Below are 284,542 nucleotides of genomic sequence, written 5' to 3' on the forward strand. Positions count from 1 at the left end.
AAGGATTGGCCCAACTCTTCCAACTGGAAGCTGCAATGGAGATATTGTTGACTTAATTAGCAGGTTTAATTGGGTGGGGGGGAAAAAAGGGCAAAAAAGAGAAGTTTGGGTTTTCTCAAAGGAGTACATCAAAACTGTTTGGGGTTTTCTTTTTTGCTTGTTGGTTTTATTCCTTACAGGTGCCTAGAAGTGACAGATGCCAGGTCCCTGTGCTCTGTGTCGGGGTGGTGACAGCCACAGTCAGGGATGTGGGACAGACAAAGGTCTCAGCTGAGCAGAGCCAGCCTGGGAGCCCACAGGGCATGAACTCTGTGTGGGGACTCTCCTGTACCTCCCACAGCACCACCAGACTGGGGTACAGGGCTCTGAACCTGGGCCAGACCAAGGGAGACCCCAAAGAGGAACCTGCCCTGTCTTCCCCAACTCATCATGGCTGTGAGGGGATGCTGGAGAGTTCAGCAGTCTCACCACAGCCCTGAGCACAACCAGGGGAAAATCCAGAGCTGCCAGACTGTTTGGGCTTCTGATCCACTGCTGTTCCCACAATGTGCTCTTACTGCAGGCTGTCACTGCCCAGAGGTGCCGTGGCTGGCACTGGTGAACTCCAGGCATTGGAGAGAACAAACCCTGCCATGGATTGGGATCTTCTCCCAAAGTCACTGCAGCAGAATGGGTGAGGACCCCAGGGAATTACACAAAACTCTGCAGTGTATCCCATTGTTGAACCCCCAGCCTCCACGGACAGCCCTTCTTCCTTTAGAAATGAGTAGGTTTGGGGTTTGAGGGGGAAGGGTAGTGAAATTTCCCTCCAGGTTGGTCTTCTGGGCATTTTCCCACCACTGGAAATGCTGCAGTATTTCTTTGGAGAGCTGAGACAGCACACCAGTCATTTCCACACCTGGGAAATAACTAACTCCTGTTGAAATGCCTTAGGATGTGGCACAAAAAATCCAATTGCCAGCAACAAATTACAAAGTTTATTAACATATTCTCCAAGGGTTATTCAAACATGCTGAATCACAGGCAGTAGTGATACCCCTTAAGTAATCTGCATTTTTGATTTAAACTCACGGCATTCTTGTTGCTTAATTTTTCTGTTGATTACATAAAAGCATTAAAAACTGCATTTTATGATTCCTTTTCTTTCTTTATGGCAATTTGAAGATAGGCAGCCTTCCATGTGATCTCCTCTGTTCCTCACAGTACAAGTTCTATTCTAGGAAGGGCATTAGTAAAAATGGAGAAAAACAAATTCAATTGTGCAACATAGTGTTAGTAAGAAGGCAGATGCCAGAAGCATCCATGAATAATGCATAAAGCCCCTTCTCAAATAAAGTTCTTTATGCAATGAGTTTTAAGGGCAGCATGGGAAAATTTGCACAAAGATTTTAAATTTTCATAGTTGAAGCTTTGGCCTTTGTCTTATACCTGCTGATATTTTGAGGGCTCACAAGTATCTCTCAGTGCAGTATGGAACAGGCCCTTTTCATTTCCCACAGCATCTGCAGATGATGTAGGAGTTCTTCACAGGGAAAAAATGTTGTTTTCTCCTTCAGCACCACTGAAAACTTTGTCAGTCTCTTCTGGTGGTCCAACACTGCAGTGAGAAGCACAGGTCACTATAGATGGGGCAAAGGGACATTGCTGTTTCAGAGCGTTCTTTTTTTATTTGTAAAATCAGCAAATTCCCATGGAAATGGAAACCTGAAGCTACTGAGTCCAAGGACTGCAATGAAGTAACTCCTACTTTTTGCACCAGGGAGTTATTTACCTGGCTTGCATTGTTCTCATGGATAGGAAGGGGTTGTTTAAACCCTGTAATGGCAGCTGTAACCACCATGGAATTCATAAAAGAGTCACTCCCCAATCCCTGTCTCCCAGGCAGAGCAAGCAATGAAAATCCAGCTACCATTGAAAAATTATTGGTCTTTGGAAAAGAGGTGATACTTCACTGGACTCCTCTGTGGTTTGTCCACAGTGTTTTTATTTTTTTTTCAGAATAAGTCAGAAGATATGAATTTATAAATTACATTTGCACAAGGTATCATGTCCTGGTACTCAATCAAAAATAAAAGCAGATGAAGCACTTCCTTAAACTGTAGTCACTACACTGCAGTAACAGTTGCTTAATTTCTCCATTGCTCTGGCTTTCTGTTCATTCCTACACAGAAGCAGCATCCAAAAACCAGTATTGAATTTTTGGGGCAAAGCTTCCTGAAGTCTCCTCCTAATACAACTTTGGTAATCAGGCACCACAAGCCAATACTGCACCCATTACAGTCAGTGGCCAATACCTTCCTGTCTCTAAGAAAAATTACACTGGAACTTTTAATAGGAACTTGCAAAGTGGATTACCTTTTTGGTGTAAACTTCATGGTGTGTTTACCTGGAAGCAAAATAATATTAATGTTACAATGGCAAAACGAAATCTATAATTCTAATGTAGCTGTCAAATCAGCTCAGAAGCAATGACAGCAAGCTGCAAAATTTCTGTGTGCTAGGCAGGAAAGAAAGGATCCCATCCTGATTTCAGTTAACAGTGTCTTTTGAGAGCATTTCCAGAAAGCTGTGGGGCCACTTAAGTATAAAGAGAGAGTATAAACAGGTATAAACAAGTATAAACAGGTCCTGAAACAAGTGATGGAACAGATTCTTTGCACAGGCTGCCTCCTACTGCATCCCCACCAACTAATCCTCCCTGGCCCCCTGATGGGGCCACAGTCCTGGAGTGAGGAGAGCATCTCCCATAGAATGAACACAGCACTGGCACCAGGAGCAAGGCAGAGTTCCCAGAACAGCCAGGGACTCAGGAGGACGTGCATCAGACCAGCATTAGAACCATTAGCTTGAGGATACTCACGTTTCCAAACCAAGATTATCAGGATGAAAAGGATGGACCCCCCTATGGCACAGGCAATGGGAATGGCAGAGCTGGGAGACTGGAAGGGAGAAGAGAGAAGCTGAAAAGGTTTTGGGTGCACGTTTCCTTCAGAGCTGTTTGCAGAGGAGGGGCTGCACTGGTGCTCAGAGCACTGGGCTGCTGTTTGCAGTGCTGTTCTGAGCTTGCCTGGACAAAGTGTCAAGAGGACACATTGAGCTGATCATGATAAATATGATTTACCTGTTCAGTAGTTAATAAACCTTATTCTGAAATACTGAAACCAGATTCATCCCATTTAACATGGACTTCTAAATAAGGTGTCCAAAGTAGAAGTAGGAGCTCAGTCATCCTCCTCTTAGAGACAGGAGGAGGTGTAACACCCTCCTAACTTGCCTTTTGCCTGGTCACACCTAGAGAATGTTACCTCCCCTCTCTCTCAGGGGTGCCAGGGGATCAGTTTTGTCTGAAGTGTCCAATGAATGCTCAGGCTTTGGCTCTATCCACTGAAAAGTGGAGCAGGCAGTTCCTGAGCTATTAAATGAAAGTTCCAGCCACTGTTTGCAAAAGCTGTCCCTGCAGTATGAATACACTGAAAATCATTAGCATGTCCTGCTGTCCTGATTGCTACTCAAACACTCTTGAAAGTTACAGGAGGTTTTACCTTATCTCCTCTACCTTCATGTTTCCCAGCAATGCCATCTGAATTAGCTGAAACCTCTGAAAATGAAAGAGATTGAAATTATTACTGGCACAATCACCTGAAGGAGTGAGGGCTGCAGTGGCTGTCACTGCTTCAGTCAAGGAGTGATGAACTCTCAGGGCATGAGACCCTTGCAAAACCAAAAGAGAAGGATCAGTTTCCACCACAAATGGTAGCTGGGGAAGCTGTGGGAAACATCCTTCATCAGTGAAGAGGAAAACCCAGAGACACCTTCACTATCTCAGGTTGCTCCAAGTCCCATCCAACCTGTCCTTGGACACTTCCAGGGATGGGGCACAGCCACAGCTTCTCTGTGCACAACCTGTGCCAGGGCTTCAGCGCCCTCACAGGGAAGAATTTCTTCCTTATATCCAATCTAAACTTACCCTCAGTCATTTTGAAGCCATTCCTCCTTCTTCTGTCACTACATAAATAGCATCTATCCAATATATAATCCCATTAGGAAAAAAAAAGCAGTGCTATTAATTTAATGCTATTGTTCTTTTAAAAAAATTTCAGAGTATGTTATCCCATGAATAACCTAATCTGCCCCAAATATCTCAGTTCTGAGCAGCCCCCTGTGAAAGCTGTGTTGATGTGTCTCCCCATCCCATGTGCTTGTATTTTATCAAAGACATGGACAGGGCATGGGTCACTCATACCAGTGTATGTAGAAATTTGCACAGGAGTAAAAAAGACATTATGACTAATAAGCACTACAGCTAAACAAATATAGGTAATAAAACCCTAAGAAGTACTAAAAATCCCAGGGATGTGTGAACATTGCATTTTGTCATATGCCTGTTTTATGACACTCCACTCTCTCAGAGGTTTGCACTTCAGAGCTATTATCCCAAATCCACAAGAAATGCAGATGTAACAAAGACAATGCAGGTCCAGCAAGTCAAAGCTAAAGTTTATGGCAATGTGTGCAGCCCAGCTGATGGGACCAACTATTGCTGATTCAAGAATCATTTTGATACTTGAAAGAGCAAGGAGGTTTTTGGGGTCTGAAGTATGGCTGGTGCTGGCAGGGTTGTAGCTGGGGGAAAGCAAGTGAAGAGAGAAGAGAAATTAAATCCAAGCCTGGTCAGCAGGAGTCATCCATCCCAGGCAACCCAACCTATCTGTCAAAAATTGTTCTTGGAGATGGAGGGCTCCTAACCCTGGGTTTCTCTCCTGCTGTTCTCACATCAATATGATGTTCAGCAACAAATCAGCCTTCCCTTACCTTACAGCAAGCCTGAGCTGGGTGTATTTAATGCATTATTTCACAGAGTGAAAGGAAACGGAGACAAGAACTGGACTTGTGGCTCTCACCAGACACCAGCCAGTTGTGCTGCAGCATTTTCACACCTTGTGACAGTTTGGCACAAGGTTTTGCACAGGTGGGAGTGACTCACACCAACAGGGTGTTACTGCTTCTGTGGTGGCTCTTTCCACCTCACTGTCACTACTCAAGTTGCCCCAAGAATGCTGGAGTGAAGACCCTTTGCAAAACTTCTTATTTACAGTGACAAAATACAGGCGTTATCCATCACCCCAGAAGGGTGACAAGTGAGACTGGAGTGAGAAACCCTCACAAATGTTCAGGAGACCAGTTTAATCTCTTCTGTAAGCCCTCTGCAGGGGCACTAAGGAACACTCTTTCTGCTGTAAGTCTTTAGGTCTTTCAAAAAAACACTTGCAAAAATCAAAATACTGTCAGTTTAAAAATTAAGAGATTCTTGGCTCTTACTGGAACTAAGAGGCCAAACACAACATGTCATCCTCGAATTTTAGCATGAAGTTCTCTGTTGAGGGCACAACACTTGGGAAAGATTTAAAAAGGAAATCTCAATGAACATAGTGATGACAAATCAGATATCTGAGAATCCAGTGATGTTGAAAAGTTTTTACTTCTCTCAGACCAAGATACCTGACACTCATGAGTTATTCAAAATCAACTTCCTTTGGAGGTATAAAAACATGATTTTCTCAGCTGCTGTTACATTCTGACTTCAAACAATTTCTGTGTGGATCCCGGATATTCCCAGCTGCAATGAATAACTATCAGTACGTGTTTGGTGCATTCTTAAGAACACACAATAGGGGTTTTTTCCCAATATTTTAATTTCTCTGAGCAAGCAACTTCTGACCTTGTAATGTTATCCTACTCACCCATGACTGACTTCTTTTCTATCATGTCAGGGATGATGCTTTCCTCTGCAGCTGGAAGTGTATCTGGGAATTCAGTAGTCACTGAAGCTGGAAATGTACCTGGGAATTCAGTAGTCACTGAAACAAAGTAAACAAGTAATGCTTATAAAGATCACTAATTAGAAGGGTCTCCACATGGCTTTCAAATTTGTGCAGACATCAATCTGTGGAAATAAGATCAGTAATGTGGATAAAGTAGCAACCTATAAATGGTTTGATAACAGTCGCTCTGATCACTAATAACAGCAACAGCCTTCACATGAGATGAGAATGTAAATACTCAATTTTAAACATGTTTTTAATTCTCACTATTTTTCAAGCAGAACATACTCTAAACTAAACTTCACCAGGGAATTTCAATTGTCTTTCCCAAATCAAGAAAAAAATTAGTGCACAGTTAAATGAATGTCTCTTATTCCACCTCTGGTGCTGGAGCTCACATTTATTTCTGCTTTACTTCATGAGGTTTCTGCCACATTATTTCTCCATGTCAAAACTCCTCTGCAGGAAGCCTGACCCTCTGCTGCCTTAGCTGTTCACCCCAATTTAGCATCACCTACAACCTCTGACCTGTGTTTGTCTAAACCCCCTGAAACACACCCATAGGCATTCCAGATATAAATAGAAGTATTTGGAGAGTCTCTATGACACCAGCCAGGCTAACACAGACCACCCCTGCTGCAGAGAAAAAGGAAAGGATTGGTGCTGGTTACCCTCTGGACTTGCAGGGAGAGTGGAGTAGAACGTGACATCTTCAGTCATCACATCAGCTGCTTGGGAAGTAGTTGGAAAATCTGGGGGAGCACTTGTTTCCGTCATAGTTACAGGAAAAGTATAATTTTCTGTCACAGCAGTTGTTGGGAGAGCAGAGGTCTGCCCTGTGGTTACTGCTGGAGACTCAGGGGTTGTGGTTTCTGGTGGAAGGATGCTGGTTGTCAGCAGGACTGCAGTCTCTGTTGTTGGCTGGAGATCAGAGGTTGCTTGAGGAGCAAAAGTTTCTGTAAAATGTTCAGAGAAAACAGGAGCTTTTCTTGTGGTGGTGGTGGTGGTTGTGGTGGTTGTAGTCGCTGGAGGGGCTGCATGGAAAAAACACAGCCAAGGGAAAAGTCAGGTCAGAGCATTCACAGCCGCCCCGAGGGAAGCCAATGCAGAAATTAGTAAAATTATCTGGCTGCTAAAATACTGAAAATGAGGATGGGAGAGTTATTTTAATTTTAATTAGCATGATCAGTCAGAGAAATTCACAGATTTATAGATTTACTTTTCTTTTACCAGTCTCAAACCCCCCTTCCTTGACCCTCTTGTAGAAGTGGAAGGCCCAGGGCCTTGTCTGGTAGAACCCCAAAGCTTGACAACTTTGTTATTTTGCTTTTCAATGTCCTCATAAAATACAACAAATAAAACACCTCGGTTTTTCAGCTACAATCTTCTTGCTAATCTTTGCAACTGGTTCTTTTTTCATGGACTGTTGCCCTCAGCCTCAGGGGTAGATAAGAAATTGCAGTGTTTTTCACCCTTTCTCCTGTTGTATTGCTTAAAACAAACAGATGTGCTGTGTGCACCAATTGTGCCATGTAAAAGCCAAAAAAAAAAATGTCTTTCTGCTTTGCAGAGGGTGGATATCATCTCTTTTTTTTCTTGTGCAAGACCTTTATCCTGCAGTTCAGAAAAATAATAGGAAAGGGAAGAAGCCCTACAAGACTCTGAGACAAAATTTCCAAATATGTGGGTGTTGAGGACCCACCCTTAAAGGGAAGGAAGAACCCTTAAGGGTGGATAATCCTAATGTGTCTCCTTCTGACATGAAAAGTCTTTTCAATGTTGGGGTGAGTCTCAAATGAAAAACTTTCATTCCAAGACCTCTTTAAATTATAAATCCCTTTTTAATTCCAACATCTTTAAAAAAGTCAAGCATAGCTACACAAAGAGAAAATAAATATTCATTTGAAAGGCAAAAAAAGGGTAAAATTAGGGGGTTTTTTAATTTAAACTGCAAATTGAACGTGACTCTCTCATTAGAGGACACAAAATGAAGGACACGCACGCAGCCAGCAGTTAGGGCAAGAAAAGAGGGTAGTTTATTTGAGACTTCGATTTATATAGATTTTGGACAATGACCAGGGATTGGAGGATGAGGTTGCCACCTCTCCAACCACACTGGTCAAACTAGAAGTCTATTAAGAGAGGAATGATAAACAATTTCTTTGTTTACTTGAAAGTCCGTGAGAAACTTTACTACAAAAACGCAAACATCAGAAAGCTGAAAAAGATCAGGGTGACATGACTCAAATTGGCAACTGGTTGCAGACCTCCCTTGAAAAAGATGTAGTTTGGGAAAAACACCTTTGGCCAAAACAAACCAAAAGAGCACACATAGATGTTGGGGAAGATGAATCAGGGAGACCTTATAAATATGATTGCTTAGCAAAAGATTCTGAAAATATGAAATCTATAATCGAAATAGAAATGGAAGCTAGCTTTGAGTTGTAGGATACTGAGCCTTAGTTACTATATAGCCTGAAGACAATAGCCTGGCCAGCTGAAGGAGAATCCCTTTTGATTGAACAATATCCTTCTGCTGGCTAAGGGATCCAAAAGTCAATGTAGCAAAACAGAAAAGTCTAAAGAGTAGTTTTTAGGGTTTAAAATATAATACATGGTAATGTAGTAGTTCTTATAGGCTGTATGTAGAGTGTATAGGATTTTGTGTCTTGTATTGGTTGGTCACTGTAAATTAGAATATTCATCACAAAAGGAGATATAATGTATTGTAACAAGGACCTTGCTCTCTTATCCTTGCTCTCTTACCTCTGCTCTCTTCCCCCTGCTCTCTGACCCCTGTCACTTTGCTCTCTTGTTCCCTTCTCTCTTAGCTCTTACCCTCTTGTTCTTTCTCCCTCCCTATTTGGGGCTTCCCTTCAGGCGAGGCTGGTGGCTGAAGGGAAAGCCCTTTTTACCCACGACCCTTGCAATAAAACCACGTATTCTAGAATATCTCAGGTCTGGAGAGTTCCTTCTCCCTGCCATCCACGGATGCTCCTACACATAGACCCCAATTTTTCACCATCCAGGGGGTGGTTTGTCCCTGCTGGCTGTGTCCCCAAGGTCCCCAGACCCACCTCTGGCCATCTCCAGCCGAATGTGCCTCTTGATGTCGTTGAAGGGGCCGGGGATCTCCACACGGCAGCAGTACAGCCCCGCATCCCCCTCCTCGGCCTCCCTGATGGTCAGAGACACGTCCCCAGAGGAAATAGAGCCGAGCAGGTTGTACCTCCAAGACGCCCTGGATTTCACCTTGCGGCGGGTGGTGTCCAAAATATTGTTTCTGCACTTGGAATTCGGGCAGGGGCCTCTGCCCCAGCATATGTCGGTGACGTCCTTGGGCCGCTTCACAGGGTAGGAGCAGGGCAGTGTCACAGGCTGGCCCACTGTTCCTCTGACAATGTCTTCAGACACCGTTTGTGCTGTCAGGGAGAACCAGGAGAGGTGAGTGAGGATGTCTCTGCCTACAGGGAATGAACAAGGTGTGAAGGAACACTAGGGCTTGCAGGCAGCCACAGCTGCTGGGGCTCAAGGCTTCTCCTGGAGCCTGTGGCAGCTCGTGTCCCAAGACACCACAGGCAGCAGCTCTCAGGCTTTGTTTTGCTCCCTGCTCTGGTCCTGGCCAGCTGCTGGAGGGAGGCTCATAAAATACATCAGACATGTGGTGAGCAAAGCTGGGGTCTGTTGCTGACAGTCCAGGCACAGGAGGGACCTCTGCAAATGGAATTTGAAAACTCTGCTCCTGTCCCATCTCCTCTCCTAGGAGGCTGTTTGAAAGAACTCTGTTGTGAAAGACATCTGGTTTTCTCAGCCCACCATCACCTCCTTCAAAAGGAAACGCTGTCACAGTTGCCTTTCACTGACAGTCCCAGTGACTGTCAGTGCAGGGTCCAAAACACCTATTCATGTGTGAAATTAGGGTCTAATTGAGCTGGCAGAGCAGTGGGATCTGTCTGTAGGAACCTGTTCCCAGAAAGTGCACTGAGCAAGCCCTGCCAACTAATCCCACCTACCTTGTGGAACTCTGTCTACACAGAAGCTTTAGTTGTTGGTGTCACGCTGATGTTAAAAAGAGCATGTACACACTTTCCTTGTCCTCTTAGTCCTAGTGACCAGCTTTAGTTGGTGTTTACAGCCAGTGCCTATTTTGGCATCTGGTCTGAATCTTTGCTATATATTATTCTCCCTTAACTGTTGATGACTTTCCCAGATTGCCTTAAAAGAGATTTCTTCTTCACAGAATCACTATAGAAAAACGGTTCCCAGACAGGAACAAATCTTTCCTGGTCCACATTCACCTGGTTTGTGTCAGCTCTCCTAGCTTTCTTTTGTCCCCACGTTATCATTTAAACACTGTGGAGCAGGAACTGAGGGACCTGGGGAGCAACCAGACCTGTGCTCCAACCCTGCAGATCTGACGTGTCTCATGGCCAGCTTACCCACCCCAAAGAGGCCTTGCTGCTGCTGCTGCTATTATCACCAGCTCTGGCCCTGGTTTGCCAAACATTTCTATTTTGCCAGCTGTTTGAATGCCTCTCCTTTTTGGCACGACTCCCAGACAGCAAACAGATGCTTCCAACTGTGTCTATGTCTCTTTTGTTTTCTCTTTAATGGACTATTCCCTAGGTGAGGCTTTAATCTGTGGCATGACTTGTTATTGGGATGACATTTCAGATCCTTCATTGCTTATCCCACTGGCAAGAGAAGCCAACCCATTCAGGTTTCCACAGCTCCAAATGCTGAAAGAATAGAGGCAGACAAAACAACAGGCAATACAGTCTGAAGGACAGGAGCTTCTGCAGTGAAACAAAGGCAGGATTTGCCAGAAACTGAATTCCTGACTACAGGATAAGGCTTTGCGAGATGGTGGCTTTGGCCCCTGGAAAGGGAAGGTTCATTTGCCTTGAAACAGCAAAATAGAGAAAAAATTCTCTCTCTATGAAAACAGGACAAGACATGCAGTTGACCTTGAAAGTATTTCTGTGGGAGCAAGGGGTTAGTCATGAGCAGGTTAACACATATTTTCAAGACAGTCCAACAAAACTGTGTGCAAAACCATCTCAAACTGTTGCTAGAATTCAGATCACTGCTTCTTGAGGAGAAATGGGCTCACCTTCTGCTATTTCAGCCCAGTTCTGCACAGCATAAAAGCAGCCTCCTTAAGCAATCCTTTAACAAATGAAAAATTGCCTGCTTTTCTCTTTGAAAGAAGCAGAGCCCTGAAGTTAGTAAATAAATAAGTAGACCATTTAAAAGAAGAAGAGGAAAGACACAAGGCATCAGAGTGTCCTCAGTGCAGTTTCCCTCTGGTACTCCTGCTAGAAAGTTACAGGTTTTGCAGTTTCAAATCCTCTTTCAACTTCTGTGAAGCTCATGTTGCCAACCTCTGCCTGCACTGGAGGCTGGTGAGGAGAGCTTCAATACTGCAGCAGCCTGGAGTCAGCAGCATGAGCCTCTGCAAGGAATAAAAATCTTACTTCTCAGGTGCTGCCTCTTCTACAGACTCACTTTCCAAATGAAGTAGTAAATAGGAGGGAATGAATATGTCTTTGAAATTAAGAGCTTCCTGAGATTGTGCTCTTACTGTGAGGGGAATCCTGCCCTTCTCCGTGGCACTGACCTTCCAGGCATCCAGATTTGACCCAAGGCTCTGCCTGGGTGTTTTCTCTGAAGTCTGTGAGGTTTGCTGCTCTAAGCCCTTCCTCAGTGAGAGAGAAATGGACTCCAGATGTTTAATAGCCCATCCAAAATAGAAAGGGGTATTCATAAGGGGTCAGATCCTACAGGTGTACTCACATTTGTGTACAGTCTCTGTCAAACCCACCTTCAGGGGCAGCTGGAACTAAGAAGTAATTCCAATAGCTGCTCTTGTAGTTGTTTTCTCTCCCACAAATTGGTCCTTGGATGGATAGAAACATTCATCCCCTAGCCAAGATACATGTTTGATAAAATACTTTTTTCCCCTTAATCTATTCCTAGAATAATTTTCCTACTTTGCAGAAAGTATTCGGAATCTTTGCCCTATGAATCCTTTTTTTTTTTTCCCTTACTGAAGCTTCTTTAGTGATGAGGCTGCACAGGATATTACTGATAAACAGAAAAGAAGCATTTAAGTGGCTATTGAACCTCAAGACAACACACTCTCACATGGAGGTGAGTTAAAGAGCAGATAACAAAAAGCTATTCTCATCCTTCAGGAGCTCTGCAAGGGAAGAGAGCAAGGCAACTAACACAGAGGAAACAGCACACATTTTTAAAAGTGAAAAAACCCACAAACCCCAAGCAGTATTAACTCAATAAATTAAGAAAATGTTTGAAATTCTATATATAATTATGGTTTTGTTTTCACAAAAGAACTGTTGCTGGTTTTCATTTGAAAAAAACATGTTAGTTTCCTAAGCAAACACACAAAAAGCAGATGAAGACTCACCTATAAAGATCTGTATCATCATCCAGTGGAACAGCACAAAATGGGACATTCTGGCTGAGGGAGACACCAGGGCAGAGAGTGGAAGAAGAGAAAACCAGACCTTATCCTTCCCAGAGGTGCTGAGTGAGTCCCACTGAAGTCTCATTTCTCCATTTCCAGATTTTACACGCTGCAAGTGTTTCTTCCCTGCACTTCCGGATAGGAACTGGCCAAAGAGGGGATCTCCTGCTGTGCTCAGGGCTGGTGCAGCCCCACGAGGAGCTCGGGGTGCAGGTCTGGGACACACAATTTAAGGACATTCCTGTGTTTGAATTTGCCCAGATGAGGCCAACTGAGCAGGTGGCAGAGGCTGGAATGAACATCCTGTGAGGAGCAGATGAGGACTCCAGAACTGGAGAAAAGGAGGGTGAGAGGAGCTCAGAGCTCTCTGCAGCTTCCTGAGGAGGGGACATGGACAGGGAAGTGCTGATCTGTCCTCCCTGGTAGCCACTGACAGGACACATGGGGATGATTCCCAGCTCACCAGGGGGTTTGCACTGGACAGTGGGAAGTGTTTAGTGAGAAGGCAGTAAACCCTAGAACAGGCTGTCCTTTTCACCTTTCCTCTTCCAAGACACTCAGCATGCTACTGTCACCAGAAATTTCAATATTCTATTTACTTTGCCATTCCCTGGAACCCTTAAGGCCCAGTTCTGTCCCACTCTGTCCTGAGTGGCAAGGACAAATTCTGTGCTTTTACACCCCTAAGCATTCGGTGTCATCTCCCCTCAAACTTTGTCTTCATTTAAATTTGCTTAATCCCTCATTTCCCATGATTCTGCCCTCGGCTTGAAGACCCCTCTCTTTCCCCAGCTTCGTATTTTCTGTTTGCAAAAACAGCCTTGGAGGAAGTTGTTGCAAATGTTTTGTTGCCAAAACCACATCCTTCCTAAAGAAATGCAACACTATTTTCAAGAAATATATTTCACTCCTGCCTGTTTTATTTCTTTCTGACCAATTGACAAATAAGTTGTCTGGAAGTTCTTCTCTGAAACAGCTGAGTAATAAAGCAAAAGTAATTCAGGGCAGTAAGGTCAGGAATGAAAAACTGCAGATAGACAAAATTCTGTGCAAATAAATGTAGCACAGTGCAAACTGGAGTGCAATTCCAAGTTCAAATGATAAAATGATGGGCTTTTAACCAGGCATTACACTTTTAGTAATGAGATTTTGGGCTTATCATGATAGTCAAACCCATGAAAATATCACCCTTCTGCTTGCTAGCACTGAAAAAAGCAAATAAAATCTTAGCAGTAAAGGCAATGAGTAAAATACCTAATTTGCTATATTCTATCAGGTACAGCTCATACAATGGCACAGCCCCAGCTACCCTGTGAACAGAACTAATGAAACCTGAGGCATCCAATATCCTGGAGACTTTTTCCCTGCAATGATCATAGTTTCTCCCATTACTCCCCACCCAGCGGTGGCTGTGAGATGATGCTCAACTGATGCCAGTGCAGGGAGCAGCTGAATCTCACTTGGGGCACAAACATGGGTCATTATTCAGCTACAAATTTCCATGAAGCTTGTCCAGTCAGGACTGGACAAAGTCACAGGCAACCAGGAAAGGCACAGGATGAACACAGCATCCTGTCAGCTTTGTTTTTATAGCAGGGCTGGGCCAATAGCATCAGAGTGCATTGGAAAAGACCATCCAAAATCCAAGAGTGCTGGGAAGAACCACAAACACAAGGGTCACTTTCTGCTTCTGCACTGCTACCTAGTGGCTTCTTGCAGGCAGAAAAGGCAGAGGTGTCTCAAAAAAGGGAGTTTTCAGCTCATCAGCCTCATTAGCTCAGTGTGCTGCCAGACAACCTCCTGATGGCTGCATGGATTCCAGGTGCCATTTGCTTGTCTCTAAGACTCATTTTGAAATGCCTGTTCTAAGATCCACTGACACAAGTGCAGGTAATGAAGAGCCCAGGGAGTTTCTGCCTTTGTGGATGTGTGTTGTACTGCATGCCCCAGGCAAAGTTCTTGCTCCACACAACCTTTGCAAAGTCTGTTTAGCAAGCAGTTGCAGAGCAGAAAGCTTTTGGTTATCAGATACTCTAGAACTTTATTTTACACAAAAAACTTGCTGATGCAAGAATTAGTCTGAATTAGTCTGTAACATTAATTTTAAAAATCCTTACAGACAAGCGTCTTTCATGATTAGGAGTCTTAAGGATGGCCCACAAACTCTATAAGAGTTAACAGTTGAAATCAGATGATTTTGGAGATCCCACAGGTCTAACTCTGACCCCAGTAGAGACTGGTTACATAAAATTGCAGAAAACAGAAATTGCTGAAGATGTTTCCTGAGAGCCAGTTCAGAGACCAGATTAGACTTCCTCCAGCTCCAGTCATGGGCTGGAACATGCAGCAGCAACATGATCAGCCAGGAAGAAAGAATGCAACATCTGCTGCAGGGGCAGAGATTTGGGGTTTGTTAGTAATTTTTATTAATAGTCAAATGCAAAAGTACAGTCTGACAGCAGCAGGTCCTTTCTGGTTTCAGTACCTTCTTACACAAAGCTACACATGATGTGAAGAAAATGGTAGAGCTGGTTTTGTCCATCAGTTTTCCTGCCCCTGGGGTCAGTGATCACCCAATATCTGTGCTCCCACTCTTCAGTCAGCCATGAATTCACCTTCAATTTTCACCCTTTTCAGCCTGCTACAACAGGGAGCCCAGGAGAACACAGAGCAAGAGTGAAAATACAAAGCACCTCAGGGTCACCTGTCCCAATTTGCTTTCCATTTCTTCCTTCCTCAGCAGGATGAGCCTTTTCCTCCTGTGTGAGTCTGTGCAAAAACACTCATCTGCAAGACCTCACCTGAGCCAGAGCCTGTGTGACTCCTGGGGAAAGCACTGCCCTCTCCAGCCACCCAAACCCTCCCACCTCCACCAGCTGGGACAAGGAGGGGCAATTCCTCCACTGACCTCAGCTCCCCCTAAAGCACAACCAGATCACAGCCTCAAGTTTCTCAGCTGTTAAAATAAATATTTACTGATTTTATTATTGTGCCTTTATGCCTCGTTGCATTGTTGAAATCATTTTGGAGTTTAAAGTTAACTCACTGGTAGAAAGTTTGTGGTGCATCTTTGAGTTTTCCTGTGGCAGCAGTGTCTGTGTTGGGTAATTCCACACTGCTGCTTAAAATGAACTTCAGGGGAAATGATTTGACCAATACTGGGTAAGAGTCGGCGTCTCTTCTGCCTGTGCTGCTTTTCTGCTCTGTCCCCAACTTCTGTTTAAAATGTGTTCTTAAAAATGATTGGGGACAATTATCCTTCCAGTTAAAGATAATTTGGGTATGTTAAGTCTTTTGCTCAGCAATTCATACTCACAAGACTGACTCCATTTATTTATTTACTTAAAGTAAACCAGAGTTTAGTTTCGCAGAGAATAAAAGCTGAGGCACATCACTAACTGAGGAGAAATAGAGGAAAGGCTCTTGCCTACAGATATTTCCCATTTACAAGGGAAATTAACAAAATCCATCAAACACATTCAACATTCTTAGGAATTAAGAGTTGTTTGATATCTAGAGAAGTGTGAAGGCAAGGCCAACTTCCAGCCAATATTTTGTGCAGTGTCCATGATTTCTCTGCAAGCTAAGAAAATAATTTCATTAACTTTACAAAGGCAGGGGAAAAGGTCGTTCAGATTTTTTTAGAGACTTGGAAGTGAGACTTTCCACCCCAAGGGCTTCTCAGGGTAAAGATGTGCCCGAGGAGAAAGCCACAGAAGAATAATGACGTACTTTGCCAAAAAACCTCACACTTAGTCATAATTCCCTGCACAGAAGTTGTGACTGTTCTGTCCATTGATGTACTGATGCTGTTGGAGGACATCCCCTGGGGGTGAGCAGCCATAGCTCCTCCAGATTTAATTCCAGGTGGACAGGCATTAGTCTGTTCCATTACTGAGCTGTTACCAGAACAGGTCATACCTGATTTCAATGAAAATACAAATAAGTGTGTATTAAATTACTTATACTACCAAGATTGGCCATGTGACATCTTTGTCACACAGCTCTGAGATTGCTTCTGCCCTCTGATGGCACAGACTCTGTGGAAGGTGGCAGATGGAATCCACAGTGAACACAATTGTGCCCTTCTGGCACTTCCTCTTTTTTTTTTTTTTTTTTTTTTTTTTTTTTTTTTTTTTTTTTTTTTTTTCCCAACAAGGAAGCGAGAATTTGAGGCAGATAATAAATATAATCATAACTTTCTTTAGGAAATGGAAAGTTCCACCAATGCCAGTTTGGGTTTCTGTCTCTGGAACAGGCTGATAAAGATTTTAATTAAAAGTGTAGCTTTTATTTGTTTTATTATTAGGAAGTGAATAATGCTTCAATAATGCAGTCACGTTCAGCTGCTGAGCAGAGGGAGCAGCCAACATTTTGCAAACTATTTAATGTCCCAGCAGTGACAAAGGCAGCAATGCATCCAGTCCTTAGTCTATGATATAAATATTTTCCTCTGCATGACTCTCATCGTCCAGGACACTATGGCTTCCCACACCTTGTGGCCTCTGAAATGTAACAAAGCTGCACAAAACAGTAAAAAACCATGGTGTTAAACCAAAAACAGACAATAAAGCCACAGAGAAAGAGACCAATCAGCTCACTAGAAAATGTAAAAATATGCTTTAACATGTGATCATGACTGATAATGAATCATCTTTCCACTTATGAGACAATTCACACCTGAGGTTAGCAAGCTCCCTAGTGCTATGAACTGACAGTGACACTTATTTTTGCTAATTAAGTGACAAAAAGTAGCAGCAGTTATTAGTTTCTTTTTATAATATTTTTCTATTAACTTGATGTTAAAAAGGAATGCCAAAGTACATGGTAGAATGGTCAGCACACCAACATTTCCTTTCTACAACCTCATGTGTCCTATTAGCAAAGGCAGGAACAGAAAACTTACCCTGCAAAACCACCCATCTTCTTCGTGTTGTAAAAATATTCTAAGGACCATCCAGAATGAAAATAAAGGAAAAACAAATTAAAACAAATAATTTTGTTTAAACCATTAGAAGTAAAGTAGTGGGTTCAAAGATAAGTGTAAGAAACTAAATAAGGGAACTTGAAATGTTTTCAGGATAGGAAATTCCCATTGCGAGCAGCCACAGCACAGGGGTCTCCAGGGACCTCAGCTCCCTGCCCTGGAGTGGGAGATGTGGCATCAACCACAGCTGTGACTGCACAAACCTGAGAAATCCTTGAGGAACTGCCCATGGAAAGCACTTACGTTTGGTGAGGAACAGAGCCAAAATCAGGATGAGCAGAAGAGCTGTACATGTGCCAATCCCAATGTACAGCCCATGTTCTGGGTGGTGCTGGCTGGGAAGGGACACAGACGTGTTCTGTCAAACACAAGCCAAGGAGCATTAGTGGAACTGACAGCAAGAAGCCCATGAAATACCCAAAGACCTCCTGTGCATTCTGCAGCTCTGCAGGAAAGGTACATCTGAGACCAAAAGCCTAATTTGAGAAACAGGCCCAGTTTCAAGGAGAATCTCTGCAACAATTGTGTGAACCATGCTGTTAAACACAGTTTTTGAGATTTTCAGAAAATCTGAAGTTATGATAAATCCCATTTATTCAGGTTTAATAATATTTGGTGAATTTTTTTAAGGAATAGGATGTCTCATGCTGTCACACCCTCCCAGCTGTGCTGCAGGACTCAGCAGGACACACAGAGCTGTGTGTGTGACCCCATTCCATGGGGAGAACAGGGCACCCCTGGGCTCTCAGGTGGCCCAAGTTCCACTCCTGCCCACGTCCTGCCATACCTGCAGGTTTGCAGCCACATCCAAGCAGTCTGAGGGGTCTGAGCAGGGAGTAGAGGCCTGAAAGTAAATACAGATGTTGCCAAAGCTCTTCCTCCTCTAGAAGGAAGTACTTTGTGCATGCTAAGCAGGGTTTTTCTCCCACCTCCTCTCTAATAATGAGCACATAAGCACTCTTTATAACCACTAAACACGCAGACTACAAAACAATATTCTGTTGCAATCAGACAAAAGGAGTGGAAGTGACCTGTAGGGATGACCCAGTGACCTTTCAAGTCTATCCACTCTGTCTAGGTGTGCTACAGCAAGGTTGATGCTTACAGTGTGAGGAGCTTCTGAAGCAGAATCCGATATGACAGTAGAGGAGGATTCACTGGTGCTGCCAGGAGCTGAGAAAAGGCAAGACAAACAGACAAACACATCACTTGCACAGAGAACTGTTCTGCCTCAACAGAGAAGAATTTGTACTGCTGACTTGGGGCACTGAATGTCTGTGTGTACCAGCAGTCTGGGCTCTGCATATCATAAGAAATTGATGCCTTCAGAGGGCAGCACAAAACTCTGAATATTGAAGTTTCTGATGTGCTTTTCAGAGCATTGAATTCCTTCTTAGAAATATTTGGCTCTTGCTGTTATCTCAACACTGGAAGGAGTTACCAGTCAGTTCTGGAGCCAAGAAGCAGTGGCCACAGGATCATAAAATAGGTTGGGTTAAAAGAGATCCTAAAGCCCATATCATCGCAATCCCCTTCCATTAGACCAGGTTTTTCAATGCCCCGTCCAACCTGGACTTGGAGCAAAATATGATGTATAAAGCAAACTTGTGTTACCAGTTGAAAACTGATGAAGATTAGCTCAGGGCCTTGAAGCAGCACATGATGCAGAGTCACAGAAAGCAGGTGATACTCTCAAAGCCCCAGGCAGCTATACAGTAACCAGACTGAAAAAAATGTGATATATTTGCATAAGGACCTGCAGCACATTTTGAGTAATTTCCCAGAGCACAGCTGTTTGCAACACTTAAAATTAAAAGCTACAAATTTCTGCCTTATTTATCATCAGTCTCAGTTTCTCCATGCGTTGCCAGATGACATAAAAATCTCCTGAATATAAAATCTCCAGTTCGCTCTATGCCAACCCCAGGTGGATGCTTTTATGTTTTAAACTGTTACCCTTATCCCAGAAGCTTTATTTGGAAGAGGACAGGATCATCAGCTTCCACTGGAGATTCTAGAGTATTTCTAAATCAGAGGCACATGGCCACCTCCCTTTTCCAATCTCCCTCAGTGTGAACAAGCACACACTGCCTTGTATTCTGAAAACTCCAAACATTGTTCCACCATCAGCTAAGGAAGAGGTCACAGGGATAAGAAAACCCCTGGGTTCTAAGATTGGAATTAATGTTACGTGCAACTAGAATAGAAACTGTCTGAGAAAGTTTTCACTTCTTCTTCCAAAAAGGAAATGCAACTGTTGTAACACTATTTTGGAGTTGCTTCGCTGGAAACATCCAAGATAGAGAGAGAAATACAAATGGCATCCCTGACTCTATTTTTTTTTTTTTTTCAGAATTCAGAGAATAAGCCATTAGCTACACCATGAGGTTTCTCTTGTGTAGTGGGAATTAAAGTTGTCTTTTTCAGACTGGAAAAGATGCAGCTGAGTGAGTTTGTGATAGAAGTTTATCCTTTAGTGAGGGGAATGTAGAAAACAAGTGAGGAATAGCTGAGCACTCTCTCTTCCCCTGCATTGAGGGACCACACTTTATTAAATGTGCACAGAGGCCATGGGCAGCCCCTGGGACACACCTCTACACCAGGGTGGAAGAATAATTTGGCACTGTATCACAAAATTAATGCCATTTTTCTACCATCCTCCTTAATCAACTGCTGCTGACTGCTACAGGACGCAGGAGCCTTAATTCGATGCTCTTTTGAGCTAGTCCAATAAAACAGTTCTGATTAAACAGTGGGTACACCCAACTCCTAAAAGTTGTGTTTTACCATTCATGGGATGCATTTCTAGAAGATGAGGTGAGATTTTATAGCACAAAAAACCCCAACAAACCAAAACAACAGTCAAATAAAAGCAAACCTTGCAGCACCACTAAAACATCTAATTAAGCATCACACCTGGAAGCAGCTTCCTCCTAAATATACAAGTTTCTTCTGTTAGACTCTGTATAATACCAAGCAGAATTTAAATCCAAGTTCTGATCCTTGGTAATGTCGAATAAATTTTAGCCAAGACATTTTAATCATCTATCATCCTTTTTTTTTTTCTCTTCCTAAGATTCCCCATTTGCAATATGGCTTGTATATGCTATTAACACTCGGATAAAAGTTACCTGAGGTCTGTTCAGAGGTGTGAGTGTGTGGACTTGCAGTAGAGATTCTTGCTGATGTTAAAAAATAAAACAAAATCAACACATAATTAACCTTATTGGGCATTTGTGTAGTGAGAAAGAGACAATGTTTCCATAGTGAAAATTACCTAGCAAAGCACATTGGTCAGCCACTTGTTCTATTGAGTATCACAAGCAAGGGAAAAACTAAGAATCAAAGGAAGAACTGATAAAAAGCTTCTCTATACCAATTTTGCATCCCTGGGCTTTAATCTAGAATCAAGCAGGGAAAATCAAACACAGCTTTCAATGAAAAAGGTGAAGCAATAAAGCTTTGGATGAATACTTTATGCTGCCTTTTCTTTTAAATTCTTCAGTGTCTCTAAGAATGCTCCATGAAAGCATTATGTCTTTTTTAATTGCAGTGACTGCATAGGGATAACAACATTGCCAAAGGCAGTTTAATTGAGGTAGCACTAACAGCAGATGTGCAAAGTCCTCAAGGTCAGTTTTATGAATGATTGCAGAAACCATTTCCACCACCAGCTTTGAAGTCCAGACCCAGGAGCAGATCCACCACGATGGTACTCACAAGAACACTCTTCTGCACTTACCTTTCTGTACCACAACCTTGTGATTCATCAACTGGTCGTTGAACCACCCTGGGATCTCCACACGGCAGCAATAAGTGCCAGAGTCTTCTTCCCTGGCATCCACGATGGTCAGGGACACGTCCCCACTCCACAGGTCTCCTTTCAGCTGGTACCTGCTGCTGTGCTGCTCTGTCACCTTCCAGCCATCTGTCCAGATAATGGGCCGGGAGCACTTTGAATTGGGGCACCTGTCCCGACCCCAGCACATGGATGTGATGCCATTGCTGACACTGTAGCGACAGGGCACGGTGACATCCTGACCAACCTCTCCTATCACAACTGATTCCGAGGCTGTGGAGCCTGTGGACAAAATACAAACAGTTATTGAGCACAGCAGGGCAAGTGGAAGCTTCTTGTGCATCTCACATGTCCTGAAACCTCCCATCTCTCAAAAAACACCAGGCTTGGCTGGATCAGATTTTGCACAAATAGATGTGCCCTGGCAGGACTGGTGCGGTGAGGGATAACGATCAGCCCAGGGACATGTTCAGAGAAAGAACATTTTCTGCAGCCTCTGCAGGCAAGCAACGAGGTGAAGAGACTCTGTGGCTTCTCTTGAGCCAGGTGTAGTCCCTTAACTTTTTTCCTCTGTGTACCTCTAACCCAAGCCACACACACGGAGGAACAGTAAGACACTGGCTTTCCTCAAAACCACTGTGAGAAATTCTTCCCCTCCTTCAATGAACTAAACTGCAGGTTTCATCAGAATGATCACTGCTGAATGAATCTCCTTTTCTCTTGCCTTAAGGCAGGTTTTGCCTATTCTTATCAGAAGACATTTTTCAGGGCTTTTCTGAGGAATATTATATATACTCTCTATTTTTTTTTTCACTACCTTATTCCCTGTTCTAAGTCTTACGCAGTTTCCAGCTTGTTTGCTTCCCCATAAATTTGTCACATTTCCAGGAGGCTGTCACACTACTCAGGTCAAGACAGTGAGCCCTAACACCCAGCAGCCCAATCATAACAGCAAAAAAGCTGTTTGCCCAGTCCAGCTCAGATATTTTCCTAATCTATTATATTTAAAAACAAACTTGTATGCAGAGATTTTGCCACAACAACACACTAGAAACAAGTCTCTGAAACGAACTTATTTAATATGAAAAGGAAGGTCGAAATGAAACTCATCATAAAAGGCTTTATAAAGAACTACGAGAAATAACTATAATATCCCTTTTCCTTCTACTGAATTTATCATACCACCAAGTATTTAATGTCTGTCTGTCTTTATTAATACCACTCTGCAACCTGTTATTTTCATTGCTGTTGCCCTTAACAATCTAGGACTGCTCCCTCAGGATTAAAAAAAAAAAAAAAGGAAAAGTTTTCAATTTGTCCAAATAATATTTCATATGGCTAAAAAACACCAGAAGCCACAGTTTCCCTGTGTTTCCCTTTTCCTTATCTACCTAAGCTTTCATCTTCACAAAGCCTTCCAAAGTAAAATGTCCTTGTTTTACATCTTCTCTAAAACAATTTAAAGTTCTCTGCTCAAATCATCATTATCTAAAAAGCCCACTAGTAAGATGAGCAGCCACCCCAAGAAGCAGCATCTTTAAACCCACCATACCCTCAGCACGTTTCTGTTTCCCAAAGGAGATAAGGCCATTAGGAGCCTATCGAGCCACTCTGATGAAGTTCTATTTTAACACTGAGAACCGAAGCTTCTGTGATGTGGCCACTCCTCCTGCAGCAAGGTAAAAATTCTCTTTGCTACCCTCAGAACCCCTGATGCATGTTACTTCCACCCACCTCCACTAGTTGTTTCTGCCCCCATGGTTACCTGTGAACAGCACCAGGAGAGCCCAGTTCAGGCAGATGTAGGACAACATTCTGGCCGAAGGTGACAAAATGCTCCCTTTTGCCCTTTTCATTCAAGAAAAAAATATCTTCTTTGTGAACTTGCGTGTTTCCTTCTTAGCACATCATCTCCAGACTCAGCTGTGGGCACCTCTCAGTCCAACCTGGGTTGTTTTGTCCTGCAGCACAGCCAAGCACTGCTGGGGCAGGGCACAAGTGCACTGAGCTCCTGCTGGCAGAGCTCTGACTGAGAGGTGACAACACTTTTCACAGCACCACACAAATCTGCTTCTCGTTTTTTCCCAGATCTGTTTGATGACTGAAAGTGAAACTTGACAGCAGCACTGAGCTGACATGACAATCACCAATTCACTGCCCTAGACTGCTTCTCACACCTGCTTTTGTCACAGTAGTGTTTGGATAAAAGATTACATAATATGTAGCAGACCGTGGCAAGTGGAAAGGGCTTGGCCAAATAACAGATTTTTAGGACCAACTATTCAAGATTTGCATCATAAGTTTCTGGTTCTAATACTTAAAAGCAACACGGAGCATCTTCTGGCAACTTTTCTTTGGCAACAATAACTCGGTCGTTTTGGAAACCTGTTAGATGAGCCTAATGGAGTGCCAATCTTTTTTCATATTTAAAAATTCCATATGGATCTGGGTGTCGCCCTGATTCTTTAGCCTTCTGATGACCTTGTTTACATATCTCTCATGCATGTACCATAAACAAAGTAGATTTGGTTTCATTCCTCTCTGTGATGGACTTCTGAATTGACCACTGGGGTTAGAGAGGTGTTCCTCCTGTCCTCCAATCCTTGATCAAATTCCAAATCCTATTTAAACCCCAAATCATAATAAACTCCCCTTCTTTCCTCACTTCAACCTGACAGTGAGTGTGTGGTTCTTTCATGTCCCTAACAGTGACATCAGGGTTTCTGCAATATAACATAAAACATCCAGAATGGAGACTTGAAAAAGTAGTGTGGAAACCATGACTCAAGGCTTGCTCTGACAAAATGCTGAAATTCAGCATTTGAGAAATGCTGCTCCCTGACCACTCTCCCTGTGCCTGGAGCACCACACTCTCCTCAAAGATATCTTTTTATATTGTTTGGGCTAGAACTGCACCTGTAACCAAGAAATGTTCTTTGCTGAAGCACTAAACCACTTCACAGTGTTTTATACAGGTGAAATTAAGTACTAAGGAGTTATTTCTCAGTAAGTGGAAGATGCTAGAATTGGAATGTTGCCTTGCATGACTGACTTAGAGGGGAACAGAGGCACCAAACTGACAGATTTTTCAAGTGAAAATCAGAAAAACCGAGGGATTAATGTAGCTGAGAGACAAAGTGGCAACACACTTGTGGGAAAGAAGAGATGAAGGGATGAAAGAGGGATGAAGGGTGATTTTTGCATGCAGCAGCTGGAAGCAGAACTCCTTGAGAAAAGGCTTCCTCAGCTCCTGCGGTTTTTGAGGGAACAGGAAACTGCAGAGAGCTGCTAATTCTGATAATTACCAGCAGGATCCTGAAACTGCTCTGCAAAAATGGTAAAGGCATGGCAGGCTGGCTCTGCCAGGATCCCAGGAAAGGCATCGTGGTCACACAATAAAAGGATGTGAGAGCTAGAGGACAACAGTTAACCCACTTGCTTTAGATTTCACCTCAAGCACAGACCATAAGGAATGCCTTGATGTAATTTGAGTTTCTGTGTGCCTGTTTTCCAAGTTCCTGTCTGTTGTTTGTGTAAGAAACGAGCACCATTTCTGTAGGAACTTTTTTCTGCATAAAGAATTACAGAATGGCATACCCAAAACAAGCAGGAAGTGACAAATGAAAGTACAACAGGAAAAGCCAACTTTTAATCTGTGCCTACCACCTCACATGACACATTTAACAAAAATTAGACTTTTTCATTTCTATCAAAAAACCACAGGTCAGAAAACATTGAACATTTTCATCTGCCCATCACTCACAACCTCCCAACAGGTACACAACAAATGCTTTGTCTGCTGATACAACAGCAGAAACGTGTCTCTTCAGAACCCCTTCTGTCTCTCACTGCGGTGCATCAACAAAACCAGGTGTTTGCTTCATGTCATTTCATCAATAATGCTGCACATCGCTGCATCTTTGTCCAGAACCTGATCCCTCTTCCCAGCAGAACGCTCCCTCTGCTTTTCGCTCTGTCCGGCGCAGTTGCCGCCATCCTCGGCATCCATGGGCTCCACCTTCACCCTCAGTCCCCCCTCTGCGTGGGGCAGATCGTCGGGCAGGGACGCCAGGCAGCTGTGGATCATCTCCACCACTCGCTCCAGGTGCTTCTGGAACCTCTCAGCCGTCTCCAGGCGCTGGCGTTTCTGCACCTCCATCATCACCCGCAGCGTCTCCCTGGCCTGGTGAGGCCGGTACTCGTTTATGAGGTGATGCACGTGCACAAAGAGCAGCTTCAAGTCTTCCAGTTTCTCCTCTCGCTTTATACTCCCTGGACTCCTTATCAAGATGTCCAAGAGGTCCAGGAAGTTGACCAGGATTGACATGTTCAGTTTCCTTAACTCCTTCTTGTGATCAAACTGCATGGGGTGCAGCCGTTCGATGCCCTGGCTCTCCAGGGGCCGGATGATCAGGTCATCACACTGGAACTGATTCCCAAACATCATGTAGCTGTCCTTCACAGGGGGAGGGGGCTTTGGGGCCAGGCCTTTACGGATATTTTCATCAGTATATTCTTTGATGTATTGCATTGGAGGAGGAGGAAGAGCGCTGACTTGCTGAGGTTCACCCATTTCTGCCAGATGAAATTCCTAGGGAACAACCCAAGAAACAAATGTTAGCAATTTATGCCACAAGGCTCTAATAGAAACATAAACAAAGACAAAATATGGGAGGTGGCTGTGAGAAAATGAGCCAGAAGAGATAAATCCATGTGCAGAATACAGGAAACTCCTGGCAAATTCATGTTGCCTTTTCACTAAGGTTTACTTATAGCAAGATTAACTGCACTAGAAGCACACAGAACACTCATTTTCCTAAATATGAAAGAGCAGCCTGTAAACTGGGCAGTCAAAGGGAGAGGGGTGACCCCCTTCCCTAGATGGGGCCTGCTGGACAAACCCCCCAGAATATCCCGAGCTGGAAGAGATACACAAGGACCAACTCCCTGCACAGGGCACCCCAACAATCCCCTCCCTGTGCTTGACAGCGTGTCCCTAAGGCTTCTTGAACTCGTTCAGGCTTGGAGCTGTGACCAAGGAGAGCCTGGGGAACCTGTTCAGTGCCCGACTGCCTTCTGGGGGAAGAACCTTTTCCTATCATCTACCTAATCCCACCCGCACAGCTCCAGCCGTTCCCTCGGGCCCTGTCACTGGGCACAGAGGGCACAGATCGGCGCTGCCCCTCGGGGAGAAGCTGCAGCCCGCGGTGAGGTCCCTCCTCGATCTGCCCTTCTCCAGGACGACCAGAGCAAGTGACCTCAGCCGCTCCTCGTGCGGCCTCCCCTCTTTCACCCGCGCCCCACGAGAGAAACCAGGCAGGGCCCACACCCCCCGCCTTGCCGTGCTCTGGGCCGGGCTCTGGAGAGGCCCAAACCCCGCGGCGGGGCTCGCCAAGCCAGTGCTGAAGAGACAAGAGCCGGAACCATGACCCGGCGGAGGGCACAGAGACCCTCTCACCCTCACCTGCCCGCTCCGCCCGCCGCACTCCCTCAACGCCAACGCCGCCGCTTCCGCCCGGCCGCTCCCGCCCCTCACTCCCTATTGGCTAGCGGCCTCTCGGTGCCGCGCTCTGATTGGCTGTTGCTCAGAGCACTCAGCTCGCTCGGGGGCGGGGCAGGCGCGGGGCGTGGCTTCCGTCGTGGCGGGGCCGGGGGTTTGAGGGGATGCAGAGATCTGAGGGGCGGCGCCGTCCTGCGGCTCTGTTACCCCTCAGGGCTCTGTGGTCCCTCAGGGTTCTGTGGCCCCTCAGAGCTCTGTGGTCCCTCAGGGTTCTGTGGCCCCTCAGAGCTCTGTGGTCCCTCAGGGTTCTGTGGCCCTTCAGGGCTCTGTGGTCCCTCAGGGCTCTGTGGTCCCTCAGGGTTCTGTGGTCCCTCAGGGTTTTGTGACCCCTCAGGGTTCTCTGGCCCCTCAGAGTGCGGGGCTCCCTCGCCACAAGGCGCTGCTGCTGAGGCGGCAGGACCAGTCGGGCCTCTCCCGGGGGTGCCCGCTGCCCTGGGGCAGCGGGGCTGGGTCAGGGCCGCCCCGCTGCTGGGAGACACAGAATCACAAAAATCACAGAAATCACAGAATCAATTATGTTGATAAAGACCTCTGAGTTCCCCCTGGGGAGTGTTTGCAGCGTTCCTGCGGCAGAATTCACTAAATCTCACCATAACTCTGACAAACGCTTGGGCTCCGTCGCTTTTCTTTTCAGTTTCCTTCTAGGAGGAGTTGAAGTTTTGACATCGTGGATTTAATTTTTTTTTTCCTGAGCTGAGCTCGCTGGCATGGTTTCTGCAGGATTTTCTCCGTGGAATGGCCAACAGGGAAGGATTTTTCCACTCCTGGCCGTTTCTGTGCGGTTCCCTGTCCCTCAGCAGAGGGCAGCAGTGCCCTTGGTGACGGGCCCAGCGCCACACTCAGTGTCATTTACGGGTTCACTCTTCCAGATCGATCGTTTACTAAGAAAAATTCAATCGAATGATAATTACTTTGGATCTTGTTAATTATTTCTAAAAGCGTGCAGAGAAGATCCAGAATCGTTAGATTTATTTGATGAGAAAGCCTGAAATTATGCACAGAATATCTGAATATTTATATATTCCAAACTAAACTACACTTTACAATTTACAATTAGCTGAATATTTACATATTCCAAACTAAACAACACTTTAAAATTTACAATTAGTTGAATATTTAAATATTACAAACTGAACTACACTTTACAATTTACAGTGAGTACAAGCCTTGCTGCAAAATAGGCTGATTTGTTTCCATTTGTAAGCAATTTGCTGAATTCAGACAAGGATGCAGCTCCATGCTGCAACAAAAAACATTTCTGCTTTGGAAACGGTCTCATTCCTTCACCCCTATTCCTGCTTCCTCATCCCTCTTTCCTTTCTTCCCTCCCTGCTCCTCCAGCCCCTGCACAGGCTGTGCAGCCCTTTCTTGTCACTGCTTGTGCCATCACCATGGGGCTCTGGATTGCAAAGCAAACTGATGCAGCCCCAAACCACATAAAAACATTCCTGCAGTTATTCTTGGTTAAGTTTTCAGCTCTTCTAGTGAGTTAATTCAACATGCTGTGCTGTGTGCCCTGTGAGCATCAGGGAGAGTTTTTGAGGGAGTGCATAAGCAGAAGGAAAGGAGGAGGCTGGGGACATGGGGTGGGGGATTGTTCTCTCCATTTCTGTGACAGAAAGCTCTTGCCTTGTCTCAAATCATCTTGCTACATCATACTCAAAAAGACAGGCAAGGAATAAAGTCATCGCCTCCAGAGATGTGTGAGATAACACGTGTCGTAGGAGGTACCAACACACCTTTGGTTTTATTGGACTTTCCAGACTTTGATTTCACATTCTTTTTCCGGGAGCTGAGCTTGATTCTCTAGTGCCTTGCACTCAGTGAACCATGCAGCAAGGATGTAAAAAGCTGTGACTTCAAACAGGAGCAGGCAGTGAGAGCCAAGCTCTTGTTTTTTGCTCGATCTCTGTGATCTCCTTAACGCATTTTCTGTACAATGGTGGCCAAGACAGAGGGGATTTAAGGTCAGTCTTGTTCTTGGTGGCAGGGCTGGTTCTCAGAAGACCCATGGATGACCCTTTCCAGCCCACGGGGAGCTGCTGACACTTCTCCTTACAGTAGTTCTAAATGAGAAATTAGGAATAATGGGGAATGTCAAGTGTAACACTCTACAGTTTGCTTTCTGCTCCATCCCCACTCTTTTCTGAAGGAAGGGCACTACCCAGTACAAGCCTACCACTGATAATGAAGCACAAATCCTACATCATCTCCAGCTTGTGGGAATGAACTTGGACACCCCTTCAGCAGATGGTGGAGCAGTACCATGATATTCTCTGCCTCAAAGACTCAACATCTTAATTTACAGCTTTGGCTAAGTTTATTTTCATTTTCTTCATAACTAATTTTATGCAAATTGGCATGTTTCAGTAGCAGGCACTCCAGTTCTGTTAATTCATCAGCAGTGTGTACAGTGTGTGCCATTGCAGTGTGCTGTTATTTTAGCAGAGCTGGAATCCAAACATTGTACAAACACAGTAAATATAAACCCCATTTTCAAGAATGCTTTTGGAACAGTGCTGCTCTCTTCTGTGCTACAACAGATTTCTTTCATTTCTTGCTGCTATTGAACTCTAAATAATAAATAAATAAATAGATAAATGTTTTTCTCATGTTGTCTGAAATACAACCCCAAAGTCAAATTCAGTTCCAGTTTCTAGCTGGTTAGAGTAGGTTAGAGTTATATCTTATGGCCTAGTTAAGCAATGAGCTCAGGAATTTCCTTTTTTGGTGACTGTTACAAGGCTTTGTTGCAGGATATACCAGGGAGGAGGGCGAGAGAAAAGGAGCCTGTTGGGGGTGAAGGAGACTTAACGAAGCTTTATGTCTCCATCTGCTGTGGTTAATTCCCATCTCCCTGTCTCCCGCTGTGGCTTTGGGAGTTAATGAATTTGCAGTACAGTACAGTGCAGCCTTTTCTTCCTGACTCCTCAGACTAAAATATCAGCTGTAGCCTATTGGCACACCTGCTAATGTAGAAAAGGACTTTAATGTTCCCATCATGAGAAAACTGAGGCACAAACAGAGTGCAGTGCACATGACAGCTGAACTGTTTCTTGCTCTACAGCCTGTTATCAAAGAGATTCAAAACTCAAAACAAAGCTTTCATGGTTATTTAGCAATAAACAGGTATCTCACTACTATTAAGAAACTGATAGGGCTCAAAATCCAGGCATGTTTTGGTAGAAGCACCCAGCACTCCCTCCTATGTTCATAGTCCTAGTATTGTCTCTGGAAGCAGCCCCCTGACCTGATTTTTAAGCCAGACATTAATGCTGGGTGTTTTCTTACTCACATGTCTGTTGCAACTGCTTATTCAAACTTGTAAATGAACCAGTTTCAAAAAAATGCATCTGTGTGGCACGAAGAATTCCTGTCCAGCCGAGAGTAACCTGGGCATGGAAATATGTCATATTGCCAGGGTAAACCCTGGGATCTTCAGCACATTTTACCAGCAGTCCAAGTCCCACCTTTGTCTTCAGAATGAGACAGAAACAAACAGGAATCAGGAAAACCAGGCCCTAATAAAAGGAGCTAGAACAAAATCCCAGTTTGAGTATGACCCCCATGAAACAAGGTTTTCTTTTCTTCATTTTTGCCTACAAAAGAACAGCTGAGGAAAGGATTAATTGTCCCTTCATCACATGCCTGTCCTAACCCTGTACAAGTTCTCCAGTATAGAACATGTTTACTGCCAGTCCTGGGAGTTACTCACTTTCCAAATTATGGATAATTCACTACATCCTCCCAACAGATGCTCAGAACAAGGCGTCCACTTTCCCAGGGCTCCCAAACAGTTCGCAGGAGAATCTTGCTCTGCTTCTATAACTCCCTGGGTCACTGGGAGCAGTGTGAGGGGATTCAAAGGTGCAGTTGTAAGACCTCGAGGAAAGCTGGATGCATCTGGCTCGTAAAGACCAGGCTAATTCTTCGTTTTTCTGCAGCTTTCTGTCTTGTGCTTTGGGTCTACTGGAACCATGTTTATTGGGGTGATAATGAGCTGCCAAAGAAGCAAGACAGCTGAGTAACCTAAATAGTTTCTCACACTCTAAGCTAAGTAGCAAAATGGGTTGAATTCTGGAAGTTTAGAAGTTGAGTCATAATCATCATATTGAACAGCTGGTGTAAAGGAAGAGCTGGCGCCCAGGCAGTAAACCTGACCCAAGTATTGCACATGATAGAAGGATATAGGTCAGTTTATGAGAGTGAAGAAGGAGCTGCAGCCTTCTGGACTGGTTTTCTTTACAGAAACAAAAACTACCTATATTTAACTTCATAAATTTCTCTGCCGCCTTCAGGTATCAGAGCAGGATGTGCGGGTGGGGAGATTTTCGTAGTCTGCAGTAATCAAAGTGAGAACTGCATAATCTGGGTAAAACCCCTATGAAAAAAATCCAATCCATAACATACTATTTTTTAAGTCAGAAATAGAGAAGTTTGCAGGAGGTAGCAAGGAAAGAACAAAAGTGATTGAAAGAAATAAAGGATTCTACAGTTGATAAGAACTTCAACTGCAACCTCAAGTTCCCCAGCACAGAGTAGTATTTAAAGCACATAGCAGCTCAAACTTCAATCTGAATAATTTAAAATATTTCAGATTTTCCTGCATATGGACAGAAAAGTGTCAAAGGGTACATGGTAGCAAGTTTTATAAAAGCACTGAAGCAAAGAAGATGTAGGATACCTAAAAAATTCATCAGCCCTCGTCATGAAGTTTGGTCTTACAGTGGTTTTAAGATATTCAGGACAGTTATACTTAATTCTTTTCTACAAAGGATACAGAATTTCTGTACCTTGCAATATAAAGTGCTGCCAAAATTCTTGAAAGGAGTGTTCAGTGTAAAACTGTACCATCCTACAAGGTCAGGTTCCCGAAATGAGGTACTTGTGTTAGTGGGATATTCCAGCCCTCCTGAGGAGCCCTTTCAGGAGGGCTTTGTAGTTTGTCTCTAGACCTCTGCAAGGACCCTCACATATTCCAGCTCTGCAGCCAGCTTGGTCCTAGGCAAGTGGTGCATTTCTACCTATATATGCATATATATATATTTATATATCTTACTGACTGTAGAAGGGTCCTGAAGCACTTCAATGCCTGAGGCTTTCTTTAAAAGGGTTATAACCCTTATTTACCCAGATGGATAATGACAAATGATTTATGTCTTGAAAGAAACGAAGAACGTTAGTTAAAAATTGGTCAGGAAATAATGATCTTTGAAATTCAAATACAGTTAAACAGGTTACTCTCTCCTAAATGTACAATTAAATATAAATACAATTCTTAAACCATATGTGTTTTGTTTATAGGTATCAACCTGGCTATACATTCTTTAGACTTAGCTTTTCTTTCTGGTTTTGGCATGCTACACTCAAGTATTTGTGTGTTTGCTATGCATGGTGTTTGGAATTAAAGTGAAAAAAGAAAAACGAAGGGGCACATCCTGAGGCAAGAGTATTACAAAGATGCATCAGCCACTGCTTTCCTCCCCAGTTCAGCAGAGTTATCTGCTAATAAAGATATTGCAAAACAGAACTAGTTAGCAGCTCTCACCTCACTAAAACTAATGCCCATGTTTATACGAAATCTACCTTTATATCAAATCCCATATTTAACCAGATCTGGCTGTGTTGACTTGTTTCCTTCCTCAGGGTCATTCTTATTTTCCCTGTTTACTCTCTTAGCTGGCCAAAGAGAGTAAACTCACTTTAAATCGTGGAACACTCATGGATCTCACCTGTTAAATCCTTCTGGTTCTTATACTCCAGGCAAAAATCTGATTTTTTTTCTTGCAATTATTTTCGTATTTTCTTGTGCATCTTTCTCCATGTGTTGTATCAAATCTGAATTCTCAGTTTCTCCTGGTTTCTCTCTTTCCCATTTTACCTGACCCCTCGCAGCCCCTTCCTGTCAGACACGCTGTTGCTTCATGCCATGTTTACACCAAATACAGTGCAGTTGCCAAGCCCCTTATCTGTGTATTTGATTAAATTGCTCCCCTCTCCATGTCCCTCTGAGAGCTCATCTCTTATCTCATGAACAAATCAAGCTGCCAGTCACTATGTTCAAAGAACTTCTTAACTCTCCCCGCACTACTCACCACCTTGGGTTATCTTCTCTTCTCCCACATCCTCCATCTCCAGCAGCACCTCTCCTCTCAGAGGCTTCTGTGCTGGCTTCTCAACCCTCTGCTGTCCTGCACTCCTTCTGTAGAGCTGCAATGTCACACCCTTTTATTTCTATTTATATTCCATTTTCTGATAAGGCAGCGTATACATCTCTGCCAGCAGACTGCAAACCGCTCTGGCCCAAGCTACAAAGATTTTTCACCAAGTCCTTAACACACTACAGTTAGTGTGAAGAGGAGACTAGAAAGAGTCACAGTCCTAGACAAGTGTTACTAGCTAAAAATGCAATGGCGTTAAAAATTACCATTATAAACTCAACTGTATGACTCAAATCGAGTGAAATATTTGTTGATCAAGGTCCAAGCCTTTTTGGGGGTAATTCACTGTTGCAGGCACAGTGAAATCCATAAGTTTAGCAGGGGCATTCTACTGCACGTTTTTTGGTTCATTAATTACAAGAAAGGATCTCGGAGCATAACTTAATCCGGCAAATTCTCAAGCACAAGGAAATTTATGAGCACACAAATGTGGTCCTATGTTATGGAGGTGCAAGGTCTGGAATTTATCCAAATAGCTGCTGCTTACATAGGGCTCAATTCCAGAAAACTCACATCAAGGTCTGCATATTTTACACACATGTGCTGCATGAGGCAGACTGGCTTGTAGAAGAATTGGGAAATTTGGCTTGAGTATTTATCCTAATCTACAAATAGGTATGAAATCCCCCTTGACAGCAGTGATGCTTTTTTAGGAGATCACACACTTGTGTCATCTCACCGCAAGATTTCCTTGGTACTCAGTCACTCTGCCGAGAAACGAAGTGCAGGTTTACTAGATCTCAGCTTGAAAAATGTTACAATATCTGCTGCATCTTGTCTTCAGCAAGACCACCATACTTATTTTTTAATATTTATTTTTATACATACATATATATAGGCATCAGCTGCCCAACAGCTTCAGTTTGTCTTCGTTTCTATCCTATGGCATTGCATTGTCTTAAGCAAAGTCTCTACAAATCTGTACATTTAATATTTAAATTGCATTTTTATGGCAAATGCACGTTTTTAATTAGCCTTGAATAAAATTGTTAAAGAACGTTTGATGACCCCTGGAGCCTACTGCCTAAAAAAATGTAAAGCAAAGAAGGGATATGCCACTTCTTATTTTGGGAGGGATAAACATTATATTCTCTGGTTCCTAAGTCAGCCCATGAACTGCCCTAAAACAAATCCAAATCTTCACTTTTTTTTGCAATTCTGATATTTGTTTTGATGTTTTTTTCCTCATGAACTATATTTAAAATAATCTAGGATCTTCTTTTGAACTTCCGAACAACTCTAAAAATACATCAGCAATATGGAGCTGCCTCCTTATACCCTAATGCTGGATTAAACTCAGCACCAATAAATGATTTACACTGGAATGATTTTCAGAAATATCAAATTAATGAAAATACTCCTTTTATCTTGCTGTTTACCCACGTTCCACCTGACTCCATCTCTCCAAGCCTCACTACATACAATGCAATCATACCATCATACATCAATAATACAAAAAATACACAAAATATTAAAAATTAAGGAGCAGAGAAAGACGAATTACATCTGTTTTAAAATAGAACAGTGCTGTTGTACTGACTGCATTAGACACATCATCATTTTTTTATAATTCTATATTAAGCTTGGTGCTGACTGCCCTGAGCAGTGCTCTGGAGGTCTGAGGAAACCAGATGTGTTTGGCTGGGTGTTTGTGCCCATTTCACTGCTGATGACACTGGTCTTGATTGCATCCACAGAGGGCATGTTGAGCCTGTGCCTCCTGCACCATCCAGCCACAGCCTCACCAGATACACCTGAGCCAATAATCCCTAAGTAAAAGTAACCATTGATAATTAATTAATTATTGGTTGTTGTAAGTGTCAGTTTAAATATCTACTGACTGCAAATATTTATCATTCCTTATACAAGTATATCCTGGATATCCTTTGCCTTTGCCTACATGGTAGGAATTTTCATGTCGTCACAGAATCATTAAGTCTGGAAAAGACCTCCAAGGCCATTGAGTCCAACCTTTGACCAAACACCACCTTGCCAACTAAATCATTACATGGGGGACTCTCTCAAGATCCATTCTATGAAATCTCTGTGCTAAATACTCTAAATGGAAAGGCATCATTCCTTCACAAAAGAAATGTGGATGCATGACCTACATCTAGGAGGACAGTAGGGACACTCATCCTGTGCATCCATGTTGGGTGCGTGCATTTGTAACTGTATTTACCAGATGAGCCAGTAGGAGACAGATGCTTAATCATGCCACACCCCTTTAATTTATCCTTAATCATTGATTCACATCTACTGCAGGTCCCTCAAGTGTTCTTTTTTTCCACAACATTTACCTTAGCGTGTATTTCAACATGTGCTGCTCACTTTATGACTTCAGAGAGGATGTGGTTATGGTCTGACAGAAAGGAAGCTTTGCTCTAGATGGGAAGATAAAGCTCAAAAGCACCTACGCTGCCTCTTGAACACTTTTTTTTTTCTTTTTTTTCTTTTTTTTAAATTAACTGTCTTCTTTCTCGTGTTTCTTTCTTTCTTTGACGAGCTGCACAGCACAGACTTCCCATGTCCTGGGAGACGAACATTCTTGGCTCAGCCATGAATAACTGTGTGCTCCTGGAGGAACTGCTGATCAAGAAATCCCAGCAGAAGAGGAGGACTTCGCCCTCCAACTTTAAAGTGCGCTTCTTTGTCCTGACCAAATCCATGCTGGCTTACTACGAACATCGCCATGGGGTATGTTGAGCATTTTCTCTCTCAGAGTAATGGAAGGAAGGATGAAATTGGTTTAAGGGAGGGAAGGATGCTAATGGAGGGAAGGATGATCTTTGTTAAATTTTTTAAAACTTTTCTGGTCCTTGCTACAGCACCATGCACTGAAAATTGGTCAAATGGGTTGATTAGAGCTCCTGATCAGCAGGCATTTGGTGTGAATGGAGGAGAAAGACAACTCTACCCATTTATAGGAAGGATTTAGTTTTATTGTAGGAATTTGGCACAGGCTGTGTGTAAGAGCCGTGTGAGCCTGTGCCTGGCACCTCACACAGAGAAAGGGGTGACCTGGAGAGGTGTATTGTGAAGGTCACAAGTGTACCCTGATTGTATCTGTGAAAAAGTAATCCACAGCTCTTTACTCTCATTCTTTTCTTCGAGGCATCAGGCTGATGGCTGGTAGGAGATCCGAGCATTTTAAAATAAATTCAGCTGCCACACATAATGTGCAGTCTTTGGAGCTAGCTTCAGATGGGCTGTGATTATGAGATCCAGGCTCAGGCCAGGCTTTGTTTCCCCAAGTTTGCATTTTCCTGATTTGCTAAATATGAAGAAAATTAGAAGTCAATCTGTGCTCCCCATTGTGTTTAGTGCTCTAGTGAAGTGAGAATTATTTCTTTCTATTTAGCTGGATGGTTGCAGAGCCTCGTTACGGTTGTAAATAATCTTGCTTGTTTTCCAACAGTCCCTGAATGTGCTGTTAATCCATTATGTTTAGGCACTGTTCCTGTAGGCAGAGAAGAACTGTGCTGCCTTGGATCCAGCACTGGCAACTTCAAACCATCTGATCTTGCTCAGTTGCAGAAAATTAAGTAGAACCAGAACCCAACAACAAAAGAAAAGCACGATGCGCCCTCATACTTTATCACAACCTATTTGGGGTTATAAACCAGTTTTAAAGGCTAAAAGGCTTAAAGGTTAACAGTAATTTTCACCTGCATGTCATTTCTCTCAAATATGCCCAATGAAATAATTCTTTCTTTTTCTTTATAGTCCATGTTTCTCTCACCTCCATTTTAAACAGGATGCTATTCATTGCTGCATACTGTGACTGTCTATGATTTGAGACTATCTCTGTCCTCCATATTTTTCAAATGTCATTTTTGTAAGATTTTAAATTTCATTATAACCATTCCACTTAATTATTTGGGCCTAAATTTTGAAAAGCATCTAAATGATTTTGCTGTAGGTGTTTAGAGAAATCTTCACTATTAGTTTTCTTTGATGCTTTCTGAGTCTTGGTGGGTTTGACATGAATTCAGCGTAACTCTGACTAGATGCATTCACAGTAGGTGACTTGTCAGCATCTTTAGGGACTGAAATAGTTTGGAAAATCTGACTTGGTGACTTTCAGTGGGGCACAGGCTTCACACACTATGTGTTTGTGGAAATTTTCCCCCTGAGTCTTCCAAAAGGTCATTTAGGTGAGATGAGGGTTTGGTGTATCATCCACTCTGTCTTATATATTATTTATTTTAAAATTCACATATTATATATATGTAGATGTGTAGGTAAACACACATGCAACTTTAGAACCTTGTGCACTTTTGAGGCATGGGGGGAATATTTGTAATCACGGGGATGATTTTCCATGAAATGCTGATTTTTCTTCTCACGCAAACTATCAAAATCAGGTTGTTACATGAAAAGAATTTGTCACAAAGTAAAGAGAGAAGAATTTGTCCTCTGAAATACTCCCAGAACCGATCATTAGCCTCTTCAGTAATCAAAATTAGAGCATGCTGATGAGACCTCTGCATGGTCAGGCTATTGCTGTTCTGGAGAGGAAATCTTAGGGCAGCCCATGCAGGAACCATCTTGTTTTGTGCTGAGAATGGACGGAACCCACAGCGTTTGAGTCCACAGCCAGTGGAGGGAGGATTCCAATCATCCCTGGCCAACACAGGGGCTTTGCCATTCCCAGCAGTGCATCAGGACCAGGCTCCATGTGCAGGTGTTGAAATCAATGATCTGCTGCTCGTTCTCTGATGCAGTCCCTGGCACTGCTTTGCTCTGCTCCACAAGGACTCTCAGATAATTTCTGGGGCTGGCAGAGGTCAGAGCAGGCTGTCGCCATTGCCAGGGGGCAGTTTTCATGTGGCCCTGCTCTGGAGGTGTAGGGACATTGCTGACAGCTGGCTGCAGTGATGAGGAGCATCCTCAGGTGCTATATGGACTGACATATGGATGGGCCCAGCAAGTTTCTGGGCTTTTAAAGCATGGATTTTTCAAGGGAGATCTCTGGGGAGGTTTTCACCAAGGGTTTTCCATGAGTTTCTTTAAGAAACCCTAACCAACCTGTCTGGTGGATTCCTCTATTCAGAGTTTTGTAATGTACAGTTCCCATCTCTCCAGTTCCTGGTCAGTCAGTAACAACAGCCTGTGCAAAATGTCAGGTAAAACAACTCCTCAAGTGCTTAAAAAGTTGAGAAGTCCCACTGATTTCAGTTGGTTGACTTAAAGTGCACACTTATGCATTAAGCCCTGGTTTATATATTCTGCCTGTATTTAACACTCAGTCCTTTCTGTGCATTTTTAAATCAAAGGTACAAAACTACATTAAAGAATTTTTTGTATCAGTCCAAAACAAGGAAATAAGCAGGCCAAAATGCTGCAGGGATATTTCTGCAAAAGATACCCAAAGCTGTTGAGACAACTGACATCATAAAGTCAGGTTTTTTGCAATAACTGTAATGGCATTTTCATTGTAATTTTTGTCTTTCTGCCACAGCTGACAGAGAGCACTGTTCTCCTCAGGGGCCAAGCACACAGTGGCCCTTAATGTTAATGAAAGATATTTACATGTCTCATTAGGAGAATGAGCCCCCAATAACTGACAACAATAAGAAGCTGTGTTTTCTGGAATTCATTATGCAGTGCACAATGCAGGGCTGTCTTAACATAAAGCAAAGCCCTGATAACAGGCACATGTATTCAGCCCCCGGCTCTGCTAAAAGACATCAGAAGTGCCTTTATTATAATATGCAAACCAATTCCAAAGGCAAAATTTATTTGTTTCAGGGTCTGATTTTGTAGCTACTGTACATGTGAGTAAACAAGTACATGGGGGTAATAATTTTAACTATTTCAATGAGTTTGATCCTCACTAAAATAATGGATAATTCAGATGCTGTGATACTCTCAGGGTCCTGGGGTACTTGCTGCTCTGCAAAAGCAGCAGAGAAGTGAATCCCTCTGGGGAGGTGTCTGGGACAGAATTTCAAATATCTTTACTTAAACGCAACAAAAGCACTTGAACTGGTGAATTATCCATACCCCTTTCACCCAACAGCTTATGGTCCTGGGTAAATCCTTCAGGCACATAAATATTTTGAAATTTTATATCTTCATGCACTTGTGGGCTATTATTAGTCCAGCTGATAAAGGCAGCAATGAAAGGCTCACCCAGAAAAGGCCAAGCTCTTTTTTTCATTTACATCAGCACAATTCTTCTTACACTGGTCAGATGCTCAGGAGGTCACATAGAATGAGTCAGCCTTGTCCTGGGCTCTTTCATTCCGATCTTTGATACTCACATATAAAGATGGCAAAGATGGCACTTTAGTGGGCCTTGAAATCTGCTTTCAGTCTCTTGTTACATGAGAACAAATTAATAAACTTGGCTGAAAAGATTTTTATCAGCATTCCAAAAATTGGGTTGCTTGCAGCAGTCCAGCTACCCATGGGACAAAAAGCAGAGCTTTGCTCCTCACTCCAGTCCCTTTTACCTTGATTATTCTACACAGAATCCAACTTGGTTTTCTCCCCCAGGACTCTATTGTAAACAGACTAAAACTTTTCTTCTGAAGATCTCCATTCTGGTCTTCTTGTTGGTTAGAATAGCCATTCATACCATTTCTCATTGCTTTCTGTATTCTGGGTACCTTAGCAGTCATGAAGCTACAGTCCTCACCTAAAGAGAATTTAATTATGGTTTTAAAGACTACCTTCCAAATAAATATATATGATTAGATATGTCATTCTTCCTAACCTGCCATGTATTTATTAACTAGTACTGTTTGCTTGTCAGAATTTTCAACACCACTTGTTTTTTTGATGCATATCTCCAACTAATTTATTAATAATACACATATCGCCCACAAAGAAGTCAGGCTTGGCATCTGCCTGCATCACCCATTTCAATCCATTTTTATGTGATGAAATCAAGACAACCCTAAATAAGATGGAGACAAAGTACAAGTCTGTGCCTTAATGTCTAGTAAATCTCTGAAAACTTAGTAGGAACTTTGAATAATCCAAATTATATTATTGGAGTTGCTGGAGGATGAAGTTGATATTGTTTGTCACAATGAGCCTCATTTCTGCTGTTAAGTTACAGAACTATGGTAATATTGGTTGGAGGGCACTTCTTAAATTCATTTAGTCAGTCTGTCACCAACAGCAGGACAGGTTGGCTGTAACATTGACTGGCCACTGCTTCAAAGCCAAGGGCAGAGATTCCTCATTTTTCATCAACCTGTTCCAGTCCATCTTACCCAATATTTTTCTGGATATTTGCGAAGTTCCTGTCCATTGCTGTTCTCATTCACAATTCCCACAGCAGCATTCTGGTTTGGGGTGGTGATATTGTCCAGACAGGATTGCCTTGAGCAAAATGCAGGTTCTCTGTGTCTGGTGTCTGAGGCCTTTCTAACTACACAAACATGTGGTAAAGTCTGGTAATAAAAATAGCTCCTTTTTTTTTTTTGCTGGAATAACTAATTTTATCTTCCAGAATATGATTATAATAATTTTCTACTTGCCCTTTCTGTGCCTGCCCAGTTCTGCGCCTACTAGGTCCTTTTCTGTGTATTTATTAGTCTTTAACAGTTACCTTTTATTAGACTTCTTTATTGTGACCATTTTTTTGCTCCCAGTGCCTTTGACTTTCCTTTATATTGTAATCAATGTTGTAACTTATTTTATTGCAACGCCTGCCTGTTGCTCTATACTCTTTCATCCTTTCTGGCTGATTTTTAATTTTGGCCTTAAAGCTTAAATTCTTCTTTCATGAAAAAGTGATGTCATATACTTGATTTAATTTGGCTTCTTTTCTTCCACTGAATCCTTCATTCACTGCAATCCACTGCTCCCAGTCTTTGCTGGATTCAAGAATAGCTTTGAAGAAACTAATATAGTATTCAGGAGCTGTTCCATGTTCTTTTATGTAACATAAAAGGCTTATTTCCATCATATTAGATGGCTCATTTGAAAGCCAAGAATCTTCCTCTTTTTTTCCCTTCTGTTTCTTGATGATGGCATTGATTTTCTTGTCCAACCACTTGTGCTGATTGTAGGGATGGGCACCCTGACAACCATCTTGGACAAGACTCAAGCCGAAGTGAATTTTGGAATTGGATTTGGTGGAAATACAGGGCTGGATTGAGTCTATAAGATTGCGTAAGGATAGTAAATAGTTGAATGGAGGCATCTCAAGCACCAGCTGCAGATGGTTTTGTTATTTAACATAATTCTGTGCACTCTGCATCCAGGGTGTGCCCACCCCTAAAACACTTTCATGTTCTTTAGATGTGAAAACAGCAGTAAAAAAAAAATATTCTTTTAGTTCAAGCTGAAGTACAAAATAGTCATAATGAACAGGTAAGACAAGCAGACATACTTATGGATTATAGCAAAATACATTTGAGGTATTAAAATAAAACACAACAGCCAGGATTCTGCAGAAAATCCCAGTGTTATCAAGTATCACTCCTCTCCCATTTTCCTTTAGAACAGTTAGCATGACAGAAAATGCAAAATCCCTCACGACTTTCTTTTAAAAACCAATTTGGTCAAATTAGTTTTCAGATTCAAATTAGAAATTGGTTAACTTGTTTTATTTCCCATAATCGATGAAACTATCAGTGTTCCTAATGTGAGAAAACTCACGTTTTTGTGAAAAAACTCACAAAATACCAAATGTAGATTAGTGTCTAGGCAAAGTTGGTATGAATCCAGCATTCAACAGTTCTTAATATTCTAACTATTAATGAGCAAAACAGCACATTCCACAGAAAAGGAATATGATAAAAGATAGAAAGTAACTGTATCAACACAGTGTTCAAGGAGGTTCAAGCTCAAGTCTTTTGGTCAGTGGAAAAATACTTTAGCAGGAGGACTACCATTAAAAATAATTCCATCTTATTCCAGTGATATCTCATAAGCTTCTAGATACTATTTCTACCTCAAGAAATTCCTCTCCAAATTCTTTCAGAAGCCCAGCAGGGCCTGAAGAAAATCCTTGAAAGGCAGGACCACATGACTCATTTAAAAGGCTGAAGCTGACCGAGCCAGCTGAGCTCTCTGCCATGGGGAATTCCACCCTGCACAACCCTCAAAATCAGCTGCTGCCTCTGTCCAGGCTGAGCCCCGAGCCCAGCTAGAGCAGAGGGACAGGGAACAGGTTTGAAAGACAGGTGTTTGCTAAGAAAGGCAGGAGTCCGCCTTGGAATGGAAAATGTAAACCTCTCTCTCTGAATTATTATAATTTTGAAATTAAGGGGCTCTTGGGCAAAGATATGAAGGAATAACAGTTTTTTACTAGTATATATAAATAAAATTAAAAAACCCCAAAACTACAGCTTAATAGGAAAATTAAAACAGAATGCAGCAATACAAAAACTCTAATAGAGTCAGAATATAACTGACACCCTGTCAGTCAGGGTGTTCGTAAGTCCATTTAAATGATGGCTGCAGTCTTCCTGCAGTGACAGATGTGCTTCTGTTGAAGCTCTGATCCTGTAGAAGGGTGTAGTTTTCCTCTGAAGGTCCAGTGGCAGTGAGATGGGTCCAGTCTTCCTGTGGGAATCCAGTAGAAAAAGGTTGCCTGTGGTGTTCCAAATCTCAGATTATATCCAGGTAGGAATTCTGGGCTCCTCCCCCTGGGTGGAGCATCTCCCAATGGGATGATATAATTTTATCAGCCCTGCAGTGAGCCACAATGGCCCAGGAACAGCAGATATCCCCTGGAGGGAGGATGGGTCCTGGAAGGGATAAAGAACACTGCCCCACCTGGTTTTAACAGCTGGTCCATTAACAGAAGATTCCCTCCAGAGTTATGAGGGATGGGTCACGGAAGAGATAAAGAGCATTGCCCAACCTGGTTTCAACAGATGGTGATGGAATACACACTTTTAGTTACATCTTGCATTGCAACCTAAGACAAGGTGACACAGGGTCAAAGCAATGACCCTTCACCTACTTAGTCACCAATTAAGTATTGCTCTTTTTAGTCAAGACAGTGAGTGAAAACAGTGAATGAAGTTTGGCTCAGATTCTGACCGAAAAAAACCCCTGATGGGTACAGAGAAGGTCATTAAATGCTTTCATTGATGGAAATGCTTTTGTGGTTGAGCTTGCTGAGGACTGGAATTTCCTACCTTGCTCCACCCCAGCTATAAATCAGCTTTCCCCTACCCTCCTACCAAGGAGACATTGCATAGGAAGGGACACACAGGAGATGGGGAGACAGAAGGTGAACACAAACACCACTGGGCAAGGAAAGCCAAGTTGCAGCATGGACAGCCCTCAGCAGGGACTGCTGCTGAGGGGATTGGGACCACATGAATCTTTAATGGCTCAGTTTTCCCCTCACCAGAACAAAAGAAAGAAGATACAAGTTGTTATGCAACTTTATGAACCAAGCCAGCTTTATGAAGCACAGGGTGCTGTCTTCCTGCCAAGAAATGCTGCCTTTGGTCTCCTCCTCTGCAACTTGAGATAAGGCTCTGCCCTCCCCTGCCTCTCCTCTCCCTTCCCTCTGCTTCCAGCACTGGTGGCTACACCTTTTGCCAGGGCCCTTTGATAAACACAGTGGAGCTCAGCAAAACCTGTAAATACCCACTGAGAGACCTTCAGCCCAAACACTCGGTGCAGAGCCTTTCAGCCCCGTATCTTACAAGATCTCAGACCTTTGTGAAGCCTGAGAGTGCAGAGCCATGGTCAGGAAGTGTGATCACAAGCAGACCTGTGTCACCTGCAGTGGCCCTGATGGCTCCCTGCCCTCTCACCACGAGCTCCACATCCCTGCCCCAGCCTCAGACCTGAGCTGGAGGGAAGTGATTCATTTTTTGGGGTGAGCAGCAGTGCTGGTGGTTGGGTTTAGCACATGATAGATGCCAGGCAGCTCATTCCTTAAGCAGGCACAGGGAGATGCCTCCTTGTGTTGCAGGGTAGGGCTGTGTCCATTGTCCCACAGTCAATTATCCCAGCATCTAAAGCAATCAGGGGCCACCAGAGTCATCTGGTTTGTGCAGCAGACACAAACCAAATCAACGGAAGAGCTGCTGGAGCTGTGTGGCAAGAGGAGGAGGAGTACCAAAGATGAAGATATCAATGTGCTGGGCTTGTGATGCACCTGGCTCCTTTCAGAGCTGTTCCCAGAACTGATACATTGCAAATCATGAACCAAAAGAAAGAAAGCAGGATGAGCTGATCTGCAGCATGTGTGCTTCTCCTCCTGGAACAGCAGCCTGCCGTGGTCTTTCCACACATGGCACACAGCAAGACCACTGATGCCTTTACTGACCAACCAGCTAAAACATCTACCCAATTATACTCTGGGCAGACTGGAAACAACAAATGGAGATCTGTCAGCATGTTTTGTCTCACCCTTTTAGGAACAAGTCTCTGAGGTTTTTCAGAGACCATTCTTAAGAGGCTTTTCCTCTCCCCTTCCTTCCAAATGGCCCTGTTGCTTTTGTTGGATTAAAGTGCGGTCAAACATCACAAAAGCAGGGATACATTTAGTTGCTAGCCCAGTTTCTGGGTAATGCCTGGTTTGTGAGTGGTAATTCCAGTTGTTTGTCCTGCTGGAGGACTGTAATTGCTTTCTATCAGCAGGGTCCCATCTGCTGAGGATCTGCTGGACAATGCTCTGGCTGTGAAACGCACACTGATGTTGCTCTGCAACATGAGATTATGAGGAGCTTCCATCACTGAATTGTGTGATTAAAGGAACACAGTGGCTCATGAGAGCTGCAGGACAACTGCAAAAAGCTCCTTGAGAAGGCTGGACCCTGTCTTTCGGCAGAGTCCAGAAAAGCATCAACAAAAACCAGTCTGCAGGGAAAGAGCAGAGCCCGTGCCTGGCACAGCATCGCTTGCTAAAGCCTTAGGGGAGGAATGCATGTGGGTAAAGCCTGGGACTTCGAAGGGATGAGATGAAGGAGGGTTCAATGCTAGCAAAATTGAAGGTTTTTATAAGATATAAATGGCTTTGTGCCTCATCAAAAGGGTAGAAGTCTCAGGGGTAGAACAAATGATAGAGGAGGTTTTGCAGAAGAGAGGGGAAGCCAAGTCTGAAAGAAACAAGTGACTTGATAAGAATAAAAGGAAATAGATGGTGAAAATAGGGTGCAGTAATGCCTTCTAAGGTTTGCCAGCACTCTTGAGAGTTAATTGGTATTTACATTTTGGGGTGCTTTAAAGCCTTGGGTTTATTGATTTAGAAGAATCCCACACCTCAGAGAGCTACACAGGCAGATGTCTACAGGAGACAGTCCTGGCAGTAAATCCAGAGACACTGGTTAAACTGCAAGCAAATACAAATACAAACCACAAATGCACCAGCAAAGGCCAGCAAAAGAAATGTAAGACCACACTGTGTAATAATTTTCCTCTTTTGCCTCAAGTCCAATTATACAAAGGCAAAATACCCAGCCAGTCGTGCAAGAATGAGGCTTGGGGAGCCTCGGGGCCTCTCTGTTTTGAGGCTGTTTGACAGTGCTCTGTGGCAAACCTCCCCCCATCTCCAGAGGCAGGAGCTGCTGCCCTGGTTTAGGCTGAATTTAACTCTGAAATGAGGCAGGGGAGCAGCAGTGGGGTTGGCACAGTGGTGGGGGCAGCTGCTGCCAGCGGGGCAGGGCTGCAGGGTGGGGGTGACAGGGGGAAAAAGGGGCAAGAGGGGGCTGGAGAGTGTAAGACACAAGGAGTTGGGGCCCAAGGGAGGGTCAGAAGGTTGCCAAAGTCTTGCTGGGTCTCTGAGTGACAAGCAGGTATAAGGCAGCAGCTGAAGTTCAGGCTCTCTCCTGCTGGCAGTGTTTGGAAAACAGAAGCTTTGTAGTGTTTTGCTGTTCTTAAGTCTCACTGATTTCCGTCATGCTGTCCCAAAGCGGAGTGGGGGGACAGCTAGTGTTTAATCCCTACTGAAAATAAATCAAAACAGGAAACCAGCTCACTCTGAAGAGCAAACTTGTGTTGTGGATCCTGCAGAAGCACCAGAGGCTGAGCTTCAGCTCCACTTCCACCAGCTGCTCTCACCCCCTTTTGCAAAAGCTGAGTGCCACTGGCTGTGGAGCCATGGGGTGAGGATTCCACAGGGAACAGGGTACACCAAGGAAGCTGGGATACATCAATGCCTGTTCTTTTTACTCTTTCCCCACTGCCCATCCTTTTATTTGGGTACCTGATATACCCAAACACCTGGTGAATGAAAACAGAGGATGCCAGAGAAACACCTTTGTTGGCTTTGAGCTTTTGAGGATAATGTTTATTTCAAAATTCCCTGTTGTTTTTTTCTTATCTGAAAAGCCAGACGAAACAAAAAATAGAGGAATGTAGTTTTTTGGAAAAACGATAAAGTAAAAATGTACATTTTGGATGAAATGAATAGTTTTGAAATTCTCAGTACCCAAACTCTTCTTAATAAAATATTTATTGGTTTATATGTTTTCAGTATAAAACAAACGTGTTAGTAAACTGGAAATTTAATGAAAATAGTTGGGTTTTGGTTAAAAAGGGATTTCATTTTGCTGGAATAAAAAAAGCAAAAGCTCAATTTCAAATACAGGTTTTGACTGCTTCTAGAAAATGCATGTGCTGTTTTGAAATATATGTACTGCATATATGTACGTGTATGGGAATACATATAGAGAATATAAGAATTATTCTTTACGTTTTTAATGTCTTACATAATCAGTTAATTTGCTTCTGCTCCATTAAAACTAAATCTCCCACGGACACAACAGTCTGGTCTAATTATTCACTTAATCCACAATCATTAGCATCAACCAAGTGCTTTTCTCTGTCTTTTAGAAAAAAAGGACTTTGAAGGGTTCCGTGGAACTTTCCAGGATTAAATGTGTGGAAATTGTGAAAAGTGACATCATCATTCCCTGTCAGTATAAATATCCTTTCCAGGTGAGTCTGCCTGTTGTCCATACTGAGAAACATCATTTTGTATTTCAATAGCATTTCCTTCACAGTGCAGTTGTTAATCAACCCGTGTTCTTGATCAGAACCTCCACTCCAATTTAAATGAAACAAAATCAGTGACGTTCGGAGCTGCTTCTGAACAGTCCCTGCCACTCCACTTCCCCACATCATCATTTCGCACGTAGCTGGTTGGTCAAAGGGCTGCTACCTCTTCCCTTTGGTGACTCCCTTGTTTCCAGTGTATCTGGGATGACTTCTCATGTTTGTCTCCTTTCTCCATGCCCCTTTCCAGGTTGTCCATGACAACTACATCCTCTATGTGTTTGCCCCCAACCGCGAGAGCCGGCAGAGATGGGTCCTCACCCTGAAGGAAGGTAAATAAAAACCCCTTTGCCCACTCAGTTGTGGGACATGCTTATGTCTGACCAGCTTTGTCACAAATAATGCAGAGAAAATGTGCAGGAGGAGTCAATGTCTCCAATCTCAGTAGTCAAAGTGTTTATAACTCAGGTAGTGGGTTATAAAATCAAGTCGTTTGTAAATCTGGTGGTGCGTTTTCAGCAGAGATGGGAAATTTGGATGTGAGATGGGTTTTTTTGGGACCTTAATGACTGTCAGTGTCTGCAGGGAGGTGTCAGAGGATGGAGCAGTTCTGTTTGGTGGTGCCAAGCTATGGGACAAGAGGCAGAAATGATACTCAGGAGGTTCCACCTGAACATGAGAAAGAACTTCCCTGTGCAGTGTCTGGGCATGGATTGCCCAGAGAGGCTGTGAGGTGTCCCTGCCTGGGGATATTCCAGAACCATCTGTGCCATGTGCTCTGGGATGACCTTGCTTGAGCAGGGAGGTTGGACTAGATGACCCACTGTGGTCCCTTCCAGCCTGACCCATTCTAGCATTCTGTGATTTGTGTCTTTCTAAAATAAATTCTTAATAAATTACTGTAATTTGAGGTTTCTTCTTCAGGAAGAGATGAGGATTTTTCTATGGCTAATTTTTTAAAATAACCTTTTCTACCCAGAGAATGTTTCAGCTCTTATTAATAGAATTTTTGGTTACATGACAACCTTCTTAGAGAATTGATTATTAAGGAACATTTTTGTGGGTAGCTTTCATTTCCTGTTCACCTCATGCTGTGGTTCACTCACATGGGGCTGCAGTAACCCACACTGGGGGCAGAGACAGGCAGAGTGCTTGACGTGAGGAAGGTGTCAATTTGTTACATAAAAACTGCAACAGGCTTCTCTCACTGCTTTTTTCTGTTTTACAACACTGCTGCTGTTGTTCCCTTTGAAATCATTGTGCCTGATGGAGATATTGTGAAGTTCATGCACTGATTCTTGCAATCAGTTATTCACCTACTCCAAAGCTTCTACTTTATCACCTCTTCTCACTCAATATTTGGAGACTGTCCCCTCCTTTGGACAATTTGAAGTCTCTTGAAACAAGCCTGCAGAAACTTCTTTAAAGAGCAGATTATTTCCCTTTAGTTCTAGATGACTTCTAGAATAAATGTGGATGCAAATAAATTCATTTCCCCCCTTCTTCTTCTTCTTCTCTAAATGTTTTTCAGAAACCAGATACAACAACAGTTTGGCTTCAAAGTGTCATCCAGACTTTTGGTTAGATGGCAAGTGGAGATGCTGTGCTCAGACAGAGAAGATGGCAGCTGGCTGTGTGGTATATGACCCCACCAAAAATGGTAAGGGACTTGTTAAGAACATCCTGACATGGAAAATATTTATTCCTAGCAAAAATAGAGGATTGAATCATTTTTGTACAGAACATCAAAAAATATGTTAGATTTCCATAAAGAGACATGTTTCTGGCTTATCTTTTACTGTATATGGCATTTTCTTTTTTTTAAATTAACATTTTCTGTGTGATGCTTGGTGCTGGTTTTGGAATGACATGGAGAACTAAGACTTTGATCAGCTGTGGGCAGTCAATAAGCCATAACAACTTTTCTTGAGATAAACGCATTCAGCAATGTGTGTCCTATTTTAACCAAACCTAACTATTTTTCCTCTGTGGTTTCAATGGGCAAGCATAATCTTTGCTTTGTCTGATGAAAATGGACACAAGGGTTCAATCATTCTTCACCAAAGAAACATTTTTTACCTTGAGTCCTTAAGTGATCTGTACCCCTGTTTCCAAGCCCTGGTGAGACTCACTGTGTGGTTGGCAGGTCTTGCTCTCAAAGTCCAAATCTTACTGTTCAGTGGGTTTATATCACCTCTATCAATTAATTGCATTAATTTCTCCCTTGGTTTTGTCCTCACCTACTTCAAATTATCTTTCTTGATTTATTTTCAGCCTCAAAGAAGCCTCTTCCTCCCACTCCTGAAGATAACTGGGTGAGTGCAGTGATACTGCCCTTAGTGTCCTGCCCTGTGTGATTAACTACCAGTGGGGAATATGTCCTTATTAATGTTCACCACAGTGCAGTGACCTAGAATTTCACCTGTGATAACATTCCCTGGGCATTCTCTGTGTAATTAAAATATTTATATGAAATTAATTGTTCAAAAGTGCTAAAGATTCTCATGCTGCCACCACACCCCACTAGATGCTCTGGGGTGCTTTGAGGCTTTTGAACCCAAGGACACCGGTGCTGCCAGGAAAATACCACTTTAGAGAGCATGTCACTGTTTTTAATGAATGTGAATATTAATATGAATATGAATGTGATGAGCCTTGTTGCCTAATTTGTGCAGAAATTGTTGCTAGACCCCAAGGAAGTCGTGGTCATAGCCATATATGACTATGAAGCCCAGAACCCGCAGGAGCTGACGTTACAATATAATGAGGAATATTATGTGATTGACAGCTCTGAGGAACATTGGTGGCTGATTCAAGATAAGAATGGGTAAGTCCTTTTTCAACAGCCAATGGACACGTCCTTTATAATTCCAGTTTGTTCTTTCATTAACGTAAATATTTAATCCCTCTTGTTCAGCTTTTGAGAAGCATCCTCTTATTTACAGGGAAAAAGTGACGGGAGGTTATTTAGGGTAACCTTCTTCCATTTGCTTTTGCTTCAGGCAGCCGAAGAAAAGGATCTGAAAGTTAATTTTACAGCAATAGACCATTCAGACTGATATTTGCAGTAATACACAGGGGGGAAAATTGTGAAACTCTCCAAGTTTAGAGGCGCAATCAGTTGTTTTCTTCTCCGGTAACCCTACTCAACACACACCCACGAGCACTTTTATCATGCAATGAGCAGGCAAAGCTTTCAAGGCTGACTCCCACAGATGCAGAGAAAATCCTGTCTGCCAGCACACTCACACTCTGTCTTGCCTCTCAACAGGCATGAAGGCTACGTGCCAAGCAGCTACCTGGTGGAAAAATCCCCCGAGAATCTGCAAGTTTATGAGTAAGTTGTGCCTGTGTTTTTCTTGCACCTCTGAGTGCCCTGGATTTGGAGCTACAAGCCTCAAATGTCCCCCCACCCCACCTGACATTCCACCCTGGGGATGCTCCATTCAGAAGATTTTCAGGAGATGCATTCCTGGCCTAGAAACGCTGATTCAGAGTCTTTTGATGTTTTCAGGTGGTACAATAAGAACATCAGCAGAAGCAAAGCAGAAACTCTGCTCAGGGATGAGGTAAACCAGTGTTATGTACGGGGTGGATGGGAAATGATAATTAATTAACGACAAATGAAGCCTGCAAGGGCTGCTTTGTGTAAGAGAGATGAACCCTGGGTTCCTGCTCTGTTTGTGTCCTTAGTGTGTGATGTGAGATAAAGGACCGCCAGCACTCCCCTTTTATCTCCACTGAGAGAGCATGGATGGAGCTGTGCCATCCAAACACACCAGTAACTGAGACTGGAGGAAAACAATGCTTCAGACCACTGTGCCAGCTGAAAATTGGGATTTTAGCTCATCTTTTCTGTCTCTGCAGGAGGCCTGTGGATGCCAGTAGTTCTCTGAAAATCTAACCAATCTTGTGCTGACGTATTTTGGGTGAAAGCCAAAAAGTATGGCTGTGGGTTTTATTTTTTTAATTGTCTGTGTGTGCATGTAAGCACACATCTTTAATTTTTCAGTTGAGCCAGAGGTTTCCAGTGAACACTGTACTGAAAATACAAAGAATAAGCTTCTTGTTCAAATTTTCCACACAAACACAACGTTAATTTTTAAATCAGCTCTTACATTAACAGGTGGCTCTGTTAATGAACATAAATAAAGTGTTCCTTCTTGGAACAGTAGTATTTTATGGAAATAGGAGCATTTTTGTGTGGTTTTAAAAATTCTTGTACAAAGTACTAGAAGACAAGTCCATACATGGTTTAGTGGTCTTATTTTCCTTTCAGTCCTACCAGCACAACTTTTCTGTGGTAACTACCCCCATGTGGCTGCAGAGACTTTTGGTTCAAAGCCTTGCAAACTTTACAGCTCCCCCAAAAAATGTGGCCAAGTTTGTGAGTGATCTTTGGCCAGGCTTGGTGTCAACTGAGAATGGAAGGCCAAGAATAGAGCTTAGAGTGACTTGGGCAGGGTGCTGCCTCCAAAACTTACCCACCTCCAGTCCTGGAGCCCTCACTGTGCATGACTAAATGCTTCTACAGCAGCAGAGAGACCTTTCTTAGAGCTTTCCTGTGCCAGATATCGTGTGGTGCAGATGCAGCAGATGTTGTGCAGACATTGAAGGGCCAACCCTAGGAAGTTCACACCTCAGAAGGCTGATCCCACCTGGGCAGAGCTGCACAGTCAGCAGCTCATGCCCAGGGATGCAGAAGCAGCTCAGCCTCTGTGTTCACCTGGAGCTGATCAAACCTCCAGGGAAAGAGACCCAGGCAGGGTGCACTTGGTGGATTAGCTCTGCATGAAGTGTTGTGGGTGGGTAGAAGACATAAAATGGAGGAAACCTTCCATGTAAAGCAAAGGAGGAGAGCACAGGCATTTGGGATGCCAGATGAAAATTTTCTTTATCTGCAAACAGAAGAAAAATGTGGGGTGTATTACCAATATATAGGTCAGTACAGCACATTCCAGCCAAACTGTGATGTCAAATCTCATTTGCCATCTGATCCATCCAGGCCAGTGGGATCATGCCCTTTGAGGCATTTTAGCATTCAGATGAGTGGAAAGCAATTACAGTGAAAAGTTAAAAAGGAAAATTTTTCTGTGAGTGCCACACTGCAGGAGCACTGCTTTCTTACCCACTTTAGATACTGGATGACTGGTGTACCTATGAAAGGGCAGGATCATGTCCAAGGTTTTCCAGTTTGTGGTACATTGGTAAATTATCATTCCTACACTCCCACGTGGATTCTCTGGTGCTGAATATACTGTGATTTGTTCTGTGGCTGCTCACTCCACGGGGAGCACTCAGAGGGGTTTGCCTTTCCACTTGGCCACACATTTCATTGAACATGTGTTCTGTCAGATAGGGCTGAGGGCAGTCAATGGATTCAGAATTTCCAGAGGAGAGATTTGGAGGGACAGAGAGGCACACCCACATGTGCTCTGCACGAGTGCCTACATCTCATTTCCTCTGAGCGCTCTGAGAGGAAGCTGAGCACCTAAAGAGCTGTGCATGGAACACACCAAGCTCTGTCAGTGGGGTGATGGCTCTTTTTTTTTTTTTTCCCTATATGTTTAACACATCTTCATGACAGGGCCTATTTTTTTTTTTTTTTTTTTTTTTTTTTTTTTTTTTTTTTCCATTAGGTCTCTAACCAGTTTTCTTTCCTTTGCTCCTGTTCCAGGGTAGAGAAGGGGCCTTCATGGTGAGAGACTCGAGGCAGCCTGGCATGTACACAGTCTCTGTTTTCACCAAAGCATTAAGGTACAGCTGAGCTCAGCAGCTTTTCACATCAATTACATCAATGAGATGGCTTCTATCAGTGTGTAATCTCTGTATAGTTGTTTTGGCATTATAACAAGAGAGCAGAAGGCTCATGAAAATGATAGAGGGAAAACACTTCCAAAAAAGGCAGAAGAGTCAGCTGCCAGTCTCAAAGTGTATTAAAGGCTCCACTTCTCCCTGAATCTAAATATGTGCCTATAAATAGTCCCTTGGACATCACTGGGGCTGTCATTCTGATGGCATTGTCCCCTGAACTGAAGTGTCAGTAGGATCGACATGGGCTGTGTGCTGGACTCATCAGAGGTGGGTAGTGCAAAACAAGTGAAAGGGTTTCAGTGATGGGGCAGAAAGTTCTGTTTCACAAAGAAGAAGCAGAGAAACTTAGTACACAACCTTCTCTTATCAGGAAACCTCAGCCTTTCTCTCAAGATGAAACCATCTGTGAGTGAGAGGGAGAACATACAAGTACACAGAGTTCATTGGCAACTTCAGCTCACTCCTTGCTCCTCCTCCATTCTTTCTGGGGGAGGGTTCTCCCCTTTGCTCACTTGTTTCTGTTTATACCCCAAATCCCTGTCTTTTTTCTTGCAAGCAAAATTTTCTCTCAAAAGAAAACCTCCTCTTTTTCAGCACGGACAACAATCCTGTTATCAAGCATTATCACATCAATGAGACAACTGACTTTCCCAAGCGATACTACCTGGCAGAAAAGCACGTGTTTGACTCCATCCCTGACCTCATCAACTACCACCAGCACAATGCAGCAGGTGAGGGAACCTGATGCTGAACACAGAAGTTGCTGGTTTGCCAGGTGACTGTTTTGAATGAAGCAGGGCTCCCAAGGCCTCTGTCCTTACAATGAAGTGTTAAATGGCATCACCTTTTCTCCCACTTATTCTGAAATGAGCATTTCAGGCCAGCTTCCAGCTTCTACGATTACATCCTCACTCTGGTTGTCCTTCTAAGGCTGACCATGGCCAACACAGATGTCATAATGACATATTATGGGGTGTATTACCACTGCCAGGCCAAGCTATCTGTTGGAATTACACTGCAGGGTCTTCTTGAGGTGATCTATCCCTGGGCCTTGGTTTGACACAAAGTCAAGGACATGGCCAGTATCCATAACCAGACATGGTGACTTCCATCCCCACAGTCCAGGAGTACCAAGGGAAATATCCCATAAATACATTTGGAAATTCATCAGAGTTTACAGAGACTCAAAGCTCTGGATGTCAGAATGGGAAATAAGCTGAACGTGCTCAGAACTGGCTTCCTTCTCACAGGCAGGAAACCAGAGCCTGCACAGAGGTTCAGCTGCCCTCAAGTGGAGCTGAGAACTCAGTGCAATAAATCTGCTTCCAGAATCCAAGCTGCCCTGTGGGGTGGTGGCAGGCAGGCCCCCCATGGCTGTGGCAGTAACAGGAACGTGTCCCCTGTCCCCAGGTCTCGTGACGCGGCTGCGATACGCGGTCTCCTCCTGGAGGAAACAGGCCCCCATCACCGCAGGGCTCAGCTATGGTAAGGCTCTCTCATGACTCTAGGGGAATCAATCACACTCCTGGCTGGTTAGCTGGGTGATCCCCATGGATATTGAGGAATATTTGTGTGGTTACAGCCACAATAAATGGGTTTCTTCAGGCCTTTCCAGTGCACTGCTCACCAGATTGTCATCTTTGCCCGTTGATAAATGACAGAACTGGTTGTGCTTGAGGGAAGTGATGAGAGCCCCGGGGTCACTGTGGAGTCAATATTAAATACCAAAATGAATGCTGAACAAAGGGGATGGAAATAGGAGCGTAGAATAATTTGATGAAAGCTGAGTCCCTCCTGAAAGATGTCTTCATTTGAATATTGTTGTCAATGGAATTTTGCCGGTATCATCTTTATTGTAATTCTTGGAGACTTCAAAGAAACTCGAGCCCCATGTTGTGCTGGGTACTGTACTGGTAAAAACAATCCTCCCTGAAGAACTGGATAGGCAAGACGAAGGGGAGAGAAAGGGGATGTTGTTGTTCCTACCCTTAAACATGACCTGCAGCATGGACTAGTCAAATGAGCTATCAAAGGTCAGACAGGCAATTTGAGGGAGAGCCAGAAAGTCTCAGCCTTTTGGAGTCCTGCTTCAGTGTTTTAACCCACAAAAGCTTTTTGTTTGGCCTTCTATTGCTCAGTCCTTACTCTTTCTCCCTTGCATCCAACAGGAAAATTGGTCATTAATGCCTCTGAGCTCACCAGAGTGCAGGAGATTGGCAGTGGCCAGTTTGGGGTGGTCTACCTTGGCTACTTGCTGGACAAGACCAAAGTAGCCATAAAGACCATCCGTGAAGGAGCAATGTCTGAGGAGGATTTCGTCGAGGAAGCCAAAGTCTTGATGTGAGTGGTAGATTCAACAATCACACCCTGTGGGATTCATAGCACTGAAAAGTCAGGAACATGAATAGAGAATTCAGACTTGAATCTGCTGTGTATCTTAATAGTAAATAGACTGGTGAGCTCTGATGGCTACAAAGGAAGACAATTCAAAGTGTAGCTGAATTACTGTGCTTCCAAGTCTATCAATATACAGAATGGTCTTTCAGATCTTTGCTGTCAAGGAAGGCAAGGATAATTGATGGTGCATTTTTGAGAGCAAAGCAGTTTTTCTCAGAAAAAAAAAAATCTCTTCAAACTTAAGAGCAATATCATTGAAAAGCCTTACCCATAAAATGCTTTGCTTTGCACAACTGAATATATATATATTATTTATATATTTGTCTTTGGTTTTATTGACTTTTTTTGCATTTTTTTGCATTTCCCTCCCCACAAGACAGACAGAAATGGATTTTATTTTTGTTTGACTGGATGGTTTTCCACACAGACAAATCTTTTGGTGACCACTACCATTAAAATGGGATGATATTTAGTCCTTGGTCTACACTTCTGCAAAGCTGGCCTTTGCAGTGAGCTGGGTGCAGCACTGTGGCATAAACTGCTGTATATAACACCCTTGCTGTGAGGATGGCAGGCACTGAGCCTATTTCAGCCTCTTTCCCACCTTCCCTCCCTGTCCCACAGGAAGCTGTCTCACCCCAAGCTGGTCCAGCTCTATGGGGTGTGCTTTGAGGTCACTCCCATCTGCCTGGTGTTCGAGTTCATGGAGAACGGCTGCCTGTCCGACTACCTGCGGAGCCAGCGGGGCAGCTTCTCCAGGGAAACCCTGCTGGGGATGTGCCTGGATGTCTGTGAGGGAATGGCTTACCTGGAACAAAACTCTGTCATCCACAGAGACCTGGTATGTTGGCCCCATGCGGACTTTTCTCTTTGCTCCAGAGAGGTGCTTTTTCCTCTGTTTTCTTCCTTAATTTCAGCTTCCACACTCCTCCTGCCTGTCTGTTTATAGGGGATCCTGTATCTGCCCTTACTGCAAAAGCAGCACAAATACTTTAGGGAAAAAAAACCACCAAACCAAGCACTGCACTGGAGCACTGATCAATCTATTCCCCTTAACTGCTTTTGAGAGAGAAGAAACAAGCCCATAAAATTTGTCTTTTTTTTCCTGAGTGGACTCTTTTGCTCCCCAAGAGCCACAGTACTGACCACTCTTCATGTCTAAAATCAGTGAAGATGACAAAAAGCATAAGTCATGTATAAACATGCATTGATGATAAAATAGCTTTAATTAAAGGAGTTTCAGTCAAGCTCCAGCAGTCACTGCTGCAGTTTCATTAGACATGCAATGACTGTGAGTAGCTGTGGCTATTTTAGGGTCTTGCTCCACCCTTTCTGGGCAGCAAGGGCCTGCAAGTCAGAATGATGGTTGAACAGTTTTCTGGCAGCAGGATCATGCTGCAAAATGTACAGAGAGTATGAGAAGCTCTGGGTTTTGTCCTCTTTGTATGGCACAATGTCACTTTGATGCTCCTTTTTAAAGCATTATCTGCTCTCCCAGGATAAAAGCCCCTGAGTGGCTGTGACAGTGTTTTGGCTCTGACCTGATGCCTTTGCACCTTGTTTTCTTGCAGGCTGCCAGGAACTGCCTGGTGGGGGAATCCCACGTGGTCAAAGTGTCTGACTTTGGGATGTCAAGGTAAAGGCACCGAGGTTTTGCACCATCCCCTGGGTCTGTCATGGGATGGGAGTAACTCAGCATTCCTTTTTTGCGTCTCCCAGGATTGTCCTGGATGATCAGTACACCAGCTCCACAGGTACCAAGTTTCCAGTCAAGTGGTCTGCCCCAGAGGTTTTCTCCTACAGCAACTATAGCACCAAATCTGATGTTTGGTCATTCGGTAAGAAACTCTGGTCAGAATGGAGAAAATTCAACAGCCCCAGCTGAGAAAAACAGAGGGCTCAGGGCTTGAGTAAACTCTCCTCAACACTGCATCCTCTGGACTCCAAGGGTGTTTTGCCTGAATAATGGCTTAGAAAAGCAAGCCTAAACCATTTAAGTGAAAGAAAGGAAAGAAAAGCAAACTAGATTCTAGTCCCTAGATTCTTCGGAACACTCCAAATATTGCCAGTTTAATGCATGATGCCTCACTCAAACCCCCTGCCCCTACAAATTTGCTCAGCTGACTCCATTTGCTTTATGCTGATCTGAAAATGTTATTTCACTGCTCACACTTCTCACCTCATTTCCTGCTCCACAATGCATTGTTTTATGGCTTATGTCCATTCTTTGGGCTCCCTTCTGGACCCTGACAGATAAGAGCACCGCTGTGTGTTTTTCCCCAAAGCCATAACAAAGGCTGTCCCCTGGGCTGTGGATCTGGCACACTCATGGGCCTGGCCCCTCTCCAGCCCACACAGTGAATGGGGCAGTGTGCTGTGCACAGCTCACAGTCAATGGGGTGCCACTCAGCCCTGGGGCCAGCAGTAAATAATGCAGGATTATAACCTTTGCCAGTCTGTGCCTGTGAATTCTGTGCCTTCCCTCGCCCTTTGCTGGCTGAAGCTGTGCACTCCTGGGGTGGGCTACGAGCAGCACAGCAGGACCTGGGTGCTCAGGCTCTTCACAGACTCAACAGGGAGATGTTTCAGAGATCCTGGCTGGCATCCTCAAACTGTACAGCTGTGTTAGGGCTTGGGTTTTCAGCTGTCTACTGAGAATCCAAGTGAAAATGCTTTTCCAAGTAACGCACCGATGTTGAGCTGCAGAAAAGAGCAGGTGGAAGGTGACCCTGGGCCTGATGAGGATTTTATTTGCCACTTTGTGATTTTTTTTTTTTTTCCTGTTTGGTTGCTCTAGGAGTGCTGATGTGGGAAGTCTTCAGTGAAGGTAAAATCCCCTACGAGAATCGCACCAACGCAGAAGTGGTGGAAGAAATCAACGCAGGATTTCGGCTCTACAAACCCAAGCTGGCCTCCAAGGCCATTTATGAGGTGATGAGCCACTGCTGGAAGATGGTGAGTAGCGTACTGGAGAGCCTCTATTTCCCAAAGAAAATAACTCCCTTCCCCTTGGCTTTAGGCAGGAGAGTTGTACATTCTACATGCTAACACAAGATAAAATCCTGGAAGTGAAGCACTGTAGCTTTCATCTGCATTAGCAAGCAGACTCTGGGGTCTCTGCCTTTTATTTGACTTCACTGAGAAGCCCATGTAGTGCACCTAACTCAAGTTAATTCCACAGTTTCCGTGCTGAGAAAGCTGTGGATCTGTGGGGCTGAGTTCTAACGGTGGTAAAAATGACAGCCAAGCCATTACAAGGTACTTAGTGTCCACCAAGCCAAATTCACTGGTAATAGAAAAGAAACATTGCACAGAAGGAAGCTGGTTCTTCCACTGGCATTTTCTCTATAGGAATAGATTGTATTTTTGTTAATACTCAGTTTCTTCCCAAGCTTTTCCTTGCTAACCTTGCCATTTCTCTCCAGCTGACATTAATGTTCTTCCTCTCTCTTCTCTCCCTTGCTCAGGGGAAAGATGAGCGGCCATCCTTTTCTCTTCTGCTGTTTCAGCTGAGTGAAATCTCTGAGTTTGATGTGTAATCATGGCACTGTGTGCTCAGCACAGCCAAAAGACTCCTGAGAAGAGAGAAGGCTGGATTTTCCCCAACAAAGCATTAACAGGAATCCTCTCACCATAAACACTTGCCATATGCCTGGGGAGAAGGAGAGGGCAGAGGCTGGTACTTCCAGACAGACAAGATATCCCCAGGTCTTCCAGAGCCTAGACAGACACAGGCTTTGCTTTGGCCAAGAGTGTGGTTTGCATCTTAAAACCAGAAGTGACTACTGAGCATGGAGTCCTGAACCACACGGTCCAGCAAGGGTGTCTCTCCTGGAAAGACAGTCTCGAAATTAAGAGATCTGACATCGCTGTTCTATTTCCATGAACTCTCAAATGAAGGTCTTCCCTGGAGGGAGATTAAAAAAAAAAAAAAAAAAAAAAACGCTTTCTTTAACTGAGAAGGAGTGTTTAGACATTTCCCTGGCTCTCTAATTCAGAGTGGGCTGGACCTGAAGGCTCTGAACAGGAATAAGCCTGGGAGACACAGAAGCAGGCTGGATTCAGTGACTGCATTTCTGATGCTGGTATTTCAAGGTGGTTTTGTTTTCCCTTTGCATGATTTTCTCTGCAACTGTGGCATAACAGGAACAGGATTTGGATACCTGATAAGCTGAAGGGGTTTCTGTGTGTGCATGTGAGTTTGTGAGGGAGGAAGAGAAAAAGAAATGTATGTGCTGAAGAGTCTTGAAATTCTCTCAAATTGCATTGTACAGTGAGTGGGAAAATGGGACTCTGATGCAAATGAAGACATTCTTGGAGGGGGGAAGTCAGAGCTGAATGTTTATATTGATTTTTTTCTTCAGTCTTTCTACATCAGAAGATTAATTTCCATCCAATTTCTTTGAACAAAGTATGGAGGGAGGACTGAGCAGTGCAGAGTGTTATGTGATGCCACTAAAGGACAAGACAAAGTCCCAGAATCTGATTACCTGTGAAAGGTACAGGAATCTACTCCTGAACTGGTGTATTGACTGGGAAGGAAGGAGCCAGAAGGCTCAGGAGGGAGCCAGGAGGAGGAAATGTGCAGAGTATGTGCTCAGATCACCAGTGAGCCTGAGAAGAATTTTCTTGTACTTTAAAAAGTGTCACCACAAGTAAAGACTTCTCCCTCTCTTCTGTGAACAAAGGCAATGACCAAAGAAAAAGTCCAGTGTGAATGGCATGCCTGGGTTCTCCCTCCTCAAGGAGTTCCACATTACATGATGACAGCAGAAGGTACAAACAAAATCCATCTCCTGATATTTCAGTTAAAATCTGTCATTTCACTGCAAGGCAGAGACACTGTTTTGACAAAAACTGACTCCAAATCCAAATGTGTGGGTGTTGGTGTCCTGCAGAATTTGTAAATAAGATCAGGAACTTTTTGCTAAGCATTAACAATCACTAGAGAAGTCAAGAGGGCTCACAGATGATATGTGCAGATTTGAAATGTGTATTTTTGATGCTTCTCTGTTTGGGCAGGTGAGAACACGAGGAAATCTTACACGACAGCAGCTTACAAAAACTCTCAAGTGCAAACTTCCAGCAGCAACCTCCTGTCATTACACAAGTCAGGTTGAAATATGTTTGCCAACAAAAATGGAACAAGGAAATAATGTAATCCCATGATCTCACATATCCTGTGTCAAATTATTTCTTCCTTGAAAGAGGCTTAATTTTTGGTATTTTTTCAGGCTTCTCATTCTAGGGTGGCTTTTAGGTGCCAGAATATCTTTTCAGGCATATGGATATGGGCAAGGCATCAGTTCCTGCCTTATACATCTCCCCACACTGTGACAGGGGTGTCTGCAGGCTCACAGAGTTCAGCTTCTGGCTCACTGCCCCCACCATCCTTGAAGGAACCAGGGGTCTGTTGAGCATGAGGACATTGCTATTAAGAAGTAGCAACATTGCTCTGCTAGGTGACATTTCTGAGGTTATATTTATATTTGGATAAGTGTAATATTTATTAGCTAGAGTGGGTTGCACAAAATATTATTGTAATGGTTTATGCTCAGTTTTATTTTGTAGTCTTTCTATGCACACAATATGGACTTTTACAAACAATAAAATTGCTGAGTCCCAACTGTGACTTTCACTATTTGTGAGCAAAACTGCAAAAAAAGGTGCACCTATAATCATACAGTCTGCTGCTCTTCCTCCAAATCCCCTCCACCAAGATGCAAAGAGGCATCTTCTGGCTTTCTGAAATATCTCTGTTCCCCAGAAGTATGGTTGTGTTCTGGGGTCACACAATGTGCTGGGTTTATGGGGGTAGGAAGCATTCAGAATCTCTGCAAATATTGTCATTTAGTACATAGACCCCAGATTTTTATGTCTAACTATAGTGGCTTTAAATTTTCTGAATCTTCATAAAACTGGGGGTGGTACTATCTGAGAGGGTGTCTCCCCATAATTTACAGGGCACTTCAGGAATCTCAAAAGGGCAGTGCCAGACTGGGATAACTACATGGTATCTCTGTACTCTAACAGAGTCTCCCCTCACCACAGCTCTGTCTGGGGCAAGTTTAGGTGGGTGCCCTTCTTGTGGCTTGACCAGATCCATTCCAAAGCAGAGCTGAGAATATCAGTCTCCCACTGCAAAGTGAGTCACCTTTCTCTGAACACCCTTTCTCTGCCTCCTTACAAAGCATTTCCAACCTGCTGAACGTTTTAGCTGCTGCCCCTTTTCCTGGCTGTGTCTCACCAGGGTGGGAGGTTGTGCTTGTCCCTCCTTTTCCTCGCTGGTTATCCCAGGTGGGAGCACAGCTCTGCACACTTGGCTGGAGCCAGAGCTGTGTCCCAGCATGTCCCCAAGCTGCTGCTGAGATGGCCAGGCACAGGCACAGCCAGGCTGGAGCCCCTGCTAGCAGAAGGCAGTCAAGCAGTAACCTCATCTAGAAAGAGCAGCTGATGCTTCTCAGTGGAGACCAGGGACTGGAGTGTGGCAGCATTAGCCATGAAAAGCTCTTTTCTGGGCATAGGTCAGTCCCCCTGGGGATGTGGGTGTTGTTCCAGTGCAATTACCTTAAGATCAGGCCTGAAAAAAAAAAATCAATCTAGAATTACCTGAAGTATCTTTTAATGAACATGTTTTTAGGTGATGTTTGGCGTTGTCCCCCTCTGAATGCTGGTCAGGCCAGCAGGATTCAGGTGAATGGCTCTGCTAAAGCTCACTTGGGAACCACCACAAATTCATGTGTGTTCTTGTGTTCAGCTCACCCCACCATGGTGTTCTCCCTCCTGTCCACACACTGATGCCCACACTGCTGCTGTAGCTGCACAGGGCTGCCCCTCGCTGTCATTGTCCCCAGCCTGCAGAGAGATCTGCAGGACAAATACAGAGAAGCTCATTCTATCCTTCTACCAGCCAAGACAACATGGAGCAGAACATTAAAATAGTATCACAACATTCATGGAATTCCCATCACACTGAGCCTGGCTGATAATGGAACCAGATTAAAGTGTGCAAAAAGAAGTCCACAGCAGTCTTTTCTGCCAGTTTTCTTGAACTAACCTTGTTTCACCCACGGCCTCAGAATGGTATTTGCTGTTAAATCTTTTGTGTCTGTAACAATGCTCAAGTGAGTAACAATGCTCAATTACTGATTTTTTCTGACAAGTATACTTGTAAAAAGAGGAATGATGGCTACAATGTGTTCTAGTCGAGGGTGAGATAGATTCATAGATATCACAGAATCACAGAATAGTTTGGGTTGGAAGCGACCTTTAAAGGTCATCTAGTCCAACCCCCAAGGAAAAAATGCTATGCAGGGATTTGTTCTATGCCCAGAGATTTATTGATACATTTTTTTCAGGCATGGTCCTGTCCTTTAAAACAAATCTAGTTCCTATGACTGTTCTGCTGCTTTTCTAGATTGCAGACCCCAGTGCCTCCAGCCCATGGCATGCATTCAAACTGCAGCAGCAGATCTGCAGTGTAACCCTGGTGTCCAAGCTTCCCTGCAGAGCCAACAGGCACCCACAGGGAGCAAACTCAGCCCCACACTCTCATGGACAACAGCAGCAGCCTCTGAGGAATTGGAGGGGTCACTGTAATCCAGGAAAGGCCAGGCAGCAATCTGATTCTGGCAGGAAAGGGGCACTGCCAGCGCCACCACAGAAATACATCTAGACCTGTATCTAGACTTCTGTCAATCCTTGGGTATCCACCAGTGTCTTTCAACAAGCGAGACAGTCCCATACAGGGTTTATACGGGTCACCATGAGGCTGTGAGCTTGGATTACACAGCACATCCCAAGGGCTGTGTTAGAGCTCCAAACAGAAGTACCAGCAGAAGGACTGGAAACTCGTCCCTGGAAAAAAGCCAGATGCCAAAAACGCCAAAAGGGAGACCTTTCGGAGGCGGTGCTGACTCAGAAGAGGATTGGAGCTCTGAGCAAAGGCGCTGCTCTCAGGTTTTGATCCCCAACACGCTCAGTCACCCGAGGCTCTGTGTGTTTTCTATACACGCTCCTGTTCTGCCACCAGGGCGTTTGTTAAGATGGCAGGTGACGCCAACAATGGTCCTCCCAGGGCAGCGGGGCTCAACACCCGCCGCCCAGCCAGAGATGGAGCATCCCAGCCTGCTCCTGCTTTCTCCAGGGACCAAACCCACTGTGCCAGCACCGAGCTTCGGAGAGGCTGCTGCAGCACCTCCTGCCCTCTCCCCTCCCCTCCCCTCCCCGCCGGGAGCCGCTGGCGCCGCCAGCCCCGAGTTCTGTGCCCCGGGCGGGGGGAACACGGCCCGGGCCGAGCGGGGACAGAGCCCCAACCCCGAGAGGGGACAGAGCCCCAACCCCGAGAGGGGACAGAGCCCCGGGCCCGAGAGGGAACAGAGCCCCGGCCCCGGGCGGGGACAGAGCTCCATCCCCGGCCCCGAACAAGGGTCTAGCCCCATCCCCAGCCCCGAGCGGGGGCAGAGCTCCATCCCCGGCCCCGGCGCGCATCCCCCTTCCCGCTGTGGGAGGAGCCGCCCGCGCCGCTCCAGCCCCTTCCCGCGGCAGGGCCGGGGCTCCCCCCGCCGCCGCCGCGCCGCGCGGAGGGCCCGGCGGAGAGGCGCGGAAGTGCACTTGCTGCAGCCATTTCCTGCTCTTTGTGCGGGCGGCGCGGAGCGGAGCGGAGCGGAGCATCCCCCGCGGAGCATCCCCCGCCGCGCCGGGCACCGCACCCGCCGAGCGCAGGTGAGCGGGCGGGGGTGGGCGCGGGGCTGCGCGGGGGATGCGCGGCTCCATCCCCTCCTTCCTTCCCTCCTTCCTTCCCTCCTTCCTTCCCTCCCTCCTTCCCTCCGCGGGGCTGTGCCCGCCGCCGAGCCCCATCTCCCCGGAGCCCGGGGCAGGTGCGGGATGTAGGGCCGGGATGTGCGGGATGTAGGGGCCGGGATGTGCGGGCTGTAAAGACCGGGATATGCGGGATGTAAAGACAGGGATGTGCGGGCCGGGATGTGCGGGATGTACGGGATGTATCCCACAATGCCCCGAGCTACCTGCGGCGCTCAGCCTGCCCGCAGCCGCCGCACAGCGCCGGGGAAAAAATAGCGCAAATCCTCCTTGTCCTTCCCCCGCCCCGCATCCCCAATCCCCAATCCCCAATCCCCAATCCCCAATCCCCGGCGCGGGGAAAGCGGCCCAGCCCCGGGCCCGAGGGCGCTGCAGGCCCCGCCGGGCTTGGAGAAGGGGGAGCCCAGAGGATGCTGAGGATGGAGGGGCGGCCCCGGCTGGGGCTCCCGCCGCCTCCCGGAGCACCCGTGGCGTGGCAATATGGTGTTCCAGGGAGATGAGGGTGTTCCAGGGAGATGAGGGTGCTCCAGGGGATGAGGGGGATGGAGGCAGCCCCGGGGCCGGAGGAGCGCTGGGGATGGAGCGCTGGAGCGGCGGCCGCAGGTCGGGGCTGGGGCTGGGGCTGTGCCTGTCCCGCCCCGAGGCGCCGGTGCCGTGCGGGGGGCCGGGCACGGCTCCTTTGTGCTCAACTTTGCCCCCGCTGCCGCTGGAAATGCCGCTGGAAATGCCGCTGGAAGTGCCGCCTGCAGCCGCATCCCACCGGGCTTGGGGTGGGGGGGGAGCCAGGGGATGCGTTCCGCAGGAAATCTTCCGTGGGCTGGAAGGACCAGGAAAGAGCGAGGAGGAGAAGAAGAGGCAGCAGCACACAGGGAACGCTCCCTGCGCGGCCGGGGCTGTTTTGGAGAAGGGGGCAGGGGGCAGGGCTTGTGTTGCTGTCAGGGCCCCCTTTGCCATCTGCCGCCTCCCACGGGGGGCTCCTGCCCGGGGGCTTTGGATCACAAAGGTCTCAGAGAATTAGGCTGAGTCGCTGAAGCCTCTGCACCCTCCTGGCCTGAGATACCCAAAGAAAAATCACTCTGGTGTTTAGAGTGGTGACGGTAGGCTGGGGTTAGTCACAGAGATGGGTGACTAGCCCAGTGTTCTGGTGTCACAGCCGTGCAATTCTGAGCTAATTCCCTGCAGAGGAAAATTATTTTTTCCTTTTCTCTGTAAACTTGATCGTTATTAATGAAGCCTAAGGAACAGGGGAAAATCTTCCATTTTCTGACCAAGATCTCTGAAGTAAAGCAGAATATACTGAATTCATTTTCACTGAGTTCAGTTTTGTTAACAAACAGTTATCATCTTTACATGAGAAACGGGGAGATTTGTTTTGGAAGATCAATAATTGGTCAACTATTAACAATGCTGGCCTGTGTGATTTGGTTTCCCAGTAAGTGCTTTAACTGTCAGCAGTGGGTTGCTTATAAACTTGCTCTAAATTTCTCAACTCTATCAATGAAATGTAGTTTCAGATACATGTCTCCTTCTTTGACCCGCTTTCTTTGGCTCCAGGAAAAAAAAATACTATTTAGTTGTTCTAAAAGAAATAAATTCCGGGATAATTGTGTTGCTGAGAGACAAGGATGGTGCAAATGCTTGGAACTCAGCCCTGATGGGATGGCAGAAAATGTAGAGTGGAGATAGATAAAAACAGCTTCAGGAGTCATGCAGTTTGGCTTCCTTTTTTTAATGGGAAGGGTAATTTCATGGTTATTAACATCTGTGTCTGTGTAGAGCAGAGGCCCAGCTCTGCCAGCCTCACTCACTCTGCGAAGAACCTCCTGACTGTGGTGGTGGTTGGAGTTACAAGTCCTGTGTATTTTAGGCAGGATTCAAACTAAAGTTTTACACTGTGAAGTTATTTTTTACTAAATATATGTTGATGGCCAGGATTCTTTCTCCTCCCGTTGCTGTCAGGCAGTGGGTACCAGAAACTTGGTTGTTGTGCAGCTAACACTTCATTCTGCTGGGTATTTGTAGGGCCAGGATAGTGCCTGCCCACTGGTTTGGTGCTGTTTTTGGAGAAGGAGAGAGAAGCATTTTCACAAGGGTATAACTAAATTCAGTGACTTTCCCACTCTCAGGGAAAGAGCTGGAGAAGAATCTCAGCTCTTCCAAGGATGACCAGGTTTGTCCTCCTCTATATTACCACCTCCCCAGCAAAAGTTTTGCTGCTCACCTCGCTCCACAGGTTCAAAGGGCTTGGACTCTGTCTGGGCAATTCCCATTTTTTCTTGCCTCCTTTCCTGCTCTTGGTACCTACTACAGCAGCAGTGTGAGTGTCTGCTGTAGGAGCAGGCAAACTGAAAATCCTGAGCAGCCCGTGCCACTTCCCCAGAGCTGTGAGCTGTGCACCCTGGGAGCTGAGCACAAGTGCCTGCAGCTTATTCATTATGGCCCCACTTTTAAAAGCCTTTATTTCCCCAAGCTGCTTGAACAGAGAGGATGATATTGCACCAATACTTCTGGGCAAGAATTTTGGTGGGGAAGGCAGGGCATGCCCTGCCAGTTCAGACATCTGGGATGTCCATCCTCACTCCTCAGAGCCTTCCTGAGCTGGCTGTGAAATCTGCTCCCCAAGGCTGCTGCCACAGCAGTCCCTGTGTCAGGAGCTCTTCCTTCCATCTGGGGGTGGTGGGGCCCTGCCTGGCTGGTCCCTGCAGTGTCTGAACCCCAGATCTGTGTGTTCATGTGGCGTTAGAGGGTGTGTGAGATGGCCAGAGGGTTTGTAACTGAGGTGTGGGAAGGGGACGGGAAGTTTCTGCAGCAAATGAGCAGAAGTGCAGCCAGCACTGCACCCTTTAGCAGCGATGCTCATGAGCAGAAGGGATAAATAACCCAGTGCAGCATCCCTGCCTCGGGTTTCACTGGGGTGGGGTTGGTTTCTGCCAGTTTCACCTTCAGTTTTGCAAAACATGTAGGACCGGAGGAACTTTGGTTTCTCTGACCAGGGGCGGGATGTGGAGGTGGCAGCCTGTGAGTCCAGAGAGGCAGGATATGCTTTGGGTGAGCAAGGGGAAGCCTCACCCCACTGTGCCTGTGCTGGGACAGAGAAAAACCCCGTTCTGTGCACACTGCTGTGCTGCTCCTGCTTGGGTGGAGCCCCATGGCCACATGTGCTCAAGCACTGTCCCCAGGCCACCACAGGCTGAGTCTCCTCCTCCCAGCACAGCCATCCCACCCCAAAGCCCAGGTGGGGCATGGCAGTGAAGGCTTTTTGGTGAGTGTCCCCAGGATCCCCGAATTCCCTGAGCTGGGGCCACTTGGCCACTGCCAGATAATCTCACAGCTGCCCCCTTGTCTTTGCACAGAGGGACTGGAGCTGGATTTACAGGACAGCCCCAGCAGGTCTGTGTTAGGGCCTTTTCTGCAGGGAGGTGAGGGAGGGCAGCACGGGCCTGGGGGAGAAGGGCTTCACCAGCCATCCTCTGGATGATCTGGGGTGATGATGCAGGTCTGCAGTGTCCCCTCTGTCCCACACTCTGTCTGTGAGGCTGCTGTCTGTGGCAATGTGCTGCAGACATGAAGCCCAGGGGAAGTCCTGGCTGACCACGGTGTTCCCTGAAGCTGCTGTTGGGTTTCTGGTTGGTGTTAAGAAAGGGTGAAGTGGAAACTAGAAGTCCCCATAAAAACTCATGTGTTAAACCTCAAAGTCTGTAGTTTTTCCAGCTGCACCTGGATCCTTGCACTGCTCAGCCATGGCAAAGCCTGGGGTGGGCTGGTGGCTGATTGCACCTCTCACTTGCAATAACTTGATGCATTCTTTCCTGTTCGTGTATTTCTGCACCCTTCCTCTCTGCATGTTTGAGTGCAAGATTTTTAGGGTAGGGACTGGCTTCACCCCCCAGGTGTGTGCACTGCCTGGCACAGCAGGGCCCTGACACTGGATTTGGTTCTCTTTCTCCTGGGGAGCCCAAACAGCAGCAATAATTGTGTCCCTTGAGTTGCTGAGCTCTTTGGGTGTCACAGGGTTGTTGTGGAAGTGCCTTTGGTTACAGCAAATGGACAACACCTTGTACAAATGGTGTTAGAATTGGACTTAGAGAAAAATGGGGAATGAGCCCAAATAAACAGCCACAGCCTTCAAAGGTACAAAATGGAAAGTTTTGCCTTCTCGAGCCTGAAGTATGTAATGAAGCTTGAGTGAGTAGCCAGGAGTGTTCTGGGATCCCAGTGGGGAGTCCTGAGGTGCTGGAGGATGGTGGTGGAGCATGGTGGGAAGTTCTGTGTCCATCTGTGGGGCTGGGCAAGCTGAGCCTCCCCTGCAGAGCAGCCCAGGGAGCCTGCAGGGCAGGGCAGGCAGGGAGGGAGGAAGCCGCAGAAATGTAATGTCTGGGTTTGACAGTTGGTACAATTTGTAACAGGAAACCATTTTACCAGACAGAGGTGAAGAAGGAAACAGAAATTTGAGTGTGGAGGGGAAAAACTGCTTGAGATTTTGATTTTTTTCCAGGCACTCATTTAGTGATGTTTCAGCTGCAGGTACAACCAAACCTGTTTCTCAGCTGCCTGGTGCCTTGGGGAGGCATTCCTGGAGCAGGAATGAGTTTTGCCAGGCTCATACATATTCCTGCAACCCACAATGATGAGGCACAGCTACAGACTCCTTCTGACCCAATGTGAAGGAGTGCACACTGTGCCTCCCCCTTAGCTGTGGCCTTTGCTGGGTGTGTGTGTCTATCCATGGATATCCCAAAGCCTTTATTCCTCCTGCTCCCAGTGCTGGAAATACAAAGCAAACTTATTTTCTTGGAAGCAGTGGGAGATGCTGTGGTGACCAAAGGAGCTGCTATGGCTGTACTCAAGGGATGTTCTGCTGTTATATTTGGTGCTTGTGCAGACACTGCCAGAGCCTTGTATCCTGCCTGCTACCCTGTCTGGCAAAAAAAAAAAAAAAGTTGCAAAAGCTTAGAGAAAAGCCAAAGAGATGATTAAAGGATTTGAAAACATGCTCTGTAATGAGGCAGGCAAAGAGCTTAGCTCGCTTGCAGGGTGTTTTATTGAAATGTGTGAGTATCTCGATGGGAACTTTGATTTAGGGAGCTCTACTGTCCTGCAGATCAGAGCAATGAAACTCAAAGGCTCACATTTCAAACCAGACAGGCTCTGAGTGAGGCAAGAAGCACTGGAGAGGCTGTGATTTGCTAATTGAATGAGGTGTCAATATTTAAAGAATTCTCTCTCTGCAAATGTCTAAGTGCAGCAGGGTGTTTTTCTGGGAGACACAGGCTCTAGGTCAGCAGCAGCTCTTGCACAGGATTAGGCATTAACTGGGGAAGCCCTGTGGCTGTGATTACACAAGGGCTCAGCCTGGGTGACAGCACTGTCCCCCCGTGCCTGAGCACTCACAGCCAAGAGTGAGAGGCAGGGGAGATGGGGACACAGGTTTGTTCTGTGGTTCCCACTCAACACCTGCCTGGGCTAAGCACCAGGAAACTTTCAGAAACGTTTCCCTTTGATTTTATTTTGTGTATTTATTTTCATTTTTGCAACTGGCGCTGCTGGCAGCTCCAGGGCAGGCTGGGATTGGGCAGGGGGTGCCACGTCAATGGTAAAAGTAGGGAAATTTAACAGCAACTTCTTTTTTTTTTTTTTGCTGCTTGCAGTGCCACAGCTTTGCCTGCACAGCACTCGAGCGTTTCACTTCACCTCTGGGAATTAATGCAGTTGGTTGTTTACAGTTTCCAGGGCTGTTCATGTGTGTGAGAAGGAGAGCATGTGAGTGTCAGCATCCGTCATACTTCTCTAATCAAGCTGCTTCGGGAGATATTCTTGATAGCACCACTTTGCATTTCGGAGCACACGATTCCACCCGGGGCTGCTAAAGCTGCACTGCAGCACCCAGCTGCTCTGTCTTGAGAGAGTTTTGCATAGAGTTAAGAGAGAAGTGCCTGTGTGGGTAGCTGTGTTTCTCTTATTCTGCATTCCTGCTCTGCTGTTGAATTGCAGAAGGAGAGAGATAACACAGAGATGTCGGTTTAATGCACAAAAAAAGGGAGAACAGATAAATTGGGATTTTGTCCCCTGCAATGCCAGCCAGTTGTGTCTCTGGTTTTGTCCTTTCCCACTCAGTCTCCTGCCTGCTGACGGGTTGTCTTGCCTGCCCACCACTCTCTCTTTTGCTTTGGATTTAGCAGGGGAACTGAACATCTGCAGCCATGACGACTCACGTCACACTCGAGGATGCCTTGTCCAACGTGGACCTGCTGGAGGAGCTGCCCCTGCCAGACCAGCAGCCATGCATCGAACCTCCTCCCTCCTCCATCATGTACCAGGTACTTCAACTCCCCAAAGTATGGGGCAGAGAGGGTTGTTTCAGTGGCTCATGCAAAGCACTGAGCCACACAGTGCTGTGAGAACCAGCCAAAAAACATCCAGGGTTCAGTGTGTTGAAGGCAGCCTTCAGAACAGATCTAGCCACAAATCTGTTCCCAAGGACTCTAAAAGGGAGGCACCAGAGATTGGTGAAAGGGACTTTTAAGGCCGAGCAAAAATGAGGACCAGAGTGCATGAATGGGTAGGAAGCAGGAGATAAGATTTGTGATAACAGCAGAAAGTTCTCAGAGATGTTTATTTGTGCACATATTTCTGTGCTTCCCTTTCACAACCGTGCGTGCATCGAACTGAGCGGGGCGGGCTCAAAGTCCTGCCTGACTTTGGCTGGCCTGTGCCTCTAGCCCAGCTGGAGCTGCTGGCATCCAAAGGAGGGCAGCTGCTAGAACCACTTCTCTGCCCTGAACAACTCAGATTTAGCTGCAGCTGCACTGAGCCAAGCAGAGCTTGGCAGGGGCCCAGGGCACGGCTGGGCTCCTGCTTTTGCTTCCACAGTGGGATGCCTTGGCTGCTTGGCCACCACACCCTGCCCTACAGCACACACCCAGGGTTAAATATAATAGGGGGTTCCTTTCTCCATCCTGCCACTCCTGAGTTGCTGGCTCACCCCTGGTGGTGTATAAATACACCAGCACTGTGATTGTTGTGCCTCATACACGGGGCTCTGGAATTGCAGGATCACTTTCAGCAGGTCAGACCCCAGGCTCATGCCAGAGCCTTGGTATCTCTATGGGTTATCAGACCCAAAGGTCATTCTGGGCTGTTCAAATTTCAGCTCTCCCTGAAAATCTTGATGTAATTATTTGCTTATCTCTTCTTTCAATAAATTTTTAGCCTTCCCTGGCTTGTGTCTCAGAAGGGGCTCAGGGTGCAGCCTTATGGCACAGCCTCCTTTCAGGGCCATGAGTGTGTGCACACAGCTGGGCCCAAAAACCTCCTCTAAGCTGGATCTGGAGCTGCTGGCCAAGCCTGTTTCCTCATCATACTCATTTTGTGTGTATCCCACACAAGGCACATGCAATCTCAGCTTTTGTTGTCACATTGGTCACACATGCTGTCCTGGAGGCACTAAGAAGAGTAGCCCTGTGGCCACAGGTCTGTGCTCTCAGCTTTCCTACTCAGGAAATCAGTTACTGAGGTGAGTGTGGTCACTGCAGTGCTGCTCTCACTGCAGGGAGCAGCTCTGGGTGCTTGGGACCTCTGTCTGCCCTGCAGCTGATACCATCAGCCAGCCTTGGCAGAGGAAATTACCAAGCACTAATTCACCAAGAGCATGTGAAGGGCACTCCAGAGAGCCAGGGGAGCTGCTTTTCCATCCCCCACCTGCCTCTGCAATTTCTTGCTCCCCTGTCCCAACCCAAAACTGTATCACAGCTTCCAGAACAAATGTTTGTCCCAGCATCTGTTTGTGCTTGCAAGAGCAACAGTAGCACTGATAATTGCACCTGGATGAGGGCGGACTTTCATATTTATGTTTCCCAGACAACTCATTCCCTGCCCTTTCTCTGTGTTTATCCCTTGCTCTTCCTGCTGACAGGATGTGGTCTTCCCCTAGCAGCCAGGGCACAAACAGAAATTAATAAGGCTGCATCTGTCTTTGAGTTACCAAGCTAAAATCCTTAGAATAATTGCTGTGGCTTTTCTCTCTGGTGTGGCTGCAGTAAAGTTGGGCTTGATTTTACAAGGATTTGTCAGTCTTTACTGCCATATTTCCACACATATTCCCTGCAGGATGACCATGTGTGATTCCAAAGCATCTCAGGGTGTGTGTGTGTATGAAACTACTTCAGACCCAGAGGTGCAGCCCCTCAAATAGTTCACAAGCTCCTCTCATGTCCCAGGAGCCCTACTAATTCTCCTTTTTGCCAACACATCCCATGTTAGGCTGTAGCAGGTGAGCAGCTGTATGTTTTAATCCCCATCTCTCCGTTTTGCCCACAGGCTAATTTTGACACAAACTTTGAAGACAGGAACGCCTTTGTGACAGGCATTGCCAGGTACATCGAGCAGGCCACGGTGCACTCCAGCATGGTGAGTCCCCTGGCACTGTTCCCAAGGTGCTGCTGAGCCCCCAGTGCCTGCCCTGGGCCACCAACACCCCTCTCTCTGTCTTTCAGAATGAGATGCTGGAAGAGGGCCACGAGTACGCCGTGATGCTCTACACGTGGAGGAGCTGCTCCCGAGCCATCCCTCAGGTAGTCAAGCCCTTCCCAGGCAGGGCTGCTCCCAGAGCACCTCTTTGCTTTTGTCTTGAGTGTGGGTTAGTTTGGGGTGGAGAGCAGAAAAAACAAAGCAAATTAAAGCAAATGATACTGAGACCCAGCCATGAGGAGATTCCTGCTGTTGGTTGAGTACTTTATGTGCTGCTACTGCTTCTCCTGGCTACACCAGCAGAAGGCTGTGGCTGAGCTGATGGCAAGGCAGCACTAAATCATCTGGTTTAGTGTCCTCCCTGTGACATTTGTGCCTCTCTGAGCAGCCTGTGGGGTCCCTGCCATTTCCTCCTGTGCTCCCCTCAGTGCTGTGTGTATGGAGGAGCAGAGAATGCCACAGCAATGGTTCAGTTACAGACTGACCAGGTTTGATCTTGCAGTGACCCCTGTGCTTTGCCATGGGGCACATGGATGTGGCCAAGGGGGTCCTGTGCTCAGCCCCCCAATCTCCCTGCTGGGTCAGGTGCAGCTCCAGAGGCTGTGGCTTCAGGGGTGAGGGACAGAGCCTGACCTGACTGTGCACCATTCCCCCCTACCCCAACTGCATCCCCATGGCCATTGATGCATGGTGGGGTTCTCAGAGCAAAGCCAGGAGCTGGACTTTGATGATCTGTGTGAGTCCCTTCCAGCTCAGAGTATTCTGTGGTGCTGCCTGACTGCAGTGTGGAGCACCAGGGCAGGGATATTAGATTTCCCACTGCTCCTTTGGCATCATCCCCCATGTCAGGCTGGCTGACGTGTCCTCCCATGCCCTGAGAATCAGCTGCTAGGTTACTGAACATGCACCAGAGCTGTCAGCCCCATCACAGCCTTCTGGGAGCAACAGCTGCAAACAGCACCAGAGGACAGCAGGATGCCCTGGGCAGCTGGTGTTTTCCCTGTAAGTTTAATAATGACTCCAAGTAACTGTTTTGGAAGCAAGATGGGTGACAACTGAGTAAGCCCTTAAATTTAACTTCCCAGGAGTCCAGTGACAGTTCATTGCTGTCAACCACAGACAAGCCCAGGATTTTTAGTGGAACCTCAACAGAACCAGAATAATCCCAGCGAGGCTCTAGCAGAGCTGTAACCTGGTGCCTTGTGTGTCTTGTGACACAAATCTCAGATAACTTCATGCTACAATATTCCTACATTATGCAGCAAGTCCAGACTCCATATTGCTTGTGTTCTATGCCAGACAAGTGCAGTAAGAGACTTTATTGTGCCTTTTTAGAATGCATGAAGAGAATTTCAGATCTGAAATTTTTCCCCTTTTTACTTTCACCTGTTGTGTTGAGAACCAGCTCCTTCTCAGGTCCCTCTGTTGTCCTCAGATGGGGACAGGACTCCCTATGAAACAAGGAGAAGATGGTGCCACAGTGACCCACAGCTGCCTTAGAAGGTGATGTTGACATGGGTGATTTTCTTTGCAATGCAGGTGAAATGCAACGAACAGCCAAACCGAGTGGAGATCTATGAGAAAACAGTGGAAGTCCTAGAGCCAGAAGTCACCAAGCTTATGAAGTTCATGTATTTTCAGGTAAGTGGTCAAGGAGAGAGGCAAAAATAATCTATTTACTTCGGTGTTAACATCCTAAGCAGAGTTGTGCTGTCCTTGCCTGCCAGGAGGTCTCTTCCACCTGAGCAGAAAGCTGAGATCTGTGTGAAGGAAAATCTGTGTGTCCCTTGCTCAGCCCCAAAATCTTCTATACAGGTTGGGGAAGAGCACACCTTAGCCCTTCAGGTTCATGGAGACCCAGAGCCCCCACTGTTTGGAGCTAAGAGTGTCACAGGCTCCTGTTTTTTGGGGATGTTGGCTGATGTGAAGAGCTGATTTTCCATTTCCACATATCAGTCACAGAGCTGCTGTGGGCTCCCCATCACCACCTGCTTTATAATTGATTGCAGCTGAGTTTCACAATAATTTTTAGGTTTTATATACTGTGAGGTCTTTATGTCCCACCTAAAAGATGCAGCCTTGATTTTGCAGAACACCCCCCACTTGGGGCAGGTGCAGTTGGAATGTTCTTTCTCCCCTCAAGCACTGAGCATATTTATCAGCAGTGATTTGTAACAACACTTCCCTGCATGGGAACAACAGAGAGGAACTTGGAGCCTCCATCCCCAGCCAAAAATGCTTTTTTTGAGGGAGCTGGTGGTGGGTGGAGGGGTTGCCATGGTGGTGCCTGACCCTGTGCCCCGCAGCGCAAGGCCATCGAGCGGTTCTGCAGCGAGGTGAAGCGCCTGTGCCACGCTGAGAGGAGGAAGGACTTTGTGTCTGAGGCCTATCTCCTCACTCTGGGCAAGTTCATCAACATGTTCGCTGTCCTGGATGAGCTGAAGAACATGAAGTGTAGCGTCAAAAACGATCATTCTGCTTACAAAAGGTGAGAGGGGAGGATGTGGTGGGAATGGGGACAGGACTGTGCCTGGTCTGCAAGGGAGCTCCTGATCTGACCAGCACTGAGGGCAGGGGGACATCAGGGCTGGAGATGGGGTTTCTGTGCTGTCCCAGGCTCTCTTTGGGACTTCAGGCAAATCTCTGAGCCCTGTTGCATTTCAGTGCCCTCCTGGTGAATGGAGCTGTGGTGTAGGGGGCTCTGAGGCTGCAGCATTGCTGCAGGTCAGACAGGGAAGGTAGGTGGTGACAGTCTCGCACTGGCTGAGCGACCCTTGGTGATGTTGGATTTGTCTCTTCCAGAGCTGCCCAGTTCCTCAGGAAGATGGCAGACCCCCAGTCCATCCAGGAGTCCCAGAACCTCTCCATGTTCCTGGCAAACCACAACCGCATCACCCAGGCATGTCCCTTTTCTCTGGGCCACTGAACCTTTCCTGAGCAGGGAGCAGCAGTGATCTTGCTGAGGCTGACAGCACTTCACACCAGGCTCTGGCAGCAGCTGTTGGGTCTTTGCCACTGACTCTGGTGGTCTTTTGGTCAGGCTGTGCAATTGTAGCAATGTCTCCTCATGTGTCATCCTGGGTAGCTTTGAAGGCTTCTATGTCAAGACAAAGATGTAGGTCTAAAAGATGTAAGAAGAGCTCTGGGAGGTGAAGGTTCTGCCAGAATTCCATCCCCTACAGCTGTATGGGGATTGCAGCTCAGCCCCCATGGCCCTCCACATTTCACAATCTCCTTTGGTTCTGCTAAGTAGTTAAAATATTGCACAGAGACAGGTGTCAGACAGTTTGCTCAGAGTCACCCTCCTTTACATCTCACTGTCTGATGTTTGGGTGTTGTGATCAGTCTGAAGAAGAGTTGTCCTGCAGAGGAAGGTTGGTCTTTCCAGGTGGTACCATGAGCTCAGTCTTCTGCTGGTAAACTTAAGAAAAGCACATGAGAAACACATGAGCACATGAAAAACACAAAAACAAATGAGGTTTGAAGGAACCTCTTGTTGTCCTACTTTTAATCCTTAAAATGTTTCCTCCCTGGTTTCTGTTGTTCCTCTGCCCATGTGGGTAATGTGGCTTCTGTTGTGTTTCAGTGTCTGCACCAACAGCTAGAGGTCATCCCTGGCTATGAGGAGTTGCTGGCTGATATTGTCAACATCTGTGTGGATTACTATGAAAACAAGATGTATCTCACCCCCAGTGAGAAGCACATGCTCCTAAAGGTGAGGTTGGGCCATGCTTGTGGGGCTGGGTGTTTGTGTAGTTTCACTGTTGTTTTAGTAAAATGTAATTCACTCCTAGGACAACATCACTCTTCAGTTTCTTCATTTTTTTGCCCCTTTGGGCTGACATGCATCCCTTCTCTGCAGAGACACAGTCCTCTGCTCACACAAGTTGCTGTGAGTGCTCTCCAGGCAGCAGCAAAGCTGCTTTGCTTCCTCCTCTTCCTGTTCCCTTTCTGATCCCTGGTGCTTTGTGTCCTCTGCTGTGGTACCTCAGTCCTGCCACTCACCTCTTTTAGTGGCTGAACAGGCTGGACATGGCCCAGAGTTGGGGATGTCTCACCCCAGTGCTCTGAAGTAGCAGCTCTGCTGGGCAGTGCCATGAGCTGCCTCTATTCCTGCCTTAACTTGGACTTTGTCCCATCAATCTTCTGCTGTCCTTTATGGCCTTCTCCCTTATTCCCATATAAAAATCTTCTTTCCTCTCTTCCTTTCCTCTTCTCTTCCCCATCTCCATCTCTCTGTTTTCCCCACAATCCTTCCCAATGCTGCCACAGCAGCTCTGCCTGCCTGATACCAAGCACATGGTGGGTAAGAGCACTGGGGGTGCCCTGCATCCTCCAAGGCTGGAAGGATTTTTTCTGCTGTGCATGGAAATGCAGGATCATGGGACGTTGCAGAGGATGTTGTAAAATCACCACCAACTTTGTAACCCAGAATTTTCTTCTTGATGCCATTCCCAGCAATTATTCCCTGCAGAAGGCAGATGCTCCCAGGTTTGTTTTTCTGGCTGTAAAGAGTCCTCAAGATAAACATGCCAAAGTATCTCTTTGTTTAGTGTATTTGTCCTTGCAGTTAGTCAGTTATTGGCAGTCATTGCAGTCATTACCACACAAAAACTTGGTGTGAGTCAGCTCAGGTTCTCTGAAGGGTAATGTGGGGAGTTTGACTCTCTGTAATGATTTGTATTGAATTAATGGGGGCAGGGGAGGGAAATCAATCCAGGAGAATATTTTAAATTCTTCCTCAGTAGTAAACTTTTGCCTTTGGGTAGAGAAAACTTTTTTTGTTGTTGTTATGTGGAGAGAATAGGAACAAATTACCAAGGAAAGAATTCTGTGTTTTTGCACAGACAACAGAATCAATCCATCCTGTGTCCTCTGCCTACCATGTGCATCCTGGCAGATATAGGCACATTTTAAACATTTCCTCCTCCTGAGGGTCAGGTGGTAACAGGAACCTGAAATGGTCTTTCCTCGTGCTGAGTGATGGAGAACTTGTGCTTTGACTTGTGCTGCTGAGTTCATGCTGACAAAACCTTGCCTTTCCATCTTCTCCAGGTGATGGGGTTTGGCCTGTATCTCATGGATGGGAATGTCAGCAACATTTACAAGTTGGATGCCAAGAAGAGAATCAACCTTAGCAAAATAGACAAATTCTTCAAGGTCAGTGACCTGTCTGTGTGATGCTGGTGTTTATTGCAGACCCATGGATTAGCAGCCTGTACCACTGCATGTGCTGCTAGCAAAAAACAAACCACAGGAATCATTTACACATCCAAAAAACCCAAAGACTGAGAAACTATCTAGGCCAAAGGCTGAGAAATGGAATTGCTGTGACCAGGCCCTGGCACAGAGCTGCAGCAGGGGTGAGGTGAGCAGTGCTGACCCTCAGTGCCCACAGGGCTGTGGATGTGGAGCAGTACTGGGGCTGGCTCTGCTCCCGTGGCTCTGGAGCTGCAGCTCTGGCTGCTTCCTGCCAAGGGGCAGAGGATGGAGAGGCTGTTTCATGGGTGAGGGAAGGATGTACCTGACTGACATGGCTTCTCTCTCCTTGCTCATTCCTGAGGCAGCTTTGCAGTCTCTGTGGTTTCAGGCTGCCAGCAGACCTGGCTGGTTTGCTGAGGTCTCTGTGGGTGATGGTTCTGCTTCTCCTTCCCTCTGCAAGCTGCTGAGCTGAGGGACAGAGGACACAGCTGGTGAGCCCATGTGTGATCTGGCAGTTTTATTTCATGTATAAACTGTGCTCCCTGTAGCACAGAGAAAGCTTTTGGGGGAGTTTGTGTCACCTGGGACTTGGAGGTGCTCAGTGAGGTCTTCAGAGGGTCACTCTGTGGTTTGATGAACTGTTTGTGTCTTGTCTGAGATGTGGATTTTGGGGAAAGGCCCATGAAACCTGGGTGTTCCCAGTGGCAGGGTGGGCAGCAGCCACACAGCCTCTCTCCGCTGAAGCACATCTGGCTGTGGTCTGATCCACAGCTGGAGGCCAGGCTGTACTGCCCTGGGACCACTCAGCACAGGAAAGGTTTGGGATAACCCTGCTGGTGGAGAGGAGGGCTGAGAGCCCACACAGCACCTAGGGAAGGTGGTGCCTCCTTTCCACTGCTTCTGGGCACAGCCTGGGACTGGGAGGCATTTAGGGTTTGGAGCAGGTCAGCTGCAGGAGGCATGGTGGGATCTAGCAAAAGACAAATGAGTTGGTGGCAAAGAGCAGGAGGACAGCAGAAGAATTTCCCACACAGAAGCAATTAGTTTCCTTTGAGACCTACTGAGCTTGAGCAGTCTTTCCTGAATCCTTTATTAATCTTTCCCCTGAGATGGAAAGATTAGTTTCTGTTACTGGCACTTGCTCCGGATCAGGGAAAATGAAAAGGTGATGATTTGTGGGAGGGCACAGAGGGCTCCTTCCCCTCACTCCTCCAGCACAGTGGATTCTCCGTGGTACCTCACCCAGAGGTGGGGTGAGGAGCCTGGATGAAGAGGTTGGTTGTGGTGTTGGATAGAGGGTGTGTCCCTGTTTATTGCCCTGAGGCTCAGTTTATGGGTGATGTGCTGGGTGTGTGCAGGGCAGGGAATGGGTGAGCCCAGGTTTGATGGAAGGTTGATGTGCTGCATCCTCCCCTGAGCGAGTGGGAACCTATTTACCCCAGTCTGCACAATTTCCTGGTGACAGCCCTGAGAGCAGAAGCCACAGACACCATAACCTTATGGACAGGGTGTTCAAAAACTCTCCCATCACTGGGGAGACTGCTCTGCAAAGGTGATTTATCGTGTCATTCTTTAGAATCTTCTGGGTTTTCCCTGATTCAGCTTTGCTAATTCAACTAAATCTCTAAATCAAGCCTTTAGTGTAATCTATAGAGTTTGGTCATCTTGGTGCATTCAGACGGATTTGCTGGTCATTGCAAAGTGCTGTGAGACATCAGAGAATGAGGTAAAATACCTTCCATTGCATGGAGTAACTTTCTTCTTTCCAGCTTGGTTTCCATTTGCACTTCTCCAGCATCTGCTGTGGTCTCACCTAATCAGTTAAGTACCTCTCCAAACTATCCAATCTCAATAAGGAAAGACCAACTACTCCTTCACTACATCTGCTTATTGCCTTCTGATTCAATTTCTAGTGGATTGCCCAGGAATTTGAGTAGTGAAAATGAACTACCCCTTCATTAAAAACCTTTTATGGAAGTGCCAGTGGGAATCCCTGATGACAGCATTACACATCCTGTGCACAACTCAGCCTGAGAAGTGTGGGATAGATAATAAAACAGGGATTTTGTCTCCATCTTTCCTGAATTTTGGGGAAAGGCTTTTGTAGCTGAATGAAGTTGAAGCTTCATATTTTATTGATGAGATGTCAGTAGCTCTTGGTTGCATTTAGTTTGCAGGTGGTTTAGTGAAGGAGGGACCTGTCGGAGCTTGAAGTATCTTCAGAGCACTTGGAATTTATTTCCCATCCAAAAGCTTCTGAGATGTAAAGGGCAAGCAGGCCTGTGTCTTTCTCTTTATGGAGAAGTTTTAAGACACATCATAAGCAACCACAGTGCTGAGTCCCTGGGGAAAGCTGACATCTTCTTGGGTGTCCAAAATAGCAACATGCTGGCTTTTCATCCATCTGTTCTCTTGGAGGATTAGGCTGGGAGACAATGAGGCCTACTCAGGACCACACTTCTCTCTTTTTGTTGTAAAAAGAGCCTTTCCTCTGGCTGGTTACAGCACTGAACTGTTCTGTCCATAACCAGCCTGGTAGCAGCCAGCCGAGGGCTCCAGAGCTCTCACAGGGGGTGATTTCCTCCCGCAGAAAGGAGGATCATTCTCAGTCATTTCCTAAGTGTGAAATGACCCTGGGTCCAAGTTTGCACTTTCCTCCAAACAGCCTGACACTTTCCAAAGCTTCAGAGGTGCAGCAATGCCTCTTTGGAGTCCCTTGTGTTGTGCTGGGGCCAGGCTCTCTCTCTCTCTCTCCCTCTCTCTCTCTCTGCCATGTTTCAACCATCTTTTGTTTTCTTTTCCAGCAGCTGCAGGTGGTTCCTTTATTCGGCGATATGCAGATAGAACTGGCCAGATACATTAAGACCAGTGCTCACTATGAGGAGAACAAATCCAAGTGAGTGCCTGCCATAATGTCTCTTGGCTTCTGTGTGTGTCCTGAGGGCCGTGGGAGCTGCAGCCCCGCGGGTGTGTGAGCTCTGTGTGTGTGTCCCCGTGAGGTGTGAGTGCTCTGTGCCAGCTCTGTGTGTCCCTGCATGGGGAGATGTCCTCACCCTGGGGGTGCAGCCAGCTCCCTGTAACCATCCTCTGGGAGAGGCAGGGCTGGGAGGGGGCTGGCAGTGAGGCAGGAGGAAGGAAGGAAGGGTGGCTGGTGCATGGATTTGGGGCAGCGCCGAGTGTTTGCGAGCTGTGTGAGTGTGAGCACTGTGTCCCTGCTCTGGGGAGATTTTAATCCACAGTTTGCACCCCCAGGACAAAATCCTCCAGAGCATGAACACAGCAGTGGATCTCTGCAGTAGCCAGGGTGTCTCCTCTAGCTCAGGCAGGGCTCATGAAGAAGGACAGCAGCAATGAGGATTGAACCTCAGATGCTCTGGAAATCAATAACTGGAAAAGACTGGATGTGGCACCAAGGACTGGATGTGGCACTCAGTGCTCTGGTTTAGTTGGCAGGGTGGTGATCAGGCAAAGGTTGGACTTGATGATCTTAGGGGTCTTTTCCAGCCTTAATGATTCTGTGTTTGTGAATATTGTGAGAGAAGAGCAGGAGTGGAGAGCTCAGGAGCAGCCTGCGCTCACAGGCAATTTGCTGCTGCCATCAGATGAATCCACAGACGTTGTTTCAGTCACAGCAGGCACCTGAGAGGCCCCACTTGTGTTTGTAGCTTTGCATCACGCTCAGAGATTGCCAGAAGAATGGTTGTTAGTTTGGATATCCTTGGAATAAAGTTTGCAACCACACGTGAGCAAAGCCTGTGTGAGCTGTGTCTGGCTGTAGTGGCTGGTGGGTGGCAGCCAGGCTTTCACCAGGCAGTGGCCTTCCTTCACCTGTGGGACTGTATTGTGTGGAAATCAGCTTTCTCTGGTGTCTGTGAGGAGCAGCCAGGCCAGGCTGTCTCTTCAGCAGGACAGGAACTAACCTGCAGTGTCATGGCTTCTGTTTGCTCGTCCCCTTCCACCATGGAGGGTCTGGCTTCTCTGCCTGCCAGGAGCAGCCCTCCTCCCCTGCCCTCTCAAAAACTGGTTGAAAAGTGCCCATTAATTGTTCAGGAGAGGTTTGAAAACAACGTGGCAAAAGTCCTGAGCAAAAAGTTTTCAATTAAAATTGGGGGGGAAAAAAAAAAAGAGAAAAAAATACGATTCTGTGTAATGTGAATTTAAAGAATATTTTCGAAAACTCTTTTTAAAAGAGAAAAAAAATCATCTGAAGATTTGCACCTTTTTATTCCAAATCATTCAGAAAGCACATTTCAACAAAACATGTGTTGGCAGCATTCCTCATTTTCTCATCTCAAAGCCAAGGTAGCTCATGGGCTGTTTTACCTGTGCACAGTTTTAATGTCTGTCTTTGAAATCTGTCTCACCAGGTCTGTGTGCCGTGCCGTACTAACCAATGTTTCTTCCTCACTCACTTTGCCTTCCCAGCAAATTGCATGGGACTCCCAACTCTAACTGCTGAGGTGCTTCCATGTAATTCCCATTTCTTACTAATACTGTTTTTGTCACTTTCTCTCCCTCCCCGTCTCCGTGCAAGTGGAATTAATTGGTGTTTTTCCCCGCATGGCGCTTTGTTTCTGCACTGTGGAGTAGGTTGTGTGTGGCAGGGAGGGCTGGGGCAGCCCTGGCCAGTCCTGCCCATTGTCCAGTGGGGAGCACGTGGAAACGGGTAAGAGCCAAACAGGGGGGCTGAGGGAGGATGGATTTCACAAGGGAGGATGTGACCCAGCATTTCCAGCACCTTCTACCACCACAAATACTGGCAACAAGTGCAACAAATGCAGGGATATGTTAATATCCATAATCAGGGGCAGGTTTCTCACCTTCCTTTTGTATGGCCAGTCAAAATTGGAGAACAGGACTATCATAAGATGGGCAGTCATTTAGGAGAATAAAAAGTATAATCTGAACTTCTACATTGTTATAACGGAGTAAGACAGGAGAATCTCACTAATAGATAATTGTTTGCACAAAACCTTTTGGTGGAGCCATTCTGGTTCTATACCTGGGGTTAATACATTACAGGGAGAAAAGAGATATTAAATTAAATAGACTTGGTTTGTCCCATTCCTTCATACAACTGTGCCTTTGGAAGGGGAGTGCTGCCTTTTTTTAGGATGACATTGCACTCTTACATGGTACATATGGCTCAATGCAAATGAAAATCTAGTTCAGGTTAATCATATTCTGCTCATCGTTTATACTCAGGGTTGTTCACTGAGCTGATGGAATGAGCCAGAACCAAAAACAATGAGAGGGCTAGTTCTTTGCAGTTTTTCTTTACAGGAGAAGGCAGCACAACCCAGACCTGGAGGGAGGACCTCTAAGGGGAGGATTATCCTTAGGTTTAGCAGAAAGTATGCAAACAATGCAGGTCTTTGAAGTTCATCCTTCCCTGAAAGCTTGTCTCATGCTGGCCTGGGAAATTGCCATCTCTGCCCTTGGGGTAGGTGAGCCCACATGGAGAGCAGCCTTCAGGGTGGTGGATGGAGCAGACACATCCAGGCTGAAAGGTGAGACAAGTGTCCCCATCACTCTGTGTGAGGCCACCTCTGGAAGACCCCACACACCAGAGAGACAACACAGGCTGACATTTGCCATGAGGGTGGCACACCTGGAGCACACTGAAACCAAGAGAGCAGCTGTCCCTGGGGTGTCTGAGTGGAAGCTGTGTCCTGTCCTTGACCCCGTTGCTCTTTTGCCCAGGTGGACGTGCACCCAGAGCAGCATCAGCCCCCAGTACAACATCTGTGAGCAGATGGTGCAGATCCGGGACGATCACATCCGCTTCATCTCGGAGCTGGCGCGCTACAGCAACAGCGAGGTGGGTACAGCTGCCCTCCCTGCAGCCAGGCCCCTGAGGTGGGCAAGCCTGGGGCAGGACAGTGTGCCAGGACCATGGTCTGTCACAGCTGTACAGCGAGGAGGTATGGAGGACATGGGTGGAACAAACCACTCTTGATGCAATGCAATAGAAAAGCTTTACGAAAGGCTGCTGCAGGTACAAAATTGTGTGCACCAGGAGATCTACAGCAACAGCTTCTGCTCCTTGACCACAGCTTTGTTAAAATAAGCAGAAGAATACCTGGCAACTAAATGTTTATAATCAGGGAAATGTCAGAATATCAATGACTTGCAAATAGGGCTTTTCAGTTACACAGCCTATCACTCAGGGCTTTGAGGAAAGTTCACGGAGGCATCTCTGTTCTTTTCATTCCTGAATGCCAGGGCCCTCTCTGATGCCATTGGGACTGTTTTTTGCACATGTGTGATCCTCATTCATCAGTGTCAGTTTAACAAATCGTAGCATTCTCAGGAGCTTCTTTTGTGGCATTTGTAAGAGCTTATTTGAACTTTAATCGGTCAAGGATTCTCAAGGATTTCAGTAGTATTAGACCATTGAAAAGGAGTGGGAAAGTGGAATAAAAACAGTCAGTTATTTGCTCTGAGGTGATAGGTCAGACTCCTTTTTTTTTGTAAGGAATAATTTGACTGCCTGTGTAAAAGGAGCCTTGCCAAGGTCCCTTTTCCTGAGGGATAATATATGCTTTCCTCAATTCTAGCTTGGTCATAAGGTCAGGAATTCATTTCAAGTGGGATTTGGGAGAGAAATCTGTTGACTGAGTGAAGCCCCTGCAGCAAGTTGCTGATTGTAGCCCTGACATGATGTGGTGTCTTCCAGGTGGTCACTGGCTCAGGGCTGGACAGCCAGAAATCAGATGAGGAGTACAGGGAGCTCTTTGACCTGGCTTTACGGGGGCTGCAGCTGCTGTCCAAGTGGAGTGCCCACGTCATGGAAGTGGTGAGTGCATCCCTGCATCACTGACAGCAGTTTGGGATGAGTCTGGGTGTGGGGCAACTAAAACTGTAATTCAAATGATGATGGAAATTCTTAATTTGCAAAGTTTAGACCACATCTCAGCACAAGTCTGTGGATGTCAAAAGCCTGGTATGACGGGCAGCCTCCCAGATAAAGAAAACCAATTCACTAAGTGATAATAAAGCTAAGAATGTCAAACTGTAATGATGTCTAGGGAACAGGGGTTTTTTTGGCATATGGCCTAATTGAGTCTTTCTAGCCTGTCTTCTTCCTCATTGCAATGTTGACATGGTCTCTTTCCATCTTCTAGTACTCCTGGAAGCTGGTTCATCCCACAGATAAATTCTGTAACAAGGATTGCCCAGGAACAGCTGAAGAGTATGAGAGAGCCACCCGGTACAACTACACCAGTGAGGAGAAGTTTGCCTTTGTGGAAGTAGGTGCCACTTGCACAGGAGTCAGAGCCAGTCCATGCTGGTTTCCTGTCTGTGTCTCTCAGGCCGGGGAAAGAGAATGGAAGGGGGTTCTCACCATACTCTGCCAGTTCCTCATCCTTATGACCCATGTGAAGGGATTAAGGGTTCCCACATCCCTTAATTTGCTTTAAATTTTAATTTTAATTTTAATTTTAAATTGGTTCTTTAAATTGCTCCTGGCCAGCATTGGGTCTGTTGTGGAGCCAGCTGACATTGGCTCTATTGGATGTAGGGGGAACATGAAAAGCTGTTTCCAGCAGCTTCTCACACAAGTCACCCCTGCAGCATCCTGCTTCCAAAATGTTGCCACACAAACCCAGAACAGGGGGCTTGCAGAACAGTGTGATCTGGATCAAGAGCAGTAGCTGCATTCAGGAGCTGTGCAAACATAAGAGATGCTCAGCCAGTCCCCAGGACACATCAGCTCTCAGCCTGGCTGTCTGGCAGTGGGAACAATCCTCTGAGGCAGGCTCTGGGAGGCCCTCACCTTCCTCCTGCCTTACACAGCCCAGAGTGGTTTGGATGTTGCTTTATGGCTTCCTCCACTGTGCTGTTGGGCAGGGAAGGCTGTGCCCTGTGCAGATACAGCTCTGTGCAAGCTGCACCCACACGTGGAGCATGTGCAGTTTCCTGGGATTGTCTGGGATTAAAGATACCACGAGACCAGGAGTAGAAACAAGGGACAGGGGCCATTTGCAAGAAACTGATGGTATAAATGCTTTCCTCAGCTTCTTGTGACCTGTAAAGCAGCTAAAAATTACCTGCCTGATCTCAGGGTCTATGTTATCTGAGTGGAATTAATTCAGTCCCGAATTCTCTCAGTGCTGGGTTTATAGCTCTCTTCACACAGTGGAGGAACAGCAAATACATCTGAGTTTAACTTTTTCTTCAGGTGATTGCCATGATTAAAGGCCTGCAAGTGCTGATGGGGAGGATGGAGAGTGTCTTCAACCAGGCCATCCGCAACACCATCTACGCAGCCCTGCAGGACTTTGCCCAGGTGACCCTGAGGGAGCCTCTCCGACAGGCTGTCAGGAAGAAGAAAAATGTTCTGATCAGGTCAGTCTGTCCCTGAATGCAGTGCAAACCTCATGTGTTTATTAGTGTTACACTTAGTGATATACAAGCATGTGGCCCTGTGTATGCTGCAGTACACAAGCAGACAATAGTCTCTGGCCAGCAGCTCCTCCAGAGGTAACTTTTGGGTATCATCCCACCAATACCAGCTGTGTGTGATCCCATCTCAGGGTCCTTTCCTCTCATATGTGCACAGCCATAGGTATTTTCATCTTGGAGTAAAGTCAAGCTTAAGCACTGCTTTCCCTCTCCCCCCACTCCAGTGTCCTTCAGGCGATTCGGAAGACGATCTGTGACTGGGAGGGAGGTCGAGAGCCTCCCAATGATCCCTGCCTGAGGGGTGAGAAGGATCCCAAAGGTGGATTTGATATTAAAGTGCCACGACGAGCCGTAGGACCATCAAGCACACAGGTATGTGGATGTCTGTCTCCTTTGTGGGGAATTAATGGTCTTAGAGCCATGTAGGAGTCTCCCACCCTGTGGATTAGCAGCTGTTTCTGTGCTCTGTTCCACAAAGTCTTCATGCTGTTGTGTGTTAAATGTTGCTTTTGTGCCTAATTTTTTGTGTAATTCCCAAAGCCTCTTCTTTTAGGGGTTTAATTATCTCTAACTCTGTAGGATTAGTGGCTTATGTGTGCAACAGGGTGGTCACCACCTTGGAGAAGTGTTACTCTTTTGCTCCCAGAAAACCAAGGCTGTGTGTGATGGTGTCTGGAGAGTGGTAACTGCTTGTCACCTTTTTCCCAAAGCTTTACATGGTGCGGACCATGCTGGAGTCCCTCATAGCAGACAAGAGTGGCTCGAAGAAGACTCTGAGGAGCAGCTTGGATGGGCCAATAGTCTTGGCCATTGAGGAGTTCCACAAGCAGTCCTTCTTCTTCACCCACCTTCTCAACATCAGTGGTGAGGTTATGGCAGGGGGAGACTTGAACCCTTTGCATGTGCTTAGAAAGACAAAAGCAGATCAGCTTTGCTCCTCGTTGACCTATGCAGAAGATATTCCTTGATTTTTCCCAAATGTTCTCCCTCACCCTGGCTCGGGCGTGCTTCTGCGTAGTAGTCATTATGTGAACTGGGCTGTCAGCAAGAGCAAATAGCTGCAGGTGGTAGTTTATTTTCTAGGACTGGGCTTTCCTTCTGTCCAAACAAACTGAGTCACTGAACACAGAAAAAGCCTTCCAGAATACCTCTGAGCCATTTGAGTGTTCTCCCTGGCCCTCTAGAGCAAAAAGGGTGATCTCTCCTTTCTTCTTGCATTACCAAGTGCTCAGGCAGCATGGACATGATCTGGGTTTAAAACCAGAGGCATCTTAGAGAAAGGTTCCATACCCAAAATCAGGGCTGCAGCAGCTGCCTCCTGTGTCATGCCCAGGGGAGTAACGTGGGGGTAACGTGGATCCTCTCTGCATTCCAGAGGCCCTGCAGCAGTGCTGTGACCTGTCCCAGCTCTGGTTCCGGGAGTTCTTCCTGGAGCTGACCATGGGCCGCCGCATCCAGTTCCCCATCGAGATGTCCATGCCCTGGATCCTCACAGACCACATTTTGGAAACCAAAGAACCCTCCATGATGGAGTAAGAGCTGATGGGCTCCATTGGGACCGTGCACGTGCTGGGGTTTGGGGTTTTGTTCAGGAAGAAGGGGAGGCTGGTGATGAGCAGTCTTTTTGACGTGGGAGGTAAATAGATGTTCCTGTATCTGCTGTCACATGAGTGGTGCTGTGTGAACACCTCATTAGCAGACACAGGGGCGACTTCCTGGCACTGGCACTTCTTTATGTGTCATAAACAGCAGCTGGCAACTGTTGGGATGTGGGCAGGACACGGTGGCACTGTCACCTGCACACAGCACTGAGACAGATGTGTCACCAAAGGCGGTGGGCACAGGCTAAGCCACCTCAACTTTCTTTTTATATGTGGGATAAATGATGAGAGGAATTGCTGTTCTGCAAGTGTAATCATCTTCATAATGTCTTCCTCGTTAGGAAAAGTTGGTTTCCTGTTGTTTGGGCATTGTCAGAGCTCTCTCTGGAGTGAGGGCAGGGTGAAAGATTTTTTGAGGGCAGAGGAGAAGCAAGTGTTGATTGAACAGCTCATAATTAGCTCACTTCCAGGTTGGTTGTAGCTGCTTCCTGCAGGACTCAGGGAGAAAGAGGGACTATTTGAGGGGCTGCAGGGAGTGACAGTGATTGGCCTGAAGTCAGAGAAAAGCCTTTTTTTTTTTTTTCATCAGGCAGGGCATGACATGCACTGGCTGCTGATATTTTACGTTTTATGCTGATAAGCTCCAAAGTTAATTTTAGATGTGGTCTGTGTTCTTGCCCTCAGGTATGTGCTGTACCCCCTAGACCTCTACAATGACAGTGCATACTATGCTTTGACCAAGTTCAAAAAGCAGTTCCTGTATGATGAAATTGAAGCTGAAGTAAGTTCTCTTCATCTTTATTGTATGGAAAAAGCTTACTGGGGTCACACTGTCCTGTTTGACCCAGCAGTTCATTATAGGCACCTTTCTCCTGAAAGAAATATCCCATCAGACAGAATTTTTCAAAAAGATCAACATTTCCAGAGACCCTACAGACTCTCCTGATTAAGGGCTTCAGCCCAGCTGTACCTGTAGGGGACCATGGATGCTAAAAGCTGTCAAACACCGGGGACATGGCAGAGTCTGACGAGCAGAGGGTTTGAGACATCAGGGGAAAATGAGAAATTCTCTGAGAGGGAAGGGTGATTGAGGGTGGGGGACCAGGAACTGTAAGAACATGCAGAAACTATAAAGAGAAATGTAAATGCAATTTTCTGCTTACTTTCAGCATTGTGAAAGCTGCAGTGTGGTTTTTTAGACATTGCGACCTTTAATACGTGTTTGTGTTAAATGAGAGATCTGTGTTGGGTTGTATTGATCTTGCATGCGTAGGAAGGAGCTGTTCTGTGCTGGTGAAACCCTCACCAAGTCTTGTTTTTCCTCCCCCAGGTGAATTTGTGCTTTGATCAATTTGTGTACAAGCTGGCAGATCAGATCTTTGCCTATTACAAAGCAATGGCTGGCAGGTAGGAGAACCTGACTGCTGATGGTGACTGATGATATCACTGCATCCAATTTGCTGTTAACCAAAAGGTTTCCCTCAGGGAGCAGCCACTGCAAGAAGACAAGACATAGATCATCCCTGTCCCCCAGAGCTGGCTGTCCACAACAGACTGGTGTAGATGGGGAAAATTAATTAAGGAGACACAGTTAAAAGTGAAAAAAAAAAAAAAAAAATTGGCATCTGAAGTAGCTGTAGAGTACAGTTAGTGAGAGCAGCAGAAAAGCAAACTGAGCTTGTTACAAGCATGTCCTTGCTTGACTTCTGTTTGTGTACCAGGCAGAGGACTGGTCCCATCTCTGTAAAACAAGAATATGCACTTGTCCTCACCCTAGTAAAGCAGCAGGACTTGTTCTCCCTTTGGGGAGACAGAACCTTTGTGGCATATCCTCCTTACCAAGTTAAAGAGCATGCATGAAAACTAGTGAGAGTCTTCTCATGGCTCCAAAGGTGAACCAAGGCTTCCATGTGGCTGCAAGTTCTGTCTCTAGGTCACATTTGGCCTTAGAGAAGGAGGACAATCACCATCACCAACCAAATGTTCCCACAGCAGATCTTCAAGGAGGGGGCACACCAAGGGAGCCAGCCAGTACCTGGCACTGATATCTTTCAGCAATTTTTTTTATCTTTTTGAATGTTTTAGCCACAAATGACAAGCAGGGCAGTCCCCAAGATAACAACCACTGCTCTGTGATTTGGTGTGCAGAGATTTCTTGGCATTCAGAGACAAGAGTGAAAGAAGGGCCAAAACAACTGTGGAAAGAGGCACAGAGAGGCTGATAGAGTCCATTTCTATTTTCCTGACACTGCTTCCCTTTTTCAGTGTTTTACTGGACAAACGTTTCCGGGCTGAGTGCAAGAATTACGGGGTGATCATTCCATACCCACCATCCAACCGCTACGAAACGCTGCTCAAGCAGAGGCACGTCCAGGTACAGTGCAAGCAGCAGGCTCCAGTACTCATCGCTCCTGGCCTGTTATCCTTTTGGTGGTGGAGGGCATCCTAGTTGAGATTGGCTCTGCACTGAGAAGGGTTGAATCTGTTGGTGACACAAAAATGAGTTATGCTCCACGTTTCTCTCATTCCTTCTTAAGCAATATACACTCAGCCAAGGTGTTTGCACCACCACTTTCACATTTAAGCAGACTTCGAGGTTTGGTTTTAATTTGTGTGTTGATTAAAAAATAAAACACTTTTCCCCCATCAGTGCATAACATGCAAATCTCTTCTTTTGCCAGTTGCTGGGCAGATCAATCGACCTGAACAGGCTCATTACCCAGCGCATCTCTGCAGCCATGTACAAGTCGTTAGATCAGGCCATCAGCCGCTTTGAGAGCGAGGACCTGACATCCATCGTGGTAAGAACTTTTATTGACTCTGAGTATGAGCAAGGAGACAAATACACTGCTGTGGGTACACAGTCAACTGTCTTCTGTTTTGAGTTCCCCTGCAGCAGGTTTCAGCCACTCATGTGTCTTCCATTATGCTGCTGAGTCTTTAGTATTTCTGTTTATGCAGCTTTAATTGCATTATTATCAGACCATTAAGTATCTGTGTAAATCATAAGGTGACAGTCAGCAATTAGACTTAGCAGAGCTCATATAAGAGAGTGCTGTAAACTGGGGGAAGGAAATCTTGGCTTTAATTCCCAGTTGGATGAAGGTGGCTGTGACATTGTTCATGTGTGTACAGGATTTGCTCTCTTTGATATGTTACAGGAGCATCAGAGTCAAGTAGTGTAAAATTACCAGTTTCCACCTTCGGAGGATTCTGAGGTGAAAGCCAGCCAGTGCTCAGTGGGGAAGAAATTAATTTTGTTTCCTGCAGGTTCACAAAATACTGGACCAGGACCCCCCTGAGTGGAAGTGCAATTGGCCACTGAGTTAAATTGATGTCTTTAGTTCTGCGTGCGTGTGGATAAAAAACCATTCCCCTGGCAATTAAATCAGCTGTTTCTTGTTGTAATACGTTGCATTTTCTTCTGCTTTTTGTGCTGCAGGAGCTGGAGTGGCTCTTGGAAATCAACCGCCTGACTCACAGGCTGCTGTGCAAGCACATGACCCTGGACAGCTTCGATGCCATGTTCCGCGAGGCCAACCACAACGTGTCCGCGCCCTATGGGCGCATCACCCTGCACGTCTTCTGGGAGCTCAACTTCGACTTCCTGCCCAACTACTGCTACAACGGGTCCACCAACAGGTGAGGAGGGGAAGCAAGGCCACCTGGAGACACTGCTTTTCTTTCCAGAATGTCAAACCTGCCACGTAAAATTGACATGCCTTGTGGCGAGGTTCATGCTCCCTGTGGGATGCAGCGGTTACTCTTAAAATGAAGTTGAAGCCTACTGTCTTCCTTAGGTCTTGAAAATGTTGGTAACAAATTCAAGCAGCAGTTAGACAGTGATTGAAGTGGCTCAGGGTTGTTTTACTCAGCAGGAGAGCTCTGGTAGTGCTCAGATAGTGCTTTCTTGTCTGCCAAAAATGAGAAGAAATCTCTCTTTTTAGTAGGTTTTACACCACCAACAGATTGTGGCGGGATTTTGCATTCCTGTTGGTGTAGCTCAGGTGATGAATTCTAACTAGCCTGCAGCTGCAGGTCATCCCAGAGCATGCCCTGTGTGTGCTGCTAACCAGTCTCTCACCATTTCCCTCCTCATCTCCCATGCTCACTGCAGGTTTGTGAGGACAGCGATCCCCTTCACACAGGAGCCCCAGAGGGACAAGCCAGCCAACGTCCAGCCCTATTACCTCTACGGCTCCAAGGTCAGTAAATGAGCCACAACAGCCAGCAGGGGTGGGGGTTGGAAATATTTATTTAGGAAGAGAAAGAAATGCAAGGATTAGTTCATTAACAGAGTGGTGGGTGCTAATGAGCAGCGTCACATTGCTGTGTGCAAACAAATGGCCATGCAAGAAGCACTTTCAGTGTGCTGTTGCTTTTCCATATTCTTCTCCATAAATTGTCCATGCTAAGGGATGTCAGCACTGCTCTTGCTTGGTGTTGGCACTGAGACTGAGTCACATCCATCTAAATGCACAGAGAAGTGAGCAAGTTGGTGCTCTGATGCAGTGATGCTCTCCAAGGAAGGTACCACTTCAGGAATCCTATTTTCTGTTCAAAATGGGAATTACTAAAATACTTGTGTGTGCACTGCTTAATACTGACAAAAAGCTTTTTTTCTCAGGCTGCGATGACTGTTTATACAGGCGTTACAAGGGCTTGGGGTGTGATGCTAGTGGAGGGACACTCAAGTGTGAAACTACTTGAGTGGAGTTTATTTCTTGTGCACATTGATTGATGACTCTGAAGTGAACCTGCAACACTGATGCATGTGAGCTAATGACACTACAGTCTGCCAAGCCTGGCTGTTCGCAGAGAGCTAACTTGGTCTCTTTTTTAAAAATCCTCAGCAAATGAGTGTATTGACAAAAATCTTTCTTCCTGTGACCAGTGTCTATGCCTCATGTTCTACCCTAGGACAGACAGCCATGGACACACAGACAGTCCTTTTGGCAAGAGCTGGAAAAGAGCAGGACAAACCAAACCTCTAAGCAAGATTTTATTTTCATGTGCTTTCATTGAAGGCCATGCTGTGGCAAGATGGCCCTTTTATCATCGCTGTTCTTATAGGAAAAAAAGCAGTGAGGGGAGTTATATGGGCTCTCCTTCATGAAACTGGAGCTCCTCATTAGCACAGTGGTCATGGGCACTTCCAGGAGCTCCTCTCTCAGTCCATCACTCAGTGGCTCCTCTGGTGAGCTGCTTCCTTCCAGCACTTCTTCAGGGCTGCTGCTGGAGTGCTTCAGCCCGTGTGCCCGGTGGCACCGCGCGGACCAGAACTGCAGGCAGCCGTAGGCCAGCAGGGCGAGGAAGCAGAGGAGCAGGAGGCTGCTCACCATCCACATGGACGTGGTGGGCTCGTGCTTGGAGCCGCCGAAAACCAGGGGGATTTTGTCCAGGGTGTGGAAGGTGGTGCAGTGGTTGCTGGAGGGGTAGGAGTTCTTGCAGGTGATGCAGAGCACGTAGATGGTGGAGGGCGTGAGGCGGTGCAGCACCAGGGAGCTGAGCGGGTGCCGGACGCGCTCCTCGCGGTGGAAGTTCTGCCGCAGGTACCCGGCAAAGACGCTGTTCCAGTTGGGGCGGTACATGACATGGTAATAGTTCTCTGGGCAGGGGCTGCTAGTGGCCCAGGACACCGTGGCACTGGTGTAGGTGATGTTGTGCACTTCGATGTTCATCGTGCCCCTGAAAGCAGACGCGGGGAGAGGCTCAGTTTTCTGATTCGTGTCAAGGCTCAAAGGACACTGATATCAGTGAAGTCTTTCCACTGACTTTTGCTCTCCCTTAGACTGGACTCAAGACTGTCCTGGCTCACTCAGGTTACATGCTAAAATTACAAAAGGCAAATCCTGCTGTTGCCCAGACTGTTGTATCACTCTGCTTCATAACAAAAACATCCAGCTGGAGCACAGGTTATATTGCTCCAGTTATATTTTTTAAAATATCTCTCTGATTGCTTTTTTGTATCAGAAGCTTTTTTAGCTTTTTGTTTCCCACAAAATAAAAAGAATACTGCAAATGTAATTAACATAAAGATCATTAAACTGCTCCAGCTTGCCTTGTGAAGCTGCCAATCAACAGATATTTTGATTTTATGCCTAAATGCCATTTAGAAAGCTCCATAATGGTTAATTCACTGTTCTAACTTGTCACTGCCTTTTCTGTACCTCCCTTGCCTAATAAAGTATAAACTCTTTCTGTTCCTGTAGCATCTTACACTGCAATAGTAGGGTAATAACAGGATCTTAAATGTGAAGTCTGTAGGTTGGTGAAACATAAAAGCAGTGCCTTTAGGGAAACACAAATATATGAATAACAAGAACAAAGACAGAAGAATACACTGCCCACTTCACAAATTTAAACTGACTTAAGCCAGAGCCAGTGAGTAGTAGATTATGATCCCTGATGGTGCAACGTCCAGTAGCTTTTTTAGTACTCTCTGAGCTGCATGGCTGTTTAGCAGCAGCCACAAATTACTGGAGCACACCACTCCTTTAGATCCCCAAAGTCTCTCTGAGCCCTGCTGTAGGGTTCTCTCTCCCGGCCAGCGAGTGCTCAGGGCAGCACCTCCATTCAGCTGAGCTGGTTTATTCTTTCCTTTTTCCCCTCTCTCTAACGATAACTAACTTTCCTTTAATTCACCCAAGAATAAGCTCATCCTAATGACTGCTGATCCATTCCTGCATGAGCTGCCCGTGCCCATGCTGAGCCCTCCCAGAGCCAGCACTTACCTCTGGCCAGGTCGGCGGTGGCCCCGTCGTGGCTCTGGTGACAGAGTGGCCTCAGGCAGTGCCTTGCCAGCACTCACCTCCCTCCTGCCTCTGCTAAATCCCTTCCCCGAGCACTCCCTCATTTATACCCAGCTCGGGCTCCGTCATCTCTCACCATGGCAACCAATAGGAAAGGATGGGCATCTTTGAGTGATTTAGGAATGTTATCCCTAAAAGCTTCTGCCTGGGTGAAGCGTGTGTCTCCAAGGCAGGAAAAAAACAAGCCAGGTACGGGGTTTTTTGCTGGTTTATTTGGTTGTTTGTTTTTTTTCCTGTATCCATAGTCCCTCAGCAAAATTATCCCTGAGCCCCAGCAGGGTCTGGGGTTACAGACACGTTGGCACGTGGTGTGAAGTCTGGAATCCTGGCCTGGGGTACCTGTTGACTTTGTCTTTAATTCTGTGGTTTCTTGCACACTTAAACTACTGATTTAAGTTAGAGGCATAAGCAGTACATTTTAATCCCTGATAGTGCTGCAATTTTAAAAGTAGCCTTTTGATGTTTTCTAAACTGCGTGGTGGGAGTAGGAATTGGGTTTTCAAAGACTTTGACCTCTTGCTGAACTATGTGGGATTAAGCCCCACTCTTCTTTGAATGCCTCTGACTTACAGACAACTTCGGGATGACCCCTGCCAGTCTGGTGAGAGGCAGGGGGAGAGGCAAAGGCTGTGCCTGTGCTGTTCAGGGAGCAGGTCAAGCCTGTGGCCAGGAGGGAACAGATGGACCTGGTGGGGAGAGGCTCTGAACAAGTGACTTACTCCTCTCTAAAGCCAAAATGTGCTCAAGAGGAACTTTCCCAGAAATGTTGATGCTGAGTCTGGAGTTACTCATTCCACTTTCTAAGACACTCTCAGCTGTTGCACTGAAATTAGTTTGGCTGGAAGCCCTGACTTGTCTTGGGCTATGTGCAAGTTCTTTTTTTGGCTCTGAATATATTGCTCTTTCATTAGCTCTTCAATTTTCCAAGGGAATTCTGTGGCAGTCAGTACTATCTATTATTTGTCTCTGTTCAGTTTTATCAGATAAAACTCTCCCTGCCTTTCCTCAGGTGAGCTCAGACAGCTCTGAGTGATGGCCAGCAACAAAGTCAAAGACATGGAAATAGAACTGGGGTTTGATTTGCTTCGTTTGTTGCTAAAGCTTCTCCAGAGCATTGCTGGTAACCTCCTGAGCTCCTGAAGCATTGCTGGGACCTTGCCCACACACTCACAGTAACAGATGGCTGTCCCTGAGACCTGGGTACAGGGAGGGCTCTGTAGGACAATGGGAGCTCTGCCCCATGCTGCAAATCCCAGCCTCCTATCCCCAAAACCTGCCCATTTGGCCCCAAACCAAGGACGGGGCAAACCCCCCCAGTGTCTCCAGCAGCTGCTGCTCCCAGGAAGCCTCAGGGTCAGGCTTTTGCTTTGGTTCTCTGAGGGGTCAGAAGTGGCCGCGCAGCGTGGGAGAGTGAGCTGTGCTCTGCTCTACTCTGCTCTGCAGCCAGCTTGTGCTTTCAGCTGCTTTGTCTTAAAATACCCACTGGTGTCATTTTTTACATCCTACAGTCTTTACCCCAAGCTGTGTATCTCGCCCTTAAATGGAGTTATATTTTTAATTGCTGGCAGAGCATTATTATTAGATGTGAGCCTGCTGTTAGTGCTCTGCAGAGAGCTCCGTGAACACACCTCATCCTGCAGACAGGCAGGTGTGAATCATCCTGTTCATCTGCAGCCAGTGCACATCCTAAAATGTGCCTTCTCACAATCAGGCTAATTGCTGAGACCCCCCCACTCAAGGGAGAAGCTGGTTGGGAGCTGCTCTCCAGCCCCTTTATCCCTCTGAGGAGTGAGGGAGTGCTGTGAGGTGGGGCTGTGCAGCAGCACCAGTTGCTGGCTGCCTGTACAGCCAAATATCAGCTCTGTGGTGGGAAAAACCTGACCAGCTGCACCACAACTGGTACCAGTGGTGGTAGCCCATCTCAGGGGAACAAGGCACATGCACAGACCGAAGTCCCCTGGCCATGAAACAGCAAAGAGGCCTCCAGAAATGAATGTGGATTGATGAGCCCACTGAAATAAGGATTTTTTTATTCCCCCAACACCAGTATGACAAGCCTGGGGAAGTAACAGGTTAAAGGAGGCATGGAAGGAAGGTGTAAGGAGCCATCTCTGGGCCACTTGGATCACCCCTGCAGTGATCACCATTTATTTTCTGGGGCCACCTGGGGCTGGGACAGTGCCTTGCAAAAGTTAAAGCAACAAAAGCTGTGGCAGTATGGCTGGGCTGGGGCCCTGGAGCACTGACTTCCCCCTGAGATGGTCATGTTGGCCATTTGGCAAATGTTCCAGGTTGGGCATTACCTGGTGTTCAAAGAGAAACACTTTTCAAAAAAACACATTGCAGTTTTTCAGATGTATTGGGGTGAATAACCAGTGGTTTTGGATCTGTCTCTACCAGAATTTTAAAGACTTGGTTATCTGAGGATGCAGACAGAAGCCTAAGCAGGGTGCTCAATTCTCTTAAGAGCTGTTATCCAAGGAACTTTGATAGTAGTCTTCTGTCTGCCTAAATAATTCTTAATTCTGACACATACTCAGGGGTCCTTATTTTTTTTTTTTTTTTAAGTTTTGATGGGAGAGAAAGTTCTTGCTTTTTTGTGAATGAGCCTCCAAGGCATACTTTCTGCACTTAATAGTGTTTCAGGGCTATTTGCACCTACCAGGAACAAGAGGGGAAATTACATTTCACAGAAAATAGGAGACTTTCTAGCTGTACCTTATTTCTGCTGGTTCAAAGAGCACCTAGGAATTACAGCAAGTAACAACCTGCTGGACCAGATCTGTAGGGCTGTGACAAAATGAGGGACAATTAATTGATTAAAGTAACTGACAAGTCTGTGAAAGCGTGCTCAGTACATTGGTGAAATTCTATAGCTGAGAGCAAAAGAAAATACTTTACCAATTTTTAGCAAATGACTTTGTAACCCATTAGCAGCTCAGATGATGTGTTGGAAGTAAATCTTGTGGAGTGAGTCAGGAGTGGAGGATTACAGGAGCCTCCAGCTGGGGGTATTGCAGCAGTGGTGGAGCAAAGACAACATTTTGCCCTGTTCTGCTACTCCAGCCTTTGCTCCCTTTCACCCAGACCTCCTCAGTGCCTTCATCCCACCACTCCGTTGGCTCCATTACTGGCAGGAAAGGAGATAGATCCCTGTAGAGTGGAGTCTGCAGTACCCACAGGGAGGCATTTGGGATTCAGTCTCATTTGTTTCCTTATCTCTGTTTTACCTTTAGGTAAGCATGAGCCCGGGGTTAATCTGTGTTTTGCTGGAAGGGGCACTACGTGCCAGGATCTTTTCCAGGATGGTTTTTTTGCTGTTCACTGAGGCTGAAGTAGAGATATTATGGAGGGAGAGTGCAGCCTCTCTGCTGGGCTGAATTGTGATGCCAACACTTATATTGCAGAGCCCTCTCTGAGCATGTGGTGTCTCAGCTAAATCTGCTTCTCAGTACTTTTTCTCTGCAGAACACACAAGGGAATTAATTCCCCCTACATCTCACACCAAATGGATCCTGTAAATGTTCCAGTGATGAAACGTTGCAGCAATTTCCATGTTTCCAAGATGACACTGATAAAGTACATTCTTGGAAATCACTTTCTGTTCTCTGCTGCTGAGAAGTTTTGGGGGCAATGTCCTGGGCACCATTCCCCCTAGACCATTGTCAGATTCTTACCCTTGTCACAGACCCATTCTGTCCCAGTCTGTTAAGTAGATGCTGATGTAAAAAGGATTTTTTTCTGTGTCTTTTCCATCTGCCCTTACACTCAGTTGCTTCAGTTCCTGCTTTTCTTAATAAGCCTCATTTAAAGCAAGTACTCATAGGGAAAAAAATCTGTCTGCCTAAATGTATATATAACTTTTCATTTTAGTAGAGAACAATTTTGAAGAGGCAAAGGGCCACTGAACTGAAATATTTGATAGGGAGTTTATGGGAGAGTAAATTATCTTGGAAAGGAAAGTGGTGTTTCTACGTAGGAGGATAATAAATTGGAGGATAATAAATTGGAGGAGGATAAAACCTTGTGACATGACAGTGTTGAGGTTTCAGTGTATCTGAGCACATAGGAACAAAAGCAGTCTCTTCTGCTATGAGAAGCAGAAATGAGAATGGCCATTGGTATTATTATTTCTCCTCCTCCTTAAAAATTATTTATAGTGATGGAACATGATACTGTGATAAGAGAATTACGGGTCTGGTCAATGACCCTGACTGACTGTCACTGTGTTTCCAATTTCCCAGCCCCTCAACATTGCCTACAGCCACATCTACAGCTCCTACCGCAACTTCGTGGGGCCGCCTCATTTCAAGACCATCTGTCGGCTCCTGGGCTACCAAGGCATTGCTGTGGTCATGGAGGAGCTGCTGAAGATCGTCAAGAGCCTGGTAATTCTGAGCCTGGCCCTTTGGAGAAACCCCAAAGCCTGAATAGGTACAGGCAGTCAGGCAGTGTGGGCTTTGGGATGGGGTGTTGGCATCGGGGCACCTTCGTGTCTCCTGATCCACACTGGAACGCTTGGAGTCATGGGCTGATTTTTACTGGTGAGGAATCCCAGTGATTCCTCTGGGATCCTGATTCCAGCAGGATCAGACAACGTTCAGCACAAAGATTTGATGGTTGACTAAATGGAATTTAGTGCATTATCTCATAAGATCTATCCGCAGGGTGCAGGTGTGTAACTCCAAATGACAGCGAGGGCTTTAAACTAAGCAGTGTGCTCTGCTCTAATCCATCTGTGTCCAAAACATCAGATCTGCAGAAACTCACTCTACATGAACATAAATTCTTTATTAAACTCTTGTATATCCAGTGATCATTCCTCAGGTGGAAGGAGCATTTCCTGTACTATGGAGTGAGTCCTTTGGCAGCTCTGGTGAAATGCTTTTTGGGTTAGAAGCACAAGTCCAGCTGCATCTAAGACTGAGCCTTGTTTTGGATTTCAGCTGCAAACAATGCAAACACAGCAAGCTGTATTTTGAAGTCAAAAATCCACGCAGCTGGGATTTATTCTTTAGGAGGAAGCTGTAAAAGCACTCTGACTCCATACCCTTGGCCCGAATTTCTTATTTGAGTGAAATCCAAATTAAGTTCTTCTCGGACTCCAGCTGAAGTTTCATCCTGTGCTGTCACATGTGGACCTATCCACAACCAGCCTCTCTCAAAACCAGTGCCAGGAGACCTGACATTCCAGTTTAACCTCCCTTTGTCTCCAACAGCTCCAAGGCACCATCCTGCAGTATGTGAAGACTCTGATTGAAGTAATGCCCAAGATCTGTCGTTTGCCAAGACATGAATATGGTTCTCCAGGTGGGTGCTGCAGGTGGATCCGTGAACAGGAGCTCAGCCACGTGCTGCTGCAGCATTTACTCACACTCATAGTTAATCCAGGCAGGGCACTTGTCCTGCCTGTGCCACTTGCAGCCAGATTTGCTGGGACACTTTCAGCTGCTCTTCTATTGACACTGGAACACGTATAGGAAACCTTTAGAGGAAATCTCCTGCTGGAAATTCCCATTTGAACACATAGATGGCTGATAAGGGAATGTCTTCTGGTAGTCTCTCTTATGTTTTCAGGATTCTGTAAGCCTTTGTGAGTTCACTGGTGTTTTTTAAATGCTCTACTTAGCTGGTGAAGAGATTTTTTGCAGCATGGCTGCAGTGAGAAACTGTGGCTGCTGTACCTGAGCCAACACCAAGTCATCTGTCACAGTCTGGAACCTCTTTCCTCCTCTGATGAAGAAATCTAGGGAGTTTAAATGACTTACTCCCTGTTTCCCAAGGCTTACTGAAAGCAGGATAAGACACTGCAAGTTAGTTCTTCGCAATGCCAGTCTCTGTATCCATTTAGCAGCTGCATTTTGTGATTAATACCAGACACTGATCATCTTTTTTATCCAAATTACAGGAAGTGATTCCAGTCTCTTTCTGACTGCGCTTCCTTCTCTTTTAAGGAATCCTGGAGTTTTTCCACCATCAGCTGAAGGACATAATTGAGTATGCAGAGCTGAAGACTGATGTGTTCCAGAGCCTCAGAGAAGTGGGCAATGCCATTCTCTTCTGCCTCCTTATCGAGCAGGCTTTGGTAAGGCAAAACCCCCACACCAACATCGTACCTGAAATTTCCAGCTCAAGAGTAGAAGTACAAGTGGGTTCTCCAGCAGAAGAGTTTGGGAAATGTTACTTTCCAGCTTCTCATGTTCTCAGGGTCTCTCTGGGGCTGTGTTGTTGGAGTCTTTGGGCATGTCCACGGGGATGGTGTGCCTTGGCACTTGGTCAGGCCTCTGGGATGAATCTGAATACTGGAAAATCCAGATTTCATTCTTGGACCTAAAGCTGCCCCTTGTTTGTCCTGCATAGAAATAAAGCCAGCTGGACTTAATTTCTAGATTGTAAGCTCTCTGGGGCAGGGATTAATACTTTTTTATATACATATTTGTACAGTGACAAGTAGATTTGATCCATCTGCTCTTTTGGGGTGCCAGTGCAATGGAAACAACCTGATGGATTGTAATGGTGAAATGGATAAAGCAATCCAACAGGAAGGAAACCTGCTGATGATATATGTCCTATGACATCTTCACTGAAATCACTGAGATCTAGAGACTTTTGTGTATCAAACACATTCAGTGAGCAGTGGTTGCATAAGATGAAGAAAACAAGAGATGTCTATCACCCAGCAGCTTGGCTTTTACAGAATTTTATAGAATGATCAGAGTTGCCAACTATATTCTGGCAGTTTCTGTTCCTTTTGTGGCTTTGTCAGTGCTTTCTGCTGTTCTCAGTGTTGGGTTTTCTGCTGGATGTACTGCATTTGCCTTTCCTGTCACATCTTTAATGGGACACTCAAGGGACATGGTGGTTTCTTTAGAAATCCTTCATTCCAATGCAGAAATGTTCCTTCAGTCCCAGGAACTGTACATCAGCAGTGTACTGGCATTTTAGAATAGCAGAAGATAAAGATGGTGGGAATTTGGGGATCCTTTATGGAAGGCTGCCCATCAAAGTCCACATCTGTCTACTTTCTTTGCCAGACAAAGTCTCTCCCTCTTGGATCCTCTGTTTTTCCTCACAGTAATAGGCTCAGAATAAAAAGCCATTTTGCATGCAGTGGGCTCTGACTCCCACTTGCTGGAGGATGTCAGATGCACAGAGCCATCACAGAACAAGATTTTCCCTCTAATGGAGCTCTTGTGCAGCAGGAAGAATTGCTTTTATACTGCAATTACCTTCAGAGCTGTCTGAGTGATCTAAGGCTGGTGCTGTTTGCTGGCAAAAATGGCTTTGATGCAGATGTCCAGTCTGCTGCATTTTACCCCCATTTTATTGTTTAAGTTTGAGGAATGAGGGGTTGCTTGGGATGAAATTTCTAAGCAGAGTTTGTGCTCTTGGTTAATGGGCCTTGGGGAAAGAGGTCTGTTAATAACATGACTAATTTTGGGACAGAAATGAGGTGAATGCAGGCTGCAAATGGCTGAAAATGCTCACTTTATTAGAGGAAAACAGCAGTAGAAGAACATTCACCTTGGAATGAACAGTGTTTTGCAAACAAAATGACCAAAGGTGACAGGCCCTCTCCGTTAGCATCAGCACCTCTGTGCCCGTGGAGGGGCCCCAGACTGTTCCTGTCCCTCCAGCACTGTGTCACAAACTGCACTCCCACAAACTTGCTCTCATCCCAGCATCCATGCGCCAGTGCAGCCTCCTGCAGCTCCATGCTCCACTGTCCTGCTGGCTGGAAGGGTGGTGTCCACCCCTGCATCCCAAAGAGGCCCAGCCCGGTCATTCCATCCGGCCTCCGGGTACCTCCTGCTGCGCTCTCATGATCTGCTTCCGAGTGTGTCTACATCTCTCCAGTGAGCTCAGAACTGAAAGCATGTCCTAGGAGAAGGCTGCTGTAGGGGCAGGCTGGTGCCTTGTCGTGACACGATGCCTCTGTGTTGAACAGCTTTGGTTTCCTCGCTGCTGTTTCCCATTGCAGACTCGTGTACAATGTACTGTCGGCCATCGCTCCTCAGTCTCCACCTGCCTATTTCTAGGTTTCTCCTCCTTGTGCATCTGTGTTTGGGATTATTTTTTTCTCAAGTGCATTGGCATGCATCCCCTCAGGTGGCATCTCATGGTGTTATTCCTCTCTGGACTTCTGTTTTATTCTTCCTGGTGCCTGCACCACTGGGATTCTGGTAGCCCTGGCTGAGAACACCACACCAACAACCAAATCATTTCAGACCAGTTATGATGTACCCATTTGCAGAAGAGCCACATGACAGTATATTTTTCATGTACACTTCCTAAAATAACTAAGCCAAAGGGTAATTTCCACCTGGGCACTCTCTTAAAGGACAGGCTGCAGGAATTCATTCAGGGTAAGATGAAATGGAAACTTCCATATTCTTTATCCCCTCTTACTTTTAGGGCTAGTGAGTAGGACAGAAAATCAGTATAAAGGTCTGGCCTTGTACAGGCAGGAAGTAACTTACTGGAGTTAGGGAAACTTCCTGACTGAAGCTGAAGTGTTACTTCCAGTTTTAGATCATTTAGGTTAAGACCACTGACTGGAGTTACTACTGAGCTGGGTTGGATCTGAATAGTTGCTGTAGGTGTGAACTGTTGTAGTGTTGCCCAGGCCCCTGAGCCATTCACTCTCCCCATAGGTATTTTTTAACTTACTTTATCTTTCTTTCTTCCTGCCTCAGTCCCAGGAAGAAGTTTGTGATTTGCTGCATGCTGCTCCCTTCCAAAATATTTTGCCCAGGGTCTACATCAAAGGTAAGAAGCTGAGAGGGAAGCAGTGGGCAGACTCAGAGGTCTCTGCCCAGAGGCTGTTTTCTCTCCCATCTCTGCTGAGGATTAGCTCTGACCCTGCTTCCCCCTCCAAACAGATCAGTGGATACAGCCAAACATCAGGTGCAGACAAAAGCCAGGGGTGCATTTCCTGTAGCACAGTTACAGCCTGAAACCTCAAGTCAGTTTGGGGGTTCCCTTAAGGTTTGGAAGGCATTTCACAGCCTCTCTCTGGAGAATGACAGCATGAAATGTCCATCTCAGCAGGAGTGCTCGGTAACAGGGACACGCTTTGGACATGTGTGACAGAGCTGCTGCTGACTCTGCGCTCGCCCATCCCTCCCTTCTCTGCATCACTGGCCCCTCATTGCTGTCGGTCTGGCTCCCTGATCCCACAGTCTCCTCGGATGGTTGCTGGGGGGCAGCTCTGAGCTGGAAAAGTCGCGGGTCTCCACTTCCTCCTCTCATTTCACTGTTTGCTGCTCGCTTGACAGAAGGAGAACGCTTGGAGGTGCGCATGAAGCGTCTCGAAGCCAAGTATGCCCCACTCCACCTGGTTCCCCTAATAGAGAGGCTGGGCACTCCGCAGGTAAGGATTGCATTGGAAGGGATGGCTTGGCTGTTGGAAACTCGTAGCAGTCCCCACACGGCCTGCTTGGCCTTGGGAAAGTGATCCTTTTTTATTTTTTTGGATTGGTTGATTGTTTTTTTTTCTCCCAAAACGTCAATTGGACGAGCAAATCCGAATCCTTGCTCGACAAACTGAAGGGAAATTTGTGAGCTGGTCCAGAGATGTGTTGCTGCCTCCAGTCAGGAGAGCTGGCAGGGAGCTGTAAGGCTAGTATGCTAGAAGCCAGTTCTGAATCAGAACAACTCCAAAAACCTCTTCTTCTCCACTTAAAAAAGATGGAGAATTGATGGAATGGTTTGAGGAGAATCTTTGCAGGGCTGTCCTAACAATCAATTGCCATCACTTTTGGGGATCCCATTTTAGGACTGCAGTGTGGTCCATTTAAGCTCATCCCTGTCAAGGAATACATCTGAGAATGGTTTCCCTCCTAGCACATGCTTAGAGCTTCAGCTCATGCTTAAAATTACGGCTCCATTTAAGTATCTTCTTGACGTGGGTCTCAGCTTGGGAAAGATCTCTTGTGCAGAAACTCAGTATTCTTTAAAATATCTCCACAGACTGAACAGTGTAATGGGCAAAATTTGAGCTCCCTTGATAGTAATAATCAAACTTCAAGTGCCCATTTACTTGGGGTTGATGGGATAAAAATCTTTCAAAGTATCAAATGAATCAACACCCTTTTGCTGTAATGTACTGATGAGGGAAGGGAACAAACACTCAGCTGGTGTAGGAGGTGACAGATCTATGGCAGGCAGAAAGTGGTTGATATTTGTTCCTGTATTTTTTTTCTCATGGATCAAGGACATTTTGAACTTTGCATCATTGGAAATCACCTGAAACAGAGAAATTGGCTGGATAACTGAGGACTTTGTCTTACTCTGTAGACACTTCCTTTTAAAGGAGACACTCGAGAAAAAGAATTCACCTCTGTGTTTTTGTGTCTTTGTGTTGGTCTTTCTATCTCTCCTTCTTTCCATGCAAAATCATCATTGAATTCTGCTATTAGAGTCCACTCGTTGCTTATCTCTGCTGTAGTTATAATGGTGATGAAAACAAAAGATATTTCATGTCCCACTAAGAAGTTACTTTTCTGTAAATTGTTCCCATATCCATCACACAGGTACACTTGGGTACCAGATTTTATTTTTTTTTTGAGCTCAAATGTAAAGGAACACAAGAATTGCTTTCTATAGGTGCCTCCATAGCTTCTAAGCTTGCTCCTTTTATGCAGTTTTGGACATGCATTTTGGAAATGCAGTTTTGGACACAGGCCATACAGGATTTTTCCTGCAGAATGTATAAATGCCTTGTAGCAATTGTCCAGAGCCTAAGCTGAAGTTGCCTGCCCGATGCCTCTCCTAAAAGGTGGCCCCAGATATGTTATAGTGGGGATCTATTGGGTTTTGCAGGTTTGGGGTAGGGTTCTGGCAAGTTCACTAATAAACAGGCTGTAAAAGAGGTTCAGAAACTGGAAAATCAAAACTGGATTTGTGCAATGGCAGGAAAACTGCCAATGATTGTTGTTAATAATAACTTTGCATTGGAAATCCAGAAGCAGCAGTTTGATGGACCTTTTGTAAAGAACCAGGGGGTCAAAGTGGTTCGTTAAAGGAATCCTCTCCCTTTTAATGCTGACCATAAAGGTATTTAGTAAGGGGTTTTTGAAAGTGCTTGGTCAGTCTGGTTTCTTCCCTGGAAATAATCAGAGCCTTTGCTTCTGAAGACAGAAGGAATAATTGAGTCAGCACAGTGGCATCCTGTGACAATTTACCTTGAGAGCATCCTTCCTCTCCTGATCTTAGAAATCAGTGGGACCCCAGGCTGTGAGGCAGCTCTGAATACAGAATCAACAGCTCTCCAGCTGCTTTGCCCATTTTAAGGTATCTACCCTAGGATGGTAGACCTGTGTCAAAAACTGGTCTTACTGTGATGAATTTTAAAACCAAATTCTGTCTGTGAATGTGCATAACTGAGTGGCACTACCTACACTAAAAGCCAGATGCTTCCCTTTCTAAATTAAGATTTCTTCAGAAATTGTGTATTAAGATCACTGGAGAAGTTTGTTCTCAAAAGTATCCCTTTTATTCACTATGTCTTAGCAAACAGTAATGCTAACACCTAATTTATATTTGAAATGGCTCTGTTTCTACTGGGCCCTCATTTTGCCATGATAGACCAGTGTGTGCAGATCTGTGCCCATAACAGCTTGGAGCAGGTGAGGAGAGGGACAGTGTACAGCCTTTAGCTAAAAATCTGGATAAAATAAACTTTTAATTGCCAAACCCATGCAAGTGTGTGCCACGGAACCAGTGATACCATTCCTGCTTTCAGCAGATCGAGTGATCCCAACCAAATGTGGCCTCAGCACATGATGACAGCTTTTCCTTGATATTTTCTATTAGCTGAACTAGTTGAATTAGTGTTTAGCTAATTGAGCTGAGCTCCCCAGAACATCCTTGAAATTGTGGCACAAGCAAGAATTGAAACACTTCTAATTTCAAGAGCAACCAAACTAAAAATGCTTGAGGTTACTGCCGGCATAAATTGATAATCAGAAATGGGGATGTGCAGGCACATTCATGCATTTTTCAAAGTGGAATGAAGATGACCCAAGTAAACCAAGCATAATTCATGTTCTTAATGTCTGGCCAGGATGTGTGCCTGCTCTTTGTCCTTAGCTGCTGTGAGTCCCTGAGGTGACTGATTGGGATAAGATTTTTATAGGCGTTGCAGGGACAGCTGGAAATGGAGCAAATGCTTAAAAACTGCTTAAAGCTCCAGGAAGTCCTCTGGGATAGGCAGGGTCTCAGTCAGTGTCACATCAGTGTCACACTTATTCTGTGTGCCTGTTCACTCCTCTGCCAAGGTGAGCAGAGCCAGAGCCTCCCACAGCCACGGGCACAGCTCTGACAGCACTCAGCTCCCATTTCAGGAGTTATTTTTGGCAGCACTGCACAGAGGAGTCAGTCCTGCCACTGGAACAGCAGGAAATGGGGCAGCTGAGAGGATACCAGGGCAGTGAGAGACCCCCATGCTTGCACCACTCAGTGAGCTTGGGAAAAGGCCCTGCTTGCTTGTTTTAAATCCTCCCCCCCCTTTTTTTTTTTGTCCTCTTGGGGAGCAGTGGGGCTGAAATGAAGTTAATTCTCTTTTAATTTTCCTCTAGTGTAAAAGCTAAAATAACTTCATCCAGTGGAGCTATTCCAGATTTGTATATCTAAATCTAAGCAGGGATGTCAGAAAAATTATCCACACCTGTAAAGCTTCCACATCTGGGAAAACATTATTTGGCTTTCTTATAAACCACAGTTTTTTCAGTATCAAGTTTGCAGTGGCTTCTCATCTTCCTCAGAGCTTTCTAAGCCTGACTACAAAAGAAATCAAGAAAGCCATAGGCTACCTACATTTTGAAGATATGATGGTAATGTCCCAGGAAGCAAAATGTCTCTGTTCTCTCCTATTTTATCTTCATAATCTGCAGAAATCAGGAGACAAAACACACGAAATGAATCATTAAATGAGAATCATGAAAGGAAACGCTGAGTAGCACTAACAGGGCAGAACAGCATGCTAGCAGAATTAAGGATCAGTATTTCTGGTCAGAGCTTTGCCTTCAGCTCTGGCGTTCTGACGTGCATAGCTACTCCAAAAGATACCGAGGTCGGTGAAACAGAGCGGAGCACGATATTAAATCCTCCTGTTTGATGAGTATTCTCTGGTGGGAAGTGCAGCCATCAGAGGTAAGGTCGGGCCTCCCATGAGCCGGGGAGAGACCGGGCAGCGTTAAACCCCAGCAGGTGTAGGTGTAGGGTGTAGGGTCCCATCCTCACCAATGTCCCTGTGGCTGTCCCTGTCCTCAGCAAATCGCCATCGCCCGGGAGGGGGACCTGCTGACCAAGGAGCGGCTGTGCTGCGGGCTCTCCATGTTCGAGGTGATCCTGACGCGCATCCGGAGCTACCTGCAGGACCCCATCTGGCGTGGGCCGCCCCCCACCAACGGCGTCATGCACGTGGACGAGTGCGTGGAGTTCCACCGGCTCTGGAGCGCCATGCAGTTCGTGTACTGCATCCCCGTGGGCACCAACGAGTTCACGGCAGAGTGAGTGTCCCCAGAGGGCTCCTGTCGGGGCTGGGCAGCCCTCGGGGTGCCCTCAGCAGTGAGAGGTGTTGTGGAGGTAGAGGCAGGGGGATGTTGGTCCTTGGTTGTGCTCAGGTTTGTGTTGGAGCAGCTGGAGGGAAGGGGAAGGTGAAGGGGTGTGCCCAAGGTGGGAGGCAGGAGGTGGGTAGATGGACCAATAACCTGGCATTAGGTCCTCACCTGTAGCCCTGGCTCATGCCTGAGATGTTTTGGTTTTCTGGAATTCTTTTCCCAGGGAATTTTCTGTAAACAAGACACATGTTTTGGTAACTAAACTTGGTTTGCATTCTTTCCCTAGGAGGGACTTCTTAATGTCCCTCTGCTCTGACCAATGTGATTAAAAAGGTTTGTCTTTGTTTCACCAATCAAATTGGTCTGTGTAGAATAGTATATAAGGGAGACACATCCCAAAAATAGAGGAGTCATTTTCAGCCTTCTGAAGTCAGAGTCTTTGTGTCATTGTGGTGTATAACAGTGTCACTCACCCATCTTACCCTATACAGCCTGGCCTGGGCGTAATTCTTATTATCTGTATATTCTGTATTATCTCCTCCTGGGTTCATTTTCTCTAAGTGTATACTCACTTTCTAGGAGCAGGACTGAACCCGATTTCCCTAGGAGTTCACCAAAGAAAGTTCCTGGTGCCATGGTTACTTCTCTTGCCTGACTCTATCCTGTCATCTCTCCCCCCCATCACCCTGTTCCTCCCTCCAGGCAGTGCTTTGGAGATGGTCTCAACTGGGCAGGTTGCTCCATCATTGTTCTCCTTGGACAGCAACGGCGCTTTGACCTCTTCGACTTCTGCTACCACCTGCTGAAGGTGCAGAGGCAGGATGGGAAGGATGAAATCATAAAAAACGTGGTAAGTTGAACAGTGAGGTCCCAAAGGACCCAAACCAGTGCACTTCTTTCTCTTTTCTATCCTGCTTTGTCCAAACTCATTGGTTACAACAAAGCCTAGTGTTAATCTTGTTCCTACTGGATGCCCTTGCTGTAAAGTTTCCATCTGCAGTCTCAGCAGAGAGGTCAAGGTTTTAATTGGCTTGAAAATCAAATCTTTTTTCTCCCAAAGCTTTTCCCTTTTTCCTGGGGTTGGGAAGCTGGACCTGAGGAACTGGTATTTCCAGCAACCATCCTGTGATCTCGGTGGCTTTATCAATAAGCAGTTGGGAGCCTAGACTTCGGAATGGTTAACTTAGGACCACTCACTGATCCTGTTAATGCTCTGTCTTGAGTCATCAAACCCAATAATGAAGCCAGCCCCCGGTCCCTGCAAGGTGCTAAGTGGAACAGGAACATGTGTTAGAGCTGCTTTGCCTTAGCAGAGCTTTCCAGCAGCAGTGCCCAGGTTCTGCTACTTCCTAGCTGGTCAGATGGCATAAGACCCTTCATGTGCTGTTTTCTCTCCCTCACCATCCCTCCAGCCCTTGAAGAAGATGGCCGACAGGATCAGGAAGTATCAGATCCTGAACAACGAGATCTTTGCCATCCTGAACAAGTACATGAAGTCGGTGGAAACAGACAGTTCCACGGTGGAGCACGTGCGCTGCTTCCAGCCCCCCATCCACCAGTCACTGGCCACCACCTGCTAGTGGGGACACGGACCCTGCGTGGGTTGGGAAGGGAGCAGGGACTGAACCCAAACCAGCTGGGAGGGGTTAAAATGATGGTGTGAGGCCTGACGAGGGAGTGAGGCTGGCTCTGCCTCTCCACACGAGGACACATCTTCCCCTCGGCCCCGTTTGAGTGCATGTTCCTCTGTACCATCCCTGTGATCGGTTTTACTCGTAGCTTTCGGACTTGGAGGGGGGGGTGGGAGTGGGTGGGCAAAATGTGCTTTTTCTTCTTCCATGGAGTGCTCCGGTTTTCCCTGTGGTTCACCCAGTGCACACATTGCTCTGAAGCCATGCTGCAGCCTCGGGTAGGAGGTCCCCACGGCGCCAGGAACCCACTCACACCACAGGATCAACACTCCTGTGACAATGTGCCACCAGCCACGGAGCAGGAGGGGCTGGAGACAAGTCCCTGATCCACTCTTTGAGGGGAAGAAGGGATGAAGGCAGGGTGTTAGCCATGGCAGTGCCCTGAGGATTGAGTGCTGAGTGCAGAGGAGCCCTGCCAGGCTGGTCGTGGATGGATGAGCTGGGGTGAGCTTTGTGCTCTCTGCTGTGTCCTTGATCTTTCCAGCAGTTGGAGGGGGAGCTTTGGCATGTGGGCTTGAGGATAGCAATGATGCAGTCACCAGATAACTCCTCAGCACTTCAGAGATGGGGAAAGAGAAAACAGCCTGGCTTTTTCCATGCTATGGGATGTCCACTTATTTTAATGCAGAGGTTCTCCCCTGAAGACAAATCTTTGATGGACTAAACCAGGTTTCCTGTGGACTACAGAAGAGGCTGCATTCATGTGAATGTGCTCTCAAACATATTTAATTTGGGTGGAAATAATCACTGGTGCTGACAGGATGCAGGTGTAGTTACCTTGAACATATGGGATCTTTGTTCTTCAGCCAAGGGCGAGAGTCAGGGTGTGTAATCTGTGTTTTGGGATGCTGTTTTCCCTTGGTTTACACAAATTCTTAGTGGCACAGTGAACAAATACCTTTCTCTAGAGAATGGTGACTACCAGCAGGGCTTAGGAAACTTCCCATCACTCAGAAATTATGTGATCATTTAGAAAAGATAAAATATAAGATAAACTTTAAAAAATACCCAGAATTTTCCAAGTTCAGAGAGAACACTGGAACCTGTTTCTTTTTCCCACTCAGCTAATCTAAGATCCCTGGATATTGAGAACAAATTCAGGTGGAACTTGAAGGAGGATTTCATAACTCCTGGTCTAACCTGCTTCCCCTCAGTAGTGTCACTGGAGTGATGCAAAAGCTTGTGCTTGATGTGAAAGGAGATCAGACCATGTGCTCCAGGAGAAAATGATGCCAGCCTCACCACTGGCAGTGTTTCCTCAGCTATGGCCTGGCCACAGCAAAAAATTGCTGTGTCCAGATGTGATAATATATATTTGTTCCATGCATTTCATCATGCCTTGTAAACTGCATGCTGTTACAGATGTTAAAAAGGCAGAGCCTGGGCGTTTATTCTCTCAGAGGGAACATATAATTAATTAGTAGAAATATCCCAGCTGGAGTTTTTATTTTAGGAAACAACAGCCAGAAAACTACTGCTGGCAAGAGGAAATCTTGGTGTGTGGCATAAATTTGTGCTCCCAGACTCTCAACACCTACTCCCTTGATGATAATCAATAAATACCCCACATGCGACAAGTGCTGGACATTTTCACACCTTGAGTTCCCTTTAATTACTGAGACAAGACATTTTCAGCTGCAGGGAGGAAATTGTGCAGCACAGTAATCTGAAAGTAAAATGAAATCTCAGGAAATCTGGCTGAAAATCTTGGAGTGGCAGGGAAGGACCCAGCCCAGCAAGGCAAGTTCTTTCCTCTGTGTTTTGAGGAAGAGAACAGCAGAAGAGCATCTGGGGCTTGTTCTCTGCTTACACTTCCACTAAGGATGTCAGTTCTGGCATTCCACCATGTTCCAACACCTCTACACTACTGGAGTGAGGGTATCTAGAGATATATATTTTTAAAAGGAAGAGAAGAATCAGGCACTTTATTTTTTGTGGAAAACGAGATGCGAGGAAGATGGATCCGACCAAGATCCTGGCTTTCCTTACCTAAATAGTTAAGTGCTTGTTATTTTGGTATGTAAGTCTTGCTGAAAAGTTGGCACAAGTCCCTGTCTGGCTTTCAGAGCCACCTCTAGGCACAGCACAAATTAGGTGTCCTGCTACATCTGACAAGCTGTGGAATGCTGGAGTCTTCTTGGAAACCAGCATGAACAAGAAGTTGATACAAAAGGATGAACTGTGCCAAATGGCCCAGTCCCAGCTACCTAGACAAAATGGGATATAGTAAGGTGAATTTAAATCCCTGTTTTAATCAGTTTAGGTCTGGAGTGAATCGTGAGATACTTTTCCTTAATAATCTGTAAATCTCTTTGCATTCTTTTCCTGTAGTTTTGCCATAATTCCCTGAAGCCCTGCAAAACACAGTTGCACTAGAAAGTTGTTGTACTTGTACAGGCTGTACTTGAAAGAACAGGTAGTTGAAATCTATTTGTTGCCCTCAGATTTGCTAGCAAAAATGTAAAATCCCTCAAGATTCCAAGGGATTAAATGTTTTGAGCAAAATCTCAAGTGCATGACCAAAATGTTAAGTGTTTTGACTGTAGAGTATATGCAGATCTTTTGCCTTGTTGCTCAAGTAGGATGAGATATCAGCTAGTAATAATCACAGTCTTAATTTCTGAGATTTAATGTTACTGTCCTTCGATTATCTCAAGGATTAAGATACTCCTTAGCTTCAGTTTTCTCCCTTCCTTGTCTGTCTATGAGAAAGGTCCAGGCTTAGGTCTTTAAACAACTCCATGAAAATGGATTTTTTTTTCTCATGTGCTTTTTTAAATGTCATAATCGTTAATGGAAATAGGGAGAAAATTTCTAAGGGTAGGGCTGAATAGTACCAGATTGCCTGGGGGACAGGCATATTCCCCACACTTGCAGACTTTCTGCCAAGTTTGGGAGACTTCCTTGCAGATGTGCTTCAGTCCTGTATTTTTCAGTCTTTTATAATCTGCAGACTTCTAATGTTGTTTTCTTAGGGAAATCTTGACCCCTGTCTGAATCCTCCCAAGTCCACTGACAATGGACTTGCTTTTTTCACCTATATTTTCCTGCTTATGCTAAAGTAGTCTGCAAACTCCCCTGCCCTCACCAGCCACCACTTGGAATGTCTACTCCAAAGACAAGTTGTTGGCTCCATACAGGAATTACAGGGGGGGGAAAGGATGTCCTGTGTCATGAATGAAGTCAGACTGGGATTATTTTAATGTTCCCTCTGGCTGTGCCATTATAAAACATGACTGTTGGCAGTGCACATGCTTTTCTGGGATGATGCTACACTTGACTTGCAATGCTACAATAGAAAGGGGAAGCAAACTAGATCAAATTCAGCACTTCAGTGGTTTTCCTTTTAAACTCTGACAGCACTTAGGAGAATTGAACAGCATTAGTCCTTTTCCTCCTGCATTACTCCAGTCCAGTGGGTTCATGTGTATTGGAGAACAAAAGAGAAAAGAATCTAAGGTGTAAAAAAAACAAGAAAATATTCTCAAAAACTGTTGTCAAATGTACCATATTTGTATGAAAGGCTGCTTGAGTTATTTTGTACAATGAATTTTATTTATGGTGAGGTATATTTACGCTTGTGATCTGATACAGTGTTAAATTTTTGATCCATATTTGCTATGCAGCTGAAAATGATATTTTGGTTTTGTATTATTATTTTTTTGCTGTTGTTCTAAAATTCAGCCAACAGAAGCTTCCATTTCCATTAGAAGTGCTTCTGCAAGAGTAAAGCATCTGATACCTGGTGATATGTCCCGTAACACAGCAAACAACAATGTGTACAACAAATGTGGGATGACTTTTGTGATGAAGAGAAATAAAAATTGGGCTCATTCATGAAATGGGCAGAATTTACCTTGTGGTGCCGCCATCGTTGTGATAACTGTTATTTGGGGAGAGGTTTCAATTGTACCTTGCACAAAAAACAAAAACAAAAACAAAAAAAACAAACAAACAAAAAAACTAATTTGATAAAAAATTCAAGCTTTTATAAAAACCAAAGGAAAAATAATAGGAGGCTTTGTGGACAACACCAAACCAGATATATTTTCCTATAAAAAATTTAATGATTTTTGAGAAGAACTTCCTTGCACAACACATTTTTCATTTTAAAACTTGTTTTGGTGTAAGGGGATCAGGGGAGAGAGGATTAGGGGAGGGAAAATTATATCATCATTTTTAATAGATCTTGACAGGCTCTACTCAAAGCTAAACTGAGGAGCTGATTTCCTCTCACTACTGCAGCCTTGTCAACTCTACAGGGGCCTTTTGGTATTCCAGGAGATTCTCTTTGCTATTATTTCCCCAAATTTCATTTTGAAACCATTGTTAGTTTTGTGGTGACAGCACCCAAGGAGCAGCTGTGGTTCACTGCTGAAGAGAAGTGGGAGCCAAAGGGAAAAGATCTTCTGGGAGCTGAGGAATTAAGGAGAAACAATTGACATGGATCTATGGGAGTTGGACTCCTGTGCTCATCAGCTCCAGCCCAAACACTGTAACTGGTGTTCCCTTTCACAGCTCCTTCCCAAGGTTTCCTCATGGAACAGCTTCCTAGCTTAAGAGGAACAGAAATGCAATGATTCTTTACATAAAATCGGAAATGAACTTTACACCATGACCAGGCAGCTCTGTTGATCTTTCCACTGTGCTCTGAGGCTGTGCTGGAGCTCTGGGTGACATCCTGCTGTGCAGGACTGTTTGATTGTTCTAAGTTGCCCAATATTTACTCATTTCAACATGGTTCTGCTACAGGGAATGGCAGAGAAGAGAGCAGGGCTTTCTTCCTCCATCAGCCACCGATACTGGGCAGGTTGTTTGAGTTTTATCCTTTCTCCCATCAAGATGTCTCTTTTTTTTTTTTTTTTTTTTTTTTTTTTTTTTTTTTTTTTTTTCTTTTTTTTCTTCCTAATTTATTTTTTTTTCTTTTTTAAACTAATTTTAGCTACTGCGTCATGGACACCTCAGTTCTCACACCAGCCTCAGGGAGTGCTGAGAGCTCACATGGTCTCAGTGGAGCCAAAAGCAACTCTTGCTTTGAGTGTCAGGGTCCAAGACACTAAATTTTGACCAACCAGCCCTAAGGGAGCAGTACCAAAGGTACAGGCCTCCATCTTTCTTCTTCCTAATGCTCCTAAATATGTTTACATCTCCAGATAAAAGTCACTTCACTGATGCAAAAAACAGTTTATTAATGATCGTTTTATTCTTTCAAAAGCTTAACGAAATTACCCTTTCTGTGACCCCCCCTGTGCTAGTCAGGAGTGCCTTTCACATGTAGCTCTGCTTGATTTAGAGTTCTGATGCAAACGCCTCCAGATAAGAAGTCTGCAAACAAACGATCTGCTGATTACGTGTCACTTCACCCACTGCTGTCCATCACCAGCCCACCTCTCCTGCTCTGCCAACATGTGGCTTTGTGGAGCCACAGTGACCTGGATAAAGTGTTCAGCAGCCCTGGGAGAAAGGAGCTGGGATGTGTTTTATGGCCCTGTGACCCTGCATCACTCAGCAGCTCAGCACAGACCCACAGGTGCACTGGCCTGGGCAGGGCAGGGCTGGAACCCATGGTTGGAATCCCCCATGGGTGTGGCAGGCTGGGGAACTGTCTCTGTTGGTGCTGTCTGAACTCAGGTGGCACCAAGTGACAGCCTCAGCCACGGCAGACATGGTTACCTTGAGCTAGGCTGGATTAAAAGCTGTCTGCTCATCAAAGTTCAATCTTTCAAGCTTTGGGCATCCTTTCATGTCGTGCTGCAATCATCCAACACCAGGCAAGTCCCTTAACCCCCACCTTATCAAATCATTGCCAGAAAAGGGGTTCACCGTCTCTTTGAAGCAGCAAACAGCTCCTTGGAGTTCTAAAACGACACAAAGCTGGAGCAGAATATTACAAAGCTGTTCAGAAACTTTCCACAGAAACCATGCCTAGCAGACATCCAAGGGCAAAAGTTTCCATCACCTGGTAGCAGGACACTTCCACCATTACTTTTAACAGAGGACAACTGGTACTCAGTAGTTTTCCATCACTTTTTCCAGAACAGAAGAGATGAGCAGACAAGAGCAAGGGAAAGAACAGCCTTTGGATGTTGCTGGAGAGGTTATTTGCATGCAAAGCTGCCTTGTTCTGCCCCCTGGATTCCAGTCAAAGTTTTGGCCTGGAAACCAGTATTTCAGGAGGAACTGCATTGTTAAAAGGTGAGCTGCTGAGGAAGACTCCCTGATTTCTGATGAGTTATTTTTAAGGCAACACCTGATGTGAGTATCTACCCGTGAGGTCATACCTTGGAGCTAAATTCCCTTAATTACAGCCTTCCCATTAAAATGAGGATATGAAGCAATAAAAGAGGCACTGGCTGCATCCCTGCTTTATTGTTATCAGTCTCAACTTGCCCTTGACTAAGCACAGAAGGCTCCATGCTAACCCTACCTGGCTCTTCACTCCCATATTGCCATACACAGCCTTGCTAAATCCATCAAATGCAACTCCTGTGACTTCGTGACTTTATGGGCTGCACCCCCCACAGTCCCTGTGCCAGAAAGAAGGAAATACGTGACACACTTTTTATCCATGGCTGATTTCAAAATCTGACTGAAGCTTCTCCCTCAGTGGTGTCACCCAGGCAGGCTCCTTCTCCAGAGTGTGATAGAGCCAGCTCACACTGCAGTGTCCCCTCCTTTTGGGGACCTTTTGCTCTCTCTTCCCAAGACTTAGAATGGCTTCTTTTGGAAGTCTCACCCCTTGTCAAATCTGGCAGAAGTGGCCCACAGACTCAAATTTATCTTTGGGGATGAAAAGGAGTGCATAAACACACATGTATGTGGTCACATCAGCCTTTTCCTTTAGGAAATCAGGATGACAGGAGGAGGTAAAGATGTGGCCCAAAGTGCCTTTTTCTTCTGCCTGCACCATGCTGTGGCACTAATGCATGAAGCTGCACCATGACCAAAAGGATTATTTTAACCCCAGATCTCTTCCATGAAAATTTGCTGCCTCCTTCACACTTCTTTGTGCACAGTGAGCACAGATGCCAACAACACTCATCTGAGAAAGCTTGGGAATTATTTTGGACGCAGTTTAACTGCCAATAACCACACTGTAATTAGGCCTCCCCAGCTAGGAGCAAGACCTCAGGGTGTTGGAAAAGGTCCAGCAAAGGAGAGAGCCCCAAGCATCAGAATGAAGAGGCAGAGCAGCCTGGGAGGGGACAGGGGACATGAATTCCCCCAGCCAGCACAGGCAGCCAGCACTGCAAACACAGCAAATACTTGTCCCACTTCACCATCACACTGGTTTTCTACAACCAGCTCCTGTACTGACACATTGCATGAGTAGCTCCTAACCAGTATCAGCCAGTAAATTTACTTAACACGGGCCAAATCCCACCACCATCATCATCTTGCTCAAGATCATGTCCCTTTTGGTTGCATAATAAATCACAGCAGCAGAAGTTGCTCCCAGAGCACTGATAAATCAGCAAACATTTCATTTCCTACTTCAAAACCTGCTGCCATATGATTTGGATTGATTATCAAGTGCCCTGCCATAAAGGGGAGGACGTGAGATTTGGCTGGCACAGTCTCTCCCAGCCAGTGACCCGCAGGATTGTGATGGATGAACAGACTTGATTAAAATCAAATGACTCACAAAGCACTTGAGCATTACATTTGCTGGAGAAAACAGTTGCTCAGAGATAGGATCAGGCACTGAATGAAGGAGTCATGAGGTGTTTGCAATGCTGTAGCCTGATGGTTTGAGGGCGATTCCTGTAGTAACAATTTATTTTATGAGGAAAAAAATCCACAATTTTTCAGACATGTTCAGATCCTGCAAATCTTATATCTTTACATTGCCTTATGACAGGGATTCTTTCTACCTATAAATGTGGGCTCGCTGAAGCAAAGCTCTTGTTTCACTGTTGGTTTTACTTATCTCTGTTGACCCACAGCAGAACCTGGCCAATGGCAACGAAAGGACTTTTCTATCAGCAATAGGTTTCTGTGTACACACGGCCACTGAGCACGAATGCAGCAAGGGAGGTCAGCAGAGGAGGATGGGGATGAAGGCAAAACAAGGGAGGTCAGCAGAGAGGGTGAGGACGAAGGCAAAGCTGATGTGCCCCACTCTCTGAAACACCAGAACACCACACTCTCTGTTCACACACCAGAATCAGCAAGGGAGGCTTGGGCTGCCCTGGGAGGAGGAGCTGATGGAGATTCCTCCAGTCTGAACAAACCAAGTGACCTCAGTTGCTCTTCACACGCCTTCTCCTCCAGACCCTTCTTCATGGCCCTCCTTTGGATGCTCCCTAACAACTTTATATCCATATATTGTTTAGCCCAAAAGGGTGGAAAACGCCTCTAAGCTCGAGTCCAACCATTAACCTGACATGGCCACTAACATTTCTCTCATTTGCCTTTAATTTCTACTTCCAGCACACCTTTGTTCAGGCCCAGTTTTGCACACCAGGTTCCTCTAACCCTGCACACCCTTCCTAGCCACCCTCGTGCTGCTCCAGCACTTTCCCCAGCCTCTGCAACAGGGAAAACACCTCCAGAGGAGAAAGCCATGCGGCAGGAGCCTCGTCCCAGCTCTGTGTGAAGGGGGCACAACCCCCTGGAGATGCCACCGCACCGACCAGGCAGGGACAGGGACATGGGGATGGCAGGATGGGGACAGAGGGCTGGGAGGATGGAGGCAAGGGTTGAGAGGATGGGGACAAGAGATGGGAGGATGAGGACTAGGGATGGGAGGATGGGGATAAGGGCTGGGAAGATGGGGACAAAGAGCTGGGAAGATGGGGATAAGGAATGGGAGGATGGGGACGAGGAAAGGGAAGATGGGGACAGAGGGTTGGGAGGATGGGGACAAAGCGCTGAGAGGATGGGGACGAGGGTTGGGAGGATGGGGACGAGGGTTGGGCGGATGGCGACAAAGACTGGCGTTGCGGGGCTGGCCCAGGACACCACACAAGCCCGTCCCGGGCAGTGCCGGCGCTCCCAGCCCAGCGGGGCCGGCCCGGGGGAGGAGCGGGGCGGGCTCAGGTGTGCCCGGCCCCGCGCCCGGCCCGGGATGCGCTGAGCGGCCGCGGAACGGAGGCGATGGAGCCGCTGGAGACCAACAGCAGCTGCAGCAACGGTGGGTGCAGCCCCGGGGCAGCGGGACCGGCCCGGCTCGGCCCGTGGCGGTGCCGGGACAGGACAGGACAGGACGGGACAGGACCGGACCGGGTCCGGGACAGCGCGGCCGCTCCGGCTCCGAGCGCTGGGCTGAGCGCTCGGCCTCATCCCCCCGGCCGTGGGCTGTCCTCGCTGTCCTCTGTCACTGCTCTGCTTTCGGGGGCTTTTTCCTGGCTTTGGGGGTTCTTTTCCCTTTTTTTTTTTTTTTTTTTTTTTTTTTAAGTTTTTGTAGGAATGGGGAAACTTGAGCAGGCGGCACCTAAAGTGCGCAGAGAAGGCAGGAAGTGTGGTGGTTTTGTTTTTTTTTTTTTTCCTTTAAGGATTATTTAATCCACCCCATCCTGCTGCCTTATGCTTGTGCCCGGTAGTACCTTGTGGATATTTTCGCCCAGCTGAAGAGGCACATTCCCCCCTTATTCCCCAGGAAATGTTTCCATGATCAAGAATGTTTTTCTAGTAGGAAAAAAAAAAAATTATTAGGGTACCCTTGGAAACTCATCTAGAGAGTCACTGGTATTTTTTCCTTTAGAAAAAGCGTTTATAGCCAGTTCAGATCCAAAACTTCAGCTGTGTGTGCTGAAGGCAGGGTTACAGCTGCTTAAGATCTAAGGCAGGCTCCTGGTGCAGGGAAAATATGGGGCCCAGGCTCCTGACGCTGCTGGGAGCCATTCCACACTCCTGCCTGCAGAGACACAAATACTTGCTCTGTAATTCCTATGTGAGTTCAGGGAAAAAAAAAAAAAAAAATTGAAGTCTCTTACTACAAAGAGACTTTTGTGCTCCACCTGGTTCCTCACTGTCACAGTCACACCGTCTTTACTACACTCGGAGTAAAGATTGCGATAGAAGGATGTGCTGGGTGTGGTGGGAGTGTCAGAGGAGGGAGAAACTCGGAAATTTTCCCACCCCCACACAGCAACACACCCTGGCCAGAGCCACAGGGCTGCAGTGGTTTTGGTGTTAACAGCAGGAGGCTGTGCCTGCTCTCAGCCCTTCCACTGCCAGGACTGGGTTTGCTTTAGGAGCACTCAGAGACTCTGCAAATAAGTAGAATTAAACCATAAAGGACTAGAGGAAATGAATTGTCTGAGATGAATCTGATATTGTCTTATGACACAGCTCAGCACACAGAGCTGGAACAGATGCCCAGGTACAGTGTTGTAATCACTCCACATTAAACCCAAAGTTACAACTGCAGATGAGTTGGCAGGTGTGAGGATTAGTTGGCTGGAAAGCACCAAAGCCTTTGGATCAACAAGGTTAAGTGTTGATAAAGCTTTAATTCAACCCCATAACATTGGGGTTTGGTGGAGATACTCTGGCATACATATTTGGAAATTCACATTATTTTTTAGAGGTCCTTGTGGCTTGCCAGCTCGGTGTGAGGACTCATTCAGTGTCAAAGAGATGCTTGAACTGCAGGCCATAAATCTGTCAGACAACACCCTGCCATGTCCATGTGGGACTAAAGAAGTGTCCTGAGCTTTGGAGATCTTTGGGAATTGCTGTTGGGGTGCCAGCACGGGTGGCTGTGCAGGGGGACACCTGAATGAGCCTAAGGGAGTGGGGACACTGTTGACAGTCATGTCAGTAATTTGCTGTTTTATCTCCCTGGTCTCACAGGGTCTCTGATCACCGTTTCGTGCCTCTCCCACCGGGTAGTGTGCCAAGTGATCAGCAGTGCTGATCCTGATCCTGCCCAGGACAACGGCACTTCCGATAGTTCCTGGATAACTCGGCTGGAAAACAATTATGGATTCTACATTGGCCTGGGCTTGGCTGTCTTCTCCAGCTTCCTCATCGGGAGCAGTGTCATCCTCAAGAAAAAGGGGCTGCTACGGCTGGTGGAGAAGGGAGGCACCAGGGCAGGTCAGGCTTTGGTGGAGACAGGAAGGGGAGACACTACCTGTGACACACAATCCAAATTCCAGCACTCCTGAGGCAAGGGAACACCTCTGGGTACAGTCAGTCTTCCACCAGTGATGGAAATAAGAGCTTTTGTGGATTCATCCTTGTGTGTAGGACCCAGACAGCAGTGCTGTGTGGGAGCTGAGGAGCTGATTTATAGGGCTGGCATTGGAAAGGAGTTAATTTACAGTCTCTGTATTGGAAAGGAGCTAATTTACAGAGCTCTGCACTGGAAGAGCTGGGCTAAAAGCTGCCTGGCACCACAAATAGCAAGTGATCACTGTGAGATCAGACGTGCCCCCACAGCAGAGCAGTGCATGCCCATCACTCAGCAATGTGTGAGGCCAGGAGCCAGCAGAGTGCTAAAAGCTCTTTGAAATGGGTCCCTTTGCACAGAGCCACAGCTCAGAGCTCTGCCCCAGCCCAGAGCAGAGCAGCACAGCCCTGACCCCACTCCTGCTCTGAGTGAAGCAGCTTTGCCAGCAGGTCAGGGATGCAGTTCTGGGTGCTTGGATTAGCATGTGGATGCAGGACAGGCCGGCTCTGTGGGAACCCTGTGGTTACAGAAGGGAGCCTTTGGAGCTGTGTTGCACAACAACCTGCAGATAACTTTCCTCTAGCACCAGGCTCTCAGGGCGAGGCCTGTGTTTATGTGTACACACATATATATATATATATGTTTATGGATGGGCAGTGGTGGAGCAGTGCTGCCTAGAGCAGAATTGCACTGTGGAATTGGACACATCCCATCAGCATTGCAAACGTGCTCCAGCAGCAGGGTAAGTCCAACCTGGAAGCTGACCTACTTGCATAACTGCAAAACAGAGCAGTGATAATTAAAATACTGCTGCTTCCCAGTTCTGGCCTAGGAGCAGTTTTTAAATAATCTTCCAGAGGAAGTAAATGTCACCATCCCTGTTTTACTCTGTGCCCGTATGGGGACACAGAGGCACAGAATGATGAAGTGACTGTCCAGAGACAGCCAGCAAAGCTACCAACAGCAGCTGAGCCACTGGGCAGTCTCAGGTCCATCTCCATCCTCTGTCACTGGGCTGGCCACATGCAGCTGCTGAACACAGATGGGTTTGCTTTTTGACATTATACTTGCACAATGAAATATCAGTATTGCTTCAACTGTAGATGTCTCTCTCCTCCTTCTCTCCATGAACTCTTCTCACAGCAGAGCCAAGTGAGTAAAACAAGAGCAAACCCTTCCCTATTTTTCAGAATGTTTAACATTCTGAAAGGAATTAGAGATTAATGACAGAAAATTGCAACTGACAGAAAGAGTTCTTGGGAAAAAAACCCTACCAAGCAAAAAGACCCTAAAACAAATAAACCAGCAGTTTCTGAGGAATTGCAACCAAAGCATAACATTTGAACTTCAGCATTTATGGAGTTCTTGAGGAATCAGAAGAGGTTGAACTCTAGCAAAGGATTTTTCTCTCTGTCCTGAAGTCTTCCCTTTCAACTCTTCATTGCCCCTTGTCCTTTCTCACCCTGTAATCAATCTCTCAGTCCCAGTGTGTCATCCCTGCTATGTGAGCACATCACTTTTCTCCAAGGCAAGTCAAGCACTGCTGTTACTGCCAGCTCCAGTCAGGTCAGATTTATCAAAAACATGGGCTCTCCCTGACCCAGCAAAATCAGGGTTCACCGTGTCAGCAGGCTCAAGCTCCTTCTGTCCAACAGCCTCTGGGTCAGGACCAAAACTGGATTAGCTCCCAGCACAGTCCATTCTTCCCTGCTCTTTGTCACACTCCTCCCCTTGCAATTTATCCCTCTCCAGAGGGACATTCCCATCTCTTGTTCTGAAGAATATGAAGAATATTAACTCCTGCATGTGCTTTTCTTCCCCAGGAGATGGAGGCCACGGCTACCTGAAGGACTGGCTCTGGTGGGCTGGTTTGTTAACCAGTAAGTAGGAGCTGTTTCCCTGGGTGTGCAGCTTTTCCAGGGCCTGTCCCTGTGAATGAGGCACGAAACAAACTGAATATTCTGCTTAAAGCCTGTTTTCTGTTGACTTCCCCCATCCTCAGCAGAGGTTCCTCAGGGAGAGGAGAGGCAGTGATCCATACAGGATCTCCCTCTCCATCCTCCTGCAGGACTGGCAGGACCTGCCAGCTCAGTTTTACCTGATCAAAAGCATGAAAAGCCAGGTTTTAATAGGGCAGCTGGCAGGTCTGCCTGTGTACCAGGGCAAAGAGCCTCCCCTGAGTGCCTGGGGGCTCCTGCTGCAGCACAGGGAGATAACAAACAGGTGCTGGTAGCACCTCCTTCCTTGAAAAAACTTGCTTTCCCTTAAAACAAGACTTAAAACCTTTATTTCCTGCTGCAGTATTGCAGTATCTCCTAAAATTGGCCTCAAAGCTGCAGGGAGAGCAGCAGATTTTACAGCAGGGTGTTTCAGAGCCCTCTTTTCTGGCTCTCCCCGTGGCAGCTGCAGCTCAAGGTGCCCTCACCTCGCTCTGCCCTCACTGCTCTGGGACAGGGACAGCCCCAGGGACACGGTATGGAGGGGACCTGAAGGGGACTGGGGCTCCCACAGCCATCCCCTCCCTCATTAACCCTTCACAGCCTGGCTGGGGTGGGGGTTCATGAGCCCACCTGGGGTCAACCCTGACCCAGCCATGGAGGGGTTGGTTTCCTTCTCCAGGGTTGCCTCTTTTCATTTGAAATGGATTTTCACCCATTGTCTGCCCCTGTTTAGCAGCAGGGTGGAACTCCCAGCATAAAACCCACTCTCCAAGTGACATCTTGCTGGTTTGCAAACCCCCAAGAGAAAATGCAGCAAGTGCTCTGTAACTCACTGCTATTTGTTTTTCTTGTGTTTGTTTAGTGGGTGGAGGGGAAGCTGCCAACTTTGCTGCCTATGCCTTTGCTCCTGCAACCATTGTCACGCCTCTGGGGGCTCTGAGTGTGCTCATAAGGTGATTTTTGTCTCTATAATTTGCAGTTTGCCTTTTTTTTTCTTTTTTTTTTTTTTTTCCTGAGTTTTAAAAATAGACTCGAAGGGATACTAATGTGATTTTTTTCTGCCCAAAGGGAAAAAAGTCTCAGTGTTTTCTAAAAAACACTTTACAGTTGTTGTCTTTTTGGGGGATCATTTGGGAACTGTTGAATTAAGTAGCTTGCCCTTCTGGAAGTGCTGGATGTGGAGAGCAGCCACATACACTGCAGGTTAAATTATTGCAAGTATCTGCATTACTCCATTCCTTATTCCAGCTCTTTAACCATTGGTGGGGGGTTAATGTTTGTTTGTTTGTTTGGTTGGTTTGGTTTGGTTTTGTAATCAAGAGTACTAAAAACTTAAAAGGGTCAAAAATACCAGGCTTATTTTCAAGCTGCCTTTCACCTGCCTTTTATTTTATAAGCTTTTAATGTCCTCTCGTGTTGCAGGGTTTTATACTTCTGGCTGTTCCCAAAAGGGCTGAAGCCTTATTTTATTTCTTTATTTTTAAATAAGAAATCCCTGCCAAAATATACATCTCTGGCTACTTAAGGTTGTCTAGAAAGACTGTATTATGAAATGCATAAGCAAACTGAGAGTTAGGACTGCTCTGGTGTCCTGCCTCAGATTTTTTTGGACAACAACTAGATATTTTTGCAGATATATCTGTAGCCCCAGGACTTTCAGAGTTTCTCTGAGGCTTAATAGTTCTGATGATTTAGTCAAAATTAACACAGCTTTTTTGTTGTTAGGTTCAGGTTTTTTCTCTGTTACACTGGCCCTTGAAGAAGTAATTTTCTTGAGCACTGAAAGCTTCATAATGCTCAGCAGCTCATGAATGATTCTGCTGACCCTGAAAAAATATTTCTGAGGATGTGCTAAAACATTCAGCATTTTTGCACCTTGCTGACACTAGAGCTGTGATCTACAGGTCACACCTGCACCCCTTCAGCTTCAGCTGTGATAGATGTGATTGTGTATTAACCCACTGGAACCCAGCTAATTTACACCTAAATTGAGCCCTTGTGTCACATGGAAGGGTTGTTAACTTTCTTAGAGCTGCTGTTCCTTCTTCAGAGGAGTGCAGAGCACTGATGTTTCTCTGTCCCGTGCAGTGCCATTCTGTCCTCCTATCTGCTCGGAGAACGGCTCAACCTGCTGGGAAAGCTGGGCTGCCTGCTGAGCCTGGTGGGCAGCACTGTGATGGTCATCCACGCCCCAGAGGACGAGGAGGTCACCACTCTGGAGGGAATGACTTCCAAGCTGAAGGAGCCGGGTACGCAGCCAGCCGTGTTTTCCCACAATGCAAACCTCTCCCCGTGCCCCACCACTGGAGTTTTGAGTTTTTCTCTCCCTCCTGCAGGTTTCCTGGCTTATGCTGCTGTCCTCCTGGCTCTCTGCTTCCTCCTGATCTTCTGCCTGGCCCCTCGTTACGGCCAGAACAACATCCTCATCTACCTCACCATCTGCTCCGTTATCGGCGCCTTCTCCGTGTCCTCGGTCAAAGGCTTGGGAATTGCCATCAAGGGCTTCTTTGCTGGCCAGCCTGTGCTGCAGCACCCACTGACCTGGATCCTGGTCGTCACGCTGGTGGCATCCATCACCACCCAGATCAACTACCTCAACAAGTCTCTAGACATTTTCAACACCTCTTTGGTGTTCCCCATCTACTACGTGCTGTTCACCACCATTGTCATCACCACTTCCATCATCCTCTTTAAGGAGTGGGTCACCATGACTGTGATTGACATCATTGGGACTGTCTGTGGCTTCCTCACCATCATTTTGGGGGTGTTTTTACTCCATGCTTTCAAAGACATGGACGTCAGTTTAGGGAATTTACCCCAGGTCTTTCAGAATGAACAGCCAGTGCCGGCCACCAGAGATGACAAGAACATCCTGATAGAGGTGGACAACTCCAGCATCGCCCCAGAGGATAAACCCAAAGTATTTATGCTTTATACTTAGGGTGTTTCATGCAGGGGACTGGAGGTTGGGGGGGTGATGTCAATATTCCAGGTGCCAGGGGGAAGTTTTGAAAAGGAAAAGAAGAAAATTAAAAGAACAGTGTCTTTTCCAAAGTCAAATCTTTCTCTGGGCTTTTGGACGGGATCTCTGTCTTGGTGTGGCAGCAGGGGTGTGTTTAATCCTCTCAGGGCCCTAATACATTTCTAGAGGAAACAAAACTCCTCTAGAAATATGATAGTGCTGGAACAAAGCTCCTCTCTGAGGCCCCTTCCCATCTCTTATTCTTGGCACGGGTGATGTTTACCCTTCACTCCTTCCCCCGGGTGGTCATTGATGTCTTTGTTTCCAGGCCTTGATGGATCATTGATTAGTGGTTTTTGTCTGTTTTTTGTTTCCTTTCTAGACACTTGCATGAACTCTAAAATACACACCAGCGTCTCAAGAGGAGGTGAGAGACAAGGACTGAACGGTGCTATTCAAACTCTGCTCATCCATGTTTGATCACTTGCTCTGCAAATAAGGAGACAAGAATATTGGTGAATATGGGCAAAACACGGTGAATTTTGCAACAGCTGCTCACACAGGCTCAGTGACAGGAATTAAGCCATGAAGTGTTTTCACAGAGAGATCTTTTTCAGCTTTTGGTTTTTTTTGTGAGGTGCAGGAGTTTCCCTGAAGCAGTGTTAATTATTTTTATGGGAGTTTTGTTTGTTTGGTTGGGGTTTTTTTCTCCTGAGCAACTCTGGTGCCCAGAAGTTGCTGGGCCTGAGCCAGACCCCACCTGAGGAAGGGCAGTCCCTGCTCAGCCTGGGGAGCTCTGGCAGGGTAAACCCCATGTCAAGAGAAACTCTACCACTGTCTCCAAGACTTCTTGTGACTTTTTTTTTTCAGCCTGAAAGACCAAGTGGCTGTAAATAAACATAAGTGTTTTTTTCCTCAGGAAATATCTCAACCTTGGAAAATCCCCCAAATTCTTCGAGCCCCATGAGGTGTCCTGCTCTCCTCTGAGATGCTCACCTGATTATACCTGGGTGTGAGAATCACTGAGCAAATAGAGTGTGGGCGTTTTGGGAGAGGGGACCATGCATTCTCCTATTTTAATAACATTTCAGTGCTATCTTTTTGGAATGTGGAAAGGGAAATAAAGGCTTTTCCAAAAAAAAAAAAAAATTAGTTGGAGGTGGATCTAAAAGCTTTTCATTATTTCATCTTACTGGTGTAGCCCTGAAGGATAAAGAGGCTGAGGGACAGCTGAGAACAACAGAACGAGCATCTGGAGCAGAGTAAAACAGCAGCGACCTCCTTTGGTGGCAGAAAATAATCCAAGTCACTCACTCCGGCTTTGGTTTTGGCATCCTAATGAGTGTGATGCTTTGTGCATTTTATTTTAGGAAATGGTTGTAAATGGGACTCATCTTTCTTCACTCCAGAAGTGCATATCATTAAAGCAATCTCGCCATCCCTGGAGAAATGCCATGTAGAAAATGAAGATTTGAACTAAGGTAATGAAATAATAGACAGTGAAATAATTTGTTAATGACAACCAACAAATTTTATTAAAATTAGGCAAAAGGCACAATGAATTGCATTCTTCAAGTATTTGCATAGATGCATAGAGAGCATATTGTAAACCATTAAAATGTGGACAGGGGAGAAAGTGAGATGTATTTTGTAATGAGTTCTCCCAAGTTATATTATCTTTCAAAAAGTCAGGTTTTACCATCCTTTACTCCTCCTGCAGTTCCCCCCTGGTCTCATTCACTCAACTTGCACACGTCTGAAATTTTAGAAGGACTTACTTAAAACTACCTTTTGGAGATTTTTGTGATATTCCAGCAATAAAGTTTTCTATTTGAGTTTGGGAATGTCCAGTTGTTCTCTGAGCATTGTGTGTCCGGTGGCATTTTTTTGAAACCTTGATCACATGCTCACATGAAATGCAGTGACAATAATTTCAGTGACTTTTAGTGGCCATTTGCTGAAGATCAGGGGTTGGAGCAGAAGTGCTGCTGCCCTCAGGGAGGGCTCAGATATGAGATCAAGTTCTTGTGGTTGAATCAACAATTACAGTGTATGTACAGCCCTGCTGCACTGTGAGCAGCCAAACCTGCCATTGCATACCAAAAAACAACTTTGGGGGTTGTAAGAATACACATTTTTATATGTAATATACCCCAGCTGTTGGAAAAGACAGAGATTAGAAAGCTGCTGTCTTTTATTTACCCTCCCTTATTTCAGAAAGAAGTTTTTTTTTAGATTGGTTTGTTTTCCAGGCACATAGAAGGTAAGGAAAGGTCTAAAACTAGTAAGAGAAGGAATAAACTGTGAGAGTTTCAAGACACACCATGTGAACTGTTTCCTTGTGGAGAAAGAGGTAGTAAAGGTGTGAAAACTAATGTGACTTAAGTCATCCTACAGATACACTACTACATATAACTACAGATTTACTGGGTTCTTAGGGTTTATCTGGGATTTCTTTAATTAGCAGATCATAGGGGAAGAGAACCAGCAAACAAGACTCATTTTCTTTATGCCATTAATACAGTTTCTCACATGTGGAGCAGCAGTCATGCTCTTTGAGGATTTGTCCTTAATAAATCAGACACAAGAGAACTGTTGTAACCACAGCTCCAGATTTCCCTGTGTTCTCCTAGGAAATGATTTCAAGGAAAAAAAAAGTCTGGCATAAGAAAAGGTCTTATTTTAAAATCCTGAGGAAAAAAAAAAAGAAACCCACATAAAAAAGCCAAACTATTAGGAGAAGAAAATCTAAATTCATAAGGGAGGGTCCTCAGGGTCAGAACCATCAGCTGTTTAAAGTGCACACAGACAGCTCTCTCCATCCATAGCCTGGAGAAAAAACCTGGAGTAAGAGAGCTGCCCTACAAAAGCACCATGTGTTGTGTTAATATTTCGGCTGTTTCACCACCTGGGCATCTTTCAGGTAGGTTTCTCAGTGGTTTGGGGAGCAGACAGCCCATGCTGAGTTACAGCTCAGCACAGAGCAAAGCCTGAGGAGACACATGCAAAGACATTTCCTGCTGAGGGTACCGCAGACTGCAGGGCAGTCTCAGCACTGCCTCCTGCTGAGCTCCCTGCTGGCCTTTTGCTCTGGATCTGGGCCAGAGCTGCCCTGTCGTACCTTGAGTGTGTCCTAATGACATGGATTGGAGCTCCTGGGCCAGGCTGGGGCTGCTTTTGGGATTTACAGCACCACGGGGAGACAAACGAGTGCCGGAGGACAGAAGGGTTGCAATGCTCCTGCTGAAGAGGGTTATATGGGGAAAACAAATAATCCCCTCTGCTAAAGCTGTCAAAATCCACAGTGGCCCCACAAATTATATTTCCACGGTTGGCTCCCCGTTGGGGTCCCACTTGCCACCCCCTGTAAACAGAAAATAAACTGAAGAATGCTATCACCAGCTGCCTTCTGCTCTCCCCAGAGGCAGTGGGTTCTGTATAGCACCAAAATGCTCCTGCAGCTGCATGGGGGGGGCTGAGGAAGCCAACAGGGCTCACATGAAAGCCCATCAGGGCCAGCACCTGCACTCACAGCTTGTTCTCTCTGGTAACACTTAAATAACTGATTAAAAACACATGAAGCCCCATCACCCCATCCTTGCCCTGGATATTGCACAACAATATTTAAATACCGTATAAACAAGTCATCCCGACGTGGAAAAGGCAGAGAGGGTCCAGCTGAGCCTGGCGAGTACCTGGGGCACCCCTGCCATGCCTGACTGCAGCCTGCTGAGTCCCAGAGGAAACAGGGGTGGGGCAGGAGGAGAGGAACTGAGACACTGTCCTGGCAGTGAAGGTGTGAGTGTGGTCCTGGGTGAGGAAGAGCATCCAGTGCCCAGGGAAGGCCAGAGCCAGCCAGGAACAGGCTGCTTCAGGAATGCCCACGGGAGCCTGGCTGTCCCACTTTCAAGTTGTTCACTGCTCCAGCTGTCCAGGTACCAGCATTCTGGGTGAGATGGAAAAAGGGGAAAAGAAGAGGAGTGAGCACTGATGGAAGAACAAGCACCATCCTCACCCTCTCCTGGAGCTGATGTCAGCCTGTCTGCATGCACAACCCAATGCAGCACATAGGAACTCTCCCACAAGGGAATTCCTGCAGTTTTCTCCATTTTCCACAGCTGGTCTCCAGTATATTGCAGGCTGGAGACAATATAACTGTGCTGTGTGGAGTGGAGGTGTTTTGTGTTAAAGGGCCCAGTTTGCAGAGCACTGCACTCAGTACCTAGAAATCCCTTATTCAGAATGATTTTTGTGAAACACTCCCAGCAGAGAAAGCATCTCCTTAAGCCACAGCTAGAGAGGCTGGAAAGAATTTTTGTTCTTTACTGGGATCTTCAAGTCTTGTGTGAATCTTCATGTTTTGCTGCTCTTCACTAACACTTCTGGGTCTCACAGCCCTTGGCCCCATTGCTCTGCCCTACTCAGACAAATGCCTTGTCTGAGGAAGTGTTCAGGGATGTGGAGGACTGAATTCACTGAGTTTTGCTCAACTCAATAAATTCTTAATATGAAACAGATAAAAACAAAGATCCCTGCTATAAATGTGACCAACCCACAGCCCCTCTGTTTCCACCCACCCGGGCTGTGCATGAAGGTGTCTTGCAGGCTGATATTCCCTTCAGAGTGCTTTTATTCCCCAGGGGTGAGTGGTGCTGTGCCTACCTCTGCCACAGGCTGGAGGTGTCCTGGGGCTCTGCTGTGCCCAGGAGGCAGTGGGACAGCAGGGCTGCTCCCCTGCCAGCCCCTGCCCCTGGATGGGATGGGATTTGCTGGCAGAGCTCTCTGGGGTGGCCGGGGCCTTGAGATATCCTACAGAAAAAATAAATACTTTTGAATGTAAGCTTTACGTTTTGGAACTGATATGTAACCTGTGTTCCAGAGCCTTTTTAATTAGCCACATTAACTGATGCTTTTCATGGCTGGAAGCAAGTTCCACACACATACACTCACTGTTTGTTGGCTATACAATGCCTGTAAACACTACACATGTGCATGCTCTTGTGCCCATACAAACACACACAAGCAGTCATTATTTGTTTGTGCACACAGCTGGCCCTAATAGGATGCTCAGAGCATTATATTTTCCATTCATCTAATGAATTTCAGTGGAAAGCATGTCCCAGGGGGAGAAGTTACCCCCACAAGAGCCAATTGCCTGTTATTGCTCAGGCTCTTTGCTAAGCTGCTGCCTTACAGGTGTTGATTTAACAAACACAGCTGCACTCACGACTTGGAGGGCACCCAAAACCCTGCAGTCTCTTCAGACTGTGCATAAATGCAATGCTTGATGGCTTGGGGATCTATTGCTCTCCAAGGATCTTGCCCTGTGACTCCAGGAAGGACAAGGCAGACTAAATTCCACTGACTGCCAGGTCTGAAGAGCTCCTACAGGAATAGCAAGAGAGCAAATCTGGCAGATGTTGCAAATATCTAGGAAGGACATTGCAACTAGCAAAAAGTGACATTAATTATTTCCCCCATGTCTTCCCCAACTCGTGGCTCTCCACTAACCCAGAAACAGCAAGGTTTCTTGTGGAAATCCTATGGAAAGTATTCCATCTCATAAGGCTGACTGAGATAAAGAGACTGGATGTGTTGGGGAGGGAACACAAAGGAGATCATGGGGAACTTGTCAACAAGCAGCTGGGAAGGATACCTATTCCTTATTGACAACACTCAGCTTCCTGCTTTTGTTTTAGTTTTCTTTCCTGCTGAAGTGCTGGGTGTTCACAAGAACAATGGAGCTAGAAACAAACCCCATTCACTAAGATTTTCCTCCAATTTTTTGTTTTCCTTTATGTCCTTCAGAGAGAGACTTCCTGGGAGTCTCCTGCTACCTGCCCTAACTGGGCCCTTTGCTTCTTCGAGGGCTCCAATATAATAATATTAATTTGCAAAATGGGTTTAATTCTGTCTGAGTGATTTACCATCTTTCCAATAAGAATGTGGGGTCAATAGTGAGTTTAGAACAGATCTGCCAGCAAAGGAAATAAATCTTTCCTTTTAACCCTCAAAATAACCTCATGGAGAGAATGCTCACATAAGATGGGGTCAGGTTGGGTCAAGACTAACAGTACCCCCAGGGCCAGAGGTGACACCAGAACAGACCTCCCATCAAACAGCATCTACAGGGCAGCAGCAGGGCTCCATACCTGAGAGGTTGGAGGTTTGGGAGCAGGAGGTGCTGGCCTGCTCGGGGGTGTCCTCCGGGGAATGTCCTTTGGCAGCACCGGTCCCACGGGCTGCCCCACACTGCAGCTCTGGCTGCCAGAGAAGGTGGGGGGCTGCTGCCTCCTCATCTGGAGCCCTGGAGCTTGCTGAGAAGGAGGTTTGGGTGGGATTTCAGGGAAGGCCATCACCTGTGCAGAAGAGCCACAAATCCTCATGTATTTCCTCTTCAAACCACCCTTTATACTCGTCATGACACTTCTGAGGATCTACATGAGGTCCAAGAGCCAGAGTAGAAAACATTGTCTGCAGCACCAGTATGTGCTGTGTATGTCTAGTAGGTGCTGGTTAGATGGACTGGGACAACTTGGGATCATGAGGCAGAAATGGAAATCAAGAGAACAGAGTAATCTAGGCATCAGTGTGACACTGGCAAATAAACTCAGGGTTTGCCTTTTCTCCAGTTTTGAGATGGGGGCTGTGACAACAGAGGATCCAGCAGGAGACACAAGCAGCCACACAGGCCCGGTCAAATCCCAGCTCCTGCCTTTGAGGAAATCCCCAAGAACAGGTGCTACACTCAGCTAACACTTTCACCAATGGGTGATGTCTGCCCCCTTTTCCCATCCTTTGCTAAAACCACTCCCTAACTCCAGTCTGGGGGAAAACCACATCCCACACCCTGAGCTGCATCTCTGCCCTGCAGGTGGAAGGGGAGCCTGCCCTTACCTTCCTCTGCTGCTGGGGGGTTCTCAGCTTGAAGGCAGGGTTTGCATGCCCGGTTCCAGAGGTGTCACTGACAATGACAGAAAGATTGTTAAGGTCTTGATATGTTTTCTCCTTTATTTCCCTGTATTTACTATTTTATCTTCACTGGAGTGAAAAAATGAGAAGCCAATAGTGACAGTACCAACAAATCAATTTAGTGACATTCCTCACAGCATTTGCAATGTCTCTTCTGTCCTGGCAGGAGGATGGACAAGCAGACAAAGCACAGCACAGAGAACTTACCTGAACTGAGGTGTCTTCTTTAGAGAACAGATGCCAAATTTACTCCAGCATTTCAGATAATACAACAAAAACAAGATTCCTTTGAGAAGGAGGATGGGAGCCAGGATTGCCAGAGCTATCACAACCGCTGAAGAGCCTGAGGGCAAGAAAGTAGAGTTTATTAAAAGGAAAACTCTCTGCTCCAAACCAACTCAAGTCCTTCTGAAGTGGCCCCATAGCAGAGCTGATCTCTCTCACCTCCAGGCAGAGGGGGACCACTGTCCAAGCTTCCTCCTGTCCCCTCCTTGTTGCAGAATGGAGGGGCCCACCCCGAGTTGCAGTGGCAGTTCTTGTTGTTGTTGCACACCTGGAGTGGGAAGATTCAGAGGTTCAAGTGGAAGCTGCTAAGAAAGCTGCTAGTGAAAACAAATTAAGCCCTTGCTGAATTAAACACTACAGGAGAGACTCCAATGGGAGCTGAGTGCCTGGGAACTCTTTTCTTCAGGGAGTGGAAGTGGCTTTCACTTCCTCAGAAATTCTCCAAAAGACAAGGGTTCTTCAGCTGAAGTGCCAATAACCCGAAATCAGCAGAAAAACAGCATTTAGAAATGCCTTTCTCTTATCTCTAAACTGAAGGACATGAGTTTTCCCTTTCATCAAGTGAAGATTTCTTATTTTTTAGGCTTAAGAGCTTGACCCATTGGTATTTGTCTTTTCTTTCCATCCCCTGGGGGCTTTATCTCAAAGCAACTTGGGTTAAACTGCCCTAAATGTGACTTTTTGCTATGTTTTTTCTTTAGTAAATCTGATACTTTTTATTCAATCTAAATTAGGCCCAGGATTTTTTTTCTTTAAGATTACTCCTTGTTTTTCATTTATTGCAATTCATATCCCTCCAACAGACCTCCTTAAATCCTATGTCAAAGGGACATTCATGGACCAGAAAATGCATCAGACAGGAAAGAAATATGCAAATTGATAGTCAAGAAGCTAAAATCCAGAGCAAACCTAAGGAAGGTGTCAGAACTGAGCTGAACAAGCAGCCACAGAAGAATGGAAGCCCATCCTGCTTCAGCCTGGAATGGAGATGAAAAATAAGACACTTACTCCATGCCCATTGCACTTCTTGCTACAGCTCTCAGAATCAAAGATGATGGACACGTTCTGGCAGCGCCCCTCAAAGCAAACCTACACAGAAAGCATCCAAAAACTCAGTGTTAGCACTCTGAGTTGCCTACCACGTCACTGCTTTGTGCTCTTTTGTGACTTGCAGGTCCCAGGCACCTTGGAAATACAACTAATTAATTCCCTGGGCAGAATAACAGGAAATGAAGTTAACCTGGTCCCCAAGCAAACAGTTAATCAGCACCCTAAACCCCAGTGAGTGTGAATCAGAGAGAAGTGGGAGCTCAGCTGGCAGTAGCCTGGCTATGCCCACGTGACATGTCCCTGAAGGAGCTCTCACACGTCTTGGTTTCCAACTGTCTCATCTTTAGGTGAGACAACTTCAACCAACTAGCAAATCCCAGATTTAGCACTGGCCCTGAACTTGGCAAAAACATAAAGCCTTTGGTGTGTGTCCTTCCACTGCTTCTCTGAAGTTTCTAAGGAATTATTTTTCTAGCAAATGCAGAAACCTCCTAGAAAAGCATCAGACATAAAAAATTAAAAGCTTGATAACCACAAAGCACATTCTGGGTGGAAAAGTGATACCCTGAACCTCTCCCAAGCCACTCCAGGCAGAACTGTACCTACATGATGACTGCCACATTTTGTTCCTGTCAACACCAAGCCAGGGTCCAGCATCTCCTTCTCCTCACTGTCAGATCTGTACACGTGGGTGCCTCTGCACCTCTGCCTGTTCACAGTGGTGTCTATGGGCACTGCATTGGGCTGCAGGGGCTTGAAAGCAGAGCTCTGGCATTGGATCTTCCCACATTTAGCATCTCTGGTTTTAAAGGAAAGGCTAAAGTCATTATTCCTGGCTTGCTGAATGTTTTGCAGACATGAGCTCTAAATGTAAATTAAAGCAGCAGTGCTGAGTCATTGTTAAATGAGCAGGCACCTCCCAAGAATTATCTCAAACAACAGTGTCTGATGGATACTGCTGGTACCACCCCACAGTCCCCATGGATGGGGGATGTCCCCATGGGTGGCCAACTTCAACAAAATCAGATGACTAAGAAATTTTTGTCTCAGTTAGAAAGCTATGTTTATCTTAGACATTTAAAAAATCCCACCCTCTTCAGTTGCTTTGGAAGAAATATCAACTAGGTATTTGAAAATGGTGAACTGAAAGCTTCAGCTGTAAGGGCTCCAAGTCCCACAAAGATGCAGCTGCTTTCCCAGGAGGCAGAGAGGGAACCAATGCACGGATCAGTTTTATCTGCTGGCCCATCATTTTGTAACATATAAAAACCATCTTCTCAGTGGGCAACTCTGGGCTGCCACTCTGCTTTGTACCTGATGTCACACTTCCTGTAATTGCCATAGATGTCCTTCCCACAGTTGCCATAGATGTCTCCTGCAGCATTGACCTTCTCAAAGCAGGCATCTGGTGCTGGCTGTGCCCCTGCAAGGAAGAGACTCAAGTGGCTGCTCCATCTCACCCCATGCCAACCACTCACTTGTCCTTTTTCTTGGAATGGTTGGAGCATGGGAGATTTTTTGCTGCCTCCTCTACGTGAGTAAGGCAGGAGAAAAAGCTCCTCAGACTCTGCTGCTGACAGCAGGTGTGGAAGGTATTCCTGCCTTGCACAGGGCGAGGAGCTGTAGAGTGAGGAGCAGCAGGAGTAAAACATTTTCTGGCTCAAAGGCCAGCACGTTTTGCTGCAGGCAGTGTCCTTACCATGCCCCCAGAGCTGCACACACTGGTCTCTGTAGGTGAGGCACATGCCACTGTAGCAATAGGCCTTTCCTCCATCACAGAGAGCCCCATTGATCTTGTAAGAGTTGAGGGGGCAGAACGGGGACTTGCCAGTGCAATATTCTGGGAGGTCACAGGGCCCTGACCTCTCCCTGCAGGGAGTTCCTGGAGACTTCAGCTAAAAAGAGACAGTGGGAAAACACCAGAATTATTGCTTGGCTCCCCTGTGGTTTCATGCCTGTAGATAAGGCAGAACCTCGCGTGTGTCACTTTGTCCTCCTTGTCTTGTTTTTTTGAGGTCAGCAGTGACTTGTGGTCTGGGATTTCATTAACTGGGTCAGCTGTGTAGAATAAAATTGCTGACTGGATCCCTTCCCCAGGTAGCAATGAGATCATGCACAGGATGTAAGGCTGCCACATCTCATGGGGACTCTGATCTATCTCACTCCACCCTAGGGGAGGATCCAATTTACCTGAACTATTTCTGACAGATGTTTGTGTAATCTGTTCTCCAAACCCTCCCAGGCTGGGAAGTTTGTTTCTGTGGTGTTTGCCTGTCATGTCTGCTGGAGACATTTTCCTGATGCATAACTTATGTCTCCCTTGCTTATGAGTTTACTCAGTTCATTCTTCTCTTGTCCACCACACACGTGGAGAACAAAAGGCATTCACAGTTACAGCTGGGAGGTTGTTCCAAGTGAGTCCAGGTGCATTTCTGGAAATTGTTTTCCCCATGCTCAGGATAGGTCAGTAAAAAAATGCAGTCAATGTGCAAACATAAAGCTTAAGAGAAACGTTTGCCCATGTTCGTTTTTGAGTTAATTTGTTGTCAAACTCAAGATCTTTGCCTCCAAAACCAGAAATGCATTTTAACCAGTCTCTATAAGGAAAGCTGAGATTTAAAATTATACCCTTTGCCAGCAGTTCTTCAGCAAACACCTGAGCTAAAGGAATTCAGCTGCACCTCAGAAAAGAGGGTTCAGAGCAAACACAGCATCCAGCCTAATCCCTGGAGGAAGTGTTTGCTCCAAGAGCTCTACCCAGATTTCCTCTAGAGCCAATGGAGGGAAATATCAGCTCTGATTTATCCCTCAGTGTTTAAGAGAGACAGTCTGACTTCACTCCAGCAGCATTCACAGCTGATCTTATAATACCACAGGAGTCAATCAGCCAGAAGAAAGGAGTCCACTAGTTTGATTATACTCATGGCTGTTGCACCTGAAGAAAAATCAAACCAGGTGAGGAGTTAAACTCCATATTTAGCTGTGTTTTCTCCCCTTCCCCTTCCAGTTTTCATCCTCACACTTGCACCCTTGTTATTCCCTTTCCTCTTAGGAATACCCAGAGATCCCACCTTGCACTGGTGGCAGCAGCTGCCATGGGCACACTCAGCACCAGGTTTCAGGGAGCAGGTCCTGGCGTCACAGCAGGGGTTCCTGCAGTCCTGGAAGACAGTGAGGTGCAGCAGAGTTCACAGGGCAGACCTGAGGCTGGCACTGGTGTGTTCTCACACACAAAGCAACACAATCCCTCCCACGTTATCTCATGGTGCACAGCACCAGCTGAATGCCAGCACTGCACAGCCACCCTCTGATGGGACACAACTGCTTGTGCTTATCACACCTGAGAGTCTGGGCTGCTGCCTCCAGCTCCCTTTTTTCTTCTGAGGCAAAGGGTGGGTTTGCAGAAGTGAGATGCAGTGGTGAGAGAAGCCCCATCCTTAACAGGAGTGGAGCCACAGGTAAAGTGAACTTATATATGAAACTGCAACATGTGGAAGAATTTTTTCGCTGAAAGGGTTGTTAAGCATTGGGATGGGCTGCCCAGGGAAGTGGTGAAGTCACTGTCCCTGGAGGTATTCAAGAAATGACTAGATTTGGCATTCGGTCCTGTGGTTCAGTTGACAAGGAGGTGATGGGTCACAGGTTGGACTTGATGATCTAGGAGGTTTTTTCCAACCTAAATGAATCTGTGATTCTGTGATCTAAAATCACTTTTTTAATCTCCTTTTTAAATGAAGTTTTAATCACTTCTGTTCAGCCCTGGACCACACCATCCTTGAATTTGGGGGTGGATTGTACCACACACTGTGAAGTCAGATGTAGTATTTTAGAACCTTGATTTATAAATATATATATTGATTTATACATATATATTTATACATTTTTGTTTCCTGCACAATGAAAAGCTGATCACATAACCGCATTTGCAAAATACGCAATTAAAAAAAAAATTGTCCCACTAAACCCCAGATGGTTGGATCTGAACAATTGTTTACCTCCACCTCTCCACAGTCACACTCCTCTCCTTCTTCCAAGTAGCCATTTCCACATTTCCCTCCACCATACATTCTTTTGGTGTCTGGCATATTGGAGAGACACATCCCTCCACCAGACTGCAGATACTTCTCCAGCTCTTGTCTGTTGCACTGGTTGAACACCTTGGGGAATGGGTGCCTGAATATAGACAGGGTAAAAGAACATGAAGACAGGTCTGGGCAATGGTTTAGAGAAGCAAAGAGGAGAACATGCAAATCCTGACAAGTGCCAAAGGACAAAGGTCTCTCCCTGAAATTCTTGGAGTTGTGCTAAAGCAGATTGTGATTTCCTGTGCCTGCACTGCACTTGAAGACAAGGAGAGACTGCACTGCAAGATGGTTTGGTAATACAATTGCCTTACAAAATAAATGTTATAGAACCAAAATATGTTGTTACATTTGACTGTGACTGCTGACCTCTCCTCAGTACTGGAGTTGTGGTTTATTCCTAACTGCTTGAACAAGTCTGAGAATCCAGCACTAGGGCTTACTACCTGTAAGCCTAACTGCTAAAAATATTTCATTTTTCCTATCTACCATCTCATTTTGAAGAACATGAATATTTTTCGTGATGTGAATTAATTATTATTTATTATGTTACAATGCCTGTGCACTCCATGTGTGGCTGTGCATGTGTGTGGATGTTGTGTGCTCTACTTGCATGCCACTGTGCTTTCACTTCTCATGCAAATGATTTTGGAGGAAATGAGGCACATAAAAAAAGATGTCTATTAAAAAAAAAAATCTGTTCAAATAGAGGAAGGCGTGAGAAGATGGTGAATGTGGTTTTAAGTGTATGGGTTCGTCTGGCATGTTTCGTGACTGAATGGTAGAAATTTCTGTTTCCTCATCCCAAATCATATTTTGAATTCCTATGGGTTCTAGAGCTTGCTTCCCCTTTCTCTCAGAGTTCTTTCCTGTTAAACACAAGCTCTTGGAAATGAAGGAGCATTCTTGAGAAAAAGGAACAGAAAAAATTCTTGTCATACAGTTCAGAGCTCCACTTTTAAATGCTGCCATTACCTTATGCCAGTCTCAGTTCCTTGGGAATTAGCAAATTGCTACTGCTCCACGACCAAGGGTTTGTCCAGCAATTTTTTATCTATAAACACTGACTCCAGCAGGCAGCAACAAACCCACTTTCACTCTACATTTCTAGTTCTTACTCCACCAAGGCTCTTTTAACACAGCCCACTGCATTCCGCCCTGAGCCCGTGCAAGATGAACTCACCCAGTTGCAGAGGCCATGATGCAGCCCCCATCTGCTGCAGGCGTGGTACAGCAGCCAGCAGAATCGTGATTCATGCCAAAATTGTGTCCCATCTCGTGGGCAATGGTAGCAGCAACACCAATGGCATTATCAGAGTGATCCTGTGCAAGGACAAAGAGCCACATCAGCATTTTACCTGTGCCTGTCCTGTGCACCTCTGAGTGAGTGGGGTGAGATATTTTCTCTTTTGTACATGTAGAAAATATCTACTGAAGGTATTCCTGCCTGTAAGCAGGTGAGTGGAGAGCTTAACAGGGAATATTTTCTCCCTGGGCTTTGGGAGGCATCTATCCTGTGTATTCACTGCTGGCAAGAAGCTTTAGACTGGGAATTAGCAATTACTTACCATGTTTACTCCTCCTGACTGGAAATCAGAGCACATGGCCATCACGGGAGCCAAGCCTACTGTGGTACCTTTGAAGGGCACACCCCTAAAATCAACCCAAAGAAAGCATGAAATGGCACTGAGGCACTCGAGGAGGCAGGCAGAGAAATGCACCCTGCAGTGCACAGCTCCTTACACATTGTCTTTGTAGTGTCTGCCAGTGCAGGACATCATAGCAGAGCTACAAAGCCTTAAGGTCTGTTTGTCTTGGACTGCTACTCTGTTTTATGGGCCAGCCAGACAATCCTATTTTTTTAGTTCCAAAAAGTGTTCCTGCTGAGCTTTGCAAAAAGCACAGAGAAGACTATTTCTGGATCCTTAGCTGAGCACTGTTTGTGAATATTTAATTTACCATAAGACTGATATTTGCCCACTTGGGATTTGGGGACTTGAGAGAGTAGTAGGTAACACCTTTGAGGTGCAGCCATGCTCTGCTCCTGCCTCTGAGCTGGAATTCTGCACCACCCTGACAACATCTTTGAAATGGGAGCCCTGGAAATTGTGCTCAGGACATGACCAGATGGAGAGGAAATACAGTAATGTTAAAGGGCAAAAAACCCAACCAAAGAAAACAAGGGAAAAGGCATTGTATCTCTGCATTTCAACCCTACAGGTCCTCTGACTCATCCTGGTGGATGAATTTCCACAGAAGAGGTAAGGAGATCTGAGAGCTGCTGCAATTTTTTCTTCCAATGCCATCTGCACTGCTGGCCAGGCTAATGGCCCTGATGGGATCAGTGGCTCATCAGTCACAGGCCATCCTCAGCTGGCTCCCAGCACTGTGTGTCAGTGGGATGGGTTAGGGGTTCATGCTTTCCACAACCCCACTTTGAATCCTGGGAGGATATCACGGTACAAACTGATTTCCCACCCACCCACCCCACTTGTCAGAAACAGGAGAAATGACCTTACGTGATTAGTTGGGCATTATCATGTTTTCTGTGCAGCCTCTCTTTGCTACTCCAGGCCAGAAAGGCCTTGAGGGTGGAGTAGGGATTGTCTGTTACTTCACATTGATCCCTAGAATTCCAGATCTCCAGCCCCACCAAAGCAATCCGGATATTCAAGGCCCTGTAAAACTAAGATACAGAAAAGAGAAGAGATGATAAAATGAGCACCACAAAGTTATTTTACTGTGTTTTAAATATTGAATATATGCTGCTAATTGCTACAAGAGATCCATATGTCTACTAGAGAAGGTGCTGCTTCTGGAAATGCATTTCAGCTTAGTGCTGAGTTGTGCAGACAGAAATGTGCAACCATCCAAAAATCTAAACTTGACTGAAATAGAGACATTGAGCTTCCATTTTTGAATGAATGGCAGAGACTCAATCTGAAGAAACAAAGACTGGAGACTGATATCATATTTCATCTTCCAATATTTCAAAATCCCTGAAAAGAGTAAGGAAATATCTTCTGCCCATGTCAAGCACAAACAGGAGAAGCATTCATGGGTAGCAGGGTGAAAGGAGTGATGGAAGGAGTTTAAGGGGAGCAGAAGGGAATAGATCTGAAAAGCAAGGAAGGTTTACTTCAGCAGTAGTAGATACCACTGCAGGGATGACTTCTGAGGGCTCCTTCCAGCTCTGCTTCCCAGGTTTTCTACCATTTCAAGTAAATACCTCAGTCTCTTTTCAAAAGGCATGACTTAGGTTACAGTTTTTATACAGAGATGTAGTAAAACACAAGATGCTCATGCTGGCTCCAAGGGAAGGAATGGAGATCCCCCCACCCTGTTCTGGATTTGGAACAACACAATGGTTTGGCAGATGCTTTCCCTAAGTCACTGGAGAGAACTCCCAAAACAGTATTCTCTCTCCCAAAAAGCCAGCTTTCCTCTGGCCCAATTAATTCTCATTCTTTATCATCTGGGCCTTGCTTTCCTCCTTTCACACACACCCCATCTCACCTTATCTACGTAATTAGCAGCCTCCACTAATTTTTGCCTTGTTGCTTCCATGCTGAAGTGATGATTCTGAAACTGAACAAAATGAACAGGTCAGGCAGCACAAAGGCAACTACAAAGAGCTGAAATGTGTTAAAACAAGCCACATTATTCTGGAAATAAGAAGGTCACTATGAAGTGAAGTCTCCCTGCACTGCACATCTGACTTTAAGCTCACCTGTACAGGTGAGTACAGAATTCATCCCTGGCACCCCATGGCAGTGATGCTACTCCAGTGGTGGCACAGTGCAGCAAACCAAATTTATCAGTGCCCCCAGAGCCAGAGGCTGGCAAAGAACTGGCAAATGTGCCAGGTAAAATGTTTGATAGCAGGACTGTTATCAAGCCTGAGGTCAAGACTGCTGGAGTTCTCATCACATCTCACTCATCCAATCAATTTGCCTATTTAAACCACGTGGCAATTAAAGAGTTAATTTTAGCAAACTGTTTCTTTCAAAGCATTAAAGTGGTAAAACATTCAGATTTTTGTTTAACCAATGACAAAACCCAGGACTTTTCTTCTAGTGAGGGACAAAGCAAAAAAAAGGGAGTTAACAACAACACTGTGAGACTCTGTCCCAGTTTGTCTGATCAAATGCTGAACAACATATGGCAGTTCCTGGGTATTATGTGTTTTCTCAGTTTCTCTGGTGTCCTGCTGCCTCACAGAGAAACCAAAATAGGTTCTGCCTCTTTAACTTTGTTCAGAATAAATTACAGCCCAGAGCACTGTGTGGTTTTTTCCCTACTGGAGTTTCAAGTTGTAAATTATGGATAGGACCAGCCTGGCTCCCGTCTGTGCTGGAGATTAAACAATCAGGACAGCACTGTGTGGTTTGCACTGTCAGTGTGTCTGGCCTGCTGTCCAGGCTGGGAATGGGGGTGGGGGAGGGTTTGCTGACTTCACTCAGCTTTTCCCAGACCTACCCTGTGATGTGGAGCCTTAAAAATGTATATTTATATATCTGCTAGCAGCTCAGAGCAGAGCATAATCATGGTTATCTTGTCTAGAGATTAAGTGTACTGCAGTTAGAAGCACATCATCCCTGGAAACCCCCAAATTTCCCTAATCTGAAGGCAGAATCTCCCAGCCATAACTAAGACTGACCACTGCTACCCTGGGAGACCAGGACTGACCCTCAGCCCTCATCCAAATCTGCATCTCTCCCTGGGCAGTGGTGGCTGCCAGGACAAAAGTGACCAAGACACAGCTCTCCCTGTCTGCTGAGAATCATTGAGATTGTAAAAGAAAACCTGCTGAGCCCCAGCAGCCCTCCCTGCCCCAGGGATGCTGCAGGTGGGATGCCCTGTGCCCAGTGCTCCCTGGGTACAAAAATCCCATTTCTTACCTCTGCATAATCAGCCACGAGCAGGAGCTCCACGTACTTTGTAGCCTGCAGAGTGTCCCGTTTTACCTGCAGCAGCAGCCACACAGGTTGTTTGGTGAATCCCCCAGTAGTCCCCAATAAACTCTTCACAAAATATATGTAGAGGTCATTTTTCCCAGTTTGTGTCTCACTGGCCATTCACCCCATCACACACAGAGACCTCCAAATGGGATGGATTTAGGGCAGTCAAAGTCAGTATAGTTACAGCAAGTGCCCATAAGCCTGCCCTCAACCCACCTTTTGTTCCTGTATCAGATGTAGGAACAGCTACAGCCCACCACAGCCCCCAACACTCATTTATTTCCCTGCTGGAGCCACTATTTCACAAACAGCTTGCTGCAAACCCTCCTAAATGTTCGCCATTTCACTTTCAGAGCTATGCTCCCAGGGAACAGCAGGGCTGGGAACAAGTGGGATATTTGGGGCATCATGCATGGACTAAGGCTGAGCCCTGCTCACCCTCTGGCCTGGTGATTTCATCCCAGTTGTGAAGTCCCTGAGCCAATCTTCAGTTGCACCCCCAGTGCCCTGGTAGCCACAGGCTCCTCCCTGCAGCCTCAGGTTATCCACCCTGTAAATCAAGTGCTGGTCTGGGCTGTCAGGAGCTGGCTCCAAGATGTAGCTGGAATTGCTGCTCAATACGATGAGTCCTCTGTTGAAACGGGAAGCAATAAAAGGGAAAGTTAATTACTATCACAGCAACTGGAGATAAATCCTTCTGCTGCTGCTGAGCTCCCATCTGACTCTGGCAAGACACTTACCCTTACCAGGCCAGCCAGTTCATTAATAAAAAGGGTGGGAATATTTTGAATTCAGAGGGGGAAATCCCTGAGCTTCCATCTATTAAAATCCATTTGCTGGGCCTCAGACATTGAGGGGCTGCTGGAGCATGTGCTGCAACCTGAGAAGTTTAACTTACAGCTTTTTCTTTAGGGGCAGAGGAACCTTTTCTACCAACAGAAGAAATTTGCCTTTAACAGACCTGACCTGAAAAACGTGAAGACTTTGTCAACAGGAAAAGCAGAGTTCTCTCTGGGTCATGCACATCCTGAGATGTTTCTAGTTTTCTTGATGAGCATTTAGCAGCCAGGAGAGCTGGAAATCTGTGTGTGATGCCCTCTCAAAGATGTGTGGCTTGATGGCATGACAGCGTGCAGGCTCAGAGTGAGAACAGCCACATGTGCTCAGCTCCTGTGCCTCCCCAGCAGTCAGAAAAAGATATCAAGGAGTTGCCAGCAGACATTGACAGCTCAGGGTGCAGGAACCCTCTGCACAGACACACTGAACATCTCTGTCCCTCTGGAGCTGCAAAGCAGAGCCCAGGAAAACACAGAAGTCACACCTGTGACTGCTTTTGCTTTTCGAGTATTAATTGCAAGCCACAGGTGTCTGCACTGTCCTGTTTATCCCACTGGGCCTTTTGGCCTGTGCTACACTCACCAAGATGTCTCAGGTTTGTTTTGGCAGGGGCTGTTTCCTGGCTGGAGCCAGTCCCATCAGCACAGCTTCCAGCCAGGCTCCAGAGCAGATGACCACTAATGTCAACAAAGCCCGTGTGATGTTTTGGAAACAAACTCTGAGCTGGTGTAAATGAATGCAGCTCTTTGGTCACAACAAACTGCTCCATTTACTCCTGGCTGAGGATACAGACCCCCTTTTCCAGCCAAAGGCTCCATTACTCCCAAAATAAAGGTTTCACACACACAGCCCTGGCACCATCTGGGGAGCAAGCAGAGAGCAGGGCTCACAACCCAGGAGGGAGCTCAGGCTTGAAGGCTTTGCCCCCAAACACACAGAAAATTGCCAGCTGTGAGAGACTGGGAGAAGGTTTCCAGCACTGGGCTGGGACATGCTGAGCCCTGTCCCTGCCTGTGACAGATGCAGCCTCTGAGCCACTGACAGGAGCCTTTTGCTGCAGTGGCCTCAAGTTAAACTCAGTTATTGCACTGCAATGCCCACACTGGCAGCATACAGGGGGAAGGTCCTGCAGCTGCTTAGGAGCCCATGGCTACTAGTCATATCCAAATTTCTGCCTTTTCCCCAGCACAGCCCTTTTTATGCTCTTTGAGAGCTGCTCCATCCACTGGGAGAGAAACAGGGCAGCCAGGCTGGGGTGACAACAATTGAGCAGAGGCACTCCCAGGGACATTCCCAGGGACATTCTCGGGGACATCCCCTGGACATCCCCAGATTCCCGCAGCCTCCCGCACTCACCGCAGCCCCCGGCAGGTGCTGAGGGTGACACTGGAGCTCTCCCAGCCTCGCACGACACCATGGTAAAAGCAATGCTCCTGCAAGGCAGAGGGAGGCAGGGTTGGCACTGCAGAAAGGGGATGGACACGGCTATTTATGTATTTAGACTGTATTTAGGCGTTGTGTATTTAATTGTTCCCTTTGCGCTGCATCTCCATGACTCCGCAGCAAAATTGGCCCTTTCAGCTGCTCCTGTGCCAGAGCATCCAACAGCTCCTTGTGGGCAGCGAAAACTGAGAGCTTTGAGTCCCCAAGTAGAGGACTCGGATGGCTGCAGCACTGGGGCAGACCCAAAGCTTGTAACAGGAGCTGCCCATCGATGGCAGCTGGCCCTGGGTCACCCCTAAGGGATGTGGTGGCATCAACCCCAGAGAGGGTGACACCGTGGGCAGTGACAAAAGCAGCCTCTGGCTGGGACAAGGAGGCTTTGGGGCAGAAACGCCAACATATTCATGATATCCCTTCCCCTCACCCCAGGGCAGCAGTAGGAAAGATGATCTCATGGGGATTTTATCTCTTATTTTTGCTTTGTGACCAATGCACATCTTTGTGCTGCTGCAGCAGAGCCAGCCAAGCCTGTGTGAGATCAGTAATTTATGGGGGTTTTATGAACAGGACCTGACTGTGTTCCCCAAAGGCTGGGAAGGTCCCCAGCATGGGGAACCTGGTGGCAAAACTAAAAGCAAGATGAGTATGAGGAATAAACAATTCCCCAGCACCCAGAGAGAGGGGAGCAATGCTGGCAGCAGACCTTGGCTCTCATAAGAGAGCTCAGGCAAAACAGAAAGATGTTTTTACCATTTTTGGGGGATGGAGCAGCTTTCCCACTGCAACCTCCCAGATCAGAAAGCTGGACTGCCCTCCCCTTTAGCTTAAAGCTGTGGGGATCTGTACCCTCAAAAAAAAAAAAAAAAAAAAAAAAAGCTCAGGAGAAAGAGGTTCACCTGCTTCTCCAAGGCCCAGCCTGGTGTCCCAGGCAGGCACAGGAAGGAGGGATCTCTGCACTCACCGTGTGGGCCAGGGGGGTGCTCTGGGCTTGGCCAGTCTGGTTGTAGTGGGTCTCAGTGTAGCCTGGTGCAAAGAGGTTTCTGCAGACACAGTGGAGGGGGTGAAAGAAAAGTAAATTTAAAAATCAAGATGGTAAGAGCTTTCTTTTGACCTGGATTTCTGCTTCTTAGGGGGGCTGGAAAATCAGCTAGATCCAGCTCTGTCTGAAGTCAGTGTAAATATTCCTACTGCTGTGAGCCACTGGTGTGGATTTGGGGCAGACACTGTTTTCTACCCATAGTGTGAAACCACCTGAGGGGGCAGGTGAGAGACAGGGATACAGAGGACACCAGCTGTGCTGTCTCTGCACTCTGCTCTCCCTCCTGCCTTGTTCAGGGAGCAGTGGCAGCTCCTGCTGGCCCAGGAGCCATGGGATCCATGGGAGCACCATCACCATGGGCTGTGCTCCCCGTGCAGAGCACACTGTGATGATGGCAGAGGGTCAGAAGAGGGGAGCACAGCTGACTTTGTCACTTCCACGTCCTCACTGCCTTGGCAGGAGCTGAGCACCTCTCACAGAGCACATCCACTCCTGGAAGGACCCCACAAGCCATCTAAATGCTCTTTCAAGCCAATTATTAAATTAAAACAATAACAGAGAGCCTGTCCCTGAGTTCAGTTAGGCACCAAGATCCAATTCCAACAGCTGCAAGTGAGCAATTCAATTTTTACATGAGGACTTTTAAAAAGCCAGCATCCCAACCTAATCACTGACCCTGAATGGGTACAAGTCTCTGTGCAGAGTTTTTTTTCTGTTGTCAGATTATGCTCCAGATATACTGGGATTAAATTCAAGGCACCAAATCCAGCATAGCAAACAACACGGGTCAGTTCAGGACACATCTGGGTGCTGGTGTGAGTCTTCAGCTCAAACCCAGACTGTCTCCACTGCCCAAATCTGAGTACAATCATAAATAAATCTGTATCTGCATCTCAACTGCTGCCCACAAGCTGGTTCACATCTTTGTCACAGGAAAATGCTGATTCCCCAATTTGAATTTGTTCATGTCATCCCCATGTACACAATATTCTCCCTGTTTTCAACCCAGCATCAGACCAAAGTCTATAAAAGGAGCTCCTGTGCACTGAATAGAAAGCATTTTGATTTAGTTCCAGAGGAAACAGCCTTCTCTTCTTTTTAAACATCTGCATTTGCTAAACAGTGATGTAAAAAGTACAGCAACTCCAAATCTGGGCCAAACCAAAGTCATATCCTGTGTCCATCTCAGCAGCCATAAAATGTAGGTTTAAAGCAGTTTTTTTAAAAAACAATAGTTTGTCTTGCACAAATTTGGAGAAGGATCACAAGAGCATGCCCTGTTGATGAAACACACTCCTGCAGCCACCCCAGGGTGCTGCCAGGCCACCAAAGTGCCACATTTGCCATCCATGAGGATGCCACATGCACCCTGGGCAATGTGTTGTCAGATGCAGCTGCAGCTCAATCCCTTTGCATCCCTGTTTAAAGCATGTCACACACCAGATTTTAGAACTAAACTGTAGAAAGTAGAAAAAAAAAAGTTTTCTTCTTTTCTTTGCCTGATTTCTTTAAGCTGGATGAAGAAAGCTGTATCACAAGCAAGCACAAATATTTTTCCCATCTTGGCTTTTGGTACCTGTCAGTCAGATCTTATCAACCTTGAAAACATTTCTGTTTAAAAAAGGGACTGGTGCCTGTCGTATCGAATTAAATTACACCAAAACAACCGGATACAAAACCTTTCATCAGTGTTTGAAAGTGCTCCACCCACCTGGCATCCAAAGGCTCAGACAGCTGAACAAGTACCCACAGCTTAACTGTGCCACTGCTGTGTCTGACAGCATCTGATGTCAGGAAAACAGCAGCTTTCATCTCCACATTTAAAGTTCAGCATTGCCCAGAAAGGCTCATTTTGTGTCTTTCTGATGTGTTAATTCTTATCACCAGGTCCTGTCAGTGATCAGAAGGTGAAGTTGCTGCATTCAGCTGTCCCAGGTCTGTAAACCCAAGATAATCAACATGCCACAGAACATAACTCCCTTCATCTCCCTGACTGCAGCAGCTTGCTCAGCAAGGGTGCAAGAAACAAATATTTAATCAAGAGATTGCATTAACTGGCAGGAAATTGCCTTGAGCAGTGCTCTGGCAGGTATCTGGTCTGTGTCAGGGGCAGACAGTGAAGCAGTGTGATCTGCCCTGGGCTGTTAAAGCCAGACACCAGCCCGTGGATTTCCAGTAGCTTGTTTCATCCCCAAAACAAGCAGGCTTGTGTTTTCCTCCTGCTTCTTTATTCTTGGAAAGCATTAGCCATGAATAGGCACTTAGATCCCCTCTTCAGCACTGCCCAGGAGGCTCCTCAGAGCTGTGACTCCTGCCCAGCACCAGAGCTCCGGACACAGGATGAGGCCCAGGGTGTGTGAATATCCCTTCCCACTTGCACACTCAGGCTCCAGCCCCTTCCTAGATTGGATCAAGGAGCATTGCCTGAATTTTTAGGGACAGCTGAAAACCTGTGTCATCTCTATGCTGCAACTTCCAAGCCTCTCTGCACCAGTTGATTCCTACTCTACAGCACAGGGTCCCTAAGAAAAGTCCAGTTTCTTATTCTGACCTTGGAACAGTCCTGTTTTGAAGAGAGTTCCCAGCCTCAATGCAGGGGGGCCTGGGGCTCTTGCAGCACTCTCAGAAAGGGTTATCACAGGGTGTGGTGGGGAGGGCGGTGAGGAAAGAGGAAAAACAACAAGACATCTTGCAACATCCTTGGTGTCTTATTTTGAGCCCAACTCACTTCTTTAGCAAGCTTTCCGCCAAATTGTAAATAAACAGCAAACAAACCTTATTGTCACCAACAGTGCACCAGAGTTATCAGCCAGTCTTGACTCTCTTTTCCACCTGTACCAGTTGTTGGATAAACAGCAGAGAAACACCCATACCCCAAAACCTTCTCTGCCATCATTTCAGGACAACAACCCTGCCAGGCTGAACAGATGATTCCAGGGCAGCTCAGCCCTGCAAAGCACTGATGGAAGTTTCCAGAAGAACACAGAGTTCACCTTCTTGCTGGAGAAGGAAAGTCTGGAAAAAATGGGACAATTTGATTCTTTCTTCTCAGTTACATTACATGCCTCAGTGACCACTTCTCCACCAGCTCACACTGAAGCTGCAAAAAATCCGGATGCAGAATAACATCACTTAAAGGCTTCTGAGATCCAGTCAGGCAGCTGGCAGATCGCTAGCACACATCATCTTCCTAAAAGGCAGCACACAGCCTCTCCTTAGAGGAGTTATCAGCATGAAGAATTGATGAAGTCAGAGAAAAAGCTGTTTTGGGATGGGAGCAGCCTCCTTTGCTAAAGCTGAACAGCAGCTGCAGCCTGTTTGTGGCCAGGGAAAGCTGCACACGAGCACTTGGGATGCTCCCACACCTTTCCAACGGGGACCGGCTTTCGGCAAGATCAGTCAATCCCCAAGATCCAGCTCAGCCTCCAAGCCCAGGGTGGAATAGCCTGCTCTTGGCAGGATTTGTTCCCCAGAAAGCCTTGGGAGCCAGGTTGAACACAAGGGAGGAAGGGAGAGTGGCTCTGTGCCATCATGTACAGATGGCCTGAGCCGGTTCCTGCTGATGGCCGTCGTGGAGCCGTCCCGCTCCAGGCTGTCAATGATATCATTGTTTGACACACAGCCCTCCTCCCTGTGCTGCTCCCTGCCCTGACACAGGGCAGCCTGGCTCTGCTGGGACACCCTGCCAGGGGGTCACATACTTCACTCATGAGCTGAGATGGCTCTCAACAGGAGAGGCAGGCGGAGGGTGTAGGGCAAACCCAGCTCTGCCAGCAGGCAGCTGCCCCTGTGGCACTTGGGGATGGGGAAAGGATGGGGCTTTCAGCTCATCTGGCCACTGCTGAGGAGCAGAGAAGCAGCTGAGGGAAGAGGGGCTGGGGGAAGAGGGGCTGGGGGAAGAGGGGCTGCACAGCACAGCCAAACACTCCCAAAAACAGCAGAGGGAAAGCTGGGGCCCTGCTCACACAACCATGTCCTCTTGAGGGAGTGCACATTTCCCAGCTGCTCTAAAGAACCTCACCCCTATTTTCCTGATAAATGAGAGCAGTTTTGCCTTTAAAACATCACTTGTCAGCACAAGCCTAAGAGGAGCTCAGGGCTGTCATGAACACACTCATTTGCACCAGCCTGAGATCACCCACAGGCACCCAGAGTGCCCCAGCAGCATTCTGATGTTCTTACTAATTAAAGCAAGAAGGACTTTTAATAATTTGGTCCCATCAGCAACTTTGTTTGAGCTCATTTTACAGAGGGGCTAGTCTACATGGACAGCTGCCAGCCTGGAAACACCCAGCAGTATCTAGGAGATGGACATGGTTTTTATTTCCTCCCAAAAAAACAAAAGCCAAATGGTCCATGAAGCTCTCATGAGAAACATTGACATCGATTTTTCAGTCATGGGACCAAGAAAAGTGAAGCCTGCAGTCTCTTACAGCTCTTTCCCTGTCCCTTTCCTCAAATCACAATAAATCTGTCCAGCCAGGCTGCCAGCAGCTGGGGGTGGAGGGAATTGATTTTCCCAAGAAACCTTAGACATGAGATTTCCATCTACAATTTGTGGTCCCACTCCATTGCCTCTCAACAGGATCCAAGTAGGGTAAGAAGGGGAATGTGAACTCTTGCCTCTCAGTCACATAAATGTTCCCTAAAGCCAGAATTTATTATCAAAACCTGAAGTGGCCCCATCTTGAACACCACCAACACATGACTCATGACAACACAAGCAGGCAGGCCTGCTTTCCATATCCACCATTAGTGGGAAATGAGAGATTTCAAGCCTCTGGAATATTGCAGTCAAAACCTGGCACTTGATAAAACCAATGAAATCCATTCTTTTTTTTTTTTTTTGGTGAGTTCCATCCAGATGAATCCTGGAGCTCTTAAGCTCCCTTCCTCTAGAGCTTTTGCTAAGAACATTTATTGTGTAAACACAGCAGTTTGGAAGGAAAGAGTGGCTTCCCAACTATTGAGGTGGAACTAAACAAGCCATTTGTAAGGCCTGGGAAAGCATCATAGACTAAAGACTCTCCATCCCCTTCTCCCACCCACATCATCTGTGACATTCACTGTGTAAATTATGTTACAGTAAGATTTGTCACACAGACCCTTGACTTACCAATAGGAACCATAAAGGTTGCCTGGAGAGGAAAAAGGAAATGAAATAAATGGAAAACTGGCTGATAATGAGCCAGCACAGAGAGGATTTAAAAGGCTTCATTTTCCTGTCTCTTCCTCTCTGCCCCACACAGAGGAATCAATGAATATCCTGAGGTGATCAGGAAGCTGAAAAGCAGCTGTGGCTTTCCAGAACCCACCCCTGTTTTTTTCTGATGATTCCAAGAGACAGTAGAGCAGGATAAACTCAATTTCCCCCCTTTGCATGACCTTTAACCCCTGCCCATGAAGGAAGCCCATTAGACATGGATGATGTGTAGCCCATCAGTGGAATAATCTCATATATCCTTCCTGCTCAGAAATGGGCAGCAACTTCCTCTCTCAGTTGGTAGGAGAGGCCCTGGAAATGTGCAATAGCAGGAAACACTGGAATAGAGTGACACACAGATCTTTTACTGCACCACTGAGAGCACCAGGCTGGGTGGGAGCACTTGTCACCTACCCAGGAAGGGCCAGCAGAGCTTGGAAATGATACTGCTCCCTATCAGAGTGCCCTAAAAACAACCTTCTGTTGACTCCTGAGGTCAGAGCAGATGAGCTCTGGACATCCTTTGCTGTGTCCTCAGGCAGCTCCTGCAAATCTCCACTGAGGCTCTGCCACCCAGGGCAGTGGCCAGAATCAGGAGCTGAAACAAACAGCCCCAGGCTGTCCCAGGGATTCACCCACAGGCAGGGACAGCCCCTGGAGAAACCTCCAAAACCCTTGGCAGCTGAGAGGCCTTCTCCCAAGTCTGTTCTGAGGAAGAGAAGAGGAAGAGAAGAGGAAGAGAAGAGGAAGAGAAGAGGAAGAGAAGAGGAAGAGAAGAGGAAGAGAAGAGGAAGAGAAGAGGAAGAGAAGAGGAAGAGAAGAGGAAGAGAAGAGGAAGAGAAGAGGAAGAGAAGAGTCTTTTTGCTCCCTTTTCTTCACTGAGGTGAGAAGGCAAATTCCATGCAGGATCTTGCTGTGCAAATGGGAGCCCTCCTCTCCTCTCCACTAAGAAAAAGCTCACACCAGGCAGTGCTGCCACACACATTGAGAGGCTCTCAGCCTGTCCCTGCTTGGCTCAAAGCTGCTTTTTATTAACAAATGCAAATGCCTTTTACGAAAAAAAGTCACTTTTCATCCAAGGTTTGCAACTCAGATTCTTCCGCTCCTAAGCCCCAGCCAAATTTAAAGCTGCTTTATAGGCAACTCTCCATATATTTGTTGTTTGTGCAGCTTTGAGCTTTCCAATCCCACAGCTGCAGGACATGGATTTGAGTCATTTAAAACAAGCCAGAGTCATTTGAGCGATATATTTTGTCATTATACTGCAATGTTAGTGTGTCATGAACTCTGCTTGAAACTCCAATGTGCTTCTGACTTCTTATCAAATTCTTGGACAGGAAATAATGCAATATTATGTTAACTGCTAATGCAATAATTGTATTCAGAGATATATGAAGCCCAAATGCAGATGTGTGATGGGCTTATTACAAAACACTGGGTTGGCCACAGCTCTGAAGCAAGATATGCAATCATTTCTGTGTTTCACCTCTGTGGATGAACACAGTGTCCTTTTCATATGGGATATGAAATTGGATGGTGTGAACATTTCTTCCACATATTGAAACTAGAATGTTTCTTCCAAAGCTAGTGCATCCCTACCAAAGTACAGATTATGACACTTCCCCCTCTCTTCAAAGCAATTTTACCAGAAAGAGAGTGGAGAATGTGCAATAAAGGCGTCTAATCCACCAAGAACATCACCTGAAGCAGTTTCAGTGGCTTAGTACTTCTCCTTTCTCATTTCGGGAACAATTGGGTAAATCATATCCCCACCAAACCCAAATTATGCCAATCATTTCATGCTTTCCTTGAAATGATTGGAGTCTGGGATGTGGACCCACGAGTAAAATGTGGGGTAGGTAGGTGCATTCACCTGCCTGTGCTGAGCCCAGGGACAGAGGGGGAGCACAGCACCAACCTCAGCAGCAAAGCTGGTTTCCAAAGACTCTTCTAAAGTGGAGCAATTAAATAGCCCAGTACTCTGAGGCTTATTTTAGTTTAAAAAAAGCCTCAAGTACCTTCCTTGAAGTTGCAGTTCTCTTGTGCCCATTTTGATGCAAATCTGCACCTGGAGCTTGGTTGTACAGCTTTGAGGGGACACTTCCCACTTGGGAGACTTCACTTCCTCTCCTGCTGCCCAGGCAACAAACTCTTCCCAGAAGAAGTCCTGGATGCTGCAGCTACTCAGCACCCCAAACCTTCTCCAGACCCTCAGCTTCCCCTGTAAGACAAGCAAAGGAATAATGAGCTCCTGGGTGCTGTGGAGCAGCCCCAGGCTGGGCATGTGAGGGGCCTGGCTGGGCTCTGCCTTGTCACACTCTTCACCCAGGAGAAGAGGTTTGCCTCCACTTAAAAGTGCTCTGTGGATGCTGATAAATACACAGGGCTCCCAGGGACTTCATCATTCCTCTTTCAATTTAAGTCTCCAAACTACTTCCACTGAGAAATGGAGCCTTTCCACTTAACTTTCTTTCTTTCCACTTTACTGCATTTGGGGATTGCATCATCACCTTTCTTGAGCAAGGACCTGAGACCCAGCAAGGCCTCCCACAAGAAATACTGCTATCTATGAATCACCTGCATTTCCCACAGAAAATAAAAATTAAAAGTTCCAAACCAGTTGCTTTATCTCATCAGCACTTGTAAAGGAGATTCATCCTGCAGTGGAAGTGTGGGCAAACACATCCAAGTCTGTGTGTATACATCTCAATGAATGAAAATGTATTTCAGGAAATAAACACAATGGGAACCTTCTATTATTATAACCCTGTTTACTAACATCAGCAAAGGGTTTTTCTGTGCTAGAAATAGAAAATCCTGTGAGCACCTGGAGCTTACATCACTGTGCTTGGAGCTCAGCAAGGACACTTTCTCTGGCCAGCTTCTGCTGTGCCAGAAATATTCACCTTTGCATAGCAACTGCAGAGTCAGCAAGGCCTGGCAATGCTGGGAGGAGACTCCCAGCAGCATCACGGGTTGTGCTGTTTCCAGGCTCAGCTCAGACCTGGCATGGCACCACTGTGGTCAGCAGCAGCCATTCCTCCAGACAGGACTGCCTTGGCACTGCTCATGGTGCCTGGTCTTACTTTCCCAGCTGAAATATGTTAAAAAACACTGAATTTGGAGCTGTTTCTGTTTAATTCTTCACAGGTGCATGACTGCCTGTGAAAAGCATCCAGTTTTTGCAGCACTGGAACTCTCAGTAGCTTTTGTGACTTTTTACAGAAAATGTCTCATTGGAGGTACCCATCTTCCATCAGCCATCACATTTCAGGTTGTACTGCAGACAGTGACAAAAATAATCTGGTTTTCCTCCAAAACACACTGAATGTAATTTAGGTTTATGCACTGCCATCAGAACTAGTAAGATCTTTACTCTTTCAGGAGGAAAGCTGAGCCCTCCATCTCTGTGGTTGGGATGTCCATAAAATACATTTAAAATATAAACAGGGTCATTATTCCGAGGTTATTATTCTTACTGATTCTAGCAGACAAACATTTGGTTGTCTTCCCATAGATAAATCTTCAAACCCACTAAAAAAAACCAAACCACCAACAGCGCAACTGGACCACTGAGCAAAGACAAGCTTCTTGCAGCTAAATTCCTAGCTGCTATTCCACTACTGGAAACTAATGTACTCACAGGGCAGAGGAGCTCTGGGGTGGCCTCCAGACCAGAATCCTTCTCCCCACCTTAATCTCCTGCAGCTTCAGCTGAATTCAATATGCATCACACCCTATGACAGCCCACAGCATTGCTCTCACATGCCTGAGAGGAGGCTGCATTTCAGTTAATGCACAAACAATTTCTCAGTCTGCTTCAGCATGAAGGGCACTAATGGAATTGAAACTGTCAGATCATTTCTCCTAGGAAGCAGAGCAGGACCTCTTTGGATCACAGCAAATGAAATCCTCATTAGAGTCACACTGACTCTAAAGCACTGAGCCATTTGGTAAATAGGGAGCTTCATATCAGCAACATTTTACAGTTAATGTAGGAAGAATTATGATGTAAAAATAAGTTTACACACTGAGGGCCAGGTCACCATCTGTTTTTTTGGGTTCTTTTTTTTGCTGACGAAGCTCTGCTATAGTGTGCTGTTTGACTGATTAACATCTGAGGGGACTCAGAATAACCTTGAAATCCAGTGAAGGACTTCCTCATCCTGTCTTTATCAAAACCCTGCTGAAGTCACTGTTTTTCCTGTTGATCTCACTATAGTCATTATTAATTATTTAAGTGGGGTCACAGTGCAGGACACTAGCACACTTACCTGTTTTTCTCCAGTTCCAAGACGAGCTCCTGACCTTCTGCCTTTACTGTAACTTCAGCTTGGGGTGGATGCTGCGTGCAGGAGAGAGGGTGCCTGTTACTCATACATCATAACTATGAACACAACCACAAATACAAACTGGAAATAGCAGCTGACCTCAAACCACCTCTTGCCTTCCTCCTCCTTCAGACCTGGAGTGATGGGGAAGGGAAGGGATGCACCACTGGCTGCCAGCTCCAGGCATGCTGCTGCATCTCACAGCACAGCCATGCAGAGCCAGGCATCTGCAGCAGCACAGGCATCTGCTGGGACGCTGTACCTGAGCTAGAGACATCACCTGGTGTCTCAGGAGGAATAAAGTGCTCAGGAGAGGCAGCAAGTCCTGGTGCTGGAGTGCTTGGAGGTGCAGTTGGATGGGAAGAGTTCCCTGCTCCTCCCTCTGCTGTAGGTTGTGCTCAGCACATCACAGGACAGCCCAGCTTGCCCAGAGGTCAAATATCTGAGCTAGTTAACCAAAGCTTCCTTTGTTGTCACAGCAGAAAGACATTTTTAGGAGCCTGTTTCAGGAGGAGAGGAATCACACCTCTTCCAGAGATTTTCACCTCATTCCTTAACTCACAGAAAGTGCCAGTAAAAGGCAGGGAACAAACAGGGACCCTTGTCCCTTCAGCCATTGCACAGAGAGTATTTCAGGCCTCCCCAGGGCCTGCTGGTTTGAACAGGATGCACCCCAATTTCTTAGTGCAATGGTAAATGCATACACTAACCCCAACATTTAAAAAAGAATAATCATTCCAGAGACTTAAAGCATAAAATAAGGTTTTTAGAGAAGCAACTAAAAGAGGCTCTGAGGTCTTCAGTTTTACCTCCCTCAAAGCAGAACCACTACATAAAGTCAGCTTGGGGTTTCCAAGTCTGAATGCTTTCTTGTAGCGAAAATGGATGAACAAATCCCCCAGAAGAGAAATAGCTCATATTAATACAACAATGAACCTTATTCAACTGGAAGAAAAAAAGAAATCATGAGGGTTGGTGAAATTATTAACCCATAAAATTTTCTAAATCAGTGTTGGAGGAGATTTTGCAGAACAGAACACTGAAAGTGAAAGTAAGCAAGGCTGACTGAATGAGATGTTCTGTCAGGCCAGAGATACGCTCACTTGACATTTCAGCAAATACAAATATCTCTTTTCATCAGCTCCCTGCTCATATTCTGGATTTTGCTCATCCTTCCTTCAGTTTCCAGGACGTGGCATCAGGCCCACAGAGATGATGCAGACCAGGTTAACACATTTAGGATATACCGAAAAGGATAATTGCAAGGGGCAGAGCTTCTTTTACTAAATCAAGGTGCTCAATTCATCTCAGGGTGGGTCTGTGCCTCACTCACTAACATGAAGGCAGTGCAAGGTTCCCTTGCCCACAGCTGAGGGTCTCCATCACCATAAAATCTCTTCACAAAGGTTGTGCAAACATCATTATTACTAATATCACCTCCCTTCTCCTTCAGTAATCCCACTGCTTCAGTCCATCAATTGCTGTGTAAATGAAATCTCCCAGCTGTATATAAGCTTTGCTGACTCTCATTTCAGAGCCAATGGGAACTTGTCTGAAACAAACCAAGTGCGACCCCTGAGACCCAGCAAATTTATATAAGGGGAAATGCTCTCCAGATGTATTTGCATCAGTAACAGAACCAAAACTTGCAGGCAGTATAGCAAGGGTATTTTTAAAAGAATTGAGATCATGAGAGAGTCATGGTAGGGGGTTTTTGTGTGTAATAGGACAGAATGGTAAGTTTTAGAAAGTCTCATCATATGGAAAAGACCCATTAATGAATTCCCAAATGCTACCACTATATTCAAGAAAAACTGCATGTCTCCACAATGCTGAGCTTCCCTTTTTTTTTGGTTCACAATGTAAAAAACACCCGATCACACAACTGCAATCACTTCTTGATTGCAACAACACCAAGCCTGGGAAGCTGAACAAAACCCTGGGGTTTGTGTTTGATGTTGTCTGGACCTCAGTGACTGTCAGAGTCTGGAGGCTGTGGACACATCACTTCACCCACCCATGGAACAGCACCAGGGTGTATTAACAGATATATCTATATATAGATATAGATAGATAGATATAAATAGATCTGCATTAACACCGAGTGTCTGAGACACAGCCAAACTCACCTGAGCTGCTGGTTGGCTTTTCTTACCTGGTGAAGCATCCCCACAGCTGGGATTCACAGAACCAGAGAATAGTTTGGGCAGGAAGGGATCTTAAAGATCATCTTGTTCCATCCCCATGTCATTGGGCTGGAACACCTTCCACCAGGAAAGATGGCTCCAAGCCCCATCCAGCCTGGCCCTGCACACATCCAGGGATGGTGCATCCACAGCTTCTCTGGCCAACCTCTCCCAGTGCCTCACAGTCAGAAATTTCTGCCAAATATCTAATCTAAACCTGCCCTTTTTCAGCTTAAAGTCATTCTCCTTTTTTTCTGTCACTCCACATCCTTGTAAAAAGTCCCTCTCCAGTTCTCTTGTAGCTCTTTTAGGTACTGAAAGGTGCTACAAGGTCTTTCCAGAGAGTTCTCCAGGACGAACTATCCCAAGTCTCTCAGTCTGTCTTCACAGGAGAACTCTTGGAGCGTCTTCACTGCCCTGGCCTGGCTCCCACAGGTGGAAATCTTTCCTGTGCTGGGGACCCCAGACACAGCACTGTAGTGGGGTCTCACCTGACCAGAGTAGAGGGTCAGAATCCTCTCCTTTGACCTGCTGGTCACACTTACTCTGATGCAGTCCAGAACACAAATGGCTTTCTGGGTTTATCCTACAGCAGATCCTTCTATCCAGCTGTCCCCTAAATGCCACCAGTTGTATGGCCCTGCTCCCCTTCCACAGACACGGGTCAGGTAGATACAGATGGAGGCTTTAAGGCACGGCACAGGGCAGGGTGAATGGATTCCCAGCTGCACCAGGCAGCTCACAGAGCCTTCCCTGCGATCTGCAGGAGCCACGGCATCTCCCAGCTCATCCCTCAGCGCAACAACCCCAAAAGGCTCATCGCCAGGTGCTGTTTTACCGCCACACACCCCGCACGGGCAGCTCTGCAGACAAAACAGAAACCAAGAGACCTACCTTGGGGCTGCCGGGGCCACCCGGGGCTGCCCAGAGCGGCACCACCACCTCGGGCTGGAGCCTCACCTCGGCGGCCGCGGCTGCGGAGACAAGAGGAGCGGCTCAGCATCCCCGGGCCCTCCGCACCCCGGGCTCCGGGAGAGGAGAGGGAGCTCTGTAGGGAAAGCAGGAGGATTCCCCAACCCACCCACCCACACATCCATCCACACATCCATCCATCCTCCCACCCTCCCGCAGCCGGAGCTCTGCACGGGGGGTGTCGGGCAGCCCCGGACCGGGTTCCCCGCACTGGGAGAGGGCTCCCCGCACTCAGAGCGGGCTCCCCGCACTCAGACCCGGCTCCCCGCACTCAGACCCGGCTCCCCGCACTCACGGGGCGGCGGCCGCAGCAGCAGCGAGATGGCGATGCCGCAGAGCAGCCCCCGGCCCCGCATGGCTCCGGGCAGGGACCGCTCCCCGCCGCCACCGCCCTATAAACCCGCCCGGCGCTGTTTGTCCCCTCCCACCCCGCCTGAGCTCCACACCGCCCCGCAGCCCCCTCCTCTCCTCTCCTCTCCTCTCGTCCCTCTGTGCTGGATGTCAGCCCGGGATGCTCCCGGTGGTCCAGCGGCTCTGCCTGAGCTGGGCTCGGTCCCCCCGGAGCCTGAGCACATCCCTGGGGCTCCCTCTGCAAAACCTTCCCTTGGCCAGCGCGGAAATCCATTGTGTTCCAAAGCTGGGGAAAAAGGGAGAGCTGGGGGAAGGAAGGAGCTCAAGAGTTGTTTATTTTTTGCTGTATTTATGTGCGATCTTTTCATAGTTGATCCCATGGTTCCAGAGACATCCTAAATTTCTCCATTCCTGGGAAATACAGTACTCGTGGACAGCTGAAGGGAAGGAGGATAGATTTTTACGTGCCTGTGTAAAAGGGCAGAAGCAAAAGGATGTTCCCTGTCTCTCCCTCCCTCACGGTCGATGGGAGGGACTGGGAACACACAGCTCGAATTCCCGGTGCTGCCCTTCAGGGATATCCCGTCACCGCCACGAGGCTCCCAAAGGAGCATCCCTGTCTTCTCCTGCATCCTGCAGGGCTGAGCCAAGGCTTGAAGTCCGCACATCATCTCTTTGCTGGATCTCAGCCCTTCAGGGAGCTGAGCACCTGGGGCACTGCACGACCGTGTCTCACTGATGAATTAACGGCGTCGGGGTCACACCGGGACAGGAGAGCCCAAATTAGTGGTGCCACACTGAGGTTACCTGCCCCGAGCAAACACTAGAGGACTCCACGGTGCAGTAGGAGCTTCCTGGCACCCGCTGAACCCACAGAAAGCCTTTCCTGTGTCACTGTGTGACTCCCAGCCAGCTCAAATTTAGCCCCACTCAAGGCTGCAAGGGTTGGCTGACATGGACTTTTTATGGGGTCAGCCCCAAGAGGCAGGAAGAGCCATTACCTCTTAGCCACAGTCTCCAGACAGACATTGATCTGCATTTTCCATTCAACCCTTTCCATTCATCTCTGTGCTCACAGTGTCTGTGTAGGTGAAGCACCAGGGAAATGAGAAATGGGGAGAATTTGCATGGGGATGGGTTTGCAGAGTGTGTAAGTAAATCAGGCTGGTAGGAAGTGAATACTCCCTTCAAAATAAAGGTTTGCCGGATAACAATAATGATTCTGTCTCTTGTCCAGAGATTATTTATGCTATTGAAAACTCTAAACTCTTTTGTACTGAAGGTCTTTGCAGACTCCTGCCAGGGCTGCCCAAAGGAAATGGGACTGTATTTGGAGATACTATTTTGGTTTATATCTCACTTATGTCTCTTTTGTCCCCCAGCACCTCACACACCGAATCTCTCTGACCTTGTGTCTTAGTTTGAAAAGACAGGAGTCTGTAAAGGAAGGCAAAAGCCTCCTGTGAAGTGGGAAAGGTAAACCCCCTCCCTCCCTCCGAATTACCACAATTTCAAAATAAAAAAAAACAGCTCTCAGGCAAAGGTATGGGAATGGGAATAATAGTTATTTACTAGAAAAAACTAAAATAGAAAAAAAAAAACAACAAATGTAATTAGTACAAACAAAACTACTGATACAGTCAGAAAAACCTGACACCCTGAGGAGTCAGGGTGTTGGTAAAAGTCCAGTTGGATGGTGGCTGTGCCTCCTGCAGTGGCAGATGAAATGCTGCTGAAGCAGAGATCCTGTAGAAGGGTATAGTTCTCTGTGAAGGTCTGGTGATAGAGTAGATGGGCCTGGTCCTCCTCTGGGAATCCAGCAGGGAAGAAGCTGCTTCTCTGGGAATCCAGCGAAGATGGCTGCTCCTCTGGGAATCCAGTGAAGAAAACTGGGGCCGATGGCTTAGACCAAGCTTATTTTATGCAGGTAGGAATGCTTGGTTCCTCCTTCTGGGTGGAGCATCTCACAATGGGATGATGTACCTTATCAGTCATGCAGTGAGTCACTTAATGGCCCATTAGCAGGAGACATCTCCCCGGAGGGAGACATTGTTCTTGGAAGAGATAAGATAACTGCCCCCCACCTCCAACAGATGGCAAATAGAATACATTCTTATCTCACAAATCCAGGACACCTTGTGAAGGTTATTCTATTCCTGATATCATCTTGGCAGAGGAAAGTCAGGCACTGTAGGGACACCTAGAGGGAATAATCAGGGTGAGAGGGTTATAACTGATATTTTAGCTGACCTATAGAGAGGTCACGAATTTTCATGGCACAACTAAATCTTCTTGTTCCTAAGAGCAAAAAATACAGGGGCAAAATTTCAGCTCTTTTCTAATCATATGGAATATCCTGAAGGAAAAACTTGGAGTTTTTTTTCCTGTGAATTCCCCAACTTATTTATAGCTGCCTGTAATATAGGAGAAAACAATGGCACTATTGTGCATGTCTATATTATGAATAAGTAAAAATGCAAGCCAAATTTAGACATGAATTTAGCTACTCTGCTTTCATCCTTGCATAAAATTTCTGCCTACCCAAAGGAAAAAAAAAAAAAAAAAAAACAAAACAAACCCCACTTTGATAAGGAACATGTATGCTTGAACTAAAAGATTGTCACAAATATCAGTACAACAAATCTTCAGAGGGACTGCTCCATATATTTCTCTAAAAGAAGATCAGCTCAAAAAAGCACAAGATGGAATTAAATGAGCCTTATTTTAAGATTATTAAAATATTTAGGCCAACAGCTATCTGCTCGTGATTGTTTTCAGTGTTCAAGTATCATAAAAATAAAATATATGCAATATTTGCATTTGTTATATAGTGATATTTTTACCTTTGGATCTTGGTAATATGAGAACGGATATCTCACTTTAAAACCACCAGAAACTCCCTGTATAAAAATATAATGAGAGGCTGTGCAGTGGTTAAATATAGGTTAATCCATCTATCTATATATATATGCTATATAATTTACATTACTGAGACATTGTTGCATTGAAAAACTCCGGGTATTTTTGCCTTATCAACAGTGCTCAGGTCCTGTAAGGCTGCTTCTGACACAGGCTGAGCCAGACCTTGCCTCTGCCCACCTATTCAAAAGCTCTTCCTGAAGTCATTGGGACATTTGCTGCATTTCACAGAAAAATGCCAGACCTCTGGTTATCTAAGAATTAACATAGGCTCAGACTCATTTCCTCCAGGACCCTCCAGCCTGATTAAGAGTATCAGCTGGGAATACAAGTCTGTTTTGTTCCCTCATTTGTCCCATCCCCCGTGGCCAAGGCATGGAGCAGCAGCCTCTGTGCAGCACCTGGAGCAAGGGCCCCTCACTGGGCTCGACAATGAGGTGTTTCAGCCTCCCCAGGACAAAGCTGATGACAGAGCTTTTGCAGAGGGGGTTCTGCACTTGCTCGGCAATTTTCAAGATGATTTAATGCAATTGTTGTTAGCTGGAGAGCAAAAGATGACCATCCTCCCTTTGTTTTTACAGTAAATCAGGAATTAGGGACTGAGAAAGAAATGGACCTAGGGAGAGGAAAATGCCTGTTCAAGAAACAGACTTGAGCAGAGAATGTCTGAGATGTGTATCAGTAATATTTCATTGGAACTCTCTCTTAGGAAAAGGCTGTGGAACAAAGTGCCCTTAGAAGATTCCTGCTGACACTGAAGGAAACGTTACCCAGAATCAAAGTCTTAGCAGGAGAAGGGAGAGGACTGTCCTGCCTGAGCTCTGCCTCACAGACACTCTCACTGATGAGAGAAATGTTTCCACTTTGGCTGAATTGAGGGGAATGTGAAATCTCCCCATTTTACACAACATTCTTGTGGTTCAGATCATTTGAAATTATCAAAGGAAGGAGAAATCTGTGAATCCATGAACTGGAGATCCAAGAATTAACTCCTTTATTCAGTGTCTTAACAGTTGTGAGCAGCTTCAGCTGACCCAGAATATTCTGTTTAGCTTGGCTTTTCCACCACCCGTGTAGGACAGCAGGAATATTTGGAAAGGCCCTGGAGCAGCTGTCCTGCCAAAGAGGGAGAAGTGCTGTAAGATGATCAGGAGCTGGACAAGGGCTTGTCCCCATGTGCTGATAGCAAAAGGGTATCAAAGCACTCCCTGGGCTTCTTTTTAAGGGTGGGTCACTGCTACCACTTTCTGCTATGACTTTTGCTTCATTCCTGCAGGCAAGTGAACTTGAAGATGGTTCTATCTGCAGACACATCTTTTTAACTCTATTTCCACATGTGAAACACTTATAATCCTCTCTGTGCTGCCTGCAAATTTCTCCAATACAACAGTGATTATACTGAAATAGTTAATTCTAATAAGAGAAGGGAAACAGGCATAACAGCATAAAGGCTTTTAATAATATCCAGTCCATAAAACTGTCCAGTAGTTTTGGAGAAGAAAGTTGTCTCTGTAAATGGATAGCAGTGATGCACAGGGAAGCACCTAGTGTCTGTATACTTTTAGAGAAGCAGGAAGAAAACAAACTTTGTACAGAAAATCTTCATCTGTTTTCCAAACCGAGAAGGACACAAAGTGGTTTTTGGTTTAGATTACGGTAAACATTAGGGAACAAAATAATTATAAGAGAGTAGAACATGTCCCTCTTATGTCTCAATTACCCTCTGCACTGCCATGAAGACTTGCAGGAGGGCTCACAGTCACCAAGGCAATGGCCCTGACAACACTGGCCTACACTGGCCACTTCAAACATTCCAGGAGAACAGTACAGATTTAAGGGAAAGTTTGTGGGTGAGCTGAAAACTACCTACAAATGAGAACTAAACACCTCGCCTATCATATTTTCCCGGCTGCGGCTGGGGGGCTGCCAGACATGCTGAGGGAGGATGCAGAGGAAGTCAGGTTTGAGTGGGTTGTTTGTGTAAATTTCACTTCTGTCGTGGACAAGACAGGAGAGCCTCAAGAGAGCTCAGCTGAGGGCTGGCTGCAGTGACACATCCCTAACAACCCCTCCAGGACATCAGCTCTAGCTGGGAGGGAAGAAGGGATCATCCTCACATGTATTTTCCCATTAGCATGTCCAGGATGTGTTAAACCAGTCTTCCCTTTCTCTGGGCTTGGCAGAATTAATCACAACAGTAGTGTACCATTCTAGATGCTGGTGCATTGAAATATGTCTGATATCCTACTCCACAGGGTATAAAAAGAAAGATGGGAGAAGAGGGAAGTTAGATCTAGAGAATAATCTCACAAACAGCTGTTTTATACCCTGAAACATACTTGTGGAGGAATTTGTATGTTTGGCCACATGCATTCCTGCAGGCCAGATCAGCTTTCAGTCAGAATTTAGAAATGAACAGGCATTTTCTGCTATTTATAAGACTTTCCTCTTATCCAAACAGCTCATCAGACTCTTCAAAATTACCTCTGTAACTGACTAAAGCTACCCTGGGTTTCCCATTGAACACACTGACTGAAAAGATGGTGTTGAGGAAAACATTTATTTCCCATTCTATCATATTTCTCTGGATTATAATACGTTTTAAAAAATTACAATACTTGAAAAAACTTCACTTCTTCTTCCTCATCACTGTCAGTTACATTGACAATGTAAGTGCTGGAGGGAGTAGACGGGGAGGATGGCAAAACCTCCTCCACCACTTCCACGTCCAGCTGTGGCAGGGGGCTCAGAACTCTCTCCTCACTGCAGGTGCCCTGACAGGTGACAATCTCAGGGCTCCCACAGACATGCTGGTTCTCACGCAGCCTCTCCTCTGAGTACGCCCTGAAACGATAGTCTTCATCCAGAGTGGAAAATATCACCTCCTGCCTCTGGTTCCTCTCCTCGTAAAAGCCAAAGTACTGAGGCACCGAGCTGGAGAAATTCCCGTAGCCAAAGGGAGCTCTGAGTGGGAATGTGCTGCAAGGGAAGAGATTCAAGGTTGGCTTGCAGGAATGCAGAGCAGCACAATGACATTGATGTTCTGTGCTGCTCAGCTTATCCTGGTTTTTAAACCATACACTGATGTTCTGTGCTGCTCAGCTTATCCTGGTTTTTAAACCATACACTGATGTTCTGTGCTGCTCAGCTTATCCTGGTTTTTAAACCATACACTGATGTTCTGTGCTGCTCAGCTTATCCTGGTTTTTAAACCATACAAATTTAAAACCATGCCTAATTTCAGCACTAGGGCCATAACAAGAGTCGTTCTGATTCCATTTCTGTGCATAAGCATCTCTTCAACCTCAGGCACACACGAGGTTGCTCTGAGAACAAACATAAACCCCAATGCATTTATCAATCAAATATAATACCATGGATAATAATACATGGATAATAATGGAATATAATACATGGATAAACCAGCATGCAGTGAGTTAACCAACACACGCAGATTAAAAAAAACAAAAGTCAATTTGTGTAATTTCCGTATGCCAAAAATTTGTGACAGACGTGGGGTAAAACGCTCCTATTTGTAATTTTTAGTGAGTTCTTGCAACTGTTACACTGTTATCAAACAGGACAAAGAATCCTTGTGACCAATATGTGGTTCTCAATGTTAATATTTAAAGAACTCACAGTGATAAATTTTTAAAAAGTAACCACATAGTAAATTGCAGGAAGTTACTACATCGAATGGAACTGTATTCCTCCAGTGGCAGATGCTTGAATTTTTATTCTGATGCAGAATGACACAGGCATTGTAATTTACAGTGTTTTAGAGAAATTTACTACATTGTGAAGAAAATAAAATATGCAAAGAAGTAACAGAGCTCTACAGTGCTAGCATTGTGAAGACATTGATACAATACCTATTGAGGAGAGAGTTCAAGGGGGGACTATTCCTCATTCCAAACTAATATTTAAATTTTTAGTGCATATATCTGCACTTTCAGTTCAGAAATCATGACTCTTGTATGCAAGATATTAGTTTATAGGACAGAGGACATTGTATTAAGAAGACCCTGGCATTAGCAAAGCTCGCAGCCTTCAGAAGTCCACTAATGTGTAAAATCAGACGAGTCTTTTATGCTACAAGAACTCTCTTCTCTTTCAGAGGCCTCACAAAACCATCTCATTTCAGACACCAAGCCTCATTTTTAGCAATTTTGGGAATATGTGTCCTGTGTTTCTTTAAAAGACCTCAAAAATAGAAATTTCTTGTATTGCACTAATCAGCTCCTGAAGTTCTTCTGAGTTTGATGGGCCATCATTAGCCCTAATTAAAGACCAGAAACATATTGGTTGCTGCTACTAGTGAGAATGAGCAGTGTATAAACAGGCAACATTTAAGTCTGATGACTGTAATAATTTGTTAGGTTTTCTACTGCACAGTCATGAAAGAAAAATGATGCTCTGTAAAGAATAAGCAACAGATGACTGGTGTTTGAGCTGCCTCCCTGCACCAGGGCACTGCTGCTGTTTGTGCATGCTCAGCCCAGCAAATACCCAAAGATACTACGTGTGTTAGCTTGGAAAATCTTTGATTAGGGGACTTTTGATTGACTGAAAAGGAGGAACTAGGAATTACTACTTACACAAGAGTTCTGCAGACACTTCCCACCAGGCTGGGTTTCAGAAATATCAGCACTTATGGCAATCACAGTGTACCCAGGAGACATCTCCAGGACACACCCACTTTAATTCTATCTGACCCTTTTCAAAGTATATTTACATCATCTCTACCTAATGCTCTTCTGCCAGAATCAACTGCACTTAGAGCCATAAAGTGGAAAGAAGATACTTCTGTTTTCCATGGGCTTGGGAGTGCCAATTACTGCAATGGTTCTATGGAGCCTCCAGTAACTGAGCACATATTACGAGCAGCCTGAGGCCAGGGGATCCCACCACACAGCAGATACAGGAAACTAAGAGCTCCTTTCCCTCTGAATGCTCCACCTGCTGTCTGCAAGTCAAAAGACTTTCTGCCTTTCAGCATTTTTTTCTTACTGGTATTGAAACGGTTTCATTACCTTGAGGGGAAACAGCGAGGTCCAGGTATAAAGGAAGGGTGGCAAAATGGAAACTGAGGAGCTCCTCCAAACAGACTGGCTGGTTGTCCAATGGGAGCAGACACATAGGCAGGTGAGGGAATAAAAGGAGTAGCCTGGGGGAGAGCTATGCCTCTAGGAAAAACAGAAATCCCTGGGATCTCACTGTTAGAGACCGAAAACCTGCCACTGGTGCTGCTGATGTTACTCGGGTTTCTGCTGCCGAAGCTCTCAGCAAAAACGGGCGCAGGTCTCTTCAGGGAGAAATTGAGCCCAGGTGATACAAAACCTTCTGTCTGAGCAGGTTCAGCAAAGTGCTGGGATGAAACTACAGGGCGCAGGGGCAGGGTAGGGACTGCAACAGCCACTGATGTGGTGCTTGCAGCCGTGGTCTGGAAAAGAGTCATGGGCCCAGCGTGTTGGATGGAAGAAGCCGGCAGATGGTTGGCAGGAGACTCACCTTCAGGAAACAAAACAGTTATTTATCAGACATGAACACAGACTTCTGATAAACAGTGTCAGAGCAAGCCACAGCAGTTCTGGGTACACACAGAGTAATTCCCCATGAAACATTTTCCTGTAACTCATGTCGTAATACCCAATGTGACGCCATTCTGAGAGATGGGTCTGGAGCCCACACATTAAAGTCTGGTTCAGAGAACTGGGGTGGAAGGAAGTGGCTATTGAGGGTTTGTTGGTCTGGTGAGGTCTTGTCCTAGTAAGGCCAAACAATGGATTGGAGTATGCCTTCAGCTCAGAAGTCCTCACAAGTCTACTGACGTGAAGTGTTCCAAATTTGTAACAAATCTGTGTGCTGAGGTGCCGAAAACACCGTAATGTCCAATATATTTCCTTATTTCATCAATGAATGCATCCCTAGGCAATTTTACTTTTAAATGTTTTGCAGAACACAAATTTCAATGTACATTTTCAAATCACACCTCATCAACAGGGCTGCCTTTATAAGGAAAGATTTCAAAACACATTGCATAGGAATTTTCAAACAACACTAACTCAGAACTTTACCAGAACAAAGCTGAGTAGTCTTGTTTTAATATCTCCAATAGAATCAGGCATTTCATTTTCTTGTATCATTGCAAAGAAAGCAGCTCTTTCCAGGATGCTTAAAGAGGAAAATGCCATTGCCTGGATCTGAGCTATTTGCTGTTGAAATCCACTATCCATGCACTGACAGAGCCAGAGCTCTTCCTCTAAGGAATATGCAGATCAGCTCTTACACTGGTCTGGGGGTTCTCACACTTTCACTGCCAATGTGGACTTTTAGTAAAAAGAATGATCCTTCCACAGTATCTGGGATGTGGAGACCAAATGAGGGAAAGAAGCAGCTGTAGCTTAACATCTTAAATAGAAAGGAAATGTTGGTGAATAATCACAGCTTCTCTTGGCAACATGTGCCAGGGCCTCACTATCCTCACAGCAAAGTTCCTTCCCAATATCTAATCTAAAATTACTCTTTTTTCAGTTTGAAGCCATTCTCCCTTCCCCTGTCACTACATGCTCTTGTAAATACAAAACTCTTACTGGAACAGGTAAATTCTGAATTTTTAAAATAATTCACTGCTGAAAACTCACAGACTGGACGTCCAATACTGCTCTTAACATTGGAGTTGACAAAAGAGTAAGTAGGTGATGAGAAGGGAAGGGTTCCAGCTGGATTTGTAGTGATGGTACTCTGGGAAGTGCCTGAAAATGCAGCAGAGCCAGGTGGTGGAGAACACTTCTTTTTGTTCGGCTGATAAACCCAACCTGTCAGAGATGAAAAAAAAGATGAAGTCATCCAATATTTTGGATGGTTCCGTTATTTATCTAAAATTATGTTATCTGTAATTTGGAAGGATCTGATAAGACAAGTCTGAAACCTGCTCCTTTAGGCAATGGCAACACCAATTTTACTGGAGATGGAAATGAAATATTTGGGTATTGTTCAGGAGTTACCAAGTAGTAGCTGCTTGTGAGACGAAGAAATACCAGACACTGGGGAGTGATGTGGCCCAGCTGAGGAAACTACATTAAAAGGAGGCTTTCAGTGTGGAGGAAAACCACGAATGTTCAAAATGTGGTCTTTCCTCATTGTTTCCTCAACCCCTTAAGTCTCACATATATCTGCAGGTCACAAGACATAACAGAAAATATGACCCACTGGGAACCCTGGATAGATTTTGGAAGATCATGTTTGCCTTTGCCTGACAGCATTAACCAAACACTAACAGATAGAAGAATATATTATGAATTTACACTATGCTGCTTGGTTTCTTACACTGGTTAACTCTTAATGCAACTTTAAAGAAACACCTTTTTTTTTTTTGAAAAATGCAAGGAGAGAGGGAGACTGATGGTCTTTTCCTTGTTTATGATAGATTAGGCAGGATCATGAACAAGCAGCGTTACAACAACAGAGAAAAAGGACTACAACACCTGGTTATCTCAACAGCTTTCTAAAAGTATTTATGCTCCATTACCTTCTGAATAAATGAATTAGTCAAGGGTACAAATTTTAACACTTGACAAAGGACTGAGAAACATTTCCCACACCATTATGTGGGAACCTCAAGTCTACATGTTGAAGAATCCCACAGAATACACTGTTGTTTGTGCCTCCTGTAACATTTCCCTTTCCTGCTTTTAAGGAATGGATGTGTGTGTCACCACAGGCCACCTGGGCAGCTGTTTCTGGAGCAAGGAAACTGCTGCAGCAGGCCATGTTCACAACAAACTCACTCTCTGGCCATTAGACTACTAAAGCATTCAGAAGAGCTGCTGTAGCTGCAGTGTTCTAAGCACCAGCATTTTGGATGCTTTAAAAAATTCATAGTTTCAAGCCACACAGAATGATTGTGTGCTTGAAATATCTGTACTTTTTTGTCCATCTCTGTGAATTGCTATAATGCAAGAGATGGGTTTTCCAAAAAGTCCTGCACTTCTAAAGCATTGAGGTAAATAACTAATGTGTTTACCAGGAAATTCCTCCCTGTGCCTCAGTTTTATTTTGTTGGCTTCCTCGTAATACGGCTGCTTCTGCTCTTCAGTGAGTCTGCTCCACTCCAGGCCCAGCTGAACACTGATCTCTGCATTGTTGGCACCTGGGTTGGCTTTGGCCACAGCAGCCCTGTGGATCCTGGCCCACACCATGAAGGCATTCATGGGACGCTTCACACGGCCACTTTTGGTCTTGCTGAACGGAGTGTCTGGCATCCCTGTGCAACAAGGCAAGGAGACATCATCACCTTCCAGGGAATACAGCAGGTCACACTCAGTATTACACCCAGAGGATATTTGGCAACAGCATCACCAGAGCTATGGAACAGATGAAACTCAGTGCACATTTGGAGAGCAGTTCCTACAACATCCTCCACTGCCCTCTGCTGAGTTACTGCACAAGGAATCAAGTGACCTGACTTTTCTTATGTATAATAAAAAAAAATTAAAAATAAAAAATATATAAATAAATAAAATTAAAAAAAAGAAACAGGACTACTAACACACTAGCTTGGATTTCAGTTGGCTTATTTTCTCATGAATTTATAAACTAATTGTTGTAGAGCACCAACCACACCACTGCAAATTTATTATCACCACCAGAACTATGTAACCAAAGCCCTAAGGATGCAGGGACTTGGACTAAGGATGCTGAGGCTGCTTAGTCCCACACCTGTGCAGTCCCTGTCTTCTCAACCATGGCTGTTGCTGTTTTGGGTTTCTGCTTGGGGCTTGTTGGGTTCTTACACATATATATATATATGGATGGATATATATATATATATGTATATATGTATGTATGTGTGTGTGTGTATATATACACATATTTGGATTTAGACATTCATTTTGTTGAGGGAACCTCTGTTCCCAAAGGATTGTTACATGACACACAGATTGCGTTTAAATAGAGCTGGCAACATGATGAATTCACAGGCCCCTTAAAACTGAACCCTGAGCAAGCAATTTCCTCCAGGAAAAGGTTTAGAAATTAACTCACATCATCGATAAACAGGAAAAGTCTTTAAGATCTTACTTAAATAATTAATTTTGAAAGTCTAGATATCCAAAAAGAAAAATGCTTCTAATATGGATGTTTCAAAATGCTTTTCATTTAACATGTCCAGATTTTATCAGAGAGGTATACAAGCACTTTATGGCTTTAAAAATCAAGCAGATTCCTGACATTAAAACTGTAATCACAACTCAGTGTAATTCTGAACACTGTCCTAAGGGGTTTCATGCAGGCAGTGACCAAGGTGACAAAACTGCCTGGATTGTAACAAACCACCACAGAACTCTGTGTTCCTGTGCTTTTGTGCCTTGTGCTGACAAGAGTTGTGCTAAACAGAGCCTAAACAAAGGGATGATTTCTAATGTGACCTTTCTCCTGCCTGAAAACCTGTCCCCTGCGTGCCACCCTTCGAGCTCTCTGACCATAATAATACCTGAATCCGAGGGCAGGACTGTGAGGGGAATGTTTTTTGTCTCAACCTTTGGCCGCGGCAGGAGAGGCTGCAATTGAACGGGCACTTGTTTCACCGGCACCTGTTTCACCGGCCCCGGAGCCACGGCCACCAGCTGCGAGGGCAGGGGGCCCTGGAGCTGAACGTGGGGCCGGGAAGGCAAGGACTGAAACAAGACCGGGATGTTCTGATCCTGAGGAGGGTTCCCAAGCTCACACAGGGCTCCAGCCGCGGCCTCGCTCCTCTCCACCTTCACCGGCCGAGCCTCAAAGGCCACGTGGGGTCTCTCGTTGCTTTGGACGGCGGCTCTTCTCCAGGGCTTATTCCCGCTTTGCTCCAGGATCTTCTTCTCCTCGTCCTGCCGGTCACCGCTGCCCCTTTCATGGTCCCTTTCTCTCCTGACGGCGCCCCGCGCCTCCTTCTCCCCCGCGGCCGGAGCCGGGATGCACCTGCTCCTCTTGGCCGCCCCCTCGCTGTGCCCGGCCCGGCCCGGCTGCTCCTGCACCTGGACGCGCAGCCCCCCGAGGGGCCCCATCACCTCCCTGTGCCTGGGGGGCGAGGCGGGGCTCGCCCGGGCGCGGAAGCGGCAGTGCCTGACCCTGCGCTCCATCGCTCTTCGGCCGCTCCTCGGCCGCCGCCGCCGTTGCGCCAACGCTCCCCGCGGCCCCGCGCGCACTGACCCCGCATCCCGCACCAACCGCGGGGCGCGCACCCCGCCCCGGCCCCAACCACAGCCCCAGACACAGCCACAGCCCCTCCGGCTCGGTCGCGCTGTCCCCCCGTCCCGCGCCCACCGGTGGGGCCGCCCCCACCGCCCATCCCGCGCTCGTTGCTGGGCGCGCACGGGCCCCCAACGCCGGCTCCGCGCCCCGCGGCCGCCACAGGCACTGCTGCCGGAGCCGCCACGGGCACCGTTAGCGGAGCCACCTCACGCTCCGCCCTCCGCCTGCTCTGCCCGCCCTCCGCCGGCACCGCCGGACGCTGCTCGGGCCCGCCCACAGGGGCCCGCCCACAGGGGCCCGCCCACAAGGGCCCGCCGCCGCTCTTTCCGCTTCCGCGCCGGCGATGCTGCGCTGCTGCCGGGCGGGCGCGGCCATCGCTGCCCGCTGCTCCCCGGGCCCCGTGCTCTGCTCCCCGGGCTCCCTGCTCTCCTCCCCGGGCTCCCTGCGCGCCCTCCGCGTCCCCGCCATGGCCAAGAGCAAGTTCGAGTACGTGCGGGACTTCGAGGCGGACGACACGGTGCTGCCCAACTGCTGGATCGTGGTGCGGCTGGACGGCCGCAACTTCCACAGGTGAGGGCAGGACAGGACAGGGCAGGGCAGGGCAGGGCTCAGAGCGCCGTGCCCAGAGCAGGGTCCTGGTGGTGGCGCTGGGATGTTCCTGGATGTCCCTGTTCCTTTGGGAGTCCTGCAGGTGCGGGGTTAGAGATCCTCGTGTCCCCCGCTCGGCCTCTCCAGGGCGGGATTCCACCGGGGTTTTGTTTTCACGGGTGGTAGGGAAATGGTCCCAGTAGGGAAATGGTCCCAGTAGGGAAATGGTCCCAGTAGGGAAATGGTCCCAGTAGGGAAATGGTCCTAGTGCTTTGGCTGTGCTGGGGAGGAACAGCAGCTGCTCTACAGGGTTGTGTATTGGTGTTTGGAGTCAGTGTCTGTGTGCATTCCCCTTCCCTCGGCTGGTAAATAACACAGGTTCTTGCTTGGATATTATCTCTGGTTTTGGTAAAGCTCTTGAGTTTTGACAGGTTTATTGGTAATGTTGCCCTTTTTGGGCTGAATATTAAAGACACCCTGTGAGAAAGGGAGTTTACAGAAAGTAGTATCTGTTATCCATTTCTGTTTAAAATACATAAACCAGCTGCTTTGGAAAGACTGGTTAGGGTCAGGTGCTGGTGGGAAAGAGGATGGGTGTCCAGAGTGAATAATGAGGATTTTTGTTCCTGCTTTTCATACCTGGAGGGAATTCTTTGGTCAGTATTAACAGGATACTGAAAGTCAATATTCGTATAAAGCAAATACGAGGCAAATGAATGGGTTAGCATTTTTAGTAGCTTTTAAAGGGATTCTTATGCAACTGTTCTTGCTTTGAAGGTTTTCTGAGCAGCATGACTTCAAAAAGCCAAATGATGACCGTGCTCTGCAGCTGATGACCAAGTGTGCCCAGACAGTGATGCAAGAACTGGAGGATATTGCTATTGCTTATGGACAGAGTGATGAATATAGTTTTGTTTTCAAAAAGAAGAGCAGGTGGTTTAAAAGAAGAGCAAGGTAACAGCTGCTTTGATACTGAAGTGAACTTGTTTCTAACATCTCTTTATAATTCTTCTTCAGATAACCCACCCACACAGGTTAGGAGGAGGGCTGGTGCTTGCTTGTAGTTAGTTCAGGTTTTTCATGTGGATTCTTTACTTGTGATCTTCTAGGAAAACATGTTGAATAATACAGATCTTGTAAAAAAGTTATATGAACAATTTATTGTATAAACAATCAAAACATTATAAACAGACATTCTTTTAAGAAAATGTTACAATTCTCAGTACCTCTGTTGTTCAAAAGTCTCTGTGCCATTCCTCATCTGTTTGGCCATTATTTAAGAAATGCTGCTCTCCACTAGAGTTATCACCACTGATACTCAGATAACCACAGATATATAATCACACTCACGTATTTTTTTCTTTTTTTCTCTTTTTCTGTGTTTGCAAGTAAGTTCATGACTCATGTGGTCTCCCAGTTTTCCTCAAGTTACGTGTTCTATTGGAAGGATTACTTTAAGGACCAGCAGCTTCTGTACCCACCAGGATTTGATGGACGAATTGTGTTGTATCCCAGCAACCAGAATTTGAAGGACTACCTCAGCTGGAGGCAAGCTGATTGTAAGTGTTCCTAGAAAAGAGATTTGTGCAGTTGAGTTGACTTCCTCTGAACAGAAATGTCCTTTCTGCCAGTGTATTTGTATACACAGTTGTCAGTGAAAGAACAGCAGGTAGGGTGGTAGTTTTCAATAATATTGCACTTTTTCTGGGCTTTGTATGGGTACTGGCTGAAATTTGGGGTGTTCAGGCTACAACTAAATTTATTGCATCCCAAGAGTGAGATCAGCACAAGAAATATTAGAACTGCTAATAGAATTAATAAATTAATTTTGATGTTCAGAGTTGGCTTAGCTGAGGTACTCTTCTTTAATGAAGAGATGTGAATATTCAAATTCACAGCAGGTAGTAATCAAAAGCGCTGAATATTCCATGTGAGAACAGACCACTGGATTTGTCTCTAGACCTTTGTCAATATTTAGTCACTATTGTCAAATGAAAATAATTTATTTTATACATAAACACCCTTCAGCCTCTGCTGTGCCCTTTTCACTTATGAAATGTCTTCTAGTCATGATATACAGTATTATATTAAAAATGTATTATACACATTGTATTTTCTTTAGAAACTGATTATATTAATTTTCCATTTCTCTTGGCTGTTTCTTGGATACAGCTCTGGAAATAAAGCTGTTTTTTCCTAACTAGTCACTCAGATTTGGTAAATAATTGTCCTTACACTCATTTCTGTGTTTCCTCTAGGCCATATTAATAACCTTTATAACACAGTGTTCTGGATGCTTGTGCAGCGAGGTGGTTTGACACCAGTGCAAGCACAGGAGAGGCTCCGGGTAAGAGTCTGCTGATGTCACGGCTTTTTACAGCTAAAAATTAAATCATAAGATTTTCAAAGTGTCTTACCGGCCCAGCAGCCCTGGCTTGTTCATTACTGTAATAATTTTGTGGGTGTAGTCAACAACTTCTTCAATTATGCAGGTATTGATACCACTAGCAAATAATGTAATTTTGGTCAGGTATTAGCAGGGTTTTAAGTTCTTAGTTAGCAATTTCAGAAATCATAGAAATGTCATAAAATGTTCAGTGTCCAAACACATGAGGAACAGTGGCAGAATTCAACTCCTGTTGGTTGCTAGTCCCTTCTGTTGTGTTTTGTCTCCTTGTGCAGACTTCAGATTATTCCTGTTTTCTCCTGGAATCTGTTGACTGTCTTCCATTTATCTTGAAAATGTAATAAAAACCCTCTCAGTTTTAATACTCATTTGGCAGTTGGAATTAATTCCTCTGTTGAGGGAAGCAATTAAACTTTGTGTCTTAAAGATGAAAAAACTTTACAAATGTCTGTCTTGCTTCCAGTATTCACCCCTCCTCTATCCTAGAGATACAATTTTTTTTTTTTTCTCTAAGAGTATTTTTCTTTTCCTTTCTTCTCAGGGAACTTTGGCTGGAGATAAGAATGAAATCTTATTTTCTGAATTCAACATCAACTACAACAATGAACCTTTGATGTATAGAAAAGGAACTGTCCTAATATGGCAGAAGGTAAAAAACCATATTGCCACTTGCTTTGGGCTCATATTTTAAGTAGTTACACTGTGATAGGCAGACTGCACTGTAAGAGCACCATATGTATCTCCAGCATATGTCTAGGAATAAATATATTTTAAAATTAACTATACTTCCCATGTAATTATGTCTAAGATATCAATGTGTGCATCACTGGGGCCAGGCTCTTCCCAGAATTACTTCCCAAGTATGTCCATGGCAAAAGAATTACAATCTTCTGTTCGATAAGGTAGCTCAGCTCATAGTTGGCTTAGTCCTTTTCTGCTAACTTGAAAATATTCATTATTCTGCAATTGATTGCATCATTGATTTAGTGGGAGAAATTCCTGTCCTGTGGGGGTTTTTTTATGAAATTATTTTTATTAGAATTTTTGAATCCACTCTGGATCTTTTATGTCTGCTAATGTGTCAATTGTATTTTCAGGTCAATGAAGTCATCACTAAGAAAATAAAACTGCCAAAGGAAGATGAGGAAAAAGAAGTGGAAGTAACCAGGACTAAAACTAAAGTTGTTCCCCTGCACTGTGACATCATTGGGGACCAGTTCTGGGAGGAATATCCTGAGATTCTGGCTGAGGATAGTTGATATCTCTGATGAGCATAACTGGTAGTTCACATTTTGCTCTGTTTGGGTTGTTGGCAGGTGAGGAATATGAATAATGGCTGGCAGAGTTTGACCTGTAACCCTCTTCAGCAGCTGCATTGGGTTTAGCACTGTTGCTGCCTAAAAAGAAGACACTGGTGCTGTCTGACATAGAAGGATATGCCCATATGGAAAGCTAAAATCATACTGTGTTTTGAATGCTAAGAACTCATCATGAATTAAGACTGTTCCTGCCTTGTACATGTGTATTTGTAAAAAAAGTATGTGGAAATTTCCTGTATTTCTATAGCATTTAAACAATGAGGTATTTTATTGAACTGCTGAACTGTTAAAAACCCACATATTTGAATGGAAAATTATTATTTTGATTTTTGTGTTCGACTGAGATGGACCAGAGATCCAATTGGGATTTAATATTAAATTTCAAGGCTGGTGTGTTTAGCCAGATGAGTGACCAACTGTTCAGCTGCCTGATGTCTGATTCTTACTGAAATGCAATGAAGTAGCTCAGCAGTTTTCTATGGTTGTTTTTTAAAGTATTTGTCAAATGTACAGGATTTTTATACTTTTTAAAAACATAAATAATAGTACCTTCCCTGCTGTGTTTTATTATGTGGCCTTTCTCATTCCTGGGACTTGTACTAGGTAAATGGTGACAGTTCCAAACAGTGAAGTTAATAATAAAGATACTGTTGTACAGGCTGGAATTCTGTTAGGACATGCATAGACATCTTTGCTCATATTCCTGGGAGCTCACCTGTCTCCTATTGTGCACAACACAGCATGTTAAAAAAAATATACAGCACAACATAGCAGAACATTCCAGGTGCCTACAAAGAGGGAGCCAACAACATTTTGTGCTGCTGTTTTCTGATCTCCCTGGGAAGGACAGGGCAGTGCTGCCCATCCATATTTGTTATAGGGAAGGGAGGAGTGTGTGTTCCCTGCTCTATGCACAGTTCTCTTCTGGTTTAGCTGTCACTTAAGACCCTTTGTCAAAATTGACCTCTCAGAGCAGAAATATGTCTGCTAATGGATAAGGGCTTGTCCCAGTGTAACTGGAATTTGAGGGAAATAACCTATTTCAGAGTGGAAATACAGTTATTTGGATAGGTGTTTATATGGCTATTACTGCTTCTAACCAAGCTGGTTTCAAAAACATCCCAGAACAGTAACTGGGCCAGTTGTTGCTAATGAAGAGATGGTCAGCAGTTGGGACTGGCCATAAAAATAGGAAGAAAGGATCAAGTGTGACTGAAGATCACAGTACTGAGGTTCCTGTGAATTCCCTTATCAGCCTACTCTGTTTCCCCCTTCCTCCAGAAGAACTTGCACATTTAAGGCAATGTGGTTTTGGTGGGGTTTAAAAAAAAACCAAACCAAACTCTGACCAGGTGCTGATGTAAACTTCAACTTTCCAGGTTAGGCAATGAGTCTGTGAGTTTATAATAGCACAGGGCTTCCCCCTTGCTTCTCTGTACTGATGAAATACATGGAATGAGAGAATGTATTTTGGGTTTAGTTGGTAGAATGGGCTACATGATTCCTAGGAAGAGGATGTGGCTTGATGGTTGGGAGAATGATACAGAATTAGTCATTGCACCAGTCATTTATCCCTAAGAACTTTGTTGGCTTTTTTTCTTTTAACACAAATGCAATTTACTTGGCTTTGAAATTCCATGTTACTGCTTGGTGCCTGACTTTGGACATTACATGCAAAGCAACTGTTCCAGAACTGGTACCAGCTGGATTTACTGAGCCTGGTAACAGATGAAAGATTAAAAAAATAATTTGGCAGCCATGATTTATGTTTGGAAAGTACTATATAGGTTTTTTATTTTATATATTATGGCTGCCTGATACATTCTACAGTATCTTTATCTATGTACATTATGTGTGTATACAAAAAATAGGTCTGTATTAGGTCATAGTGTTTTCTAATTAACTCATAATAATATGGAATAAGTCAAAATAGCTGCTGGATGCATCCATACATATGGATGCAGACTTTGGAACCAATATAAGGATTGTCTGTGCAACCATGGCCTTTATTTTGTATTATGATAAATTCTAGAGAAAGAAACTCCCTGTGGTATCCTCGTGTATAAGATGTACATGTGTATGACTCCACAGCTTTAGGGGAAAATAACTATTCCCAAGGCTCAAGCAGCCAGGCTGGTGTTGGTGGCACACACAACACACAGGTATTTCTGTATCTGCAGGAGTCCTGTACTGTGACCCAGTGAAGAAAGAGGTTTCCTTTGAATTTTTTGAACAACCTGTGGCCAATGTATTGCCGTAACAAGAAGCATTAAAGCTACGGGAGCCCCCTTATGAAACATTAATGGAGGTGGTGAATCGTTATAGTAAAATCTATAAAAAAGTGTTTCCTTGCTGTTCCTCAGTGAAATTACTCTGCCCTGTGTATCTTTTTATGCATTAAACTGCAAATTACATTGCATTGCCTGTTGCCCAGGTGGCATTTCATGGCCTGGGGCAGGGAGGTTTGGTCCGGATCCAGTGATGGTCCCCAGAGTGAGCTGCAGGAGAGGGCTGAGCCAGTAAGGGGAACTGAAAATAATCACAGATTTGTTTGGGTTGGAAGGGACTTGTGGAGATCATCCAGCCCAACTGCCGTGCCAGGGCAGGGACACCTGGAGCAGGTTATCCAGGAACGTGTTCGGTGGGTCTGGGATATCTCCAGAGAAGGAGACTCCACACCCTCCCGGGGCAGCTGCTCCACTGCTGTGCCACCCTCAACGTAAAGAAGCTTTTCCTCACGTTGAGGTGAAATTTCTTGTATTTTAGTTCACGCGCACTGCTCCTCGTCCTGTCACCGCGAAGAGCTTGGCACCACCCTTTAGATCCCCTCCTTTGAGTCTTTGGGCTGAGCAGGCCCGGCTCCCTCAGTGTCTCTATAAAAGAGAGACAGTCTAGACCCTGAACCATCTTTGCGGCCTTTGCCGGACGCTCTCCGGTGCCGGATGCAGGAGGGATGTGTCAGTGCTGCCCGCTGGTCTCTCCCGAGCCCTTCCCGGGCCCTTCTCCACCCCTCCCGGGCTCCTCCTGGTCCCCTCCCGAGCCCTTCCCCAGTCCTCTCCTGGGCCCTTCTCCGGCCCCTCCCGGTCCCCTCCCGAGCCCTTCCCTGGGCCCTGCTCTGGCCCCTCCCGAGCCCTTCCCGGGCCCTGCCCCAGTCCCCTCCCGGCCCTTTCTCTGGCCCCTCCCGGTCCCCTCCCAAACCCTTCCCCGGTCGCTCCCGGTCCCCTCCCGAGCCCTTCTGCGCCCCTCCCAGTCTCCTCCCAGTCTCCTCCCGGTCCCCTCCCGCCATGGCGGCCGCTGCTCCCTCAGGCCCGCGGCCCTGCGCGGCAGCGCCCCCTGGCGGCGGCGGAGGTCGGCGCGGCGGCCCGCTCCCGGCCATGGAGGAGGACGAGGCGGGCGCGGAGCCGCGGGGCTCCCGCCGCCGCTCGCCCAGCCCCGGCCGCCTGGACGTGAGCTCCAGCCGCTTCGACCCGCTGCTGGCGCTCTACTCGCCGCGCACGCCTCTGCCTTTCCCCGCCGCGCCCTGCTTCAACAACCTCGCCGAGTACGAGAGCTTCCAGCGCGGCCTGCGCCGCCCGGGCGGCCGCCGAGCCGCCACCGCCCGCCGCGGGGCCACCGCCGGCCGCGCGTCCCGCCGGGGCCCGCCCGCCGCAGACCCCGAGCGCATCCAGCGCCTCCGCAGCCTCATGGTGAACCCGGGCCCCGAGCAGGAGGCGGCTGAAGGCGGGACGGCGACGCGGCGGCGGCGGGCACCGCGCAATGTCCTCACCAGGATGCCCCGTAAGGGCGCGGGCGGCGCGGCCCCGGGCCGGGCGAGCGGGGAGCCGGGGCTGGGCGGGGGGCGGAGGGCGGGAGGGCCGGGGTCGTGCCGAGGTGGGCCCAGGGCTGCGGCTGGGCCCCGCGTGGAGTTACAGTGGAGTTTGGAGGTGAGGAGAGAGCGATGGCTGGGCTGAAGCAGTTGGGTGACGGCGGAGAGTGGGTGGGTGGTGTGGGGGAATGTTTTAGTTTGATGGGAAAGGACACTTGGGTGCAGAGGCACTGGCACAGCTTGCCCAGAGGAGCTGTGGCTTCCACTACACCAGGTTGCTCCAGTCTGACCTCGGACACGTCCAGGGATGAGGCTTGGAGCAGCCTGGTGTAGTGGAAGGTGTCCCTTCACATGGCAGGGGGATTGGAATGAGATGGGCTTTAAGGTTCCTCCCAGCCCAGACCATTCCGTGATTCTCTGAAACGGAGTGCTGGAATGACGAACAGCATTTCACAGAACTACTCACACACAGAGATGACACTGACTTGGTTGTGGGGATGTTCTGCTCTGTTCATCGGTTACATACATAATTACGTACATCTTCTTGGTTTTAAGGAGAAAAAGGATGAGACAGTGCTGTATTCTCAAAAATACTATTTTAAACCAGGACTGATATTAGCACTATGCTCTTGACCAATTGAGCTAATCTCAGGGTCATATTTGGGTCAGTCCAGGGTGTAATTAAACCATAACCTCAGGGTAAGTCTGTAACACACTGCTGTTACTTAGTTGCTAACCAAACATCCTGCGGGCAGAAATGCTGGCATTTCTGGTAGCAGGATGGCAGAATAGTGGATTGAGGTGTGAGACAGCTGTGGTGTAAATTCATCAGCTGTGATGATGATACATATTTCTTGTAAAAATGTTATGTGTGCAGGCAGGGTAAACATGCCCTAAACATGAAGAGGTGCTGCTTGTGCCCCCCACACCAGGAATCAAATGGCATTGCTGTCAGGTGAGATGTAACATTAGTGGACCTAATTAAAATTACTGGGGTTCATTTTGGAATCAAATTATCTTTTCAGCATCACCTTAATTTGTTTTTTTTTTTCTAAAAAGCAAAGCCCAAAATGTCCAATTCTGAATGCCCAAGGCAAAAACCTTTTTCTTGTGTTCATTGCTATAGATGCTGTATGATCTTAAGTATCACACTTAGTGTTCTGCACAAGTGCAGAGGTTCTGTTGGGACAAGATTTCTAGAAAACTGATCTTAAATATTTATTTCAGATCTTAATAAAAAATTTTTCAGTTTGCACTGGTTATGAAAACTGAGGAAAAAAAAAAACCTGTAAAAATTAAGAACCATTAAGAACACATAGTTAATATCCACACATCCATATCTGGACTTCAAAAAAAAGGGCCACAACTGATACAGAAAGCGCTGTTCAGCAGCCTGGGGTGTTTTAAGAGTGATTTGTAGCCAAAATTGTGTGCTTTCCCTGTAACTGGGGGGATGTCTGCACCACAGGTGTTTGGAATTTGGACTGTTGGATCAGTTCAGGAGGAGCTATTTATCATTGCTTTGCATTCACCAAGGGACAGAGAATCCATGTGCAGGGCAGGTGGAAAGGTGTTTGATAGTGTTCTGAGTTATTCCAACTTTTCTCTTGAGGTTTTTCTAATCTTGCCTCTTAATAGAGTCTGCCCTGAGGACAAGGCCTTGAACTTACCCAGAGTTTAGATCTTTATTTTCACCCTTTTGGGGTGCTTGCCCTCTGCTTACAGTAGTTTTTGTGTCATTTTTCAGAGTCCTGGTATTAAGCATGTGCTTATTTCATACAGGTAAGGGTTGGATTTTGAGTACCAACTAGGTAACTCTTTTTCCTTGAATTGAAAAATTGTTCATGCTGCTCCTTAACAACACAGAAGGCACAGGAAGATTTAGTTGTTTGCAGAGCCTGCAGAGCTTTAGTTGGACTTGCAGAGGAGGTGTGTTCCCAAAATAAATGCCTTGTGTTGCTGGTTTTATTTTTTTCTGAGAATGTCAGGTTGTTGAAGGGTTTTTGGATGATTTGTTCTGCCCTTCTGCTCCAGTGAAGCTGGAGGTTTGCCATGGAGGAGCCAGAACCTTATAGAGCAAGGGAAAGTGGGCAGAGTGTAGATTTGGTAGAGCTGTGTAGTGATTTCCTGGGTGCTGAGAGGCAGAGGCATAGTTGGAAATAAGGGTTGGATGTAAAATTCTGTAAAAAGTAGTAGATGGAGTTCTGACTTAAAGGGCATATTGGAACTTAAAATCTAAAAATAAATCTGGATTTTAAATTATTATGTAATTTCTCAGAGTTGGTTAGAAAAAATACTGTTTTCTGATTGGGAGCTTCAATTTGATATCATGATGGTGTTATCTGTGATGGAACTGACAATCCAGAACATATTTGTTGTCAGTTCAAGCTGAAGGAGACACAGAGGCTCATGGAAAGACCCCCTGAGCAAGGCTGGGAGGTGCTGAGACAGCTTATGCTCTGTGTGAAGCCAATTTCCTGCAGTTATCCAGCTGGAGAGGGCTGGCAAGAAGACAATAGATCTCAAAAAATAAATGTGATTAGGTTAATTCAGAGGAAACTGATTTAGATTTCCCTGCTGTGGCCATGAATTACCCTGCAGCCCAGTCCTGCAGATCAGCTGTTTTACAGTCACTTTGCACTCATTTTCTGGTGTGCAAACCTTGAATCCACAGTCCCTGAGGCACAAGGTGAGAGATCATCTCTGGCTCACATATTTTGTTAATGTGGAGAACTGTGTGAGAGTTTAGATCAAGTCTTTTCCCTGACTCTTAGTAGGAACTGTACAGCAATCCTGGGGCTGTGTTTGCTCAAGCAAACGGGTACCAAGGCGTGGGTGGAAGTCGTAAATAATATCTACACCTCTAGATAAGTTACACTTGCAAAGATTTCTGGTGTGCAGACAAGGCTTGTGTGAGCCATGCAAGCTGTACATTTTACCAAATTCCTTCACTTTTGCCCTGGAAAAAGCATTATTTTAAAATAATAAGAAAAAAAGCTGGGGTTTAGCATGGTTTAATTGCTGGCTGCTCCTTAGAGTAATTTTATTTCCTTGCCAAAGGCTTGTATGACTTTGAAGAATGTTCAGCTGGCTGCTAAAATCTTAACTGAAACAATGCATTTTCATCAGTTTAAACTGGTCCAGTTTAGTAAGTTGAAGGATTTTGAGTCGTTCATTGTTTCAGAAATCCCCTTGTAAAGAAAAGGAACAAATCTGCTACAATTTTTTATTTGCAGCTCGTAACTAATCTGAGGTAGCCTTAACCAGGCTTTTGTCTTTCCTGTGGAACTAACTCTGCCCCCATGAGCTTTCTGTTCCCTCTCAACCACTTTTATTTACAGTTTGGATTACTTGGCATGTTTTTGAAATGTACCAAAAAGATTTTCAGCTAAGGCTGATTTGGCTGTGGGCTATGTAAAGCAAAACCTTCATATTTTCTGAAGCCTTGGCTCTCCCCATTGTAAGAAGAGTTTTGGTGGTCTGGTAATGGCAACCACAGTGTGGCTGCAGTGCTTGGGGCTTCTTCATTGCTATTGTTGTGAGCACAAGTATTGTGCCAAGCTCTGCCATGCTTGTACATAGAGTGGATTTCTACATCGTTTTTAAATAGATAGATACTGAAGAGAGAGGTTTTACAAGAAGGTATAGTGACAGGAAAAGCAGGAATGGCTTCAAACTGAAAAAAAAGTAGGTTTAGATTAGATATGAGAGAGCAGTTCTTGGCTGTGAGGGTGGTGAGGCCCTGGCACAGGTTGCCCAGGGAAGCTGTGCCTGCCCCAATCCTGAAAATGTTCAAGGCCAGGCTGAATGGGGCTCTGAGCAACCTTGGTCTACTGGAAGCTGTCCTGTCTGCAGCAGGGAGTTGAAAGAAGATGATCTTTAATCAATCTTCCCATCTCAGGCCGTTCTATGATTCTATTCTATGATTCTGTATATTTTGGAGAAGATTGGTGATGTTCTCTCTCTGTTGCAGTCCATGAAGGCAGCCCACTGGGGGAACTTCATCGCTGTGTCCGGGATGGTGTCAGGATTAACGTCCACATCCGAACCTTCAAAGGGCTTCGTGGAGTCTGCACAGGGTTTTTGGTTGCATTTGACAAATTCTGGAATATGGTAATTATTGTTCCATCCCTTCATTTGTAACTGTTAACATTGAAAACTTGAAATTTGCAACAGGTTTAAGCAAATGACGTATGGGGAAGGTTAATGTGGTTTTGTGGTTCACAAACTAATTTGCTCTGGCACCAAGTGCCAGACTTAGTTGGTACTTGGTGTTGGACTGGTACATCTGGGAGGTGCCCAACATCTTAGAGAGGTTTTAGGTGAGACAGAAGTTTTGAAGAGTTCCCAACATCTTCAGATGGGAAGGTGGAATATGAGGAATATGAGAAGCTTCCAGAGCTTTCTCTGCAAAACCCAGTCTTTCTATAGTGGTGGGTGCTTCTCTGATTTCTTTCACTAACATCACTGAGCTGCCAGTGACAAAAGCTTTTCCCTGTTTTCTGCCTTGTGAAGATCTTAAGGACAGTAGATGGAAAAGCAGCTATTGCATATCTGTGAGCCTGGAGGTGTGAAAAGTTTGGAAGTGGGGAGGAGGGAAGGATTTTGCAGGCAAGGATCACAGAGATTTTGCAAGTAATGCAGAATGAACTTTGCTGCTGCTTTTATACCTCAGTACAATTTAGATGATTAACAAACCAGCTCCAAAGCACAGCTTGTTCTTGGAATGGATTTTCTCTCAGAACATAATTTCATAATGCTTTGACACAAAGCTGGTCCAAAGCTGCTTCATGTTTTATTTTAATTTTGATCTTTCTGTTTCTTTTTTCTTTTTTTAGGCCCTGACAGATGTGGATGAGACTTACAGGAAACCAGTAATGGGCAAAGCCTTCTATGCAGAGCCTCAGCTCTCACTCACCCGAGTAGGTGACATCTCCTGTTTTCTTTCTAATTAACATCTCCTTTTTCAAAGTAATCAAAGGGGAGCATTGATTTGAAGCCCATGTTTGTTTACATTTGAAATATTTTACCTCCTTTTATTATGGATGACTCTAAAATAACTTGAACTGAGCAAGAAGAATACCTCAAATGTTTTCTGATCTTTCTGAAAGTATTTTAGTAGTTCAGTGTTTCCACTTTAGAATCAGATCAGAGTTGTTGCTGCATGAAGTTCCTCATGGCACAGTCTGTGTCTGCAACCAGAGAAACAACACAGCTTTTTGGTCACTTGAGCTTTCAGTCTGGGTACTGTGAAGCCCAAGATCTCCAAAGGTCTCCACTCTCTAGGATCCAGCTGCAAATAGAGTTGTTTACCACACTGACAACTGAAGAGATGATAGATGAACTTCTGAACAATGAAAGGAAAAAAAAATGTGACAGGGCAGTGCCCATTGAATGGCAACAGCTCCAGGCCTTTTGAACATCAGAGAAGCATCACAAAAACATTTAAACTGTTTCATTGTGAGGAGTTTGCTTTCAAATTCCTGCCATTTAAATCTGTTTTCTGATAGATCCCACCCTTCCTTTTTTTAAAGATTAGTTAAAAATAATCAAGTTGTCATTGTTCCTTTAGCTCACTCTCACAAGCATTGGCCTTCCATCCTGTTGCTGGGAAGAGAGAGGCTAACCAAAAAATCTCATTTTTCATTATTTCATAAAAGCTTGTCTGCTGCCAGAGTAAAAGCAATTTCTTTTCCAGTTTCAGCACCATGTGTTCTTAGATTAATGAGTTCATACAGTGCTTTGGGTCTGTTGCTGTAGCTTTTATTATTTTTCTGTTGTTTATGGTCTGCTCACCTCCCAGAACACCCACATGTCATCTTTTAGTTTGTTTTGGGGAGCAAAACAAAAGATCCCTCAGTTTTTCAGTGTACAGACTTTGCTAATGGAGGCCCCTCATCTTAGGGATTTATGGCACAAGGATGGAAATCTCTCTAAAACTGACATTAAAAGAACATGGGGAAAAGTGAGCTGTAGGAGCAACTTGACATCTCTGTTTCTCCTGACCAAAGTTAAAGGCTACCACACAGCAGTCTTGCTCCCCAAATTCAATTCCTTGGTGCTCACATTAAGACAGTCATGACCATGCAAGAGACTCCTTCACCTGTCACTGTTTGACTTTGGTAAGCAAACGTGGTCTTTATTGCTGGTGGAGATTTGTCGCTGTGTCCTGTGAGCTGATTTGGGATTGTACATGAAAATACAATATAGAAGTGTGGAACAAGTGGCCTCTCTTGTTTTACAAGTGTGGTCACAGATACAACTGTCCTTTTACAGCTGTTTGACAGGCTCAAGCTGCAGGACTCCTCGGGGAAGAAGGGAGCTGACTCAAAGACTGTCTCAGAGCAGCTGGCCCTGACAAATGACTCTCAGACACTGAGTTCGAAAGCTGGATCTGGACGAGGGAGAGCAGAAGAGGAACGTGAGAGGCAGAAACACTTGTGCAGAGGTGGAGAGAAGAAGACCCCAGGTGACAGGAGTGAAGCTGATGTGGGCAGCAGGACTGCCCACACAGAGGGGGCCCGAGCAAGGAGCCAGTCCCAGAGGAGGAGGCGGCCCAAGGTGGATTATCAGCAGGTGTTCACACGCCACATAAACCAGATCTTTATCCGAGGGGAGAATGTCTTGCTTGTCCATTTAGCACATTGACTTGGCTGAGTCTTTGTCAGAGTATTTATTTGATAGCATGAACTTGCTGCTGCAGCTCCCATTGCTATTTAGAGTTGTCATTGAGTAGGATGGTACCGTGGCTGGTTTCCCATTGCCACCACAAGGTAGGGGAAGGAATTGTATCTTGAGCATCCTGGGCTCAATGCCAAAGCAGCCTCCTTAGATCCCTGTTGAGGGTCTCAGGAGAAGGTCAGCAATGCAGTTGTTTCTGTGATAAGGGGGAGTTAAGCACAGATCCCACTGTTTCTTAAAAAGAAGCTAAATGGAGAGGGTTGTAAGAGTATTTTGGTGTACTCTGTTACAGAAGCTGCTTGTGGCACACATTTAAGGATAAGATCTGGACCTGCAATAAATCAGAAATGCTCTTTTGCACATTCTGAGTAATATCAAGAGGAAATTGCTAGTGAAACCAACACTTTATCTGCTGCTGTTACATGGATGTCCTCTTTTCCAGACATAATTCTGACAGTCATTTTGAAATAGTTTATAAAACATTGGAGTCACATCCTGCTGATGGCTACTGGCCTCTTTGCCATAGTTAGCTCTGTAGTGCCCTGCTCTTTTAATGTGGGTGATGGCAGGACTGTAACTTATTTCCTGTATCAAAGCTTGGGCTCTCATTGTGGTGCTGTGCTTTGGCCCTGTGTCACCAGCAAGCAGATGATGTAGCTGATCCAGGGACCTCCCTGTCCGGAGTTCATCTGTGGGTGAAGATGGAAAACTATCCTTTTATATTTCACCCATTTGCTGCTTAGTGTAACAGTGAAGCTGGCAAAAATTGGGTTTTTCTCAGGTGTGTTTGTGCTGAGCACACCTGTCCTGTATTTAAACACCTTTCAGGCTCCCTCTATTGAAACCAGAGCTGCTGTGTCTCCAGCAGTTCTCATGGAGCAGGAATCTTCATGGGTCTTTCCTGTCCATGTGAGGGACACATCATCTAATTCCATTTGAGCTTTGGAGATGTGTTTGAAAAGGTTTTGAAGTATAGAAGTCAAACTCAACTCATCAGTGTTTCATTTTAGCAAGGCTGTTGAATTATTGCAGGTCAGGCCAGGGTTCTGTGTATATAAACTGCTTTCCAAAAAACCTACCTGCACAAGTTTGAGGGTAAATGAAGCTGCTCCATTATGTAGCCTGTTCCCTTTGTTGTCAAAGGAGATTTCATGCTGCTATTCTGTATTCATCTCAACTGCCTTGTGCTTTGCAGCAGCTCTGTGTGTTTAAGCTGAAGTTGGGAAATTGCTTTATAGCAGGACTTACATTGCATATAGATGCCCTGAGTTCTCAAGTTGAGTGGTTGTACTGTGGGTGACATGGATTTCTGTTGCTGCAGATGCAGCATTCTGCTTGCTTGGTCGTTAGGGATATGTCTGGTGTTTGGGTGAATCACAGAAATCATTTAGCAGGCATTCTGGACACACAAAGCAGCTGTTTGCCTCTGGGGGAGCTTGAAACTTATGTCAACATTTCACATGACATGGGGCTTGATGAGCTCAGCCACTGAGCTCAAAGCCAAGTTCAGCCTGGGACAGAATAAAAAGTACTTTTGAGGCAAAATAGTTTCATCTGGGGTAAAAAAGAAAAGAAAATAATTAAATACTCTCTACACCTTCTTCTGAAACATTGTTTACTGCTGTAATCCCATCCCTCTGTGAACTGAGAGTAGGCACTGAAAAGATTCTTCTCATGGAGGTTCGTGTTTCTCCTTCCTTCTTTACAGTTTGTGTTCATGTGCTCTGCAGTTTTTCCTTTTATTTCTTCTTTTTTTTTTTCTCCCTTTCTTCTGTCAGTACTTTGTCTCCTCAGGACATTCTAAACTCTGGTTTACAAAGACTGTTCTTGTTGTCCTGGCTTTCTGCACCCTTTCCTGGTTGGTTTTCTATGTACTAACCAAAACCATCACAAACTGCTAGAAACAAGGTGCTTATCTCTGCTTCTGGCTTCTCAGCAGCTTTTATTGCAAGTGAATATTTTCTTCCTTACATTTTGGTTGTGGGGATTTTCCTCTCTGTTTTCTGGCAGCTTTGCTTTTATTTCAGCTGCTTGGGATGACTCCTCTCTGCCTTTTCTATTAGTACCAAAGGCCACTGGTTTTGACCTCTCCTCTTTCCTTCATATTTGACCAAAGGGTTTCAGATCACCCTCAGGCTGATACACAGTGACAGCTCATTGAATTCTTGCTTTTCTTCACCTCCTATTCTTAATTCTGTTTGTCTGCCTGGTTTATGCCTTGTGGATTAACTAAGATGCAACTACTATGAATTTTTTTGTGTCTGTGCTGCCCTTCCTTGTCAATTGACACTTCCCCAAGTTCTCAGTTGCTGCTGGAAGTCTCAGTGTTTCCTTTTATAATGGGTTTTTCCCTGAAACCTTACAGATGTTTGTTGCTTCATCTATGAGTTTCTTTGTTTACATTTTATGAAAGATGCTGGTGCTTAGACTTAAGTTTGTGCCTTGATTTTTATATCATCCCTGACCTGTTCTTCCAGAATCATCACCTTGGTGAGCAAACCTGGTTAAGGATTATAGTTTATCTACTTTTTTTGCACTACCTCATTGTTAAAATGTTCCTCCTCTCATCTGTGAAGTTGGTTAAACTACTCTCTTCCAATTTAGATTTAATGAATTATTTGTTGGTTCTTTCTTTGTTTCCTACTTTCCTGCCCACCTTTCTCATTATTGCCAAGCTGCTTCCTAATACTGCTGCTTCCTCTTCTACAACTTCATATCTTCCAAAATGCCTTCCTTTTCCTACTTTTTCTGGCATTGTGTATTTCTAAAATGCATTATTAAAATGCCATCTTATGGATTTTGTCTCTCTCAAGCATCGTGATTGTGATGAAGCAAGTGATCCTGTAGGTGTATTGTCACTTGCTTGTTCAATACTTCAGATAATGTGGCTCTTTAAATAAAATTGAATGTCATGTTATGAAATGAATTCTTCTACCTCACTGAAGCATTTTCCTAAATCTGTTTAAAAAAAAGAAAAAAGAAGAAAAAGCAAACAACCTTTGGAAATAAATAAGCTTTGGTTTTCAGTGGGTTTTTAAAATTGTTTCTGATTGTTTCTTTCTATGGTTTTCCTTTTCTAAACTCAACATAAAGTTTTTTGTTCAAAAAGTTTTTTGCTCCCAGTCCTTCCTCTGTTGCTGCGGTGGTGCTGTGAGCACAGACACACCAAAGTCTTTGTGCTAAGGAATGAAGAGTAAGAGACAGAGAGCAACGTGAGAGTGAAAAAGCTTTGTGTGGGTATGAAAACCTCCCTGGAAAGGATCCACAGGTTTCCACCTGTGCTGTATTTCTAGGACTTTGCCCAGCCTGGTGCTCAGCAGTGGTTCTTAAAGTGTCTTTGGGGTGAGGAACCCAGTTACTGCAAGGAACAGTTTTCTGCAATAACTTTGAATAAGCTTTGGGATAATTTGAGAAAGTTTTAAAATAATTTCTCATTTCTGAGATTATTTCTTAGGAAATGTTTTTGATCAGGTGCTTCATTTTACTCAAACACTTCTTAGGCTGTGATAGTAGAAAAGGTAAGGCCAAAGGAGAAAAAAAAAGCTTATAAAGAAGTGTGAGTTCAGTTTCTTCTCTCAACTGACTTGTCCAGCTTGTTAATTGCCTGGAAGGTTTTTTTTCTGACCTAGAGTGAAGTACTTAGCATATCCTCTGCAGGTGATTACTGAATTAATCAGTGAGTGCTGTTTTCCATCTGCTGCTTCTCCTTCAGTGTTTGGATGCATTGTTTCTTTTGCAGCATTCCCTCAGCAGGAGCAGGCCTGAGTGCCCACTGGTTTTTACCCTTCCCTAAGGAATGTTACCCCATCCAGTTTTGAATCCAGAGAGTCTTTGGCTATTCTTGATTTTCATACTGTGCTCTTTAAATTTTTGAAATTATTTGGTCAGAAGAATTATTTATCTTGGATGATATTACTTTTTGGAGTAAACTGATTGTTTGAAACTTTTGAAAAATAATTATTATTTCTTTTCCTTCATTAAGTGCTAGGTTTTCCTAGTTTGTTGTTGCAGTGATTCACTGGGTGAAGAGGTGTGCAGGATAAAATGAAGCAGAGAAAAAAGATGTCTCATTTTTATTGAATTTGACATTCTGTCCAATATTCTGCCCACACTCACCCTTTGTGTTTCTTACTGGCACTGACCTAAGTAAGACAGGTGGTAATTATTTCATCCAGAATCTTAAAGGAAAATGGAGCAGGGACAGCAGACTGAAAACAATGAGTTTATGCAGATATTTATTCCAGGTAAACTTCTTGTCTTTGATTAGAAAATCAGAGTTATAAGCACCAACTTACACTGCAAGCTCTGCCACTGGATAAAATTGGAAAGCACAGTCCTGCACCTTTCAGAGGTGATGCAGTGATTCCCTCAGCCAGGACAGCTCTTGCCTGAGAAGGTGCTCAGGTATATGCCAGTGTCTGCCTCAGAGCATAACTGCAAATACTGCCAAATATAAGGACGTTTTCTCTCCTGCCTGCACTGCCAAGTGTAAAATATGAATGCTGAGGACTGCAGCATCTGCAGCCCAGAACTACTTCAGTTCATGCTTTTGCTTCTTGACATTGGCTTAAAAAAATTCAAGTTTCTACTAATAGCAATCCTAGGACAGTCTGTTAGAACCCTAGGAAAGGCTGCTGCTGACTAGAAATAGCATTGGAAAAGTAAGTTTTATAGAATTTGTGAAATTCTGATTGTAATTAAAGTACTACAAACCAGGAAAGGCTGAGAGAGTTGGGATTGTTCAACCTGGAGAAGAGAAGCTTTAGAGTGACCTAATTGCAGCCTTTGAGCACCTGGAGCTTACAAGAAAGATGGAGAGAGACTATTGACAAGGACCTGGAGTGCCAGGACAAGGGGGAATGGCTTCACACTGACAGAGAGCATCTTAGATGGGGTATTAGGCAAGGACAAACGAAGGGAGAGGAATTACTCAGGTGGTGATAACTCCTTGACATGGGAAGGGGCTTTCTAGCCTGTGCCTTGGGCACAATCCTGCCAGCACTGGGTAGTTGAGCTCTGTACATGAAGGGGAAGATGCTGAGCCAGCTCTTGAGTGCAGCCTCCCTTATGCTGTGAGCCTTTCACAGCACCTGAGCTGCCCCTGGAGTCTCTGCCAGGTTCCACCTCTAATCACTGAGATGTTTGATCCTGCCCCTTAACATTTTGCAGAGGAAACCCAGCAAGAGGAAAAGGAAGTGAGGAAATTTGCCCTTTTGGGCAGGGATGGAGGAGGTTTGGTTTTTCCTTGTTGGCTTCCTGGGGTGCAGGAGAAAGGATTGCTTTAATGGGGAAAAAGCAGAGATGCTTGTCTCATGATGTTTACAAGTCCTTTCAGATGTCACTGTAAGTGCTCTTGCTCTTAGCTGGTGGAAGTGAAGGCCTGTCAGGGAAGGAAAATGCCTCCTGATGTTCCTGGATAACTCTCTTACTAGCTTCTAGGTTTCTGGTGTACACCTGGATGACTTTGTTGAAAAAAAATTAGTACACCTGAGACTTTCAGTCAGTCTTGTATTCGTTCAGAGTGAAAAGTCGTTTGATCAGTTTGTGTGAAAACATATCCATCCTTTTTTCCTCTCAAAAGATCAGTGCTCTCCCTCAGGAAAGAAATGAAAGCTGCTCCTGTAGCAATTGCTTCTGATTTCCACTGCTTCAGAGCAAAGCGTAGCTGTGCCAAGGTGTCTTCAGCTGACACATTATTCTGAGAGGACGAGATGAGAGAAATGCTTGGTTTCCCTAAAATTAAATTGGGCATTACAAGGGGAGCAGATGGGTTGACCTCTTTTCAAGTGGTGCACACACCCACTGCAGTTGCAGGGGTTGGGACTCGTTAACCAATCAGTCACCTGTAAAACTTCCTTAGGGAGCCACAGAGGAGCAGCATGAGGCACCAGACTGACATGGGATTGGAATTCAGGGGCTGACAAATTCTGCTCTCTTCACTGCCTTTCGCCCACTGAATGGCCTTGGCAAGTCCCTCCCATCCCTCTCCCTGACACTCCACAGCTGTAACACATCCAAGAGCGCTCCTCACCTGTCTTGTGAGGAGCTGGGGAAGTGGTAAATGCTGTACAAGTGCCAAGTGTTGTTATCAAAACTCTCTCTGTCAGGCAATGCAGATACATCGACCCTCTGCCCTCTCCAGGCTTGTGACTGTTAGTTACCCTCACCTTGGCACACGAAAACCATGTGGGGAATCAGGTACAAAAACACTCCTTGGTCTTGAAATCACTGACGTCCTCAAGGTCACATTTGGTGACTTCAATATCTGTTTCACAGCTGCAGTTCCATGTTTGGGTCAGATGGTGATAAATGAAGGTGTAACTTGTAATTCTTTCTCTGTCTTCCTAAACATTTTGTTTCTTAGGAAGCTGATGCTGCTATGAACATGTTGGATAATACCGAATTTGCAATATTCTGCTTTCCAGATACAAATGTTTATATTTAAAATTGCTAAGACTGCAATGCAATAAATATATCTGTGTAACAGTTTGCCTCAAAGCATTTTTTTTGAGCTCTACCAATAGAGTGATGTGTATTGTGTCAGTGAAGGAGCTGGGACTGCTGTGGGTAGGGCAGATGCTGGATGTGGAGACCCCCAGGTGAATAAAGCATTGCTATCTAGTCACATAACTGAGGACAAACCAGTAATTTGTGTGTTCAAAAGGGTATTAATCTACAAAATAACAATACCATGATACTTGTCTTTTAGAGATGCAGGAGGGAGGTGAACTTCATGTTGATAAATGTAACCACAGTGGCCTGATCACTGTTACCTCTGTGTGTGGTCTTCCACAGTGCTAACAGGAGATGGTTTTCCGGGAACTGGAGTGGCCCAGAGCCAGCATCCAGCATCTCTTCTACTGTGTGTGCATAGCCAGTGGGGAACCTGACTTCCAGGAACCTTTCTAATCCCATGAGAAGTGATGCTGATACATGTGGATCAGAGATGTCTTTTTAGGGAGAAATTCTTCCTTGTGAGGCTGGTGAGGCTGAAGAGATGCTCCTACTCTGTGGAGGGGCCTTCTCTCTGGAAAAGGGTGGGGGAGATTTTCAGGGCTCTGGATTTCTCCCTTCCATGGGCACTAAATGCTGCAGAAAGGTTGTCCACACACTCCCCCGTGTGCTAGAGCCCTTCAGGTTTATCTTCCTTCCGCTGGGAATCTCAGCCAGGGCCTCTCCCTGGCTCCGAGCAGCGCAGCCATGGGAGCTCTAACGAGCAGGAATCCGCTGATGCTCCCGCCAGGAAAAACAGGAGATTCAGGCTCATCGGAGGTCCCCCAGCCGGGCGGTGTGGGGGCTGCGGGGCCGGGCCGGGCCCTTCCCGGTCACTCTCCGATCCCCATCCCGGTCCCGGCCTGGAGCAGCCGCGCCCCGCCAGGGGGCAGCAGCGGGCAGGGAAACCCCGCGGCGGCCGGGGGGGACGGGGGGGGCGTGAGGGGACTGGGGCCGTGAGGGGACGGAGGGGGATGGAGGGGATGGAAGGTCCGTGGGGGGATGGAGGGGCCATGAGGGGACGTGTGGAGTTGGAAGGGACGGAGGGGCCGTGCGGGGATGGAGGCGGCGGAGGGTCAGCGGCACCCCAAACACCGCCCTGGAGCCGCTCCTGGAGAGGCCGTGTGTGTCTGTGTGTGTCTATCTGTGTCTGTGTGTCTGTATGTACCCGTGTGTGTGTCCGTGTGTGTCTATCTGTGTCTGTCTGTGTGTGCCAGTCTCTGTCCGTGCTCCCCGATGCTTCACAGGCCCAGGTCAGGCCCCGGGTGCTGTGTCTCCCTGCCGTGTGAGCAGAGTTTGTGCAGCATCATCTCTCCCTTTGCAATAGGACAAAAGTTCCCCCCGTAAAAACGGCCGTCCTGGAGTGGTGGCATGGCCAGAGTCGCTGGGACAGAGCCCTCACACAGTCACAGAATCATTGAGGTTGGAAAAGACATCCAGGATCACCGAGCCCAACCTGTGACTGATCCCCACCTTGTCAGCTGGACCAGAGCATGGAGTGCCATATCTGTCATTCCTTGAACACCTTCGGGGACAGTGACTCCACCACCCCCCTGGGCAGCCCTCACCTCCAGGTCAGGGCTGACAACAGGGGCTGATGGCATTCCTTGGCAAAACTTAGTCCCTGTGCGTTGGCTTAGGTGCATCTCTCAAGTTGACTTCTGTTTTGCACCAGAGCCTGCAAACATGGGAACTCCATGATGGGCAAAGCATCACTGGATTTGTCACAGGGAATGTGCAGACATGTATCTGAAGACCTTGCAGGGAGGCAGTACTTGGTGAGGGAAACCACGGCCAGGCCAGGCAGGAGGGACAGCACAGCTCTGCCAGGGAACTCCTGTGGGTGCTTTGGGTGCAGGAGCAGAGGAGCCCTGTGGCTGTCCAGCAGGGATGAGGATGTGGCTGGAGGGAACATTGGCTGAGGGAGGAGTGCAGGAGCTGGTGTTGGGACTGCTAGAACACACTGGGAAAGAGCAACTGCTGATCCTGCTGCCCAGGCTGTAAAACAGGGCTCTGTGGGTATCCTTACCTTGTCACGTATTTACAGACAGAAATCACAAATCACTTATGCACAACGATGCAGTGAAGTAAATCCTATAAAATACTGTTATTTAAGAATGTGGGTGCTGTGGTAGAGTTATGTGTAAATGCACCAGAAGAGGCTGGAAGGAGGAAACCATCCCCTTGCTGTCCTGCCCTTCGGGGGACGAGGCTCAAGCTCGGTAAGTTTTTTCCATCAGAGCGTGGTCAATGGAGCAATTGTACAACGTGTTGATCAGGAAAAGGATGTGGGAGCTTAAGTGGAAAACCTGATGCTATCGTGCTAATGGCAGAGAGCAGCAGGAAGGATGGCAAACAGGATACTCACCACGCTCAGAGGAAAGAGCTCGGAGTGATGCTGGGGCTGCAGGGCTGGAGTCAGCCAGGGTCCATTCTGTGAGCTGGACCAGAAAGCAGAACGTCCCTGATCTTACACTCCTGCTGGGAACAAGGGCTCCTTGCTGATTCTTTTGGGGAAAAGTGAACAACTGTTAGGCAACATCCCAAAGTTGGTGGAAAAACCAACTGGAGCAAAACTTACAGTTGCCTTGGAGGCTTGGAAATGAGAGCAGTGGGAAGCTGACAAAAGGGGTGGGGGATGCTCTTGGCATGTGAGAGCAAGGAAATGGCTTCTGGTTTTCTTCTTTTGGAGGAGTGTCTCACAGGGAAGAGATCCCATGTGGAATAAGGAGCAGTTACTGACTGTGCATCAGGAGAGGGTGTTTGGGTGAGGGACACGGGTTGTGTTTGCTTCTGAAATTGCCTGTTTGTGGTGTTTGGAAAACCGGGGGTTTAAAAAGTTAATATTTCAGCTGGGCAGAGTATGCTGGTCCAAAGGCAGGTGTGTCACCCAGGTGGGCTCTGGTTCTCTTCCCACATTGTGAGGGCTGGCAGGTGATGTTGCAACATTGAAGTGAACCTGGTTGGTGGAGTCAAGGTGCACTGAAACAGATCGTTGATGTAACTTTGCCTAAAATCAGCCCCAGAGGTGTGAATTGGAATCAACTCCAGACCTCTCCTGTTTGCCTTTGGAGCTGGATATTCCAAAGTGTGCTCCTTGGTGTGCTGTTGGTACTGCAGTAACCTTTGTGTGTGTGTGTGTAGCCTCATTTACAAATGCTTTGCATCTGGATTTGCCCACCCTCCTCATGTGCTGACTGTTTTATACTGATAAGATAGTGACTATTAATTAGTTTACTTTAAAAGCAGCCATGTGCCTGTCATTCCTTGTTGGGTCAAAATGCTCTGAAGTCACCCATCCCTCAGCCTGGTGTTTTAATGAAAAGACCCTTAAAAGAGGATGGTTCTGTCTGGGCCATTGCAGTCATGGCAAGCCTTAGTGCAGCAGAGGGTGAATCACTCGCCCAGAGCATCCTCCACTCTGGCCTCACATCTATTAACAAGTGTAAACTAATGAACAACGAGCTGGTGTTTGTCACAATATCCAGTGTAAGGGTTTCCCAAAATTGCTGTAGGGTGACACAGAGAGATTACAAAAGGCTGCAGCCCCTGACCTCAAAAAAGTCTTCAAAGGAAACTCCTGAAAAGTTGTTTTTGCTGCCCAAAAAGGAAATTCTTCTGGTAATGTAGCACTTTAATAGCCAAAACTACACCAAGGTTCTGCTGATGTGGTTAAACAACACCTCTGTTTCTCATGTGAATGCTATTCTGTAAAGATTTTTTTGCTCCATTTATATAAAAAAAAGGACTTGAGGCTTACGAGATGAAGGTAGCAGCTTACACAGGCAGCCACCTGCAGCCACCCAGCTGGGCAGGGTGTGAGGGCAGGAGAGGGGAGCGAGAGCCACACAGGCATCAGTCCCTGGGATGGGCTGGGATGCTGAAATCCCAACTCCCAGAGAGAGAGAACAGGAGCGTGTCGTGACTGGACAAGGGGCAATGGCTCCACGCTGAAAGACAGTTAGTTGAGGTTAGATATTAAAGAGAAATTCTCAGCTGTGAGGTGTGGAAGCCTTAGCACAGGGTGCCCAGAGAAGCTGTGGCTGCCCCATCCCTGGAATTGTTCAAGGCCAGGCTGGATGGGACTCTGAGCAATCTGGTCTAGTGGAGAGTTGGTTGGTTGGCTGGAGGGCTGGAGTTAGATGATATTTAAGGTCCTTTGCAACCCAAACCGTTCCATGATTTTGTGATTCTATGAAGACTCAAAGAAAACGGTGGGAAAATCAGCAACTGCTCAGGCACCCACAATTTGCTGTGAGTGTGGCCCTGAAGCAGGAGCAGAGGAACCGTTCCAGGAGCCCTGGGGGAGCCCGGGCAGGCGGTGACAGTGCGATCCGACCCGGGATCTCCGGGAGAGGCTGCGGGGCTGACACACAGCGGCGGTGCTGGGGCTCCGGCCGGTTCCCTCTGCCGCTCTCGGTGCTCTGCCGGTGCCGGGCTGTGCTCCGCTGCACACAGGTCGTTCCCTCTGCCCCACCGCTGTTTGCCTCTTGTCAGGCTGCGAGTGCTGAAGGCAGAGACAGCCCCGCTCTGTGCCTGCGCGCTGGACCGTGCTCTGCCGGCCGTCACTGCCGGGGCCGGGAGCCGAGGAGATGCTGAATGTGAGGAGAGGGGAGACCGGGCAGCTCATCCGGCCAGCGCAGTTTGTACCTAATTAAGTTGAAAACTGTCATCCTGTCTCCCTGCCTGCCTGCAGCCAGCCCGAGGCCTCGGCCAGGGGCCGTGGGCAGCTGACCCTCATCGCCGCGCCTGCCCCGTGGTGCAGGGCAGGAAGCTCGCATCATTTTTCCAACTCTTTTTTTTGTTTGCAGTTGCTTGAGGTTTCCCATGGGCTGCAAGCCCAGCACGGGGAATGGGAGGTGATGAGCACCTGGTGTGGTTCTCCCACATCCCAAAGGTGATGTCTCATGGGACAAAGCTCACGTGTGACTGCCGCTAGTCAGTAACTCCCTTTGTCTGCCCAGTGCCACTTCTCTGGGAAGGAAAGGGGCTCTGAGAGAGCTGTGTGTATATGAGAGAAAGATGGAAAATGGCCCAGCACCAGGTAGGGAAATTTGTGCACATCAGACTGGCCTGGAAAACCACTTGGAGGCCAGCTCAGGAAGCTCAAGGTAGGAGCAGACACTTCCTCATCTCCTTTACACACCTCAGGGGGACTTGGGAGGAGGATGTGCTCTCCTGTCTGGGAAGTAGAGGGACAAGGGGAAAACAGGCAGGTAGAGGGAAAACTGAAAGAACCAAATTTCCCGACTTTTAGGAATTTAACCCTTAGTGCTCTCCAATCCTGGATTTTGTTTGCAAATCAAAAATGGGGAAAGATTTTGGTAACCTTATAGTATCACCAACAGTTTGTTAAAAGACTAATTGCCAAGTAGCTTATGCATGTGGGACCATTAGTAATTCTGTAGCTATGCAAATTAAAACAGTGATGTATGATTTATAGCTTTAATAATGTTCTGAAGGCTCTTAAATTTTAATCACTTGCAACATCCTTTTTAATATTCAATTACTTTATTAACTAATTAGGTCACTTGCTGAAAAAGCACATAAGGCTGGTGCTATTTTAATATCAGCTGAACATCACAAAATACCTTTGAAATGGTGTAAATGGTTTATTTATTTTAAATAGATCATTAAGATGCTGTAATTAATAAATCAATTACAGGAAAAAAAAGACAAGGAATTGATAGATGCCAAATCACAATAGTAGTGGCTTCTCTGCTACTTTATAAATGTTCACAAGAGATGCTGAACTTGGTGAACGTGGCCACTGAAGCACCTTCTTGGATAATTCGTATTCAGCTGAAGGGATAAGGTTTGAGATACGCTTGGTTCATTATAGATGCCTTTTGTATGGATTTAGCTTTCTGATTGATAAAAGCTCCACAAATGACCTTGAAAAGTGAAAGTACTTAAAAGGCCAGCCCTCCTTTGCCTCGTGCTCTTTTGTCTGCCTCAAAACAGATAAAACAGCGGCATCTGAGAGCGCTGCTGATGTTGGGCTGAAAGGGAGAGCCTGGGGAGGGCGGTGGGCGGCTCTCAGTGACCAACCTGCTCCCCTCACCGCGGGCAGCCCCTGCTGCTGCCCCGGGCCTGTGGTGGCACAGCAGAGAAGCAAGGAGAGAAAATCCCAGCCCTGCAGAAGCCAGGAAGATGCTCGGCTGTGGTGCAGAGTTTATACCTCCCCTTTACACCAAGTCTTGAAGTAAAACTTCAAGTCTCAGAAGTTAAATTTGTCACCAGTGCGGCTGCAGCTCTGAAAGGGACTTTGAGTAATCGACTGTCTTAAAACTAAGGGTAAGATAAACACTATTCTAGGAATTAAGTCAATCTTGTTAACAGATTTTGGTTTAAATTATAATATTGATGTGATGATACAAAGTGCAAATTTTCTCTTCTAAGAAGCTGCTAGTAAGATCTGCAGTAATTACAGAGCACTCATCTTTCCATTTTAACTTCTCTTGCTTCCATTTTATTGTAACAAAAACTTCTAAATCCAGGGGCAAAAAAGCTTCATGTTACAATTTCTGCTGAACTGCTGAAGGCTGCCCTTTACAATTGAGCTGCAAGGAAAACTATTACAAATCTCAATTTATAGAGTTTCCTGGGAACTGACACATACATGGTGCAAGTCTGGCTCTAAAGCAGAGCCCAGGTGAGGTAGCAGACCATTACTCCAGGTCCCCAAACCCAAAAATAACTGCTGCCCCTGTCCCCATCCCAGGGGTGCCTGCAGCCCAGCTCTACTGCAGCTGACAGGGCCCTGTTAAAGTAGTGGGGCTTGAGCTGAAATAATGGATTTTCTTTTAGGAAAACCACCTCGGTACCATTCCTCACTGCTGTGAGAGGCCACTGCACGGGGTGACCAACCCTTGGAAGGAAGGACACACTGGACTAACACACTGTGCAGAAGGGATGGAGAGCCCTAAAATAAATTTCACGTTTTATGGGATCTGCCACAGGAAACAAAGGAGCAGAACAACTGTAAGGTACCAAATGCTGGTGCAGCTTGGGACAGCATACGAGCTTCCCACCTTGGAACAAGCACAGATACAACTCTTGAGGGGTCAGAGATACCTGTACAGTCACATGAGGTCACTGTCAATGTTTTAAGGGGATTTATTTCACCCTACAACAATCCTGTTGTACAACACGGCTCCGGGGCTGTTCTGAGCCTCCTGACAAAGCCCCAGCTCTCAGTCAGATAGGTGCATTTTTATCACATTCCTGTAACTTCTCCCCAGTCATTTATTCACGCAAGCAGTTCCTGCCTCACTCGAATTAATGTGGGAAACCCCACATCCTCCTCTGTCAGACCCAAAACGACACAATTGCTGGAGTGGCAGATAAAAGGCCCCCGGTGCCTCGAACCCAACCGGTACCAGGAGAAATGAGAAGGCAAAAAGCAGCAGCAGACACTCGCAGAGCTCGGCGGGCCCAGCCCTGTCCCTATCCCTGTCACCATCGCTGTCCCTGTCCCCATCCCCGTCCCTGTCCCGGCACTGCTTTTTCCGCCCTCTCTGCCGCGGAGCCTCCGTTAACCTCCCCGGCTGGATTCAATGTGACAGTGACACTTCACAGCACATTGCATCCAATCTCATTTGAAGCTGACAAAGATTGTTTCTGTTTTATATCTATTGGTTTATTAATGGCCTACAGCCTCTTAAGCAGATGCATATTCATTAGATAGCCAGCTGTTAGGAGGTTCCCAGATGTCGAAAGTAGCTCTGTCTTGGTATACATTCTTTTTTTTTTTTTTTTTTCCCTTCTCATGAAACAAAGTAATTGTAGCTCGATTAAAGAACCAGTTAATTACTGAGCCAGTACCTTATGGCACGATTTAAAAAAAAAAAAAAAAATCTGGAAATTTGTGAGGAGTAAAGACATTTTTAAAAACAGAGATGAGCTGAGCCTTTGCTGTGTTCTAGACATGAAGGATTTATGTAGAAGTAGAGACTGGATTACTCCATGTAAAGAACCCCCAGCTGCAGAATCCAGGGATACACTGAGTTCTTCAAAGACATCTTTCTTCATTTTCCCCATTCTGCAGATTTTCTCTTACCTCTTATCATTCCTTAGGTGAACAGTGGATGCAGAAACACATAAAAAATGAAAATGAGACACATCTGGTTTTAAAGGTCATTTCACATGGAGAAGAAAAATTCCACAGCATCCATAGATAAAACTGTGACCAGATCATTGAACAAGCCATAGAGATTGACTTACAAATTTCGGGGACCATCCTTCTGAGTCTCACAACATTAACCCAGCTCACCGAGTTGTCTTTGCAACTTCTCTCCTCAGAGCTCTACAAGCAGCTCCCAGCAGCAGAGCTACCACCAGCATCCTCCCACCACCACCTCCAAGAAGCCCTTTGCCCGTGGAAATGTTTAAAACATTAAACTGAGCTCCAAGTCCATGGGATCTGGGCAAAAAAAGGTTCCAGGGGATTGTGGTTTCTGCCTAACTGCACACAGCAACAGCCCCACTCTGTCCCGAGAAGGAGCTGCACTTCCATCACCAGGAGAGGAAGAAGAGTTTGAAACCCTGAAACAATTGAAAACATGAAACAATTCTAAATTTTAGTCGTTGACACCTTGGAATAAAACTTGTGAGAAAGGAAAAAAATTAAAACCAAAAATGCCCTCAGCATTAAAAGCCTTAATCAGAAGCCAGCCACGACACTATAAAATGTCATCTGCTGTGAGTGTGTTTACAGTCGAGCACAGAGGAACATGGAGGCAATTTTGTAGAGTGACTCCTGGAGCAAAGGCCTCTGAGAATAAAAGTGTCTTTAGATATTTGTTATCCTGTTATAGCTGGTATCACCTTGAGTATACAATGCCTGCCTGCATTATGTAAACACTTCATTGATAAATCCCTCCCCCACCTCCCCTAAGCTGTGTCAGACTGTTCTTAGCTGACAGATAGAGCTGAAACAGATGCTGCTATAAATACCCTTGTTTAGCTGTTTTGAATATAATTTCTTTTGTAGAACATGGTGGATGCTCTAGTTCTCACTGAACTTGCACCTGTGCTGGAATTTATTACTCCTTTGTACACATCAAGATGCATTTTTTTTAATGATTCTATAAAAAAACTAAACACAGTTGGGTTCTGCTGCCCTTTTCTCTCCTTCTGAAGTAGAGAAAACCTTTACAGAGGATTGCACTCATTTTAATTGAACTCTTTTAAAGTTTAGAAGCTACAGAATCCAGAGGTGGTAAAAGTTTAACTCTCAGGACCAAACACACAGCTAATTTATAGAATTATGTAATTCTATATATTGAATTCTGTGTTTCTGTATACAGATATACACAACCCAGCCAGCCAAACCCTTCTGGAGAGATCACAGGTACAGCTGGACCTTCAAAAATGAAGAAAGCAGTTGTATTAACACAGCAGCATAATTTTGGTGATATCTGAATTCTATAATGCAGCAGGTGGTAACTGGTAGATCTGTCCCCATTCGCTCAGCAGCTCATTTGTATTTTCACCTGGAAAGGTAATTTCTAGCTCAAAGGTATTATTTGGTTCGTACCTGAAATATCAGAGATGGCAACATTTTATGGTATTTATCTTAAATAAGTTCAATATTGTTTTAAACAAATACCTATTTTCTATTCAGTCTTTATTTAAAGATGTAAGCCACATTCTGCTGAGCACTGCTACCTGTGTTCCATGGGCTTGAAGTGGGGAGAAAACTGGCAGGCTCCCATCATTCCAGAAAAGATGCACAGGGATGCGCCTGGCCCACGTTCTGAAGGAATCTTTCCAGAGTTCCTTTCCCGGTGTTTATTTTGGTTTGAAGGACTTTGTTCTCACCCACCTGCAGAGGACCTGGCTGGCTGACAAAGCTGCTTCTCACACTCCACGCACCCTCTCTGTAAGGAGGATACTGATCCATGGCATGGACAGAGATCAGTTCACCCCTACAGCTCTTTCCTGAGCCACGGCACCCTGGACTAAGGTGTGACTGGCACAACCACAAAGACCCACCCCAAAGTGACCACGTTTTCCACTGGAGTTACTCTAACCCTGACAGATCTGCTTCATTATCACCAATGTCAATTAGAAGCAAAACCGTGTTCCTCTGGAGAGATGTGAACAACCTGAACAGGGACATGTCCTTCAACTCAAAGCTACTGCACTGGCCAAACCCACCTTAGGACAGCACCAGGAACAGACTCATCCTGTTCATTCCAGAACCTTCCAAGGAGGATTGAGATGCACTGCACCCTCCAGCACGACAGGATAACATCAACTCCAGGTTTAGCTCTCCTCAGCCCCATCTCCCAGCCCTGGAAGGAGCTCCTTCCCACCACAATTCTGCATACATTGAACCAGTCTGAGCCTTCCCATCTGTTCCAAGCAGAGGGTTTGAAGATGATTATTCCAAATAAGTGTAAAGGTTTCAGAACAGGAACCAGAGCCATCTCTCCTACTCAGCCGTTGAAGGCTGCCTTGATTACTTTGATGTAACAACACTTGAAAGCTCCTATTCTTTGAAACTAATTTAAACACATTGAATTGTTGAAAGATTAAAAACCGCAGTCAGCTAATTACACTCACTCTCATCTCTTATTCAGCAAATGAATCACTTTTCATTACCACTTAGCTGAAGTACATGAATTTCTGCCTAATTAGAAATGTTGTAGATGGAGCATTAGCAAGGCTGGAGCGGGTCAGGATATCTTGCCTGCTTCATTTTTAATTCCTAACGGTAGAGCCAGATAGGAAAGGCTTCAGATAAGAAGTCATTAAACAATTTTAAATTATTTATAAAAATTACTTTGCCCAAATTATAATTATTTTTTTTCCCAAATGCTCTCATAAACGTCAAATGGAATGAAAGGAAAAGCAGCCCAACATTGATTTTAATGAACATTTTAATGTTATGTATAACAGAACATTATGAATACAATGGAAACAAAGTTTTATCAATTTAATAATAAAAAAGAAATCCAACATAAGAAAAGGGAGGCAATAAATTTCATACCTATAGTATAGTGCGTATTCTTAACAATATTCCCAGCTTGTGAATATAACAATGTCTTTGTGTTCCAGATTCTAAAATCTTGATTCATGTGAAATTAAATGCAGAATTACAGAAGGAAAAACAACCCCCCCCAAAACCTTAATTCATTCTTTTGCTTTCAGTAAATCAGTAAAATCTTTGACTGCTACAGGTCTCCTTTATTAATATATATATTTTTTACTCCTCTATTGGATTCCACAGCTGCTAATGCCATATTTACACAAAAGAATCACCAAGTGTTGTATAAAAGTCAGGATCCAATGCCAATTGGATTAAGTTAGGTTCTAGATTTACATCACTGAAGTGTGATTCACCTGCTGCTGCTGCCCTAAACCAGTGGCTCCTCAGGGACTTTGGTGCTACAAAGGATGCCAAGTGCCACTGGAGAACTCCAAGAAAGTGCAATTTCTGGAGTTTTCTGAAAGGAAACCTTCCAGCAGTCTTGGATAAAGCTTCTCCCAGACTTGCACAGGTTATCAGTTGTAACATTAGAAGCATGTCAAGACCCCAAAAATCTGTTGATCACCAAATTGCTGAGAGAGGATTTTTACAATAAAAATTTGGGTAATACAGCAGTGTGGCTGGAACATTAGCAAAAGTATATATACATTCCAGGTCCCTTTGAATTAGCCATAGTCCCATATGTAAGCCATTTTTGGACAAAAATATATATTCTTATAAAAAACTGATCATAGTACTTGAGTGACTTCACAATTGTGGACTCAGTGGTAGTAAAAGGAATGATCCAATCATGACAAGGCGATCAGGGAGAGGGGAAAAAAAAAAGTCAAAGCTCTTCAAGAAAAAAGAAAAGTATAAAATTAGATTCAAACATTTTTACCCAGTCCCCAATCCAGTCTTCCATCAAGTCTCAAAGTTAAAATTGGTTCTTCTACGTAGGAAAGGTTTTTTTGATGGTCTTAATACAAATTATTTTGCAAAATCATCCAACACATTCCTTAGAAGAATCTCTGACCTCTCCAGAATTTGAATACTAGTTATTTCAACACTTAGAAAATAGCTTTTGGTTCTTTATGTAGACACTTTAACTGATAAAGAAAAAAAAAAAAAGTATTGATCAGTGTTTCCCATCCCTTCCCCAGCTATATTTGTGCAGCTAAAAATCCTTCATTCAGTCTGCCCATTTTATTTAATTTTAATCTCAATTTATTTATTTATTTTACAATCTTTATTTGCTAAAATTGGCAAAATTTGCAAAGGCATCTTGCTTGGGTTGTACAGTCCCAGGAGTCAGAGAGGTCATAGCCATGTTGGGTACCCCCATTCCTATCGTGCCCATTCCCGTGGCCGGCACTCCCACGTTCATGCCCATCATTCCCGGGTTCATCATGGGCGTGGGGGCCATGGAGGCCATGCCCATGGTCCCCGACATCACCCCAGGCATGGCCAGCCCCATGGGCCCCCCCAGCAGCGCGCTGGGCTGGGCCCGCACCGGCACTATGCTGGGCTGGGGGCTGAGGTTCACTGCTGCAAAGTTCTGCGTCATCACATTCATCGGCTGTTGCATATCTGTGCAAAGAGAGAGAGAGAAAACATCACTGAGTGGAATCTGGGCACACACTGAGGGCTCAGGGCAGCCTGGGGACACTGAGGGGTCAGGGCAGCCTGGAAACACTGCAGGGCTCAGGGCAGCCCCGACACACTGAGGGGCCTCAGGGCAGCCTGGGCACACTGCGGGGCTCAGGGCAGCCCGGGGACACTGAGGGGCTCAGGGCAGCCTGGGCACACTGCGGGGCTCAGGGCAGCCTGGGGACACTGAGGGGCTCAGGGCAGCCCGGGGACACTGAGGGCTCAGGACAGCCCGGGGACACTGAGGGGCTTAGGGCAGTCCGGTTATACTTAAAATACTCATGTACTTCAAGAAACTTGTATGGTCACCGCAGGGGACATGGATACAATGGCCAGGCCTACAGCGATTTCCTGATTTGGGCATCAGGAAGAATTTCTTTATTGAAAGGGTGGTCAGGTCTTGGCAGGGGCTGCCCAGGGATGTCAGGAGTACCCCATCCCTGGAGGTGTCCAAGGAAGGATTGGACCTGGTGCTCTGGGCTGGGTGACAAGGTGGGGATGGGCCACAGGTTAAACTCAGCAATCCCTGAGGTCTTTCCAACCTTAATGATTCTATGATTCTATTGCACTTGTTTCCTGATTTCTTGTGCAAAGACTCAGAAAACTTGTATAGAAGGGATGAATATCATTCTATACCAATAAATATTCTAGAGAAGTTCTAAATATCAGGAAGCCCAAAGTCAAGAAACAGCAATGGTGCAAGCTCTACAGCATAACCTGCACAGACACAGGCTCCTGAACACACCAATCTCCATTTAAAGACTATCACTTGTGCCACAATGTCACAGTGGTTTATGAAACAAGTGTGAATAAAGAAAGAAGGAAAACAGTAATGGACAGAAGACTTGGATCTCAGGGACAGCCAATGGAACACAGACAGGGCTGAGTGTGCAAAACAGTGCAGTGATCACTTACTCTGTTGCTGCATCATGGTATTAAGAGATGGCTGTTGGGGCTTGGAAGGCTGCATCCCAGGTACTAAATTGTCCAAACTGATATTTACACTGGGATCTGACCAAGTTGAGGGTAGAGTTTTGCTTGCATTTTTCTGGACCATCTCTGTCCTTGCATTATAAAGCGAGTTAGGCTTCGGCATCATCGGGTTCACACTTTGCAGAGGCTAAAAAAGAAAAGTTTGTTTGGATTCACTTGAAACAATTTACTGGTAGGAAACAGGACTAAACAAATATTCACTTTTCCAGAGAAGATAATAAAACCCCACAAAGCTCTCGCAAAGCAGGGTGCCAGGTGCTGTTCCACAGTTAGATTAGAAGAGTATTTGTAAGCAGAGGTCAATCCCACATCAATGTGGAGCAGTTTTGAACTCAAACATGCTGATTCTTTCCTCCTAATACCAAACTGATCCATTAGTTTCCAAACCACTCTCCACTGCAGCAGGCATTTCTGTCTTTTGGAGAACAGACCAGTCCCCACCTCCACCGACTTGAGGCTGGAAACCTGGAGCATTCTGTGGAGAATGGCTTTCCACTACCAAACTCAACTGCTCAAAAAAAGAAGCTACACTTCCTAGAGCAATGAATTTCTTCTCTAAGAAGACACTTTTCTGTTTAGGAGGCAACTGAAACATTTTGGACAAAATGCTGATCACATCTGAGTGACCAGTTTTAAAGCATTCCAGGAGAGGAATGGATTAATTTTCAAAGCTGTGATTAAGGAGAAAGTTATTAGCAAATAGCACCAGCAGCATACCTGTGACCTGGACATGGGTAAAGTGACGCCCACGGAATTGGAACTCATCATGGAGAAATTCATGCTTTGTGAGGAGGTCATGGTTGTCTGAGAGGGTCCCATCAAATCAAAAAGATCCATATTATTGGAAGCAGCTGGAGGCTGGGCTGGAGCTGGCTGTGAGCCACTGAAGAGCTCTAGAGCTGGCTGCTGTGCCGGGCTGCTGAAGAGCTCTCCAGATGGAGCACTGGCTGAAGGAGAGGCTTGGTTGAAGGCACTCCAGTCACCAAAGTCTCCATTTCCACTTGTTGCTGTGCCTGAAGGAAAGGCAACAGTGTGGGAGGAAGGAAAACAGAGAAGAAAGACAAGACTTAGAGAAAGGCACTGAGCAAATGCCATACTCCATGAACTGAAACAAATGAGAGCTGATCTGTGCCCGTCCAGATTAACATCTGCAGGTAGAACCTCCATCTGGACATCATTCCCTCTCATGAATATTCCAACAATTTTAACAAGGTACGAATGGAAATCTGAAACACCCGTACACAGAGAGTAGAAGATGTTTGATAAGATGTCACCTGTGGATGCCAGGCAAGCAGGGACAGGTTTGCTTCAGTTGAATACAACTGGAAGGTAACTTGGGGTAGACTGGAGACTACAGTCAGAGCAACACTGAGAACTTGGATAATATTTATCAACCTTTTATCTTGGCATTCTGGTATTTGCAGAGAGAGCAGTTGTCAGGAACAAGCAACTGGATAAAGCAAATTCCATCATGATAAACACAACTACATCCAAATTTGGTTGTATACAACTGTAGCTTTTTGTATAAAACCATGCTGAGGGGAATAAAACCCAGAACTTTGAGGGCAGGTTGCAGGGAAAGCTTATTTGAGCTGATAAGGAATAAGCACTTCCCATCCATGAAGTGATCATGTAAAACACATTAGGTTTTTTAAATTTGATTTCTGAACTAAATGCCTTGATTTGAAGCAAAAATTCCATCTTGGATCAATAATTTCTCTCAGCAGCAGCTTTGCTGAACTCCTGCAGTTCATCACTAAAACACTGTCCCATTTCAATAGATGGGGTTTTTGGAGATAAGTGTTTAAATCAGAACACAGAACTCAGAGCTCTCTCTGTATTTCTCTGTGAAGGCAAAGCCAACAGCACGAGCTGTTTGTAGACACCTGCAAAGGCACCTCTTCAGCATCACAGATGTTGTGACACAAACCAGTGAACTGAGAGTGTGTCAAACCTTGGAGTCAAACAGGAGGACATGTTCCCTCCCTCAAAACACCTGTTTCCCTATTAACAAGGAAAGTGTTGATTCACAGCAGTGATGGGGAAGAAAAGCTTAAAACAGCATTTGCAGAAGATGCTGAATATAAAGCAACACCATGTAAACAGCTCACAGGCCACACAGTGAAACACACTCCAGGCTTGGGGACTAGGCAGCTCAGCTTTTTGATTATCTCACTGATTCACTTTTGGTACTTCAGCTATGTCACAAACAACAGTGCTGCCATAAGAAATGAACTTTGAGTGCTGGTGGACATTTAAATAATCTCTTGGATTTCTTTAGCTGAGTTAACAAAGACTCAAACACAGAGCTGGGGCAGATGAATCCAGTGCCAGTTTCTATTTCCTGCCCTATGCAATGGCTGCTTCCATAATGTATTCCACCCACTCATGGGTAACTGCAGCAGTCTTTTACACTTTGTGTAAATATTTATCAACATACACCTTCAACCTTTAGTCATCTCTCTTTACCAACACATTACAATTTAAAGAATAGCGGAAGAGTAAATTTGTTCACAAAATCCAAGTATTGCCAACAACTTCAGTGCATGAAGTGGGCTAATATTCATTAGCTCAGGGCCTTGCTAGAACATTTGCTTTGATCTTCCTCACAAAGAGGCACTATATTAGAATGTTTCAATTAGTATTACATATTAAAAATTAAAACCTACTTTAAATATTCTTGATAGATAAGTAAATGCTGAGTGTGCTCCTTCTGTGTTCAGACCTGTGCACTGAGCACCAATAATGGAAGTGGGGGTAAAAGGGAGAAGGTTTTGCCCCCTCAGTAGGACTTCAAAGATGATTAATCAAGAAGGAAAAGATTTCTAGAGGGGCTTACACTGTTCAGGAATGATTAATCATTTCACAGGACTCCTTGTCCCTTGCATAATGGTGATTGGAATAGATTAATCATGTTAATGCAGATAAAGGATTGTATCAATTTAGACTGTATTAACACAGGAGTTATTTGCATAGTAGGCAGCTTTGTGTTTGCAAAACAACTTGGGTTTGACTGTGAAAGCCTGTAAAAAAACAGAGCAGTTCTTTCCTACCAAGTAAACTGAAGGTCTATTAACTAAACCAGGCCCAGTAGAGCCTTCCCAACACAGCAAAATAAAGGAGGAGATGTAAACATGCTGACTAAAAGCTGGCTCCCAGGTAGATTTGCTGCTCAGCCTCTGCTGTTTTCTCATTCTGTACTTGATCCTGCACCCTGGCTGAGAACTCCGCATCACAAACAACACTCATGCTCAAATTAACTTCACAAAGGACAGCCAGCCAGCTCTCCCCACTCCAGGGCTGTCTGCAGCCCTGCAGGATCCCACAAACATTCCACCAAAGGAAAATGGATCACTTTAGGTGGTTTCCAAACATGTTTTATTGATTTTCAGTCCAATTTTAAAGGAAACCTTTTCAGATGGTGGCCATGTCTCCTGATAAGCTTGTCTGTCTGCAGGTAAAATGTCTGCACATGCATTGAGCCAGGCTGCATCTTCCTTCCTCCCAGAGCACTTGTGGTCCAGTTACACACACACAGTTTACCCTGGAAAGGGAAGGGACTTTCAATAATGCCACAAGGCATCTCTTGCCCTCCTTCCACCCTTCAAACAGCACTGCAATCCCTGAATCAATCCTACCTTGTGACGATGGGAAACTCGCTGAAGCAGCAGGTGAACTAAAATCTGCAAATCCTCCAAATGGGTCACTTGATCCACCTAGGAACAGAGGGAAGGCAAAGCTGTTACAGGACTGTGCAAAGATCCATTGCAACAACTGCATGTGGGATTTATGAAGAAAAGCTGTTCTGCACTTGACACGATGGATTTATTGATTCTGCTCCCTAAGTCAGCTCTGTTTTCCTGCCCATGCCCAGACTATGTTTATACAAGCCTGAGCAACAATAAACTGGACTATTTCCAACTGCCTTGCAGATCTTGCAGCTTTGTTTTCCATGGGAAGAACTAAAACATAGAAGTTTTTGTCACCTCTGAAAATAAATTCAGAGATATTAAAAAGATTAACAAGTTTTTAACTAGGGAGTGATGCTACCAGTTTGGCACTTTGCAAAATTAAGAATTTGGAAGCATAATATAAAAAGGCCAAACACTCTTATTGTATAAAAGTTAATTTATTATGCTTTCTATGAAAAATTACATGTCACCTTATATTTAGTTTTTGTGTTACTTAAAGCATGAATGATTCTGCACTGATCTTGAATTAGGATTTCAAGGACAGAGCTTGCATTTGTGTTCATTTTTTTATAAGTTTGCTTCCTTTCTACAACAAGAACATTAAGTTTTCCTACTAGACATTTGTATACAGCATATAAATTATTAACTTCTGAATGCGGCATAGTAACAATTTTTCATTAAAAAGATACATCCAAGGTATAAAAGCAAAAGATTTAAGAACCGTGTTGTAAAGCTGATTTTTAAAATGAACTCAGGAAACTTACAAAAAATCACCTAGTTATGGTTGGTACTGCTTTTAAGCAGGGATTCCACTGACCAAAGGAAGCCCAGAAGTTGACCTTATTTGTTTGTCCTCAAAGATTTCACCTCCAAGCAGTCCCACCCTCAGAAGAATGTGCAGCAGTTCAATTATTTTGCTTTTAGTGTTCTGGGTACATTATATAGGTTACATCACAGCTGCTTAGCCTGCAGTGCTTAGGAGGCAGCCAGGTGGGACTGGAACATCTGTGCTGCACTCAAACACCACCAGGGACAGCTTCCAACATCTGGTGCCATTTCGGAATTGTCTTATCGCTGCAAGACATTCTGCCCCATCTGCTACTCTCAACTGGGTTAATTAAACCAGAACCATCTTCTTTTTAATAAATGGCCAGCAGTAATAAAAGGAACCATTCACTTCCTAATACATGTGTACTTGTATTTCTTTTTAATGTTATTTCACTGTAGACATTGCCAGGAAGGCGACTGTTCTTCCAAGGGGAAATGTCTTCTTGCTGAGCGCGTAGTGCAGGATATAAAACACGAGCAGAGAATGCAAGGATGGTCTCTGAATTTTCAGACACAGCACTACAGAAAGTCTTTTAACACCTTTTCAAGGGGGAAACAACTTCATACCCAGTCAAGAAATTTCTTCAAAACAAATTCTGAAGTGATCTAATAAGCACCTCGTGTTTATACACAAGTTTAATTCTGGCACCCAAGAATGAAAAAGGGACAGCGAAATATCAGATTAATAATCTGACCTGATCCTGTTTACCCTGTCTGCTGCAATGAACATTTTCAAGTAATTTTTCCCCCACATATGTACTTACAGAGTTCAGAACAGGTTAATGGTTTGAGAGTTTATATGCTGAATGAGCAACACAGATGACACACTCCTGACCACATGCTTGAAGGAAAAAATAAAAATCAATGCTCCCTGCTACACCCATTATCCTTGGGCTGCCTGACAGCACCTAGGGATTAATTTAATTTTAAAAACAGAACTAGGTTCAAACCCAAAATAACCCCTTAACATCTTCGGTCAAGTTTAACTTTTCCTCACAGTCTCCTGCCTGTTTTCAAGTGAAACTGAGTTTCAGAGAGAGGTGACAGATTAAGGTGGATGCAGTAACTCTCCACAGAAAGGTTAAGGAACCTCAGCTCAGGAACACCAAAAAAATCCTCCCAGGAGGTCTAACCAGGGGTTTTACATTTCTTTTATGGCAACCAAGCACCCCCTCCCACACAAACTCTGTTGCTCCAGTGAAGAGTAACACTGAGCCCAATCAACCCTTTCACATCTCTGCACCTGAAAACACACAGATAAGCAAACCCTAAGTTCCCTGAATTCACATCACTTCCCTGCCAGTTCCTTCACAGCACACATCAAAGGCTGCCTTTGACCCTTTCCCTCTGCCTTGCCTGACACTGGGAACATTCCCACACCCTGGGCTGCAAGGAGCAGTGGCCATAACCAGTGACCTGCACGTGAAGGACAGCGCTGATCTTCTCAACATGAGCAAGCCTCAAAGATTCCCACACCAGATCTGTCACTACAAATGAACCCTTTCCATCTGTCTGCTCAGGGTCAGCAGAGGTTATTTAGCAGGACCAGCTGGTTATGTGCCCCTTCTCAGCACCATTTCTAAATGCTGCTTTGGAAAAAGGAGAAAAAAAGATTAAAAAAAAGGAAAAAAGGCTGACTACAGCAATGAGCCAAAGTGATGAAAGATTTAAATGCACTGTTAATATAGAAGTTGCCATAGTTCTGTTTGAAATATGGGCAGGTTCACTTTGGAGAGGAAACATTCTCAGTGAAATCTTATTTTTATAAAAGTAAAAACATACACATTGTATATATATATAAAAAAAGGTTCCAATCTCTTCTGCCATAAGAATTAGATAGAAAAAAATTCAGTATTGACTTGGGATAGTGGTTCTGATCCAGGATCTTAAACTTTCATGGAACTGTGGTAACTCTGGAGTACAATGAACACCATCGTACATGAAATTAAAAATAATAGGAAACTGAACAAAATTAAGTTGTTCCTTATTCATTTGTGCACAGACACATGAAATGACTTGTATTTCTTAATCTCTAGGAATTAACTCATTTGAGAACAGACATAAAACACTGTCTACTTTCCCAAAAATAAAAGTGAGCAAAGTTTTAAAGCTCTACTCAAAATAAGAAAGAAAAGATTAAGACAGATGTCTGATACTAAATTACCACGACAGTTTCCCTGCCCTGCAGTAGAGTTTTGATACATTTTCCAGTGTATTAAACACTGCCAGAGGGGCTGGGTAGTGATGAAAGGAATGACAGTCACAGAATGGTCCTGGTACTGACTTTGGTCACCCATGACAATCAAATCCCTGGTGTGACCCTACAAATCCCTTGGGTATGACCCCAGGAGTGGTGTGGCTTCAGTTAGGGGTGAGCAAGACCAGTCCTTACAGATCCCTGACTGTCCCACAGGGCCACACTCGTGGCCTGCAGCCTCTGAACTGCCACTCCTTGCTGCAGCCTCTGTGATTTCACCTTGTCTCTAAAGCAAGGGCTCATCAGAGCCTTGGCTCAGTGAGATACACACAGCCCTCTGCAGTGCCAGCACAATCCTGTCCACCAGGGCCCTTCCTCATTGCAATGGGAAGGTCCCTGAGAAGTTTCTCTCTAGGAAATGCTTGTGTTTATTTGCTACTCAAATTGGCCTCATGTTACAGTTCACTTTCTCCCAACGGTGCCATCAGACCACAAGTGCACAGAAGTTCTTTTTCTATTCCATGCCACCACAAACCCATTGATACCAGGAACCTGTATGCACAATAACAAGCCTAAATTTCAAGTCTAAGATTTTTAAAAGCAAAGCACCAATCCTCTGAACTCCTATCAATCCCAAAGGAATGCACTGAAATTTAACACACTCCCCAAAAAAATTTGCATTTTGGGAGGATAAAGGTAAGTCCATGTGAAGATTAAAAGATTTGCTATACATTTAGAGAAAGAAGGATGTGTTTCAAAATGAGTAATTTCACTTTTAGGTAGTAATTTCTTTTTGGATCTAGGGTTTGGATCAACCAAGTGCCAAGAGAAAATAAGACAAAGAAACAAGTTTGCCATATACCTCAGATGAAAGCTTCCATGAAGATTATCCATCTGCCCAGCTTTTGAACTGCACTATGAGAAATGCTTGAATATGAATGGATTGCACTTGCTTTTAGAGTTAATTATAAATAACTGCATTACATACACAGTTTCTGACAGACTGATCTAGCAGTTAATCTTTGTGCTCCTCACATTTATTAGTCCCATGCAATAGCACACACAGTACCTTGCTACAAATGGTTCTTTCTAGGCAGTTTTACATTTTTTCCAAGCATTCATTTCTCAATTTATCTACTTTATCTTTATTCTAGCAACAAAACAGCTTCTCCTCAGAACTGGAACAGACCCCAAACCTACCTGTGGAAGCTGGCTGGCTGGCTCCATCAAACAACAGGTCCACCAGGTCGTTAGAGGACTTGCTGCCAGAGGGGACAGCAGCCTGGAGAAGAAATTACACCAGATCTCAACTCATGGTGCCATTAAACAAATTATATTACGAAGTTTTCTGGGGTTTTGAAGGATTTTGTTTGCTTTTGCTTTGAAAAGATAATAGATTTGTCTTTAAAGCCAACAACGATGTGGCTAACTGTGAAATCAAATACTGAAAAGCTAAAGGCTCATGGTTTTTTTATAACTGAAGAATTTGGTAAGTTTTCAGTAAGTGTGCAGCTTCATAGAGTCTTTAACACTTCATGCCAAAATTCTCTTTGCTGTCCTGAAGACAGCAGAACAAGCTATGACTATATTAAAAAAATTCTACACCTTAAAACAATCACAATTAATTACAATTATACTGTTCCATAGACTGTGGTAGGTCCAACTAAACATTCTTGATAAAACAGCTCCCTTGAAGGCTGCATCACAAAACCCACCCTAAATCAGAAATTGTCTTAGAGGATAGAAGAAAACAGCTTCCAAAGTGATGTGCTGTCCTGCTGTCTCACCTTTGTTGTAGGCTGTGCAGGATGAGCAGCAGAGTTCTGTTCTGGACTTGCTTTATCTCCTGTGTAATGAGCTGCTGCTCCCAAGTCAATGGTTTTGGAAGGATTTGCTGAGCGTTTCTGTCTGATGGTGGTAATTTCTGTAGCTTGTGCAATATGAATGTGTTTCGTTGTCACAGTCTCCTCTTCATCTTTAAATTCAGCTTTGGGAGATTTGCCTCTTCTTGATTTTTCCTCATCACTGTCACTAGAAAAACAAAAGTGATAGCACAGCATTTGTGATGGACTTCTCAGTACCTTGGGCAGACATTTGGCTTAAGCTAAAAGAGTTTTGGTTATTGCACTTTCTTGTAACAACAGTTCATGATAAAAATGCTGCTTTTTCCTACATTTGAGAGAGGAACTGTCTCACCCTTACATAACACATCACACCACACAGCACTGCACCTGTTGTACAGAAGCAGTGGAGAAAAGCAGGTTATTTTGTTAAACATGAACTGTAAGTCCACGACAGAGGATAATAGGAAATCAGTGTTTAAACCCAGTACATTGAATTACCTTCTGACAGAACTCCCCCACACATTATGTAACACTTCAGCAACAGAAAGTGAAGTTGGCAGGTGTGCTCAGTACTTACACCAAGAGACAGAAAGCAATGAACCACATTCTGTACTGTCTTTTGGGTTTGAACAACTCCATTTGTATTTCAGCTCATTTCCTTTTCCAGGGAAACAAGCTTTCATATTCTTTAAGATGTTTGTGGGAAAAGAATGCTTGCAGAATTATGCAATGCAATGTTATCACTATCAGAGCACGCACAGTTGTTCTCAAAATGTAAAAGAATAAAAATATCACCCTTTTAGGCAAAAACTTTTTAGATGTTGCTGCAAACTATTTGAATAATTTGTTACATTTTCTACTTTTGTATTTTAAGTCTTTCACAAAGAAAGTAATTGGCCCCCACCACCAGTCATGTTGCCTGTTACCATCAGGATTTGTACACAACAGTGAGAATTGCTGTAGAGGAAACTTAAATACAATGGAATGTATTTTGAAATCATAATTCCCTTAGCAACAGAGTTGAAAGTGGAAGGGTTTTATATTTTAATAATGCATTAGAATACTAAAATTGAAAAATTTAAGAAAGGCTGTCCCTTTGTCAGAGGGAATGTGACAGTAACTGCAATATACTCTGGGGGGGAGCCTTTGTTCTCTGCTAACAATGGTGGCTTTTTGGGAACACGTTGCATGTGCCATTTCCTCTGTGCATGTTACCTGCTCACTGCTGGGGATGGTTCACTTCAGTAACTCAACACCAATGTTCACTCCCTTTTGCAATTCTTTTACTGTTAAAAGATAAATTTCACAGCTGCTGACCAACCAGCAGCTCCTGGCATTGGCTTGAGCCAGCCTTTCACAGATAAGGGAGCTCAAATGGCATCATTTTAGCTTGATTTTTCCAAAGCACTTCACCCCTGTGTGAGCACAGCCTTGCTGTCCCACCTGTGTGGGCAAACCCCCAGAGGGGACCACAGCCACATTTCCATCTGTGACATCAGGATTTCAGCAGGAGCTCCCAGAGCAGAGGGATCTGCACATTGTTGTGTACACAGGGCATCCATTTCAAAAGCCCTGGAGGCGAGTGGAGGATGCTGCTGGAAGCATCCAAGACCAGGACAACACAACTAAGGCTCAGTCTCTCCATGGATTTTATTTAATACCTGCAATGCATTTCTTGTCCACGCTAGAGTCCAAGAATGCTCTGTGGGCTCAGGAAAAAAGTGACAAGCAAAGTCTGATTGATAGAGAACTGCCATAGATCAATCTCACTAATGCAAGAATGGAGAAAGTCAGTCTTTGGTGATATACAGCAAAATAAATGACTAAAGGCTCTGAGGAAAGAAATTAAACATATATGCCAGAAAGGAGAATAAATATTACAAGACTCAATTTTCTATGACAACCTGTACTGCTTCCAAAGTCTCTCTGGAGATCCACTTTTTATTTTTCTTTAATAGTCACATTAACAAAAAAAAAAAAAATTTACAGATTAATGTTTGCAGAAAGTGTGTTTACTGTCCTCAATAAAATTGCAGTGCTTCATCTGAGAATTGAACAGAGAACTTAAAAATAAAATTATAGCAATGTACCAAATAATTAAAAAAACTTCTGCAAAGAAACTATATAATTACAACTTTGAGAAACCAAAGTATGGACACATGTTCTTTTCCTTTGCCTAAAGTTTTTTGTAGCGAGGGGTTTTTTTAAACAACCTTTAAGAAAACAAAAACTGTTTACTGAGACTTTAAGTATCTCTAAATTACACTCCAATGTAAAAGTCATTCTTTAGATACAAATTGCCTTTAAACACGGCTGTTGCCTCCTTTCAGAGGAATACTGGAAGCTTTGTTTCCTTTCTATTCTGTTACCTGCATTAACCTTTCTGAGTACTGGAGAAACAAGGATTAACAGTTTTAAGACTTCTTAGTAAAGAAATGTAATTTTTCAGAACCACCTCTGTGTGTCTGCAGGTAATTCAGAACCAAGGATTTCAGTGTGCAGTGCTGGACTCAGGACAGCAGCTGGTTTATTCACCTAAGAAAGAAAACCAGAGGCTTTCCCACCTCATGGGGTATTGCTTCTCATTTTCACTACTTGCACAGGGATATATTACTGGAAAAAAAGAATCCATTTCCCCCATAACATTTTTTCATCTAAATTTAAAAAAAAAACAACCCAAACTTGGCTTCTCCAGAGCTCACTGTATAAAGCAGTTGCACTGAAATTCACTCTACACTCAATATTTTGCATCATTTAGCTCTCTGGTAAAGTTCTTATTTCCTTCAAGCATTTTTTTCCATCTATGCAAACCACTGGCCTTGTAAGTAAAGTCAGAAATCCACAAGTCTGGCCAAGTTCTGCTGGTGTGTAAAGACCACGGCTTCCAAATTTTATTGGCCACAGGTAAGATGTGTAAGACACATTTATTCGTTGTGCTTCAAGGCTTTTATTGGTCTTACAGTACTCAAGCAATAATGGTTTATAAAGTTATTAAGACAGAAACAATAGAACATAACAGCACATTTGCCAGCTGAGTGAGTATCACCATTGAGTCACTTTTCCAAGTGAAATGGCAACTTAATTGTTATTATATGGCAGCAGGCTACAAATAAGCCAGAGCATTTTTGGCACCTTTTTCTACAAAAAAATTGCTGAAGTGTGAAAACACAAATGCAGAGATTTCATGAGGCATTTACAAAAGAATGTTATTTTCAGCCTAAGTTATATGATAATTAAAATTTCATGCCATCTTCAGTTTTAATATTTAAATATAGTATTTTGCTAATAGAGCATGCACTAAGGCATGTATTTACAGTATCTTTAAGGATAAACACAGACACTATAACCTTCAGCTCAATCTTCTTAGATCCTCTGATGGCTTCTGTAGAAACCTCTTAATTCAAACCTTTGCAAAAAATCCCTTCCATGGTATTTGATCCCCATGCCAAGAGAAGAGAAGAAGAAATTCCAGGCTGAGATTTGAAGCAGTATTAGAGAAGCTGAAATGCTGCAGCCTGGATTTCTTCCTGCAGCAGAATAACCTGCAAGCACCAAACTGCCTTTGCTCATGTATGTTCCCAAAACTCCTCCTTTTATTCCAAGTCCCAAGTTTATTGCTTTTATAAATTTTAGCCAAATACTCCACCTGACATAGACCAAAAAAGAGATAAATCAAACAGAAGAGACAAGGGTTACAAGAGCAAAGCAAAAATGAAAAATGTAGTATTAGCCAGAGAAAAAGAGCAGTGTAACTTGGGGTAGAGATGTACAGTGGAAAGTCACCAAAATAAGCTGCTTTTGCTAAAGATTAGACTGCAGAAAGGACTGTCTACACCACTGAAAAATACAAGACTTTATCCAGCAGAAGTAAGAGACAGGAGCCATTCAGAAATAAAACAAAGGAAGTAAGATTTAAAAGAAAAAGTCTACTGTACATCCCCTATGTGAAACGTGGCTGGTGAGGTCTGCAGACATCATGGGACAAGTTGCTTTTGAAAGATAAGTACAGAAATGCACACAGAAATGTACCATTGTTACATGTGAGATTGTTTACTTTTCTTCTGATCCCCTCTCTTTGTAGTCCATTGATATTAAGTTCTGAGAGGGAACCCTGATGTGTGCAAAGAATACCAGTTTCATGATTTATTAATGCCTCAGCAAGAGGACCACATGGGGTTTCCCCCAGAAATGCTGCCATTATTATTATTTTTTGTTTCTGTGCAAAATTGCTTTAGTTTTGCATCACAGAGATGTGTGCATATGTATTCTGAAGTTCATATACATGTGTGACTAGCTAAAGACATTCTTGTAAAAAATATTAATCAAATCTCAGTGCAAATTTGAATTTACAGTTGTACTTTAGCAGTTTCTCTACAGCAATTTCAGATTCTGTTAAGTACAAATTTGATATCCAGATAATTAAATTCAATGCACCTGTTGAAGTGTGACAGATGTAAAGTTCCTCCCGTAGCCAAAGCAGAGTAGATTTTTCTCCCTTACTGAAGAAATTTAATGACCAGATGTAAAATACCAGAATTTTCTTGAAAAGCCCCAGCTGAAATGGACTTTTTTTTTTTTTAAAGAAATCACCTGCAGGCTGTTCTTCCTGAGATCAGCTCAGGGAAGCAGCACTGTGTCAAAGCAATTTCAATTTTCTTCCTTGGCACTCCAGCATTCAGTGTGTGTGTAGCATTAAGTGGCAGCCTTCAGTACACTGGCACATGAGCACTGAATTGCTGAGACAAGGAAAAGCTTAGGATATTTCAGCCAAATTCCCTGCTTTGCCAGCAGCTGGGGCAGTAGTGGAAGGCAGCCAAGAGCAGTTAACTACTGCCAGAGCCACACTGTTCCCCAAGGCCAGGGGGACCTGCAGAAGCCCAGGAAGCAGGTACTGAACCCAAATATGCTTCCCCCTTCAGACAAAAAGAATGGCAGAAGATTGTAACTCATATCCAGCAATGCCAAACTGCTTCTTAAGAGCAACCTCACAGATAAATTCAGGTGAAAACAACTCCAATACCTGCACCTTTCTGGAGAATCTTCTCTATCTTTCCTCCGGAACTTGCTGATGGTGTCATCGATCGTGCTGCCGATCTTGTCACTGAGCTCCCCCAGCTTATCACTGAAAGGAAAAGCTGATTTTTTATCCCACTCTTCATCCCATTTGGACTTGGGCTCAGGATCGTATCTTTCACCTGGTAAGACACAGATAAAAACTATGAAAGGTACAAAAAAAAAAAAAAAGGCAGTGGTGTTTCTGGAGTCCCTCTCAAACTCCCCTGCCCTACACACATGAGCTGTACAAGTTTACAGAGAAAACTGAAAGCTCCCCCAGTGCTGAATCCAGGCACAGCATGGAAAAGCCCATCAGTAAATGGCAGGAATGAAGCTACAAAGACTTTTGTTTATGACAATGACACAAGCTCAGTGCACAGCACACCAGGACACTGTTGGGCTCTTGCTGGAGAAGCACCAGAGGCACAAGAAGCAGATCAGGAAGGGCACATGGCACTTCTGGAAAAGCTCCTTAGTGCAGGATATTCCATTCCTGGCTGAGCTGTGTGACCATAGTTAAATTGCTGGAGGTTTTATACATTTATGACCTTAATACACAAAAACACACTGCCAAAATACTGAACAAATGTGCATAATAACTTTTCATTTTCCACACCTAGCAATTTAAAAAAAGTTTTTAAAATTTCCCAAAAGAGATGAAAAAAAGAAAAGGCAGTAAAGCAACTCACTTTTTCAGAGGCCACTGAATACCCTGAACATCTTTCCTGAGCACTGTTATCAAGAAATCAAAAACTTTTTCTTCTAATTTAGTATTCCAGACCTCCATACTGGTATTTTAGATTATAAACAGCTGCCAGTTTTACTTGAAATAAGCACATTTATTGTACAATCCCATTAAGGATGTCTAAAACACTAAAGTATTGTTTATTTATACATGCCCAGCCAACCTGAGTTTAATTCTAATGAAAAAAACAACATTTTAGCAAAGACTTGACTATCAGAAGTACTGCACATTTTAACTTGTATTGTGATCTTGTATCAGAGCTTCTGCTCAAATATAGGTGTATAGAGCAAATCAAACCAGCTGAGTTTCTAGACAACATTTGTAGGCAAACATTTTATATTTTGGACTATCATACACATGAAATAAACCATTTTTTGTACATCTTTTAAATATGTGAAACAATAGTGACTTTCGTTTTTTATGTAGGCTGAGTAAAATTGGGTAGCAGAAAGGAAGGACAGTGAAATAATCCCTACTTTAAGTTACATACAAATGATATTGCAGCTCATGTGATGTTCAAGGGGTATTAAACTTAGTCATTTTAATAAAATGAAAATTATGATTCCAGCACTACAAAGTACAAAATTTGAATTATACCTGTCTCATAACTTCATATCATATGAAGTGTATTTTTTTTAGTAAAGACGTAGGTGCAAGTTTCTAATGATATTTGTTTAGATCCATAAAACTTTTCCAGTAGAGAACCTGCTACAAATCCATGAGATACTCAGTGAGATCTTTATCATTGGAAAAGGAGACACTGCTCAGAAATGTACTGCTGTTAAATTTTGCAGGAGAATAAAACGGCCTTATTTCAGTTTATGTCACGCTCTCAAGCATTTTAATGCAGATTCCTTTAGAGAGGTTTCCCTGTGCAATAGAAATTTTAAAATTAAAACAGACACCAAGTAAGAGCTCAGTATTTTCAGGACAAAATAAACTAATGAAAAAATCTTAATGCAAGCATTTTGTATTTAAATAACTAGAATCATTTTGATTAGAAATCTCACTGGGGAAAGGGTTTGTTTTGTGCTGCTAGAAAGACTTTTTTTATCTTTACTCAACAAACGAAGGAATAATTCAAAACTCTTTACTACAAAAATTAAATACAAGACAAAGAAACTAGTCCTTTAAATTAAAAAAATTGAATGATACTTAAGGAGCACATGGAGAAATGATTCTACCCAGACTACAAGGATAGATCACGACTCTGCACAGAGAAGTCAAAGATAAGCTCAGTGAAAGAACAGAGGGACATGTACTCAAAGTACAAATACAGTGACTCATAAGTATTTCTTAAAAAGAGAATCACCACAATTCCAAGCAGGTAGCAAAAGTCTAAAGGAATGTAATAAAACAAGAAATATTCTGCCTTGGAAATTTTTAACTACTCTGCATATGTGGAAAAGGAAGAATGGAAAAGCAACCTGTCAAAAACAGGAGGGATCAAATCTTAAGTGGAAGGCTCACAGAGAAGAGGAGAAAAAAACCAGAAAGCATCAGACACAGGTGAAGTTTAAGCCCTGAAGAGCTACTCCTGAGCTCTTATAGCAAACTCTTCTCTCAAAGAAATCACCATTTCCAGCAAACCAGAGCCTTGTGCCACTGGGACTTTGGTACTCATCCCTTACTAAAAGCAGCCAAGGATTTACTCAGGCCAAAAAAACCACAGACTGGCAGCTGGATCATGGATGGCATGCTGGGATATATCAGATGGAAGCCTCAGTGCAAGCTCACATCCCTGCTACACACTATGGCAGGGGCTGGGAGCAAGGAGAAACATCCCTGGGTACTTGTATTTAAAGTCAGATCTGACAGACGCCAGGAAACAAACATAGAATCCACAGATGTATTTCAAGGCTCCAAACAGTATTATTTGGGAAAGCAGAAGTGGATTGGCAATCCTTGCCCCGGGCAGCCCAGTACTCACTGTATCTGAACCCTCCGACACTGTCCGAGGACACCCCAACGTATTTGTCTTTGTTCTTCTTCGCCTTCTTCCTCTCCTCCCGAAGCCGGTCGTCGTCTTGGGCAAACTCCACCATCTCTTTCACCTTCTGGCGGATGTTTATCCCCTGGTCTTTGCCATTCTCATCTGTGCAGGTAATGCAGGACAGAGAGGATGGATGGAAGAGGGGAGGAAAAAAGGAAAATTGTAAGTGAGAGGCAGCAATACTGAACACCAAATTGAAAAAGAAATTTGAGTCATAAACACAGCGGTCAAAGATTTTGTGACTACTGCATGAGTTCCAGTCTGTTTAAAAGGGACCAATTAACACAAAATTTAGATAAATGAGTTTGCACTGAATGGTGTACTTAAACATAGGGGAGATTAACAGAGACTGAGACAGAACTCTTATTCTCCAATTGAACAATTTTAACCCCTCAAAACATCAGCCTTTTTAGCGCAGTTTTTGCAAGTTTCATTGCAAGAACTCAGTCTCACGGCAGAAGTGATTTTCTGAAAAATTGCTTTCAGTTGGGAAGTACTATAAGCTAAATGTGCTCCTTTCCAGCCTTTTTCACATTCAAAACACACACTGGCCTTGCTGCCTTTGCACTGTAAATATTATTTGGTGGGAGGAAAAAACCCCAGCTTCAAACAGATGTGTGTGTTTTGGAGCTCTAACCTTTTCTTCCCATATGATTAAAGCTATTCCTTTATGGACACCACAGGGGACCAGTCTCTAGTGCATATTTTAATATAAACCCCAACACTCATGTTGTGTTGGTTCTGTTGTTATTAGCCAGTCTTTTCTGCAAGTTCTTGTCTTCACTAATTAATACTCTAGGGCCCCACGTCTTGGATTCTGCACTCTTCACACAACTGGCAACAGTCACATTTTAATTAGACTGGGGAAGCTTCTAAGCTGGTTCAGGTGACTGACAACTCCAACTACTGTTTTAATTTGCTTATAAGATTTTTCTATTGCTCACCTACAAAGTGGTAATTTTCCAGGGATCGCAAATCATAAATGTGTTCTCTGGCACTTGTAACAACACGCTCTGATCCATTCCTTATGAGGTAAGCTAGGAGCAGCAAAGACTATAAAAATACAAAGCACCTTATGATTGCATGAACAAAAACTCTACCTTTTTTTTTTTTGCAAAAACCCCAAACCTACCCCCTCCCCAAATTAGTAAATAACTTCCCCTTTTTAAATAAATGCGTATTATATGAGTCCCATGTAAAAAATGTTTTCCTCACATGAATATTTTGCTCTTTAAACTATCCAAACTGTATTTTTAGAACTTTAGCTTGTTACTACTAAATGACAAATAGTTACCTTTATCAGCTACTGCTTGTTTTAAGATAAAGCAGTAGCAATTAAGGAGAAAAAGTTAACCTGTGAAATGAAGCATTTTCTTTTGCCTCTTTTGTTCACAATTTTCCAATGGCTTTCACTGAAAGGTAACTTGTACAGGAATTTAAAAAGCCTTCTGCAGGATTCAATGGATATACAAAACTGCATTTCAGGACAATTTTAGACAAGTGACAAAACAAATTAAGTTTAAATAATACTTTAATTTCAGTTCTTTATGTTGAGGATTTGTATCTGGATAGAAATAACCCACTTTCTCTGAAGTAGTGCCTTTATCAGCTAAAACTATCATTTTATTTCAACCAATCTAAACCTGATAAGCAATTCCAAGGAGTCTTTATAACATTAAGTAGCTATGTGTGATAGCATTAAATATTAATTTCTATTGTACTTCAGGGAAAACAATTACTATGACTACAAAACATCAAGCACCTGTGAAAAGCACAAACCATGCTTTAGAATTAATTGTCTTGCTACAATCCTGCCATCAAGAAAAACAAAGTATAACCTAGTCTAATACATCAATTCTAAAAAAGGAGGTTATATTTGCATAATTCAGTGAACACTGAACACCACTTTAAGTGTAGCACAACACAATCTCAAGCAAAAAGTTTCTGTACCAAAGACAAGAAAAATGCAAATGACTCTGATCTTTTCCAAAACACAATTAGGACATAAAACTGTCATGTAAGATCTGCAAGGAAATTTGGCCCACTCAAAGGCAAAGTATAATTTAAAAGCATTACAAATTGGCAGAAAATGAAGATTAGTTTGCATTTTATTTCAGGTATTCCTGGATTCTTTCAAAAATGTTCTCCTGATGGCACAGTAACTTAACATCTCCTTCTCATGGAGCTCTGCAGCATTGGGTAGATTCAAAGTGTGAGTGCTACTCTAATACCTGAATAGCAACAAAATAGAATTGCTCTGTTGTGTTCATTAAGTAACATCTTAAAGTGCTTCTAAAACCAAAAATTCGTCGTGTTTTTTCATACACAGCATTTGAAAAACAGCTTTGACTTCACCAACAGAATTATAAAAGTTAGGGAAGAAATTCTAGGTTGCTGGAGGAGAAAGTGCTGTAGGATTATCTAAACAAGAACTCCACCAGGACAGTGCATGAGCACCAAGCCTTGATCCTTACACACCTTATAAACTCTCCTCCAGTTCTTTTTGTTGTCTTTCAGCATCCGAGTCCACAGCATGTTCATGAGCTCCGGGAACTGCTCGTACATAAACGTGGCCCTAAAGAAGGGAACAAAAGCAGCACGGAAATGTCGTTTTCCCGGGTCTGCCACAAGAGCCTGTTCACACTCAGGGCTGGCAGTAGATGGCAGGAGTGATCTAAGCCCAGCCACATCGGATGACATTCAACAAAAAAAGCTGCCCCTGTTTTAACTCCTAGATCAGTTATTTACATCACAGGACTACAAAAGAAAAGAGTAATTCTAAAAATCTGAGAACCTTCAGTAATTTTTAATGGAAATAATGCTGAATATGAATACCCTAATAACTATTGCAATTGATCAAACATGCAAATTTCAAACTGATTTTAACACAAAAAAAAAAGCTCAAGGAAAAATTCAACATGTTTTGCTGTTTTTAGAACAGTTATGAGAAAGCATTTTGAAAATGAATACTCAAAAAAAGTCATCTATATTGAAAGAATTATGAGGATACATAAATGAAAAATCTCAAATTTAAAAAATAACTGAGCTTCATTTTTTGTTTGACAGCTTTCAATACATTCTGAAATTATGCATTAAGAAACTTTAAGACTTTATTTACAGCAACTTTTCGGCATTATCAGTCTGAATACCACAGAGTTGATTTACCATCAAATTTCACATTCTCATATAAAATGTACCTTTCTTTTCTTCATCACTGAGTCAAATTATCACTTACTTGGCAATCTCTCCCATGAGCTGCCCTGAAGGTCCCCACGGATCATCATTGGTTGCTTCTCGAACCTTAGACTCTATTTCTGAATAATTCATAACCACATTGGTGCTGCAAAGGAAAAAAAAAATCACACACATGAAGATTAGCATCAAAACTGAGAAACACATGAAAACTTAATAATGACACTAGTGCAGATCTCACTTAATGAGATACCTCTACAGAGTGGGAAAGAAAACAGCTTTAGTGCACAAGTTACCCTGAGGACACTATACACCACATTTAAGTTATCTTTAAGAAGGTTTTACTATTCTATTAGTCTTCAAGAATACAGATGAGAAACTGGGGATTACATTACAGCCGGATTCAGTCCAGTAAAAATGGCTTTGGGTCAAATTAAAATGCAAACCAAACCACCAGAGTCAAGGCTGATGGCTTCTGCAGCTAGGTACGGCTTGCTTACAGGTTTGTAATGGTACAGAGTCACTTGCAAGAGGCTTTATAACTCAATCAGAGACAAGTTTTTTTTTTAATGTTACAAGAGAAAAATCAAGAACATCAGCACCAAACAGGTGTTAGTGAAAAACTAACAAAAAAAAAAAAAAATCACATGGAAGACCGAAGTAAGGGAGATGAGATTTACTAGAAAGTCTGTTTCCTAGCTTGAATTTAATTAATTAAGGGAAAACAGCAAAAGGGAAGCTGCAGAGCACTCAGTTACAATTACAGCAATGCAAATATTGCAAGGAGCTTGGGCTGTCGCTTTCAGAGGTCACAGAAAACCTTACTTGGAATTTTTTTTTCTGTGATGTTAGTAAGCATATGATTTCTTTTTTAATTAATCTTTAAAACAGATAACATATGAGCCCAGCAATCTCCTTCGTGCCTCTAAAAGCATCCAGATGTATTTGATAACACAATCATTTCCCTCATCTTTTAAGGTGAGCGAGCAGCCCTAAAACCTCATTCATAGTGAGAACAGTTGAAAATTGCTCTCTGCTTCTGGAGCATCAAGACTGACACCAGCAATGAAATCAGCAGTGAAAGGAAACCTGGTGATCTCTGCTTTCCCTTCATACCTGGAGTGCACTGAAACAACACATTTACACATCTAGGATGTCAGAAGTTTCAAAGTTTACTTAAAAGTACGTCATAACTGATTCAGAAGCTAAGAAAAACCCCTGTGAGTACTTCCAACACAAACCAACCCACAACAAATTCATTAAACTGCAGGAAAGATCTAATGATTTATAATGCAATGTGGAGAAAGCATTTGCTGCTTAAGAACCTCTTCTGAACCTGAATGACTTAAAAAGAGAAAAAATAAATAACCAAGATGCTCAATAGTCATCCCAACAGTTATCCCTCTGTCTGTGTAGGAGTTTGCACAAAGCAGCATTCAAGAAACTCCTGCTCAATTTTATTTGGCATAAGGATAGCAAAGATCTTGGAACTGGGAGTTATAAACAGCAGAAACAAGAATGAAATCCCCTCAAGTCTGAAAGGGGACACAGAAGGTAATTGTTAAAACAGAATAAAATTTCTGGACTTAATCTTGGATTCTCAGCATGAGAATTCCTGCTGTCAGATCCTGATGTATGATTTTATTCAACTTTGTGTCTAAAGAGAGCATAAGCTACATGACTGAATAAATAATCAGCAAGCTCACAGAACCTATCTATATTACAACAAGCATGTAAGAACACAGCAGTAGTTTGGAAGAACAGCAATTAAGGTTTTACAAATTCATTTATGCTGAATGCACCTCAAGCTTCTGTTTCTGGTATTTTCTTTACTGCACATACAAATGTAAACCAATCCCATCTGTATTTCCCACGTGCGTGGAAAAAACACAAGCCCAAAGCTCCAGGATTTTGCAGCACACTGGTTCCCTTGTCCAAAGCAAGGAAAGGCAGGGAGCTGAATGGAAAGGTTCTGCTTGTTTTTATAACCCCTCCTTCAGCATTTGTTTGAGAGACTTGATGGAGACCTGGGAGGGGGAAGCATAAAATGAAGTATTTCCTTAATTTCTTAGAGCAAAGAATTTAAGAATGGAAAATGCTTGAAGAGATGCAAACTTAAGTGTAGAAAAATAAATGGCAGCATTGGCTGTGCAGGAGCTGAGGGCACGTGGCTAAAGCAGCAGCAGGGCTGGAACGGGGAAACGGAAGGAAAACAAGGGAAATTAAGTAATGCCAAGAGAAAAAAGGTGCAGTTAAGCCTCTCTAAGTACAGAAACATGCTCGACTTCTAAACCCCTCCTGCAGAAAAGTTATTGTTCTCAGCAACTAGGAGAAAGCTCTTTTATAAATGCCAAGCTGAGATCTAATGGAATGAACCATTCCAAACCAAAGCATCTTAGAGCCACATTTAATTCAGCAACAAATGTAAACTTCAAGGAGGAAAAAAAAACCCCTCACTGTTGTATAGTTTGGCATCATTCCAGGTCACTTAAAAATAACCATTTCTAAAAAGGTGGAAATACAGTTTTATTCTTCCTTTCCCATGTTTTCTATGGCCCTCATTCCCTGCCCTACCCATGATTCCTGTGACCTTTGCAGCAAAAAAATAATTTATGTCCAGATGTGAAGGGAAAAACTGACTAGCTTGATTGCCAAGACTTCCTGTGATTGATATAAATTTAATATCCGAGGACACTTTCCGACACCAGGGGGGGCTCTCTGATTAGTTTATCCTGGGCAGCTTCCAGGGAATCGTGCTGGATCGCAGGGACAGAGGCGGCTCTGCAAACAAACCCGGGCAACACTCGGGGCTGACAGAAAGGAACTTCTCAGGCAGGGCTGAGAACCAGCCCCCCCAAATCTGCCCCAATCCTTCACACAGACCCTGCACCGCTGGAATCCCATGACAACAACATTTACAGAAACTTCTGACGTGGACAAAGATATTAAGCAGGAAAAGTGTATTTTGAAAAGCTACATTCAAAATAAGGGTACAGCAATAGAATTTACATGAACAGCACAAACTGTTACATTCTTCTGTGTCTTACATTTAAGTCTATTTAAACAGATTAATGACAACAGATTCTTTTTTACTCTTTATTGTACCCCTCTCAAGTGATTTCAGTATAATTTTCTTTTTTGAAAAATAAAATTGTTTTCAAAAGCCAAGAGAGGGCACTGTCACATCTCTATGGAACAACACTGTGACAGTCAGCAAAATGCTTTTAATTTTCTTGCAACTTTAAATGTTTGCAGCTGGAATTTACAGCAACACTGAACAGGTAGCTCAAGTCTGAGACTAAATTCTTCTTAAGTGAATAAATAGACATTGCTAATAAAGTCAGTGGGTAATAGCTGTAAATACCTGACCATCTCCAACTGCAGCAGAAAAAAAGACATTTCCCCTTAAATGTTTCATATGCATTTTATTAACTATCATGGGATATATATTGAAAATTACTTGTTGTACCACGTACCCTGAAATCCTTCCTACTCTGTCCACAATTTTGTCTGCACTTTTCAAAGAATTCAATCAACCATAAATAGTTTCAAATTTTGTTCTAAGCTACATTTTTAGACTTGGACATTTGAGATAAAGATATTATCTGGGTCCAGGTGTCATACCCTACAGAATCCTAAAAACCCAAAAAATAAGAAGAGGGTGAGAGGAGAGAGATGTGAGAGGGAAGAGCATTATTGAACACATCTCAGTTGTGTCATTTGAGGTAGGAATTGATGCTTAGTTGGTATTAGGGAGAACAAGCAGGCAGCAAGAGGGGACAGGAAATTCTGTACATCCTCATATAAAACTCAGATCAGAGAGAATCTGTGAAGGTACAGCCAAAACATTCATCAAGTATCTGCCACTTCAACCTTTACAGTTGCAATAGTCAGAAAGCACTTCAGCTTTCAGGCATGAAGAGGATAAAAATCCTACAGGGTCTGAGATTGTCCTCAGCACTTTTCTTTGAAACAGGAAAATGAAAGGCAGCTTGTGGACGGCCTGTATGAAAATAAAACCTTACAGACTGCAGGAACACTTCACAGATGACACACAGAACAGCCAGACTTTAAAAGCAGCCCTGTCTTCCTCCTCCCTATCAGCAGACACTGAACATAACCCACAATGTGGACATAAATACACATGACCACTAGGAAGTGATAAATGTATCTGCAGAAAACTTCTATTTGTGTTTCATTTCAACAGACTCCAACCTGCCTACTTTGCTCAGGCTTCTGATTTTACACGACGCATGAATCAAGCTGTAATGCTCAGAAGGACAATACTGATGGGCGTGAGGTATATTCTGCTCTCAGTAACATATTAGTTCTTCATCACAGTTGGGTTTTTTTCCTCCCCTTATAAAATAACCACAAAATAATTCCTGAAAAACATTTTTTTTCTCTCTTCCAGACTAAGAAATTCTTTTTTAAATGACTTTTATGCTGGCAAAGTAAAATCATTGTACTTCCACCCAAGATGCTAATAAAAAATTAAATAAACACTAACATCCTGAATTGAAATGTTTGTTTCAGAATGAGAATTTTTCATTGCTCAGGACCACAAGGTGTTCTCTACAGATTCATATGCTCTAAGTGAAGTCAATTATCTGTTAGGAGATTACAATCACTTATACACAACTATAACTGTACTGCTTCTAGTAATAGCTTCCAATTGGTAACATTACAATTAGTTCTGTTGTGCCTGAACTAATTATCCACATCAATCATTGCTGGTTTCTCACTGAAAAAAAATCCCACCCTATTTCTCCCTACACCATGTACCTTGAATCAGAAACTCTTTGGAAACATGGATGTGGGGACACAAGGCTCTGCATATGGTCAGCAAAATAAATGAAGAATATTTTCTTAGCTAATGTCTCCACTAAAATTAACCCTCAAACATTTCATAGCAATAATTTAAATACACTGCCAGCAAACCTGCTAAAGGAAAAGATGCAACAATTTTTGATTATGTGATTTTACACTTTTCTGAGAACTCTGGATTCAGCATAAAGCACTAGAAGGAGAAAACACTTCAGTGCCCTTGGTCTTCGCTAAAGAACATCACACAGATATTTCCACTTCGTGCTCCCCCCCAGCATCTCCTCTATCTTCCACATTTTTTCCATGATCAGTGGTGTTCTGCTCCCTCATCACCCTGGAAATCACAACTCATAAAGGAAGCTTGCACTTCAAGGCCAGACTTTGGGAGCAATGTTCTTTGGAAGATCTATTCCTAAGATAACAAGTCATGAGGAAAGGAATAGTGTTATACATCAGATTTTCAAACACCATATAAACTCAGCGTTTTGTATGAATGCTCAAATACCAGCAGTTTCTTAAACGTGCAGAACCCTTCCAACAGCACCTGCACAGCCAACCTGCACTGGAAAAAATAATCACCACGAGAAAGGGAGGTATTTATACACTAAAGGTAATGAAAGAATAATAAATACTATCCATCCATTCAGAATGGAACTTACTTGAAAACATATTAAGGAATCAGAAAGCCTAACAGCTCTTTGCCAGTGTTTCTGCAGGAATGTGAAAGCCCTGAGTGTGCCCTGGGGCGGGAGTCAGAGGCTCCATTAAAGCGCGGTCAGGATTAGAGCTGCTCTTGATGTGGGTGGTGTCACCGAGGACACCAGAACAACTCTGGGCATCGGATCCACAGAAGATTTGTGAAATGCCACGTCTAATCTTATGACAACTAAAATAACCAGAAGCCACAGAGAGGGGACATTACAACAGTTTCTTTATAGTGCTGATAAAGGTATTGGATTGGACAGGGTGAGCCTAATTAGAAACACTTCCCGAGCCTCTGGGAAGCTGCCCACTGTGCTCAGGGACTCGGCCGCAGGAACAAGAAATCTGGCTACACTGTTCCGTTTTTTTCAATGTATATTTCAAACCAATTACAGTATCACGTATACATGGGACTCCTATGTGCATAATATTATGCCTTTAACTATTACTCCAAGGACACCACTGGATTATGCACCTTCTGTTTTCCTTTTTTTTAATTTTACAACTGGGAACACTAAAATACTAAAAGCTGAGATGAGAAACTTTGTACGTTTTACCACCATTAACAGTTTCCAATGAGACACCACTCTGCAAATATCTGCTTAAGGACTAAGCACAGAAGAATAAAAAATTCAAGCTTTACTCACATCCAGCATGAACATTAATGCTATTCAAACAAACACCAACACTAAAGAATTTTTTTTTTAAAGAAATAAATTAGTCTTTATAGCAGGCAGGGTTTGGATAAACAGGACAAGAGAAGCTCTGTTACTGTACAGCACTATGAAGTGTGGTGCCAAAGTCCTACAAGAAGCAAATATTTTAACCTTCTGTAATTTAATGTGCCAAAACAGACACAACATGATTTTATCTTTTGAATAACATGTTTAACATTATCCTTTCAATAGGCAGTCTCACATACTAATAGCTTAATCTCATTCTTTTAGTAATTTTGCCAGCAGTTTCCTTATTTTTAGAAAGTTTTCTCTGTGCTTCCTGTGACTTTCACAGTGAATAAAGGCAAAGCACACTTTAAATTTGGTCATGACAGAACAGATGTTACAGACTCTGAATCAAATCTCATCACCTCAGCTGGTGACACAGCAAAGGAGACCATTACAGTAAGAGTCCTTACAGTCCACATGGACAAACCCCAGTAAGGAAACAATTCCACAGCTCTGTGCTGGTGCTTCTTGGATCTAAAACTGAATAGACAGCATTATCCAACCAGAAAGGTTCAGAAATGCATAAAATAGTTAAGAAAACACTAAGTTACAGCACAAGGAAAGTTTGCTTGAACTGAATAGAGAAGAACACACGCACATGGTTCATTTATTCGCCTTTCCTATCTCCCACCATTTCCATGGAAAGGCAGCCAGGTGACAACTGCAGCACATTCTCTATGGGATGGTGCACCAGCAGCACGGGGTAGTTCCGGGTAAACCTCTGAAGGAAGGCAGCAGTAACTCACACCTGGGGGCTGAACCAGCTCCCTGCCCTGCAGTTTGAGCACTGCCTTTGTCTTCCAGCAGCTGCTTTTCCCGACAGCTCCCCCTGGGCTGAGAAGCTGCAGTCACCCACCAAGACAAGACAGGGACCACCAGTGGCTGCTCACAGGATCCACGGTGCAAGTTTTAGGAGTATTATCCAAATGCAACAGCAGCAATTTCTGCTCAGATTTCCCAAAAAACAGTAGAGGGGCTGACAACTTAAGGCAAATTGACACTAATATAATGCAGAGTTGCTTCTAGACATTTGAGATTGTAGCTGAATTTGTTTTTTTAGAGTGAAGGATTAAATGCACTAAAAAATGAGCCAAGTGAACATGCAACATCTGGAGAAGAGACAAGGCAGGCCCTGGTAATATTTCCACAATACAGTTATCTAGAAGACCCCCACCCACAGACACACAGGCATTTAAGATGAAGCCCTCAGAGAGGAGTGAACACCACCTCAATCTCACCATTCAACTCTTATGAGTCATGCATCTGAACTATTTTTAGCAGCTAGATTAAAAGGTTCCTGTAAAGGAGGGGTGGAAATAGAGGGAAAGTTTCTGAGAATGCAAAGAAGTTGCTTTCATGTTAAATGATCCTTTTTAAAATTGGGTGCAAAAGTTAGTTTCAACTACTGAGAACACACAGTATATAAAAAAGCTACACAACTTGCCTGAGTACAGGATACATCTCCCCCACTCCCAGGTGTAGGAATCTTGGCATCTATTAAACTGTTAATTAGTTTCCAGAAACACTTTTGCCAATTAAAAAAATCATTTAATACTTATCCATCTGGGCATGAAATACTTTCAGGAGAGCATTTGAATTGGTGAGATAAAATAGAACCAATCCTGACCCGCACAGCGCCGCCTCCCAAACCCCCCGAGGCCAGGACACGACAGGCAGCGCCCCAAACCAGGGGCGGCATTCACCAACTGCACTTGTTCCTGTGAGCAACCCTTCCTTCAGGCTCTGAGGGACTTCACATCATCCCTGGCCCAAACTGGTGTTCCAAGAAACTGGAAGGATTTAATAAAAAGTCAAGCAGAAAAATGCATTTCAGGACCAGATTTAAAGATGTGTTTTGGGATAAGATTTCACTGCCCTATGACACTGTCACTTACTACCTTAGAGAGCTCAATGTGCAGACTGGTTCACAGACAGAGGACATAATTTATCCACCTGTTATCCCAAACAATACAATGTGTATTGTTTAGGATATATTCAGGAATCTATGCACCTAAAGCTATTAACAATTATTCAGAGAAGACATTAATCACCTTCCAAAATAAAGATGGTGCTGCTCTTTCCCTTCAGTGAACTCATGTATTCAATCTCAGCCAGCCTCTCTCCCCTTGCTGGGTGAAGACAAACTAACTAAAAAACATGTAACAAACTTAATGCATTTTCATTTTGCTCCTGTCAGTAATGTCACTTTTGTTATAAAACATGCAGCTTAGATTTAGAGCCTTACAGATAAAACATATGGATACCAAATCAAAAGCCAGCAGTCCACATTCAACAAAGAAACAGATGGGGACCCATCTGCCAAAATGCCTGGTGAAATACCTCAGGTTACAGGGAGGTAACAGCACAACATTAGAGATACTTGACCGTTTGAAGTTCTTTATTTTTCAGCCACTCCTCAGAACCATGACCAATATGACACCAGTCAGTTTCGCCCATGAATGCCAGGTATTATTCCAGACCTTCAATGCAAGGAGCAGTCCTACCCTTCTGACCAATGATACAATCTCCATTATGTACAGTAGGATCTGAAATACATTTTCAGCTTTTCAAGTTCAGTTTCATAATTTATGTGGCAGATGTGCAAGGCAAACTGCACAGAAAGAGATAAGCCAAGAAAAACATCCTGGTGGTCACAAATGAATTACAACTTGTGGGAGGAAGGAACTATAAAGCTATTTCCTGTGCCTTACAACTTCTAATCACAAAAGACTACCAAGTAAACAAAATAGCCCCAAATCTACCACACACACTGTCAAAAAGAACAGTGACTTCAAAAATTAAATTGCAGCCTGTTAGAGAACTCAGACCTCTCACTTACAGATATCAACACTGCACCTTACTGAAGTCTTCCCTTTCTAAGTTTCCCCCTCTCAGAAGCTCCCAATTGCAGAATTCTATATCCTAAATGGTTTTGTAATTGCTTGCCACAGCTGAATTATTTTTTGCAGATGTTGGGAACACGAAGCATGGGAACATGGCAGTTTTAAAGTGTATTTGTGCAAGGAACAAACACTTCCTCCCCCACTTGATTTAAGACTGATTTCACCTCTCCTACTGGAGATTCCCTGCAGTATGTCAGTGTTAATACTTTCCTACTCTTATATAAAACCATCCCTTGTGGTTCACCAACAGATACATGGCTGCTTTATGTATCTTAATATGTGGTAGTAAATAACTTCTCAAACTCATGAAGAATTTTGCCATGTTGATAATACTGGTTGTGGGTTTGTAACACCTCTATACAAAGTGTACCTTCATTTAAAGTCCAGACTCATTTCTTTATTTGCCCATTTTTAATGGGAAATTTTCATTGCAAACACTCACCTTCACATTCTTCACTTACCATCCCCTAAACTTCAGCCATTACAGACTAACTTCCCTTCAAATGGATATTTCTGCAGTTCCATTTTTAAAGGCTTAATAGTGTTGTCATTTTATTATACTTAATTCAAAAGGCATTCTTTAAAAAGTAACTTATGAAAATAAATGCTACGCTCCATCAAGTAGAATGAATCAAAACATTTCCTTTTAACTTACACAGTAAAAACACCATAATAGTATTTCCACTGGTTTTCTATTAGTTTTTAGGTCACATTTTTAGTTGAAATTAGAGGACAATTACACCTAAAGCATTCTTGTGACAAATCCAATTAAACTTAAGCATGAAAACCAATTTCACAAACAAGTGGAATAAAGCTGCCATTGAGGCCACACTTTGGTGGGGCAGTTACACACTAAACACAACTCTGGTTTTGGTTCAGATGTAGCAACGATGCTGCCACTGCCCTGTGCAGGTTTCCAGTATCTTTGCCTCTTGTGAGCTTCATCTGGCACATGAGATTGGAGTCACTGCTCTGCAGCTCCTGTTCCTGTGGAATTGAGCTCTTCCAAAGTTCAACACGCTGTGGTCACACAACAGCAGCTCTATAGTCCACAAAGAACTGGACATATGAAATTTGTGTAACCTTTTGTAACTGCAGAACTAAAGACATCTCCAGATGCACACTGTACTTACATTGCTCAATTTACTACTGCTCAGTCCTCACACCTATTTTGCTACTCTGCTCCTAACACTTCGGGTTTTTTTATTCTGTAACAATCAAGATGCAACAATTTTAACTTTTTTTTTTTTTTACACTTAACTACATCTCATTATAGAACTCAACCTTCAAGAGTCAGCAAATGCCATCAGGAATTTTCTGTCGTGATTTATCTTTAATTTTTCCCTATTTGTGATCCAGTCAGGTAACACGACTCCTACTGTAAACAAAGGTTTGACCACGTAAGACAAAATGTAAATTAAATCTAATCAAACTGACACTTCTGTAGAATGCTTTTTATATAAATAAAATATCAGCACAAGAATGTCAATCCCAATAAACCCTGGTAAACAATTACAACATAAAACTAAAATTTAAATACATTATTTTGGGGAAGAGAGACTGAGGCACTTATCACCACAGCTTACACTCTCCAATCAACTGAGTTTCTCTGGGCTTCGTAGCTTTCATGTAACTTTGAGTATAACTCTCCCTGAAGATAAAAAGCTGGTTTCAGACGTTCATAAGGTGTGGTCTTAAGTCCTCCTCCAAATTAGTACAAGTGCTACTTCCTCCCTTGTATGCACACAGAATTGAGAGACCACATTCAAGCCCACAGCTCAAGTATTTTAAGAAATCTTCAATAGAGACTTTTAATGTACTTCCAGTCACTGAGTTTTCTAAGATTGGGGCACAATATTTTAATGTTGAGAGAAAAATATTTACAAGAAGGATAAGATCCTATCCTTCTTTGAAAGCAACAAACAAAAGGGGCAGAAGTTTTCAGAGGACAAGGAAGTCATAGCTATGCTCAGCACGAGGCACCAGTGAGCTCTGAAGCTCTGCAACTTCAACTCACTCGTGTACCTCAGACTTCCTATTTGTGACCACAAAAAACTGAGAGTGACCTTGAATGGAGGCAGAAGACAGGGAGGAAATGAAAGAAACCAAACACCAACCTCACAGTAAAAATAATACAAAAATAATACTAACAGTAGGTATGACACTCCACACCCTCCCAAACGTTCAATAGTGATCTCTGTGTATAGGAATTATCTCAAGTTTTCAGAATTTCACAAGACATGGCATTAGTGTTTTAAGATGATTCCCAAAAAGGTACCACTGGTGTGGTAAGCCTCACTCACCCTCTAAAGCTCCTGCAATTCTGTGCTCTTTGTAACTATTCACTCACTACTGATGTGAAATGTGTTCACCAAAAAACTTCCTGCCAGAGTTTCCTGACACCATGAAGAGCTTGTAACAGTTCTAAGCTCCCAGTAATGCACCAACTGGCCAAGGAAACCTCCTGATGCCACACATGCTTCAAGTGTACTACCTGAATAGCTACAGGTCACAAGAGAGTTTACTTGGAAAAGCAGGAACATTGCATGAGAGCCAGTGCACCTGGGAACAGCACAGATCCACCCAGTGTAACCAATCACAATGAATTCTAAATAATCCAAACTTTCCCTACTCAAAGAACTGTTTCAATTATTTCTCAGTTGACAGAGTCTTTGGTGAGGACAGAAGAATGAACATGCAGTTATATGGAGTTTAATATTGCCAAAAAAACACAAACCCAACATTAATGGGCCACGCTTAACGATCCTTGTAGTTTCAGCTATCCCTTCACTGCAAGCTGAGTACCATTAAAACATTGTCCTAATTCCAGATTTATTACAAATTAAGCATAATTCTAAACACATGCTTGCTGTTCCACCAGGGAGGGCTGATTAAAGTTTAAACAATGAAGGCACTGAAGCTTTTAACACACAAACTGATCATTCTCTGCTGCCATATCACCACTTTGGCACTGTGACACCCCAGGCACCCCTGGACTTTGCAGTATCAATTTCCTTCTGCGATCATTTTTGAGGAATAAATCTGAGTACAGGTGACTCCTCTAAGCCAACAGTAAGCTCCTGTTACAAGTGCTTCTCTGATCAGATTGGGGGCAAAGTGCAGTAAAATGAACAGATCTGCCTAGAGTCCCATTCTGGAAGTGTTTCCTTGTTGTCTCCAGAGCTCCAGCTCCTCCAGCTCCTCTCTCTGGCCGTGCAGGCTCAAGGCAGCCAGGGTCAGACAACAGCACCCCAACTGCACATAAATCACACACACTGAACATACCAAACCTTCCACAACACAGGCTGCTCTCTATTCCTAACACCCAGACTGCCTGTGCAGGGCTTGCAGCTTCCTCCTGCCTTTAACTGCACAGCCACACTCTGTACAGTTCCCCGTTCCACCTCTGTGGCAGCAAATTATTACCAAGGAAAGCCTGGGACATTTATCTCATCAACACAAGCATGGTCCAAGCAGCAGGTGAAGCAACTAAGCCAGAAAACCTCCAACTGCACTTTTAACATGGCCTTGTACCCTGGAAAATGTCCTAAGGCTGAGGCAGACGCTGAACTGCACTTCTGAGCAGGAAAAAGGAAGAGGAAACTACAGCTTATCCAAAATAATCAAATTGCAGGTTCATAAGCAGTTGTTTTCCTTCATTTATGCAAATGTCCTGCAGTGGAATTGCTAAGCAGGAAGTATTCAGGAGGAGTGAGAAACACTTGAGATCACTAACTTTATCCTGGATATTATAAAGTGAAGTGCATTATCATTTACTAAACTTATTTCTAAACTGACAAGAATTAATTCTACAGTTGCTATTGTTTGCAAAAAACCCCAAAATGCACCACTTCAACATGAGAATTCAGACCTTTTACTTCTGGAAAATAATCAAAATAAAACCAGAAAATGAATACCAATGTCACTACAGAAAAGCTGATGAGCTTCTCAAAATTGGTTCCTTTCAGTCTACTTATTTGCTATTTGAAGCTGAAAGCAGGAATTATTCCACTATTCCATGAAGAGCTGCAGTAGTTGCTACAATCAATACATCAAATGCACCTGCAGAATTTCCTTTCATAGTCACTACTGAAATCCAACCCAGAAGACCATTACATGGCAGACAATACAAGGAAAATGCTGTCTTTATGTAAGATTATATGGAATATGTCTGGATGCAAGAAACTTATTTCTTGACTCCACTGCACACAAAAGAAAACACATAATCAAGGTCCTTCAAACTTCTGTTTCAGTGTCTCCAAAACTATTTCCTTCCTCTTTCCAAAGAAGGAAGCTATTCAAAACACTAAACTTTTCTCTGCATCCCACCTTGCTAAGAAGAAAGTACAAGAAATTCAACATCTAATAATTAAACTGGAATTAAGACTTTGCAGTCTCACAGCAAGTACTCTGTACACCTTTAGCATAACCAGGGCTGTGCAAGGGGAAATCTTTTCAGCACCATAATCTGACCATGTCAAAAGATGCCCATTATATTGTGGAAAAAGTAAAGGCAAGTATGCAGCGATAATTCTACAGAATACATTGGGAGCATCCAAGATTTTACAGGCAGAGACAAAATACAGTTCTCTTTCTGAACTTGCTCTGCCCTCAGGCCTTTAGTCCTGAACTGCCAGTTCTAGGAATGGCACAATTATTTCGTTTCCTGAGAGTAAATTAAAAACCAAAACAAAACAACTCAAATACTTTCCTACTTCAGATCCTTCATCCGTTAATAAACCTGAATTACCACATTTCTCTTGCTACAAGTTTATCCAAGAATAAAAAGTAGCCACCATAATATTAAATGGACTAAACTTGCTTAATACCAATTGTCTTTAGTAATTCTATTTTCCATGAAGGCAGGTGACAACCCAGCAGTCCTGCTGCTGCTGTATTAAGCAGCTGGACAAAGAAATTTTGGTTAATAGTTAATGACAAAGTGTTCTTCCAGAGCTGTTCACAGCTGAGTATCCAAAAATGGGCACGAGCAGTAAGAACACACCATTTGGAATGAGTATTGCAACAGCAATGTCATAGTAATGTTATTTCATTAAAAATTTCAGGTTGGTATCTCATCTTAACTAAAAAGCGTAGCTTGGCAAACAAAAACCCCCAAAACAGGCACTTTGACTGAAAGGAAAGGAAGTGTTCTTTTGTGAAATGAGTCTGGTCAATTAAAGACAAATTAACTTTCACATTTCCAAGCCATGTTTATTTGTGGAGGATAATGATGTTTCCTCTCCTTTCATAGGTATCCCTTTGTTAAACTGGTTCCTCCAGGAGATCAAGTAACTCATGTCCTAAAAAGGTAACAGGAGCTGCTCCATTTGCCTCAGAGACCCAGTTTCTGGTAGCTGTCCACACAGAGATGGTAATTTCAAATGACACCGTGCATTTGCAACAAACAAAACTCACAACAGCTCAACACGGGCACCATTTATTTATTTACTCACTAATGGTAAGACTACTGGATTTTTCTGAGCTAATGTCTGCAGCTACAGGAGTTACAGTTACTGTGTAATTAATGAAAAAACAACACTGGCAGTCTAAAGGCTGAGACTGCACTTGCCAATTAGGAGTCTATTAGCACTACGTTTTCAAGCTGTCTCAAGAAATGCAATCATCTGTTTGGTAGCAAGGAGAGCTAGAACGCTGTGATAGAAGTTAACTCATTTAGACAATAAATACCTCTGAACAGAGACTATCTCCCCCACACTTCACATGATCATATAGAGAAACAGTTTAAATAATTAAGTAATTGTCAAAACAAGGAATAATTAAAAGTGACAGCAATCTTTAAGATATCAGCTCTATCTGCAGATGTAAGTTACCAAGACTAATTTATTTTTCAGAAGACGCATTCACCTACTGCAACTCCAATAAAATTATCTAAGGTTATCAAAAGCCTTTTTCTTCTCTCCACATCCCAAATGGTCTTAGAGAACCTTTCAACTGAGTAGTCTTGTAGGATGCAAAACACACACCTCGAAAAAAATCACACAGGGAGGTATTTGTTTACTAAGTATAAAGTAATGTCTTGAGAGGAAACACTGAGCACAGTCTGTAACCTACACTAGGATGATTCTAAACAGCTTGACAGGATGGGGAGAGTAACCACCAAGAAACACATTTACTGCTCTGACTCAGACTGGAGTAGAGAAAAAAACCTCTCCCTAACTCCCAATAGGTCTCATTATTATTACAACAGATTAAAAAAAAAAAATGCAGGCCAGTCTCATTAAATAAGTTGAATATACACTAATATTTCTAATTGCATCCCAAATGAACCAGTTAATATCTATTAAGCACACAGTCAATATTTAACTGGTCAGGATAGGACACACCCTTTGGATAAGGGGAGGAAAAAGTACAACTTTGGAGACTGACAGTACGGGTGTAATGGTAGTTTCATTCTTAGTGTCAACCCAAACACCTCTAGAATGATTTAATCTATTTAAAGTAACAGTTTACACAGAATACCCACTTCACCACTCTGACATAACCCAAATATATACCACCAGTATTTCTACTGCAATAAACTTCAAAAATCGAACTGAAAAGCTTCTCATGTGAAGATCTGCTGGATCCTGAGATCAATTTGAGCCTGAATCACCCAAAGTAGCACCACACAAGACACAAAGCTGTATTTCAATTTATACCCTTTCTCAGAAGTTTGTGACTCAAGAGTGGAACCAAACTATCGATGCTTACCCTCCCCACCACAACATTGATACAAACAGAAGGGTTGGGTTGGGACTTTCAAGCTGTGATACATGAGATAGGAGAATAACCTTAATCAAATTGAAACTTGCAGCTAACAAACCACTAACAGTACAGTTTTAAATAACAAAAATAAGTAAAAGTGTCTTATCATGGAAAAAGGCTCCCACAGCTGACCTTCCTGTCCTTTCCCCATCACCACAAGCATTTGTGGTGCCATGAGCAGCTGTTTGTAAAACCTGTGGCCAAATCAGTTATGAACCCTAAAACCATGGGGGCTTGTTCAGCTGTTACCAGCAAGAGAGCACAAGCAAATACTGAACCACACACCAGCAGCACAGGAAGGCAAAGACAGGGAATGGCCAGGTATAAAAATGAGCTGGTTCTCTCTTAGTAGAAGGATAATCTTAGAGCTCTTCAACCTGCCTGTGAAATCACATGCTAAGGGTGTATTGCACTTAACTTGTACTTTGCCCCCAGCCACTTATTCTTGCCCAAATGCCATTCCTTCCTTTATGCCAGTACAAATATTTGTGTGACCAAGGAGTTAACTGTACCAGGGAACCAATCCAGTGGAGAACTAAATTGGCAAAAACAACTGGTTAGTCAGAGATTCTCTCATCAAGCAGAAAGTCTGCAAGTGCCAGCAAAAGGGAGAGAAGTGTGCAGGCTGTGGCAGACGGGAGGCTGTGAAACCTCTTTCACCATCAGCCTATGCTCACACTGACTGTGAAACTACAAACTCCCATCTCATGGCTTGGGTTATGTTTTCTTACTGGTGAAAGTGCTGACTGTGTTTGAGATTTGAGGGCAAGTACAAGGGGAGACTTCACCCTGTGTCCAATGTCCTCCACTTACACGAGAACTTTAAGGGTCCCTCTCCTCTCCCCTCTCAACACAGCTTCCTCCAACGTGCGACACAATTGTACGGCAAACAAGTTTAGGGGACTGCTCTTACTCAAACCCAGATAACCTAAAAAGTCCTTTTGGGAGACAAAGAGCTTCCAATTGGGTCTTTCTCTTTCCAGTTTCTCACATAGCAACCCAAACACCATTATTACACAGCACACAATGCAAGAATAAGTTATGAATACTCTTCCTCACTCACACTGAAAAAATACTCCAGAGTACTCAGAGCACCACAGCCTGCAGAGCTTTCTGGAAAGAAGGGACCAACCTGTAACAATTTCACATGACCTTACCTTCACACATCTTTAAAAAAAATATGAGTACACCCCAGTTAGAATCAGATCTTGTTTTGCAGAGATAGAATAGGAGCATTTTGTTCTGGAGAGTTTTGCTCTCGTACACAACTGCTCTTTCTAAAGAGGCCACCAAGCATCGTTCAGGTTTTAGCTCTGTAACAGCTCTTCATTCCAATTGGAACAGGTAAATAAAGCTCCTGCTCCAAACAAACACGACAGCAGCTGTCAATCCTGGTGTCTAACTGGGTCCATATCTGACCTGTGTCAATAAGCTCCAGATCACTACAAGGAGCTGGAAAACGACCAACTACAAATCTGACTACTTTATTCACTTGGTACATTTGCTACTAATTCAGCTTTTCATTCTCTTGTCCTACATTAGTTTTGCCTTAGGAATTAAAAAAAAAAAAGAGATAAGTATTTAAACAAAGTTTGTTAAACAGCCAACTTTTAACAAAATGTTATGCTATTGTACATCTTTATATCAGTAAAAAAGCTATGAAAGGGAACAGCTCTTCTCAAGGAGTTTCAATTTCCTGCTCCTCTTCAAATACTGTCTCAATTTAAATTCAGAGCACACAGTGGTAATTTGGAAGCTGAAGTTCCTCATCAAGCACATGCCAGCAAAGTATTTAAAACATACTTGAAGCAACAGGTAAGTCACACTCTGTATGCTGAAGATGAGTTCAAATTGGAATTCTTGTATTGATTTTGGACAAGTTGTACTCAAACTTCAGAATAAATCAATGAAAGATATTCCAAAAGTTCCAGAATGAGGCACACAATTCTCAATCAGTTTTTGTATTCTTAACCTACCATCCTGTGAAGCAGTGCTTCACTCATTCTCCAAGGTCTCATCTTTTAGAAAAAATATCATTTTCATATAAATACAGAAATTCATGTAACTTGAAACGAATGGAGACAAATAAAAAAAGAATCAGATCAGCATTTTAAGATTGTATTTTAGGACAACTGCAACACTTACAGTTGCACACTGAAATAGCAAAGCCTTAGGAGAGAAAGCAGAAGTGTATGCTTTGGAAGTAATTATACCTTGTATGTGAAATAATTATGCAAATCAGCTAATATTCTGTAATACACTAACTGACAACACAACCAAGAGGAATTAGCATAGAAGTGAGTTAAGCACCTTGATCCTCAGGAGCACAGCTGCACACAGTGCTGCAGGTAAGGCTCTTATCTCTGACCAGCTTCATGCACTCCCCAAGCAGGAGCCCAGTCCGGCTCGGCAAGGACACACAAAGCTCTGCTTTAGAAACATTTCAAGAACACAGAAGTTGTCACACGTCCATCACATAGATTCCCTGAGAATACACAAAGCCAACACCTGAGCTGGCCTTACACAACATAATACAGACTATTGTCAGCTACCACAGGGTGTAAAATGACAATAACACATTTGAAAGAGCACTAACAAAAGCACCACTCGGAGTGTGCTGACGGAACTGTGTGCTTGGCCACAACTTCCTTATGCCAACTCTTAATAACTCCATCAGCTTGTCACATTTGCCTGTTTGACGGATTACCCCACCAGCCTGCCTGTTTGAATATTCAAACAAGAGAACACCATATCTATGTATGTGAGGTAACAGACCATAATACTTTCACAGATGCTTATCTCCCATACTCAATTACATGGCCCAAAGACTAAACCCTATTTCTTCCTTATTAACACCAGCAACTTTCTGGAAGTTTTTTAAGGGAAGGGGGAAAGTCCTAAGAAGTAACTTGCTCTTACAAGTGCTTGGCAGACCCAGCCATGCCTGGCTGCAGAGCCAAATGCTACATTTAAATCCAGTCTTCCTCTGTATTGCCAAGACTTTCTTCCCTCTCCCAGCTCTCTGGTAACCAGGCAGAGGACAAACCTTCCAGGGCTGAAGATAATCATGATCATCATCTTGCTTGTAATAATAATACAAAATGCTGTTCTTAAAGCAGTTATCAGCAGGACACCTCTTTAGCAGCCATAGGAGAATAACTGATGCAGTGAGGGTTAACTAACTGTCCCTTACATAAAACTGTGGAAGTGTTCACTGCCCTGAAGATTTTGCTTATGCAAACCAAAATAAATCTTTAATATAGAGAAAACTAAATGATCCTGGGACTGAAGCAAAGGAGTTTCAGGAGATTCAGACAGCAATGGACAAATGTTAGACAGACATTTACCCTTCTGCTGGATATAGTATATAATGGATCATTTACAATAATAACTGCTATTACTGAACAGCAAACAGCATTTCATTAAAGAGCTCAATAGTCTGGGTGGACAAACCCATGAACCACAAGAAAATCACCTGTAAATAAGAACAATTACAGGCACATTAAAAAGAGAAAGCAGTTAGGCCCCAGCTAAGGGGACAGGAGATCCTGCCTCTTTCTGGGCAAACATGAGCATTCCACAGACACAGAACCACCAACAGTGAACGGTAAGATCTGTAATTGCAGGGTAAATGACTGGGGTGCATTTATCACATTAGTATCCTGCAGACAGCATGAGGTAGCAGACAGTAACACAAGATTGGAAGTCAACAAATGCAGAATTTTAACTGTTACCAGCACAATGGTAACTCGGTTTACTTGACAGAATTATCTTCGTGGCTTCCTTCATCTGTGAGACCTGGGAGTGAAGTGCAAGGTCTCATTACATGCTTTAGGCTACAACAGCGAGAAATTGCAATGACAATAGAAACAGTAATTCACTCCATTTTACCAATAATTTACCCTCCTCTTTACAGACTGTACAATTAGAAGCACTAAAGAAAACATGCTGTTTATCAACCAAAACTTCTCCCCTGCCTAGTTCTACTGGAGCTCATGACAACAGCTCCTTTTAATCCTTCCTTTTCCCCAAACACTAAAAATCCTTTCTCTTTGCATAGATGCAGCATCAGAATAAATAATAGAGGACCCAAGTGCCTACCTCTAAAATAATTTTAAAGGTGTTATAATGCTTTCCTATTACAATCAATTCTAAACAAGACTATTTGCTCTCCACTTAAAAAGAAATTAAACTATTATATACTGAGGCAATTCATCAAGCCTGTGAAGTGTATGGAAACAGCTCTGCAACACTTCACCTCCCACTCTACAACACGAGGGAGTGCAAACACGTTCCTGCCGGGCCACTAGGAAGGTGTGGCTAAGAGCAATAGGAGCAAAGCAGTTAGAGAGCAGTTAGGTGGACAAATCTGAACTGGAAGGAGCATGGAACAAAACAGGACTATGGCAATCCTATTACTGGCAAGAAATCGACAGGCTCTCTCCTTTAATTTTTAAGTAAGTGACAACTACCTCACTCAGCTGAACTAATGCAAATGAACATCTAATAATATGTAATACTGTCCTAACTCATTCAGATCTGTCACCTTCATCCCTTTTTTCATGAGACTATTTCTTGTCCTTTGATGTGTGGAAAGGTGCTGAGAAGGAGCTCTCTCACATTAAGGTCATGCGTGCAGAAGATGACAAAAGTTAAGAATGGCAATGGAATTTTAAAGAAAGTGGCTGTAAAGTCTCACCACAGTTACACAGGCAGCAACCTGATCTCAGTGGGTCCAAAGGTGTACCAGCCTGCCTGCTGCAGGTCCTACATGTCTGTGACAGAAACCAGGCAGCAAAAATGTTAACATGACATCTTAAATTAAGAGAGAAGCTCCTGAAATGAGGAGTCCAGCTGGCCTTGCTACCTGTATACACACAAACACTGTTCTGCTTTGAGCTGAACCCTCCTGTGCAGGTTAACAACATGCAAGACCCTTTCAGTAAAATAAGAATCAGCAGTTTCTGCTTAAGGAAGAGGAAATTCAACAGAACTAAAGAGAGATGATAGCCTGGCTTTTGAACTTGGCCACTAGGCCAAGCTGATACCTTCAAGTTTCTGACAAGTTAAAATCTGTTATAACAGTGTTTCTAAATATTCCTTGGGTTTGTTTTGTTGTTTTTTTTTTAAAGCCATGGGGTTTTCTTTGTAGAACTTCCCTAGAAATCTCACAGGGAACAAAAAGCACATGTACTTGTCCAGTAAGACTTAAAAGTGAAGTTACCAAGTTGCATAACATTCTGTATTTCCACAGCCAGGACTCCTGAACTTGCTCTCAGTGGCTACAACAGCTTTTGCCAGTTCTGTTATCAAACAGTGAGGACAAACTTGGTTAAGTCCCTAGGTGATTTGATTATCAAAGTACTGGCACACCTATACCAATAAAAATACGACTTTTCTTGTGTAAGCTGCTTGTAAACAGTACCAGGCATCCTGCAGATCCTTAGTCTCATGCAGCTCACAAGCAGCAAATGCAACACTTGGCCTCAAGTTTCACCACAAGTGCAGCATTGTTTCAGAGCAGGCATGGGGTAACCTGAACCCTCTGCCAGGGTGCCACAATATCTGGGGCTGCTCTCCCCAGAGCATCCAGAGACAAAGCTGCAGATCCCTCCTGCAGCAGAGAGAGGGAGACCAGACTCCTTCCCACCTGCCAAATGTTCCTGCAGCTCACACTCCCACCAGCAGCTCCAGCGTGTGACATGTGTCTCTGCTCTGCCAGAGGAACCGGGCACCTCCTGTCTGGAGTGCTGAGGCAACACAGTTACACTGCGGTCCTCACTCACCTCAGCCTGTGACAAAAGAGAATCGAACAAGAAATCTCTGCCATTGCCTCAGGAGTGACTCAGAACTGCCACCTGACTCACCAGCTTTGCACCAAGCTCCACGCTGGCCCTGAGCCACCAGAAACCTCTGCCATTTAAACAGAGTTCACTGTCCTGGAGCCAACCAGCTGAACACAGAGGGCTGCATTTATTTTCCAACTGTTTCGTTTACTTTCTGATTCAGTTTTGAATTACTGGGGAAAAAGAACCCATACAAGTGAACACAAAAGTGAAAAGCTGGCTTCTTAAGTTAATTTATTCACATAATAATATGAAATAGAATTTACTCCACAAGAAATAAAGAATATGTAGACCTGCACTTTCTAAACTATAAACTAACCAGAATTTCAATATAATTTCACACACTTGAACTCTTACACACACTACAGTAATTTCTTTTCCATTAAGAAATTGGAGAGTGGAAGAATTTTGACGGTTATTTTGAAATTGCAAGAATAAACCTTATGACAAACAGATTTCACTAGGTACAGACAGGTTTTATTAATTATTTGATTTAAACTGCAACCTTATTCACAATGCCCAGCCAGAAACAAGGTATTACTGTTCAGTCAAACCTAATCAAGGTACTTAATATTTAAGGGAGGGAGTTGCACTGGCATTGAAAAGCAGCGAAGTTAACAAAGGGCAGAACAAGACAGGTAACAAAAGGATTCCATCACATCCTAGAGCAGTAAATCTGATACTCTAGCACAGAATCTTCCTCCTAAACTTCAAATACAAAAAGACTACCACCCAGTATCTAAAATAACTGTCTCATGCACAACAGGATGCAGATCTACACCTTGGAGTTACAAGAAAATGCTGCCATAAAAATAAGAGGAGATTGTGCTGTGAAGAGAACCACAAAGCAGAATTTACCTGATGAACTTCACTGCCCAATTCCAACCGCACCAAAGAAATACAGAGACCAAATACTTCAAAAATACTAAACACAAATTTGAATTTCTCATATGTATTTTGCAGCTGCTAACTTATTTTTTGGTTCTAAGACTTTGATGAATGTTAACAGGTTACAATTTTTACCTCGTTTTTCCACATTTAAAGTAACCCCCAGCTATTTATCACCCCTTACAGAACCTTCACACACTGAAGTATCTGAGAATTGTGTAAGAAAAGTCCTCGGTGTTGAAATAGCTGACCTAACCAAATTCTCAGCCACTGAAGCACAAATAAGAATAAAAAAAAAAACAAACCCCAGATGAGTAAATTGAAACTCTAAGATAAGCATCAGCTGAATATGGAACCAAGATGCAGAATTCAAAACCACTATCAAAGCTATCAAGGTTTGAACCAGGAAAATTTCAGGCTATTTGCACATTTTCAAAATCCTCATGTAATCACATCCCCTTCTTAAGGAAAGAAGGGCAGTTTCTTGTTAAAGTTCAGTTTGCTGCTGCCACAGCATCAGCTCTTATTTATGAGGCAGATTATATCATTTAGCTTCCTCTGCAGAGAATTTTGTAAGTCGTGGCTTTAAGACAGAAGACATTATGACAAATCTGCACCACACACAATGGGACTATTGATCCTGATGTCTCTAAATACTATTTACTCTGCAGGCTCCTCCTGCCCCTCCTCCCCCTTTTTAAAATAAACAATCTGCTTTAATTGGATAGTGTTATTCCCAGAAAACTGAAGTTTATTCAAAACCCCAATTTTTTAATATTGGAAATGTTCACTTCTTGTGCCTGATCTGGAAATGGAATGTATTTTTCAATTCAGATTTTGATGTACTGTTGGACTTAATAATTTATATCCTTAGAGGTAAACATTCTAAAAACAGTGACAATATTATAATGCTACAGGGATCATTAATCCTACAAACAAAAAGTACACAAGTAGAACTTAGGAAAAACTTTATTTCCCTGAAAGGTCCTGGAATTCAAGTCAGGGTTGGACTCCTAAATACCTCATCTGTCACATCATTAAAACTACTTTACCCAGGGTTGACTTTGTATACAAGAAGCTGTAAAAAGTAAATAACTTCCTCAGCACAAGACTTAATCACAGTGGTTTTTAAATGTCATCCAAATCTTGGCCTAGAAAAGTCTCAGACTAGTACACAGCACCATGAGCAAACAGTTGATTATCATGAATAAGCTGACGCTTCTCTTCAGTTCACCATCTTTGAGCCTATACATCACACAGGCCCCTTTAAAAACTTTCTGGAGAAACAAAAATTTTAAAAAAGTTTAAAACAGAACCTCAGTTTTGAAAGACTTTTGACTTGCAAGGGCAGGTACAACCATTTGTCATTAACATAATCTAGTATATACCAACCTACAGACCTTCAGGCAGTTATTCCTCTCAGCATTCCACAATTCATGGAACACAGAATGGTCTGGATTGGAAAGTAACTTTAGGGAGATCGAGGCCAACCCCCTGCCTTGAGCAGGGACATCTTCAACTCAGAACGACTGGGGCTGGAGGGGAGATCACCTAGTCCAACCTCTGCTAAAGCAGGTACACCTGGAGCAGGCTGCACATCCAGCCAGGCTTCGAGTATCTCCACAGGAGACTCCACAACCTCTCTGGACAGGCTGTTCCAGTGCTCTGTCACCCTGAAAGCAAAGAAGCTTTTCCTCATATTCAGACTGAACTTTTGTGTTCCAATTTATGTCCACTGCCCCTTGTCCCATCACTGGGCACCCCTAAAGAGAGTGATGGAGACACTGAAGAGAGTGATGGAGAAGTGCTCCAAGCTCTCCCCTATATATACTTATTATCTGAGGAGACAAAACAATTTTTGCTAAGTTCTCCAGGGTATCAAATTTCTCTCATGCCAAAAACGAAGGAGCGGCTGACACACGCAATAACAACGTCATGTTCTCCATCCGCAACACAGCGATCACCGTGACCAAACCCACAGACAAGTCTTCAGTGGGAGGAGGTTCTATTCAAGGAAACAAACTCGTAAATATCTCAGCTATTGTGAGGGGGTGTGAACGGGCATCTCAGTCCTCTGCCAGCTCCACCTCTGAACGACCCGGGGTTGTGAGGCAATGGCAATCGCAAGGTAAACCTGTCCTTAGGAAGGAGGGAAACACTTTATAGAGCGTGTGGTGACTTGGGAAGCTCTCTGGAAACGTGCAGGTGATTCTTTACCCGCCTCCTGCTTGGAGAGACTTGTCTGTTCCCCCTCAGGGCCTAAGGGCCACGCTGGGAGCCAATAATGCTTTCACCAGCACAGACACATTCCAAGGGATCGAACACCGAACTGGGCACACACAGCCGGGGGCCCCCGCACAGGAAGGGGCACCCAAAGCTGAATCCCTGATCTCCAAGGGCTGGAAGGGCCCAGACGCGCCCGAGAGGGGCGGGAAAGCAGCCAGCCATAATGGAAAGGCCACAGACTACCTGAACAGCAACCCCTGCCCGCCTGCAGCCCCGGAGGGGCCACAAAGCCAAGGCGGGAGGACGCTCAGGGGCCACCCCGGGCAGTCAGTGGAGGACAGGGGCGGAAGCAGGGAGAGACAAGGGGGCCGGGGTCAGGCGGGCACGGAGGGGGTGTGAGGCCGCCACCTCAGCAGGGGAGGGGCCGCGGCCATGTTGGGGGGGGCGGGGGGAGCGCGGGCCCGGCTGAGGGGCCCCGGCCGAGCCGCCCCCGGCCCCCCGCGCGCGCCCCGCCGTACTCACGCCTTGTCCACCAGCTCCCGCACTTTCCACATGTTCAGCATGGCACCGACCGCCCGGAGACCCGTCCGGCCCCGCTCCCTCCGCCGCCGGCCCCAGGAGGCCCCGCTCGCCGCTCTCCGGCCGCCGCCGCCTCCGCCGAGCCAGGGACGCGGCGCCGCTCCCGGAAATGAAGAATCGGCCGCCGCGCGGGTTGTTGGGAGATGGAGTCCTGGGATGGGGGCGGCAGGCGCGGAGCCTGCGGGGCGCCGTGGGGGTTGCCGGGAGTTGTAGTTCACGGCTGTGCGCGCGGGGCATGCCGGGAGCGGGCCTGAGGGGCAAGAGGCGGGGCGGGCCGGGCCGGGGTGATGTCGGTCGGGGTGTGGTGAAGCTCCACCGGTCCTGTCCCGAGGGGTTCACGGTGCCCTCACACCGCGGGGGCACCGAGGGCTTGTGCTCGTCTGCGGGGCACGGAGAGTGCTGCCCAAACCCGCCCTCACCCTCCCTCACACCCCTGCACTCTGCATCCGCAGCCCGGCGCGGCACAGGATGGAAAAAGGCTGTGAAATAGTTGGTTAAAGTCAAAACACTGGCATTAAAAAAACCCATGTCGGACCAGAATGTGGTTTTAGTACCGTTTAGTACACTTTGAGCGCGAGGAACTTGTTTAAGAGCAGCATTCTGTCCTTATGTCCATCCATCTGCTGATCCTGGTGTACGATCTGGAGCGAATTGCCACTGGAATTTCCACATCTCCAAGACCCAGAATTTGGAAAGAAATGGTTGGAAAAGCAGCTGGGAGGGTGCAGCGTGTTGGGCTTCCCCACAGCCCACCGAGGCACTGCACAGGAACCGTGTCAATCTGGAGAAAAACCAAGTGGATTGACAAAACCCAGGGAACAATCACCCAGATAAAAGACACCTCAGGAGAATATTGGCTATTTTTACACACTTGCCAACAGGCAAGACCATCTTCAAATATTGTCCGTGCAGGTATTGAGCAGAAATCACAGTTACAATGAAAACATTGAAGCCATCAAAATGAGTGTGCAATCAGGATTGTCAGTTTCATTACACACATTTTCTCACAAATTGTATTTAATGCGAGTTTTAAATGACCCAGTTTCATTCTTGATGTATGTTTTTTTGTTTGTGTGTTTGTGTCATAAATAAATATATTTTGCCAAAAGACAATATACTTGTGCAAGCTTTTATCCAAAGACAAATGCTAAATATTTTCATTTTAGTTATTCCCTCAGAGCTGGCAAAACAAGGCACGAGAGAGGCAACAACACTTGCTGCTCTAATAAGTCACTTCTTTTAAAAGTTGGTGGTTCTCTGAACTTGTCAGGAAAGCTAAACAGCTGAACTCCTGCCCATTTTCTGACATCTCACTATATCTTTTCAGACACTTTCATGGCTTCTGTCTCCTGAACGTGTCCATGAAATCTATTTGAATATAAGAACTTCCAGAACAGATCATCAAATCCAGCATCCTCTTCCTAACAGCAGTATTAGAGGTTCATTAATGTAAAGGATGGATCAGTCCTCAGGTACATCTTTCAAATTTTCAGTTTTCTGTGACTTAGGCACTCAGTTCTGGAGTATTCATGCTAAAACTTTCCCTTTAGGAGCACTGGGTGGACTTTTGTTTTATGGATTTACTAATTGCTTTTTGAGCCTTTTTAGTTGAACCTACACTACACCTCACAGCAATGAATTCAGTGTTCTGTCTCATGACAAAATAGTTCATTTTGTGTATTTTAAATTGTCTGCTTCAAAACATTCCCAGTTCGAATAGTCTGAGAATTAGTACATCACAATTCCCTATCACTCCTTTCCTCATCAGTTGCAAATTTAGAAATCTGTAGATTTTTTCCTACACTGTTTATTACTGCCTAAGACTTGCAATGAACCTAATTTCTGCAGAAGGCTATGACCAGCCTAGAGATGGTTTATGGCTTTTTTTTTCTCCGTTCCCTTCATAAGAGTTCTTAACAAAGTTTTCATTTTTGAATGCTACTGGACCCTGAGATGATATTTTAATCTGCAACACAATACCTGTGGTGGCTGTGGTTGGTAACTGAACTCAGCACCAGTTTTGCTGCTCCCACAAATGTCAGGCCTGTGGCCATTGAGGACTGGGAGGAGGGAGATGCTTCATTTCATACTGTAACACCTGGCAAATCAAGCTGGGTGAGGATTCTTGCTGTTTAATATCACTCTTTTGGTTTTTTCTCTGAGTATACTGACATTTGTCTTCAGGAACAGATGATGTTTATAACCTGAGTTCAATGAAGAAATAACAGCAAGTCTAATAATTGGAGCTTGCAGAAACTCACCTTCCCTGATTGGCTGGAAATATTGTTATTTTTATGTGTGGCTTCAGTCCATATTGGATCAAGATCAGATTTCTAAATACAGTTCTGATGAACTGCAAATTCCCCAGATTCTGCTGTGGTGCAATGAAATTGATGTTCTTGTTAGAGCTGGTTTCCTTGAGCAGCTGCAGAGTTCTGAGTGCTGGGGCAGAGCTGCCAACTCATGGGGGGCTGCCAGAGGCAGATTCCAGGATCCAGACTCAGCCACACCTCAACAAATGCACTTATTCCTCACTATTTTCCCATCAGGAATAACATTAGAATTGAAACAGTTAAGGGTCAGTAAGCCATCAGAATTTGGCTGATTAGTTTGTTTTATAGGAATTGTTCTTTCCACTTGAAAAAAAAAACTACAATCCACTGTAATCACACACTTCAGAAAAAAAGAGAATGATAAAAGGTATTTTAGGTTCAGACATAGGAGAATAACAATATATGCAGAAGAAAGAAAGGCTGAAGCAGGGATTTAAAAGATGAAGGTGAGTATCTTCTAAGCATTGCTTGCTATGTCTGGATGCAGTAATGGGGCAAGGAAAGATGACTGGCATTTATTGTCAATTTTAAGATATAGTAAAAAGCAGGTCTTTATGTGACATTGAATGCAACATGACTGACAGTAATTTTGCCATCCCCATTCTGTCAGCTGCTGATAAAGTGCATGAGCATATGTATAATTTCTGAATGATGTGAAGACACTTTCTGGTTCATAAGTAATTCCTTTAAAAAAAGAGATCTGATCGGTGAAGGGAGAGGGTAATGCAGTTTCAAAGCAATGCAATATTCAGCATAACAGGTAGTACTTGTAACATATATCATGTAGAGGAACTGTACTTTATTATAATTTGAGCCATCAATTACAGGAGAAGCAGTTAGAGAAATTGAACTAATTTGAGCACTGCAATAGAGTTTGCACCTGGCTATTTCGGAAGTTAATATGGGCCATTTGGTGCACAAAAAGTCTTGCACATTCCAGATGCCTGGAGAGCAATATTGTTGTTAATATCAACCATATTAATGCACAGTAGAGACATGTCCAAGTCAGTGATTAATTTACAATTAAAATGCAAGGGGGAAAAGAGGAATGTCAAGGAAAATCAGGTTGTGGCAGCGTAGGGAGGCTATGGCACAGACCGAGAAAAACTTTTCATTTAAAGCAGTATTTCTTTCTATGATTTCATAAAGCTTCACTTTTTACCCACTTACACAGATGAAATCTGAATTTCATAAAGTTTGTTTGTTCTGAGAATTAGTCAGTAGGGCAGAAGCAACACTGGAATAATGTTTCCTGTTTGTAGGCTGGTTACCATCCAGGCTTTTCTGAAAAATTGCAGCTTCTCTGAGTCCAAATGTGTCTTTCTGAACCCCAATCCCAATTGCACAAACATCGTATTCCAACCAGAGTGTCCCTAGGTGGGCTGTTTCAGAGCATGTTATCCTGGTCTGCCACAGAATGGTTTTGCCTCTAGCAAAATCCCCCAGTCCCTTCCATGGGCTTAGAATTGCCTGTGAAGCTTCCACTATGTGAGCCCACATCACACTCATTTCAGGAGAGGATCTTGAGGGGCAGAAAGTAACGGGGAATATTGGCAGGGAATGGTGGAAGGTGTGGGGGGAATGAAAAGAAGACTGTGAGTGATGTTCCGGTGTTATCCCTCCTCTCGGTGCCCTGCTGAGATGATCCACCCCCTTTACTGACAGCCTTTGCATGGGGAGGACCTGTCTGACTCACTGTAAAGGAATGTAGGTACCAAACTTCAAAGTTTTTAAGAAGTGAAGTTGATTCTATTTTAAGCTTTAAAGCCAAGACTACAACTGCCCGTGTTATGCTTGTGGAAGTCTGGGAGTGCCAGGCAGAGGTGATGATTTATCTCAGGAACTGGGAGGACAATTCTGCCCTTCAGACAGCTTCTTCTGCCAGCAGAACATGGGCAGAAGTCCCTGCAGGGAGGCTGTGCTGAGCGTTAACATCAGGCTGCATCCAGCCCAATGCTGCTTTTTTTTTTTTTTCCTAGCCTGAAGAAATGAAGGTTGATTCCATACTGTGGATTTTTATTCTGTCTCCTCACAGTCTTTTGAAATGGTTGAATCAGTTCACTTAGAAGAGGCAGAGGTGGTTTGCTCTCAAAGTGAATTACAGATTTATGCAGAATTCTTACAAGTTGTCTCAAAATAAATGACTGAACAGGAGAGACCTTATTGTTACTGCTCCTGAAAAGATGTGCTCAACCTTTAATAGAAAGCATTTGAGGTCAGGGTTCTCAGGGTTCTCCATTGTCCAGTAAGCAGTAAATTCTGTCTTTTCCTGTGCCTGGGGCATTCACAGCATTGCTTTTTTGTTGTGGATTCCCTGATGTCTAGAAAAGGGTGAATTCCCACTGCCAAAATATTACCATTTAATTATCAAACCAATCAACTATGAGACAAATGTCCCCAGGGAAGCAATCTTCGTTAGTTCCAATTTTTACAGAGCTACTTGGGGTTTTTTTGGTTTCTCATTTTCTCCCACGTTAGTAACTGGCAGTGTACGCATGTCTCCAAATTAGGATGGAAACGTGGGGTTTGGGGATTGCCAATTAATGGATAATATTAGATGTTCTGAGCTTTCCTTCAGGCTGATGATGTGATCTGATCTGACACTGTTTTTGGGGAGGCTTTGGAGATGCAGGTTTTAAAATGTTACAACTGTTAGAAGTTTAAAACAGAGGGAAACCTTGTGTGAATCATGTCCTGATGGTACCACAGCTGTCTCTCTCATGCCCTTAGACACCTCCTTTAAGTGGATATGGTACTTTCCATAGGAAATTTAGGAGTTTGTATCTGAGAACTGATCCTCAGTAGTATTCTCTCATATGAACCAGGCATGATCTTTATTCTTCTCCCAGAAACTCAGGTCCACATTCCTCAGTCTTTTGTTACAGCTCCTCTATATTCTAAGACTCTGGAGCCTGGATTGTTCCTGATTGCTGTTGTGCAACTGTTCCAGTAAATTCTTTTGTCTAGTGACAACAATTCACCTCTGGCATCTAAACTATACAGGAGGAGGAGAAAAGGACAGGTCACTGTCTGCTTTTTGTAACAGTCAGCTGCTGACAGATTTGTCTTGGTTAGCAGCCTGGGTTTCAATTTCCAAAATGCCTGTGACAGTGGCCAGAGTTAGAACACTGGTAGCAGAACAGGGCTGAACCAGAAGCACATGCCAGACTAGTGAGGTCAGAATTCTTGGGGATGGTTGCAGCCTCTAAGTGTTCCCATTTATTACATTGTCAGTTTGATTGTAGTCCAAGTCACTCAGCTTTGTGCCAGATCCCCAAGCCAGAAAGGTCTTGTTTGCCTGATTTCCTAAGGATACAAATCTTCTGAGATCTCCCTGTCTCTGTATTTGTGTCTTTCAGTCTCCTTGCAATTACTGTTGGGCCAATTTCAATCAGATGAGATACAGGGGTGGCCAGCTTAAGGATTTGAAGTCGTGTTTTGTGAAAATGCACAGCTGTGTGGAGAGAGATACCACAGGAAAGCTCTGTAGGGATGTAGTAGGAGTGGAAAGGCTGTAGCAGGAGTTCAGATGGACACTGAGGATCCCCTTGGAGAGCATTCTTCCCAGTGTTCCTCAGGGAGTTTGTCTTACACACAGGAGAATCCAACCACAAGGCACAAACAGGAAAACAGGTCTCCTTTATTGCTCTCTGAAGACCTCATTTCACTTTGCCTGTTCTCATATAGATCAACTGGTGCCATAAATGTCTTACATAACCCATCAGATAAAGCCCTACCATGGCTTTCCATCAGCTGTGAACACAAGAGGACAGAGTTGTAGTCTTCCTTCTTGGTGCATCTAAATAGCCCCAAAAGAGCTGAAAGAAATGGCAATTCAAAGTCATCTTCAAGCTGTGGTCCAGGGCAGCTGCTCTTTGGTAAAGCAGAGAAACATGGTCAAAGAAATTGCTGCAGATTTTTCTCTTAAAGGTCACAGTACTTATTTTCAAAGATGCAAGCTAACAAACAGAGAGAGAGAGAACTGAAAGCAGTTCTCTCTTGAACAGACAAAAATTAGTCTCATTTTCATTTTGGCTGGAAATTAAAACTAGCATGGTAACGCTTCACAGGATGGTCTTCAAAATCCCCTTTTCAGAATATTTAGCTGGACTTGGATCAAAACACAGTAGATGGAGACATTTTCACAGACTGGCAGACTGGGACTCTCCAGGCTGGAATTATCCAGTCAGTTTTAGTCAGAGGAGCTGGCTTTCTATCTCAGAGTGGGAGACAATGCCTTAAAATGCCTTTTTTTTTTTTTTTTTTTTTTTTTTTAAACCAACCACAGTGTTTAATTAGGTCGTGTTTCAAAGAAAAGAATGGAAAAAAGTGCTGCTGATTTTTCTACATTCAAATAATAATCAAGAAAGTGCTGTTTAATGAGTTTCTTTTCTCTGTATTAGTTCACATAGTAATTTATATTCATCAACAGGAAAACAGTGCAAATGCAAATCTGCAAATCCTGTCATGAAGAGTTCCCACCTGAGTAGCTTCTGTTGAGGGGAAGAAATGGTGTTTTAGCAACTTTGACTTCTGTGCTTCCCTCATTCCTTTGCTATTTCCATTGCTTACATAGAGTGTGGTTGTTATAGTTCATATTTTTTTACAAAGATAAGGCTTTAAGAAGTGCTGTTGGCTATTAGTATTTTACAAAATCAAACTGCAAACACCATCACCAGCATAATAGCTACTGAGGTTTTAATGAAATAAAAGGAAGGTTGAAAGAGAGAACTCAGTTTCAAAGGTGAAATTGAGAAGGTTTATTGTTAAGTTGGGAAATGTGTCAGATGGAAAAAATATCATAAATTAACAGCATGTATTTGTTGTCTAAAAGAACCAACCAGATGTTTCAGGTGGGATTCAAGTGGGCATTTTTTGCAGCACTGAGTAACTTTGTCCAGTTATTTACTACAGCATCTTTCTTAGGATTATTTGGCCACCATCAGGTGAAAGACAGTGAATTGACCATATCAATCATCTCCAGTTCCAAAGTTCTTCTCTGAGGTTCTTGGCAATTCATTCAGTTTCATTCAGTATTGAATTTACTGTGTCTGGACCTTCAGGTCTTAGATCCCATCAAAGCAAGAGAGAGCCACCATCTACCCTTTCTCTGATGTTGGGGATCACTTTGGGAACAAAATGATGCTCGTTTTCAGCTGCCTGTCTCCTCCTCCTGGAATAATTGCCAGACAGATCTAAAATTTTCCCTTGCACACAGTACCACTCAGTTAAACAAACATGTTGCACAAGACCAGAATGCAGTGGCTGGGTTAATTTTGTGCTTCTTTCTTGATTTACAATATTTTCAATTCCTCTGGTTCCCACTGGTGTGACTTTTATTTACTGTCTCCCACTGTGTCATGAACTAAATGGTTACCTTTAGATGAAAGCTGAGGGCTGAGTTGAGAGAGGAGATATTGGCAGCCCTTAAGCTTTGAGGTGCTTGTTCATTTAGAGTTCATTAGTTTGGGGACTCCTTGCTGTTTTGGAGACAGGAACAGAAAAAAGGACCATAAATGCTGCTGGACTGAATAAAAGGTTCTGTTATTGGGAAAAAGAAAAAAAAAAACAACCCAACCTACCACAGAAACAAAGAGGTAAGAGCTCTAGAGAGGCAGGAGTTGTCAAAAGGCCTTCCCCATCAAACAGACTTCAGAGAACCACAGCAGACGGATTTTCAGTACCAGTCAAATGTAAGAGTGTAGGAAGTTGACATGCTGTCCCTTGGAGAGCCGAGGTATTGACAAAAGACATGCAAACTTGAAAAATGTACATTTGTGGAAAAATCCATCCTGACAAGTGACTGCACTTAAGTCGCCAAATGGACTTCACCCCTGGGATGAAACTCAATTATTGTTGCACATCCAATGAATCCATCCATGGAGAAAGCACATGGCCAATAAAAGGGAGCTGTTCAGTAATCAGATCTTTCAAAAACTATTTAGCTCTTTGCCACTGAGTCCTTGCTCTAAGTGACGTGTGCTTCCCTGCAAACCTGCTTGGCTCCTCGACTGGCTGGTGAGGAGTGCTGAGCCACTGGGAGCTCTTCTGCACCACAAACATCCTGCATGAGCCACTCAAAATCACTGCTCAAACCCTTCTGAGTTGTCTGAAATCAAAGCCTTTTCAACTTGCAGCTCATATTTAGGGTGCTTTTGTGTTTGGAGATATTTTTACAATACTGTGAGTAGAAGCTATTTATTGCCTGAAGGATTGTGTTAAATGGTTTAGCCCAGTCAAAGCTCCATTAAGTAAGGAGCTTGCAAGCTGCAGTCATTAAGACAGTCTTCCATTTTGAGTGAGGAAGTGTCTCATGTGCATCTGCTGCTCAGAGTTTATCATTCCACACCAATATTTACTAGGTGCCATCTCTCTTCTTTTGAGATTACATTATACTTTGCACAATCTGTGTACTTTTTATTTGCCACCTTCTTGATTTCAGCAGGTCCACAGTTTTTATCATGAGTAAATCCCTCTTAGCAAAAAGTCTATTTGAGGTAATTTTTATTTTCTGATTCACAAATGAAAGCTGGCCCCACTACTGCCATTTGTTTTAGGATGCACCTGCACACATATTAGTTTCATAACAAAAAATCATTGTGAAACTGAAACACTGTAAATGTTGTTTGGGGAAAACAGGCAACAGTGGCTGACAACAGAGGCTTTTAAGAACATGTATATTATGTGCAAGTGTTTTGTAAGTTTACTTAGTTGCCATGGCCAGATTTGAAACCTTTGCCTCTTTTACCAGCCATGTAGTTCACTGCTGTGTCTGTCTATTCTCATAGATCTGTCATGGTGATTTTTACAAGATGTTGTTTTCTAGAATAAATTGAATATCCAGTTTTTCGTGACAATTCAGAATGCAATTTCCCTCAGATATGTGAAATTCCAGTACCAGCACTGTGTACCCACATATATGTGACATGAACACTGACATCTGCCCTTCCATCCATCAATAAGAGGAAAAATGTCCTGGTGACAAAGCTGCACAGTTTTTTGTCTTGATTTCTTTTTTACTCCCATTGTCTCAACCATTTCATAATCTGTCTGCCTTTCTCTTTCTCTTTACAAGCTGGCAGTTGGGTCTTGGAACATTCTCTGGGCTGCCAAGCAACAAGCTTCTCCTTATTCAGATTTTCAAGGAAGAATGTAGCACATCTGTTTACACTGTCACCCTCACACAAGTTCGAGCCCACTCTCCAGAGTTATCATACATTATTATGTCAAGCACCAGCACTGGAGGAGCATCAGCCATCATGTCTTGCATCATCCCAGCCTCAGAGAAAACTCTTTGTCACAATTTTATTCCTGCACTGTGAGTGGATATGAACAGGGTACTGGATTTAACTCTTATTTCAGCCAAAGACTAACATTTCTAGCAATGACATTAGCAGTTTTATCTCAACAAGCAAAAAATCCACATTCTTTGAAGAATTCCTGGGGGAACTGAAAAAAAGCAAACCTGCCTTCAAACCCAGTAACATGTTTTCATAAAAAAAACCCCAATATTTGCTTCATATTTATGACAAATCTTCATCACACTCAAAGTCTATCCAGCAGGTTTTTTCTCTATCTAACATTCCTTTCAGCATTTGTCTTTGGTGATACAGTGACTCAGCACAACATGAGCATGGTATGCAAGTCTACCATTAAGCAAATATTTCTCATTGTTTGCAGAATCCCTAGAATTCAGCAGAGGAATAGACTGGTATTTGAGCCAAGAAACATCTGAATGTCATGTAAAGTTCAGTTAATTATTTTCTAAATAGTCACCAGCCCTGCTCTAGCTTAGAGTAGAGTTCAACTGGTATTGTTGTGATCACACTGGAGCCTTTCAGAGGGGGGGAATGTTTGCTTTCATTTTGGCCTGCCTGGTTCCACATTGTGACAGAGCCATTTCACTAAAGGATGCATTCACAAAGACTTAGAAAAACCGTGGCTGTGGTCTTTTACAAATTGCACCATTGTGCTTGCAGGGAATGAGCTTAGTCTGATTAGCACTCTGCGCATATTCCATGTGCCCCTCAGCCAGGAGCACACAAACCAACTGTGGCCATGGCAAAATTCAAGTGAACTGTACTGCCATTGTAAGCTGTATCTGTGTTTATGGCACCATAAAATAAAGACAAAGCATTTTTGAGTGTTTAGGTTCAACTCCACAGGACCTGAGCTTTCTGGCTCTGCTCTGGGCTCCCTGACCTGTTCTGGCAGTGCTGAAGGGATTGGGAGCTGATGACAAAAGAGTTGCTCTGGCAGCAATGAGTCAACACAAGTGAGCAACCTCTGAACACATCTCAGCAGGAGTCCTCTCACGTCAGAGGTTCCAAAGGTGGCAAAAAAATCACCTGGTTTTCAGTTCTTACTCCAAATCTTGACTTTTACAAAGTAAGTTAGAAGATCTGATTTTGTTGTATTTCCAAAACCCTGGAAAACAGCATGAGGAGCATGGGAACGCAACCTTGCTCAGGTTTACAAAGGTATTTAAACATACAAAGATGCAGACAGACACCTAATAGGATTTATAAAAGTGCCTAAGGGAGTTTGGGACCTAATTCCCATTGGCTGTCAATGGGAATTAGATGTGTAATCTACTTAGGCAATTTGAAAATCCCACTGGCTGCATCTTTTCATGGCTAAGTACCATTACAAGCCTTAGCCTTAATGAATAGAATTATTATTATACTTGGTTTCATTTCCTTAAACTCTGATCTTGGTATGAAGGCTCAGTGAAAAACTGCTTGAATCCAAGCATAGATGTGTGCCATGGATATGAAGTGTCAGGAAGGAATAACTGAGGTGCTGAAACCATCTTCATATCACCACTGCATCTGCAACCAGCCCAGAGAGCTCCCAAGGGGTCGTGTATTGGTCAGCTTGGCTTTAATCTGTGTCATATAAAAAATGCAAGTGACTTGGTGAAGGAAAATTCTGCTCACTCACAGCAAAGTAATAAAGAAAACAAAATCTTAAGTGCCCAGAGGCTGTGACTAGCCAGTTGAAAGGGTTTCATTTTTCCTGCAAGGAACAGCATTGGAATCTTCTCACCACTCCATGGATTGAATTAAGTCCCATCTGGTGCTGGAGAGAATTTACAGCTTTGGGCAGTACAAGACTCTTTGGTTACCCTCTTTTGCTCAGGCAACCCAGACACGGGCTGCAGTGCAGAGTTTAACCAAACAACACTCTATTCCTTTCCCTTTTTCTTGTCAGGCTTGAACTCAAACAATAACCAGAATTTCCCTAGCCATACAACTTTACAAAATCTGTGAAAAACTTGATTTCTCTGGATTTCTACATGGTGTATTTTTCATTAAACTCAACTTGAACTTCTTGTAATTGTTTATCCACTTAACTTTACATGCTTAGAGTTGCATTATGCAACTCAGGCAGCATACAAAAGAGTCAGAATGACATGTTGGATAGGAAAATGTTGGGATGGGCTTCTACACTGTCTGAAGCTGTAAAAAGTTACTGATTATTTACAAGGCTTCAATAAATATGTATGAACAAAACAAGGTGGTTGAAATGCTCTTTGAACTTGGTGGAATTTGAAAATACTGTTTGTGTTTGATAAGAATGATTTGACACTGAAAACTTTAACAACCACAACTCTGTAAAAAAATATTACATTGCTGAGTGAGACCCTTGCTGGGAGTGAGATGACACCAAGCTGAGGAAGAGTGTTGATGTGCTGGAGGGCAGGAAGGCTCTGCAGGGAGATCTGGACAGGCTGGGTTGATGGGTCAAGGCCAACAGTGTGAGGTTCAACAAGGCCAAATGCTGGGTCCTGCACTTTGGCTCCCTGAAGTGCTCCAGGCTTGTGGCAGAGCGGCTGAAAAGTGTCCCAGTGGGAAAACACCTGGAAGTGCTGGTGAGCAGCAGCTGAACAAGAGGCAGGTGTGCCCAGGGGGACAAGAAGGCCAATGGCACCTGGCCTGTATCAGAAATAGTGTGGCCAGCAGTTCTAGGGAGGGGATTGTCCCTCTGTACTGGGCACACCTCTTGTGCTCACTTCTGGATCCCTCAATTCAGGAAGGACATTGAGGTGCTGGGGTGTGTCCAGAGAAGGGCAGTGGAGTTGGGGAAGGATCTGGAGAATAAGACTGATGAGGAGAGGTTGGGGGAGCTGCTGGGGCTCAGCCTGGATGAAAGGAGGTGCAGGGGGGACCTTATTTCTCTCTAAAACTCCCTGACAGGAGGATGTACCTGGGTGGGGGTTGGCCTCTTCTTCTAGAAAACTAGTTGACAGGATAAGGGGAAATCACCTCAAGCTGTGCCAGGGGAGGTTCACATTGGACACCAAGAAGAATTTCTTCTTGGTAACGGTTGTCAAGCATTGGAACAAACTGCCCAGAAAAGTGGTGAAGCCACTATCCCTTGAAGTGTTGAAGGAACTCCTGGACATGGCACTCAGGGCTCTGGTCTGGTTGACAAGGTGGGGACTGGTCACAGGTTGGACTCAATGATCTTGAAGGTCTTCCAATCTTAAGGATTCTGTGATTCTTAGCAGACTTTCTTGATTCTTGATTTCTTAATTTTCACCTAGCAAGAACTCTTCCTGTTCTGGCACATCTGCACGTGCACAGAGCTGAGCAGTCAATTTGCTGCAGGATGGTCTCACCTGAGGTTCAGTTTGGTTTTTTGGATCAGACAGAAAAGGTCACACACTGACTGTGTCTGTAATGCCTGTTGACAGAACCCAAGGGAATAATGTCCTGTGAAAATGGGTCAGTGCCCAGGTGCAGCCAGCACTGGGATCCAGGAGTGAACTGGCACCAGGAACCCACACAAGCCTTGGCTGTAGCCAGCTGAATTCAGTTTTACTGAAGACAGCAAAAGCCTGCTGAAATCTTGCCACAGCTAGAATTTCTTCCCAGCACACCCATTGCTGAGCAACAATGTGTGTCCTTTTCCAGAGAATGGGATCAGCCCAGCCTGGCTCTTGAGAAACACACCAGCTGCACTTGAGAGAGGGCTGGGATGGGTGTTCAAGGAGCTGTGCAGCCCAGCAGAGCACTGGGTTTCCATAGCTCAGGGCTCTTGGGCAGTGTAATCCCCCATGTGAAACAGACACCCTCTGCCAGAGGCCCCAGCATTGAGGTGCAAGGGGGATACACCATTACAGGGAGGAGAAGGGATTTCTGTGCTGAAAAGCCAGTTGATGAGGAATAAGGAGAGTCAGCCTCATTTTTTTTCCTTTTTTTTTTTTTTTTTTTTTTTCCTGGTAAGTCAATTTAATACTAATGAACTGGAGGCACATTAGGAATAACTGCTTCCTGGCACAGACTACACAGACATTGTGCAAGATTCCTTTCAGCACAGCTTTGCTGACATGTTTGGTTCTGACCTCAAATATCTCAAGTTTTTCCAGTTCTGACCCTCTACAAGTGAAAAGGCCTCTGTCAGTGAACTTGTGCCAAAATACCTGGGGAGCTGGAGCAGACTGGAAAGACTGGGTTGTTCTGCCTGTGATCTCAGGCAGGGGGTTGAGCTGCTCTGCAGCTCTGGGAGGCCAATCTACAGAAGAGGGAAGAGGCATCAGGTGAGATGTGGAGAGTTAGTTCCAGTGGGATGAGTGAGCACACTGACAGCCAGCAGGCAAATGGCTCAGTTCCTTATTTCCAGCGGAAAATATTTCAATTACCGTTTTTTTGTTTCATCAACATATTTCTTAGATCCTTTTTCATTTTCTGAATAAAAGGAAATCATCCTTGGCATAATAATGGGCGAATATTGTCCTGAAAAAGCCAGCTTGCACTAAATGCCCCCTGCTTCTCCAGCAGACATTTTCCAACAAAAGGCTCTGAAATTTCAGCTGTCCCTGTATGTGCTCCAGATGAGTTTTACTTGGAGTTGTTCATGTTCTTTCCAGTCTCTGCATGTTCTGTTTTCAGTGTTAGTCTGATTCAGCATCCCTTGACAAGAACAGACATCATCCTGTGGCTCCATCAAGACTGAGCTGTACTCACATCACAGAGGAGATACAGGTTCTGGTTTCATCTCATCTCTTCCCTCCTGATAATGATCACAGCAATTATTTTCACTCTCCCTGACTTGACTGGCATGCTAGAGAACTAATTCTCCCGCCCCACAAGAGGTCTATAACCATCCCTCTGAATATGCTGCACTTGGGATATTTCCTAAATTATTTTATTATTTTTAAATCTATTTCCTCCTTTAACTGGTGAGAGAAAATTAGCTAACAGTTGGGGAAATCTGTGTGTAAAGTTTTATTTCCATGCATTTTCTCAGTTCTGAACTTTTCCTTCATAATTTTATTTGGAAAATATCCTTGAAAAAGTACTTATTTGCCCATCCAATCCCAGGGAAGGATCTGTGTCTTTGTGAGAATGTGGGCAAGCCAGTGAAGAGAGTAGGATGTCCATGAAACATCTCTCTTCCTTGGCTCTGCAGTTTGAATCAACAACTGAAACATTTGTTACTATATTTGGGGGAAAATCTGACATTTGATTGACACAGTAATTATTTTATAAACTTGCTTACCTGTAGCTGTCCACAGGTCTTAAATCCACTGCTGGAGAGGTTGAGGGGGAGTTTGATAACATTTAGAGTTCTGCTTTGTCTTTGATCTCTGTGTGGCCATCTGTAATTATCAATTTTACTCACTATTTCTTGATCATGTTTGCTTTCTTAAAGTACTGCAATGATTTTAAAGCTTTTTACTCAGATTGATCTGAGAGAAAATTTAGTTCTGTTTGGAGAAGAGAGCACCAAGAAGCTTTACAAGGCCTGATGTTCAGTAGTTTTTAACTGCTGGAGCTGTTCCCAGCAGCTGAAGGGCTGTGTAACATAGACGGAACTTCACTCAAGTCGAGCTCAAGGGGCCTGGGATTCATCTGGAAGTCTATTTTTGACTAGCTGGATTTAGCTGGTCAAAATTTACACAGCTGTGAACAAATGCAGCTGTGCTGGTAGATGTTGCTGTTCCCAGGAGATGATCATCATCTACCATGCCAGGAGTTCCTGCCCCAGCCCTTCTGCCAATGAAACATCCCAGGGGTGATCCTGAATTCAGTACCAGGTGGATGGATGGATGGATGGATGGATGGATGGATGGATGGATGGATGGATGGACTGATCCAAATGATTTTGCAGGAAGCAAACTACAGCACACTCACATGAGCCTGGTCTATCAGCATGTTTAAAGAGGGAAAGGTGCTGTAGTCTGGTGGGCAGGTCATTGTCACATAGCTGGTCTCACAGTGGCACTACTACAGAGAGAAGAGGAAATCTCTCCCTGGCTTCAGTCATAATGAACCTTCCTCACTCCTCTCACTGTGTCACAGAGCAGAACTGGTGGAAATGTCTCTCAGTCTGTGCAAAGAAAGTGTTTAGTGCCCATCCCACCCAGCAGAGTACAATGGGAGCACAAACAAATTTTTTCCTAGAGATAGGAAAAAAATTGTATCTTTTGAGAATAAGTGGCAGAGTCTGACCAAAGGTCAGAGAGCGACATGGAAACTAGCCAGAATGAGAATTGATTATTTTTAGTAGGCAGCTCTATTTTCAACTGTTGTTCTATCTGGCTTGTTGTAGCCTTGGACACACAGTGAAGGTTGCTCTTGAAGAATGAGGGTGGAAAGGGATTAATCAGTTCTTCCAGCAAACATAATGGGGTACAGAAGAGAGGAAGGATTTGTCTGGCTTTAAAGTACCCCAAAATTGGCAGCAGTAACAAAAAGAGCTTTAAACTGATGGGCAAATATGGAAAGCAAACAAATTTGCTCTGCTGAGCAGGGACAAATAATATCTAAATAATCTAAGAGAAAGATTTCACTTTTGCCTAATCCTCATGGCATTTCCAGCCCAAAGATTTCTGGGAATCTAGTGGAGTCCAAATCACATGACATTTCTAGCCAGCTTTGCTGACCAAGGACTTTGAGATCAGGCCTGAACTTTGGACGATTAGTCAAAATGAAATGCTTTGGGCTTAGCTATTAACAGTGTCTGCCTGGAGCTCTGTGCTGTGAGTGGAGCACCAATCATCTCCATGAAATCCAGGGGAGGCTGACTAATGTCCTTGCCTGTAGCAGACTCAACCTAAACCATCAGATCTGGGGCCGAGACATTCATTTTGTGCTTTACCCATTTTTGGGGTCAGTGGGGTTAGTGAAAGAAGCTGCCAATCTATATGGTACCCTGAAACAGTGCTGCTACAGAACTACCTGCTGTCATCCACTCTTTACCCCGGGATTTACCAGCTCCTGCCTTCTCTTTTCTTGCTCCACAACTTCAACATCATTCCTTCCTCCCTTCTTCCCTCATGCCCAGCCCTGTAGGGTGAAGGCTGTGGCTTCATTTTATCTTCTTCCAGATTTGAAATTGCAGCTCCTGCCTCCAGTTCCAGGGCCACCACTGAGACTGGGCATGGGTTGGGCTGCTGCTGTCCAGAGCTGCTCCACTGTTCCTGCGTTAGGCTTTCCAGCACCACGGGCTCTCTCACACAGCACAGAACTCCTGCTCCGACCTGCAGGACCTGGCAGGACCTGGGCTCCCTGGTGGGCAAAAGCAGCTGCAGCACTGGGGCCTGACAGTCCTTGGAAGTGCTGTAGCCAACAGCTGCATTTTAAGAAATGCCTGTGGCTCAGGTAATGTGCAGGAACCTTCCTCTGGACATCTTGATGCTTGTCTGGGCACCTGCCACACATCCACAGAAGGGATCTTGGTGGGAGTTGCCAGAGTGAGTTGGATTCAGGCTCTCAGCCTTCAGCAGGCTCCAGAGCACTTGGCACAGGGTCAAGGCTCTCACAACAGCTGTGCCCCTTTGCTAATGGCTTGACAAATATGAGCATTTTTGCATTTGTCACAAAATCCCCAGGCCTGTCGCTTTCAAGTTTCTCAAGGCTTTAATTCCATGCCAGTATATTGGGCTGGGAGAGAGAAGGAGAAGCAATGCTCCACAGATGTCCAAGGCTGGAATATCCTGGGAAGCATTAATCCTCTGAAGACAAATACTCCGTGAAGAGAGAGATTTTAAATATGGGCTGCATTTCTACAAACAGTTTAAGCTGGCATAAGCCAGCTCTGCAACAACTTCTTTCAGAGGGCACTCCACCATTCCCATTCCTCTGCCTTCTTCCTGGCCCAGTACAGCTCCTTTCCCCATGCTGGCACCAGCACACACATGATTGTGAAGTGAACCAGGCCAGAAAACTCTGCCAGCTTAAAACTAAACCTTTTTTCCTTTTCCCCAGGTTAGTTTCGACCTGGATGAGTTCCCTGATGTGGTTCATTGCGGGGCCACAAGAACATTTGTGCTGGCACAAGGTGGGGAGTAGCAGAGGAGTAAGGAGGAATGTGGGCTGTGGGTGTGGGGAAGGAAGGGCCATTTCCTTCAGCAGCAGGGCTGGTTTATGCTGGCTGAGAGACTTGGTGTATCTGTGGTGTTAATTGCTGAAAAATATGTGCTCTGAATTGTGTGTCACAGCTGAGAGATTTTCAGGAATAAAAGCCTCTCTCACTTTTAAAACAGGACCTGATTTCTTATGTTCTTCTTTGGTTAAGGTTTGGTGGGTCAGAGTCAAAACCGAGTTCATGTTATTATGCCAAATAATTGTCAGTCTACCTATGCATGATAAAAAGGGAGATGGGGGCATGGGGCAGGGAAAAACTGCATCTAAAATGATACAGCAGATGAGGAGCAGAGGCACAATGACCTGGCATGTCTCCTTGCAGCCTGATTCCCACCAGTGGCTTCCCTGTCTCTCTGTATGGCAAGGAGAAAACCAAGTCAGTTGGCTGCCACATGGCACTCAGTTCCCATGTGCATTGATGGTGCACATTTATTATGTGTTTATTTAAATATCAAGGAGAATAAATCATCTGAGTGGCAGCTTGGTGAATGATTTTTCGGAAGTTGTCTCATTTATCCTAATAAAATGTGAACTAATTCATTTATCTGAGTGAGGCTCTCTCTGGATTTATGGTGGTGTAGCTGAAAGCAGGATTGGCCCCATGACTCTGTAGCAGCATTAGTGAGTATTCTGCTTTCAAATATTACTTGTGTTCTACTGAGTTCATCTGAGGCATCCATTAAATTTTGGGTTTACAAGGGCACAACGCTTCCTTTCATTTATAGCTGTAACCAACAAGAAGATACCAAAATCTGACCCATTAATGGAATAATGGACATCAGCGAAAGTTCTCTGTATTTACTCCCCTGCAGTTCCACTGGGCGAGGGACTCATTTCAGCTGTGCTGGGCAGTGCTGGAGTCACTGTGGCTGCTCTGGCTTTACAAGGGTTTTTCTAACAGCAGATATAAGATGTTCATCATGCTCCTCATGTGTGTAATTCACACTGAATCAGCCCCTCAGTTGGATTTTGTAGGTGAGGTTCTTGTGCATAAGAAATTCCCCTTTTTAAGAAAAAGCCCCTTAATTTTAGTTATTTTCTTCCCCTTTCCTTTGGTTCCTTAGAATGTTATTGTTTTCAACTGAGAGGATAATTTAAAGTGAATCTTGACCATATTCCCACCTGAGGAGAGATGTACTTGAAGTGATTTGCATATTTATTGAATATATGCTCCTAGGATGGCCACACTGCAATGTCGTGTCTCATTTACAGCTTGTTCCTGCTGGCTCTCCAGCTTGTTAAAGGAAAGACACTGTAAAAAGAAAACAAGTGTTATATGTGGACTGCAAACATAAAAGTGACTGAAGTATGGAGGGAAAAGGATAGATTGGCAGCCTGAAAATATAATAAACCATTAAAGCATTAAAGGGAGGCCTGCTGAGCTTGTTGTTTAATTACTTCTAGTGATGAAGAATGTCAATAATTATGATTTTTAAGCCTTTATGACATTTACATTTTTAAGATCTTCAGAGGTTGGCTTTAGTAAAACCTGCTGAGGCTACTCTTAAGGAGGCTTGCAATGCTACTTTTTACCAAAAAAAAAAAAGCATTTTATGCATCTGTGCTCAGCCTGTTGGATACCCACAGCCTATAGCCAACACATCCAGCCCGAGCCAATCAAAGCAATGGGGTAGTTTGGTCACACATTTATGACAGAGCCTGAGATGGGTGGTAGAAAAGGCAATTCAAAGAGTGGGTTTTTTGCAGTACCTTTGGTATTTCTCATTTTACAGGCATATCACTAATGAGAGTTGAAGTGGCCCCAGATGTTGGCAGTGGTAGAATTTCTGTGATAATACAAGGTTAAAGGATTAGCAAACTCCCAGTTTCTAGAGGTTCTCTGTGATAAGTTTGAGTCATTTCACAACCCAACATTTTGATGGTCCTTTTAACTCAACGAAGATGATAAAAAAATTAAGATTATAAAAATAAGAGAGAAATTAGGGTCATTTCAAAATGCCATGCCGTAACTTATCTGAAGGATCTCATCATTCCAGATTAATTTCCTATGCACTGTAATAATATTGTCCTTATATTAGTCTTTGGTATTCAGATGGATTAAATTTTAGCATAAGTTATTAGAAACTATAAATAAGATCTCATTCTGATTAAAATCCTGCAGAGAAATAAAATAATAACCTGGAGAAAAAAAAAATCACATCTTAAATACAAAATCAAGTAAGATTAATCTGTAACAACAGTGATACACTGTTTTGTTTTAGTGTCAGACAAAATGTGTATATTTAATGAAAAGATGATAGCCAGCATTTATACATAGCTGTTGTTCCCTATTTATTCTGGTACAGGTGAGAGTAGGACCTGATCTTGAATTCTGAAAGATTTTCTCCATACTATATCATTTCACAAAAGCATTCTTGTGAAAAAAAAATCCAGCCTTTGAAAACCTTCACTTCAAGGAGTTTGAAAAGATTATTTTTGTTTCTTTCACACCTCCAAAAATATTCTACAATTTTTTTAACCAACATGCTTATGAAGACATTATTCTTATTTTGGTTCCCCAACACCCAGAAAATAAGTATTGCTGCAGAGACAAGAAGAGATACTTTTTGTTTTAACAAAAAAATGCTTAAAAATATTTTTAAAGGGCATGAGATGTTTTGTGTTAAATATTGCCAATGCTGAAAGATGCTGAAGGTTTCATTTGAACAGCTTGGTGCAAGGTTCCCTCTTTCAACAAGTCTGTGTCTCAAACTCTGTTGTGTAATAAAACCAGTTGCCAACTATTTTGAAAAATAAACTGCCTAAGTTGGATTCCTGTTAAGCAATCAACTTTAATCCTCTGGAGAAAGGGTGAGCAGCTTTGTTCCTCTTTGTTGAAGTCTGGGTTAACCTCCTGCGTTTCTTGGGCTATAAGAACTTGGTTTTACAGAGAAATCCTTCCATGTGCTTAAAGCTCTGCTTGGACAGAGGGCACTTCCCAGCTCCCAGGGCAGTTGGTTTGTGTGTTTGGACACCTCTTTAACCACCCAGCTCTGACCCTGATGAGATTCTGAATCGCACAGAGGAGCAGTTGCACTCAGAGGGCAGTTTCACAGTCACCCTGAGCTGGTAAATCAGCACAATGCCAAGGGGACTGGAATCGCCCTCCTGTCTCTGTCTGGAGACAGGTTTTTTTGAGAAGTAAGGATTGTTTGGAGCGTGGTTTCACAACAGCCTAAGCTACTCTGTGCTGGGACTGGCACAGCTTCTGGCTGTGCATTCCCTCCTCCTCACCGTTGGATCAGAGTTCACAAACTAATGACTCTTTTCTTCTTGCAGTGTTAATTTTTCTGCCACCTTCACGACCTGAACCGGGTAATGCAGGAGGGAGTCCAAAGAGTGCCTTTTTCCTGTGCCAAGAGGAAAATGGAATGTGCACAGGAGTTAGGGCAAAATGGAATGTGCACAGGAGTTCAGTATCTATTAGGATAAACCTTGACAAAGAGGCTGTGAGACTGTCAGCAAGAGAAACACGTCTGATCCACTCAGTTGGGCTGGGACTTTCCTGTTTTGGTTTTCCAATATATTTGCAAACACACCCGTATTTGCTTTTTTTGTTGTTTAAACACCTCTCTTTCTTGTCTGGGACAGGTCTGCTCCCTGCTCTGGCAGCTGACAATGCATTTCCTTCTGCTGAGAGTCCTCGCAGACTCCCCAGGGTTGCCAGTACACAGAGAAGAGGGTTGCTAGAGGCACTTTCACACCTACTAATGGAAGAGTCATCAAAACTGGTCTCTGGGGGAAATGGTTTCTCCTTGAAAGTGAAAAGAGTTAAATCGTCCTGGGTGCTTCCTGACACGAAATTCAGCCCATGAGAAGAGACTGCTGGAGGGGAGGGAGTTGTCTCTTTTTAGGACTATACCCACCTTCTGAACACTCTCTCTGCTTGCTTCTTGTCTTACAAGAATATGCAAAAGATGACAAGTATCTTTTGCAAGACCCGCAGCTATTTACTACAGGATTTGTAGAGAAAAACAGCACAGCCTCCCTGTTTCCCCTCCAAACCCAGGACTGTGAGATTATTGCTGCAACAAGAGAATTAAGGCTCTTGCTGGAAGAGAAAAACTCACTGGTTTGCATGAGAGTTACAGGCAGGACTTGGGTAACGGGCTAATACCCATCAACACATTTTTGATGTCACTGTGCTGTTCCCCTCTACTTGAGCTGACAGCTGATGGCAGGACTTGGCTGCATCTCCCCTGCATTGAGATGTCAGATGCAGGGAGATGGAGCAAGCTTGAGCAGCCAGCCGTGAGCAGAGTGAAGCAGTGAGGAATGACTCTCTGCTCCAGGGCGTGAGGTGCCATTGAGAGCCTGACCTTTTGAATACAAAGCATTTGTCAGAAATGCAGAGAAAAACGAGCCGAACCAGTCAGGGTGGCTCTGCCTTTCTTTTAAGGGAAGCTCATGTATTTAAGCAGACACACCTACCCCCAGGCATGACCCAGACATTGTATGCGGGCATCTCTGGTGATACTGAGGCCCCTGTGTTCACTCCTGTTAGCAGGAGAAATAAACCTCACACCCTTGTGTGGGCTCTTTGCTCATTCCGGATGGGAGTCCAGTAACTCCCATTCTAGCCGAGACAAGTTGGAAAAAGGTAAAATGATGTTAAAGGCACCATGTCATGGGTGGAGGCAGCTCTACTAAAAGATGTGTGAATCCTAAATATCCTATTTCTTGGAGTTTCAGTGCTCAGTGTCTGCCACACAGCCAGCTTCTCTCAGAGCCTGTCTCCCAACACTTCTGTGACTCCCTGAGCCACCACTCTCCAACGCAGATCTCCCAAAATCTCATGCCTGGAGCTCTGGACTCCCATGACTGAATCCCCTGAGATGTTCTCCTACAAACATCCCTGTGCAGCAGGGCCTCACAGCCCTGCAGGTTCTCAGCTTCACACCTTGGTGGTCATGGCAGGAGGATGAGGGTGTCAGTGGCAGCTCAGGCTCAGGAGTTATGCACCCTGGAATCCCTGTCACAGGCACTTTTGTGCACCACAGCTTAGAGTTCTGTCCATCCAGATCTGGAGAGCTGATACACAAAACATACATCTTCCCATGTGTGAGAGGTCACAGGCTGCTCTGTGTGGTAGAATGAGGAGGATGAACCCTCCTTACCCTCCACCATTCCAAGTATGCTTTCCCCAGGAGCATTTCTTCCCTCCCTTATTAGATCTGCCTTAAGCTGCTGCAGACCTGCACCCCCAGTGACCTCCTGGGGACTCTTGGAAACGTCCACAGGTTGCACACCATGTAATAACACACCAGCAACATTCCAGAGTCACTTTTAACTCTGCTCTCCTCCCTAAGCCATTCACGCACGCAAATCCCCTCTGTGGATTAAGGAAGGCAGAACTCCAGCTGGGAAGGACCCCCTCCTGTTTCCTGCGCCTTTCTGCAGCAGGAGACAGAACAATTCTCCTTCCAAGAGAGCCTCGCTGGATGAAGATCCATCGGGATGAGGAGCCGGCCGGATGGGAGCGCGGTCCTGGCTGTCACTCCGTGCTCGGCCCTGACATCTAGTGGAACAATTCCTCTAAAACACCTCAAGCCGAGCAGGAAACATCAGCGTTTGCTTCCCTGCGAGGCTCGATGCAGCAACCATTCGTCTGTACAATCATTTCTTTTATTGCACTTAACACTGCTAAAGGATTTGTTGCAGGAGAAAGGAGGAGGTCGCTGCATGAATAAGAAGAATGCACTTTGGGTAGTATTTTTTACCCTTTCCTCCAAATCTGAACTTCTTTTTGCTGTCAGGTGGATGGTCTTTTCGCTGCAAACATCAATTTCACAGTTACTTCTTGATTAACACCATTAAAAGAAAGCCAACTGTGGCACAATCTCAAGAGACCATAGGGTAAAACTGTCAGAGAGCTTGTAATAAACCTTGTGAAAGATGCAAAATTGCTATAGGCTAAATTTTCCACCTGGCTTCTCAGAACACAGCTGTGCCACTTGTAAGTACCACTGTTTGCACACACGACCCTTGCTCTGTTTTCACAGGTGAGGAAGGAGCTCTCAGTGCACGGAAACATTTTGTCTATATAAACCAGATTTTTCAACTGCTCAGCTGGAAGTGATGCACATAATTGTCTTTCATAAGGAAATGCATAAAAACCTCATTGCAGCTGAGAGGCCAAATGTGGTTCTTTGCCCTTGGAAAGTTGTGGAATGTTTGTGATGCACTTTGTGTAGGAGCTGGAAGCATCACGATGACAGTGACGACAAAGATGACCAGCTGTTGTTGAGGTACAACAGGAATCTTTATTTATAAGATTTAGAGACTCTGCGTTTGGTGCTTGATCACTGGCACAGACAAATTGAGTTTCCCATGGCCAGACAGCACTGCAAGGGGCTGATCTAAGAGGTTTATGTCCTCTCACATGCAAGTCAGACTTTACAAAGGCCAAACGTCATTCTTTTTCGTTCTTCAAACATCAGCACAGAGAAAGGGGCAGGAATGCCTTAAATGGCCCAGGAATTTCCATCCCAAGGCTGGAGTATTCCTCAGAGATGTGCTTCAAGGTGCCTGGCCCAGTGACTGAGTAACCCTGGGGCAAGTTACTGCCCATCAGCAGACGCTGCCTGTGAGGCACATCTTACTTCATCTCTAATGCCAACAGAGTTGGTTACTGGGCTGTGCTGATTGTTGGTAACTTATTAAACTGCTTTTGTTGTGTGTCTGGACCTTAAAAGTCTGATCTGAGGCAGCTGAAGTAGAATCAGAGCCAAAGCTTTTGTTCTCTTTGCATCTGCTACTTGATTCTTTATCAAATTCAGGGGAGAGGCAGTGTCACAGAGCTCCTGCAGAACAGGGGCATCTCTGCTGTTAATGTGCTGGGCAGTGCCTCTGTCTCAGGGCCAAGGCTTCTCCTGGTGGGTTTATTTAGAATTTGCACAGTTTGATCACTGCACAAGTCTTAAACAAGGAATTAATTGAGATTTTAATAAATGGTCACTGCATGCTAATTGAGTACCCACTTGATTATTTAAAGATATTATGTGAAGTTTGTGTAATTGGCTACATTGGTATTAAATTAGCATATAAAATCTCCTGCAACTCTCATATGATTTAATGAGGCTGTTATCGTGCGTGAATAAAACGGTGATTGATGAGTGAAAACCTCTTTTCCGAGCACCGAGATTGTTTAATAAAGTCAGAAATATTTCTGACATGTACTGAGTTACTCATGTTATGCAGGTCACTTTTTGACAACAGAGTGACCTATATGTATAATGAGGACTTTGGGATTGAAGTGGATTCCTAACTAACCCAGCATGTGACTGGATCTGGACCTGCAGTCTCACAGCAGCTGATGAAAAAAAGAGAGGTCACTACTCTGTCCTGGCTGAACTCCTCTCTTTTTAATTGTCAAGCACTGAAATGAGCTGAGCTGTATTTCAGGGTGCAAAAGAATAGAAAATATAAAAGGCAAGCTGTAATCTGGCAAAGGAGGGTTTGAAGCTTCTTCTCACATTACTGTAATCCTGATGCCACTTCCATCTGACAGCTCAGAGCTGCCTCCTGTGTGGTCTGTCTTGGGTGTGCTGAAAACCCAGCATCAGGCCAGGGACAACCCAGCCAAACCTCCTTTCCTCTGGCTATAACTCTCATCTCCTACTGTTCTGGCAGCAGAAAGGTGCAGTGTCTTAAGAGAATCTTTGATGGCCATTACAGGAATTGGTCTTGTGGTGTGCTGCACTGGTTTGGGGCCAGAGCATGTGGATAAAATGGCACCAGTGGAGGCATTTGAGCAAAGCCACTCCAGCAGTGTGGGGGAGAGGGGACATCACCCTGCAATGATCTGCTTTTCTGGATTTCTTTGAGGTTCACTGGCATTTGGTGTAAAGGAAGAACAGCCACATTGGCAGGAACTGAGGGGTGTTTGCAGGGGGTGTGGAGCCACTCCTGCTCCTGTGTTCCTGAGCTGATGGCAGGGTACTCAGCCACATAAGGTGAAAATATGGATGCTAGGATTTGATGTAACTGAGCCCTGCTCTGCCTGTGTGGAAAGCAGATGTTCTCAAGTTTCCAGGTGTTGAGAAATGCTGTGTCAAGCTCATGGAAAAGCTTGCCAGGTAGTTTGAAGATTGCTAGTTTTCTCATCTCCTGGGCATGCTCCCAAAGCCAGTGTTCAATGCCTGGTACAAGGCAGACAAACATCTGTCAAGGCTGGTGTAGGCAGAGCTGCTCCTGCCTTGGGGCAGCCAGACAGTCTAGGTGATCTTTTGAGACCCTTTCCAGCCTTATCTGAGACTAATTTCCTGGAGAAATATGACCTGTACAGACTTTCTGCTTGTCTATCTTTCTCCCTCCCCAACTATTTTGGAGCCAATAGGCCAATTTTAAATACGTGAAGAATGAAGGAGAATAGATATCTAAGGTTGGGTGACTGTGCATGTCCATGATTCCTGGGAATCGTGCTGCCTGTGCTCCCAGCAGAAGATGTGGCCTGATTGGTATTTTGTGTTGCCACATTTCCATTCTGTGCTCTGGGCTCTGCAGCAGGATGAGTGTGCAGGATCCTGGTGTCTGTGTGTGAACAGTCTGCCCAGGCATAAAAATACATGGAGAAATTTTAAAAACAAGGTTCATTGCGTTCCTTCTAGAGGTCTGATTCCTTATCTCTTTCCCTCCTGCTCACTGGCCTGATTTTGCATGCTTATCTCTTACATCCTCTTCCTGCCCAATAAAAGCCATTTTTGGAGGCGGATGTGCACATGTGCCTGAGCACTGACCTCTACAAAACTTTTTAAATATCCCAAGCTGCAAGCACACATTTAACTGACTGTTATTTGAGTCAGTATTCTTATTTATTTGCAGTTATGGCACAACCTACAACCTACCAGACCTAATGATATCAGGGGTATTGGGGTGGCTGGTTTGCTTCTGATTGTGGGGGCTGTGTGGGGTGCAGCCAGAAGTCAGATCATACTTCTTTCTGCCACAAAGCCTCCAGGCAGATTCTTGTCTCAGACTTGTGCTCAAACATGTAAGGTCAGATCACAAGCTGTGCTTTTGATTATGCCAGAGTTCATACCAAGGAGGAGCAAACTCAACTGCGTGTTGTTTCTTCACTGAGAACTCTCCCTCAGTTTGCCACCACAGCTCTCCAGTCGGCATCAGACAAGTGACCCCAAAGTGTCTCAGCCCAGAGAACCACGGGGAGTATCAGGCACCAGTGAATATAGAAAGGGTGATGGCCCAGAGCGCTGTGAGAGAGGACCACATTTCCCTGGGTGCACATGCAGAACCTGCAGATAGAGCAGTAACATGTCCCTGAGGGCAAACAACACCCATTTCCCTCTCTGCTGGGCCACTGTGTATGGTGGCAGCTGACAGGCAGCCTGGAAACCACTGCCTGACAGGCAAAGCTGAGGGGGAGGCTAAAACAACCACTAAAACCAAGGTGTGACTCACCGAGAACACACTCCAGGCTGGGGCTGGTTCTTGCTGCAAAGAGAGAAAACAAAGATGGTAAGAAATAAGGTAGAAAGCCACAAAGTGATGAAGTAGCTTGCTTAGGGTCGCACAACAGGATGGTGACAGAAGTTGAACTGAGCTTTCTTGGTGCCTGGTTTAGTGCTAGTTCAGCTCAGCTGCCTGGCTTCCAGCATGTTGTGACTGCAGAGCCCACAGTCACTTTGGCTTGTTATTATTTGTACGTCTGCTGTAGCAGGTTTCTGGATTTCACCCATGCTGGTCTATCCTCCTGGGAAGTCAAATGGAAATGCTGCAGCCTGTAACAATCCCATTCCCCTGCCAATGCACTGGAATCACAAGCGTTTGCCTTCGCTAAATATAGCAAAGAGGGACCTGTGGTTGATCACTATTTCTCCCATTAGTGCTGTAGGTGGAACTGCACTTAATAGGAATTACACTAAATGGATATAGGAGACATGGGGATAATTGACCAAACTTGTCTTAAATGTGTTTGTGGAGAGAAAGAAGCCGCAAAATGACAGGCATTTTCCCCATTAGCCTCTCTAGAGAAGTTGCAGGCACTCTAGGCCAGATTCTCAGCTAGAGGGATTTGCCACTGCCTTTTTGTCTTCCCTGGAATCAGGCTGATTTACCCCAGATGCAAACAGTTTATTGGAGTCGCCTGGAATATTAAATGTCTTAGGCTCGTGGAAAAGTGAGGAAAAGACATAACTACTACAACCACAGGTTTATTGTCATGAGTTTGAGCTTTTAATATAGGAATAACTGAGCCTGCTGAATAGTAGAATTAAGGCCAATATGCCCACTGGTGTAAATGAGCATGCAGCTGTATGGCCAGAAATAGGATTCCACACATTATGCCAGGAAGTAATTTAACACTGAATATATTATTTCCTTAATATACAATGCATGCAAGTTGACAGGCTTATTTACCAGAAAGTATATTTTAGTACCAGTACACCTGGAACTGCAAAATAGACGTGTCTTTTGTCTTTCCTCTTCACAAACACAGAACTCTTTATTTAAATGAAAGGGGACTTAATGCACCATTTGTAGACATGCATTTTGTTCTGGTATTTGAATTCAACATTGATTCCCTTTTATTTTAAAGGAAGCAGTGGAAGGGTTTGTAAATTATCCCCAGCCACTCTACAGTCTAATAACCAGAGGTTGTGTGTTTTTTTTCACAATCACCACTGGGGATTGTGCTACATGGTAACCTCCATGTAATGGTTCTGGTCTCTGACCTCACCTCCAGTGAAGTCTTCTGCCGACATCTCTTTATACCCCTGCATTCATCTTCTGGTGACACAGGGAGTTCTCAGGCCTCAGAAAGATCTTCCTTTGAGGGCACTTGATACTGCAATACACTGACATGCTTCATGGCTCTAATTCAGGAAAAAAAAAAGTGAAGTTAAGTGTGCCACTAAGATTGAAGGAAGAAGCTTTATTTTTAAAAAATTTTCTAGCCAGTGCAGTGACAGGCAAAAAAAATAACATCTAGGGATGATTTTTTTTCCCAGTGTCATGCCAGTCTAATGGTTCTAGGACCTGAGTCATGATTTTGGAATGCTCCATTGACTCCACTGGAAATTAAGCACTTCAGGTTGAAGTGCTTGTATAAGTCTTGTCTTGAGTAAGATTAGATTTATACTTGTGTTTAAGTGCTTTGCTGAACAAGGGCACAATTAAGTTAAATATGATTATTTTGTTTCTAGAGACAATCCCCTTTCACGAGTCTGCAGGAAACAGCTCCTGCAAATGCATTCATCCTAAGGAATGAACACAAATGCCTTTACCAAGGCTCAAAAGAAAATAGAGCAGTTTATTTTAAAGAGAGGCTGGGTTTTCGTCTTTTCTAATGAAAAAAAAGGAAACCTGATTAAACTCTTTACACTTATAAGTGCCCTACTTTCGAATCAGACCTGACACTAAGTAGGTTAGTGGGAGGGGAGCTTTAACAAATTTCCTTTAACAGAACTTGATGTGATCCTCTGACCTGAATTTTCAGGCTTAATCTGCTTTAAAGAACATGCTTGAACCTAAATCAACAGCAAAACTCACAAAAGAGCTAAGCTGTTAATTTAAAACAATAACAACACCACCACAGCAATAACAACCCCCCAAACAAACACAGAGCCCCAGCCTAGGATCATGCACAGTCAGGCTGTGATGATTTAACTTGTGCACGTGTGTGTGTGTGAGAGTGTGTTTGTGGGCTCTCATATGCTCCTTTTTCTTGCCTTTTTTTTTCTTAAAGGAAGAAAAGTGTCTATTGAAAGTGTTAAAGAAACAAACCTGGGACTAAGCCCAATGCTACTGAAAGGGGCTTTTGATGATACATCCCCTGAAAAACTACAGTCCTCCCATAAGTCATCAGATATGGTATTGCAAAGGCATTTAAATGTGAGGTCCTGTCAAGTTATGCGAAAGCCCCGTGATATATGGCCCAGAGGAGTTTATCTTGCTCTGGGAAAAAAAGACCTTGGAACTGACACTTTGTATTCCGAAGCCAATAAAAACATCTTAAAATAACGCCCCCTCCCTTCCTCAAAGAGCAACTGACAGTGAGAGAGAGAGCAGGGGTGGGAGAGCAGTGATCAGCAGTGATTTGGTTTCTGGGTCTGAGAACTTTGTTGTGGGCAGTGCAACTCCGATGATTTATAATTAACTCCAACATGAAGAAGAAAATGCCAGGCTTTCATAACAGCACTACAAAAATAACCACATTCTCAGTGTTTGCAAAATTGGAAACAAATGTCCCAAGGAAAACAAGAGCTCTTTACAGCCCTATCCATGCTTTGGAGCAAGGAAAATGCTGGAATTCAATCAGGACCACAGATGATGAGCCAGTATCATTTGTCATGGGAAATTCATCTGGGTAAAACAGGATTGCTCCATTACCCTTCCATCACTCTAACAAATAACTGGATTGAAATCTCTTAAATTAAAAGCAGTTGCGACCTTTTCTTCTGTTTGGCAGAGAAATATTGTCATCCTCTGTACCCCAAGGACCTGAAAGTGAAAAGTGATGGACTAAAATATATACATTTCTTACATTCAGCTGGTGACACAAGATTCCTGAGTTCTGGCTGATCACATGAACAATCTTAGATAGTTGCAGTTGCTTAAAGACACGTGATGGTTTTGGGGTTTGGACCCAGCACTTTCTGGTTTATGGGATTTTAAGTAGGGCATGTTATTTCAATTTAGCAAGATATTACTTTTAAAGATGGGAGTAATCCCAGTACAGCCAGTGGGGCTACCAGGCAGAGATGTAAAGTATCTTGCTGACTCAGGACCCGAATTAGACAAGTAGCAGTGGCATAAAGGCCCCCAGAGGATCACAGTGAAAATCCTGAACTGGGTCATGAGGAAATAGTAAAGATGAAAAGTTTCTCTAAGGAGGATTCATAAGGGAAGCCCCAAACAGATCATTGCTGGCTTCCATTATGTTAGTAGAACTCTTGTGCTAATGGATCTTTTTTCTTAAAAATTAATCTCCAGGGTCCTGGGATTTTAGAAACCTCTCTATTTCTGCATCTTTATCTCTATCTTTAAAAAACTTAGAATTCTTAGAGTCGAAGGTTAAAGAAAAGCTGATGCAATCATGACTCCTTTTTTCCCAAATGCCAGTGCCTGTCCATATGCACAGAGGAGCAGATACATTCAGAAGAGAACACAGAGCAAAATGTTCTTTTTGAATTCCTTTGTGAGTCCTTATTTTGTGGATCCTGAGGTGAGATGTGTCAGGGACATGCTCAGCACTCCACACAGCTGAGTCCTCTGGGGGCTCCCCTATTTTTATTGATATATTTCATGCTAAGTACGAGACAGACAGTTGTCATGCCAAGCAATGATGACAGCCCCTGACCAGGAGCATTTACAGTATAAAAAAACCACAAATCAATAAAAGCCACTGCTACTACACAACAGAGCAAATGCAACACTAACCTGACAAAGGAAGACAAAAGCAAATGTGTAATGAAAACATCCTCTCAATGTGTTTTTTATACTCCAGTGACTCTATAGCCAGCATTTATAACTACAGCCACCTATATAGCTGTCACTCCATTCCTGATAAGATGTATCCCTGTTAAAGATGACAGTTCCTTTGGAGCTACTTGAAAGGAAAGCACTGTGATTCTCAGTCATTATTATTTTGGTCCAGACTTAACATTTTTCTTTTTTTTTTTTTTTTCTTTTCCTCCTCTGCTCCAGCTGAACTCCTGTCAAATGCACCCATTGGAAACAATAAGATAAACCACCTCTGTCATTTACTCCCAATGCAGGAAGTGTTAACTGTGCTCTCTGTTCATTAGCACTCCCGGCTTCCCGAGCAGCCATCCGCAGAGCTGCTGCAGGATTCACCGGCTACGAGCCTCTGAAGCCTAATTTTGATTCATGAGCTGGAATCTCTGTGGCACAGCCCTTGTGGAGCTCAAAATCCAGCTGGTTTTTACCTGGCCTTGTTGTGTGCCAAGCTGGTATTTGGCCACATGCAGAAGATTTTTGCAAAAGTCATCTAAGATCTTTTTGCTGGAGAGGTTTTGCAAGGTGGTTTTTTGTGTGCTGTAATGTGGAGGTTGCTGTCAGACTTCTGCAAAACCTAACTAGTTTTCTGTTTTGCTGGACAGTACAAATCTTGTTGTTTTGCTGAATGTAATCAAAAATCTCTCAAATTAACAGTTACCAGAGGCACTGGGTACTTTTTGCTTTTATAAAAGAAGAACTTCGCTTTTAGGTCTGTCTAACTCTGAAAGATATTTCTGTGTGGCAAGTGCACTAGAATTAGTCCACTGGAAAATATCCATTTAACAAAACTCAAATGTTTTTGCAAGTGTAACAGCTTCATCAACATTTTTATGGGAAGATATTTCGAAATTCACTTACATAGGACTGAAATGCTTCATTTGATAAGAAAGGGCCTTTAATTCCAAAGGGGTCAAAATGTTTCATTTCAATTTCAATATGATTTCTTATAATGTATGA

General features: G+C 44.7%; 12 protein-coding genes across 21 annotated transcripts; 5 read left to right on the forward strand and 7 right to left on the reverse strand.

The window, feature by feature from the left end:
* Positions 1–962: 962 nt before the first annotated feature.
* On the reverse strand, positions 963–12,688 carry LOC310915133 (uncharacterized protein). Its single transcript, XM_083871776.1, has 8 exons — positions 12,253–12,688; positions 8,900–9,244; positions 6,494–6,856; positions 5,742–5,858; positions 3,543–3,598; positions 2,861–2,939; positions 2,356–2,386; positions 963–1,597 (listed from the first exon to the last, which is right to left on the reverse strand). The coding sequence occupies exons 1-8, from the start codon at positions 12,395–12,397 to the stop codon at positions 1,525–1,527; spliced, it is 1,209 nt and encodes a 402-aa protein (XP_083727902.1). The 5' UTR covers positions 12,398–12,688; the 3' UTR covers positions 963–1,524.
* A 2,097-nt stretch (positions 12,689–14,785) lies between these two features.
* LOC310915223 (hepatitis A virus cellular receptor 1 homolog) lies at positions 14,786–23,145 on the reverse strand. 2 transcript variants are annotated; one of them, XM_083871941.1, is made up of 8 exons: positions 22,864–23,145; positions 21,042–21,380; positions 20,431–20,481; positions 18,405–18,472; positions 18,087–18,143; positions 17,543–17,657; positions 17,219–17,258; positions 14,786–16,833 (listed from the first exon to the last, which is right to left on the reverse strand). In XM_083871941.1, exons 1-8 carry the CDS (start codon positions 22,952–22,954, stop codon positions 16,740–16,742), a joined length of 855 nt encoding a protein of 284 aa, XP_083728067.1. In that variant the 5' UTR covers positions 22,955–23,145; the 3' UTR covers positions 14,786–16,739. The 2 variants fall into 2 exon arrangements, with proteins under 2 accessions (XP_083728067.1, XP_083728068.1); XM_083871942.1 differs by lacking the exon at positions 20,431–20,481.
* A 1,580-nt stretch (positions 23,146–24,725) lies between these two features.
* Positions 24,726–26,609, reverse strand: MED7 (mediator complex subunit 7). Its single transcript, XM_083871977.1, has 2 exons — positions 26,563–26,609; positions 24,726–25,689 (listed from the first exon to the last, which is right to left on the reverse strand). Exon 2 carries the CDS (start codon positions 25,669–25,671, stop codon positions 24,979–24,981), a length of 693 nt encoding a protein of 230 aa, XP_083728103.1. The 5' UTR covers positions 25,672–25,689; positions 26,563–26,609; the 3' UTR covers positions 24,726–24,978.
* An 8,627-nt stretch (positions 26,610–35,236) lies between these two features.
* Positions 35,237–60,569, forward strand: ITK (IL2 inducible T cell kinase). 2 transcript variants are annotated; one of them, XM_083872079.1, is made up of 17 exons: positions 35,237–35,576; positions 46,647–46,751; positions 47,059–47,140; positions 48,340–48,468; positions 49,083–49,123; positions 49,484–49,635; positions 50,080–50,145; positions 50,323–50,377; positions 52,486–52,565; positions 53,217–53,353; positions 54,033–54,107; positions 54,791–54,962; positions 55,644–55,860; positions 56,591–56,655; positions 56,739–56,857; positions 57,817–57,974; positions 58,487–60,569. In XM_083872079.1, exons 1-17 carry the CDS (start codon positions 35,406–35,408, stop codon positions 58,556–58,558), a joined length of 1,896 nt encoding a protein of 631 aa, XP_083728205.1. In that variant the 5' UTR covers positions 35,237–35,405; the 3' UTR covers positions 58,559–60,569. The 2 variants fall into 2 exon arrangements, with proteins under 2 accessions (XP_083728205.1, XP_083728204.1); XM_083872078.1 differs by lacking the exon at positions 58,487–60,569 and having other exon boundaries at positions 57,817–58,098.
* Positions 60,570–63,669: 3,100 nt separating this feature from the next.
* On the forward strand, positions 63,670–113,440 carry CYFIP2 (cytoplasmic FMR1 interacting protein 2). Of its 2 annotated transcripts, XM_083871720.1 has the most exons (31): positions 63,670–63,743; positions 70,016–70,156; positions 72,156–72,245; positions 72,332–72,409; positions 73,845–73,946; positions 74,612–74,793; positions 75,108–75,204; positions 75,892–76,020; positions 77,361–77,465; positions 80,312–80,403; positions 83,211–83,328; positions 84,187–84,306; positions 84,635–84,760; positions 85,693–85,859; positions 86,141–86,288; positions 86,627–86,780; positions 87,292–87,448; positions 88,202–88,298; positions 88,848–88,924; positions 89,783–89,891; positions 90,199–90,318; positions 90,960–91,159; positions 91,635–91,722; positions 98,574–98,717; positions 99,549–99,639; positions 100,284–100,414; positions 103,026–103,098; positions 103,608–103,702; positions 107,605–107,843; positions 108,597–108,744; positions 109,307–113,440. In XM_083871720.1, exons 2-31 carry the CDS (start codon positions 70,040–70,042, stop codon positions 109,472–109,474), a joined length of 3,762 nt encoding a protein of 1,253 aa, XP_083727846.1. In that variant the 5' UTR covers positions 63,670–63,743; positions 70,016–70,039; the 3' UTR covers positions 109,475–113,440. The 2 variants fall into 2 exon arrangements, with proteins under 2 accessions (XP_083727846.1, XP_083727845.1); XM_083871719.1 differs by lacking the exons at positions 63,670–63,743; positions 70,016–70,156; positions 72,156–72,245; ... (2 more) ...; positions 74,612–74,793; positions 75,108–75,204 and having other exon boundaries at positions 75,894–76,020; positions 80,315–80,403.
* FNDC9 (fibronectin type III domain containing 9) lies at positions 91,825–93,198 on the reverse strand (the record flags this gene model as incomplete). Its single annotated transcript, XM_083871656.1, has 1 exon — positions 91,825–93,198. One exon carries the CDS (start codon positions 93,196–93,198, stop codon positions 92,536–92,538), a length of 663 nt encoding a protein of 220 aa, XP_083727782.1. The 3' UTR covers positions 91,825–92,535.
* Positions 113,441–118,530: 5,090 nt separating the features above from the next.
* NIPAL4 (NIPA like domain containing 4) lies at positions 118,531–127,032 on the forward strand (the record flags this gene model as incomplete). Of its 2 annotated transcripts, XM_083871635.1 has the most annotated exons (8): positions 118,531–118,721; positions 120,386–120,631; positions 122,531–122,587; positions 123,510–123,600; positions 124,736–124,896; positions 124,984–125,567; positions 125,992–126,036; positions 126,980–127,032. In XM_083871635.1, the coding sequence occupies exons 1-7, from the start codon at positions 118,685–118,687 to the stop codon at positions 126,001–126,003; spliced, it is 1,188 nt and encodes a 395-aa protein (XP_083727761.1). In that variant the 5' UTR covers positions 118,531–118,684. The 2 variants fall into 2 exon arrangements, with proteins under 2 accessions (XP_083727761.1, XP_083727760.1); XM_083871634.1 differs by lacking the exons at positions 125,992–126,036; positions 126,980–127,032 and having other exon boundaries at positions 124,984–125,588.
* Positions 127,033–127,088: 56 nt separating this feature from the next.
* On the reverse strand, positions 127,089–155,975 carry ADAM19 (ADAM metallopeptidase domain 19). The gene is made up of 21 exons (XM_083871627.1): positions 155,756–155,975; positions 146,201–146,279; positions 145,153–145,229; positions 143,398–143,590; positions 142,900–142,965; positions 141,515–141,586; positions 140,518–140,684; positions 139,567–139,651; positions 139,182–139,321; positions 137,912–138,089; positions 136,988–137,077; positions 135,616–135,811; positions 135,231–135,339; positions 134,523–134,715; positions 133,875–133,955; positions 133,026–133,134; positions 132,789–132,924; positions 132,507–132,573; positions 131,762–131,968; positions 130,272–130,418; positions 127,089–129,555 (listed from the first exon to the last, which is right to left on the reverse strand). Exons 1-21 carry the CDS (start codon positions 155,857–155,859, stop codon positions 129,481–129,483), a joined length of 2,571 nt encoding a protein of 856 aa, XP_083727753.1. The 5' UTR covers positions 155,860–155,975; the 3' UTR covers positions 127,089–129,480.
* Positions 155,976–164,830: 8,855 nt separating this feature from the next.
* SOX30 (SRY-box transcription factor 30) lies at positions 164,831–172,361 on the reverse strand (the record flags this gene model as incomplete). Its single annotated transcript, XM_083871978.1, has 5 exons — positions 164,831–165,219; positions 167,274–167,751; positions 168,885–169,058; positions 170,267–170,506; positions 171,734–172,361. The coding sequence occupies 5 exons, from the start codon at positions 172,359–172,361 to the stop codon at positions 164,850–164,852; spliced, it is 1,890 nt and encodes a 629-aa protein (XP_083728104.1). The 3' UTR covers positions 164,831–164,849.
* Positions 172,362–172,816: 455 nt separating this feature from the next.
* THG1L (tRNA-histidine guanylyltransferase 1 like) lies at positions 172,817–177,843 on the forward strand (the record flags this gene model as incomplete). Of its 2 annotated transcripts, XM_083872037.1 has the most annotated exons (6): positions 172,817–173,043; positions 173,839–174,015; positions 174,451–174,620; positions 175,320–175,408; positions 176,010–176,117; positions 176,566–177,843. In XM_083872037.1, 6 exons carry the CDS (start codon positions 172,817–172,819, stop codon positions 176,725–176,727), a joined length of 933 nt encoding a protein of 310 aa, XP_083728163.1. In that variant the 3' UTR covers positions 176,728–177,843. The 2 variants fall into 2 exon arrangements, with proteins under 2 accessions (XP_083728163.1, XP_083728164.1); XM_083872038.1 differs by lacking the exon at positions 172,817–173,043 and having other exon boundaries at positions 173,901–174,015; positions 174,455–174,620.
* A 2,318-nt stretch (positions 177,844–180,161) lies between these two features.
* Positions 180,162–190,387, forward strand: LSM11 (LSM11, U7 small nuclear RNA associated; the record flags this gene model as incomplete). The annotated part of the gene is made up of 4 exons (XM_083871910.1): positions 180,162–180,564; positions 184,566–184,705; positions 185,431–185,514; positions 186,869–190,387. 4 exons carry the CDS (start codon positions 180,162–180,164, stop codon positions 187,238–187,240), a joined length of 999 nt encoding a protein of 332 aa, XP_083728036.1. The 3' UTR covers positions 187,241–190,387.
* A 14,249-nt stretch (positions 190,388–204,636) lies between these two features.
* On the reverse strand, positions 204,637–252,474 carry CLINT1 (clathrin interactor 1). 5 transcript variants are annotated; one of them, XM_083871813.1, is made up of 12 exons: positions 252,340–252,474; positions 226,976–227,080; positions 226,219–226,315; positions 224,685–224,793; positions 223,678–223,842; positions 220,968–221,142; positions 215,891–216,134; positions 215,304–215,385; positions 211,025–211,102; positions 208,104–208,399; positions 207,309–207,513; positions 204,637–206,333 (listed from the first exon to the last, which is right to left on the reverse strand). In XM_083871813.1, exons 1-12 carry the CDS (start codon positions 252,378–252,380, stop codon positions 205,993–205,995), a joined length of 1,938 nt encoding a protein of 645 aa, XP_083727939.1. In that variant the 5' UTR covers positions 252,381–252,474; the 3' UTR covers positions 204,637–205,992. The 5 variants fall into 5 exon arrangements, with proteins under 5 accessions (XP_083727939.1, XP_083727941.1, XP_083727937.1 ...); XM_083871815.1 differs by lacking the exon at positions 252,340–252,474 and adding an exon at positions 249,727–249,776; XM_083871811.1 differs by lacking the exon at positions 252,340–252,474 and adding an exon at positions 249,562–249,690.
* Between the last annotated feature and the right edge of the window lie 32,068 nt (positions 252,475–284,542).

The sequence above is a fragment of the Zosterops lateralis genome, assembly GCF_965231275.1.
Source record: "Zosterops lateralis genome assembly, chromosome: 14".
In the NCBI taxonomy this organism is placed as follows: Eukaryota; Metazoa; Chordata; class Aves; order Passeriformes; family Zosteropidae; genus Zosterops; species Zosterops lateralis.

Coding starts and splice junctions, on each gene's coding strand:
- LOC310915133 (XM_083871776.1), bottom strand. CDS start 12,397: ATGAGACTTCAGTGGGACTCACTCAGCACCTCTGGGAAGGATAAGGTC. Junction 2,387..2,860: donor GATAATCTTGGTTTGGAAAC/GTGAGTATCCTC, acceptor TTTTGCTTCCAG/GTAAACACACCATGAAGTTT. Junction 1,598..2,355: donor ATGAAGTTTACACCAAAAAG/GTAATCCACTTT, acceptor TTCTCACTGCAG/TGTTGGACCACCAGAAGAGA.
- LOC310915223 (XM_083871941.1), bottom strand. CDS start 22,954: ATGAAAAGGGCAAAAGGGAGCATTTTGTCACCTTCGGCCAGAATGTTG. Junction 18,144..18,404: donor CTTCAGAAGCTCCTCACACT/GTAAGCATCAAC, acceptor ATTTACTTTCAG/GCCTCTACTCCCTGCTCAGA. Junction 16,834..17,218: donor AAGATGGGTGGTTTTGCAGG/GTAAGTTTTCTG, acceptor TGTTTTGTGCAG/CTTTGTTACATTTCAGAGGC.
- MED7 (XM_083871977.1), bottom strand. CDS start 25,671: ATGGGTGAACCTCAGCAAGTCAGCGCTCTTCCTCCTCCTCCAATGCAA.
- ITK (XM_083872078.1), top strand. CDS start 35,406: ATGTCCTGGGAGACGAACATTCTTGGCTCAGCCATGAATAACTGTGTG. Junction 49,124..49,483: donor CCACTCCTGAAGATAACTGG/GTGAGTGCAGTG, acceptor TAATTTGTGCAG/AAATTGTTGCTAGACCCCAA. Junction 56,656..56,738: donor TCTGACTTTGGGATGTCAAG/GTAAAGGCACCG, acceptor TGCGTCTCCCAG/GATTGTCCTGGATGATCAGT.
- CYFIP2 (XM_083871720.1), top strand. CDS start 70,040: ATGACGACTCACGTCACACTCGAGGATGCCTTGTCCAACGTGGACCTG. Junction 83,329..84,186: donor CGCGCTACAGCAACAGCGAG/GTGGGTACAGCT, acceptor GGTGTCTTCCAG/GTGGTCACTGGCTCAGGGCT. Junction 87,449..88,201: donor AAAGAACCCTCCATGATGGA/GTAAGAGCTGAT, acceptor TCTTGCCCTCAG/GTATGTGCTGTACCCCCTAG.
- ADAM19 (XM_083871627.1), bottom strand. CDS start 155,859: ATGAGTAACAGGCACCCTCTCTCCTGCACGCAGCATCCACCCCAAGCT. Junction 137,078..137,911: donor GTGACTGTGGAGAGGTGGAG/GTAAACAATTGT, acceptor ACTGTCTTCCAG/GACTGCAGGAACCCCTGCTG. Junction 132,925..133,025: donor TGGTCCCCCTCTGCCTGGAG/GTGAGAGAGATC, acceptor TCTTGCCCTCAG/GCTCTTCAGCGGTTGTGATA.
- CLINT1 (XM_083871811.1), bottom strand. CDS start 249,653: ATGAGAAATTCAAATTTGTGTTTAGTATTTTTGAAGTATTTGGTCTCT. Junction 224,794..226,218: donor ACTGGAGGAGAGTTTATAAG/GTGTGTAAGGAT, acceptor GTATTTTTATAG/TCTTTGCTGCTCCTAGCTTA. Junction 208,400..211,024: donor GAGTTTCCCATCGTCACAAG/GTAGGATTGATT, acceptor CCTTTCCTTCAG/GCACAGCAACAAGTGGAAAT.